Source organism: Macaca fascicularis, chromosome 6 (assembly GCF_037993035.2).
Source record: "Macaca fascicularis isolate 582-1 chromosome 6, T2T-MFA8v1.1".
NCBI classification, from domain to species: Eukaryota; Metazoa; Chordata; class Mammalia; order Primates; family Cercopithecidae; genus Macaca; species Macaca fascicularis.
The window spans coordinates 55,959,297-56,247,654 of NC_088380.1; the positions used below are offsets into that span (position 1 = coordinate 55,959,297).

Below are 288,358 nucleotides of genomic sequence, written 5' to 3' on the forward strand. Positions count from 1 at the left end.
TGGCCATCTCGATTCCTTCTCTTTAGAACATATGATGATTCCTATTGACTGGGAAACGTTGGGACAGGCTGTCCTTGATGGTTCGCAATGGCTTCAATTAAAAAGTTGGTGGTGGGAGGAAGCAAGAGTACAAGCTAGAAAAAATGCTACCCGAAATCCCCTAGGACCTACTGAAGAGCAGCTTATGGGTTCAGGACAATACGCCACTCTTAATGCTCAGGCAGGCCTAGATGATATTGCTCTCACTCAGATTAAAGCCTTGTTTATAAAAGCATGGACTAAGGTTGAAATAGTGGGTAAAACTTCTTTATCTTTTGTAAAGATCCTACAAGGAGCCACTGAGCCGTATCCAGATTTTGTAGCCCATCTCCAAGATGCTGTATTAAAGACTGTAGGTTCAGGTCCTGCTGCTAAAATTCTTTTGGATACTCTGGCTTTTGAGAGTGCTAATCCCAAATGCCAAAAATTGCTGTGTCCTCTAAAAGCTAGTGGAGCTGATTTAGCTGAATACGTTCAGGCTTGTGCAGGTGTTGGAGGAGCTATTTACAATGCTCAATTGTTTGCTGGGGCACTTTCTAAGGCTTTAAAAGGCAATTCTAAACAAGGTATATGCTATCAATGTGGGAAACCCGGTCATTTTAAAAAGGAATGCCAGAAAAAATTAGGCTCTTCTGCTCTAAAAGAAAAAAGGTTACCATCTGATATGTGTAAACGATGTGGCAAGGGTCGACATTGGACCAATGAATGCCGTTCAAAAACTGATAAAAGTGGGAATGTATTGTCACCCCTCTCAGGAAACGGGAGCCGGGGCCCGCAGGCTTGGGGCCCCAACAACTACAATGCAAGCCTACCCCAATACCCAGTGAGCAGTGGCTTACAACATCAAGGAATGACCTCGAGTCCTCCTTAAAGACATCTTACCCTACCCCAGTTTCTCAGCTTTATGCTACCACTAAGCAGAGTGCTGCTGCTGACCTAGCTATTGTCCAACCTTATACTTTATCTCCTAATGGAGGAATATATAAGTTGGCTACCAGAGTGTGTGGTCCTTTGCCAAAGGGACATGTAGGACTTTTACTAGGTCGAAGCAGCAGCACTATGCGGAGGTTAATGGTGGTCCCAGGAATTATTGATCCTAATTTTACTGATGAAATCCTTATTATGGTACAAGTCTCACACTTTATGCGCCTAGAGGCAGGGGAACGTATTGCACAATTGCTTTTATTGCCTTTTTTTTCCTTTCTTATCTAGAGATGTGTCTCGTCAAGGAGGTTTTGGTAGTACTGGGAAAACTGTTTTCTGGGAAACTTTAGTTTCTGATCAAAAACCTTTATGTTCATTGCAAACTAATGGGATACTTTTTGAGGGATTAGTCCACACAAGAGTGAATATATATAATAGTGTTTGGCTCAGTGGCCTGATCATTGGAAAAAGAAACAAGTATCAGTTACTCTATCTGGCCTAGGTACTGCTTCTATAGTCTACCAAAGTGTCGAGCCCCTGAGCTGTGTAGGACCTGAAAGACAACAAGGAAAAGTGTTCTTTTATATTGTTCCCATTAATATTAACCTTTGGGACCGTGATCTTTTACAATTTGGTGCCTTTTTAAGCATTCCTCATATTTCTTCAGCTGCCAAAAATATGATGTTCAAAATGGGCTACAATCCTTTAAACTCTTAGCCACTGTCCACAAGCCTCAAACTTTACAATTGAAGTGGAAAACTACAACTCCTGTTTGGGTGGAACAGTGGCCATTATCTAAAGAAAAACTTAAGGCTTTAAAGAATTTAGTTAAGGAACAATTGGCCGAGGGGCATATTGAACCAAGTACTTCTGCATGGAATTCCCCTGTGTTTGTCTTGTCAAAAAAAAAAAAAAAAAAAAGGAAAATGGCACTTATTAACTGATATTAGAGCTGTAAATACTGTATTCAACCTATGGGGACTTTATCCCCTGTAGCAAAAGAAGAATTGTCGTTTGTAGAAAATAGAATTAGTGAAGCTCACCTTGATTATATTGCACCCAATCTTCCACTTTCATTGTGTCTTTTTCATACTCCCCATTCGCCAACGGCTGTTTTACACCAAGATAATAATATTCTGGAGTGGCTGTTTTTGGCTAATAAAGCCATTAAGAAAATTCATCCATATATTGATAAGTTGGCTGAATTAATTATTAAAGGACTACATTGAGCTCGTCAGTTGCTTGGTGCTGACCCTATAAAAATTATTACCTGATTATCTAATCAATACATTGAATCTCTGTTAAAATTCATAAGGGTTGACAAGTGGCTTGCGCTGAGTATACTAGTTCTTTTTCTCAGCATTATCCTAGTAATAAATTTTCTGCTTTTCTGCAACAATATTCTTTTTTTTTTTTTATTTTTTTTTTTTATTTTTTGAGACGGAGTCTCGCTCTGTCGCCCAGGCTGGAGTGCAGTGGCCGGATCTCAGCTCACTACAAGCTCCGCCTCCTGGGTTCACGCCATTCTCCTGCCTCAGCCTCCTGAGTAGCTGGGACTATAGGCGCCCGCCACCTCGTCCGGCTACTTTTTTGTATTTTTTAGTAGAGACGGGGTTTCACCGTGTTAGCCAGGATGGTCTCGATCTCCTGACCTCATGATCCGCCCGTCTCAGCCTCCCAAAGTGCTGGGATTATAGGCTTGAGCCACCGCGCCCGGCCCTGCAACAATATTCTTTACTGCCATATAATCCTATCTCTTACACTCCAGTTAAAGGTCCCACCTTTTTTACTGATGCTTCAAGCAATGGAAAGGCTGCATACTGGACTTCAGACAATTCAAAAATTTCTCACTATCCATTTGAATCAGTACAACAAGGAGAACTTTTTGCCATTCTTATGGTTCTACAAGACTGGCCTCAAACCCCTTGTAATATAGTTAGTGATTCCCAATGTGCTGTATATGTAACTAAATATATTTCTCAGATTTCTGTACCATTATTTCCCCACACTCCTTTACAAAAATTAGTTTCTTTAGTATTTGTAACTCTTACTTCCCGCACTGCCCCCCTTTTTATCACTCATATTCGTTCTCATTCAGCTTTGCCAGGACCTTTATCTTTTGGCAATAGTCAGATCGCTTCTTTACTTATTGGCAGTGTCCAACAGGCTCAGGATGAGCACCAACTACATCATACTAATAGTTTAGGATTACAACGGTGATTTTCTATAACACGCCATCAAGCCCGAGCTATTGTCAGAGCCTGCCCATCTTGTGCTCCTATTATTGCACCTTTTTTAAGTCCAGGTATTAATCCTCGAGACACTCAACAAAATCACATTTGGCAAATGGATGTAACTATGTTCCTTCCTTTGGTCGTTTAAAATATGTTCATCATACTATTGATACGTGGTCACATTTCCAGTGGGCTATGCCATTACCCTCTGAAAAGGTTGACTCTGTTATTACTCATTTACTTACTTGCTTTGCAGTTATGGGAGTCCCTGCTGAATTAAAAACTGATAATGCCCCTGCTTATTGCTCTCACAAATTGGCTGCCTTCCTCTTGTTATACCATATTCATCATTCCACTGGTATTCCATTTAACAGTCAAGGTCAAGCAATTATTGAAAGAGCCAATGCTACCTTAAAATTACAACTTTTAAAACAAAAAGGGGGAGATGGGTGAGATTCCCCAAAACATCAAATTCTGAAAGCCCTTTTTACTTTAAATTTTCTCAACCATTGGCGCCAATTACAGCAGTCTGCAGCGGTGAAACATTTTCAACAGCCTTTAGAAAAGCCGCAAAACAGTAATCTGTGGGTGTATTATCCTTCATTACAAGGGAAATATTTAAAAGGAAAAGTTTTACAATGGGGCCGAGACTATGCTCTTGTCCGTACAGGTGCCTGAGACGAGTGGTTTCCATTTCGACGGTTGAAACAGTGCCATGGCGAAGAGTAGCCAATCCGTAGAGTTCCTGAAGGAATTCCAGGAGCTAACTCTGAGCGCTCAGAGAACATTCACCTTTGGAACTCGACGTGCGGAGCCCCCGACATGGGGACAACTGAAAAGGTTAAGAAGCTGAAGGGGTTGTTCAACAAGCTGGGCAGCCCAAAACCCCACTGACTTTATTCCTGGCTATGCTGGCCATAGTAAATTGTCAGGTAACAGCTGGAGAATTTACATACTGGGCTTATATTCCTTTTCAACCCTTATATCAAGGTGTGGCCTGGGGAGACAGAGAAGTCCCAATATTTACTAATGATACTGCTTGGATGCCATCGACTTTTTAAAACCAGGATCCTGAATTAAACACTGGCACAGTAAATAGTTCATATCAATTTGGGGTTGAAGGGTTACCTATATGTCTTGGGGGTAGTCCACATTGTCTGCATCTTTCTCATGAGGCTTGGGCTGTTCGCTATAACCATAGTCATATCTCTGCCTTTACTATGATTATTGTGGCTCAAAGTTTTAAGTATAATCATACTGCAGTACTTAATAAAACTCTGCCAAGTACATTATCTTTATGCTCTATCCCTGATGTGTCCGGAGGTGTTTCCCAACTAGAGTGGACTAGATGTAGAAGTAGTGGGCCATGATTGTTGTAAGAAGTAAAAGGGAAGAGTCATAAATACCTTGTTACAGATTGGAGTGTACATGGAGATTTTCAGACTAAATTCAGCCATGTCAACCTGGGTTGGCATAAAGGTAATCACAGCATTTCTGTAGATGACAATGAAACTATTATTTGGCCTGATGGTGGTCTATCACCTCCTATGCCACATTTGGCTGATACCTCACAAATACAAGGTCATATTTGGAAGTTGCTAGCTGCTGGTAAACCAATGTTCACTTTCACAGGAAACATGTCCTTAAATCTTACTAATATTGCTAACCCTTTCCATATATCTTTGCATTGAAATAGTTCTAGATATGTTATTGCATGTGTAAGAAAGCCTTACTTGTTGTTGACAGGAATTTTCAAATGGGATAATAATACAGGGGTAGTTAACTGTACAAACAATTGTACATTCTTAAGTTGTATAAATACTACTTGGTGGAATAATCATTGGAATGAGTCTCATTCCGATTTATATATACTAAGAGCCAGAAAAGAAACCTGGCTACCTGTAAACTTAACATGTACTTGGAGTGAATCTGCTGGGGTTACTCAAATTTACAAGGTTATGCAAGATCTTGTCCACCGCAGTTAGATGAAGGTTGGGATCGTCGAGACCGCGGTGATAGGACTTGCAGCAATTGCTTCCACCGCTGCTGTTGCTGGATTAGCTCTACACCAGAGTATACAAAATGCAGAATTTGTGCAACAATGGCATAAACAATCACATTTGTTGTGGCAGCAGCAACGAGACATAGATGCTCATTTGACTGAATGAGTGGATAATCTGGAGCAAGTGGTTTCTTGGTTGAGAGATCAGCTAACAGTGTTGAATACCCGAGCTTTGTTGAAATGTGATTGGAACACTACCCAATTTTGCATTACTCCTGTTCCTTTTAACAGCACTGTACATAACTGGACTGAGATAAAGAGACTTTTAATTGGTCATAATAATCTTTCCCTAGAAATACAAGAATTAACACAGAACATTTCTGAAACATTTCGCAATCAGTTACCGTTGCTGACTGGTGCAGATTTGATGACTGGTATTGCACAAAGTTTGACGTCTTTGAACCCTATGAGCCCTGTAAAAACTTTGCTGACCTCTGTTTCTAGTAATGTATTGATTGTTGTTCTTGCCTTTGTCATTTTCACAGTCTGCTGGAGACAGTGCCAAAGGGCAAACACCGAAACCCAGCGAGCCCAACATGTAATGATGGTTTTAAAAGAAATTCAAACTTGTAAATAAGGAAAGGGGAAATGTAGAGGACTACGTGCTTGCAAATGAGACATTCCTGATAAGTCCTGCTCTTGCAAACGAAGCAGGGCGTTGGGGACTTGTTTATGTGTAAACATGTTGAAAATCCAGAAAGTCCGGGAAAGGTCAGAAAAACAACTATGTGTCTTGTGACTTGGCAACATTCCACAAATGACTGTATAAAATAAAGCAGAGCATACCATTCAAGGCAGCCGCCAGGTTTGTCTTGTCTTGTGTGTTCATTCCTTTGTTTAGGAAACACGCAGACCCCAACAGAGAACAGTAGCACACAGGAGTGTGGATGGTTTGATCATTTAAGGCAGGGATGTGAGGCTTGATTAAATATGTTGATAACAAAGATTCTTTGCTTGGCCAACTTTAGTCAGGTTTCTAAATCTTCAGCTAGGCTAAACTGTGCACTTCCTCGCAAAATCCAGCTTGAGCAAAGAACACTGCCAAGTTTACCAAAGAACCCCTCATTCGCAATATCTGGTCAGGTTATTCATTCTTCACCATTCTGCAGGTGATGTCTGATCACCCTGGCCAGTCTTTAGCAAGAATTTCTTTTAGGTCAGTTTAGTCAGAATCTCCCTTACTCCTGATGTTTCCTCTTAGTGATTTTCCATTCACTGACCTCTGCATTGCTCCTGGGCTATAAATTCCTGCTTGCCTATGCTGTATTCAGAGTTAAGCCCATCTCTCTCCCCAGTTCCAAGACTGCGTTGCAGTGTTTCCTATATCTATGGTGATGGTCCTGAATAAAGTCTTCTTTACTGTGCTTTTAAAGTATCACTGAATAATTTTTTCTGTAACAATTATGGTGTTGAAACTCAAATAGGACCAGATTCATCACTGGATCCTGGGCCTCTCACTCAGGACCCTAAATGCATGCCTTTGAAGCCTGTGTTGTCATTTCTGACTGATTAGGGATTCACTGGTGAATCAGATTCCTGAGCCATTGCTCCAGACAAAAGCCTTTTGACAGCTAAGGACAGATTTTGAATCTTAAGGGATGAGTATTCTCTCTGAAGCTGGGTAGAGTCCCAGGCTTCTTTTGAAAGGAATTCTCTGGGCAGGAAGGTCTTCGTGTGGGCTTCTTGTTCTGAGTGGGCTACTCTCTGAGTCCCTGGGTTAGAAGTCTCTTCTTCTTGGCTCTCTTTTTCTGAGTAAGGAGTTATTCCCTGATTCCCTGGGCTGCAAATTGTTCTTCCCGGCTCTTTGTAAAACCTCTCTGCTCTTTCTCTTCTCTCTATTGGATCCTGCTTCTCCCATGGGAACTCTGTCACCTGAAACCCCTCTTCTCAAGTCTCTGCTGACTATTTCTCTGTCCACTCTTGCCGGACCCATTTCTTTTCTGCTGAACTTCAGGACCCCTATCCTACCCTCCTTTGCAGAGGCTCTCAAGGGACTCAGAGGACGCTCAAAAACAAGCACCTGGGGCTGAAAATAGGAGAAAAAAAGGAACTATTTGGAAACTGAGAAAGTAAAAAAAAAAAAAAATCTTAAAAGCCTCCTCCACAAATATTGGTCAAAAGCTTTAGCCTTTGTTATGTAGGTCAACTCAACTTACCTCTTTTTCATCAGAAACACAATTTGGATAACAATATAAAGTGGAGAGAAACCAGTGAGTTTGTGTATTTTTGTACTACTCTGTTTTACTGCCTCATAGTTAATAACCTTTTTTTTTTTTCTTTTTTTTTGAGACAGAGTCTCACTTCGTCGCCCAGGTTGGAGTGCAGCGTGGAAATCTCGGCTCACTGCAACCTCTGCCTCCTGGGTTCAAGTGTTTCTTGTGCCTCAGCTGGGTGCCACCATGCCCCATGTCCATCTAATTTTTGTACTTTTAGTAGAGACGTGGTTATGCCGTGTTGGCCAGGCTGGTCTCGAACTCCTGACCTCAGGTGATCCACCCACCTCAGCCTCCCAAAGTGCTGGGATTAGAGGTATGAGCCACCACACCTGGCCTGATTAAAATTTTTTAAATGAAAAGCCATAAGATCTGGTTACACCAGTCTGTATGTTTGTGTATGTTTACGTGTGTATCTATGCTATTATGTTATGTATATGTGATGTTTTTCTACCTCCAGTGTTATTACCAAACTAAAATACCCAAATTGGCTAGGTATAAATGAGCATGCAAACAAATAAGAATGTATAAAATTTTCAGAAAAGTAGAAACTGACCCAATTTTTTTTTAAGTTCACATAATCTGGGATAATCCTTAGTAAATAAAAGCTAGTTTAAAAAATATTGGTAAAATAAAAATAGAAACATTTTCAGAATTGTCAGCATACATTTATTTTACCTGGCTTTGCTGATTAGACAAGTTTGTGTTGTTACTGTTAGATGTTTAAGGCCATAAAACCATAAATTCAACCTAAGAATAGAATATATAGTAAAAGTAAATTGCTTAATTACCTGTGTATGTCTGTTGCAAAAGTAAATAAGAAAAGATGTCTAGAAGTATTGTGAAAATATCTTGTATGGTCTAAGCTGACTGAGATTGTATAGATTTATTTATAAGGTTTTATTAAAACAGTTTTAGTAATACATTGATTCAAAAGTAGCATTTGATCTTCTCCATTAAAATGGTAAAGTCTTCTTGGAATTTTGGTCTGAGAATGTAAAAAGTATTTTTTTCCTTTTAAGTAATTGGCCTCAGAAACATGGACTCTGTTTCATCAAGATAATTTCTTGAGTTTCATGTTGTTTAATTAGGTCTTTGGTTACTTAAGAAAAGTGAGTCTTCTCAATATTAAAGGAGCTAAGTTCTTATTCACAACTATGTAATTTGAATTTGCCTTTAAAATCTTTTAATGGCACTTTTATTAAATAGATAACTATGGTCATATTTAATTGTCTTAAACTTTTTGACATTTTTGACAATCTTCCCAAAATCACTTCTAAATTAAGTCTTTTTGACCTCAAATTAACTTAGGATTCTCCATATTGGACCCTCAGAAAGCCATAAAGAAAATATATATATATATATTTTTTTGTATGAAAGAGACATTAAACTAATTAGATTTATTTAATATGTTAAATTATATGGGTAGCATTCAAATAATAAGTGATGCTAAGCCATCTTTTAGTTATATTTATGGGTATATTATTGAGATAAGTGTACAAAAATTGTATGAGATTCCTAGAAATCTAGTATGTTGTCAGTCATAATTTTGGTTATTATGTTAAAATGCTGTATGTCATGCTAACCAAATTTTCTTATAAATTGCATCATTGTAATGAACTCTCATCAGATTTTTTAACCACGGACATTTTAAGTCCTTGTCATCTGTAGACAGTTATTGTTTTAATTGTTCTCTAAAAGCATTTGAAATTAGCTACAGTCCTACAGTCCAAAATGGCTTCTTCTTCAAGGAGATTTATAGAAAATGCTCTTATGAGTATTCTGGAATACAGGTTTCTGAACAACTTTAACATCATACCATTGGACTGGTAAGAATGTCTACAACTCTAATAAAACTGATGGGTTCATGTAACTACTAACCCAAGATCAAGCAAAACAGGATTTAATTACATGGTACTGAATGAAATGATGAGAATAATTTTTAAAATGACTTTTTGTTTGAAACATTGCTAGTTCTTTAAATGTTTTGTTTTCCAGATTGGAGAAAACTTTTTTTAAGCTATCTCTAGCTTACACGAATTCAGTAAAGAATACTTTTGTGCAAAATGGAAACATTTACTTTACTTTTTCTCCCTAACTTATCCCTCCAGAATTTGGAAACTATTTGTGAATATTCTTATTTTTATGGCAATGTATTTATTTGTACAAGTTTAATAAGAATCTGTTGTCTTTGTAACAGGACAAACAGGAAACACAGGTTATATCACCAAGGCTTTGACTGAAACATCATGTTTTCAGATATGACCAGAAGACTTTATTGGACTAAGGTTGACTTTATGGAACCAATAAAGTACCATCTTGGAAAAACTAGCTCTAGGGTTCCCAGACTTACAGGTAAGTAAGGAATGTCACTTCTTGGCAGGTGTGAAAACCTTGGGATATTTTAGGGACCTCAAGAAGAGAGAAATTTATCTAAATCTATAAAGGTTACAGGTGCAGACTAATGACAAGTTTTGGGCTTGCATCCCAGTCTCAAGTGGCTTTTAAAAGTTTAATCTGACTGATCACAGTGGCTCACGCCTGTAATCCCAGCACTTTGGGAGGCCAAGTCAGGTGGATCACGAGGTCAGGAGTTCAAGACCAGCCTGACCAATATGGTGAAAACCCCGTCTCTAGTAAAAATACAAAAAAAATGAGCCAGGCATAGTGGCACACGCCTGTAACCCCAGCTGCTTGGGAGGCTGAGTGGAAGAATCGCTTGAACCCAGGAGGTGGAGGTTGCAGTGAGCCAAGATAGCACCACTGCACTCCAGCCTGAGTGACAAAGGGAGACTCTGTCTAAAAAAACAAAAACAAAAAGTTTAATCTGAGATATCTTATCTGACAAAAGCAACCTTTAAAAGAGCCTAAATGGTCAATCGCTACTCTTACTGCACTTGTGTGCATAACCAGTACAAGTTTAATGAGATTAAATTTATTTAGCAAAGAAATCAATCTGACTTTGATTATCTTTGACAGAAATGAGAGTGACTATAGAGAGAAAAGCTATGCTTCGGGAGAAAACTGTAGTGCACCCAATATTAGATTCTAGCTCTGTTTTTTGTTTTTCTTTTTTCCTGAGATTTTATTATCTACCTGTAATCTGCAATAGATCCTGAAGTTTTTCTAGTTTACTACAATATTTAGCTACAACACTCCAAATTAATATTTCATTTTTTTCCTGCTATTCTGGCTTCGAATCACTAAAATTATAAACTTTTCTTTTCTTGAAGTCCTTCAAACTGAAACTGGATGACTTGACCTAAGCTTCAGAAAAATTACCACAACAGCTTGTGTGTGGCCAATCTTTATGGCATTCAAACTGCAAACTAATCCAATGCCTCTTCTCACTCCAGCTGAAGATACTACAAGCTCAGCATCTAGAAATCTTATTGATCAGCTGCCCTCTGGACTCAGAAACTGTCTTTATACTTCATTCCAACTATTAATCTTTTTTTAATTTTATTTTTATAGAAACTAATCTTCCCACATTAAAGGCCTGATAGCTCATACTATCCAGGAAATATCCTCTGCTACCAAGTCCCAACAGATGATTCAACTGGTCCTTAATAAATAAAAGGTGATCAAACAAGAAAAGAGACTTATATTGTTTGAAGGAAAGATGAATGTCTCTTCTTTCCTTAAACAAGAAGTAGTACTAACAAAGATTCCTTGCTTGGCCAAACTTTAGTCAGTTGCAAAATCCAACTTTAACCAAAAACCTTTCTGAGTCAGTTTAGCAAGAACCCCCCATCTCCAATACCTGATCATCCTCCATATCTGATCAGGCTTCTCATCCTTCATCATACCCCGGGTGATGTCTGATGACCCAGGCCTATCTTCAGCAAGAACCCTATTAGGTTAGTTTAGCCAGAATCTCCCTCTTGCTCCTGATTCTCTTGGTAATTTTCTACCCATTGACCCCTATACTGCTTCCTGATTATAAATTCCCACTTGCCCATGCTATATTTGGAGTTGAGCCCAATATCTCTCTTCAATGCAAGACGCCATTGTCATGGTCCCTATACCTATAGCAATGGTCCTGAATAAAGTTTTCCTTATTGTCTTAGTCTGTTATGTGTTGCTATAAAGAAATACATGATACTGAGTAACTTATAAATAAAAGAGGTTTATTTTGCTTACAGTTCTGCAGGCTGTACAGGAAGCATGGCCCAAGCATCTGCTTCTGGTGAAAGCCTCATGCGCTGCTTCACTCATGGTGGAAGGTGAAGGGGAGCTGGAGTGTGCAGAGATCACATGGTGAGAGAGGAAGCAAGAAAGAGAAAGAGGGGGAGGGACCAGCTTCCTTTTAACAACCTGCTATTGTGGGAACTAATAGAGTGAGAACTCACTCTCCATCTCCGTCCAGAGTACATCCACAGAGTACATTACTCTACTCATGAGGAATCCACTCCCATGACTCAAACATCTCTCATTGGGGCCCACCTCCAACATTAGGGATAAAATTTCAACATGAGGTTTGGAGGGGACAAACATCCAAACTACAGCACTTACCATGCTTTCTTTTTTTGAGTCTGGCTTTGTTGCCCAGACTGGAGTGGAGTGGCGTGATCTCGGTGGCTTACTGCAACCTCTGTCTCCTGGGTTCAAGAAATTCTCCTGCCTCAGCCTCCTGAGTAGCTGGGATTACAGGCATCCGCCACCACGCCCAGCCAATTTTTGCATTTTTAGTAGAGACAGGGTTTCACTACATTGGCCAAGCTGGTCTCAAACTGCTGACCTTAGGCGATCTGCCTGCCTCGGCCTCCCAAAGTGTTGGGATTACAGGTGAGAGCCACCATGCCCAGCCTGCACTTACCATGCTTTAAAAAGTATCATTTGATAATAGTTTCTTTAATATTGACTGCACATTCTCTAAAATAGTTAATACCAGTAGTCCCATAGTCTTTTCTAGCCAGGGAAACAGCAGGCTAGTGGATGGAAGGTTATCCTTTCTAGAAGAGGAAAGCTAAATATGGTCTTCTAAAAACTAGTACAGAAAAGTAATTTTGAGGGGATAATACGCCCATTAATTTATTAAACATATATCTCTGTTTACCTCTGTATATTGCTATTAATTTATTTTACTTTTTATTCTCTCTTTTTCTCATCCAATGCTTTCATGTACTTTCTAGACCACTCTGCTCATTGCCTCTGGAGAGGGGTGTCACAAGATAAAGCAGAGAAAAAATGTTTTCTGGCTGTAGTTTCTAAAGTTCTAAGTCCTGAGGAAATAAAGAGGATTCTAGACTTAAGGTATTTAGAAGCAGAGTAGACTGTCACCTCATCTTCTTCTTATAAAAAAAAAAAATTAACAAAACAAACCCAAATCCAAAATCCTCTGGGATCAAAATGAAGATGAGAGAGGGTAGATATTCAAAGTGGAAAGAAATTTAAGACCTAGAAAGAGTCACTCTGATAGGAAGGAGGAATGTTGCATCAAAGACCTGCAGCAAGAGAGGTATTGCTGGGGGCCCAAGAGAGCTGAGCCTGATCAGCACTCCTATTGTTTTTTTGCATAAGCAGAGTATGTTGCCTAATCCCAGGGATGGTGCTCACTAAAATTCCCCTCTGTGACCTGTGCAGATTTACCCTGTGCAGAACCACAGGCAGCATTGTGCCTGAGGACCACAAGTGATCCCTGTCTGTGTCTGTAGGGGTGGAAAATGACATCCCTCAAATGATACTGGATAAAAGGGTGTGTGTGTGGCGAGTGGGGAGTTGAGTGCAGGTTTATAAAGAAGACAAAATCCTGCCCTCAGACCCTGGTAAAACATACCCTATGATTTACAGACTTTTTCTCCAATGTCAGATAAATAATATCTAAATGTACCCCTCAAAATAGAATTTTACAGAAGTTTATTTTAAAATATATTTTTATTTTATTTTATTAAAAATAGAGTAAAAGTAGAATAAATACTGTGTTTCTTGAAGTATAATAATTTTTTTTTTTTAAACTAGGCTGGAGTGCAATGTTGCAATCTCGGCTCACTGCAACCTCTGCCTCCCGGGTTGAAGCAATTCTCCCACCTCAGCCTCCCAAGTAGCTCGGACTACAGGCATGCGCCACCACGCCTGGCTAATTTTTGTATTTTTAGTAGAGATGGGGTTCACCACATTGGCCAGACTGCTCTCGAACTCTTGACCTCAAGTGATCCACCCGTCTTGGCCTCCCAAAGTGCTGAGATTACAGTCATGAGCCACAGCACCCAGCCAAAGTATAACAATATTAACTCTCTCTTTCTTGGTCATTGCTGTGAGTTTTGAAATTCCCAGCATGGAAAAATAGGTGACAATTTTGAAATCTATAATTTGGAAATCAGGCTAAATTTGTTCCTTTTAAAATAAACTAAAATGTTAAAAATTATGCCAGTAATCTATGTTATTATTGAAATATTAGAAATAAGAAAAAAGGAAATAAAAATATTTCTAATACTATTATCCAGAGATAATCACTCTTAACATTTTGGTATAATTTCTAGACAAACTATGCATTCAGATTTCAAGAATTTGACTTTACAAAAGTTTGTTTGCAGACTCCACCTTCAGCTTACAAGGCACGAGCTGAGCATGACAAAAGGCACCACCATGAAAGCATGAAGGTATTTTCGCAGGCGTAAAGTTGGTGATTTTTGTACAAAGGTCTTCTTTCCCAGAAAAAAATTGTCTAATTATAGCAGCAAGTTTTCAGTGAACTCTTTGCATCATTTTTATTGATTTCTCTTGGTTAGCAATTACCACAATAATGCTGAGTAACAAATCTACTCCAAACTCAGTGACTTAAAATCAACAATCATTTCCTCTCATTCATGTGTCAGGGCCTGATCGAGGCTGGAATAAGATGGACTTGTCTCCAAGTTGCAAGTTGAATCCAGGTCTGCCCTGCATGTCTGTCATTTTTCTGGAAACAATCAGATTACCTAAATTATGGGGTTTTTTTTTCATAGCGATAGCAGAAATACAAGAAAGCAAGTCCAACCATATGAGCACATTTCAACCTTCTACTTGTTTTATACCTGCAAACAGCCTATTTATCAAAACAAGTCAAAGGTAAGGGGCAGCTCAAAGGTAAGGGGCAGCAATGCACACTCCACCTGGCACAAAGCCAAAGATGGTCTCACATCCAATAACAATAAGAAGTACACCTCTCCTATGCAGATTAGTGGAAAGAGGATTTTTGAAGAATAATATAATCTATTCTATGTCTATACAAACATTATCGTAAGTTTGTTTTGTAAATTCTTTTTTTTTTTTTTGAAACAGAGTTTCACTTTGTTGCTTAGGCTGGGGTGCAATGGTGAGATCTCGGCTGACTGCAACATCTGCCTCCCAGGTTCAAGCAATTCTCCCACCTCAGACTTCCAAGTAGCTGGGATTACATGCCACCATGCCCGGCTAATTTTTGTATTTTTGTAGAGATGAGGTTTCACCATGTTGGCCAGGCTGGTCTTGAATTTCTGACCTCATATGATCTGCCTGCCTCGGCCTCCCAAAGTGCTGGGATTACAGGTGTGAGCCACCGCACCCAGCCTGTTTTGTAAATTCTTGAAGTAATTGTATATTATTAATTTAATGTAACTACATTTTGATTTGCACAAATTTGCCCTAAGACAGTTTCTTTCATGGATCACTCACTTGCATAAGAAGGGGGAAGAAAAATACATTTTTAATGGGTTTAAATTCACCAGGTTTTCCTGCAAATGTTTTTCCATGGTAGTAACTAGCAATAGAAATGTTCATTCTAATTCCTGGTTCTATTACGTTTTTTTCTTAGTAATCTATAAGAAGTTTAAGCAGCTAGAGAAATAATTTTAAACACAGATTCCTTATGCGGGGCAGTCAAAAGGCCAAAGACCCCAAGAGAAGAGAGCTAGATTCAAGGCAACTGAGATTAGCAACTAGGGAAAGAAGGCACTTTAACTGCTGCAGTGTCAAGTAAGAAGTTTTCAAGAGCCTGTATATTGATAACACTTCAGGTTTCCATAAAAGCAAAACTCTAAATGGAAAACAACAAAGTGACTTTGAAAAGAGTGCTCCAATGCAGTTCCTCAATTCATCCAACTTGCATGTGCTGCTGTTCCTTTTACCATTTTAAGAGTTACCATCTCAACAATCCTGGGAAGAACACGTCTCCTTTTGCAAACAGGTGAAGCACATCCTGTTCAAAAGCATTATAACTTTCTTTCTTTCTTTCTTTCTCTTTCTTTCTTTCTTTCTTTCTTTCTTTCTTTCTTTCTTTCTTTCTTTCTCTCTTTCTTTCTCTCTCTCTCTCTCTTTCTTGGTCTTCTCTCTCTTTCTCCTTCCCTCCTTCCTTCTTCCCTCCCTCCCTGGACTGACTTTCTTTCTTTCCTTTCTTTCTTTCTTTCTTTCTTTCTTTCTTTCTTTCTTTCTTTCTTTCTTTCTTTCTTTCTTTCTTTCTTTCTTTCTTTCTTTCTTTCTCTTTTCTTTTATTTCCTCCTTCTTTCATTTTCTTTCTTTCTCTTTCTTTCCCTCCCTCCCTCCCTTCCTTCCTTTGTTCCTTCACTCCCTCCCTCCCTCCTTTCCTCCCTCCCTCTCTCTCCCTCCCTCCCTTATTTTCTCCTTCCTTCCTTCCTTCCTTCCTTCCTTCCTTCCTTCCTTCCTTCCTTCCTTCCTTCTCTCTTTCATGAATAAACTTTTCTCTGTATATATTCATAGATTCGGAAGCAATATGAAAACCTATTTAGTTCATGCCTCTGGTATTAAGTAGGTCCACACCTAAAATAACCTAGACAGAAAAGAAAAAAATATGGCTAGGGCTGCCAACCTTTTTGTTGGAAGCTTGCTAATGTCAACATTGTGGAGGCTGGTGTGCAAGGTGGTATGAGGAAACAGACTTGTACTATATAAAATATATGAGCTACTGGCACAGATTTAAAGTGGTGCTGCTGTTGTGGCCACACCTGGGCCTGATGGAATCAAGCTTAGATTGGGTCTAGCACAGTTCTAGGGTAAACTGTAGGATAAGATTGATTTGCTAGGACAGGTAATAACTTCCCTAGAACTGCAAGCATTTAATATAAAGTGACTATTTAGGCCACCTTCTGCCAAGTTTGCCATGCAAAACTATTGTTGAAGAATGCTAGCCAGCAGATACTGATCAAGTCATGTCATGCCTTCCCTTTCAAAATCTTTCAGTGGCTAAGAAATTCAGAGGACTGTGCTTAATTTCTTTTTTCTTTTGAGAAAGCTCTGTTGCTCAGGCTGGAGTGCAGAGGCACGATCTCAGCTCTCTGCAACCTCTGCCTCCTAAGTTCAAGTGATTCTCCTGCCTCAGCCTCCCGAGGAACTGGGACTACAGGCGCACCACCATGCCCAGCTAATTTTTGTATTTTAAGTAGAGACGGGTTTTCGCCATGTTAGCCAGGCTCATCTCGAACTCCTGATTTCAGGTGATCCACCCGCCTCGGTCTCCCAAAGTGCTAGGATTACAGGGGTGAGCCACTGCGCCCAGCCTGTGCTTAAAATTTAAGTTCCTCCACGACTTGATTTCCAGATACCTTTATAGCCTCATCTATAGCAACATTCCTGTGCCCTTTGTGCTTTTATATGGTGGCATGGCAAATATTTAATGGTCCGCTCTCTGGCAACAGAACAGAAGCAGTGCTTTGTGGTGGTTTCAATTTCTGTGGTGTAAATACTCCCACCACGGCTGACATCCACCTACCAATGTGAAATCCCTGAGTGTGAAGTTGAGAAGAGAAGTGCACAAGTGTTCTTGCATTTTTATGTGAGCCAGTTCCAGCGCACCGCTGTCTCTATGCCTCCCCACTACCTAGAATGTTCTTTACTTTCTCCACGCCTACTCTTCCTTCCACACTCAGCATCTCTGACACCCCCAAACCTCCATCTCCAATTCAATCTGAGTTCTACGCCTCTTGTCTGTGTTCTATTTTGCACCTTGGAAGGTTCTGATCTTTCTTTCTTTTAACAAGTACGTATTGGGTGCTCTCTGTGTTTCACACATTAGCTTACGTCTGGGAGAAACACTGTTGAAGAGAGCAAATTACTCAGGCTTCAAGCACATTTGCTTAGCCTCTTACAAAGGCAGACAAACAGTAAATGTGGTAAGTGCTATAACTGGCCTAAGAACAGAGGAGGGGCACCAACATGGAGCATAGCCTGCAACTATAATTATTGCACTGAGAGAGTAAAATTAGAAGAAATCCAAACTGTGAGGAACAAAATCATCCTTTTTTTAAAAAATATGATTCACCCTCAAAAAGATGAGTGATTATGCCAGATCCAGCCTAGGGAAATGCAGTGAACTGGTGTAGCAAAGGACTTTTGATCAGACTAGCAGTAGACCAGTGAGAGATATTGCCTTCACCTTTCCCACATGCTGCCCCTCAACACAGGAATAGGTACTTGACTTGGGCTCAGCAAATCTTACTATCTCATCCACTTGGCAACAGCGCTTGTCCCAAAGATGGGCCCTTGATCCAATGTGGGTAGCGAATGGTATCATTTTTATCCTGAGATTAATATTTAGAGTATGGAGAAAAAAAAGTTATCCTTCCCCCACTGAGTTTACTAAACTGGTATGTCATAGATCTGGGATTACCACAGGACAATTTTTCCTGTTACTTAAAAGAACCTGCCAACCAGGCAGGGTGGCTCACGCCTATAATCCCAGCACTTTGGGAGGTCGAGGAGGGTGGATCACAAGATCAAGAGATTGAGATCATCCTGGCCAACACGGTAAAACCCGATCTCTACTAACAATACAAAAATTAGCTGGGCATGGTGGCACGTGCCTGTACTCCCAGCTACTCGGGAGGCTGAGGCAGGAGAATCGCTTGAAGCCAGGAGGCAGAGGTTGCAATCAGCTAAGATTGTGCTACTGCACTCCAGCCTGGTGACAGAGCAAGGCTCCATCTCAAAAAACAAAACAAAACAAAAAACTGCCAAACAGAAATGGAAAAGAGAAAGTTCTGGTTGAGTTCCCTGTTCAATTCCGAGTCCCTGGGACCTCCAGCTCTTGCTTTGTCAGCTAGGTCATCTAAGCATGCTTTGCCGTTGTACCAGTCAATAAATTGCATCTTGTCTTTGCTGGTTTGAGTTACAGTTCTGTCATGCAACCAAATGTTTTCTGACAAATACAGTGACCCTGGATGAGGCCTCAAGAAGGCAAGACTGGATTGTGATTGCCAATAAGAAAATGTACCTCCCGGGAGGGACTTGTTCTACCATTCCTTCAAGCTTCTCTCTCTGCCTTAAATCTCTCTGCATTCCCAGATGACACCAAGCCCATGGGGTTTACAAATAGAAATAAGAGGAAGTCTCTATGCAGGGACTTACCATTTACTTGAAACAAATGAATCCAAAAAACGTGATAGAAAACTACCAGCTAAACTGGGGAAACAAAGGATGAATTAATCATTTGTATAGAAGGGTGAGGAGAGAGTAAAAGTGGCTCCTTAATAATAAATAATTCTTACTCAGCAACTTAGATTTTTTTTTTTTGCCTGTGTTTATCTCATTTTATTCTCTTCTACAACTATAAAGAGATAGAAACCTTTGTTCTCCTCATTCTTCAGATGAGAAAACTGAGATTTTATGTAGTAAGAAATTGTGTAGCTTGCCCAAGTTCACATATCTAGGAGCTGCAGTCCGTTTCACTCCAGTAAAAGTCAGAAGTTGAGTCTGTTTTACTCCAAATCCCAGTCACCACAAGCCTTTCTTGAGATGAGTGTTAAAATTGTTTGACAATTAATACCACAAACGAGAAAAATAATACAGACGTTTTTACCTGAATTTTAAAAACATATTTTTGAAATTACACGGAATCCTATTCCTAAGTAAGCACTGCAAAAATCAACCAACCAACCGAACAAACTCAAAAGTCAATTAAAACTTTGTGGGGCCAGGCACATGGCCACACCTGTAATCCCAGCCCTTTGGGAAGTAAAGGCAGGAGGATCACTTGAGCCCAGGAGTTTGAGAATAGCCTGGGCAACATAGTTGGACCCTGGCTCTACAATTTTTTTTTTTTAACTGGGCGTGATGGCTTGTGCCTATAGCTATTTGGGAGGCTGAGGTGGGAAGATGACTTGAACCCAGGAGGTAGAGGCTGCAGTGAGCCGTGATTGTGCCACTGCACTCCAGCCTGGGTGACAGTAGGAGACCCTGTCTCAAAAAACAAAAACAACATTTTGAGATGTCATAGTAGGCATATTACAGGCTTAAAATTATTAAGAGAAAAATTTATTTAACTTTATTTAATCTATTTTCCTCCAAACTTACTTGGACCTAGATCTGTTTTGGGAGAAAACCTCATTACATAATATGAAATTAATATCCTATAATTGGGGAAATGCTTCTCTTTTATAAAGAAAACATGAAACTTTGAAAGTGAGTGCAAAATAAAATCAATCAATCAATGCGTGTATATTGTGTGACTCCAACCTACTAAACGTTATTCTATGGGCTATTTAGGGGCAGTGAAAACAAAGAAGTAGCAGGCAGAATTCAAATCTCAAGGAATTTAGAAACTACAGCAATAAAAGACAATAACTAAGACCCCTCCTTGTGCATTACAAACACTCCTTAGCTTATGATAGGGTCATGTCCCAGTCAACTCATAAGTTGAAAATATCAAAAGGAGAAAATGCATTTAATATATAAACGTACTGAGCATCATTGTTTAGCCTAGCCTACCTTAAATGTGCTCAAAATACTTACCTTTGCCTATAGTTGGGCAAAATTATCTAACACAAAGCCTATTTTATAATTGAGTGTTGAATATATCATATAATTTTTGAATACTGTACTGAAAATGAAAAACAGAATGATTGTGTGGGCACTTGAAGTAAGGTTTCCACTGAATGTGTATTGCTTTCACACCACTGTAAAGTTATAAAATCTAAAGTCGAGCTATCATAAGTTGGGGACTATTAGTGTGTTAAGATAGTCTCTATGATAACCTCTTCCATGGTTACAAAGATCAGTAAAAACAGTTCCTGCATGCAAGGAACTTATAGTCTAGAAATGGGATGAGGGAAGATTAGCGAGTTGGAAAAATCAAGACAGATTTTTTTTTGAAGAAGGTAGCATTTGGTCTGGAGGTGGCTTAAATTTTTTTCTTTTTCTTTTTCTTTTTTTTTTTTTTTTTGAGACGGAGTCTCGTTCTGTCACCCAGGCTGGAGTGCAGTGGCGTGATCTCGGTTCACTGCAACCTCCATCTCCCAGATTCAAGTGATTCTCCTGCCTCAGCCTCCTGAGTAACTGGGGATTACAAGGGCATACCACCATGCCCAGCTAATTTTTGTATTTTTAGTAAAGACGGGGTTTTGTCATGTTGACCAGGCTGGTCTCAAACTCCTGAACTCAGGTGATTTGCCTGCCTCGGCCTCCCAAAGTGTATTTTTTATTTTCTAACAATAAAAATTTAAGGTTTTTGTGTAATTAAAGAGTATCTATTACAGAAAATGAATTGCTATCTAGAATATATAAAAACTTCTACAAATAAATAATACAAACAAAAAATTCAATTAAAAAATAGAGGAAATGACAGGCATTCATGCAGAGACTATACAAATTGAGTTGACAAAATGCTCAGTATTACTAATAATTAGGGAACTACAGATAAAAACAAGATGAATACTTTACACCTAGCTGGTTAGGAAAAAAAAAAAAAAATTAAAGACAAGTTCTATATACTGTTGGCGAATGTTGTAGGGAATTAGGTATTCTCAAAAACAATGGAGTTTAAAATGATAAAGTAATTTTGAGAGCAATTTGCTTGTATCTATCAAATTTTTAAATTGCCAGCTCCCTGTGATCCAGTCAATTCACTTCCCAAAGAAACTGCTGACACTGTGCATAAAGTTGTGCATTTGTTGTAAATTGTTTTAATCACAAAACATTTTGCAAAAGCCATCATGACTGCAGAAGTGTGGTTAACACTTATTATAGTGCATTCATTCAATATCATTCTCTGCAGTGGCTAAACAGAATGAGCTAGATCTCTTTCCATGACAAAGAAAGAAAGCTCTTCAAGACAAGTAGAAAAATTAAGTTGTGGCCAGGCGCAGTGGCTCATGCCTGTAAGCCCAGCACTTTGGGAGGTTGAGTGGGGTGGATCACAAGGTCAGGAGATGGAGACCATCCTGGCCAACATGGTGAAACCCCGTTTCTACTAAAATACAAAAAATTAGCTGGGTGTGGTGGTGCACGCCTGTAGTACCAGCTACTTGGGAGGCTGAGGCAAGGGAATTGCTTGAACCAGGGAGGTGGAGGTTGCAGTGAGCCAAGATCATGACACTGCACTCCAGCCTGGTGACACAACAAGACACCATCTCAAAAAAAAAAAAAAAAAAAATTCAAGTTGTAAAACAATATATATTATGTAGTGCCATTAAGTTATTATTATATTTTGAGACAGAGTCACTGTGTCACCCAGGCTGGAGTGCAATGGTGCCATCTTGGCTCACTGCAACCTCTGCCTCCTGGGTTCAAGCGATTCTTATGCCCCAGCCTCCTGAGTAGCTGGGACTACAGGTATATGCCACCACACCCGGCTAATTTTTGTACTTTTAGCAGAAATGAGGTTTTACCATGTTGCCCAGGACGGTCTCGCACTCCTGACCTCAAGCAATCCACCCACTTTGGCCTCCCAAAGTGCTGGGATTACAGGCATGAGCTACCATGCCCAGCCTAAATTAAAATTTATATGTATAAATCTGTCAACATATGTACATCTGTGTGAAGATATGAGAATGTGGTAATGCAAGACATTCCCACATAATTATTAATACTAGTTACTTCTGGGACGAAGAGTGGAGTTAGGGGTCAGGATAGGTAAGAATTTTCACATTTTACTTTATGTTCTAATATATGTCTTAAACCATTTGCACTGCGAATATATTCATATAGTATTTACGTACCAAGAAAAAGCAAAAGAGGTATTCAAAAGAAGGAATTAATATGAGTGAGTACAGGCTAAGAATGAGTTTGCTTGCATGGCACAGTGAGGCATCTCATCTAATTATGGTCTAGGATGCTTCTAGGTAGAAAGGGGAATTAAAATTTTATAGGAAAAATGGATCTAAATTAAAGTGAAATTTGGAACTAGAAAGAAGAGTTAAGGTTTCATGCTGTAGCTTTAGTATTACTTAGCTTAGTTAAGATGTTAGATGCCATAAAATCTCAGCATCACTGCTGTGCTGTCACATTTGACCTTAGTAACTTAACAGGGGTATGGTAAGAACCAAAGTGGGACAAATTCCACAATACATCACCTAAAATTCTCCTTCAGCTTGTCAAGTTTATTCAAAGTTGACTTTGTCTTTGGTTTCTCATAGTAGACCTATCAGATGAGGTCAGAAAAATAGGATTAGTTTCCAAAGGCAGTGTTTTTTTTTTTTTTTTAAGAAACAGGGTCTGGCTCTGTCACCTCAACTAGATGCAGTGGTCCAGCCTCAAATTCCAGTGCTCAAGGGATCCTCCCAAGTAGCTAGGACTACAAGTATTCATCCACACGACCAGCTAATTTTTTCTACATTTTATTTTTTGTAGAGACAGGGGTCTTCTAATGTTGCCAAGGCTGGTTTTGAACTCCTGACCTCAAGCAACCCTCCCACCTCAACCTCCCAAAGTGCTGGGATTACAGGCATGAGCTGCCATGCCAGTCTAGCGGCTTTATAAGGAAAGAATTGCAGAAGTCCCTCTACTTAGAAGGTAGCTGGGTCCTTAGCAGGCATTCTTTCTGTTACAGAACCACCATAAGGAGAAGCTATACCACACTAATAATCAGAAAGAACTTTTCAGATCATCTTCCTTCCAGTGGCTCTCCATTTTTCTCAGATGAAATCCCACTTCCTCACTCTTATTTAAAGGCTCTTTGTGGTGTCTTCTCACAGCAATGCCTCGGCCCTACTCTGTCCCTCCTTCACTGGTTCTGCCACAAAAGCAAACAGTCCCAGTGCTGTTTCCACAGCCCAGCAAGGATGGTAGGCACCCCCATGGGCATTTACCACTGATGACAGTATTATGCATTTGGCAAAGAAGGCTGTTCCCCTCGTTGCTAATCCTGCCTCCTATCCTCTTCTTAATAACCATGGAATGGCAGAAGTCAGGCTTTTACTTTTCTTAAGACTGTACTAATGGCTGGGTCATTTGGGAAAGGAAGTTGAATGCAAGAAAGGGAAATATAACTGCCACTAGCAGAGGCTATTTTTAGAGTCCATAGGCTTCAGCCCTCCTCAGAATCCATCATAGGGCTTCTTGGCTTCACTCCTGGCCTGCAGCCATTGGCGGGGCCGGTTTACTTCCTAGTGTGGCTTCTGTACCCATTTATTCCTTTAAGTTCAATTCAGTTGCTGAAAGATTTGGAGAGAGAAAAGAGTTTCTTGTAGTCCATGTTTCATCTTAGATGAATTAATCCCTTTGTGTCTGTTTCCTCTTTTGTAAAATGAGAAAAATAACAGCTAGTATATGCAGTTATTATGAATATTAAATGAGTTACTATATGTAAAGCTTTTAGAACAGTTTCTAGCAGTTCTGGATAAATGTTAATGAATTCTGGATAAGTTCTGCATACATGTTAATAATAAGTTCTGGATAAATGTTAGTTATTAATACCTATATCACATTATTGAACTTAGTGCCTCATGTCCATTACCTTACACTTCCACAGTTGGGTCTTTTGGCATAGGCAAAAAATTTCTGTTTTTTGCTAATAAATTCTATCTGTTGGCTTAGACTCATTATTCTAAACCGGTGGAATTTTTTTGGTAGTCTATCATCCAACATGTAGATTATTATCTTCAATTTAGTTTGGGATACCACCTGAGTTCTCCCTCACTGTGAATATTGATTTTATTTATTTAACAAATTGGTGAAGGGTTTCTTATGTGCCATGTTCCTGAATGCATGTGTATGTTGTATGCTCATGAGTGTTTAAGGAGGGACGGTTTCATCTCAAAGGTGCATATAGTTTTTGATAAGGGAAGTATGTTGACCACACGTAATATAAACACTTAAATATTCGGAGATGGGGCAAGGTAAAGAAAGGATCCTGGATATGGGCTGACTTACTTTGAGCAAATTATTCCATAAGGATCTAGCCTGGAAGATCCTTGGAAGGATTTAGGCTGGTACAGTTTTTATTAAAGAAATTTATCTTGCAGAAATACATACTAGATAGGTTAGTTTTTATTTTTTAATCTTACTCCTTTAAATTTAAAAATATTTATTAAATACATCACACCTTAAGGGCATGAACAGGATGAGGTTAGCTTTATTTAACCAAAACAGGGCAGCCCATGAAGCTTAAAAAAAAAATCAAATATCGGACAAGTCACAAGAAGGCCTATTTTAAGGAGTGAGTAGTAAACTAAGAGCTGATCCAGACAAAAAAAAATATTTGGTAGCTTTAAAACTATTTCACATTTATTTGTAGTAAGGGTTCTACTTGGAAGATGCAAACCTTGTGGCTAGATAACTATAAAATAAATTCTTGTGAGTTAATAGACTTTCAGACTTTTAGAGAAGTTAGAGCACATAATGGAAGAAGAAATACTCATGATTCTCAGTGGTGATGTGGAAGAGAAGGAAGCGTTTTTGGCAGCCAAAGGACCTACACAAAGCAACATATCCAGGAAGGACTAAGGGCTTGAATCTGTCCTACTCTAAACAGGAGGCATTTCAGGAGAGGACTGAGCAGGAGATACAGCCTGTTGTGACTGCGGCTTTACTACATCAAAGGCTGCAGTGGATCTCGATAATGCAGAAGAAGGTTTCCTTTTATAACTCACAGTGAATATGGCTGGATAACGAAACTATTTTGTAATTTCTTTCCTGAAAGATAAAGGAGTTAGAACATAGAATCTTTGATTATACAAAATCTTAAGACTCCTTCAGGGATGGCAGTCATTCCTACCGTGCTGAACAACGTGTTGTCACGGTTAGAATCAGAACTAAACTGATTAAGGGTCTGAAACAGTTTGGCAATTCTTGGGCCCTTATGCTGATAAGAAAGCTGATGAGACAGGGTAATGAAAAGAGGCTGCAAGAAATGACCATTCATGCATTCAGCCAACATTTAGGTCACCCTCCTGTATTCCAGGCGCTGTACATGGCACTGAGAATGCAAAGCTAAACGAGTTACGGTCTACTGGCGGGAGCCTTCTCAGTGGAGAAAAGATCAACAAGAGAATTGCCTGCTGGAGACCTCTCCTAGGGCATAAACCAATACAGAGGTGGGGCAGCTACGTCAGCCTGAGGTGTCCTTAGGCAGAACAGAAAGTGAGAATCAGATCTGTATCTCATTTCTGAGCATCTGGATTGTAGCTTTCCCTTCACTGACTGTCAAAGGAGGTGGTTTTTAAAATCAAGCCAAACAGGTTTCCATCTTTTAGGAAGACCCCGGAACGTGCCAGTTGATTCTGACAATTTCTCATGAACAGAAACACCTAGGAAGGGAGAACTGGTGAGTCTTTTCAAGAGGCGGAAGTCCCTCAAAAGGGGCTGTGTTTCGTAAACGGCGCCCCAAAGGGGCTGAACTACTTCCATCTGGAGGAAAAAGACTCAGGCACCGAGGGAAAGGGAGGGTGCACTTCTGGAGTAATTTCAAGGCTTTTTCCGTGTTATGTGATGTGGCAACAAGGAAAGATTTTTTCGTCTTACTATTTTTTTAATTTTTCAAGATTTTCTTTTCCCCCCTTTTCCCTTCCCAGCCACTCCGGTTTGGGTTTGCCACATGACTCGTAATTCCTTTAGAAAGTGGAGTCGAATTCATAAAAGTGATGGGGGGAGGGGCGCGGAGAGGGAAGGCTGGGAGCCCCAGGGAGTCTTCACTACCTACACTGCCGCTCAGCTCTCAGCGCGAGTGGAGGTCGGGGTGGGCAGACGCGGCTCCCGCCCGGGATGGCTGATATTCTGCTAGCCCCGGCGGCCCGCAGCCGGGCCGGGTGACTAGGCGGCGGGCGCGGAGGGTCTGCGGCGGGCGGGCGGCGCTGCAGCAGCCTGGGCACGGCCGCCGCCGCCCGCGGGCGCGAGTGTGCGCGGGTGTGGAAGGCCGGCGTGCGGGCCGTGAGGGGTGTGCGCGCGTGAGCCGGAGCGGGGCTCGCCCCTCGCCGGCGCCCGCCGCCCCGCCGGTGATCGCTCTCCGGCCGTCTCCTGCACCCTCGGCCCCCCACGGCCGTTGGTCCGGGCGGGGGAGGGAGAAAGTGAGACTCAGTGTCATCACCATCCATTGTCAGAAGGGGAGGAAATTGGAATCCAGCAGCGGCGAGCAGCAGCTGGGCGGTCACATCTGGGAATGCAAAGCCGACCTCCCCCTCCTCCTCCTCCTCCTCCACCTCCTCCTCTTCTCTCACCCAGGATCACTTCCGAAACCACTTCGCCTTCAGCCCCTGCCTCGGCCAGAGGTTTCATTTTTAACTGAATATTTACGAAAGCTGGAAGCGTGCGAGGGGGGTGGGGTGGGGTGGAAACAGCGGCTGCTTCTTTTCCAGGGATTTATTTAATGGGGATGTGTTCAAGGCAAGAGCGAATTCAGAAGGATATCGACGTCGTGATCCAGAAGTCCAGAGCTGAGAAGGACTGCCTGTTTGCAGGTGAGTTCTTGCTTTTCCAGAACCTTGGACCCAGCGCCCCCTTCCCAGTTTTCTGACCGCGACGTGTGTGGCTGGGGGTGGGGTGGAGGGTTGCACGTCCCCATTCTGGGGTTCATTTGGCAACAGCTGCTGCAACGACCGCGGGAGCTAAAAGGGGGAGGGGGCGCCAGCCTCTCCCCTTCCCCTCCCCCCACCCCCAAGTCTGGGGCAGCCACCAGCTTTGAGGGCAGAACCCGCGTGGCCCGAGCGGAGGTCTAGGCGAAAGGACAGTACGTGGTATTTCCACTCCCGCGTAGTGCCCGAAGCCTCCAAGCACGCCTCCTGGGTTCCAGCAGCAGCGGCAGAGCGGGGTTGGTTGGATCCACCGGGTTTGCGCAATGGGCTGAGCGGCGGCTGCCGGGAATGGAGCCCGCTGCGCTGCGCTGCGCTGCGCTGGTCAGCTGCGCCCGGCGCCGAGGACCCCCGGGGGCAGCGCTCGGCCGATCTTCGGCCCCTTCGGCGCCCTCTAGTCCCCTCCGACTGGCAAAGAGAAGGGATTCCTCGGATTCCCAAGGCACCCAGCGCCCCTTCCTGGGGGTCGCCTTTCGTCCATTTTGCTCGCCCGGGAGAGAGATCGGATTTTGCTTTCGCTGCCGCGAGCCCGGCGGGTGCTGCTTCCGGCCTCCCTGACCGCGAAATTCCCGCCGTTGCCATGGCACCCGGCACTTGTTGCGGGGGGCGGCCTCCAGCTGCACCCAGTCGGGGACCCGCCGCATCCCCTGGGACGCGGCGCAGAGCGGGTACCTCGCCACCCTCCAGCCCTCGCCTCCCGCCCGGCCAGGCCTCCTCTGACTCCACCAAATGGGGGGCCTAAGTCATGGTCGGGGTTAAAACAAATCCACTCCATGGGTAGCTTTTAACAGGACTTTCTGTTTCAGATTTCAGATACTCAGACTCCACCTTTACTTTTACCTACGTTGGCGGCTCCAGAAGGTATTTATGTGTATAGAGTTGCTTCATTTCCTGTTCACATGCTTGTGTTTCCTTTGTTCTTAGCGTGTTCCGTGTTCGGGTATTTTGGTTGCTTGTTTGTTTGATTATTGTGGCTTTTCTTTACCCACAACCGAAGCCTGACGTCCCTCGGTTTTAAATAGCGGGGGGAGGGGAATCAATGTTTGATTCAGCTGTTTGGAAGACCACGCCACAGGCAATGAGCGTTGAAACTGTTCTGCTACAGTACTAGATTACTCTTAGGCGATTTGGGGTTGATACAGGCAAGCCGGTGCAAAACTGGAATACTGGATATGAAGTGAAATGTATAAAAGACATAAAATGTCACAAAATAGTTTGATCACAAGTGTTGATTTTCCTGGTGAGTTGGGGCTGCGTGTTTCCATGTTTTCTGAAGGTTCACATAAACATGCAGCTTGCCAATTCTCTACACATTTTTTTTTTTTTTTTTCAATGAGTGGTATTTCGGTTTTCACGTTTAGTTGTAAGAAAGAAATTGGAGACTTATATGTAGCTGGAGTGGATGACTTCTTTCTTTTGGGGGAAGAATGAGAGATGCACATTTCGTTAGTAAATTGTGAACAACTTGAAACAAACCCAAATCCAATTTTGAATTTAGGAAGTAGAGTTAAAATGAAAGGTAGCCATTCAAATACTATGCCTTGCTGCCTTAACTTGTTAGGTTAGGATTTTCTTCCTTTTAGCCCTTTAGGGACACAGTAGTTTAAAAGAGCAGTAGCCACATATGAGAAGTATCAGATATAGCTTAGAAGGGAATTCCTGAGACCAGCCCTGCTGTTAAGACTTGACGTCAAATTCAATATTGTTTGATCACGTTCCAAAATATATCGTAGCTAATGGAAACATTGATAAACATATATATTGCAAAAGAAGCTTTCTTGTGCACATACATTTTTAAAAGCTTGAAATTGATGTGCACTTTTAAAAACACGTAGGATCTGTATTACATTCTACATCTTAAAACAAATTTAATTAAAATGAATATCATTCGAGTATATACAATATGCCTAAGCCCCAGAATTGGCACATTGATTTACTAGTTGAAAATATAACAGTGAATCACCAAACTTCAGTGTATACTCTTTGGGAGATAATGAAATTACAGTATTTCTTAATTTACTGTAATGTCATCTTTGTAATTATGAATTAATAATTCAATGAGAGGAGACCTGGTTGATTAAATTAACGCTGGTCCTACACATCATATCTAAAGGATCTTCGTATATGACTAATATCCTCTTCCATTATTTTAACAGTTAAAATACACAAAGTGGCCCATTAAAATCAGAGTTGACTTTTCACCATTGCTGTTTTTCTGGTGAGACATGTGGGCAGGAAGGACAGGTGGGCTTTTCAACTAACTAGCTTTCTGATTTTTAATAAGATACCTTAGTTCTTTTGGCCTCAGTTTACTTATCTGTGCAATCAAAGGGTAAGTCATATGCTTAATCACTAAGATCTGTTAGATACTGCAGTTAAGATTCTTTATCAGCAAATTACTGAACTCTAGTGTTAACATAGCTAGAGGTGGAAAAGGGAGCAAGGCCAGGTGTTGGGATGAATAATTAACTAATCAAGATAACATCAGTTTTCACCATAGGAACAAGTACCATGGTTGCTCTTAAAGTAAGAGATGTTTCCTATTTTATGTAATTTTATTAAGGGATAGTGTTTCCTTTTGTCACTGATTTAAATGTACCTGGATGTTTCTTAGCCATTTGGCTAAGATTGAGCGCAAGTATACCTGGGTCTTTTATATCTAATCTAATGTAGACCAGCCTGTTAAAAAAGAAAGACAATTGATTAAACTGCTGATGTGTTGCTTTGTCATCTCAAAAGCTTGTTCTATAATACAATATGTAAAAAGTTGTTACAGTGTAGTAACTGCAGATAATCCCTTTATAATTTGTATATAATGGGGAAGACCATTTATTTTCTGAAAATAACATATTTGTTTTCATTACCAACATTAGAAACCAATATTTATTAATCTATTTCTCATCCTGACATTTCAGTCAGACTCTTAAAATAATCTTGCTGTATTTTGATTTAATGTGCTTATCAACTTATAATATTGCATTAATAATGTCACTTTAGGTGAACTAGACTTCACTGAAGGAGTTGGGAGCCTTATGGAGAGAGAGTATATGATTATCTCTATTTGTATTTAATTACCGTTTCATCTAACCATTAAGAACATATTTCAAGGATATTTTTAAATTCAAGTTGTAGATTAAATGTACTGTACCATTTTCTTTTTGACACTTTCCGAGAACGAGTTACACGGTATTTTTAAAGACAAATATTGATCTTACATGTTACTATTCAAAAAAAAAAAAATACAATCATTTTGTTCTACATGTATACTTTTAATTTTTCTGTGGATAATAAGAAATGCCAAGAGGCGATTGTGTCCATACTGGCAAGTGGCCTAATAAATTGTCCTTTTATTTGGTGGTCATCAGAGTGGCAGTTAATATCTTGCTATTTTGCCTTGTGGACTTGAGGTAGAAAGGTTCATGGAATTGTATCCTAGCTTTTGGATGTGCAAACTGAAGCTCAGAGAGTTGAAGACCCATAGTCACTTCTGCCAATTAAATGAAGCTTCCATGTAAACCTGTTCTGTCACACTTCCAAGACCTCCTTCTTCTCCATTAATGTTCTCAAGTTTTTTGAGCATGCAGACACTTTACCATCAAAAAATTATGTAGAAGCATACTTGAGAGTTACAGTTTAAAGAAAAACAAGGTGCAATTATTTAGTTATTAGTAGCATTTACATATGCTTGAAAACTTGTGCTATATATATGGTAAGATTAATTTATTCTAACAGTGATCTTGATAATCCCCCTAATTCCCAGACTCCTTGGAATAGCTCCACAGCTATCAGTGGTTCTGCCACAGGTTCAGAGCCTTCCCAGTAGTGCCTTCTTATTTGAGAGGTGTGCTAAGAACTATAAAGCAGAGGCTTCAATTGTACACAATTTGGAAGTTTAGGCAAAAGTCATTTCTTCTCTATACTTTGTCATGCTTATCTCCTGTCTCTTTCTGTTTTACTGATTAGCAATAAACTCCTTAAAACCCAAAGGTTTGGGCTTCTGTTCCTTTCACTTGCAGTCAGACATGGAGTTAGTGGTAGAAGAAACAGAAGGGGTAACCTGCATGGTGATAGCTACTGAGGGATGGATAAGAAAGCAGGCTGAGTCCCTGGGGCCAGTGGTTACCAAAGCCAAGGAGAGAGCAAGGGGAGCCCAGTGGGCCTGGCCATGGACTACTCTGGCATTCCGAGTATGAACTTTCAGCCAGGAATGTATTGTGAAAATATTACTGTGAAGTTTTAAAAGTGCACAAATAAGAATTATTTTTTGGGGGGGAAAAAAGTTAGAAAAAACGATATGCCAAAAAGAAGAAAGTAAAAAATACATGACTTCTGTTAACATATTAAAATTTATTCTTTTGGATTTTTATAAATCTATATGCATATAAAATATGTATGCATCCCCAAATTGTATTATACTCTTTTGAGACCACTTTTTTTTTCACCCAACAATATAACATTAATTTCTTTCCTTTAGAAAATATGTGAGACTAAAGAATGTTTATTGAGAGTTTCCCAATCAAGGAGTATGACTCTCTATGATAGTAAGTCTAATGTTTTATTAGAAATTATAATGAAATTAGAAATTTAATATTAAATTTGGCAGGATGTTGTGAGTTGCCTGCATATGTACACACCCTTTATTATATGACTAGACACTCTTTTGTGTGGTCATGGATATATTGGCATCTTTTGAAGTGTATCCTTTTTGTTTCAGGAGCTTCTGTCTAGATAAATAGCAAGTGTGATACTGATAATAGTAATCGAATATTCCTCAAAGCACAGGCTCCTTCCTCTTTCTCATGGGCCTTTGCACATGCTGCCTGGAAAACTCACCCACAACCTACTTTCTATCCTCTCCTTTGGCCCATCCCTGCTCAGCTCCCTTTGTTGAGATAGTTGCTAAGCCAGATTCTCTGAGAAGCCTTTCCTGGCATCTTCGTCTGTATGATTCTGCTAGGTGTTTCGAAAACCATGTTGTTACAGTATATTGTAATTGCGTATTTATGTCTGTTTGACTGTGAGCCTCTTGATGATGGGAATTCTCTCCTATGCATTGCAGTTTCCCCAGCCCCTAGCATGCTGTCTAGTCCAGTATTCCTTCTCAGTAAGTAGGTGTTGAATGACTTACAAAATGAATGCTAATAGATCTGGCAGACAAGAAGGAATTTCCTAGCCTAAATGACCAGATGTGGATACTCAAACACTTCAGGGTCCCCAGTCTGGTGATGTGACTTGTGATGGAATTTCTTTTATTTTTTTTTTGAGACGGAGTCTTGCTCTGTCGCCCAGGCTGGAGTGCGGTGGCCGGATCTCAGCTCACTGCAAGTTCCGCCTCCCGGGTTTATGCCATTCTCCTGCCTCAGCCTCCCGAGTAGCTGGGACTACAGGCGCCCACCACCGCGCCCGGCTAATTTTTTGTATTTTTTAGTAGAGACGGGGGTTTCACCGTGTTAGCCAGGATGGTCTCGATCTCCTGACCTCGTGATCCGCCCGTCTCGGCCTCCCAAAGTGCTGAGATTACAGGCTTGAGCCACCGCGCCCTGCCTTTGTGATGGAATTTCATATGAATCCAGCGTGACAGAAGTTGCCTAGTCAAGTTATAAGTCCTCTTCTCTGGGTCACGTGTTCAAATACTTTTAGGGGACAGATAATGCAGTATTTCAGATACTAGGGAATGATGAGAACTGTGGCACACTGGAGAGTTTGGACTCCAAGAGTAATTAATTCAGTTGAAAAAATCGACACCACTCTGGTGATCAAGGAAACTTTCTAGGGGCCCTAATCCACGTGGCCCCCAGTGTGTAATTCCATAACTCATGGGATGCCATCAAGAGAGACAATCTACTTGATTGCTAAAGAGCCTTTGTTTTCTTTGGAGTTCCCCAGAAAGGAGAAGTGTATGTGTGTGCAGGGGTGAGGAGGGGGAGGATAAAGAAGCAATACTATCCCCTTAAAAAGGTTTGTCAATTTTCATTATGAAAGAAGATCAAACGTGCCCACTCCAGAAATCTTGGCATATACAGTTATGTTGAAGCCATTCCGTGTTCTTCAAGATGTCACAATGAAAAGAGTGATGATTTTTTTTTTTTAATTAACATGTTTCTCTTGGCAATGGGGACTTTCTCACCATACTTTTACATCACTTATTATATATTCAGAATATTGATTTTTTAAAAGTGTGTTTCTTGGCGCCCTAGGAACCTGCCTCAGGAACTGGGGTAGCTGTGGGGAAGGAGTGTGAAGCGAGCTGAATGAATGAGCGAGAATCTGGGTCTTCATATCTTTTTTAAAATTGCAGCTGCTTTTTTCTGTTACGTATAACAACTTTTTTTGAAAACAGTTTCATTGTTGAGTTTTAAAACCACTGACCGAAAATAACCACCAATTTCACATAAGTATACCTTTATTGAGTTTTTTTGTATTAAAAAATTTAAACTATTTTCTTCATGGATTAAGGTGATCCTACTAGTGATATTTATTAAGCATTGTCTCTGCTGTTTTCTTTGCTGGCCTTGCCTTATCCCGTGTTTCCAAAAAATACAAATAGGCATTTTGTCAGCTACTTCACATTTTATAGCAGGAAAAACAGAGGCTTGGGTGTTTAAGTAAGTCATAGTTAGTAAGAGTCATAGGATACATTTCAGTGTAAGTCAATGTTTATGTAAGGCTTAAGGGACATTGGTTGAATTGGCATGACTAGAATAGTTGGGAATGTTTGGGAATGGGGAGAGATTCCTAATGGGATGTCTGCCAGGGGCAATACTGAAAATCTACTGGTTGGCAAAGGTAGTGCCTAAGCCCAGTGCTAACCATAATAGTTGGAAAAGTATATACATTGGCTGTGGAATCCTTATGCAAATATTTGGCCAATCCATCTAAATTTCCCATAATTTCTCTCTGTAGCATTTTTAAGCAGACATATAGCTGAAATTTTATCAATCCTAAAAATATTTTGTAATTCTCTGCCCAGATTTGCATTTGGGTAGATTGTGCTGTAGAAGATATAGCTTGCTTTAAGATAGCTGCCACTGATTAGTTTATTTTAGTCTATTTTAATCAACTTATTGCCTTGTAATCTTTCCTTTTTCATTCTCTAAATTTCTGAAATTCCATCTTTCATGTTTCCCAGGAAAGACTAGTTAGGTGTGTTTTTATTAATAAGACTTATCCTCATTTCACCGTGACATAATTTGGGCTTTCTGTTCCAAGTTATCCTACTTGAATGCTGGACACTTCCACCTGAATATTTGTCATTTTCACCTCAACCCAGCACATCAAAACAATCCCTTATTATCTCTTTAAAAGAAGCTTCTCTCTCCAACCTTTTCCTAATCAGTATCACATCTTTTGAGCCAGGTATGGGGATTACAGTTTCAGATTTCAAGTCAAGTCTTCCTCTTCTCGTTCCTGAAGCTCCACCAACCTCTACTTTGAAATGCCTCTTCATCCCACCTCATGTCAACATTTAGCCAATGCCCTGTTGGCTTTGACTTAGATCAATCACCTTAACCCAGTGTCTTGAAATTCTTGATTTTGAGTTTCTTATCCATCCAGTTTATTTACATCTGAACTCTTTAAGCATGAAATTAATCATTCCTCTGTTCAGAAGCCTTCAAATATGACCACAGCTTTTTCCATATAGACCTAAAACTTACATTCTTGGCCTTTGAGGGCTGCCTTCCCTGTCCACTGATACATGTTTCTCATGCTTCCTAATACCTACATGCTTCTGTTTGCTTAGTGACCATCCACCGTCCACTCAACAGCAGTTTGTATTAATTTAGTATAAAGCTGTGTAGGCCGGGCGCGGTGGCTCAAGCCTGTAATCCCAGCACTTTGGGAGGCCGAAACGGGCGGATCACGAGGTCAGGAGATCGAGACTATCCTGGCTAACCCGGTGAAACCCCGTCTCTACTAAAATATACAAAAAAAAAAACTAGCCGGGCGCGGTGGCGGGCGCCTGTAGTCCCAACTACCTGGGAGGCTGAGGCAGGAGAATGGCGTGAACCCGGGAGGCGGAGCTTGCAGTGAGCTGAGATCCGGCCACTGCACTCCAGCCTGGGCGGCAGAGCAAGACTCCGTCTCAAAAAAAAAAAAAAAAAAAAAGCTGTGTAAATTTTATTGATTGATAACATCTGTGTCACATAATATGATTGGTTTGGATATCAAGATCATGGTTCTTATCACAAAGAGCAGTTCATTGTATTTTTTCCTTGCCTACGAATGGCATCTCTGTTGATTAGAATACATAACATTTCATGCATAGGAGGATAGAGTGACAATATGAGTAGAACAAAGTAAGAATGAGAGGAGAGGATAGTAAAATTTGAGGATAGGATGAGAATGTAAATAGATTTATGTCCATCCATTACAGATTAATAACCACAACGATAAAAGCCTTGAATGTTATTTATTTGCATATGAGTGATATTTCCGTTTGCGGCTGATACCCTCTTGATATTAAATGGAAGATGATAAATTATTCAATATTAATTTTAGAGGGAGACATCTATTGAAACCTTTGTGCAGTCAGGTCAAATTTCTGTGTACAAAAATTAGCAGAGAGGTTGCTGCTGGTTGACTTCCCCTAGGATGGTGTCTTTCTGAACATTTTGAAATATAGATTGAAAAGGTGGATTTGTCAACTAACTCTGAAGTGCTGTAGTTATTTGTGTTTTTATCATTGTTTTATTGTTTATTTTATTTTTGAGATGGAGTATTTGCTCTTGTTACCCAGGCTGGAGTGCAGTGGTGCGATCTTGGCTCACTGCAACCTCCGCCCCCCCCCGGGTTCAAGCGATTCTGACGTCTCAGCCTCTCCAGTAACTGGGATTACAGGCATGTACCACCACAGCTGGCTAATATTTTTGTATTTTTAGTAGAGGCGGGAATTCACCATATTGGCCAGGTTGGTCTTGAACTCAGGTGACCTCAGGTGATCTGCCCGCCTTGGCCTCCCAAAGTGTTGGGATTACAGGCATGAGCCAGCTATGGTGCCCAGCCTGTTTTATTGTTTAAAAAACAAGTACAAGTTGTTATTATTCAAGCATTGTTGATAGAATATATACTGTATTTGGAGTGTAGAACTGAGGCAGAGGCTGATTAATGTAACTAGTTTATATTTGTTAGCCTTTCACATCTGTGAAGGAATAAAATACAGACAAAAGTGGAAAACAAACCAGGAAAAAAAAATTGTTAAGCACAGAGCTGCTTAAAAGAGTGATGTCACATTAAAACAAAAAAGTCGCAGAAATAAGTCCATATTTTGTTTAGAGACTAGAACTCCAACTGCTAGCCAACTGCCTAGAATATAGTAAATATTTTCTAGTTTCTTAAATGACAGAGTAGTATTCCTACATTATGTGTTGGCATTTCCCAAACTGTTAAAGTAGATGTTAGATTTGTAGCCAAATATGTCTAGGAAATGCTTAAACAATATAAAACAGTTTTAATGATTGACTTTTTAGAACATTATGTGTTAGTGTTCTTTATGCATATCCAAGAGGTGAATGAAGTATTTTGGGTTTTTCAGACTTACTTGATTACAAATCTGAAATATCTCAAAACAGTTGTTTTGTGGAAAACACTTTGGGAAACTCTGAGTCTTATTCATTAAAAATAGTTTTTGGGTAAACAACAGTGTAATAGAAATGGAAATTACTGATTCATACTGAGCCATGAAGAATTTATTTTCAGCAATTTTTATAGAAGTTGCTTTATGACAAAGAAAGCTTTGGTTAACCGGCATTTGGCATTTGATGCCCCTAACTTTTCTACATGAGGATTTATTTCTGTGGTTCTCTCACTCTCTCACTCAGTTATACTGAATCCATTTATGATAAGGGCTCTCAACCTTTCTTATTCATCAAAGCCCTGAAGTTGGCAGAGCCTTCTCTGGTACCTGATTAGAAGTCCGACTTCCGTCTCATAGGGAAGTGTTAGAGATGGATAATGATTCTGTGTAGCAGAAGTAGTCATTATGTCCTCCTAAATTTGGTCACTGACTGCAGTAGAGCTTCTTAGTGAGCAGTCTATGATGGAATGTACTTTTGGAGAAGCTCATGGTGGAGAAAATCTGGAATTTATCTAAATATTTGATTTCTTTGATAAATTACATTAAAAAATCAATGAGAGTATCTATTTGGTGAAATCATTTTCCTCCATGTGACCAAATGAGAAGTTTAGTGAAAGATTTAAAATCGTTTCTCAGAATTTTTCTGATTAGTCGGGAAGAAAACCCCTTTTTTAAGGCAATGTCAATTGTTAAGCTTTAGGGAACCACATGCTACTTTGGGTAACGCATGATTGGAGAGATTGAAGAGTGAAGTCCCTGCTTTAAAGTGTACTCCTGTGGACACGGTAATACATATATTTAAAATGGTTCATGTTAAGAGTATGTGTATTTCTATCTAAATACTCTGTAGCTTTTGTGATTCAGGGAAATGAGTGAAGCCTCGCAAGTACAAGAATCTAGTAAATTCTAGGTTTCTCATGTGCAAAATCTTAACTGAGTGAAAATCTTAACTGAGTGAATTCTTGATTGTTGGCATCACATTTGTTAGTCTAATGTATCTGTGTCATTGATCTCCTTAAGAAGAGACTCATAGATGTTGACTGGGAGACCCAAGCTGAATGCTAAAATCTGCTCCATGGATATAAGGTGATGCAGTCATCATTTCTCATTAAAATGCACCACAGCTAGATATGCAGCACAAAAAAAAAAAAAAAAAAAAAAAAAAAGTTCCTCCAGGCTGAAAAGCAGTCATTACTTTATTATCATCACAGAATTTGAAATGATTTCTGTAGTTAACAGTCAGATTTAGGCCGGGCGCGGTGGCTCAAGCCTGTAATCCCAGCACTTTGGGAGTCCGAGACGGGCGGATCACGAGGTCAGGAGATCGAGACCATCCTGGCTAACACGGTGAAACCCCGTCTCTACTACAAAATACAAAAAAACTAGCCGGGCGAGGTGGCGGGCGCCTGTAGTCCCAGCTACTCGGGAGGCTGAGGCAGGAGAATGGCATAAACCTGGGAGACAGAGCTTGCAGTGAGCTGAGATCCGGCCACTGTACTCCAGCCTGGGTGACAGAGCGAGACTCCGTCTCAAAAAAAAAAAAAAAAATTAAAAAAAAAAAAAAAAAAAAAACAGTCAGATTTAATTTTAGTTAACTAAGACAAAGTTTTAATAATTCACTGTGAGCCAAATTCTTTCTTGATTCTCCTTTTTGGAGCAGTCCATCTTTACGGGAAAACCAGCCTAGAATGATAATTTCAGTTTCAGTTAGGTGATTTCAATGAGAATTGTATTTGGCTCAGAAATGATGAGACTGGGGCCAAGAAAAATTTTTAACTTTTTTGTAATCATATTACTGGTTTGATTTCATATGAACTTCCTTTGTTGACTTTCTGTGCCATTAATTTAAAATTTCCAGTATCCTCAATATTTGATGTCTTATATGTACAGAATCCTTTCCAGCTGTAAGTCGTCAGCAAGTAAAAAATTTAGTATGGCAATAGTTTTCATAAGAGGTTTTTTAAAACAGAAAAATGTTGACATTGCCAGCCTCAGGGTTGCATTTTGGGATATGCTGCATTTCAAAGGTACCTTTTAAATCTTAAGGGAAATACTTTTTCAACATCTGAAGATTCTGATTTACAGAAATTAAAAACAAAAAAACAAAAAAACCCCTGTGCATTACACAGGCATATAAATTTGAATCAGGAAAATATAAAATTAGCTAATTATTTTTATTCAGTAAAAGTGCCTTGGCACAGAACTAAAATTGATAACTTATGGTTTTAGCATGTAGATAAGTACATGAGAGTAAATCCCATTTTTATATGAATAGAAATATCAACTTTATTCATATATAGATTATAAAACTATACTAAACAAAAATTATTTACTATTACAAAAATTATTAAGAACCATTACAAAAATTCTCTGCCTACTAATTTTCAACCACCATAGAAATACAATATTTAATAATGCTGCTGCAATACTTACATAAAATGTATTAAGAATGGACGTTATGCACATGTACCCTACAACTTAAAGTATAATAATAATAAATAAATTAAAAAAAAAAAAAAAGAATGGATGTTATATTTCTGTGTTTGAATATTGAGCTTAAACATAAAACATGTTTGAAATGTGTTTGTGTGTGTCTCTCACACATACATATAACACACACGTACTGCAGCTGCAACACATCTTAAGCTTTTCCTTTTAAACATGCCAAGATAACATTCTAAAATGAAGAATAATATCCATGTCTCTCTTCATACTATCTCTCTGTGTATATACAATTGCTATAGACATATCTTCGTATTTGATATAGATAGGTATATAGATAGGGATAGATAAATATAGCTATACAGATATATGAGAGAGAAAGGGAGATTAGAGATCTATGTTTGCCATAAATCACATTTGTTAAGATAAACTATCTGATTAAACTGGTATTTTGTGGCTCAAGACCTCAAACATGCAAAACTACTCTTACCAGGTAGAATTTTCTAAGAGCTGAGAGCTCAATCTCCAGGAGCTGGCCAAGGACCAGTCCTAAAGGCAGACCTTTCTTGGGAATGTACAGAGTCTGAGCAAACAAGGCCTGCTGAGTTAACCCTTTCCTATACATATTCAGACAGTGTTCAGCACAGGGCCTGACAGAAGGCAGTGTTTGTTATTATTATTCATAGCATTAGCCCAATGCTTGTTGTGAGTAACATGAACAAGGAGACTAAGGGGGAAAAAAATGCCCTTTTGTTGGGTGACCACCCTAACTGATTTGAAAGTCTACAGTTTTTTCAGTTTAAAATAATATTTATTTGTAACATGTACTATTATTGAACAACAATTTCTAATTAAAAACTACACTAGTTTTCTGCCTATGGAGTAGCCACCTTTTTATTCCTTTACTTTCTAAATAAACTTGCTTTCACTTAAAAAAAATCTACCCTACATATACACTAAAGTTAAAAAGCAGCAGTATTGTACATTGATCAATATAAATGCACGCAGTTTTCTTTTCGTCAGTGTACAAAGTTTAAATCTAAACCTTTATAATTTTTAGAGTCCAGTGATTCTCCAGACTCCGTATTTTGGTTATTATCAGATGCCAGCATTAACTGCCTTTCCTTTCTCCTGTTCTGGGTTCCTGATCTTCACATGTTCTTTAAAACAGATTATTTTCTTTAGATTTGAAAGGTTGGGGTTTTGTCTTCATTTCTTATTTGCTTAGCCTTGTATTTCCCTTTCCTTAATTGAATTGTGTTATTGAAAATTAAATAATTTCTCTGTGAAGTCAAAAATCCTGTTTCAGGGTGGGCTCAAGTGCCTTTCTCTTGGCAGGTCTCTCTCACTTGGGCTACTCTCCCATATCCTTGGAAAGCCTGTGTGTATTCTGATACGTTTGGCAATTTCTACTGGCTTTTCTTGTATTGTCTGACCTCTTTTTATTTCAGTGGTGCATCCTGGTTTTACCCAACAGGCAAGTGGTGACTCCAGTGCAGGTGACGCAGAGGTGAGGTGACACTAGAATGAAGTGAAATATTCTGTTGAGGACTAAGTTCATGTTTTTGCTGACAGTGGCAGATAAATATCATGGCTTCTACATAGTGCTTAGGAAGTTTCTTCTGATAAATGTTTTAGAGAAAACATAAAACTTGTAATCAAGAAAATGCAATAATGGAAGAAATGCTTACTTGAGTAACTAATATGAGTTAGGCAAAGAAGATACAAATACTTCCCATTTCCTACTTCTAAGTTACGGTCAGATTGTCCCAAGCAAATCTCTCATTGTCTCTATGTAAAAGATATAGAGAAGCCATTAGAAAAAGGTGGCTGGAGCAACTTTATACATACTGACAGCCTGAATGAACTGCCTCACGATTTATATGTTTGAGGAAAGTGTCTGTTTGATAATTTCAATTAAGTTTAAACAGTGTCATAAAAGGAAAGCTGTTCACATTCTGTGAGAGAGGATATTGGGGTACCAGACACTCATTGCTTGGCTGGCCAGTCTGCCTCCTTCAGCACTCTGGATCCACTGGTGCCCTTTATTCGTTTTTTTTCACAGCTTCCTCCCCTTTACTCACATTCTTTAGAAGCTTCCAGGATTTTTTTAGTTTTCTTTTTTTTTTTTTTTCTCCCACAATGACTCTCATGGCTGTTGCTATAGTTGCTATAAAAGGCAAGGTGGGGAACAGACGGGTGAATGAGCACAAAGGTCATTTGTAAACTGTTTGTGGTTAGTGCTCCTCTGTTTACTGTCTGTCTCTCTCAGTGTCTCTGGGTGTGTGTCTATTTACAACATAAAATATAGGCACATAAATCTCCAATTTTTCTAGAGTAACTATTAACACAGTTCAAATCTGGAGGAAATCTATCTTTTAAAGGAAATACCAATTAGCAAATAAAAGAGTTGATTTCCCCCAACTCTCATTCCCCAAAGCTTGCTAAAGTGTATGGCTCACATACATTCCATAAATAAAAACATTACTGGCTCATAAGTATGCTTCACTTTCATAAGCCTTCCAAATGTTAGTAACTTAGCCTTCCCGTTTTTAAGGGTTAGTCTGTAAGTGATACTGGAAGTCATGTGGTAAGAAAGGGGACAGAAGTATAAAATCAGACTAAAGTAAGAAAGTAAAATCTGGCGTTTTTGGCATAGATCCATTCAGCTTTGTATAACTTTGTTAGGACCTGAGGGCATGCCTGATTTTCATAAAATTGATTCTCTGTTATTAAAACAAACAGGTGAAAATGATTTTTGTTACCCTACTTGACAAGGCATCTGAGTACCTTAAGTGTGTTAGAAATTTTGCAAGTGGTTAAAATTTTATTCAAAAGATAGACTTTAGTTATCTTAAAAACTAATTTATGTAGATATTTTCTCTAATAATAGAGCACAAGTGGGTTTTATTTCCAACTAAAAAGATTATTTATTACCATGGATATAACTAGAAGAATCATACAAATATGTGTAATTTCATTAGAAAATATTTGTCTTAAAATTTTAAATGACAAGAACTTAATGAATCTTAAATATCTCGTTTTATTTTGAAAAATTGTTTTCATGAGATACAATTGAGCAATTGAGATTTGTTCTCCCAGTATCTGAAGATTTTTTTGGTATTGTTTTGTTTTTTGGGTTTTTTTTGGCCTAAAATTAGGTGAATTCAGCTTTGGGTCTATTTCATCCATTCTCGAAGGTTCCTTGGGTCACTGATCTGAAGCATTCTTGATGTGGTTAGGACTTCTAAGCATTATTATTATTTTTAGATCCTGTTTATTTAAAATGAAAAGGATTAGCATGAGGGATGGTAACATTCCTTTTTTGTTATTATTATTCCATGTGGTTGTTGTCAACTGGTCAGGGACACTTCAAGCCCTAATCTCTACTTTGTTTTTCTGTCTCCCTACACCCCATTCTACTTTTTCAGCTTGTTGCTTGTAATATGTGAATGGAAATAAAATAATCAAGCTTGTTAGAATTGTGTTCATAATGACACAAATGACCTGAGGGAATGTAAGAACATATTGAACATCCAAAATAAGACATACTTTTGGATGATTTAAAACCTTTTTGTTTGTTTTGTTTTCTTCTGTGCTTAATGTATGGTTACTATTATTTCATATCCTTTGACTTACAGGTTTGGCTACAATGCAGTGTGAATATTGCACATGGGACCATTTGTCATATTGGCAGATGGCAATATATAGGTGGATAGAGTTTTGCTGTTTGATCAAAACTGTGCTGTTAGAAACTTGTTTTCCCAAATATGGGTACATTCTCCCCTTTTCCTGAGCGGAGAAACCTAGATCTGAGCAAAAAATGTAAATCACTACACCTTGGGAGGAAGGGTGTCAAATATTTGATGCCGTTTCCTTTGCTTGTAAATTGTTCACTTCATTTGAATATAATAAATCACTACATCTTGGGAGGAAGGGTGTCAAATATTTGATGCCATTTCCTTTGCTTGTAAGTTGTTCACTTCATTTGAATATAAATAAAAAGGACTTCTACCAAGAACGTGAAACTAACATTTTGGCAAGCTAAATTTTAATGAATTCATTTTGACTTTTTTATAATCACTGAAACATTTTCAGTTCATGTGCTAATATTAACCCTACTTCCTGGGGAGAAAGAAATGATCTTCAATATGATAACTACCTTTTTACTGCAGAAATGTAGAAGTTTGGCATTTTAAGTGTCAAATATTTTAAGTTAAAAAAAAAAATTACCAGTGTCCAATAGCATAGAAAGAGAATATATGCTTGCCTGTGTCCCTTTAATCTTTGCCTTGTAAAATTAAGCCTAGGGGCCTTACACTATTTTAAATTTTCAAAATTAGGTCATGTAAATGTTGTGTCAGATTTCCAATTCATAAGTAGTATCCTTATGAATACTGAATAGTGAAGATAGGGTACATTTATATCCTACGGATTGCTTAGCTGTGGGCCAGAGGTGAACAGAGAATGAATGGTATTTTCACAGGTTAGTAAATTGTTTTTCTATGATCTCTTATATACAAGTGTGATTAATGTTTTTTTTTCCCTTTCTGAGCTAATATAGGAACATATGGTCTAATAAGTGTGAGTACATTTGGGGAGGGCAGGACAGAATGCTTGAAATTAGGACTCACCCAAAAAATGCCTTGGTCTCCGTATTTGTGGATTAGGAGGAGGAAGGGCTGAAAAGGAACCTTAAAAGCATTGGAATGGTAGAGTACAGATTAGCAGCAACACTCAGGGCTCCATCATGAAGAGAGTGAGATGAGTTCCCATGGTTAATGCAGCAAGGGCTCTAATTGAAAGCCCTCTACCTAGGAAATGATTTAAATCCTTTTATCCTAGCTGGATTGTGAACATTTTATTTACTTTGAGGAAGTTGTTTAACCCTTTTTGTAGATTCCATCAATATTCAGAGCAATGTAAATATATTTTCCCTTTGGCTATTTTACAAGGACAGTGAGGATTAATTAAATTTCAAAGAAAGTAGTGCAATTAACTCCCAGGAGACAGAGGTAGATGTTTATCATTTTTCTCATCATTCATTCCTTATTCTTTCATTTTACAAATGTTTGTTGAATAGTAATTATAATGAAGACACTATACCAGCTTCCTGAATTGGGAATACAAAGATGAAGGATGAGAGTGACTTCTGCTCTCATTATGTTATGTGATCATATTTTCTTTTTAAAATCTCCATTATAATATGAGCAATTGTGCAGGGATTTAATATTGCCGGTCTCAGCAATAGTTGATCTTTGATTAACATCACTGACACATGTTTTCACTGTGTATATTCATTTTTCCTTTCTAAATTTAGAACTACTGTTTTTCTTCTACTGTAAGAGATATACAACATAATTTTGTTTTTTTTCATATTGTAATCAGTGCAGTTTTTAAAACTAAGAATAAACACAAATTCTAATAAACTCCCTACACATTACCTTCTCCATTAAAATGTTTTATGCCACATACAGAAGAATTTTAACATTATATGGTTATTTGTGAAAATATAACTACATAGAACTTTTGAGAAAGAAAGCCTCTAATATTCATATCTTAGTACTAAAGAAGCATATATTATTCTGGAGATTGAATTAAAATGTTAGTTACCAAGATATGAACTTAGACATTTTCAGTAAGCATTTATAGGCTATTCTAGTAGAAAACTGTACACAATTTCCCATGAGGCTGGTAGTGAAGGTTTATTAGCTTAAGTGACTTTTTAGCTGGTTCTTGGATTTTATTAAATAATATTTGAATGAATAGTTTTGACTACCAGCCTGAAAATATTAATCTTTCATCTCAATCTGAGCAAGCGAAAGTAGATACATTCATATTGTATGACTGATTCTCTTTGGGTTTGAAAAGAAATATAGACTCTACTCCTAAATTAGCATAGAAAAGAGGTGAATTTCTCTTGATTTATTTCTCAGTTTGGGTTTGTGCTTTTGGAAAAGGAAAATAATGGTCCTGAAATCAGTAGCCTTTGTCTTTGCCAAAAAATGTAGACATGTTGATCTTAGGGGGGCTGATTATATAAAACAATAGAAATGTAGTCTTAGATGAAAATCTGTAAAGATGTAAGAATGCTGAATTAACATGCAAATTAGGGGCTGAAAAAATGCTGGATTGAGAATAATGTGATAATGAAGGTTTTATATATATTCATATATATAAAGTATATTCATATGTTCTCTTCAACATACATAAAGTCATAAAAAGGATAAAATGCCTAAGTCTAGTCTTGACAGAGCACCAGCTTAAATCACATGAGCCTGTCATAGAACTTATGACAATATTTAGGGCTAAACTGATGTTACTGGTGAACCAGTATCTGGAATGATTTCCATAACTCACTTAACTGTGGATTTCAAAAAGTAATTATCAGGATGGCTACTGTGAAGCCAGGAGCTTAGGAAGTGTCACAAGATGCCTCTTGTCCCTTTCCCTGAAGTAGCGTGTGGGGTATGAGGGATTACAGTGTCTTTGTGGGCGGTGTGCTTGAAGGGCCATCAGGGGACTTCTGGTTCTGCTTCAGTTCTGTTTTCTGGAGACGGTCAAGTGATTTAAGGTCTCTTGCTTCAGCCTTCCCACTTAGAAAACAGTTGCTTGAGACTACTTCACTGTAATCTCCTTTTTTTTTTTTTTTTTAAGAAATGTAGATTTTATGATATTCCTAATCATTCTCTTTGCATTTAGTTTTAAAATGTTATTTGTAGTTGATTAGAGAGTGGTGATAAGTAAGCCAGGATTTCTGGAATACCAGGGCACTGTCCCCATGCATGGAAAACTGCACAAGAGCTTGTGTGTCTTGACATTTGCACATGTCAGGATGCCTTCATTTACTAATGACAGAATACCCAACTCAGCCTTTATTAAATAAAAGGGGATTTTCTTGCTTATTTAACTCTAGATTCAGTGGTAAATGGGTTTCTGGGTTGATTGTTTCGGGGTCTAACAATGTCTTCAAGAGCTTGGTTTCTTTTCAACAGTCAGCTTTTGACTTCCTGTGAGCTAGCATTGTTTCCCATGGGATTGCAAGGCAGCTGCATACAACTCCTGAGGTTCTTCCTTTTCCATTTCCAGAGAGGGGAGCTTTCAGAAGCTGATTATTTTAGGTGTAAATTCCATCTACCATCCCTAGAGTCAGGGATAAACTTAGCAATTCCCAAATTAACTCTCCTGAGGAAGATATGATATAGTATTGAATAGCAGGAACATTTTTTATTTTTATAGACACAGGGTCTCTCTCTGTAGTCCAAGCTGGAGTACTGTTTTCACGCTGCTGATAAAGACATATGTACGATTGGGAAATTTACAAAAGAAAGAGGTTTAATTGGACTTACAGTTCCATGTAGCTGGGGAAGCCTCACAATCATGGCAGAAGGCAAGGAGGAGAAAGTCACGTCTTACATGGATGGCAGCAAGCAAAGAGAGCTTGTGCAGGAAAACTCCCCTCTTGAGCCTTACTGTCACAAGAACAGCATGGGAAAAGACCTGCCCCATGATTCAATTACCTCCCACTGGATCCCTCCCACAACACATGGAAATTCAAGATGAGATTTGGTTAGGGACACAGCCAAATCATTCTGCCCTGGGCCCCTCTCAAATCTCATGTCTTCACATTTCAAAGCCAATCATGCCTTCCCAACAGTCCCCCAAAGTCTTAACTCATTTCAGCATTAACTCAAAAGTCCACAGTCCAAAGTCTCATCCAAGACATGGAAAGTCCCTTCCACCTGTGAGCCTGTAAAATCAAAAGCAAGTTAGTTACTTCCTAGATGCATTGCGGGTACAGGCATTGAATAAATACAGTCATTCCAAATGGGAGACATTGGCCAAAACAAAGGTGCTACAGGCCTCCTGCAAGCCCAAAATTCAGCAGGACAGTTAAATATTAAAGCTCCAAAATGATCTCCTTTGATTCCATGTCTCACTTCCAGGTTACACTAATGCAAGAGATGGGTTTCCATGGTCTTGGGCAGCTCCACCCCTGTGACTTTGCAAGGTATAGCCCCTCTCCTGGCTGCTTTCACAGGCTTGTGTTGAGTGTCTGCAGCTTTTCCAGATATATGGTGCAAGCTGTTACAGTTCCATGTAGCTGGGATGTATTATTCTGGGGTCTTGAGGACAGTGGCCCACTTCTCACAACTCCGCTAGGCGGTGCCCTAGTAAGGAGTCTGTGTGGGGGCTCTGACCCCACATTTCCCTTCCACAGTGCCCTAGCAGAGGTTCTCCATGAGGGCCCTGTCCCCTAAAGCATACTTTTGCCTGGGCATGCAGGCATTTCCATATATCCTCTAAAATCTAGGCAGAGGTTTCCAAACCTCAATTTTTGACTTCTATGCACCTGCAGGCTAAACACTAGATGGAAGCTGCCAAGACTTGGAGCTTCCACCCTCTGAAGCAACAGCCCGAGCTATACCTTGGGTCCTTTTAGTCAGATCTAGAGTGGCCGGGACGCAGGACATGGAGTCCCTAGGCTGCATACAGCATGGAGACCCTGGGCCTGGACCATGAAACCATTTTCTCCTAGGCCTCTGGGCCTGTGATGGGAGGGGCTGCTGTGAAGACCTTTGACATGCCCTGGAGACATTTTCCCCATTGTCTTGAGAATTAACATTCGGCTCCTAGTTACTTATGCAAATTTCTGTAGCCAGCTTGAATTTCTCCTCAGAAAATGGGTTTTTCTTTTCTATCACATTGTCAGGCAGCAAATTTTCTGAACTTTTATGCTTGGCTTCCCTTATAAAACGGAATGCCTTTAACAGTACCCAAGTCACATCTTGAATGCTTTGCTGCTTAGAAATTTCTTCCACTAGATATCCTAAATCATCTCTCTCAAGTTTAAAGTTCCACAGATCTTTAGGGCAGGGGCAAAATGCTACCAGTCTCTTTGCTGAACCATGACAAGAGTCACCTTCGCTCTAGTCCCCAACAAGTTTCTCATCTCCCTCTCAGACCACCTTAGCCTGGACTTCATTGTCCATAATTGCTATCAGGTTTTTGGTCAAAGCCATTCAACAAGTCTCTAGGAAGTTCCAAACTTTCCCACATTTTTCTGTCTTCTTCTGAACCCTTCAAACCGTTCCAGCCTCTGTCTGTTACCCAGTTCCAAAGTCGCTTCCACATTTTTGGGTATCTTTTCAGCAGCCCCTCACTCTACTGGTACCAATTTACTATATTAGTCTGTTTTCACACTGCTGATAAAGACTACCACAGACTGGGCAATTTGCAGAAGAAAGAGGTTTAATTGAATTTACAGTTTAACGTGGCTAGGAAAGCCTCACAATCATGGCGGAAGGCAAGGACGAGCAAGTCACATCTTACATAGATGGCAGCAGGCAAAGAGGCTTGTGCAGGAAAACTCTCCCTTATAATAACTATCAGATCTCTTGAGAGTTACTCACTGTCATGAGAGCAGCATGGGAAAGAACCGCCCCCATGATTCAATTACCTCGCACGGGGTCCCTCTCACAACACGTGGAAATTCAAGATGAGATTTGGTTAGGGACACAGCCAAACCATATCAAGTACAATCTTGCCTCATTGTAGCCTCCACCTCCTGGGCTCAAATGATCATCCTGCCTCAACCTCCCAAGTAGCTGGGACTACAGCCACCACACTGGCTGTGTTTTAATTTATGTAGAGATGATGTTTTGCTGTGTTGCCCAGGCTTGTCTGGAAGTCCTAGGCTCAAGGGATCCTCCTGCCTTGGCTTTCCAAAGCTCTGGATTACAGGTGTGAGCCACTGTACCTGGCTAGCAGGAAAATTTCTAAGAAATAGATATTGGTGCAGTAACCACAAAGCCGACCAGATAGAGTTTTTCCATTTCCATTTCATAACTCATTTTTTTTTCCTTGACCTTGGAAAACTAGTGAACAGTTGGACTTAAGTAAGTAAATGTACTTTACTGTGTAAGAATACTTCACTCTGACACACAGCATCTGCAACACACAAGTCTGCTCAGACTTCAGTAACTGCTATTAGTATTTCTATCATGAACCTCATAGATCCCTGGTGAACAGGCATTGCATAAGAAGAAACTTCACAAGAGATAGAGATTCACTGGGAAATATACCAGAATATGGCATAATGAATAACCTCCTTCCAGTGCTTATGGTGGGGATAATGATATGTAAATAATTTTTTGGACAATATTCTACAATTCATTTAGAACTTATGTGGTGTGATTGATGTAGGTTTCAAACCTACATATGTGGCTTAAAGTATATATTAATATGATGGAAATTCGACATCAGATAATTCTCATCTTTATATAGGAAGTAATTATCAAAGTTCTCAATTAACATTAATATAATACCTAGAAAGTAAGTCTAGCTTGAATCTTGAAGTATTAAAGTATTTAAATTCTTTACTGAGAGAAAACCAGCCACTTACCTATGATGAGCGGTTATATACATTTTGTACCTTTTATTATATAGCCTTGTCAGTTTAGAAAATTAAGAACATTATGATGTGTTATTGGTTGAGCGGTAGCCCAAGCTACTCAGTCAAGAAAATAGTGGTTTGAGTGCACTTGATCTTGGACAGATAGTATCACTGAGAACTGCTTCCTTGTTTGTGCCAGAAAATGGGCTGGCATTTGAGAAGATGTTTAAATATGAATGATTTTTTTTTTTTATAAGTTATTTAGGGCATGCTGCATTGTTCCTGGGGGCTCTTAAGCTGTTATTTTGACCTTCTGGCTTTCTGGGAAAGAGATCCTTAATCCACCTGTTATTCGAGGTGTGATTTTCTAGGAATGGGCCCTTTGAAACTGTAAGCTGTGTTCTCTGTCCTTTTTTCCACCCCATCCACTCTTGTTAGCTGTCACAGCTTTGATTTTCTTAGCCAACATGGAAGTTTTCTACATTTACTGACTGTAGCCTAGGCTATGCTGCAAAAAACAAATAGCTGTGAAATTAGAGCCACTTAATTCTACTGAGGTTTATTTCTTTTTCTTATTCTCTGTATCCATCTTCAGCTGGTTGAGGCCTCTGCTCTATTTAATCACTTGGGGAGTCAGATTGAAGAACCACCATCTTGTATGTACATTATCTGGAAACACTCCCTCTTAAATCTCCATTTCTGGGAAGGAGGGAAAATGGGGAATTCTATTTGGGTCTTTTACTACCTCAGCCCAAAAGTGACACACATCACTTCTTCTCACATTTCATGGACTCACATTAGTCATGTATACGTGACTGTAAGGGTTGCAGTGAAGAGGAGCGAAAGGAATATTTGGTGAGCATTATCACCCATGCTGTATTTTCCTATGACCTAGAAAATGTTGGTTTCTGAACACTTCATGAGGTTGATGGGGTCTAATTCATTTCCTTGTCTTCCTCCTCACTTGGTAGAAGGGTCTTTTGGAATCCACAGATCTAGGTAATTTCTAAATGAGGCATAGGTCCTACCATGCACCTGGATTGCAGATGTTTTCTATTGGAGAGCTCTTTTGGAAACACTATCATTCCAGCCCAAGGCTGCTGGGACTGGCATTTTTGGTAACATTCCACTGTACCTCACATCCATTCTTGGTTCCTACTCAATAGCTAAAGCTCTTTGATCATCCATCTATTTCTGTTCTCTCATTCCCTTGCTCTTCTAATTCTCTGTGAACCCAAGGGGACAAGGGAGACTTTTCTGTCCTCTGCAACATGGGAAACAAACCAGTAGACAAACTCCAGCTTTTTGCTTTGAGCCTTAGGTGAAGATTGGGCTGTGCCTGAGGCCATCCTTCTTCCTGTAGCTTCTTAGAAGGGCTCCACATAAGTTCATACCCCTTTTCCTTACAACTAGAAGCTAGGATCAGTGAATTATGTATGATAGTATGTTAAGGGATTCCTACTTGATGGCCTCCATTTCTTTTTGGAAGAAAGTAGAGGAATTAGAGAACTTAAGAAGAGTAGAAAAAATTGGAAAAGCCACTGTGAAGAGGTTTGGAGGAGGAAGAGATCCCTAGTGCTGCTTTATTTTTCATCCTGTGCAAAATTCTCTCTTTTAAAGCTCTATTTTGGCCAGCCTCTCTCTCTTCCCTCTTGCTGGTCTTTACCAAACTCCTGGTTATTCCCCCTCCTTTTTTGAGGACTTTGGTGCCCAGTTGAATTCGTCCAACTAACTCTATTAACTTCCTCTCAATCTTACCTTTTCCTTTTTTAGCTGTGTTCCATCATTTGGCAATGGCAGCTCAGCTTCTTTGTTTTTTTATTCTTTTATTGGACCCATCTAGCAAAACTATGTCCAAAGATCTATTCACCTAGTACAGTCCTATGCCCAGACTGATAGCATTTCTGGAGATAGAAACTCAACAGTGGCAACTGATATTCTTAAATGCATGATTTCCATCCCCAACCAAACCTTCACATATCAGACACTACATACATGGTATACATATGTTAAGTACTGGGAAACAAATACTCTGTTTCTTTGTTCATTTCTCTCCCCTGTTATCCATAGTAGTTCTGTATGCTGTTTCTACTTCCCTTCTCTACACTTCTCAAATTTCTTATTTCTCCACCTTCTTCAAAATGCGAAACTCATATAGAAGTCAATATCCAATAGGTAGCAGCTCTTTCTACTTCTTGCCAGATACCTACAACTCTAACATGTCCTCATCATCCTTTCTTCCTTTATTCAAATCTCACTGGAAAGGAGCCTCTGGCTAATGCCTGACACCACAAATCCATTGCATGACTTACCTTTCACTTAGCTTTTTCTCACTAGCTTCTTTCTGTCTTGAAAAACATATAAAATTCGGTAAACATACAAGTAAAACCTCTCTGGTTTCCCCATTCGCCCTTTGCTCCTTTTTTCCTCCCCTCCAAAGCCAGATTCTCAGACAGAAGTGTTTATATTCTTTTCTTTCCATCCTCAGGTTATCTCTTCAGCCTCACAGCCGTCTGCCAGTGCCTCCAGGACTCCATTGAAGCAGCTTTCATTTTACTTCACTGGTGGAATGTCTCCTTAGACGAGGTTAATCACGCCCTCCTTTTGGAAGTGCGCTCCTCTTTTGGCTGCTGCGATGAAATCCTGGTTTTTGCCTCACATCTGTCATTGCTAGGCCCCTTTTATAGAACTCCACTTTCTATTTCAGTATTTTAAATGACAGTGTAATTTAATGGCACCTTCTGTTTCCTCATCTTTATCCACTCCATACACTCGAAATCTCTATCAACTCCTTTGTGTTGGTTAGACCACATCCCAGAGATCCCCCAAATTCCTGAAGCCTTGTAACTCTGTTCTTATGTAATCTGTGTTTCAGCTTAGATCTATGTTCTGTGTATCAACTGCCTACTAGACACCACAAATTGGACAGTTTAAGAATCTTCAAACTCAGCATTTTAAAAATTAAACTCATCACCTACCCACCTTCCGAGTTTCTCATGCCAGTGCCTGACTCCACTAGTCACCCATATTACTCATGTCAAAAACCTGGTGGCACCTAAGGTGTCTTCATCTCCCACAGCCCCTACTTAAAATTAGTGACCACATTCTTAATGATTTTAATTATTTCTTATCGTATCAGTCAAATGGCTGATACTGAATGGTATCTACTTTCCATTCCAGCTTCCTCTATGTTAATTCCAACCACCACCACCATTTCTTACTTTGACTATTCAAAAGCCTTTTCCAGATTAGTCTTTCTTTATCCAGTTTTGCTTCATTCTATTCCATTCAACTCATAGCAAAATTATCTTTATTGAATATAGATCTGATGATATTACTTCCTCTGCTTAAAGCCCTTCCTTGTTATTCAGCTGACCGCAGAGTGAAATCTAAAATCTTTGTCATGTCATTCAAAAATGTCTGTGATCTGGCATCTCTTGACCTTTCCAGCCTTAATTCACAAATGTCTATCATATTATTTATAATTTTTAATATATTTTTATTTTGCATTGCCTATTCCTGTTTATTTCAGTGGAAGTCTTCCCTAAGACTCTCAAAATTAAACATCTCCTCTAGGAGCTATCATAGCCCCTAATACTTAAGTCATCTGGGGATAGTGATCATATGATTAAAGTTTCTATTTATGACTTTGTCTTTTTTATTCTTTAAAGGCAGAAAAAGATTTTTTTTCTTCTTTCTTTGCACAGTGTTTTTTTATTTTATTTTTTATTTCTTCTTTCTTAGTGCAGTGTCTGACTTAAAGAAGTACTCAGTCAAATCTTTTGAATGAAGGAATGAATGCTCTTGGGACCTCATTAGACAACCCTACCTTGAGAATTCTCTTTGTCTGCATGGTTTCTTTTTCTTACTTTCATAGGCTGGTAAAAAAATGGTACCTTTTTTCCCTCTAATCCATTGGACTAAATCTTACTCTCTTAAATTTCAGCTTAAGTAGTCCCACCCGGCTCTTCATTCCCCTGTCTTAGAGGCACTCTGTACCTCCTTGGCACCTTGTGTTATCTGTTACAACACTTAAAACAATTATGTATAATTATTGATTTTCCTGCCTGTATTCATTCATCTCTTCACTGAGAGAGACTTCAACAGAGAGTTCTTTGAAGCAGGACTTTATATATTTTTTTTAATCTGTGTTTCCAAATGATGAACTCAGGAAAAGAGCTCTTAAAAATTTTTATCATAAGGGTGTTGAGGACCTCCATTAGGAATTCTTCATATAAGTTAAGCATCAAAGTTCTTAAAATGATTACCAAACTAAAATGCCAAAGGAAGATTTTAAGCCAAGTTATCAGTTGATAACTGAAAGGGGAATTCTAAATGCTTTTTTTCTTGCCTTAATTATTTATACCAACTGGCCATAGATTCCCCTACCGATTTTTAAATGGCTTGTCTCAAGTAAAGTTTGAATTAGCATGAGAATTAGCTATTATGGCTCAGCCTTTTCTTACCCTTAGTATTGCAGGTCAGAGGATTCCCAGGCATAGAATGAATGACATTTGGCCAATGTTTTGAATCTAAGCCTTGTTCTGAAACCATTAGGAAATTAAACCTTTCCAGGTGTTGCTGGTTGTGTCCATTGTCTTAGGAGGTCAGACCCTATCTCAAGATAGAACATAACATTTATAGAATCATAAGTTCAATTCAGCTAGGGCAATATAGACTAATTCTAAGGTTTTTAAATTATATTCGTGTCTACATTGCCCATGATTTCAGAGTTATGCATACTTGTTATGACAATGCAGAGAATATAAAGAAAGTAAAACTGCCTATAATTTAAGCACTTAATTTATATAGTTTGCATTAATCTATTACATAAATTATATAATTAAATTACACAAATCAATCATGTAAATTAAGTTATATAAATTAACCATTTGATTGAACTATATAATGTAACCATATAATCACATTATATAAATATATAATTAAGCTATGTGGATTAATTATATGATTAAGTTATGTGGATTAATTGTATGATCAATTATATAATCAATTATTAATTTACATTAATTTATGTAACTATAAGCACCCAAAGGTAATGTGTTAACAATTTGATATATGTCCTTTCCCCTTTTTTCTGTACATACACACACTTATTTGCTTTCTCTCACTCTCACACTTTTATTTATTATGCATAAAGAAGGATTATCCTAAACCCCTAAATGGTGTCTTGCAAGTAGACTTTTTAACCGTAGCAGTAAATAATTGTCTATATCTTCTTTCTGTACCATTCTTTATGTTTGAAACACCTATTTGTGAACATTTTATGTTGCTTCCGGTATCCTGCAATGAACAGGGACCCTTGTACTTATACATTTTTGCACTTGTCTATTTACTCATACTATATGACTAGAAGTGAAAATTCTGAGTCTTATGACACATGTTGTGAAATTGCCCTTATGGAAGTGACATCAACTCCTGCCAGCACTCTCATGGCTTAGTGTGGGATATTAGAATTCTTTTTAATTCCTTGTCAGTTGAATTTCCTTATAGTTTTAATTTGCATGTATTTGATATTGATTTATTAATTTAATTTGCATTTATTTAATTTGTATTTATTTGATAATGAATTTGAAAATGTTTTTATGTTTACTTTATTCTCCTAGGTTTAATTAACATTTGCTAAAAGGGTCTTGTAACCACATTTCTTATGAAGGAGTTTCAGCCCTGCTTTTATAAATTTTGTGGCATTTCCTTAGGGTGACTTTAAGAACCTCAGTTTTAACTATGAGCCTGGCAGTGCAAATTGAGATATTTCCTTCTAGAAACTGGAACCACATGTACTTGGCTTTATTAGTCTGGGTTCTTTAGAAGGACGGAACTAATAGATTTATATATGAAGGGGAGTTTATTAAGGAGTATTGACTCACGCAGTCACAAGGTGAAATGCCACCATAGGTTGTCTGCAAGCTGAGGACCAAGGAAGCCAGTCTGAGTCTCAAAACCTGAAAAGTAAGGAAGTCAACAGTGCAGCCTTCAGTCTGTGCCTGAAAGCCTGAGAGCCCCTGACATATCACTGGTATAAGTCCAAGAGTCCAAAAGCTGAAGAACTCGGAGTCTAATGTTCTAGTCTGATGTTCAAGGGCAGGAAGCGTCCAGCACAGGAGAAAGATGAAGGCTGGAAGACTCAGCAAGTTGGCTTTGTTCTAGCCATGCTGGCAGTTGATTAGATGGTGCCCACCTGGATTGAGTCAGGTGGGTCTGCCTCTCCCAGTCCACTGACTCAAATGTTCATCTCCTTTGGCAACCACCTCACAGACACACCCAAGAACAACACTTTGCATCCTTCAATTCAATCAAGTTGACACTTAATATTAACCATCACACTGGCTATGTAGAATCTATGAAGTAATCAGCTCCCACGTATAGAAATGGAATGAGAATATTACGTTGTAGCAAGTGCCTTGATAATAATACTGAACTGTCAGTCATCATGTAGATCTGAACTATAGGTGTCACCATGACCTGATGTAGCACACCCAATGCTTAGAAAATTACTAAAGTAACAACTTCGTGCAGGTTCTTGCTTAGTCATTCAGGCCTCCTAAATTAATGAACTAGGTTGTAAATGATTGTTGAAGTCTGACCAGCTCAGCTAATTGAGTATTTATTAGACACACTTCATAAATGCCATAATTTGTACTAATGTGCACTAATTAATTAATGATTATTTCAACAAAAGGGCAAAATAGTTATATAAGGTAATCTTTTGTGGCTCTTTTAAAAAATAAATATGGTCATTTATATCCTGTGATTATTTTTCAATTTTATTCTAATATTTGCATCCTTGCTTCATTGTATAGTTCAGTAATGGACTATTTCTAAACTTTTTTTCTGATAATAAATTATTTTGATTTAAAAATAACTCATCAGATATGGAGTTACTATTCCTTGAAGCACTGCAATTTGATTTACATTTGGATATGCAAAATTCAAGCTTTAGTGTACCTGAACAATGTTTTTGTAATTTAGAGCTGCTATGGGAATTATAAATTTCAAAATTTTTCACTTAGATGAATTCAAAATCATTCTCCGCTATACATTATCTTGATATATTTGAGTTGAATTTACTGTTAACTTTTTAACAAAGACATGATTTTGAGATGAAAGAAATATATGCTCTTTATTGTTAGGAATTATGTAAATCTTAAAAGTTAAATCTGTACACCAGCACTGTGAGAACATAATTTAATGCTTATAAAGGAGAGAGTAAAGATTTTGCTTTTAATGAAGAAAAGAGAAACAGTTACATCTAATTAATCTTAGATCTATAATGTAGCCTAGGATTAAGGTGAGTCAAACTATACCATAGCTCTTTCTGTGGGTTAATCTATCTTTTATTAGTTTTTCATCACTTTTTAGACTGTTTGGGCTGTTTTAGAGAAATAGCAAAAAGAAAATACATTAAATCAGAATTTATTTAATCTTTACCTAGGTGAAAGCTAAAAGTTTTGTGCTAAAAATAGTGTAAACTTGGGTAACTGAAAAATTGTCCCAAGTTTTAAATTAAATTTGACCTCTCAAGGTACAACAGTTTAATCTGTGTGGAAGTATACATTAAATTTCTTGAATAATCCTCATTCAAGAAGCCCATAATCTTCCGTTTGGAAGGATAAAAATGATAAGGCAGCCATAATTATATTATCTAAATACAAAGTAGGATCCTGTTAACCACCAGTGACTTCTCTTGCTCCCTCTGCAACAGCGTTTCATGCTCTTCATTTTCCCTTTGCTGTGATATCTGTCCTTTGTCCTTACTACTCTGATTGGCCACCTTCTATTTTGCATCTTCATTTTGAAAAGTCTTTTTTTTCCTTTGACTTAACTGACATCACTTTCTCCTAGTTCTGTTTGTTTCCCCCCACCTCTAATCACTTCTCAGGTTTCTCCATTTCTCTATTTGTACTTTTTTATCTGCTTGCCCCCTAATCTGTTGCTTCTTTCTTAATTGATGGTAGCTTTTGGAATTTCTTCTTTTGCAAATTTAGCTGCTGCCAGCCCCTCAGGACTTAACCTTCTTACCTCTGTGCCCTTGGATTTAACTGTTCTTGCCTTGGGTGTTCTTACTCTCCTTTATGGTAATGAGACCCAACAACGGCTACCACTCAGCTAGAACATTAAGAAGAATTAGTTTGTGCCGCTCACAGTGGCTCACGCCTGTAATCCCAGCACTGTGGGAGGCCGAGGCGGGTGGATCACAAGGTCAGGAGATTGAGACCATCCTGGCCAACATAGTGAAACTTCGTCTCTACTAAAATACAGAAATTAGCTGGGCGTGCCTGTAATCCCAGCTACTCAGGAGGCGGAGGCAGGAGAATCGCTTTAACCGGGGAGTGGGAGGTTGCAGTGAGCCGAGATTGTGCCACAGCACTACAACCTGGCGACAGAGTGAGACTCCGTCTCAATTAAAAAAAAAAAAAAAAAGAATGAGTCTGAAAACAAGTTCATATCCTTCAGAATAAAAAAATTCTCAGGGGTTTGGAAAGTTATTGAATGAATAGAATGCCAGAATCTTATATGAAAATCCTATCTTATATTTCAAATCCTGTGCATTAGTATTTTAAAGAAGAAAATCGGTACTTAAATCAGTATGTTAATAAAAGGCTTATCAATTTCAGAAAAAATCCAAATTATATTTATCATTATCTTTTCTTTTTCGTAAATTATTTTTCAGACAAACTCTTGCTCTGTCATCCAGGCAGGAGTGCAGTGGTACGATCATGGCTCACTACAGCCTTGAACTCCTGGGCTTAAGCAATCCTCCTGCCTTAGCCTCCTGAGTAGCTGGGAGTGTAGGCACATGCCATCACGCCTGGCTCATTTTTATATGTTTTTTAGAGGCAGGGTCTCGCTTTGTTGTCCAGGCTGACCTTGAACTCATGACCTTAAGAAGTCCTCCTACCTCTACCTCCCAAAACGTTGATAGTAATAGACAGAGGATATTCAAAGCTATATCTTTTAAGTAAGTAATATTCTCATTTGTCTTTAATAATGTGTTTCAGCATATGGCATATATACTGTTGTTACTTCAGTCAACTTTACTAATAATGAAAATAACCACTGTGCTGGTCCCGCGGCACCACTTCCTTTTTCATCTCCTTTGTATTCTTCAGGTTACATCTTCAGTGTCAGGAAGGAAAGCCTTCTGTCTCTTTCTCTCTCCTTGTGATTACGTTAAATCTCCTTATTGGAGTTTTCTCATACCATTGCAACTGCACATTTAGATTTACACATTTAGTTTTACACATTTAGATATGACTATTGGATGAAAGTTTAATTTATTTCTTGGGCTGTGAACTTCGTGAGGACTTTTGGTGTCATGGAGGTAGATGGGTGCTCACGAAATATTTCTCAATCGAATGCATGAGTTAATAAATGAATGAATTTGAGCTTCACAATTAAATTGGAGGTTTAGATAAGAAAACCTCAGAGAACAAAACATGTAAAGTATTTCCTAATTGATTTATGTGTCTACCACTCTGGCAGATGGTGAATTCAACATGACCTTTGTACTTGAAGTGTTCATGTTAATCTAAAACATTCCTTATTGTTTTCAGGGCTACCTGAGAATCCTAGAACATTTATGAATATTATAATTGAAATACTTAGGAATGAATTTCTCTCCCAGCAGGTTCTTCATATCACCTTCTTATTCCTTAGCATCTTTTTACTTCTTATTACTGTGATAAAATGACCCTGTGCTTTATATAAAGCCAGAAATTATACCTGAGAGTTTTAAATGCAGCAGAATCTCAGTGGAAATAGGATGATACAATTTTTTTCCCCCAAAGCACAGTGGAGAGCAGGAAAAAAGCCAAGGACCGTTACCCAATGAAAGAATAATCAGTCTTTTATTCTGATGAGATAGTACCTTTATCCCTTCTCTTAATGGATTGAGAACCCACTGGAAAAATTAAAAGTGAACCAGAAACATCTCAAAAGGAAGCCATGGGACCAGGGGTTCCCTGAAAGTGTTCAGGGAAAGAAAAGGATTAGAAGAGTAGATGTTTAATAAACTATGCTAGCCAAAATGATCTTTAACTTTGAATTAGTTAGCTATAAATGTACCAAATAAATGTATTCAAGACCTATTTGCCTTCCCCCAGGGAAAAGTTAGAGCAGGATTTTACCTTGTTTTACAAAAAAGAAAAGTTTATTTTGAAAAAAATTCCAAACTTGCCTCCTCTGAACTATAGTGAAAAGATACTTTTCCACATTCCTTTGTTCAGGAAATAAGGACACAGTGGTGTCATTGGGTTTTGATTGTCCTTTTGGAAAAGGTTAAAACCTGTCCTACAGTCATGATGATTTCAGTTCCATTTAAGTGGGGTCCTGTCTCTCTCACTCTCCACCGACTGTACCTTTACTATAACATGGCGTTACACAGACAGTTTTGAGTAAAGTGTATGTTAAATGACTGCCTAAGTGAATGGAAAATTAAGAAGGGCCTCCAGCACTGGAGCATGGAAAGGAGCACTGGGTTCATTGATTCTTTGGATTTCTCCCTTGCTATGTTAAGTCCATTCTCTAAAGAACATGGATCTTGACAGTATTGGAATCTTTAGAAATAATCGCAATACCAGAAGTTATTTAAGATTTTAGCATTTTCAAAGTATTTGTACATAACACTTTCATATGTTTTTGTTTCCTAGCTACCTCAGTTTCCCTATTGCCTTGAGCAGATTAGTGTAGAGAGATGGTGAGATCAGGGGAAACAGGTTTACTTAGCCATCTTCATTACCATATTATCACTGGCTTGAGGCTCCTCCCACATGCATTCCTAAAGAGGCTATTGTGGGTCACCCAAATTATTTACAGCCATCTGTATTATCAGTATAATGAAAACACAGGTATGCTCTATGGAATAAATCTTAGGCTTGAATGTGATTACATGGGCATCTGTTGAAATACAGATTCAGATCTATTGAAAGATCTGAGATGGGCCAAGAAGGGATGGGCATATTTTTAATAAGCTACTAAAAGTGAGCTGATGCTGCTGGACTATGGACCATATTTTGAGTATCAATTAATATCAAGTTGCTAGGACATAAGAGGTCTCTGGGTGCAGCTGAGGCCCTTGGTTTCTACTCTGCCAGATATATTGTTGACAGGATAACATCATCACCCACTGGATGAGTAAAAGTTCCATTAACTTGAAAAAAGGATAGATAGCATGACTCATGGAACCTGTCTTCATTTAAAATTAGTGAAGTAAACTAGACTAAATATTCGTCCATTTTTAGAAGTCCAAATATTAGACATTCTGGTGAGAAACATTAGTCTTTGATGGTTCACTTGTTCAATAAAATAGTGGGATTTAAGTCTTCAATCATTTTTTGTCCTCTTTCCCGTATACCAAGGCCCAGAAGTGCCAGAATCAGCTTCTGGAAACAGTAATTGCACTGGTTTAGGGGTGAAAAGGTAGTATTTTTTATCTGTTGCCACTATGCTGAAAAGTGAACTTATCTTTAAATGGTTTTCCTCTTTAAAATTCTCTGAGAGGATAAAGCTTCTCTGTAGCGAAAACCAAGTTTCATCTAACTGTTGATTATTCTGTAGATAACTTCATTCACAGTTGGGAGACAAGATCATAAGTTTAAAGATAAAAACTTCTTTCCTTCAGTAGCCTATGGTTTCTAATCGTAACTTTTTGTTTGATGTTTCTGTAATGTAGTGAAATTGGAGACTTAATTTGATCAACTACAAGGAAATAAACAAACTGTGATCTAAATTTACTAAGCAATGTTTTAAGGCAGGTATTTAAATTAGTAAGAATTGGATTGGTTTTCTCTTATTTTAACTGTGTTTGCAGTCTCTTGACTATTACTTATATTTAATAACTGAATATTTGTGTTGGGGCATAATTACTCAAAATTATGTTTTTCTCCCTGCGAATACAATATTAATGTAGTAATGCTAACTCAGCTACTGCTTCATAAACTTCCATGTCTTATTTTAATCTAGCAAAAGCCTTCTCTCAGGATAATCATTATGCTCAGTAATCCTCACCGTCAAACTTGAAGTAGTTAAAAGATAATCCTCCAAGCAGCACTCCAGATCCATCTGAGTACCCATTAAAACACTTCTTGATGCTATTGGAGTTTTCTGAATTTATCTGTGAGACAATGGAAATTCCAGGAGAATTTCTTCTATTAGAATGTATATTCAAATCTTAGATTGTTTGAGTATCCTGTTCTAATTTTAAATGTGGTTTCCAGATGTGAATTGACTTTACAGATTTTTAATCTTAGAGTGCTTAATGAACACAGATTAAAGATTTGACAGTCTACGTTATTGACTCCCTCTCCACTCATTTTTTTTTTTCTTAAAAGAATGATAAAATGGAAAGGGTTTCGTATAGTTATTGTTAATAACAGAAGACTGTTCTGGTAATGGCTATAAGGATATGTATAAGTGGATGGATTGAAGAAACATTTACTGCGGAATTATCAGGAATTGGTGTTGATTGGATGTGTGGGATACGGATCATAGTACGTCAGTAAAACAAAACTCAAAGCATAGTGAATTTGGTTATCCGAGGATAAAGGTTTTAATTCTTCGAACAAAACGAATATGCTTTTTATCTGAATTCTCTTTATAAATATTTATTTGCTCCCCTTTGCGTAGTTTTCGTAAGTGGCATGCAATATATATGGATTTCTAATTATATAACTCCATTTATAGTTTGAATAATTATTTTAGAAGTGACTTTGGCTAATAAGATTGGCTCTTTTAAAATCTGGAAAATTCATGAGGTTGTTAAAGAGACAAAGTTAGTTTGGAAAGACCATTTAAAAAATGTGTTGATTAATAACTCCAAAATAAACTGTTTGCTTTTCTGCATAGATATAGCTACCTCCTACAAAAATCTTGCTTCACTCAAGGGGCTTCAGATAGAGTACCTGCTGAGTTTTTTTGTTGTTGGTCAATAACACGGTTATATACAAGCATTTAGAAATTCTTCCATTTCTTTTTTAGAACCTAAGATCCTTTTATATCATAATTTTGTTTTAAAAACTTCAAGAATTTGACCTTGTTCCTATAGTTCTCATGCACGAAAATAATTGGTGTAATTGGGGAGTTATGATCATTTTAGCTTGGAAACATAAACTGTTACATTTTTCTTGCTTTGACAACTGACCACCTTAATAAAATGACATGAAGTTTTCCTGTAGAATATATAATTTATTTATTTTTTATTTTTATTTATTTATTTTTTTTTTTTGAGAGGGAGTCTGGCTCTGTCGCCCAGGCTGGAGTGCAGTGGCCGGATCTCAGCTCACTGCAAGCTCCGCCTCCCGGGTTTACGCCATTCTCCTGCCTCAGCCTCCCGAGTAGCTGGGACTACAGGCGCCCGCCACCTCGCCCGGCTAGTTTTTTTTTTGTATTTTTTAGTAGAGATGGGGTTTCGCCGTGTTAGCCAGGATGGTCTGGATCTCCTGACCTCGTGATCCGCCCGTCTCGGCCTTCCAAAGTGCTGGGATTACAGGCTTGAGCCACCACGCCCGGCCAGAATATATAATTTAAAACCTGATGGAAATGTATTCCTATTTACTTGCACTATTTATGTAAGTGTTCTTGTTTTTTCTTTAGAAATAAAAGGAACATCTTCTCTTAACTTTTACAAAATTACATTTAACATCAATTAAATCTTTTTTAATTTCACTAAGAAAGGACAATAAATTAACTTTTTTTTTGAAAAAAGATAAGTATTACATCATAATTGATCACAGAATTGCAGTAATTTACTTATCATGTGACAATAAATAACTTGATCTGTGATCCCTGATAAAACATAACAGTAGAAAAATCCTTTGATGGGATAAATATGTTTCTGTTTTACAGGTGACCACTAGAAACTACCACCTTTAAACTCACACCTTCCTGGAGAATTGAAAGTAGTCTGAAATGACAATTTTCAGGGCTTCTCATTTTGTTATGTGATTTTCTAAGGCGTTTTTATTTTCTAAAAAGTATTTTAAATTCATTCTAAGGCGTTTTTATTTTCTAAAAAGTATTCTAAATTCATTCTAAGTCAAAATGCCCTGATTCACTCAAAACTTAGAACTTAGAAGATGAGGCTCTTGCATTTGACATCTTAGTCTTAGCACTACTAGAAAATGTATAAAATCTAAAATTCCATTGCTGCAACACTGCTCTTTCCCTCCACTTAGATTCAGTTTCTATTCACTTTAACAAACATAGTAGAATTGTGTCTTTAATTAGTGTAGTGTCAGCCTTCTTTAATTCTCCTATAGAGGTAATTGAGGTATCACATAGTACTTAGTGCAAAAACAACCATTAGGTGAACACGTCCATTACAAAGAAGAGGAAGTGGTGAGGAAATTATCTGTCTTTAATTCTCCTGTCATTCCTTAAGTGCTTCCTCTGTGCTAGGCACATGGCCATAGTAGTGACAGGGCTGCCTGGAACCCTGTCCTTGTGGAGCTTGGCATCTAAGTGGAATCAGCAGACAGATAGTTGTACAAACAAACCAGATAATTACAGAAGATAAAAAGTGTTATAGGCCGGGTGATGTGGCTCATGCCTGTTATCCCAGAACTTTGGGAGGCTGAGGCGGGAGCATCAGTTGAGCCCAAGAGCTCAAGACCAGCCTGGGCAACAGGGCGAAACCTAATCTCTACAGAAAACACAAACAATAGTGGGGTGTGGCAGCCTGCACCTTAAGTCCCAGCTTCTTGGGAGGCGGAGGTGGGGAGATTGCTTGAGCCCAGGAAATTGAGGCTAAATGAGCCGTGATCACACCACTGCACTGGGTGACAGAGTGAGACCGTGTCCCAAAAAAAAAAAAAAAAAAAAAAAAAAAGTCTTCTAAAGGCAGATTAACGTGGTGATATAATCACTGGGAAATGCTATTTCTGATTAAGAAATAATTTGTCTTCATCATTTATTATGTATGGATATGAGAGATGATATTTGAACTGTCCTGTTCAGTGAGATCATTTCTTGGAGGTCTCCTTGAGGGGATTTGATTTCTTCCTTGAAGGATTCGTGATTATTATCACTGCCACAGCTTATTCATCATTCCATACATATTTATTGAGGCCCTGATATATTTCAGCCTCTGTTCTCACTTGGGAGAACAAAGCTGTGAAATCTCCTGATCTCAATGAATTTGCCATGTGTTCTCCACTGTTTTAATAAAACCCCCTGGCGAACACGGTGAAACCCCGTCTGTACTAAAAAAATACAAAAAACTAGCCGGGCGAGGTGGCGGGCCGCCTGTAGTCCCAGCTACTCGGGAGGCTGAGGCAGGAGAATGGCGTGAACCCGGGAGGCGGAGCTTGCAGTGAGCTGAGATCCGGCCACTGCACTCCAGCCTGGGCAACAGAGGGAGACTCCGTCTCAAAAAAAAAAAAAATAAATAAAAATAAAACTCACTTTCCAGGCCCCTCAGTTGTATGATGGTCTAACTCTGTTCATTCGTTGTCCAACCTGGGCAACATAGGGAGACCCTATCACTACAAAAAATTTAAAAGTTAGCCAGGTGTGGTGTTGTGCACCTGTGGTCCCAGCTACTCTGTAGGCTGAGGTGGGAGGATTGTTTGAGCCCAGAAGGTTGAGGCTGCAGTAATCACTGCAGCCTGGGTGATAAAATGAGACCCTGTTTTTTTTTTTGTTTGTTTTAAATTTCATTCTTCCAACATGAATTTTCCATGTTTAAACATGATTTGTAGGAGAAAGTGCCTACCATATACAGCAAGATATAAGATTTAATTACTTATTATGATCTATTTTATTGTAGCTAATCTTTTGAAGTGTATTTAACATTTGTTTAACTTGTTTTCTTAATTCACATTCAATCTCTTTTTGCAGTGAGAAATTGTCCAGCTTGTGCACTAGCAGAGAGGTTGCCAAATCTGCCTTAAGCTGGAGAGTTTAGCCTCCTTTCCCCTTTGAAACTTGAGGCATATCTAAGTCCTGAGAGGTGTGATATTTATTGACTCTTGTGGCTAGCTCTTGTGTATAGATATCCTCACAATTTTCCTTGGTATATGTGGATCCTGGTCACCAATCTGACAGTCAGAAAGGTCACTTAACTATCTTCTGTCAGGACATAATCAGAAAATGTTGATTTTTCTGCCGTCTTTGAAAAACTACTCTGACCAAGATATAATTACCTAAGTGAGCACGTGCTCACTTCGTTTATTTGAATCTTCACTCCTTATGTGCTCACCTCTAAACACTTGCAGTGATAATTTTAACATTTTATTTCTGAAAGTTATTTCTTACTCTGCCCTCCCCCAAATGGTAGCCACTAGCCAAAAGTGGCATTTGAGCACTTAAAATGTGACTGGATTGAGATGTGCTGTAAGTGTTAAAAGTACACACTGGATTTGAAAGACTTAGTGTAATAAAAAGGATGTAACATATCTCATTAACATTGTCATGTTGATTGTATATTGGAATGATAGTGTTTTGGCTATATTGGACTAAATAAAGCATATTATTAAAACTGATTTCATCTACTCTTTACCTTTTTTAATGCAATGATTTAAAATTGCCAATGTAGCTTGCAATATATTTCTTTTGGACAGTACTGCTTTAAAATAGGAATGCATATGGAATGTTCAAAATGGTTTTAGAAGCCTGGATTCGTTGATCTATTTGAAGAGTTGCAAGATTACTCTAGAGCAGTGTAATGTGTAAATTTAGAACTATTTCATGATCAATAATTTACTTCCTTGTAAAGCAAGTGAAAGCTTTAATATTGCATGTGGGAGGAATATGACATTTACAAATGGGCAAATTTCAAACTGGACAAAGCAGTGTCTTCATTGCCATCCAGATTATCTGCTCAATATAGATTGAGACTAATGTAAACAATGGAATATGTTTTGGTGGAAATTTTAGTCTTAAACAGTTTTTAAACTATTACTTTAAAATTGCGATTATTAAACTGAATGTTACTGTATAGGGGTTTACTTTGGCTGTGTTATGCTTTGATGAGTTTCTGGACATCAAAGTAAATCAAGGGGTTTTCTACTTGCAAGTTTGCACTTGATTATAGGAGAGCAGCCACGGTAGCTAATTAGCTTGCTTCTTTTTTTAATTGCTGTTTCTTAATGTGTCACATGAGTGAGAAAAGAAAAATACTAACTTGATAAGGATGTCTGACTTATTCTTGTTTAACTGAGTTCATTAGTGTTTTTAAAAGCAGAAGCCTGCAATAAAGGATATAAAAGTCTTAAACCATTATATGAGAGAAATTAATTGAAAATGAAATTTTAAAAGTAAGTACTTTTATTACTTTCAAAAATAGTTTACTGTTTAAAACAGTTGCTCTGTCTCAGGCAGCATGGCTCAAGAGAATATGTGATTTTAGGAGTAAAAGATAAAAAGAACATGTTAATGCTTTTTGGTCAAACATCTAGAAACTATTTTCTGTAATATCTGACTCTGCTTTGAGGAGAAGAGGTGAGCCAGGTTGCTGACAAAAATTGGTTGACAAAGAAATGGGGATAGAAATATATTATTTCAAGTTGCCAAGTTGCAAAACAGTTGAAAGATTAAAAATAATAGTGTCTATATCATATATAAACAATGTGAAGGTGATAAAATAAGAACATATAAATGATATGGAGAAAACCAGAGAGGAACTAAAACTAAATAAATTTAAAAGGAATTGATGGGGCTGGTGCGGTGGCTCACACCTGTAGTCCCACTTTGGGAGGCCAAGGCCTGTGAATCACTTGAGGCCAGGGTTTCGAGACCAGCCTGGCCAATATAGTGAAACCCCATCTCTACTAAAAATACAAAAAATTAGCTGGACATGGTGGCGTGCGCCTGTAATCCCAGCTACTTGGGAGGCTGAGGCATGAGAGTCTCTTGAACTAGGAGGTGAAGGTTGCAGTGAGCCTGATCGAGCCACTGCACTCCAGCCTAGGTGACAGAACAAGACTGTGTTTCTAAAAAAAAAAAAGGAGTTGATGGGACTGGGCTGGGACTTGACTTTCATCATAAACTACTTATACTATTTGATCTGTTGCCATTTGCCTGCATTTCCTTGATATATTTTTAATTTGGTCTAGGGCAGTGTTTCTTAAAATCTGCTTCAGGATTAGGCTGCATTAGACTTATTGAAGTGCACACAAAAATGCAGATTTCTAAATCCCACTGCAGACAACTGAATCACATTTTCTGGGTGCAGTGCTTGGAAATCTGTGTTTTAACTTGCATCTCAGTGGAATCTTGAGAACTTTAAAGTGTGAGAACCTTTATAAGGTATGCCAGAATATATCTGGTTAAGTTTTTTTTTTTTGACATATGTGATTACATGTAAAGTATTTCAGCAACGAGTAAAATGAATGTGCAGTACAAGTTCATAGTGATTGGTATAATATACAACTGTAGCCAGCCATGCACGGCATAATATTGGTATTTACAAAGTACTTTTTTATTGCTGATTGGGACCAACTATTTCTGTGTCAGTAGGTAAGATGTTGGCAACGTACTTTCGAGTCTTTGGGCTTAAGCGAGACTTTTCTTCATATTTTGTAATTGCAACATTATATAAAGCACATAGGAATATTAACCCTAAATGAAATATGTCTTTTTTTTTTTTTTACAGTGGTGGTGGAGTATGCAGTGATCGTGTCAGGGATGGTATCTTTGTCAGCTTACCCTATGCTGCAAAATACACACTGTCTCTATTTTATTTATATATATATACACACGCACATACATACATATATATACACACATTTTTTTTTTTTTTGAGATGGAGTTTCGCTCTATAGCCCAGGCCGGAGTGCAGTGGTGCAATCCTGGCTCACCGCAACCTCCGCCTCCCAGGTTCAAGCAATTCTTCTGCCTCAGCCTCCTGAGTAGCTGGAACTACAGGCATGCACCACCATGCTCAGCTAACGTTTGTATTTCTTTTAGTAGAGATGGGGTTTCACCATGTTGGCCAGGCTGGTCTTGAACTCCTGACCTCAAGTGATCCACTTGCCTCGGCCTCCCAAAGTGCTGGGATTACAGGTGTGAGCCACTATGCCCGGCCTTTGCTTCTATGATATTTTGACAACAGATAACAGAAAACTTGGACTCAAACTGGCTTAAATATGAAGCACATTTATTATCTCAAATGACTAGAAGACAGCAGCAGTAAGCTGTAGTCAGGGCAAAAATCAGGGGATTAAGCGATGTCATCAGGAACCTGGCTATGCAGGCGTTGTCCTGAGGCTTACTTTGCTCCTGTTTTCAAGATGACTGCCATTCACAATAGACACTGTCTTTGCTTCCTTGTTCAGGTTCAACAGAAGGTATAAGAAGAAATATGTCACCCAAGCCAGGAATTCAGATCTTCACCTTTATTCTCACTGGACCAAGGAATGGGAACATATTACTTTAAGTCCTGAAAAAGAGAGAAGTGGATACCTTTAAAAAAAGAAAAAAATAGGATTTTGTTTTTTTCCAGAAAGGAAGAAGGCACATTTTTGGCAACAACATTGCCTACCATAAAAACGTTTTAATATATTTCACTGACAGGTAGTACTGCTAACTTTTAAAATAAGTAAGGCAAACTTCATGCATAGACAAAATAGAAATGTGATAATGACATGTAATACTTGATGAGTACTTACTATATGTTGGCATCATTTTGGATTGTTTTACATATAAAAACTATTAAATTATTTAGTACAGTATAAAAACTTTTAAAATTAGTACATTAGTTAACTAAATTAAGTACTCTTACTACCTCTATGGATTAGGAAACTGGCACATAGATTAAGTGACTTGTCTGAGGTAACACAGGTAGGAAGTGGCAGACAGGAATTTGAACTGTCAGGCCAGCTCCAGAGCCCATTCTCATAACTACTACCGTATGACTGACTCAGTAGATGCTCAGTGGGGTTGGTCACTGTGAGTGAGTGTGGCCTTTAAGAGGTGACTGTCATAGTGTTCATAATCAATATTATTGTTATAATCCTTTGCTTGCTGGTGGTTAGAACAGCTTTCATAGATACTATATTAAATTTACATCAGCTGGGTGTGGTTGGCTGATGCCTGTAATCCTAGTGTTTTGGGAAGCCAAGGCAGGAAGATTGTTCAGGCTAAGAGTTAGAGACCAGCCTGGGGAACATATTGAGACCCCCGTCTCTACAAAAAGTTAAAAAATTAGCCTGATGTGATGGCTCGTGCCTGTAGTCTTAGCTACTCAGGAAGCTGAGGCCAGAGGATCACTTGGGCCCAGTATACAGTGAACTGTGATCACACCACTGCACTCCAGCCTTTGTGACAGAGTGAGACCCTGTCCCTGAAAAGAAAAGAAAAAAAAAATGAGGAAACAGTGATTACTGGGCCATAGTACGGAGGTAATAATAGTAGTAGTAGTGGTGTACAGGCAATAATAATAATAATACCAACCTATATTCCTATTATAAACCTGTTTGGATGGACTTATATTTATGGTTTCAATAGTATTAAGGTGATTATTTTAAATTTCCTGAGCCCATGTATTCATACATAAAAGGATAAATAAAAACAGCATCTGTGCTTTTAATAATTTCATGGTATGGTTAAGGAAATCAAACATGTAAACACATAGCTGCAATAGAAAATAGTAAGTACTGAAAGAAGCTAGCCTCAAAAGAGGAGTTCTGCTGATTTTTGGAAGGAGAAAATTTTGGGAAAGTTTTCAAGAAGAAAGATTTTGAAAGATGAGTGGCTAGACCTGAGCAGGAGAATTAGATCCAACATTTCAGGAAAAGTGAACAACATAAGCAAATGCACTGAAAACTGAAGAGCTTGCGTTTTGTGGGTAATGTAAGTACTTTATTATGTCCTAATAAAAGGACCATGAAGAAGGTAGTAGGAGCTTAGGTTACACAAATACTTCTGGAATATTTAAATTATTAAGAGTTGCTGAATTTTAAATCTTTGAGATATATTTGTTTAGATTTGGCAGGAGAAGTATTTTTAACCTTCAACATCTTGATTTTTAGTTTAGATATAGGACTTGTATTAATTCAAGGCCCTGATACTCAGAAAAACAGATCAATTAGGAATCATTAGTTACATTGCAGTTTCTTCACTGCATATACATAAAGGAACTCTTCAGTAATACTAGGTGTGTTTCAAAGTACTGGAGTGTGTTATTTGAAGATAGTCATTAATGAATTGGTTTTATATTTAAAGTGATGACCCAATTTAAACATATATATTGAGTACAGCATACCAGAAACACAAATCTATTCCATAAACCATGATATGTATCTGCTCAAGCCATTGGATGACCTTATGTCAATTTCATTATAGCGAAATTGTCCACCTTCTATGGTTGTTTCAAGTTAGGATAGGCACTTACCTTACTGTTTTATAACTACACCTCTTTGAGATAGTTTCTTTTTATTTTGTTTTTTCTCGAAAAATTCAAGCATACAGAAAAACAGAAAAATAATGTATTGAAAATAATATCCTCACTTTTGAGATTAAGTAGGTTTTTTTCATATTTTAGATGTCTTTTTCTTTAAGAAATGTTACCGATATATTAAAACCCACCCTCTCATCACTTCAGCTTCCTTTCTCTCCAGAGGATATCACTGTCCTGAAGTTGTCAAACACTATTTCCAAGTACATATTATGCTTTGATTACACATGTATTCATAAACAACATGTAATATTGCCTTGAGTGTGCATTTTAATTTTTACATCAACCCTTTTGCACTGTATATTTTCTTGCAAACTGCATTTTTACTACTTTTTTGAGATTCGTCTCAGACTTTCATGTAGATCTAGTTTATTCAGTTTACTACTTTTATGTATCCATTCTCCATATGGAGGGTCAGTTAGAAGGTTTTCACTCATTTATCATGCACAGTCTTTCAGTGAGAATCTTTGTGTCTCCTTGTATACTTGTGCTAGACTCTCTTGAGGGTAGGTTTTAAAATGGATTAGTTGGATTAAGATATGCTCATGCTTAACAGTTGCTTCTAAATTGGTTCTATCAAATTATACTCAAGGAAGAAAGGTACTGTTTCCCCAGTTCTTGCTAATAACTCATGTTATATTTTGAAATTGGTATCAGTGTTATATGTTAAATCATATCCCATTGTTATTTTAATTTGTATCTACTGATTATTAGTGAGTTTGGGTTTTTTCAGTTTATTGAAAGTTTGGAATTTTATTTCTATGACGTTTCATATGCTTTTACATATATTTTATTGAGTTTTAAATGTTTTTTTCTGAGTAATTTTTAGGAAACCTTTATGTTTTTCAAACGGTTGGTTTTGGGGATATAAAAGTTTTCATGTCTAGTATCAATTTTTCTAGCCTGAAAAATTATTTAATTCTCTTCCTGTCCCATTTGACTATAGCTGGAGCCTTTTGATTGTAAACTTCTTAGGATTGTTAATGTCAGAAACAAGCGTACTTAACAGTAATTTTAGTGATTTAGATTTTAAGAGCTCAAAAGTTTGAATTTGAGTTCAAGATCTTCATCATTTTGGGTAGTTATTTTTTGTTTTTGCATTTAAGACTATTTTCTCAGCATATTATACCTCTAATTGAGCAGTTATTTAGTCTTTCCAATTTCTGAATAGGAATAACAATATGTTATAATACACATAAGCACACACTCACATGTACAAATACCACAGAGCTTGGGACAGTATCCCGCAATAATTTGAAGTAATAATAAGAAGAAAGAGAATAGCACCAAGTATGTTCATTTTTTAAAAACAGATACCTTTTACCAGAGTGCTTTTACTTAAGTGAAACTTGGTTAATTTGAGCATGACCTAATTCAGATTCTAATAGTGCATTATGATGCTAGCAGACAGTGGTTGATTTCTGTAATTTTCATATACTGGCATGCATGTATCTTGTGAAATCACTACTCAGGGGTTTCATAATTTATACAAAAATCTATATAGCTGCTTTTTTATTGGGTAGTCTTGTTTAAGTGTTAGATTTGCATATATTTATGTAGCTCACTAAATCAATATGTTCTTTGTAAACTGATATAAAACCTTTTTGTACACATTTATAAGAACATTTACTGATTTAATAAATCAGACGCTTGTCAGACATGCATCAGTGTAAATTGTTGTTTATATATAACGTAAACATAATTCTTTAGATGGAGTATATAATTCGTCATTCAATTAACATAAATATATAATCAGTCATTGGTCAGGGTTCAACTCCTGCAGGAAAGAATTTATATGTATCTCTTTGATACATATAAATTAAAATTATTGCTCATTTAATGATTTTCCTAAAGCGTTTTTGCATTCTGTAGAACTTTAAATTTAGATTTTAAATTTTTTATACTCATTTCACAGTAACAATTAAGTAGACTTGACAGCTAACTAGAATGCATAATCTTTTTCTCAAAAACAGTGGCAAATTGTGAAGGTATGATTAAAATTCTTAAGTCATTAAAGCTAACCTTTAAAATCTGAATGCAATTAATTGAATGATTTGAAGATTTACCCTTTGGAAGATATTCCAAAGAGATATGAGATAGAGAGATAGAGATAGATAGGGGAGAGAGAGAGAGAGAGAGACAGAGAGAGAGAGAGAGAGAGAGAGAGAGAGAGAGAGAGAGAGAATGCCAGTATTATCCTGCTTCTATTGTCTTACAGTTGCCTGATCTCTTGTTTTCTATGGGGAGTTAGGCAGAAATTTATGTATTTCTTCAAGTAAGCACATATTTGATTACAAAACCCAACAGTAGTAAGAGTCTTATATCAACCATATATTTAACATATTTTAAAACAATATGCTGAGTTGCACTTTACTGACATAAGTTTCAGACAGTTTCTATTGAATGCCTGTTATATTAGTGAGTATTTATCTTTCTTACATTTCCTTACCACACCATCTCTCACCATAGCCACTTCAGAATTTTTGGTTGCATCACTAATCAGCATATTACAATGACTGCACTGTTACACCATAAGTATATATATTTTTTTCCTTCTACTTTTTATTTTTCCTAGAGTTAAAAATTGCTTTTGATTTTTCCCATTAGTTTGTATTTTGCTGTGTATCCATTATTGTTTTTTCCCCAATAATTTAAGAACGTTAGTCATGGTTCTCAATAATTTTCCTAAATAGTCTAACACATCAAATCAATTATCAATAATGAATTAGTTTTGCCTTCTCCTCCACCCTAGAGACCTTCCCAGAACTCTCCTTTTTTCTTGAATCTGAACCATATTCTTTGAGAGTGTGATGCAAATCTGTGGTCGTGTGTCATATTCTCTTTTCTGGATGCCATATTCTTCTTGTTTTACTGAAACATAACACTCTTTGTAAAGAAAACTTTATTCTTTGTAAAGAAAAGTTGTATTGAAGGTCATTTTTTTTTTTTTTAATCTCTGCATGTCTAAAATACCTTTATTTTACCCTCATTTTAATTCATACATTGAGAGGGTATGGAATTCTGTGTTAGAACTCATTGTCCCTCATAATTTTGAAGATTGCTCAATATCCTACTACTGTGCAGTGTTGCTGGTTAATCTAGTACTTTTCTAATTTCTTTATTTGTAACTTGCCTTGGCATATCTTTGAAGTTTATCAAATCTCTTTTTCATCCCTGAAGTTCTGAAATTTCACATTGATATGACTTTATGTAAACTTATAAAAAATATCTATCAGGCTTGGTGTTTACTGCAAAACCCTTCACTGTGGAGGCCCTGTCTTAGGAAATTTTTTAAAAAATTATTGTTATTATTTTTTAGAGACAGTGTCTTACTCTGTCAGCCAGGCTGGAGTGCAGTGGCATAATTATAGCTCACTGCAGCTTCAAACCCCCGGGGTCAAGCAATTCTCCTGCTTCAGCCTCCCAAGTAGTTAGGACTACAGGCACTTGCCACCATGCCTGGCTGATTTTTTATTTATTATTTTGTAGAGTTGGGGTCTCAATATGTTGTCCAGGCTGGTCTTGAACTCCTGGCCTCAAGCAATCTTCCCACTTCAGCCTCCCAAAGTGCTAAGATTACCAGTATTAGTCACCATGCTGGGCCAGGACATTTTCTTGTATTATAGCTTTGATAATATTTTCTTGTCCCCTTCTACTCCTTTTTTGGGGTCTCCCATTGAAATTCCTGTAGTGATACTCAGTTTCTTATGTTTACTTTCATATTCTTCACCTCTTCATCTCTTTATTCTGCTTTTTCAAGATTTCTTCATTTTTATGTTCCAACCATTTTGTTGAATTTTTAAGTTTTGACATATTTTAAATTTCCAAAGGCTCTTTTAAAATTCTTTCATTTTTTTAAATTTTTCTTTTGAAAATGTTTTTTAGAGCATTTTGTTCTTGTTCCATGTGCCAAGTATATTCTGGTTATCTATATTTCTGTTAAGTAAATTTAAGTTTCTTCTGTTTCTTTCATTGCTTCTGTTTCCTCCAAGTGTCATTTTTAAATTTGTTCTTATCTTTCATATTCACGTTGTAGGCTTTTCTCAAATGTCTACTGATCTTTCACTGTCTATTCACATTTAAAAGTAAGGTAGTGGGAAACATATTTTAATAATAATGTAAGCATCATGGTGGGAGATAATCAGTAAAATTCTTGAGTGCAGTAGCCACAGGCTTACAGTGTCTTCATTCTGACTCATCCAGAGATGCAATTTACTCGTTCCACAAAAAAATGCCAGTGTTGTTAAGCCCTGGTACTGTTGCAAAAATATAAAAATGAGAAAAGAAAAAGACCAAGGAACCAAAAGAGAGATAAATAGACAAAGAGTCAGAGATGGATGGATGGACTGAGTGTGTGTACAAGTGTGTATATGTGTGTGTGTGTGTGTGTTGGGGTGTTGGGGGAGAGAGACTATAAGAATATGAGGTAGAAAGAGTATATATATATACACACACACACACACATATATATATATACACACATATATATATGTATGAGATATTTGTGAAATATGCTTCATGACCCTTTAATAAAGAGAAACTTTGTTTAGATTTTGAACAGAAAAAAATGACAGAGGGAAAATTCATATTAACAATTTTTTTCTGGGGCTAATTATTGTGCTTTCATTTTATTACATCATTGTGCTCCTCATGTATTAGTTACTTAAAGGTGATGAAACTAGCACCTTCCATTAGTTCATTACTTATATGCACATTTCTGCTGCTGTTATCATAGGGAGATCCATTTGCATGTCTGATTTAATCTGAAATATAAATTGATTTTTTTTTTGTACTTTCATGGATCTTTTCTTAGATTCTATCTCCCACTGACTTATTTCTATATTTTGAGGTAAGTTTTGAGGCAATGTTTGCTTTTGCCTTAATACTTTATCAGCAATAGTAATAGGGAAGTATTCACATGCTTCATGCTTCTTATTTATATCTTTTTTTATTTAGAAGGAAACCTTTTTTAAAAAAGGTGTTTTTTTTTAATCAAATAAACCTTTTTAAAAAAGTTTTTTTTTTTTAAATTAAATAAACCTTTTTTATTTACAAGAATCAGATATTAGAATGGGTTCAACACCTGATGGTATGATGGTACTTAGATCTTACTGGTTCCTGCTAATTCTCATTTCTGGTCTGGTCTGGTAGGAACCTTTTTAGAGAGAAATAAGGATCAGCTTGTTTTTGCATGGATACTCCTTTGTTGTGTGAATTTTCTTGGACTTCATTCCCCGTTTTCAAAGTATCGGTAGTTAAATATAACAGATTTAGCAGTGTAACTGTGGTGTAGACTTTTGAAAAAGAACACAATTTTTGTTTCTGTGTCTGCAACCTACATATATGATTGAAAATTTTTATATCAGGTTCTACTTTTATGACCTATTACCTAGCCACAGTGTATCTGTTTCTATCTGTAGCTTTATAACTATCTATCTGTCAATCATTTATCCATATCTGTGTCTCTATCTGTATATAAACACATATAAAAATGTGCCTGTGCATACAATCAAATATATATATTTGAATGCTTTCCTAGACTCAGCATATATTAGTGTGTTTAACTACCTTTTGGTGAATTGTTTGTTGCTACTGGTGGTCTGTAAAATGGCATCTTGATTCCTCCTCTGATAAACACAATTATGTTATTATGAAACTTTCCTCCCTCGTTTTACCTCCTCAGAGCTTGGGAATTAGGCCAGTTGTAGAGCTGAGTTTTCTGATAATCTTGCTGTTTTAAATATTGTTGTCTATCAGCCATTCATTACTACCTTTTTCCATGCAAAGGGAACACCGGTGTTGTTCAAGAAATCACACCTTAGTGAAAATGCATAGCCTTGTCTCCAGCTCAGGAATAAAAGCCCATTAGTTTAATTCAGTCATATGACTTGTCCCTGTGGCTTGCCTTCTCCCTTCTCCCCTAACTGATTGATTCAGGGCTGGCTAGGAACTTCTCTCTGGCCTGTGAAATGTGAGGAGTTTGCGCTGTGGCTTCTGGGGCTGACTTTCATTCTCATGTCTGGATGTGATGTTGGGACTGCAGCACCCGTCATGTGGGCCATACAGGAAGTTAGCCCCGAGGTAGTTTGAAACTGCTGCTATACTGTGAGAAACAGAAAGACAAAAAAATGGGCGGAACTTGAGTCTTTGAGTCCTTGGTTGAGCCGCTGAATTAATCATAGACCTCCTCCTCCCCCACCCCCCAGCCCTCCTGCCCATCATCCAACATACATTTCTGCATTTACATAACAAAATCAAGGTCCTTATTTTTAAAGTCAATTCAGTGTAGGTTTTTGACAGTTGCAGCCAAAAGCATTATTGCTGAGACATCACTGCTTTACCTTTTATTTCTGTTTTCCATAGTGATTATTAACATCTGTTAACCTTTCTTTTCTCTCTTTTAAGTGAGTAGAGTAAATCATAGGCCAGGCTATTTGTCTAGCATTACTGTAGTAATAATAAACCTTCTGAGAAACAAAAACCTAAATGATTTTTTGCAAAGTTGATTTATCTGCATCCTGAAGGACCTCATTACTTCTTCCATTTCTGACAGATATTTATAGTGCAATATAATTTTATTCTTTATAAATTTTAAGAGTAGTAAGTTTTATTAATCTTCACTTTATTCAAAGTGATTTGAAATAGATTACAAAGTGAAATGGCAGAAACTAAATTATGTTATGTCCAAAAAAATAAGAACAGCATATGCTGACCTTTGGCTGTTGGTTACCATTTTGTAGGCTTCTCCTAGGATTATATATTTAGAAATAGATATTTGGCATTTTATACTTTAAAAAACCCAACTTCTGGGAAATCTTCTGTTTCTCTACAATGAGTATGTACTGTTTTGTGGAGCACCTATAATACGACAAAATGAATTGTTCATGTTTTTCATGCTTCGATTATTGTACTGTTGATGGCAGAAACTAACAGGAGCTTTTTAGAATCTGTTCAACTTCATATGGATTTTATGTTAATATCAGACAACATTTTATTGTAAGAAATGTACAAAATAGTAAAAGTTGCAAAGATTATTGGCAAAACAAGTGACCAGATTTTTAAATTATTGTAGTTCATGATTTCTTCATTCACTCATTCAGTAAGCTCTGAGGACCAGACTCTGCAGGCCACCCTGAATATAGAAGAGTCCCTGTACTGAGGGGCATTCACAGAGCAGGGATGAGATAAAGCAGCAGACATTATAATATAATGTCATAAGTGACAAGATAAGTGCAGGGAGCCACGGGCGCATGCAGGATAAGAAACAAGTATGGATCTGGTGGGGAGAAGGAGAAGAAAGATATTTTTGTATAAGGACTGTTTAAAACAGGAAAGTAGGAGGAACAAAGTTTTTTTTTTTTTTTCTTTTAAGTTTTGTTGCTAATATTAGGCTTGATTTTATTGTGTTTGGTATATTTTCTTTTTTATTATTTATGTTAGTGGCATGAAGTAAGGTATTATGATAAACTTAATGCAGAGATGTAATAATAACAAGTAAAATTCATTCAGTGTTTCTGTGGCAGTTAAAAGAGTGAGTATAAGCGCCAGATGGCTTGACTTTTAAAACCATTCATGTCAGATATTTGCTCTTATTAGGTTTAGGTATATTAATTGTGCTTTATTTTCCCCATTTGTAAAATGGCTGTGAGAGCTGTCTATATGTCATAGATCTGTGATGATGTTTCAATAAGTTGATTATTCAAAGGACTTAGAAGAGTGCTTGCTCATATTGAGTGCTCAATAAACATTAGCTATTATTATTACTATTATTATTATTATTATTTTGAGACAGGGTCTCACTCTGTTGCCTAGGCTGGAGTGCAGTGGTGTGATCTTGGTTCACCACAACCTTGGCCTCCTGGGCTCAAGCAGTCCTCCCACCTCAGCCCTCCAAGTAATTAGGACTACAGGCATGTGCCACTATGCCTGGCTAATTTTGGTATTTTTTGTAGAGATGGGGTTTTGCCTTGTTGCCCAGGCTGACCTTGAATTCCTGGACTCATGTAATCTGCTCCCTGAGCCTCCCATAGTGCTGGGATTACAGGTGTGAACCATCACACCCAGCTATTATTATTATTTGGATAATCTCATTTAATGTTTTCATTAATCTGATAATACAATGTGGTAGACAGAATAATGGCCACCAAGATGTCCACATCCTAATCCTGGAACTTGTGAACATATTACCTTGCATGGCCAAAAGGAATTTGCCAATATGATTAAATTAAGATTTTGAGATGGGGGATTACCTTGATAATGATGTTGAGCCCAGTGTCATCACATGGATCCTTAGAAGAGGCAGGTGAGTCAGAGAAGGAGATGGGATGAAGGAAGCAGAGGGATAGAGTCAGAGATCTGAAGATGCTATGCTGTTGCCTAGCAAGATGGAAGGAACCTTGAGACAAGGAATGTGGGTAGATTCTAGAACCTGGAAATGAAAAGAAATAGATTTTCTCCTGGAGCTCCTGGCAGGAATGTGGCCCCCCTGACATCTTGATTCTGGTCTGGTTGAACCCATTTAATTTGAATTCTGACCTGTAGATCAGTAAGATTATACATTTGTGGCATTTTAAGCCACTGGTGATTTTTCTTTTCTTTCTTTCTTTTTCTTTCTTTTTTTTTTTAATCCCAGAATTCATCAAGCACAAAGTTTATTCTGAGGGTATCTGAGTCTGGTTTTCAGAACAGTGCCTAACCCATGTTGGAAAGAGCCCCACATTTTCTCCTCTGTCAAGACTTTTTGGAACTCAATACCTTACACACAACAGCTCACCAACACCAGTTGCTGCTTGGCTCACAACAAAGACAAATAAATTCAAGCTAGGAAGAAAGGATAGGAAATAAGACATTGAAATTCTATTACTATTTTTCCATAATCCTCTTAGAACAGAATTACAGTTTTTCTTTTCTATTTTTTTAACCATTTATTTATTTAATTTTCTGTTTTATTTTACTTTAAGTTCTGGGATGCATGTGCTGAATGTGCAGGTTTGTTACATAGGTATACATGTGCCATGGTGGTTTGCTGCGCCTATCAACCCTTCATCTAGGTTTTAAGCCCTGCATGCATTAGGTAGCCACTGGTGATTTTTCACAATATCAATAGAAAACAAGTGCAAATAAGCATTATTTCCATGTCACAAAAGAAGGAATGTTTTCTGGGGGATTAAGTTATTGCCAAGATTATTGGAAACTGTGGGGTGCACGCAGGGCTGTGGACTGATAGGCTTTATGATGGAAGCAGTCACCCAGAGAAGGAACCAGGACCTTACAACTCTATGTCCAGCCTTCTAAGCAGCCCCTGGTTTTAGCCTCCCTCCTGCAGCTGACTGTGTGTACAAGACTGGGGCTTTTCCAGGGTCTTTAAGGCAGCCACTGCTTCTGTTATCCTTAGCTGTCATTCCTGTAAGAAGCCCACCACTAGCTTTTCCATACTGTTAAATCACTTCACATTTTTCCAGCCCCTTGTCTTTTTCTAAAAGTGTTAGAAATCTGTCTTCCATGGATTCCTCTTTCATTCTTGCTGTCTTTGTGAATTTATGCTTTTTTTCCCCTTCATTTTCTGTAATTTTAGTAAGAGTTCATCAGGAAACAGTCATCAGTGGCCAGCTAACTATTCCCAACTCAAGCAGCATATCAATTTTTGACCCATGGCAGTGCCTCCTCTCACTTCAGCACTCTCAAAAGACTGCAAACAGTAACATTAAATTCACCCAACATGACCACAGTGCAAAAGCATCTCACATGGTCTTTATGAAAGCGCCCACAGTTACCACCCTTTAGTAACCTTTCCATACAGTAGAACAGTAGGCAGGAGGCAAAATGCTTCTACAAACTCTGTCAAAATATGTATAATGGATATGTTTCATATTTTGGATAAGTTCCTATGAATACACCTATATTTTTATAACTGTTCTAGGAATATATTTATACTTTTATGAGCTCCTTCCTCATATTTGAGGAGAGGAGAGAAATTGTAGTGCATACTTTTTGCGGGGGGTTGTGTGTATCAGAGTGTCATGGTATTCATGAGGATCTACTGTAAAAGCTTGTGATTACTGCAAATAAAAATGGCCAAATTGGTCACTTAATAAATAACATATAACATGATTAATCAAAATTTTAAAATTTGTGTTTTTAAACAACTATTTTTCAGACCTCTACACCACAGACAGTAGTAACAAGGGGAATAGGTAAATGTTGAGAGAATATAAAAAACTTCAGTGTTAAATTATAATACATAGTATGTTTACTTTTTAACTTATGTTAGCAAATTTCTATGCTTGTATGAAATTGGCAGTTGAAACTATTAGATTTTTTAGAAACAGTTATGTCCAGAGCTTCTGTCTCCTTCTTGTTCAGTCTCAAGAATAATATAACCTTTTTTATTCTTAAATACTACCTTCTTCGTACATAATGGACAAAGATAAACACTATTATTGGATCCTAATTTGAAGGGTTCAGTTCCCAGCTTTCTCATTGTAATTCCATTCCTCTTTAACTCCCAGTTGGACAAAGTACATATGAATGAATAAAATTGATGTTGTGGCAAGAATCCCAAATTTACTATGCTTTATCGAAATGAGTAATTCTTTCCAAAAACTTGCTTTGATTCAAATGATCATGTTATATCCCCATGTTTCCACATAGAGGCTGAGAATTGTTAACCTGGAGCCTTCTATGGAGAAGTAAGAGGCTGGTTATTCCTTACATTAGAATACAAAGGAAGTTAAATTACAAAGGAAGATGACTCTGATGTGGCATAGAGTTTTACAAGTGAGAGAATAATTATACGATATAGGGTAGTTCTGATTGTCAGAGAACAAAGTTCCAACAAATTGAGTTTAATGATCTAATTGGCTTTTATTAGTGATTCATGGATTGGGCAGCTTCTCAACTCTGTGAAAACAGGAAGGTGCTCTGCTGAGCTGAGCAGAGGGAGCTGGCTTTACAGGCAGAAAAGGGCTGAATTAAGAACAAAAAGCAGATTGATCGTTTCAAAGTTACTTTCCCTTCCCTACAGGGTAAAAACAGAGGGGATTTCTTTATCATGCTGGGTCAGGTAGACTAGGCCCTTTTCTGTTGGAATCTCCTATCTTCTTTTGAAAACTGGCCCATTTTAAAATTCAGCTTATGTGACACCTGGCATGAGTGACTCCATTCTAGTTTTGTCTGGTCTTTGGGCTTAGTGCAGGAGCTTAGTCCAAAACAGCGGTCTGTGGTAGGAAATTTCTTTAACGTGGTTTAATACCTTTGTCAATATAGTGAATATTATCTTTAATCTGCTCATCAAAGCATTTGATGATTAAATGAGCTAATGCCTACATAACATTAAGAGTCTCAGATTAAAAGAGTGGTAAAATATTTAGTTTCTTCCTACTAGTGAATGTAAGTTGTGTTTGAATAAACATACTATAAGTTTAGTATGCATTTTATATGTATTCCATCCATTAATTCATTTAACAAATACTGATTGCACACCGATTATGTATCGGCCACTGTTCAGTATGTTTACAATGCTGTGTTTACAGCAATGAACAAGGCAAGGTAGGCAGGGGAAAGAATCTGTAGAGCATATTAAATAATTTGGATTTTATTCTAACTATGAAGGAAGCCATTGGAAGATTTAATGTAGGAAACTTACATAATTTGTAAATATATACTGAATTATATAATTTGTAAATTTAGAAGACTCTGGATTTTCTGCATGCAGTGGATTATCTGGAGAAACAAAGGAATTTAACCATCTGGGGGGAGGCTATTAAAGGAGTCCAGGGGAAAGATGATGGTGGCTTGAGTTGGGGTTAAAAATGGGGAAATGCAAAGCTGCAGCCTCAGAAAGTAGTCCATGAGATTTATGATGGAATTGACAGATATGAGGGGTAAAGGAAAGAAATGAATCAATCATGAGAATAATGCTTTTGGCCTGAGCAAGCATGTAGATGCTAAAGATAGAGAAGCACGGGAAGAATAGATTTCAGGAGTGGGGAATCAGCAGGTCAAATCGGAAGTTAATTTCTAGTCTGGAGTTTAAGTGTGAGGTTAGTGTGTAGGGAAGGTATATTTGGGTTTCATTGCAATAGAGACGGCATTTAAAGCCCAAGAGTAGATGATACAATATCTGTGCAAGTAGAGAAAAAGGTCCCAGGACTGAACCCTGGAATATTCCCATAATTTAGAGGCTAAACAAGAAGATGAGTTCTGCAGTTGAAACTAAGGAAGGACCATAGGCATAGAAACTAAGAGAGATGATGGTGTCATAGAAGCCAACAAAAGTGTTTTGATAAAACAATGGATCTTTGCACATCAAATTTTGAAAGTAATGCAGGTAAGTTGACCTCATTACTTCTCTTCAAGAAGCAGTTTTGCATAATCATTAATTACTCAGTGCTACTGAGAGTAGGGAGAGAGAAGTGACTGATGGATTTAGGATCATGGAGGTTGTTGGTTATACTAACAAGCAGAAGCCCAGTTTGATTGGTTTAAAAGGAAAATGGAAACTGAAAAAATGGAAGTAGTGAGTATGGCGACTCTTTCAAGCATCATTCGTAGGAAGTAGAACAAAGAAATAGGATGGTAGCTTTGAAAAAGTATACTAGGTTATATCAGAAAATAGATTATACTGGAGTGCTGATTATACTAGAGTATGTTTGGAAGCTAATGGAAATGATCTCAGAAATAAGGGGAATTTTAAAAAATTTCACAAGTAAAGTTGAAGAGGTGAGAATATAATCATCAAGGAATTACACAGTTGTGACCAGTTGAAAATTCATATTCTGGGAATTTGACATTAGGTAAGAGCTTTGATAAAACAATTTTAGCATAAAATTGTTAAACAATACAGGTAAATTAACCTTATAACTTCTTTCTAAGAAGCAATCTTGCGTAATGACTTCTTGATAAAAATTGTAAATGTCTTATTGACTAAATAGAAACTGCTTTTAAAACCATGGAGAAAGCATATGTACACATATATGTGTGTATGTGTATGTATGTGTGTATACATGTGTATGTGTATGTGTATATATATATAATTATATATGTAATTTTTCCCCCTGAAGATGTGCCAACAGTAATTTGGTTCAGTTTTTTTTCAGCTCCCACATATGAGTGAGAACATGTAGTCTTTGTCTTTCTATGGCTGGCTTATTTTACTTAGCATAATGTCCTCCAGTTCCATCCATGTTATTGCAAATGACATGATTTCCTTCTGTTTTATGGCTGAATAGTTTCCCATTGTGTATCTGTACCACATTTTCTTTATGCATTTGTCTGCTGATGGACACTTAGGTTGCTTCCATATCTTGGCTTTTGCGAATAGTGCTGCAGTAAGCATGGGAGTGCAGATAACTTTTTGACATACTGATGTTCTTACCCAGCAGTGGAATTGCTGGATCATATGGTATTTGCATTTTTAGTTTTCTGAGGAACCTCTGTACTGTTTTCCATAGTGGCTGTACTAATTCCCACCAACAAGGTACAAGGGGTTCCCTTTCTCCGCATGCTCTCCAGCATTAATTATTGCCTGTCTTTTCAATAGAAGCCATTTTAAGTGGGGTGAGATGGTAACTCATTGTAGTTTTGGGTTGCATTTCTCTGATTATTAGGGATGTTGAGCATTTTTTAAAATACCTTTTGGCCATTTGTATGTCATCTTTTCAGAAATGTCTATTCAGACCTTTTACCCATTTTTAAATTGGATTATTTGACTTTCTTTATTGAGTTGTTTAAGCTCCTTATATATTCTGGATATTAATCCCTTGTCAGATGGGTAGTTTGCAAATATTTTCTTGCAAATATTTTCTCCCATTCTGTTGGTTGTCTCTTCACTTTGTTGATTGTTTGCTTTGTTGTACACTTTCTAGCTTGATATAATCCCATTTATTCATTTTTGTTTTGGTTACCTATGCTTTTGATGTCTTACTTAAGAAATCTTTGCCCAGTACAATGTCCTGGAGTGTTTCTCAGTGTTTCCTTCTAGTAATTTCATAATTTCAGGTCTTAGATTTAAGTCTTTAATTCATTTCAATTAGATTTTTTTGTATGGCAAGAGATAGGGGTCTAGTTTTATTTTTCTGCATATAGATACCCAGTTTTCTCAGCACCATTTATTGAAGAGACTGTCCTTTCCTCAATGTATGTTCTTGGCACTTTTGTCAAAAATAAGTTGACTGTTAACGCATGGATTTATTTCTGGGTTCCCTATTCCATCCAAATATTGGCGGTATTTTTGGCTCCTGTGTTGTAGGTTTTAAGAGGAATCCTATTAAAATATGTGGTTTCCTTTTTCTTTTAGAAGTTTGGTAGTTTAAAAGAATAAAGAGAGAAATTATAAAAAGAAGTATTTTCACAGCTTCTCCAGAGAAAGAATACCCCTTGGTAACAAAACATGCAGTACATCTTCAGAAATGATTTTCATTATGAAAAGTCAGAACCTATCCTAGATCAGCTTCATGCTGTTAATTGAACCTCTGAAAGACTTAACAGAATCTGTAGTGTCTTGTCAGCTATAATTGTTATAAAGCATAAAATCCTCAGGCAAAATTTTAAAAAAATCTGACATGCTTCTATCCTTGTTATGAGTCCCACCAACCACAATATACTAATTTTCATTGGTGGAGAACCTTTCGAAAGCAATATGTTTAGGAAATCTTCCTTTATTGCTTCTTATATAATCAAAACATCCTTATATTGTTGTTTGCATTGCTTACATGAAAAGAGACATTTGATTTATCACTGTCAAGATCTAACTCACGGCAGCAGTTTGCATTCAGTGGGGATTTGGGAAGTGGTATGTTTTGGGCCCCTCTTATCTCCTTTAGTGTGTTTTCAGTTCTTAAAGCTCCACATCACAGTTTGTTGGCAATAATTATAATAACAAAAAGCTGGTGATAACATCACCCTAAATAAGAAGTGTTTTCTTCTCCTTTAGGTCTTTCAGGCCTGGTCTGATCACTCTGTTCGGCGACCCTCAGCCCCCTTTTCAGCTCACCTCTTCCTTATGGTCCTGGGTGGTATCCCTGTTTCTGACAAAAGGGAATAATGCAAGAAGAAGGTGGCAGAGCCATCTGCCGGCTGCCTCTGAAAGGAAGATCCCAGAAGCTGTTGCAGAATACTTTTGTTTGTACCATACTGGCCAGAACTTAATTATATCATAATTCTTTAGAGCAGAGGAGCCTGGGATATATAGTCTTGATTCAGTGCACCGTATTCTAAGCTAAACATCAGGGTTCTATAGAAAAAGATGTAAATAAGTATTGGGCTCGAGTAGTATCTGCCATACCATCCAACTCTAGATGCCACAAAAGCCTGCATCTCCTTGGAATACATCATGCTCATGAGCTGACCTTTGCTCCTTCTCTTCCCCTCATGTCAAAGGTTCTTTGACATGGAATCTTTGAAAATGGGAAAATGGCATCTCTTCTTTCAGAACAACCTGTGCTAGGTTGCAAGTCTTACTGAGCAGAACACAACTTAGATAGCCACTTCTTGGGAAACCTTCAGCTTGGAGCCCTTGTGCATTGCACATTCTGCACAGCCATACATGACGGCCCTATTTCTTTGTTCTGATACATCTCCTGTGTCCTCTGCTGCATGTGGGGAGAAGAGTCATCTAATGATCTAATTAAAATAATTTTTTTTTAACCTGCCTTAGGGGGTGTATATGAAATACTTCTGAGATGGGATAAAGTATTTCCAGTCCTCTTATAGCCTTCAGTGTGAAACTTTCCAATGGCAGCATTCCTGATCTTAAGAAAAGTCTGTCTCATGTGGGTATAGCTTTCATTAGGAGGCTGCAGCTGTGAGTGCTTCCTCTGAGAAAACATGTCATTTAAACACCAATGGGTGCAGGAGGCTACAGTTTCATCCCCCATCACCCCAGGTAGAGTTAGCATTTGTAATGCTACCATATTTGAGATGATTTATTGGCATATAAAAATTGGCCAGCTATTTAAGAAGTATTAAGTTATTGTGCCTTCTGTTGTAGTCCATGTATTCTGTAATTTATCACAGAGTTCAGAACTGACAGAATTGAGAGAGAGAATATTCAATTCAGTGAATCTTTCCCTCCCATTTTTTTCTTAATTCTAAAAGTCAAGGACTGGTGACTTACTAAATAACCAATTGTATTTTTCTGTGCCTTCCATTTCTGTGGCTGATTAATTCAGGTGGGTGGAGTATAGCTGCAACAGCCTCCATTCTCAGAATGAGATTGATGATGTTCTGTGGCTGAACCTGTCTCCCTTTTGGTAACTCTTTATATTTTATTTTTAAACATAATAGTGTCTTATTTAGCTAGAAAAGGTGAGTGAATTAATAAAAGAGCTTTCTCATTAGTAGGAAAAAGTTCTTATTGGTTGATAAGAACTATGCCTTTGTATGCAAAATGTAATGATTAAAAAACTGCTAAAGCAATTCTGATTTTTTTTGGTCTTCTTTTTACAGGTAATTCTTGTAAGATACTCTGTTCTTTTTATATTTTATGTTCTCCTGTATCTATATCATGCCCTAAAAATGTTGTAGCTTTGTAATAATATTAAGAAACATGACTAAGTAGATGAATCAAAGTTTATTTTTTTGTGCCCAAGCTGTTCACTTTTTTTGTGTGTCCAATTAAAACATGTTACAGTTTTCTTAGTGAATGTTTTATTATAATATTTGAAGGATGAGGGACAGCTGGACTGAACAGTTGTTTTTGAGAAAGTTTTCAGGCTTATGGAGATCTGCTTTAAAATTATATGTAGTTGTTTTTCTTTGCCATTCATTTCTCATTTCTGTCACTGCCACTGAAAACCAAAGTTCAATAGTTAAGGAAAGAGTTTTCCAAGTAAATATTCATACATTTTATAACAAGCCAAATGTATGACTAAGGTATATACTTCTATGTGTTTACTAATCCCTCTCCCCTTGGGCACAGCTATGTTCCATTTCCCAGCTTCCCTAGTAGTTTGCAGAGGAGGATGAAGTCTTAGCTGATGGTGGGACACAACGGTCAGTCAGCCTGGGTCCCTCAGGGACTGTATGGAGCTGAGTCCCCCACTCTTCTTCATATGATATGATGTATACAAGAAATCAGCCTGTATTGTGTTAAGTTTCTGAAATCTAGATTTATTATAGTATTTACCTAATGTCATATAAGAATTGTTCCAAAAAACTATCTGCTTCTCACACCATTGGTCTCATGGAATCCAACTGTGTTCCCTGGAGGAAATAGAAATGGGATTTGGTGAAGATAGAGTGTTGTCTCTGACAGATATTTTTTTAAAATGTTCATGTGTGGATGTTATATGTGCTTAAAGATTCTATGCATCTGATATGCTCTCTCCTAACCCTGTAATGTGATATGAGTTTTGTACTCACTAGGAGTGTTTGGGACAATCCAGCATCAGGAAGATATATCAGTTCACTCTACATTATGAATACTTCTGCAGCAGATAATTAACTTGTCTAATTGTGTTGTGTTATAGCCTGCTTACTGGAATGATCTGTAATGCAGCTTGGCAGCAGTGAACAGTTATCAGATGCCATTTGAAATGATTTGCTGATTAAAGATAAGAGTTACTAAATCTTGCCCAGCCTTTTCATTTGATGAATGTTAAAATGTATTCTTGCCTCTTATATATGATAACTTTTCCTTTACATACAAATATTAGTAGTAAGCTAAACATTTCTTTCTCTTGAGAATCAACTTTTAGATAATTTGAATGATAAATTTTTGATAAATTTAAAAATATTTATAATTGGGTACATCAAAAGTCTCATGTTTTACAAAACTCACTCTAGAATTCCAGAGTGAAGTCCTGTCTTTCTTAGGAAGCAATGGAAAGGTATTAAATATCTCTCAAGTGTTTAATTCGTTGTATTCTCTACTAGGTATAGATTGTTGTCTTTCAGTTTCTAAATTAAACAGTTGCCTTCTCAAGACTTTGGTGATGATGATTATGATGATGGCAATTACAATATTAATATGATTGAGTGTTTGGATATCGAAGACGATAAGAGGCCTTTCTTTTCTAAAAGAAGTGATTTTTTTTTTGTGGTTGATTTGTATTTAATTTCATTTAGGTAGGTGTGGTTCTGGGTGAATATTAGATTTTTTTGCTAATTGTGTCACCTTGTTGTGTGACATTAGATAAACCTCTTAACCTCTTTTTACAATTAGAGGAAAAACTAAGTTCTTGAAGGTATGTAGAAAGAAAACCAAAAGACAAAACTAAGTGACAAAAAAGGAAACATAAGAAAAAACTATATATTAGTGAGGAATATTTTCAGATTTTGCCAAACAAGCTTTTTACTATTCTTTATTAGATTAAAAAAATAGTCTTTTAGGAGGAAGGTGAGAATTATTAAAAAAGTTTTCTACTTGGTCAAAGTTTTAAATTCGTGAGGCCTTGAAATTATTTTCTAAAATTTGTTGATGAGAAATTTAGTTTTCCTTTTAAATATTAAGTAGAGTATTTGAAATCCTCCAGGAGGAATTATTCTCTTTAGGCAAACTTTTGTTTTTAAATTTTTAAAAAGTAATTTTCACAAAGAGAGGATCTTGCTACATTCCCCAGGCTTGCCTTAAACTCCTGTGCTTAAGTGGTCCACCCTACTCGGCCTCCGGAGTAGTTGGGACTACAGACACCCCCTCCTTCAAACATCTAACTGTAAAATAACATGCCTATAAATATTCTTCAGGACCAGCTGTAGAAATTCTTGAAAATACGATTGTCTGTTTACATTATATGCCTTTCCTTTTTGCTTTTGGAATGAACAAATAAATATAGCTCAGTGAAATTATATTATATGTGTGAAAATTGATTCTTTACTTTTACCTACCTCATTAAGCAGGCAAATTGCTAAGTTTTCAGTAGATGCATTTAAAATAAATTATAGCTAATCAAATGTGTTGCTTTATTTCCTTTTAAATGACACAGTGTATGTGCCAGCACAGCAAAGGAAAAAAAAACATCAGTTTGGTTATTCTTTACTGAAAACAGAAGTTGATTGGTTCAGGGAAAAAACATTGCAGCTACATGATTTGATATGTAGATGAGTTTCCACAATTTGTCAGAAATGGCTGCTTATGATATATGGTGAAATGTAAGATAATTCTTTCGTCTTCTGCCATCTGTCTGCAATTTATTCTTTTATTAAGGAATGTATTATAATTTTGTTATTTGTTTTTTAATTTTTTGGTAAAAGCAATACATATTACAGTTTTGACTATATTATTATGCTCTCTTTTTATTGATTTTTGTTTCAGTAGCTTTGGGGGTACAAGTGGTTTTTTGTTGCACGGGTGAATTACACGGTGGTGAATTCTGAGATTTTAGTACACCTGTCACCTGAGTAGTGTGCATTGTACCTACTGTGTAGTTTTTTTTATCCCCAGACTCCCTTCCTCCCTCCCACTCTGAGTCTCAAAAATCCATTATATCACTCTGTTTGCTTCTGTGTACTCATAGCTTAGCTCCCACTTTTAAGTGAAAACATATGGTTTTTGGTTTTCCACTCCTGAGTTACTTCACTTAGAATATGGCCTCCAGTGCCATCTATGATGCTGTAGCACACATTATTTTTGTCCCTTTTTAGTGGCTGAGTGGTATTCAGCCACTAAACACATATGTGTGTGTATGTGGATATACATATATATAAGACATATTCTTTATCCACTCATTAGTCGATGGGCGCTTTGGTTGGTTGCACTATATATTATGATACTCTTTAATATATTTTATTTAACATGTGTATTGTATTACAGTACTTAAATGCCTTTTTAATTTTTGTCGATGTAATAGTTTAATACCAATAAAATACATTTCATTATTTTTCATGAACCGTCTTACATAATGTTTGTGTTGCATCAAATGATGGCTAATGTCTAAAGTAAGAAAAGGCAACTAGTGAATTATTCATCTGTTTGTACTTTTAGCAAGATACTTAGTTATACACAGGTTCACATAAAAATCTTATGTTTAAATCCTCACTTTTAATCTGGGAAAATATTGGCTAAATATTGCTCCCTAACATGAATGCATGTTCGGTCAGGGTATCTGTGAAATTCAGACATATTTCATGTGTTCACTGCTAATATGGCTGTTAAAGCAAAATTAGTGGGCTAGCTAACAGAAGTTAAAAGACATTTTTTAAATTTGCTGATTGTTTTTTCCATGGCAAACGGTTTCCATTGTTTACACAGTATACAACACTTGTGCTCAGGCAACTGTCTGTAGTTTAGTTAAATTGCAATAGAAGTAGATCTGCTGGATCTTAAGATAGTCTTTCTAAAATATAATCAGTATGTTCTTCTCTGTTGGTTTTTGTGTTTTGAAATGACACTGCTAATGTTGGCATTATCAACTTGTAAGCAATGCTACTTAGATAGTATACAAAGTTAGTTTTTCTGATTTTGTGCATATACACAAGATTTCCTTCAAATCATGACCAGAGACGCATCCTTTAGAGCCTGAGCTGTTTATGGTTATGCCACCTACTCTTATGGCATTGTGATGCCTCATTTTTGAAAGCTGACAACTTGATTGCTTGATATGTGGTTATTCCACAGCTTATGCCATGTTGTTAAAATTGTCCTCCTCGCTACTTATTTATTTTTATTTATTTTTATTTTTTAAGTTTAGCTGTGTGTCAGGCAGACCTGGGTTTGAAGCTTTACTTTAATTCCCTTAGTAGCCCAGTCACTTTGGGAGCATTTCTAAACTTGCGAATCCGTTTCCTCGACTGTACAATAACAGTGAATTTATGGTGTTTTATTTAATGACATCATTAAGTGCTTAGTACAAAAAAGGTGTTTAGTAAAAATCTATCCAATGGAGGACGTATGTGTAATCTAGTTTATTAGTTTCTTTTCAAGCTTTACTTTTTCCCCACATTTTACAAATATGTTTTATTGATAGGAGTACCTCAGATCTGATCACAAACTGTAAGAGGGGAAGCTGCTTTTTCTTGTTTAGCCACATGATTAGCATCACTAACCACTGTAAAGCATATTGTATATTGCCAATGATGTCTCAATTAAAAATCCACTGGGAACAAAGCCCCATTTAACAAAGTTGGCTTGAGCACAGCGATGATTGAGGAAATTCCTTTATTCCAGTGTGGGAAACCCCACAAGGGAGCTGTTTTGCACACTGGTCTCATGTAGACTTGCTGGCTCCTGAATATTCTCTGAGAAGGGCAAAACCACCGGGAATTGTGCGGGCTGGTCATATCCAAGTACAAAGGGGACTGCCTAGGGCCTGTCAACTGTGAATCTCTGTCCCCATGCTACAGGCCATTCTGCTTGCCTCTAAAGCAAGACTCCTTTATTTGGAAGGTTGAGTGGAAATACTGTAGAGGGAATTTGTGTTTTAGAATAACACATCTCTCTGTTTCCTATATTAATTCTTTTTGTGGAAATAATCCAAAGATTGTGTCATTAGAAACTACTCTCTCATTTGAGGACTATGCCCTCTCATGCTATCTGGTAAAGATGGCATTTATAGTCATAAATCAAAACCATCTGAGATTTCCCAGGGTCTTTTTGAAGGTTGTCAGAAAAACACAGGCAATTCATTTGTATTCGATACAGTAGTATTTTGTGAGGGACAGGGTGTAGCTCTGATAATAGTTTTTGGTAATCATTTTATCTTTAGTTTTCTACCTATCAGTGGGCTATAGTATTTTTATGACTTCCTTCACCCTTCTTTAGATGAACATTTGAGATACTTCCTTGTACTAAGAACTGCAGACACATTTAGACACGTTGTGAGTCAGACCTGGCTTTTGCGTGCCAACTACTCCCTTCTGTTGTTGGAGTGTACCCAGTCCCCGCTCCTGCTCCCACTTCCCACTCGAACTTGGTGTTCTTTTGAAAAGATGGACATGGATCCACTCAAACTTTGTCCCTGTTTTCATATTTTTGTTCTTTGTTTAGGTACTATGTCATCTGCTTTGATCCAGCTTTTGGCCAGAGTACATGTGGACTATGTTGTTCAAAAGTAAAATACTTCTGTTAATGTACATGGCTTGTAGGCTTGTTTTCAGTTAATTTTGACAGAATGTGTGAAGGTCAGTTATGGTCTATACCTTCCACTGTGCCAGGGTCTACCAGTACATAGAGAAATAAAATATAATAACTGCTAAAGGGAGGTTTGGATTCGACATTTAATTTGGAACTATAAGGCTGAAAAAGTGAAAAGTTTGAAGAATGAGGATGGTATATTCAAATTCCCCAATTATTTTCTTTTACTCATCCACATATTTTTGTCCTGTCATCACACCCTGAAGGAAACTTTCCTGGTACCCTTTGGCAAGTTATGGGCCCTTATGTGATGCCACAATACATGATGTAGTCCTCCTTTGGAGTTGAAAATTAACAACTATAATTTTCATTTATTTGGGTGATATTTTAATTGTGTTTTCCCTTGCTGGACTAGAAACTTCTGAATTCAAGGCCCCTGTCTATTTTTACTTTCCACCTGTGTTGGCACAGTGGGTCTTCAATAATCATTTACTCCATAATTGGTTGAATTAATGTGTGAGTTCCAACTACTAATGATTGGTAAGAGTTAAGTTTTGAATTCAGTTTCTTAATACTTCTTTTCACTCTGTGAATGTCATTTCTCTCAAGGACTTCCTATTTGTCAGATTTATAAAACCTCTCATGTGTGCTTTTAAAAGTTGTCTTTTGCAGTATTTTTAGTCATAATGGGACTGTCACTTTGAATGGCTTCCCTAGAGTCATGTTTGTGACTGCTGAAATGAGTTAGGATGGTGTATATTTGAGAAGGAAGGTCTTGGCACTGGCAAGACCTTGGGACTGCCAGCATTGATTACTTCTGTGTCATTTTTCTAGGTAGAAGTAAATGATGGCTTAAGTATTTCCTATTAGTTCTAATGAATATTTCTAAGACATTACCCTGTTCCCTTTATTAATTGACAACATCCAATGTAGAAGCTTCATTGATATTGTAATTTTAGAGTTGAGTATAAGTGATGAATTGATGCTATTGCATTTAGACTGACTTTAATTTATCTGTGAATTAGCTCATAAAAATGATTCTGTTGATCTTAACATTTTGAGTTTTGAGAAACTTTTAGTAGCATTTTGATTTATTTTTATACAGTCTTTTAAAACTGACATCATTTTCATTTTTTTTCTATGATATTCTGAGTACAACTTAATTTGCAGTTTATCTGTCAATCTATCTATTATTTTCATAGGAATCATACTTTTAAATTAACGTCTCGTAGTTTCCTCAGTTCCTAAAGAAATACACAGACTTTTTTTTTTTTTTTTTTTTTGGCACCCAAATAAGTCAATTACTGCTTTCCCAGAATTCGTTGTCTTTCCTTTTTTGAGACTACTTAATATTAGAAATACTTCCCAAAGAGAAAGCAAAGCTAATATTTTAATATTTAAAGTATTTTGATATCAAAGGATAAGTTAGCTGTTTTTGAGTTGATAGCTTCTCCGTCAAAGTTTAAAATATTGCATAATTGGTAAAGTATAATTTTGATCTCTTAAAATGAAATTGTATATTAAATATTTTAAACTAAGTTTTTCCATATTTTATATTAGAAATACACGTGTACCTGAAAAATACTTAAAAATATGATGACAGAAATCAAAGATGTTTGTTTATGTTGAAAAAGGCAACTTATTAGCTCATTTTTTATTGGAACTGACTGACAGTTAAACATTTTTTTTCTCGTAAATTTACTTAGATATGTGATAATTTTATGGTCCAGTCTTATGGAACACATTAATGTGCAGTTGTTCAAAATTGTTCCTCTTCTAAAGTGAAAATCTCATTCACCTAACAAAATAAAACTAGATAAATGTTTGCTCTCATACTGCTTTGGTAACTATGAACTAAGTAAAAATAGTTTTTAGCAGGGTCATCTCATTGTTATAGGAACTCTGGATAACTAATCAATTTGCAAAAGTAATGCCAAATGCAATTAGACATGCCTCCTTTCACAGAAGTTGCTTTGCTAAGGAAAGAGCATACAGGGGAAACAACTTTTTCTTCACGCTTGGCTGTTTAATACATTGCATAATTGTTTTAAATTGATTTCTGATGAGTTACTAAATATGCTGTACAAATTGAATTAGACAATTGTTGAAATAATAAAATGTAATGAAAGGTATTTGGACCAAAGGAGACCTAAGTTCTGAACCAAGTGGTGTGTAACTGGGACAAATTGATAGACCTCTCTGGGCCTTAATCTTCTTGCCTGTAAAATAGAAAGAACAGATAGATGGTCCATTTTGTAAGTCTAAGTCTGTGTTCTGGGAATAAATTTTGTTTTTCTTACCATTAGAAAGCTTACTCTTTCTGAGTAATTTCTTTTCAATTAGGTGTGAGTATCTCCTGCAGGTATCTTCCATCCATCTCTTCAAGATTAGCTGTCTCAAATGTTTTTCTTTTCTTCTTTACTGATAAATTTGGACTCCTTCTTGACAGTGATGACAGCTTCAGTATCATCAGTGTCTTGTCACCTTGCAGACTTTAAACATAAAAATACTCATTGGTTTTAAAAGGAAAAAAAGTACGCATTAGTACTATGAAGCTTGGCCTTGAATCATTGTCTATCTTTTATTAAATGTCGGTTAGCTGAACAGAATTCATTTTACAGTGCAGAATGAGAAAAGAAGGGAGCTATATGCATTTGAGAATGCAAGCATTGTGAAATAAACGTTTTAAATGCTTTCTTAAAGTGAGCACATACAGAAATACATTAAGATATTAGAAAGTGTTTTTGCTTGTGTACTACTAATTAGGAAGCACCTTGTATAGTTCCACTTCTAAAATTGAAGTAGATTTTAAAAATCCATGTAATTTAATTGAGCTTTCAATTCAGATTGTAGGAGAATTTTAACAGGACTTGGTTTTTTTCTAAATTTTATCAATTTTTTTTGTTAATCTGTATAATTTTATAAATGTCAAACTGTGTTAGTCTGTTTTCATGCTGCTATGAAGAAATACCCAAGACAGGGTAATTTATAAAGGAAAGAGGTTTAATTGACTCACAGTTCAACAGGCCTAGGAAAGCCTCAGGAAATTTACAATTATGGCAGAAGGGGAAGCAACCATGTCCTTCTTCACATGATAGCAGGAGAGAAAAGTGCAGAGCAAAAGGGGGAAAAGCCCTTTATAAAACCATCAGATCTCATGAGAACCCACTCGCTATTATGAGAACAGCAGGATCGGGTTGACCGCTTCCATGATTAAATTACCTCCCACCGGGTCCCTCCTATGACACGTGGGGATTATGGGAACTGCATTCAAGATGAGAGTTCCATGCGAACACAGCCCAACCATTTCACAAACCAATTCTTATTTCTTAAAAAGAGCTGATGTGACACAACTGAATGTATTATGTGCTAATATGAACCAGTACATTAGTTGATGGAATATTTATTGAAAACCATAGATTATTGAGATATTTTTGTTATATTTTAAGTGATTTCCTTTGAAAATAATTTTATACTTTTTGAATAAGAATAAGTTCTTTTGTTAATAATGATCAAAGGTGAGGGTTAATAGACGAAGAAATTACTGCATAAACTTAGGCATATTAATCAGAAGACAAGGAAGTAATGTGCAAGGGCAGATTACCCAGTGAAGTTTGGCTCACATGGGGCAGTAACTTTACACTGTTGACTGTAGGTTCAGGAATACTTTCAGCAAGAAAGATTAGATCTTGTCCAAAGTAATCAGAAGTTTCTTGCCATAAGCAAAACAGCTCAGTGCGAAAATCACAAGAGGCTGATGACTTAGAGGAAAATGTCAGAAAACCTGGCTCTGCTTCTGGTTCCACATGGAATTGAATGAGTCTCTTTAAATTTATGTTTGTTCGTCTGTAAAATAAGGGATGTGCAACTGGGTGACTTCTGACTTCTGTTCCAACCTAACACTCTGTGAAATCAAGATCACATGTACATTTTTTTTCCAAATTTCCAAAATTTTTATTCTTTGTCCTTTAAAGACTGAAATAAAAAATCTCTCAATTTTGAATTTCTTTTTTCAATTGAGTTCTCTTTTGCTCTTCTGTCCAAAAGAATGAGTGTGTTGGTCTGTTGGACTTGAGTCAAATGAAAATGTAAAATAGGAAATTCATAGCAGTGTGCATTTGCTTGTATAGGTCTGGCTCATTTACATCTGGGAAATATGGTAGAGTTTAAATTTATTTATATGCTAAAGAAGAAATATGTGCTTGTACCCTGAATAAAGGGTCACTAGACAGCTTTTTGTTATTTCCATTGTAAAGATATATTCATTCTGATCATAGTATGATGGGAAAAGTTAATTATCCCCTTCAGATATTTTTCATTTTTTTGGATGCAGTTGTTGGGAAAGCATAAGGTATAGGACTCAACACTTAGGTATATATTTATAGATTTCTTACTATACTCAGTTATGCATTTGCTTAATTACAGAACTTAGTCTCATGAGTAATCTTCTTAGGTATTAAAACTTGAAATATATAGGTTGGATACAGTTCCTTATCCAGAATTTCTGATTCTTAAAAGCTCTGAAAATTCAAACCAATTTATTTTGTAAATTTACTCCAAACACATTTAGCAGTAAACCTATTCAAACAGACATGAGATTATATATAGTTTGCCCTATCTATAAATATCCCATATGTTTGCCACATAGTGGGAGTGTTTGTGCATCTCCCTACAGATATATTATTGTTTTTAATGACACAGTTTCTCACTGAGGGTTTTGTGTAAAATACGCACTCAATTACTTTTCTAAAAGAAGGAAATTTCTGAAATTTGAAGCACATTAGGCCACCCGGGTTTCGTATCACAAACTGATGGTAATTAGATAAAAGATTCAGATAATGACGATCTTTATCATCATAAATTTTCCTGAAGAATTAGTATGTGAACATGAGAACATTGGTTTCTTACTCATTATCACTGGCAGTAGAAATACAATACAATAAATAGTAATTTAGTGAGTGGTTCTAAGAAGGGTTAGAATTAGAATCTGGAAAAATGAACTATATACAATATGGAAGGGAACCTTAACAAGCACAAAACATATGATAGTATTATCTGTAGAAATTACTGTATATTACTTGTAATTTTAAAAAACAGTTTTTTAAGTTGTAAATTCTAACAATATTTTGTAAAGATTAGCTAAAAATGGTTCAAAGAAATTCTGAATAGAAATAGTAGATATGCCGACTGATATTTGCATAAAAAACTAATTAAAGCACTTCTTTGGAAACATTCAGTATTTCGTTGACTAATTTAGCTTTGAGAACAAAGTAGTAAAAGTCGTTATTTTAATGATAAATGTAAAGGACATGCAATAGCTTTGACTCAGCAGATTGTATCTTTTTCCTTTTTTTTTTTTTTTTTTTTTTTTTTTTGAGACAGAGTCTCGCTCAGTCGCCCAGGCTGGAGTGCAGAGGCGCTATCTCCACTCACTGCAAGCTCCGCCTCCCGGGTTCACACCATTCTCCTGCCTCAGCCTCCCGAGTAGCTGGGACTACAGGCGCCCGTCACCACGCCCGGGTAATTTTTTGTATTTTTATTAGAGACGGGATTTCACCGTGTTGGCCAGGACGGTCTCGATCTCCTGACCTCGTGATCCGCCAGCCTTGGCCTCCCAAAGTGCTGGGATTACAGGTGTGAGCCACCGCGCCCGGCCGCATCTTTTTCTTTTAACTGTAGGAAATGAAACTGTGAGTAGTTTTCACATACTCACATAGTTTTCACATTTCTCATCTGTGGTCATAGATGACATTAAAAATAGGTGAAAGGCCAGGCGCGGTGGCTCACGCCGTAATAATCCCAGCACTTTGGGAGGCCAAGGCGGGTGGATTGCTTGAGGTCAGGAGTTTGAGACCAGTCTGGCCAACATGGTGAAACCCCGTCTTTACTAAAAATGCAACAAAATTAGCCGGACGTGGTGGTGTGCGCCTATAATCCCAGCTACTCGGCAGGGGAATTGCTTGAACCAGGGAGGTGGTAGTTGCAGTGAGCCGAGATCGCGCCATTGCACTCCAGCCTGGGTGACAGAGTGAGACTTCGTCTCAAAAACACAAACAAAACAAAACAAAAGTAAATGGGTGAAAAACTTGTTCCTGACCTAACAGATGGTGCCTATTGGAGTCTCTGATGGGCAGCTTGACTTTTAAAAACTGAAAATTCAAACTGTTAGTACCAATAGTTTTTAAAAAATAGTTTTTTTTCTCTTAAAAAATCTTTTTCACATTTTAGAATTCTTGATGAAGTAGTTTTTTAAAACCTCCTAAATGATTTCTTGATTTATTGACTTTAGCTAAATACTCTTAAATTATCAGTTTTTGAAAAACTACATGAAGCTACAGATAGCAGTATTTATGTTAACTAAACTATACTCAGGGACAGAAATTGTGGTTGAATAATTTAGAAAATAGTTTTTCAGTTGTTGACTCACAACCTCACAATTAGTTGTATTAAATTGTATAAAAGCAATTTTTCTATATCTATGGTAGAATCAAATGTTTTTACATCATATTCAAACTTTATTTTTTTAAATCATGTGAGGCTTTATTTTAGTATTTAATATGATTATTTCTTTCTTATCAAGCCAGATTCCCTACAGTTTCTTGTAGATCTGATTCCCTCACTTGCCCATCTTTTCCTTAAATCTGTAGTACTTACTTGTTTCTGGTATGTTCTCAAATACTTCACACTTCCCTCCAAAAGCATAACTTAAGTTGTCTTGTCTTATGTATAGCATTTCCTTATTTTCTTCATACCGTGAACAGTAACTGATAACTTTACTAATGAGGAAGATGAATTTAAGTGACATACTTTATTATGAAAAATACTTTTGGAAGCATTTAGAAAATTCTGTGATTTAATGTTGTTAAATATAAACATATAGAAAGAGTGATAAAAAGGCTTTTAACATTGAGCTCCATCTTCCTTTTTTATGGAGGTCTTATTTCTGATCCCATTTGGATGTTTATTTTGTCAGTTGTTATATGTGAAATCTATATTTTATTATGGATCTCTTTTTTGGGGGTAGGATGAGCGTTGGGAAATCTCATGAAGGAAATTTTACCTTTTCCTTCCCTTCATGATTCCCCAGCCCTTTTCAGAAAAAAAAAAAAGGGGGAAAAGGAGAAGGAAAGGTTTGTGTGATGGTGTCGGAGTGGCCAGTTCTTCATTTGCTTTGGGCTGTCTCTAGAGGACTAAAGTCATGAGAATTAAAGTCACAATAATCATATATTTAGTCCTTCATGATAACAAAGGGCAGTATGTAGGTGAATACTTTGCTGGAAATGACATAATCATTTCAAACAAATTAATTTGTCAGTAATATATTAATTGGTATGTAAAATTGAGTCTCTTTTCCTTTTTTATGTCTTTAGAGCTATATAATTCTCATCTAAATTGCAGATGTCTCCGGGATGACTAATATATATTTTCTATCTTAAATTGATTGATCAAATAAATATTTAGTGCTCTCTCTTGCTGTCTGCTTTTCCCTGAAGTCTGTAACTGGAGAAATTTCTTCATTGACTTATCTGGAGCTAGAGGTATGTTTATTTTTAGAGATAGAGAAGTGAATTTTTCATGAGTATTGGAGTTTTCTCATTTTCTTCAGTGAATTCATAATGCCGAAATCACGGAGGCCAAGGCGTGGATTTACTCTTTGACCTGCAGTGCCTAGAAAGGGAAGCTGAGACAGTGGGCTGTTTATGCCCATCCTAAAATTCAAATCATAATAATTAATATTAAAATATGCAGAATAATATATAGTTATCATATCTAGTAATAACATTACTATAATAGAAATTCATCATGGGCAATGTAGGATATATAGTGACTGGAAGAACATTTTTGTAAGATAGATTGATGCTTGCTTCTCTTGTATGTTAGTACTGTACTATAATAGGATTCTGGTGTACTTTTGTTTGGCTTCTGGGTAGCTCCCCAAACAGAATATATTTTAAACATATTTGCATGGCCTACAAATATTGACATTTCAAGACTTTGAAGTGCCCTTTGCTGCTTGTTCAGATTTTATAATCAATGTTGCAAATATCAAGTATAATATTTTCATGATTTGGGGCTTGTTGAATTATAGATAAATGCACTTGAATGCTCCGTACATAATGTATACATGGACAATGTGACTCCTTTGTTCTAATTTTACATTATATGGTATAATCAAATTCTATTACAATGATTTATTTCATGCAGACACATCATAGGCCAAATGATCACCTTTAAAATATTATATATGCAAAAAATCTGTTCTGTGAGGGAAAGACAAGTGTTATCCATCTATCCTAAAATCAGACTTATAAACAGACTTAAGTTAATTGTATTCAGGTTATCTTTGATAAGACATAAAATACTTTATATTCTGCCATTTTTAAGAATCATTCAATGTCCCTGGCAAGGGAGCTATACATACATTTTGAACATCTCTTAGGATGCAACCTGCATATATATTGAGCATCTGGGACACAACAGTGAATAAGATATACATAGAGAAATACGGTCTAGTGGGAGAAAGAAGCATTAATCTGATATTCATTCTAATTACAACTAAGAAAAGTTTTAGGTGGGGGTTGGTATAGAGCTCTATCTAGGTAAGGTAGGGCCATGGGGGTGGAAGCTGGGGGAGGGCTCAAGAAAGTAAAAATGTAAACTAATACCTGAAGAATGAGTAGGATCAAGGCAGGAGATCTAGGGGATTTTCCCCCATTTTATTAGTGAATGTATTCTCATTTGAAAGATGGAATTTATGTTTCGAATTAAATCTAGTGGTTCCCCCCTGTAATTATGTTTGATTACTATTAATAAAAGTGACTCCCAAAAAATTAGAAAGAAAAAGAAGGCAAACACCATCAGCAATAACAACAATCAGTGAATCAAGAAACCTCCCCCCACCCACCGAAAGCATACCCTGCAAAAAAAGTTAAAATTTTAAATCCATACAAAGAGTAATTTGTGACACATTGTTTTGTGTCCTTAGAGACACGTTTCTGTGCATCTGTATGCATTTGAGTATGCATTGTTCTTAACAGAGACGGGGTTATAGCCTCATTAAGCTAGTTTTATATCTCTTTTAGTGGCTACAGCATCTTTGTAATGGTGCAGCATCTTTGTAATGGATATGCTATTACTTAACCAATGCCTATCTGTGAACATTTTAGTTACTTCTAACTTTTCAAAATCCAGAAGTATTTTAAGCAAAGTCTACTGTGTTTACAAAGTTGACTTAATCAGTTCAGCACCTAAATTAATCCTAAATAAGGAGACATTTATTTATGGATTCCAAAGATTCTTTGCTTATGTTTGCATACTAAATAAAGATGGTTCAAATGAGAATTGGAGGTACAGGCATTTAACTTACTGAGATACATATTCTTTAGCAGAAAATTTATTTGTAATGCCGTGAACAAGAATCACTTGCATTACTACCAGTTTTCTATAACTTATGCCCATCATTCCAATGGAAAAACACCCAAGATCTTTTTTGCCCATTTTCAAGGTTTTTACAGTTTTTCCTTTAGAGTTTCTCCCCTGTGATCATAAATACTTTCCAAAGGTAATTCTTCATCCAAAAACAAAACAAACAAAAAAACCTGCAGTCAGAGTCTTCATTAACCATATAGGCTTCCTGGAGTTTGCAAATCTAGAACCATGGTGTGTTGAGCAGCTACTGATCAAGGTGATAAAATTAACTTTTCCTCTGAAATTTTCATAAGAAAGATGGCATTTGACTTTAAAAAGTGCTTTCTTGAGGCTAGAAAAACAAAATGAAGAAACTCTCTCCACCTGATTTTTATCTTCAGTACCTATCTATATAATTGGTGAATTTCTTTCTGGTTGAGGCTCCCAAAATTTACTATGATTCCCATCTTGCCAGAAAGTGACCTTCCTCACCATCTATAAGTCTGGGAACCTATCAGCTAGTTCTTAGGCCAGTTTTCTTGGGAGGGGTGTGTAGGCATTTATTCCACATATAAAGTCATTCCTTGTTCCTTAATAGTTGCTTGCTATTCCTGATTAAATGAAAATTATTTTAAATATGATACTCCAGGGATAGCCTTGGTTACCAAATAGAGTTATCCAATGACATTCTGGTAATAAAAGAAGAGATATTCTTATTGAACCTGTGAAAATAACTCTATTTGCCATGAGAATAAGGGCACTCATTAGGAGTTTCTGAATTCTGGAGTAATCAGTGAAAATCATATGCTGTTTTAAAATGTTTATTTTAGTTTAGAAAAGCAGCATCCACAAAATTCAGAATTAAATATAGCTTAGAAAGGACTTTTTCATATTTATGTTAGAAAATAGAATATTAAAACAGTATCAACAGTATCTAAACAAATAGCCACAATTGAATGTCCCTCACCAGTTATTTCAATCTTATGTAGTTCCTGTTTCATTGGATTTTGGGTCAACAGTCTGTCTTCTGCTTCCATATGAAAAATCTACATTTAGAGCTTAGTTTGAACATATATTCAAAATTGTCATTGTAATCCTAACTATCTTGTTAAACTGCCACCTTTCCTTTGGTAAAACCATACACACGGCTATCTTAGATTTTTGTAATTGAGGCTTTTAGTTACATATTCATTGGCCTAAGAATGAGTTGCATTTGCTAACTAAATACTTACTAATCAAAATATGTCGTCAAAATATGTCATATTTAAGCACAGTGCCCTTATAATTTAAATAATTATATTTTACACAATCTTGTGAGAACAAAACATTTTCTGAAAGCTTAATGAATAGTGAAAGGGTAATTGATTTTAGTAACCACTTAGAAATACCATTCTGGAGTCCATAAAAGTATTACTATTGCCCTCTTTAGTTGCTCTTCTCCCAAAAGGCTATATCCAAAAAGAAACAAACAAGAAAAGCAGTGGATAGGACTAGGACTTTCCAACTCCAGCTTTACTATAGTATTTAAACAAAGTAATGAATCAGTACCTATGAAGGCCTGAAATAGCATGTAACCACTAGGGGAAAAATTATTAAATCATAAAGAAAATGACTTTATCTTTGGCGAGCAGAAAAATATTAAAACCTGTGCGCTTGTAGTTTTTTCTTGTGTAATGTATAAATGTCTAATTTATTACAGTTGTTTTTAGGTCATGACCTAAAATTTATTCTATAAAATTTATGAATATTACTTGAAACTCTAAACAAATCACTAGTGTGTATTCACTGCATTAAAATAATCAGGTAAAAATCATAAAATTAAAGCTATATGTTTACATTCAGTTTTTAATGCAAATAGCTTATAGATGCTTACATTGAAACATCTCAAGCACTTTAATAGGTCTACCTAAAATTAGGATGATTTCAGTTGTAAGAAACAAAAATACTTTTTCTGGCTTAAACCAACGGTGTCCAATCTTTTGGCTTCCCTGAACCACAGTGGAAAAAGAAGAATTGTCTTTTGCCACATATAAAATACACTAATGCTAAAGATAGCTGATAAGCTAAAAAAAAAGTAGCAAAAAAACCTCATAATGTTTTAAGAAAGTTTACAAATTTGTGTTGAGTCGCACTCAAAGCCATCCTGGACTGCATATAGGTCACGGCTTGGATGAGCTTGGCTTAAACAGTAAAAAGGATAGTTATTTGTTCATGTAATAAAAAAAAATTATTGATAATGAGATTTAGGCTTAGTTTAAATCAGGGCTCTGTCTCTGTCTCTGACATTTTCTAAGCTCCACCTTTTTCTGTATCAAGCACATTCCTAGACCGGCTTGCTTGTGGGTGTGAGAAGGCTAAACAGCAGAGACCAGAGCTGTCTGCTTCCTCATTCACATCTAGGAGGAGCAAGAAACTTCCCACAGGTGTTGAATCGAAGTCCCAAGCTTTACTCTGAATGGAGCACCCTGAACCAACAACCACTGAGGCCAAAGTGTAGGACACAGGCTAGGTAACTCCTCTTTCCTTCCATTTGAGGGGGATCTGTTATCCTGATGGCTTATCCAGTCATTCAGTCTTCCTCTCCACCTGGGAGAAGGGATTCTCCTCATGAAAACCTTAGGACTTCCATATGAAGCGGGAGAGGAAGGAGCGGAATATTCAGGAGGCCTTTGGATGTCCATTACAGATTTATTCTGTTTTTACTCATTCCTTGATTTTTTTTTGCAGGGGGATGGGGTTGGGGAGGGAGTTGAGAAATCATTTTTATTGATCATCTCCTCTCACTACATAAGCTGCATTCTTCCATATATCATCTTCCTTGTAATCTCCTCTCAACACTAGGGGAGTAGATATTATCTCTCCAAATAAGCAGAAAGGGGTTAGCCAATTTAATTTTCTGAGGTTTACATTATAGTAAAGGCAAAATTTAATTCAAGCCTATCATATACTAAAGTCTGTGCTCTTTCTCCTGGTTGTAAAATAATTCTTATTTATACAATAATTTTGTAAGGAAGGTTATTCAGACTTGGAAGATCAATGGGGGTGTGTGTGTGTGTGTGTATATATATAGTGTGTGTATAGATATAGTGTGTGTGTATATATATATAGTGTGTGTGTATATGTGTGTGTGTGTGTGTGTGTGTGTGTGTATATAGTTTTTCTTTCTTCTTTTTTTTTTGAGACGGAATCTCGCTCTGTCGCCCAGGCTGGAGTGAGGTGACGTGATCTCGGATCTCGGCTCACTGCAACCTCCACCTCCCAGGTTCGAGCAATTCTCTGCCTTAGCCTCCCGAGTAGCTGGTATTACAGGCGCCTGCCACCACGCCTGGCTAATTTTTTTGTATTTTTAGTAGAGACAGGGTTTCACCATCTTGGCCAGACTGATCTTGAACTCCTGACCTCGTGATCCATCTGCTTTGGCCTCCCAAAGTGCTGGGATTACAGGCATGAGCTACTGCACCTGGCATGGGTTTATATATTTTTAATAAGCATTCATTCTACATATATTTATAGTGTTCCCACTATGTGCTAGGTAGATGGTAGGTGCTGGAAATACAACGGGAAGAAAACAGGTGCCTTCTACTCTATGGATTTAGCAGGGGAAGCAAATATTAGTAAGTCATGCAATTAGCCATATTTACAAACTGTGTAACTGCTCCTTAGTAAGAGCTGATCAAGTCTGGGAAAGGTCATCAGAAAATTTTTTCTTAGGAGGTGACATCTGAATTGAGAACTGAAGGATGAGACTGAGTTAACCAGGTCAAAAGGAGGAGGAGGAGGGGAGAGAGAATTCCAGGCAGAGGGAACACAACGTGCTCAAGAACTGAAAGGAGTCTTTTTTGTTGGAGCATAGAGAGAACACAGAACAGTGAGGCAAGATGAAGATGAGACGCGTAGATAGGCAAGGTCTTGCTGGGGCTTTAGATGTTATTAAAATTGTGTTTGAGCGTAGCATGGCAGCTCATGTCTGTAATCCCAGCATTTTAGGAGGTGCTTGAGACCAAGAGTTTGGGACCAGCCTGGGCAACATACTGAGACCTCATCTCTACACTAAATTTTTTTAAAACTTAGCCAGGCATGGTGACTTGGGTCTGTAGTACTAGCTACTCGGGAGGCTAAGGTGGGAGGATTACTTGTTCCCAGAAAGTCGAGGCTGCAGTAAGCTGTGATTGCGCCACTGCTCTCCAGCCTAGGGTGATAGAGTGAGACCTTTTCTCAAAAAAAAGTAAAAATAATAATTAAAAAAAGATTATATATTTGATATTCCACAAGAAATTAACTTGGAAATAACTTATTTTATTTGCCTTAAGTATTTAAGATGCTGAGGGTTGTATCATACTGTCGAAGTTCTCTGTAAATATTATAGTGTTTGTTCCCTTGACTGGACAAAGCCTTAATTCAGCTATAGAGTTATTCAGTCATATTCAGTTTTTCCATCTTGGTATGCTGGGCAGATCATTTATAGCCGCTTTAAACTTTTTATGACCACTTTAAACTTGAACTTAGATATAAAACAGTGAAGGTAAAAACATCTACGTGTTACTGAATATTTATCAAAAGAATACTGAGTTACTTATAGTTACAAAGTGTTCAGTAAAGAAAAGCTCAGATATTAAACTTTTGGGATGCAATATGGGAATGGTATTTATATAATTAATCAAGGTGTCAGCATTTGATGGCTTGACATGATCTATCTACTATTCATATTTTATTGGAATTGTATTTGTGTCCTTTTATTTGTAGTCATGAGTAAAGAAAAAGAAGCACAGCTTTATTTAAATATAATGTTGTCTTTTGCATGCAACTAAGGTAGTGTAAAAAACCCATTTTTCTCACTTGCTTTTTAAAATATCATTAACAAAGCATGCATCAATGTTACTAATCAATGTCAGACTTAGTTCTCTCAAGTTCCTCCCTGTTAAGAAAATAGTTTACTTAGAAGTCCAAACATTTAACTTACAGTGTAATATTTAAGCATGGAAGTTGCTGACTTGACCGCTTCCCTAAAAAACAAACAAACAGACAAACAAACAAAAGCATTACTTTTGATCTTGTTACTTCACTTGCTGAAAGTATAACTTAAAAAATTACCAAAATAAATTTTGAAAATAGGAAAACATATTATTGAGAAATAACTTAATGTTTGTTGGGCAATACTCTTCATCCTTTTACCTTAGTAAAGGGTAATACGTAATTTATTTCATAGGTGAGAAAGATGTGTTTTCTTTTTTTTTTTTTTTTTTTTTTTTTTTTTTTGAGGTGGAGTTTCGTTCTTGTTGCCCAGGCTGGAGTGCAATAGCATGATCTCGGCTCACTGCAACCTCTGCCTCCCGGGTACAAGTGATTCTCCTACCTCAGCCTTCAAGTAGCTGGCATTACAGGTGCACACAACCACTCCCAGCTAATTTTTTGTATTTTTAGTAGACATAGGGTTTTACCATATTGACCAGGCTGGTCTCGAACTCTTGAACTCAGGTGATCCATCCGCCTTGGCCTCCCAAAGTGCCGGGATTACAGACGTGAGCCACCACACTTGGCTGCATTTTATTTTCTAGAATGAGAACTTACTGTTCTTGTCTTCATGTTGAGTGGTTCCGAAGAAGGGTGGGAGCAGATACTGTGTGCAGTAGTTCATATAATTCTATTTTTGGCAGTTTGGCTTAAAAACAAACACATTTGTTCATTTTAAATAGTGCTACCATTAATATGTTTGTGGCTAGTTTTTTTTCCCACTCACATGGTTACATATGTTTGATAGATTTCGAATTGTGAAATTGTTAGATTAAATTAATAGAACAAAGTCCCAAATGGAATATGGGTTTATGAGTTCTGTGCAGCAAGTAGATGGATTAATCTTAGATTACAAGGACAGATATTTCCTTCTTCCTGAATACAAGGAGGGGGTATGAGCTTGTAGGTGGTTGGTGGAAGACAGAATAGAGGGAATGTCTTGAGGAAGTAACCATGTGATAATCTCTCTTAATGTGGAAAGAAAGCATTTTGATGAGAGTGAAAGAGTAGATTGTTACAGGGTGTTGGAAAGCTGTGAAAATTTGCAAAAATAACTGAGAAGAAAAAGTAAGGGGGTCTATGAAGAATGGGTTTCTCAGGTTACTGAGCAGAGTTGTTAGTAGATGATATTGAGAACCACATGTCTGTAGGGCACCAGGCCCCTTCGTTTCATTGTCCTTTCCAGCAGCATTCAGAGCCCAGGTCCAGGAGCTGAGCATGCCAAATATGACCTAATCTGCAGTTTGGAGCTGGTAGGATCAGGTAGTCTGCAGGGGCAGGGTAGGGGCTGCACATTGAAGGAGTTGAAGATGCTGTGGAGAGAGCAGTTAGATATCTAAAATCATGGGAAGATGAAAATGAAGCCCAGAGGGACTGGTAAAGACACAGAGAGTGAATGCATTGTTTAAGGATGTTAGAAGTAGGAGGAAAGGAGTGAGAGCTGGAAAATGATAAAATTGTGGTTAAAAAGTGGGGCATGGGAGTTTCAGATTTTAGAAGGAGAGCCATTCACTCCAAATCAAGCTTCAAGGTATAGCCATTTGGAGATTTGGTGAGCTAGAGGTAAGGGAAACGAGATCATGGAACTATGTACAGCTTAACGTTGTCCAAATGGATGTGAGTGATGTCAAGATTTTTGGTAAAGAGGAAAAGAAGGTCCTAGAACTCTCTAATCCTGGATAAATGACAAAAAGATTGTAGCTCATAATGGTGAAGAATGAGGATGCTGTAGCTGATTGACCTGCACAATTTGAATTTTTTTTTTTTTTTTAAGACGGAGTCTGGGTCAGTCGCCCAGGCTGGGGTGCAGTGGCTGGATCTCAGCTCACTGCAAGCTCCGCCTCCCGGGTTCACGCCGTTCTCCTGCCTCAGCCTCCCGTGTAGCTGGGACTACAGGCGCCCGCCACCGTGCCCAGCTAAGTTTTGTATTTTTAGTACAGACGGGGTTTCACCGTGTTAGTCAGGATGGTCTCGATCTCCTGACCCCTCGTGATCCGCCCATCTCGGCCTCCCAAAGTGCTGGGATTACAGGCGTGAGCCACCGCGCGGAAAATGTTTTTGGAAGATGAAATGATGATGAACATGAAAGTGAATGTTTTGGGAACTGAATGGCATTAAAGTAGCAAAGGTGAGCTTCTAGCATGCCCCAAATTACCTTCTAGCTTGAGACACTAGAGTTGGGTCTGGAGTTGGGTAGTGGGACAGAATCTCTTTCACTCTGCAGCACTTGAAGAGTAAGGAAGACAGAATTATAAGTGCTGGAGTGAATTTTCTTCTAGAAAGCTCCAGTGTGTCTGGGGATGAGATGTGGTCTCAGGTTTTAACTGCTGACTTGCAAGTGAACAAAGACTGAGACCTGACCAGACACGATGGCTCACATCTGTAATCCCAGAGCTTTGGGAGACTTGAGGCCATTGCATTCCAGCCTAGGTGACAAAGTGAAACCTTGTCTCCAAAACATAAATAAATAAATAAATAAGATTAAAAATAAATTGATTAAATAAAATTGAGATCTCTACTCATAAGCATCTTAGCTAGGGTAGAGAATTGTTTGTCATGTGCAAGTTTTTGTTTCTGCCTTTTGCTTTTTCTTATTTAAATTCTTAAAGTATGATCTAGCTGGGAAGGATAAAAGATATGAGGATGTAGTTTATTGGAGAAATTCTTTTAAATATTAGCTGGTAAGTAAAAAGGTAATGTGCAATAAAATACTGGTTTTTACTTGTTCTGTCAAAACCTCTGGGTGTTGTTGAAAAGGCATAAACTGAGGATCCAGGAGTTTTACGCTACAGATGGCAGTTATGGGCCCTGTTTATAAAATACAGATAATGAATTAGTGCATCGAAAAAGTCTTTTAAGTCTAAAATTCTTTCATGTTCAAGCCTAAGTTCCAATCTTTATTACATAAGAACTACCATCTTCCACTACTTTTGAAAGACTCTTCTTAGGTCCATGAACTTGGCAGTTCAGACCAAACTCTATCTATCTGTTCTTAGCTCATTGCAGACATTTCAGAAGGAAAAGGATGGTAATGGAGTGATTGGGAAGTGTAGATACAAGAATGACCTTATGAAATGGTTTCAATTATAGGACTAAACAAATATATGAACAAAATACAAGATTAGGTAGATATGGAACAACTGACGGCTGCTCTGGGAACTCCTTTGGTAGTTGTTGGCTATTGGGAGATGTCTTTTGTTGGGCCAGATGCTTTCAGAGGAAAAAGAGGTGAGAGTAACCATTTTGTTCAAAAATTATTGAGGTGCAATAAAATAATTTTTAGATTCTGGTTTCAAAGTTGTGACTTTAAGGATCATACATCACACTATTCATATAATATATACCAAACACATATTTGAGTGACCTGAGTTTCTCTGGCAAAGCACCTCAGTGTAATTAATTGTAAGTCAGCATATCACAAAATACTGAAGGATTTTTTTTTTTTTTTTTTCTCTGAATAGGAATTCAGAGCTTGCTCCAGGGATGTGAGGACAAAAGATGAGTATGACTTTTAAAAGGAATTCAGAGGTTGCTCCAGATTTTGCTTTCTTCTCACGTCCACATTCTTTCACTTTGACTTATGCTTCTTGACAATATTTTCTGCCTGCTATATGGTATTTATTATGTACAGCACATACTAACAGTACTCTGCAATCTACTTAAACTTTGCTCTTTCCACTTTTTTTTGGTACTACCCATTGGATCCTTGAGCCAATCATCAATGTCTGTTTATACTAGATTGTTTCCCTTAGAACTCTGTAAGCCACAAAGTGAAACTGATTAGGGTTTTACAGTCCTGGTGATTTTCCTTCTGGTATACCACTGAGAAAATGCTGTCGCACAAGGGGCTGATGAATCATTTTACAGGATTTTTGTTTGCTATTTTCTATCTGAAAAATTAGGTATGTTCACGAACATGGGAATGTCTCCCAATATCATGAGGACAATAAGACCATAAAATAAAATAATCAGTGTTGGTTTGGGTCTCTGATAAATGCAGTATATTGTACTTTTTAGCAAATTGAGTACCCGAGAGAACATTCATTCATGTAAATTTCACTTCTATAAATTTTAATTGCTTCTACTGGAAGCTGACTAAAATTATTCGGCACCTGCTGCTATGTGTCTGGCATTGTCCTGGGGTCCTTGCACCTGTTAAGCCATTAAATCATCACAGCAGGCTGTTAAGGTAGGTATGGATTCTTCCATTTTACTAAATAGAGATTGAGTCTGTGGGTGTTTAACTAACTTTTCTTATGCCTCCCAGCTAGTAAGCCTCAAAGCTGCATTGGACTCTTGTTTGTCTGTCTTGAACTACAACAGGCCCTCTAACTGGAGGTAGACGAAGGAATGAATTAAGGCCTCATTTTGGATTCAGACATTGATTTAGATGAAAAATGAAGCCCATTGCGGTTGGTTGAGATGGTAGGCTGTTGGGAATTAATTCAGCTTAGTACTGAATATAATCTCTGGCATGGCATTGCCAAGCTTCTGTCACATAACACCGCCAGATCAGAAGGTGCCTTGATCATCAGTTTTATTTCTACGTAGTACCATTCGACAGTATAAGGGAATCGATCATGGGAAAATGAATTCATATGGGGTCATAGTGTACATTTCCCCCAGCTTGTTTGCGGCACCGTTTTCATGGATATTTTATCTTCTAATGTTTGGCATGTTGATTCAGGACCATGATTTCCAAAGCTGCTCTATTGGCTGGGGTCCAACATCTGCCATTTGTTCCTGCATTCTTATTCCCAATACATACCTTTTCACTGATATTTGCTCATATTTTACTACTATGATAGCTTCTCAGTCTGATCTCTCTTTTCTTCAATCCATCCTAAATATTAGCTATCAGAGTACCTTGTTCAAAATACTAATTCTGCCTGGAAATACTATTATGCCTCATACTATCTGATTCCATTTGTGTATCATTCTTGAAATGATAAAACATTTAGAGCTAGGGAACTGGTTAGTGGCTGTTGGGCTTAAGGATGCTTAGGTGAAGGGAGATGGATATGTCTCTAAAAAAGGTGGCACAAGGGAAATTTTTATGTGATCAAATAGCTCTGTATTTTGTTTGCTGTAATGGGTATGTGATGCACATGTGATAAAATAACGTAGAACTATATACTCAAACTTTGCACTAATGTCAATTTCCAGGATTTGATATTTACTGTAGGTACATAACATGTAAGCAATGAAGGAAACTGGGTAATATACATGAGACCTTTGTACAGTCTTTTCAAATTTATGTGAGTCTATATTATATAAAAAGTAAAAAAAAAAAAAAAATACTACTGTGCTTTAAAATGTTCAAGTTCCTTTGTCTGTCATAGTTATTATGTATCATATTCTCTGGTTCCCTCTAAATTAATCATCCAAAGGTATTGCCTCTGATATATATATTTTTTTCTATTTAAATCTTATTTGGCATTAACACAATGTTTGGCTCATACCAGGTTACCATAAAGTGGTCCTTGAGTTAATACTGGGATTAATGGTTTTAATCCCGGTGCTTTGAAAGGCTGAGGCAGGAAGATCACTTGAGGCCAGGTGTTTGAGACCAGCCTGGGCAATACAGCGAGACCCCTGTCTCTACCAAAAATAAAATAAATTAACTGGATGCGGTGGTGCAAATCTGTAGTCCAATCTACCCAGGAGGCTTCAGGGGACAGTTGCTTGAGCCCAGGAGTTTGAGGTTACAGTGAGCTATGATCCAGCTTGGGCAACAGAGCAAGGCCTCGTCTCTAAAAAAAATTTTTTTTTAATTGAACAAATTTGCTTTATGAAAGAAAAATGTATCAAACTTGGTCTCATTACTAATCATACTTCTTTTCTACTCATCTACTTATTCAGTTGTTTTTTTTTTTTTTGTCTCTACCTAATCTCTTTCCAAGGACTGAGCAGCATGCCAGGGATTTGACTGGTGGAGTTGGGAACTCTATTCAAGGACTTAAGACTCAACTGTCATAAGGACAAGATGAGCCAGGGAACCCAGGGTATAAGCTGTGTTGACTCAACGTTCATCCATCCATTCAAATTTATTGAGATTTGTGTTATAGCTCAGTATATGGTCTATCTTGATATTCTGCAGTTATAGTGTTCTATGAAAATCAGTTTCACATATTCTGTGTCTTTAATTTTTTTTTCTTTTTGGTTTGGTTCTGTTAATTACTCAAATTATGATTGTTGAGTTGTTCATTTTTCCTGTATTTATGTCAGGTTTTGCCTCATATATTATGAAGTTTTGTTATTAGGTGCATACACATTTATGATTGGTATGCCTTCTTCCTAAAAAACTGACACTTTTATCATTATGAATGATCTCTATATCTTCAGTCCTCAGTCTTCTGATGCTTATTGTTTGTGTGGAGTATCTTTTCCATTCTTTGCTTTAAATCTGTATGTGTCTTTATATTTAATATGGATCTCTTAAAGATAGCATAGACCTTGCTTTTTTATCCATTCTGGTCATCTTTTCCTTTTATTCAGTGTGTCTTATTCCATTAACATTCAATGCAGTTATTGATATGATTAGATTCGGGCTGTATTTACTTTTTGTTTTCTATTTTGTGCCTTCTGTTTTTTGTTCCTCCTTTCCTGCTTTCTTTTGGATTAAATCTTCCAAAATGATTTTTAGAATTATTGTGTAATTTATCTATTAGCTTTTTAAGGAGTTTGTGTGTGTGTGTGTTCATGTGTACTTGCTATAGGGATATTTCCTTAACTTTTCTGATAGTTATTATTTAGGGGTAATATATCATTTTACATCGTATGTAAGGATTTTGCAACTTCATTTTACATAATATGCAAGGACCTTGCAACTGTTTAAGACCATCCTACCCATCCCTGTTACAATGCTATAATCATATGTATGTGAAGTGCTATAATTTTACTTTTTAACAAATATATTTTTAAAACATTAAAAAAATCGTGTTTTATATTTACAGTTTTCGGTGCTTTTGATTCTTTTGACTTTCCCGTCTGGTATTATTCATCCAGAAGAGCTTTGTTTAGGACTTCTTATACTGCAGGTCTGCTGGGGACCAATTTTCACAATTTTATTTTATCTGAAAGTTGCTTTATTTTGCCTTTATTTTTGGTGCATACGTATGTATAATGTGTGGACTGAATGGAGAATTCTGGCTGGATGGTTGTCTCCTCCCCTCCCCAAAAGTCAACTTTGGTTCTTATCACTGTTTCCTCGTGTGTAATGTGTCATTTTATTTTTCTCTGACTTCTTTCAGAATGTTTCCTTACATTTGGTTTTCAGCAGTTTGACTACTTGTACCTGGCTGTAATTTGCTTTGTGCTTTCCTATTTCAGATTTTCTGAGCTTCTTTATTCAACACATCTTTGTCTTTCACTCAAGTTGGAAAATTTTCAGATCTTCTTGATATTTTCTGCATTATTCTTTCTTTCTTCAGCCTTCTAAAACTCTAAGATACAAATGTTTGCTCTTTTGCTAGTGCTCCATAAGTCCCTAATAGTCTGTTTTTGTTTGTTTCTGTATTCTTCAGGTTGGTTTTTCCTTTACATCCTTAAGTATACTTATAATAACTGTTTTAACATTATGGTGGGCTAATCCCAACACTTGGACCTTCTTTTCTCTTGAAAATAGCTTACATTTTTCTGTTTGTACATATATTAAGTGATTTCTGATCATATTGGATTCACACTGTGAATGATGCTTTGAGTAGATTCTGTCTTCTGTATGTTCCTTTAAAGAGAATTAGTTTTTTGTGTGTGTTTTTTTTTTTTTTTTTTTTTGTCATAACAGGAAGATAATTTGGCTGAAAGCAAACTAAAATTTGACCTTTCTGTGGCAGGTGGCAGCTTCACTGATGCAGTCAGATAGCTAATGTTAAACATGTGCTGTGTGTCATGCACCAAAATAAATGATGACACTACAAATATAAATAGACGTAGATCTTAACCGCATGGGGCTTGCTATCTAGTTGACAGAGATAGAAAATGAACAGATAAATATGTTCAATTTTCATGTCATATGAGATAAGGACATAGAGGCAGAGGGTTACTGAGAAGGGAGTTGTGCAATTGTTAAAATATAATTTAAAAATTGTTTTGAAACAACTCAATCCTTATGAAAACAGAATAAAGTTTATATATGTGTGTGTGTGTGTGCATGATGAAAGATTGATAATATTACTTATACTTCCATTATATTTTGTTAATTCTTTTAGGAAAAAACCAAGATTATCCAAAGTACTTCATATTTTGGGGAAACAATATTAAAAATGTTTAAATTCTCAGGTGCTATACTAAATAAGAGAAATACTTTTTTGGTAAGAAAAGATGATTTGATGAAATCTGAGCAAAGAATATAAATGATCATATAATAGGAAAAATAGACCTTGCTGAAATAAAAGACCTATCTAAAGATAAAGGTAGGGAGAAAGATATTTCAAAACTGTTAGACTAAGATTCATTTAGACTAATGGAAAGCGTATTTTAAAAAACATGTAAGTTTCTTATGTTGGATGTAAAAGTGGTTTTATACTTATATCTGTATAACTGAATGGGTAATATCGGGTTGGTCTGTCTTTTATAAAAACCTGTTTACCTTAGCAGTAACTTGAACCTTTTTTTCTTGTTTTAACAGTGTATCCTACGCAGTACATGTATCTGAAGATTACCCAGGTATGGTTTTCTCGTTTTATTACAGATATTCATATCAGGGTTCCTTTGAATATTTTTTTCTTCTGGGTATGTAAAACACATATAAATATATCAAGGGGTGAAACATTGGTAGAGGAAGCCTTAAAGCTATAGAAGAATTCTGCCGACTGCCTGCGAAGTACATGTCTTACTCTGAGACACAGTGCAGAATCAAAATAATTTCCCAATGAAAACTTCTTTAAAGATTCCTATGATGGTTCCAGGCTGTACATTAACATCATTACAATTAAAATAAATATTCTCTCAATGGTCTAATTGTTAGTTTCAAACATCATTTGGCCTTTCAGAATGTAAAAATAATAGGTAACACTTATTTTTCAGTCAGTTTTCTAAGTGAGTGTGTGTGTGTATCTATTTTTTCTTTTTAGTATTAAAAAATAGTGATTAGTTCATAGTTTGGTATGGAGATAATGTAAAACTTACTTGTTTAGCATTTAAGTATTTTCTGCGGCAGTTTGCATTAAGCATTTAATCATTTTATAAGATTGTTACATTTGAAAATACTTTCTTAAATCACAAACTTCCTTGCAATTATTTTGCTATGCTCTCCAAATGTTTTAAGCATAGTATTCTATAAAACTGTTGTACAGTTATACAATGAGATTATTCATTAAGGCTATGCCTATTTTTAATAGCAATACAAAAAGTGTTCTAAAGAAATTTTACTGGAAGAACCAATACAAGAAGTATTTATAAGAAAAATGCTTTTTGTAGATGGTTAGGCAATCAGCCCTGTCTGATAGTATAGCATGTTTTTGATGATATGTTTGCCGAGTATGTTATGAAAATAGAGGCCCCACTATTTATTGTAAATATAAAAATTAATGTGCTTTTCATCTGAGGCAGATCATAGAGATGTCAGCCATGAGAGGTACAGTAGGACTTTAAGTCAAGGTAATAGAAATAATAGTGCAAATTAAAGCCCAAGTTGAAGACACTAAGTGAATTAATCTGTAGCACAGAATATGTATGGTAGAAGATGCCTTTAGTAAACCAAGTGGACCAAGTGTTTAGCTCCCTCTTGTGGTCAAGAGGTATTACTTGGGCTTTTTCTCACTTTAAGGGAGCCCCACCTGGAAATGCCAATATACAAACATTGAAATTCTAAAAAAAAGTATTGATTATCATTTGTGCTCTTTTTACTGAATTGTCCAATTGGAGCAAGTTTGCAATGAATTTTCAATATAACTTCATTTCCAAAAGGAAGGAGTGTAAGTATATATATTTAATCTGTTTGGTGAAAGTAGGTTGTTATGCTGCAATAAAATACAATTACAGAAGACGAAGATTAGTGCATTCTAGTTTAAATACTGGGGCAGAATTTTCAATTGGTTGACGTAACCAGTATATCAAAATACACTGTCCAGTGGACAGTATTCCAAGTATTTGCACATACATAATTTCATTTGATTCTCAATGCCAGTCTGTATGAAAGGCAAAACAGGGCAGTTTAAAATATAAATTCATACTTAGAGAAGTGTACTGAGAGATGGCAAGTATTAAATAATATTTTCCCAAAACATGTAGTTTGGAGATAAAAATCAAGTCTGTAATTACGTTCTGATTCCCGTTGCCTCTGGGGAAGTAGTGTTAGTATTTTTATGGAGCTTTCTTCACAGTGAACATTAATATGATAATGTTTTCCCCATTATTAAATTTTAATCTACATTTATTTGTACTAAGAGTTGTTGGTTAATATGCTTGACTTTTTAGGTAGACATCTTGTTTTATAACTTCTATGTTTGTTCTTCCTTTCCAACATTTATACCTGTTCTTGTTGGCACTGGAATAATTTTTAATAATAGATATGAAAGTTGGCAGCTTTGTATCTTTTCTCAAAATTAGTGAGCATGCTTCCAGTTGTTTTCAGAAAGGAAATTACTCTTTTTCTCATTTACCAAGGTTTTTTTTTTTTTTAAATGAATATTAAGTCTTTATCAAACTACTGTTTGGCATCTCTTGAGGTGGTATATCTACTTTTTCCTTTAAACAATAAAGTAACAAATTATATTAGCAAATAACTCAATGTTGATCTATGAGAATTATGTGTTTTGTCATATACTTTAACATTAAAGACCTTAAGTTGCTGAAGGAATTAAACAACTCTTTGAGCATTTGCCAGAACTTGCAGACAAATCTGTCTGAGCTTTTTAAGGATGGTTCTGGGGCAGTTGTCTTATTTTTCTGCCGTGATTATTATCTCTTCTGTTTTCCTATTTCTTAGTCATTTTAAAATAGGTCTTCTTCTTGAAAGTTTCTATGTTGGTGAAATGTCCAAATTTTTTAGCAAAAGTATAGTATTTGGTCTGTAATTGTAAAAATCTTCCATGGCTGGTTATTTCTCCTGGCCCATTTTTATTGTTTAAATTTGTTCTTGTTCTTCCCTCTGTTGGTTTGTCTTCCAAATAGTTTGTCCATTTAAAAGAATATTTCAAACAAATAGCTCTTTTTAATGTTGCATCCAATTTCTAAATGCAGTAATCTTGATACAACATTTATTAATTCCTTCTAATAATATAGCTTAGGCCGCCCCACCTTCTCCTGGATTATTTGGATCAGTAATTAACTAATCATCTAAGTTTGAACATAGGAAATTTTCTTTGCTCTATGAAAATGTATCAGTATTATCCTCCAAAGTCAAGATTACATCATTCTAGCTTATGTCCCTAAGAACAGATTTGTCCTTTTATGATTGTGATCTATTAATTAACTTGTGCCATCTATTGAAATTTATTTCATAGTTTTAGTGAAATGAAAATTTAGAGGGTCTTTATTGAGTCAGCATACATAATAGCATGTATATAAGTGAAATACTAAATGATATGTTGACTGTTCATAATTAAGTGAAGAAATAGAGCAGCCTTCTGATTTACTTGTACTTCTTTGTGTATTTTATACTGAAGACAGTTTTTATTTTTTAATGTAAGAGAATGGATTACACAATAGTTGTGTGTATTACAAGTCACAGGTTGGCTCTGCTATAATGGCAGAACTCTTTAATTTTCTCTTTCCACTTTTAATTAGGAAGGCTTACCTACTGTTGGGAGTGGACTCTCTTATCCCTAGTAGAGGAATGAAGGGGTACTTTCTGGATCCTCTACTACCTGTGAGTCCAAAGAGTCTTGACCTACATGATATACTTGAGCATTAGGTATAGCTTGTGAATAAACCTCTTCAGTGAGAATTAGAATCCTATACAGTCTATATCAAATTACAGCCCCAAAAATGTAATTGTTTTTATACCTAATAAGCATTTATATTTTATAAGATATTGCAACTTTTTAGTGACAATACTTTCCATATTTAGAAAAGCACATGGTATAGTGGCAAAACATCGATTTTTGGATTCAGGCAGATTCAAGTTTTACCACTTACTAGTGTATAGGTAATTAATAAGTAATTTGAGCAAAGTATTTAATTTTTCTGAGCCTTAGTTTCCTAGTATTTAAAATAGGGATAATAATTGACTGCAGTAGGGGATCAGGTGAAATTATAGAGAAAATTCAGCAAAAATATCGAGAATGTACATGAAATCAATATAATTATTTTTTAGAGTTATAATTATTTATCTTAAGTTATATAGCAGTGAGGGGTGGAATAACTTGACTTAGATGATGCTGTATTTGAAGCAGAATAAAAGCAACAGTTTAAGAAATACTAAATACTATACAACATACACATTAAAAATCTAACTGCCCCCAGAGGTTTTCAGAAAAAAAAAAAGGGGGGGGAGCTTAGAAGTCAAGATGGAGAATTCCAGTGAAGGAATTTGAGTTTAAAAACATTCTTATTCTGTCACTTACTCATTCTATTACTTTAAGTCCTTTCTTTAACACTTTTTACACTCCACTTTCTCCTGTAAACAAATATGTTGTTTTTACAAATGTCAAAATAATTTGAGGAAGATTTAGAAGGAATTAAGCAACAACAAAAAGCCAATAGAATGGATTCATACAGATGGGATGATCATCAAAGATCATGTGCAAACTTCTCATTGTATAGCTATAACTGTGGCTTAGGCTAAAGGAGATCAACAGCTAGTTGGCAGTAGTGTCTAGATTTTTCTAAATCTTAAAATATTTAATTGTCAAAGATTGAATATATTCAAGGTATACAATATGATGATTTGATGTATGTATACATATGTAGTGATTACCACAATCAAATTAATTAACATATCCATCACCACCCATGTTATACATTAGGTCCCAGAACTTGTTGATTTTATAGCTTTAACTGAAAGTTTGTACCCTTTAGCTAATATCTCCCTGTGTCCCCCAACCCCTGGCCACCATTGTTCTTACTCTCTGCTTATACTAGTTCAACTTTTTTAGATTCCACGTAGAAGTGAAATCATGCAGTATTTATCTTTCTGTGTCTGGCTTATTTCACTTGGCTTATGTAACGTCCTCTGTGTTCATCCATGTTGTTGCAGATGGCAGGATTTCATTCTTTTTTAGTTGCTGAGTGTAATATTCTGTTGTATATATGTACCACAGTTTCTTTATGCAACCATCCATTGATGAACACTTAAGTTGTTTCCACTTCTTAGCTATTGTGAATAATGCCACAGTGAACATAGTGGTGGAGATATCGCTTCAAGATACTGATTCCATTTCCTCTGGATCTTAAAAGGATTGCTAAACTGGGTAAAGTAGAAGAAATAGGTAAATTCCTAGAGACATGCAACCTATCAAGACTGAATCATAAAATAATAGCAGGCCAATGATCAGTAAAGAGATCAAATCAGTAATCAAAAATCTTCCAAAAAGGAAAAGCCAGGACTAGAGTGCTTTGAATTCAGAGCTAAGTGAATTCTTTCAAATAATTGAACCAGCTTCTAGATTTGATGTGCTTTCTTTCCTGTCCTACGTTTCTGATCATAAATTGGGTCTGTCTCTGTGATCTGATCTGGCCTATTATGTAATAATGGCAATTTAATAAATAATATCATGAAACCTGAAAACATTTTTATTTGGGGTAAATTAAGCCAAAATAAGAAATTACATGTCTTCTAATGCCTAAACACTAATCAAAATACAAACCATACAGAATCTCTTAGAAAATGATATGTTTGAAGGCATAATGCTGTCAAGCCTATGCAACATACAGTCACCAAATTATATTCTCTTGAATAAAATCTCACTGTCTTCCAGTGTTGACACTTTACGTAAAGCCATTTTGATAGAAAATCCTTTCTATTTAGTTATTCACTCCCCTGTTTTCTTAAACATAATGTCTTAATTAACTTGCCTTTTGGTGTTTTAGTAAAATCTTCGTCATTCCATGATACTGTGAAATTGCATGATGCTATCCACCTTACGGATTCTTCTGGATCTTCTAATTGGTGGCCAGCTTTTGTTTCTGTTGTTCTAATGCTCCCTTCTAATACTCTTTCTCTCCTAAATGTTAGCTCCAGGGAATCCATTGTGCACAGAGAAAACAGATAATTAGGTTTTATATTAAGTAGCAACCGACTTCAAATTAGTGAGACTCTTGAGTGAGGGTTTAAGACATAATAAAAAAATTTGACTCTAATAGGCATTTTTGATACTGAAAGTATGAGGTTCCCGACAGAAGCGACTCTAGATAAGTGATCAAAGTCTCAACTGAGATAATTAAGTTTATATTAAACCTGTTTCTTAATCTGTGGTCCCACTCAATAAGCATGAAAACCTCATATCCTCCATGAAAATATTGGAAAACTAAATAAAGCAAAATTTGTGATTGCACTAATCAAAATAATGAGGCAAACGTCTTTTGTCTCAAATCTAATTCACATCCACTCCTGCTTAGCTCCCTGACTGTTAAAGCCTTAGGTCTGTTGGCAATCTTTTGCAGCTAATCTGTACATACAGATCACTATCATTCACTCATTACTTGGGGTCTATGAATGCTACATGATGTTTCTTTGGAAATAATGACTCAGAGATGTATTAATTAAAAATTGTGTTCTCACTGTACTGACACAATATTATGAAAACTGGGCTCAAAAATATCTTTTAATGTGCATTCACTGTGTCATAAGAACAACTAATTTTTCCTAGCAGAAATTGATCCATGCTTCTATTATGTGTTTGTGCTACTTTATACTATTTCGTAGGTCATTGATGTGTGCATTATAGGACCATTATTAATGAATCGATAAAGTGTGTGTTAAAAAGCTCTTCTGAGAGATGCCTTGCAATCATCAATGAACAAAGAAAAATAAATACCTAGGAATTGTATTACCATACACTTGGAGACCTGTATTCATCAGAGAAAGAGTGCTAAACTCATAAAAATGTTATTTTTTTTAAGAGGAAACAAATAGTGAATAATAAATTTAAGGACTCCATGGACTGATTTAGTGTTCTGTGGACTCAACTTGTATAATACATGTAGATAATTTAATTCACGGAAGAATGATAATTGTGAGACTATCAATTTAAAAATATGTATTAGAGCAATATGGAAGGTATGATTTACAACAAAGTCTTCAGCTCAAATTTTTGAATGATTTGATAATGAATCTTTCTTTATTTTATTTTTTATTTTAGAGATGGGGAGTTTCACCATGTTGGCCAGGCTGGTCTCAAACTCCTGACCTCAAGTGACCCGCCCGCCTAGGCCTCCCAAAGAGCTGGAACTACAGGCGTGAGCCACTGTGTCCGGCCCACTAATGAATTTTTTTTTTTTAATTGCAGCAAGTGCTTTTCTTTAGTTTTCTCTCTCTACTCACTAACCCTGCTCCCTATAGTAGACGCTAATATTGGGAAGGACCCTGTCCAGTGAGTTAAGGTACCGAGTTGCATCCAAATGATTCATTGCTATAAGGGATATTAGAGATGCACCTGGATAGTCTCTATTCAAAATCTGTATTTCACCAGGAGATACAAACTTCTTTAAAGAGACTATTTACAATTACTTCACACATAAATCTGCAATTTACTTTATCATATTTTTTGAGTTTAATCAGAACAGTAGTGTGTGGTTTATGAGAGTTGGAACTAAAGTGATGTACATATAAATTAGCTATTATTTTTATAAAGGATGTATTTTTTAAACTTATGCCTTTAATTATCCTTTTTTTTTTTTTTTTTTGCAGATAATACATATGTGTCAAGTTCAGAGAATGATGAAGATGTGCTAGTTACTACAGAGCCAATACCAGTAATTTTTCATAGAATAGCAACAGGTAATAGTAATATTATTTTTTATTCTAGGTTAATTTTTTAAATTGCATTATCCTTTTTGTTTGTTTGTTTCATTTAGCCAGTAACAGATATTTATCTTCTGTATCTATAAATCCAGTCTCCATGAAAATTGTCTATCTAAAGTATATTTTTTAACAATTTTGTAAATGCATAAATTTAAAGTAGTTGTAAAAAAGTTCTGTTTAAACGTATATGCTGACATTGCTGTTGTAAAAATATTTTTTTACATAGTGACAGACTAAATATTTTAAAAGTACACTTACAGCAATGAAGATACCATGAATTATAGAGTGAGAGCTGAAAGAATTTGTAAAGCGGTTGTTTAGTTTAATCACATCTTTCTGCACAGTGAAAAATCAGAAAAGCTTGCATATTGTGTAACTCCTCAACATGACATGATTTCAAAATATCCCTTAATTCATTTTCGAAGGAGATGGAATCACCTAAAGGGTGGTTTTGTACTAAAACTCATGAATGCTTGGTGAATAGCATACTAAATACCATAATATGTTTTTTAATTATAACTTTCTTTCAGAATTAAGAAAAACAAAAGACATTAACTGTTGCTTATCCATAAAATCCAAATTACAAAAGGAAAATGGGGAGGTATGTAAATTATATTTTTTATTTTCTAGAAACAATATAGATACATTTAAAATTTACTGAGTATGTGTAGTTAATAGCATCATTAGTGAGACTAAAATGGTATATGGTGAATGAAACTCAAGCTAATGGCTCAGGGGCGTTTGGTATGGTAGGAAGTGGCCTAAAATTAACTTTGAGAAGAAAGTTCCCTTTAAAATCATAGAAAGAAATGTCTGGTTTAACTCTAAATAAAATGTATATAAAGCTTAACTTATTCTGTATTATTTCATCAAACAATGTAATTAACTGAGGAACACTTATGTAACTGATTTATAGGTACACATGGCTATATATGATTTTGATGGGATCCTTAAAATTTTAAAAGATGATTTCTTTAGCCAAAGTGACACTGAGGGTGTACATAGTCTTATTTTCTGTCAGTATTTAAAAACACAAGCTCATCTTTTCTTTCTGTTTCCAAAGACTTTACTTGAATCTATAAATAAATATCAGGATATTAAACAAACAAAATGAGTGCAATGGGACCAGCAATTCTTTGCTTTCAAAATTATGCATTTGATCCAACTCTCCTCTTCCTGTTAGTGTTGCACCATTCATTGTTCCCTTCTTTATCCACATTGAGAATTATTGGTTGAACAAAAGGATTGCTGAAACCAAAAATGGTTAGAATTTTATAAAACCCAAATTTCCTTTTGCACATTTTTTTGTTTGTTTGTTTTCCTTAAGAACTTGAAATTAAGTCTAGAAGTTTAGGGATGGTTACAAAGCACTGGATGAATGGATTCCTGTGTCCAAATACCTACATTTCTCGTGTGTTAATAGGGCCAGTGATAGGAATACCCCCATGAATTTTCATTGTTTGTACTTCAGACACATGGCAGATGTGGTTCAGTTAATTAGAAATTCAAACTTCAGGCCGGGCGCGGTGGCTCAAGCCTGTAATCCCAGCACTTTGGGAGGCCGAGACGGGTGGATCACGAGGTCAGGAGATCGAGACCATCCTGGCTTACACGGTGAAACCCCGTCTCCACTAAAAAATACAAAAAACTAGCCGGGCGAGGTGGCGGGCGCCTGTAGTCCCAGCTACTCGGGAGGCTGAGGCAGGAGAATGGCGTGAACCCGGAAGGCGGAGCTTGCAGTGAGCTGAGATTCGGCCACTGCACTCCAGCCTGGGTGACAGAGCAAGACTCCGTCTCAAAAAAAAAAAAAAAGAAATTCAAACTTCAAGTTGAAGTATATTAAATTAAATACCCTGTTGAAATCTGAATTCTGAAGCAAATAATTTCTGTATATCAAAAGTTCTCATAATATGTTTCATATTTATTTTCATAATTTGATTTTATATTATTGCATTTAAAGTTTCTTTTTTTTCATACCATTGTTTAGAGTTGGCAGAAGAAGTGAGAACAGCCTGGGACAAATAATGCTGAGGAGCTTTTTAATAAAATTGAATTAGTATAAGCTTGCAAGAGCTTTTTTTATCAGAGCAAAACTGAAGGTATAATTGATTATACATAAGTTTTTAATATACACCAAATATTGAATTGTGCATTTCCTATAAAATCAGTGAAAGAGAACTTTCAAAGCAGATATGCTGCTGAGTACACTCACAAAGCCATTTGTCTCCCACTACCTTTTGTTTTGGGGTTATACTGCACCAAGAATGTTTTATATATAAAATCCATAATATATGCTCAAGACCTGCCTATTATAGCCTCTTGCTATTTTAGAAAGATAAAATAATTTGACCATTAAATTGTTTTCTTACTTTATTATTTTAAGGAGTCAAGACAGAATAGTACAGTGGAGGAAGATTCTGAAGGTGACAATGATTCCGAAGAATTTTATTATGGAGGGCAGGTAAGGAAACGTGGTCTTACAAATACCTAATCTTAGAATTCTAATAGCCATGTTGTCCTAGTGATAATCTGTGCCTGAGAGTTAAGGTACCTGTGTGTTGTTCAGGGTTCTGTAACTAACTAGAAAATCTATATAATTTATATTTGCACATTTTCTACCTCTTTTTAGAAATTAAGGTTCCCTTGCAGTCCTTTTAATTGTAATCATTTATTTACATTGAAGTCATCTTAATTCATTACAGAGATTTTGCAGATAGCATTTTATTATGCTTTTGACTTGAATTTCTTAAGCATGTTGTGTTCAGTCACTATTTTGAGATAATGACACTTTTATTGTATATTGTTAGTTTTAAATAGAAGCTGCTTAACTTTTATTAAATTTGATGGGCCAAAATTACTGAGCATCTTCATCATTTGGCTTTTGTATTCATTGCCATTGAATTCTTGGTGTTGAAAAATTGTTATGAAGAATCATCATAATTTAAATATATGAGAATAGCCTAGCCACATATATAGAAGAACTCCTCAGAAGTTTACAGGATAATGCTAAACTTTAAAACTGAGCAATTGATTTTAGAGTGTGGCTATATAATATGTGGTTCTATTTCTATAAACTCCTTGAGCAAATGTGCTTTATAAGTCGGATAGTATAATGGGAGGGTAATATGTTAAAGAAGGACATTAAAGCCAAAATTATGTAAAAGAATGCAAGTAAATTTATTTATTCAGAATGAAAAATTAGTAATTTGTCAATCAAGCATGTGCAAGGCTACAGAGAGATGATATAATAAAATGGGCTTTCCTCTCTCCAGGAATGTCTTTCTAGCAATGAGATAGTTTTCCCAACGAAATGATTCATTTACCAATATAACATTTTAACATTATGCAAAATCATTCCTGTTTGATTTTTGTTTACTAATTCTTACAGAGGGGAAGTAAATGATTTTCTTCAGTCTTGATGTTCATTCTAGAAGTTTTTTAGATTATCTGCCAGACACTTCACTAGGTTTTTACATTTGCTTTTTCTTTGTATTAATATAAACTAACTTTAAGTTCCAACCATAATCAATTATTCTAGTCATATGTGAACTTAAGGATATTAGTGAATATATTACTTTAATGAAGCTAAAAATGCCCATGGTAAAACACACAGGGAGACCTATCTCAAAAGGTTGCTTAAGTTTTTGATTCCCTTCACATCTGAGACACTTTTAAATTATCCCTTTTCATCAGGTGAACTATGATGGGGAACTGCACAAGCACCCACAACTAGAATCTGATTTGTCAGCAGTGAGAGAGATATATGGGCCACATGCAGTTTCTCTCAGGTAAATACATATCACTGGTGAATAAAATTAAAATTTTATGGTGAGTCATTGAAATTTGCTTTTGGAGTAATTTAAATTAAAGGACAAATTTGGGGTTTTAATTACACTTTAAAGTGTTTTAGAGAGAGTCTACTGTTTCTCCTTATACAAAATGACATATTTATGGCTATGTTTTTGATACATGTTGTTTAAGAGTACATTGATTGCATTAAAAATTATTTTGGAGAGTTAGTTTGAAGATGTGTCAATCTTAAGTAGTGTCATAATTAATTCCTAGAATACATTTGGCCTGCTGGGCCCATGCTGTTATCGTAAATCATGGCCACATGCTTGTGAAGGATAAAAGTAAATGATGCCTACCTACTGGTATCCAAATTACATTGTCATCTGGTCCCTCAAAAAAAAAGTGTAACTTTGCACAGTATTTGTTTGAATGATAATGTATTTTATTCTGTAGTTACTTATTATTTGGTGATAAATTTACACATCATTTTTATTGCTTTTAATCATTCAGAAGACCCTACCATCCTTACTTTTCTTTTTTCTCTTTAATGTAAGAAAAAACCTTTTCTGCCACCATAATAGTTTCCAGGAATCAGCTCTGGTTATTTCAGATTTCCATTCTTTGCTTACAGTGTAGTCTCGAAGTCTCCATGGAATTCCAGACCTCTTTTGTAGCCTGACCTCAGACTGGCCCCTTTATGCACCCAGACTACCCAAATATGCCATATTTCCTCTTCACTTTGGGCATTTGCATAAGCAATTCTTTGATCAGGGAATGCGTCTCTTCAAATCCCACTGCTGTCTCTATTTAAGCCCCAGTCCATGGGTCAGCTTCTCTGTGAGCCTTTTTGGAATCTCCAATGCAGATAAGTTCCTCTGTTCTCTGGACTCCCATCACATTTGGCTCTTACCTTGTTTATTATTCATCTCATGTCTTTTAATTATTTGACTTACGTCTCCCCCTCTAGACTGAATTCTGTGAATGGTTGGGCAGTGCTTTTTCTTGTTCATTTTGTTTTGGTTTGGATTTTAATTCTTCATGTATTGTGGTACCTAGCATAACATGGGACATGCATGAAATATAGGCTGCTGGCATCCTGATTGTTTTCAGTGGCAACATCTGAAAAAAGACGTTCACATTATCTGGTTGTAACTTCTTCAATGGACATATACATATTTTGAGAGGGCAAACAAATAATTTTAATTGGAAAGTACAGCACAGCTGTAATTTATAATTGCCAAACATTTTATTTTAACTGCAGAAACAGAAACTCCCTACCATCTGCAGTCTAAGATAAACTGGGATTGTATACCCAGACTATCTCTATTCTACTCATGAAGGTATATTAGGCTACAACTGAATGAAAGTGTTGGGATTATATTTGGAAAAGCGAGTCTTTGCAAACTTCAAAGTTTTAGCAAATTAGCGTCAATAATTTCACATTGATCTCTATTATGGCTCCAGATTAGGTAATGTGCATATTTGTAAGTGTTATAGAATAAATATATGAAGAAGGCAATTGGGACTATCAATACATAGTCCAAAACAATGGCTGTTTTTTGTTTTGTTTTTTAGCAGTAATTGAACTTTGCTTGAAAGCCTACAACTTTAATTTTAAGCACAACAATCTCCGTCTCTATATACACCAAAATATGTCTATGGGATATAACTAACAATAATAATACAACATAGACTTCAACTTCCTTTTATTTGAAATATATAATTTGGTTGCTGGACGCGGTGGCTCACGCCTGTAATGCTAGCACTTTGGGAGGCCGAGGCAGGCAGACTCCCTGAAGTCAGAAGTTCGAGACCAGCCTGACCAACATGGAGAAACCCCATCTCTACTAACAATACAAAATTAGCCGGGCACGGTGGCAGGTGCTTGTAATCCCAGCTGCTCGGGAAGGCTGAGGCAGAAGAATCTCTTGAACTCAGAAGGCGGAGGTTGCAGTGAGCCAAGATCGTGCCATTTCACTCCAGCCTGGGCAACGAGAGTGAAACTCTGTCTCAAAAAAAAAAAAAAAAAAAAAGTATTTTTGTTTAGTGGACAACTTTAGCACATGTTGATTTCTTTTATAGTTTAATATTTTTCTAAAACATATTTCCATGCTGTCTAGGCCCCAGTCATATTGCCATGTATAAATGAAGGTCTTTTTTTGTTTCTTCACCAAGCATTTGTTAAGTACCTGTGATGATCTGCATTAGTATTTTCTATTCTATAAAGTTAGTGATAATTATTCACTGCTGAAATTAGATTAAAAAATGTTTGGAAATTCAGTCAAATGAAGTATCTAAAGTCATATCAGTGTTTTGAATTTTTTTCCCCTTACCCTTTTCACTTGTAATAGTTTTGGTCCAGTTTAAATCTTAATGAATGTAAGCCATGTTCCTGTCTGCTCTAGATTTTCTCTAGCTGTAGAGGATATTTCCAAAATAAATAACTTCCTAGAGGCTTCATGGAATAAAGGTGAATCACAACAGGACTAGTTTGATTTACTTAAATGAGAATGAATTTACTGTCTAGTCTCAAATACTTAGGCTTGGATTAAAGGGAAAAGAGGTGGGTAGTTAGGCAGAAGGTCTTGAAATCATCTTCCTTGCCAAGTTCTAAGTCTGTTGAAAACAGACTGTTCTAATTAGCTGTTCTTTTACCTAATTGGAGCTTACAAGAACTTAATGAAGTTTGAAGAGCAAAAGTACCTCAATATGCACAACAGGCTATTAGTAGTAATTTTTTTTTTTTTTTTTTTTAAAGCAACGTCTAATGAGAAAGGCAGCTAACCACATCTAAGTTCTATGTAAGAGATGGAAGTAACTGAGATTGCCTAGGCAAAATCCTGAGGTTATTGAGGCAAAATCCTCTTAAAGAAGGCAGAAAGAAGGTGTAGAAAAAGTGAGTGATGATACATTACTTAAGTAGGTAATGACAATTCTACCTCGCCATACTATCCAAAAGCCTACTACTGGCTGTTGAATCATACATGTAAACATTGATGATAATTCTGATTTATACTCTCTTGTATAGGAAGTGAGTTAGGTCTTGGGGCAACATGAACTTTTGTGATCAGTCTGAATAAGTGTCATCTTGAATCATTCAACAAAACGCATTTTGTATTTTTCATAAAATGTATCTCTCTATATATTTATGAAAATAAAATTGATCAGTGTCATTGGAAAATAAATTAAAATTACTATTTTTAGAAAGGGAATTACAGATCAGAAAATTCATATTTGTTTAGGAAAGAAATGATTCTGATAGTTTCTTTGTGAAATTTAAAACTTCCATTTAATATAAAATATTCTTTGCCTTATGATCATGCCATCTTTCATTTAGAAAATTTAAGTCATATGAGTAATAGTCTAACCTTTTTATTGTGACTAATGCTTAATGTAGGCTGGAAGCTTCTAAAATTGTGACTGTTCTATTGTGACTGTTCTATTGTGAACAGTCAACTGTTGTGACTATTTCAATCACTTTTTGTGCACAGACAATTGTAATCGGGCCTTTTGAGGGTAATGTTTGGGAAACGAGCATTCTGACGATTTGGGGTGGCTTGAGGAACCTATATCACGTTACTCATGCCTACCAAACATATATCTCCTTTAAAAAACAATAACAGTAAATGAAAGGAAAGAAAAAAGTGCATACCTCAGAATGCACTGCTTTAAATTCTCTAAATTTCTAAATTCTCATTTGTAGTGGCCAGTAGGACTGCTTACGTATCTTCTGGTTCTCCTGTTCTGGTCTTATGGTAAGATTGTATTTCCTTGTACTCTTTAATGTTAGGCATGGACATATCACTAATTTTGGCCAGTCATATGTGAGCCAAGTGCTAGTGTGTTAGTTCCCATGTCCCCTCAGTTCTGCTTCCTTGGGCCCCTTCGTGACAACAGTGAGCTGCCCCACCCTAACCCTCAATTCTATATTAACCATAAGGTAAGAGTGAGATACAAATCTTTTTTCATGTTGAGCCACTGAGATTTTGAAAATGCTTGTTACCACAACATACCTTAGCCTACATAGATGTATATCGTTCATCAAAAAAGATCTTGGATTGAATGTTTTGTAATCTCCTTTCTAGCATATTGAGTCTTCACCCTCTGCCTCCAAGAAAAAGAATAAAAACAGTCTGACTCTGAAAATCAGGGAAATGATGACAGGAGGCACAGAGGGGAAAGAAAGGAGAGAGCATTTTCCCAAAACAAGGGGACATAATCTAGATGTAAGCTTTAGGTGCTCAGATCCTAGACACTAACCACTACTCCCAACGCAAGGACTTTCTCCTAGCAAAACTGAGGATTGTTAAGCTGACTGCAGAGTTCTAGCAGTTGTTTATACTGTACCTCTTATGCACAATTTTACATGAGCTTCCTTTCTTATCTGGATCTAATTTTAAAATTTTTCTCAGCCCTGTTGTTCTTTAGAGAAATGTATAGCTACCTTGGATGCAGTCTTGCAAATTCTTTAATCTGCCAGAATTTCTTCCTGACTACTGAGTTTGCATATTTCTTGGCCCATTCACAAACATGTCTCCCACGCTGGGCAAAAACCACACATTGAGTAGGCATGCAGAGATAGACATGCAAGCTGTTGAGTTTCAGATGACACGGGAAGGTGTATGTATCTTCACAAAATATCTGTCTTCTCAAAATATAACCATCCAGTTTTTGAAAGAAGAAATAACCAAGTAGTAATAGAGGCTTACTTCCTAGGAACATGTGGTAGAGTTTCATGCATGCACGTGTGTGTGTGTGTGTGTGTGTGTGTGTGTGTGTGTGTGTGTGTTTCCATACAGTTAATAAAGGAAGGCTAGATATCTGAAATATATTTTCATAACCAACACAATGACTGCTGATTTTGATCAGGCTGCATTATAAAACATCATAACAGTGTAATGAATAAGCTGAAGCTTTATAGATAAAGGAGGACCAATATATTAAATGTTAATATATTGTAAGTGTGTATGTGAATGTCTCATGAGTGAGGATATTGTCTTGAGTAGTTCCATTAAAAATAGGAGAACAAATTGCTAAGAATTCTAACACAGTGGCTCAAAAGTCCACATTCATTGAAAAAAAAAACTTTATACATATATGCTTAAATGAGCTAAGTCACATTTAAATATCCAAAATCAAATTACCAGATTTCAAGAAATGTAGATTAAAAGAGTAGCTCACCCCAAATTTAATGTGTCACTACATGTCAGGAAAGAACATTTGTGGAGGCATTCTTTTCAGACCAGAATGAAACAATTTCATTAGATCATTTTTGTATTGTTTCCCTCATGTTAAAAAAAATTCAAATTCATCAATTTGATGTGATCTTTTCACAGTGAAGAAATATAGGCAGCACATGAAATTATTTTGAGTTATTATATATCGAATACTACATTCAGGACACAATCAGATATCTAGCTTCACAATTCAAGTTGTAGTCATATTTCAAGCATTCAACTTGATTCTGCATTTGCTATTCATGAGATCCTGGGCCGCTGAAAGTTACTCAGATATAGAAGCAATCCTGATGACTGGGTCGCTGCATCTGGACAAACTGTAATCACGCTTTGTAATCTCTGAGTGGGAAATTTGAAATTATTGGCATTATATAAAAAGGGCATCACAACGGAAATGGGCTTGCATATACATAGAGTCATTTGTAAATTCTTTGAAATCTGGCATACAAACAAATAAGGGTAACTATTTATAGATCTACACCTACAGAATCCAGTTAATTGCAAACCTTTAGGGCCTCTGCCTCCTTAAAATTCTTTATTCATGCTCTTCTATGGTGAAGAAGAGGAACACTTGCAACCCTTCATTTTCTTTTTTTGGAGCGTTAGAAATTGGGAAGATACTTTTAACCAAAACGTCATTTAAGAAATCATATACAAAATACTTACAAATTCACATGTAAGTGGTTTTAAAGGCATGTATGCACATTCTGATTATTCTTTTATGGTAAATTCTGTTGAAGTAATCTGAAAAACTATTTATGGAGAAAACAGTTGTGGATAAGGGTCATACTGATATATATATATATATTTTTATTATTATTATTATACTTTAAGTTCTAGGGTACATGAGCATAACGTGCAGGTTTGTTATATATGTACACTTGTGCCATGTTGGTGTGCTGCACCCATCAACTCGTCAGCACCCATCAACTCGTCATTTACATCAGGTATAACTCCCAATGCAATCCCTCCCCGCTCACCCCTCCCCCCTCCCCGTGATAGGCCCCAGTGTGTGATGTTCCCCTTCCCAAGTCCAAGTGATCTCATTGTTCAGTTCCCACCTATAAGTGAGAAGATGCGGTGTTTGGTTTTCTGTTCTTGTGATAGTTTGCTAAGAGTGATGGTTTCCAGCTGCATCCATGTCCCTACAAAGGACACAAACTCATCCTTTTTGATGGCTGCATAGTATTCCATGGTGTATATGTGAAGGGGTGGCCTGCCCCTCCACACCTGTGGGTGTTTCTCGTTAGGTGGAACGAGAGACTTGAGAAAAGAAATAAGACACAGAGACAAAGTATAGAGAAAGAAAAGCAGGGGCCCAGGGGACCGGCGCTCAGCTTACAGAGGACCCACGCCGGCACCAGCCTCTGAGTTCCCTTAGTATTTATAGATAATTATCTTTACCATCTTAAAGATAAGGGAGTGGCAGGACAATAGGATCGTTTTTAGGGAGGAAATTAGCAGTAAGACATAAGAACAAGGATCTCTGTGACAGGAATACATTTAAAGGAAAATCCTGTGCCTTGAGATAAACCTTTTAGCAACATTGTTTCATCCTATCACATGGGGATAAACCTTGGACAATACCTAGCTTTTCTAGGAACAAAGACACACCCTGCACGCCCAAAATCCATTAAACCTTGAGTTACCACAGCACATGTCTCTTGCAAGGACAAGGTTGGGGGTAGGGTCACAGATTAACAGCATCTCAAATACAGAACAAAATGGAGTCTCTTATGTCTACTTCTTTCTATATAGACACAGTAACAGGCTGATCTCTTTCTTTTCCCCACATATATGTGCCACATTTTCTTAATCCAGTCTGTCACTGATAGACATTTGGGTTGATTCCAAGTCTTTGCTATTGTGAATAGTGCCGCAATAAACATACGTGTGCATGTGTCTTTATAGCAGCATGATTTATAATCCTTTGGGTATATACCCAGTAATGGGATGGCTGGGTCATATGGTACATCTAGTTATAGATCCTTGAGGAATCGCCATACTGTTTTCCATAATGGTTGAACTAGTTTACAATCCCACCAACAGTGTAAAAGTGTTCCTAATTCTCCACATCCTCTCCAGCACCTGTTGTTTCCTGACTTTTTAATGATTGCCATTCTAACTGATGTGAGATGGTATCTCATTGTGGTTTTGATTTGCATTTCTCTGATGGCCAGCGATGATGAGCATTTTTTCATGTGTCTGTTGGCTGTATGAATGTCTTCTTTTGAGAAATGTCTGTTCTATCCTTTGCCCACTTTTTGATGGGGTTGTTTGTTTTTTTCTTGTAAATTTGTTTGAGTTCTTTGTAGGTTCTGGATATTAGCCCTTTGTCAGATGAGTAGATTGCAAAAATTTTCTCCCATTCTGTAGGTTGCCTGTTCACTCTGATGGTAGTTTCTCTTGCTGTGCAGAAGCTCTTTAGTTTAATGAGATCCCATTTGTCAATGTTGGCTTTTGCTGCCGTTGCTTTTGGTGTTTTAGATATGAAGTCTTTGCCCATGCCTATGTCCTGAATGGTACTACCTAGGTTTTCTTCTAGGGTTTTTATGGTATTAGGTCTAACATTTAAGTCTCTAATCCATCTTGAATTAATTTTCGTATAAGGAGTAAGGAAAGGATCCAGTTTCAGCTTTCTACTTATGGCTAGCCAATTTTCCCAGCACCATTTATTAAATAGGGAATCCTTTCCCCATTTCTTGTTTCTCTCAGGTTTGTCAAAGATGACATGGCTGTAGATGTGTGGTATTATTTCTGAGGACTCTGTTCGGTTCCATTGGTCTATATCTCTGTTTTGGTACCAGTACCATGCTGTTTGGGTTACTGTAGCCTTGTAGTATAGTTTGAAGTCAGGTAGCGTGATGCCTCCAGCTTTGTTCTTTTGACTTAGGATTGTCTTGGCAATGCGGGGTCTTTTTTGGTTCCTTACGAACTTTAAAGCAGTTTTTTCCAATTCTGTGAAGAAACTCATCGGTAGCTTGATGGGGATGGCATTGAATCTATAAAAAACCTTGGGCAGTATGGCCATTTTCACGATATTGATTCTTCCTATCCATGAGCATGGTATGTTCTTCCATTTGTTTGTGTCCTCTTTTATTTCACTGAGCAGTGGTTTGTAGTTCTCCTTGAAGAGGTCCTTTACATCCCTTGTCAGTTGGATTCCTAGGTATTTTATTCTCTTCGAAGCAATTGTGAATGGAAATTCATTCATGATTTGGCTCTCTATTTGTCTGTTACTGGTGTATAAGAATGCTTGTGATTTTTGCACATTGATTTTGTATCCTGAGAATTTGCTGAAGTTGCTTATCAGCTTAAGGAGATTTTGGGCTGAGACAATGGGGTTTTCTAAATATACAATCATGTCATCTGCAAACAGGGACAATTTGACTTCTTCTTTTCTTAACTGAGTACCCTTTATTTCTTTCTCTTGCCTGATTGCCCTAGCCAGAACTTCCAACTCTATGTTGAATAGGAGTGGTGAGAGGGGGCATCCCTGTCTTGTGCCAGTTTTCAAAGGGAATTTTTCCAGTTTTTGCCCATTCAGTATGATATTGGCTGTGGGTTTGTCATAAATAGCTCTTATTATTTTGAGGTACGTTCCATCAATACCGAATTTATTGAGCGTTTTTAGCATGAAGGGCTGTTGAATTTTGTCAAAAGCCTTTTCTGCATCTATTGAGATAATCATGTGGTTCTTGTCTTTGGTTCTGTTTATATGCTGGATTACGTTTATTGATTTGTGAATGTTGAACCAGCCTTGCATCCCGGGGATGAAGCCCACTTGATCATAGTGGATAAGCTTTTTGATATGCTGCTGAATCCGGTTAGCCAGTATTTTATTGAGGATTTTTGCATCGATGTTCATCAGGGATATTGGTCTAAAATTCTCTTTTTTTGTTGTGTCTCTGCCAGGCTTTGGTATCAGGATGATGTTGGCCTCATAAAATGAGTTAGGGAGGATTCCCTCTTTTTCTATTGATTGGAATAGTTTCAGAAGGAATGGTACCAGCTCCTCCTTGTACCTGTGGTAGAATTCAGCTGTGAATCCATCTGGTCATGGAATTTTTTTGGTTGGTAGGCTCTTAATTATTGCCTCAATTTCAGAGCCTGCTATTGGTCTATTCAGGGAATCAACTTCTTCCTGGTTTAGTCTTGGAAGAGTGTAAGTGTCCAGGAAATTATCCATTTCTTCTAGATTTTCTAGTTTATTTGCGTAGAGGTGTTTACAGTGTTCTCTGATGGTAGTTTGTATTTCTGTGGGGTTGGTGGTGATATCCCCTTTATCATTTTTTTATTACATCTATTTGATTCTTCTCTCTTTTCTTCTTTATTAGTCTTGCTAGCGGTCTGTCAATTTTGTTGATCTTTTCAAAAAACCAACTCCTGGATTCATTGATTTTTTGGAGGGTTTTTTGTGTCTCTATCTCCTTCAGTTCTGCTCTGATCTTAGTTATTTCTTGCCTTCTGCTAGCTTTTGAATGTGTTTCCTCTTGCTTCTCTAGTTCTTTTAATTGTGATGTTAGAGTGTCAATTTTAGATCTTTCCAGCTTTCTCTTGTGGGCATTTAGTGCTATAAATTTCCCTCTACACACTGCTTTCAATGTGTCCCAGAGATTCTGGTATGTTGTACCTTTGTTCTCATTGGTTTCAAAGAACATCTTTATTTCTGCCTTCATTTCGTTATGTACCCGGTAGTCATTCAGGAGCAGGTTGTTCAGTTTCCATGTAGTTGAGCGGTTTTGATTGAGTCTCTTAGTCCTGAGTTCTAGTTTGATTGCACTGTGGTCTGAGAGACAGTTTGTTATAATTTCTGTTCTTGTACATTTGCTGAGGAGTGCTTTACTTCCAATTATGTGGTCAATTTTGGAATAAGTGTGATGTGGTGCTGAGAAGAATGTATATTCTGTTGATTTGCAGTAGAGAGTTCTATAGATGTCTATTAGTTCTGCTTGCTGCAGAGAAGAGTTCAATTCCTGGATATCCTTGTTAACTTTCTGTCTCATTGATCTGTCTAATGTTGACAGTGGAGTGTTGAAGTCTCCCATTATTATTGTATGGGAGTCTAAGTCTCTTTGTAAGTCTCTAAGGACTTGCTTGATGAATCTGGGTGCTCCTGTATTGGGTGCATATATATTTAGGATAGTTAGCTCTTCCTGTTGAATTGATCCCTTTACCATTATGTAATGGCCTTCTTTGTCTCTTTTGATCTTTGATGGTTTAAAGTCTGTTTTATCAGAGACTAGTATTGCAACCCCTGCTTTTTTTTGTTCTCCATTTGCTTGGTAGATCTTCCTCCATCCCTTTATTTTGAGCCTATGTATGTCTCTGCATGTGAGATGGGTTTCCTGAATACAGCAGACTGATGGGTCTTGACTCTTTATCCAGTTTGCCAGTCTGTGTCTTTTAATTGGAGCATTTAGTCCATTTACATTTAAGGTTAAGATTGTTAGGTGTGAACTTGATCCTGCCATTATGATATTAACTGGTTATTTTGCTCGTTAGTTGATGCAGTTTCTTCCTAGCCTCGATGGTCTTTACATTTTGGCTTTTTTTGCAATGGCTGGTACTGGTTGTTCCTTTCTATGTTTAGTGCTTCCTTCAGGGTCTCTTGTAAGGCAGGCCTGGTGGTGACAAAATCTCTAAGCATTTGCTTATCTGTAAAGGATTTTATTTCTCCTTCACTTATGAAACTTAGTTTGGCTGGATATGAAATTCTGGGTTGAAAATTCTTTTCTTTAAGAATGTTGAATATTGGCCCCCACTCTCTTTGGCTTGTAGAGTTTCTGCCGAGAGATCTGCTGTTAGTCTGATGGGCTTCCCTTTGTGGGTAACCCGACCTTTCTCTCTGGCTGCCCTTAAGATTTTTTCCTTCATTTCAACTTTGGTGAATCTGGCAATTACGTGTCTTGGAGTTGCTCTTCTCGAGGAGTATCTTTGTGGCGTTTTCTGTATTTCCTGGATTTGAATGTTGGCCTGCCCTACTAGGTTGGGGAAGTTCTCCTGGATGATATCCTGAAGAGTGTTTTCCAACTTGGTTCCATTTTCCCCCTCACTTTCAGGCACCCCAATCAGATTTGGTCTTTTTACATAATCCCATATTTCTTGCAGGCTTTGTTAATTTCTTTTTCTTCTTTTTTCTTTAGGTTTCTCTTCTGGCTTCATTTCATTCATTTGATCCTCAATCGCTGATACTCTTTCTTCCAGTTGATCGAGTCGGTTACTGAAGCTTGTGCATTTGTCACGTATTTCTCGTGTCATGGTTTTCATCTCTGTCATTTCGTTTATGACCTTCTCTGCATTAATTACTCTAGCTATCAATTCTTCCACTCTCTTTTCAAGATTTTTAGTTTCTTTGCACTGGGTATGTAATTCCTCCTTTAGCTCTGAGAAATTTGATGGACTGAAGCCTTCTTCTCTCATCTCGTCAAAGTCATTCTCCGTCCAGCTTTGATCCATTGCTGTCGATGAGCTGCGCTCCTTTGCAGGGGGAGATGCACTCTTATTTTTTGAATTTCCATCTTTTCTGCCCTGCTTTTTCCCCATCTTTGTGGTTTTATCTGCCTCTGGTCTTTGATGATGGTGACGTACTAATGGGGTTTTGGTGTAGGTGTCCTTCCTGTTTGATAGTTTTCCTTCTAACAGTCAGGACCCTCAGCTGTAGGTCTGTTGGAGATTGCTTGAGGTCCACTCCAGACCCTGTTTGCCTGGGTATCAGCAGCAGAGGCTGCAGAAGATAGAATATTTCTGAACAGCGAGTGTCCCTGTCTGATTCTTACTTTGGAAGCTTCCTCTCAGGGGTGTACTCCACCCTGTGAGTTGTGGGGTGTCAGACTGCCCCTTGTGGGGGATGTCTCCCAGTTAGGCTACTCAGGGGTCAGGGACCCACTTGAGCAGGGAGTCTGTCCCTTCTCCGATCTCAACCTCCGTGTTGGGAGATCCACTGCTCTCTTCAAAGCTGTCAGACAGAGTCGTTTGTGTCTGCAGAGGTTTCTGCTGCGTTGTTGTTGTTGTTGTTGTTGTTGTTTAGCTGTGCCCTGTCCCCAGAGGTGGAGTCTATGGAGACAGGCAGGTTTCCTTGAGCTGCTGTGAGCTCCACCAGTTCGAGCTTCCCAGAGGCTTTGTTTACCTACTTAAGCCTCAGCAATGGCGGGCGCCCCTCCCCCAGCCTCGATGCTGCCTTGTGGTTGGATTGCAGACTGCTGCGCTAGCAGTGAAGAAGGCTCCGTGGGCGTGGGACCCTCCCGGCCAGGTGTGGGATATAATCTCCTGGTGTGCCCGTTTGCTTAAAGCACAGTATTGGGGTGGGAGTTACCCGATTTTCCAGGTGTTCTGTGTCTCAGTTCCCCTGGCTAGGAAAAGGGATTCCCTTCCCCCTTGCGCTTCCCAGGTGAGGTGATGCCTTGCCCTGCTTCAGCTCTCGCTGGTCGGGCTGCAGCAGTTGACCAGCACCGATTGTCCGGCACTCCCTAGTGAGATGAACCCAGTACCTCAGTTGAAAATGCAGAAATCACCTGTCTTCTGTGTCATTCGGGCTGGGAGTTGGAGACTGGAGCTGTTCCTATTCGGCTATCTTGCTACGACCCCCCACTGATATATATTTTTTAATCTTCCTGCCTGTAAACATACCAGCGTTTTGCCAATGTAAATAAGTTCAAAAAAAAATGTTTTATGTGTTCCTCCCATAAAATTGGCAAAGACGGGAGAAAAAAAAATGTGTGGTGATGATGAGAATGTAGAAAAGGTCATGGTGATAAACTGGCTGGTGTAATTATAAGTTGTTGTAGCCATTTAAGACAGTAATTAAACAATATACATCAAGAATCCCAAATATGGTTATAATGTTTATTTAAGCCAGTGATTCAAGAAGTGATTCTACCAGAAGACTGATATACATAGATTTTTTTATCCAGTTACTGTTTACCAGTATTTATACTGTAAAAAAATAAAAAGGAACCAAATATTTTATTATACAATTATGTATAAAATTATAAAATTTTACATTATAAAATTTTATATTATATAAAATCCAATTTTATAATATAATTTTTGTATATATTTTTTATATATTGTTATTTTTTTAATAATATAATATATTTTATATTATAAAATTATGTATTGTATTATATAAGATATAATGCAATATGGGAAAAACAGCTGATCATAGAAGAAGTGAAAGAACAGAATCGAAATCTTTATATATTACACTGTATAATTCTTGTATACATGGAAGAGACTGGAATGAGATATAAGCAAAAAGAATTATGTCCATATGGTGATAAGACAGATTATTTTTGTGCATTTAAAAATTTCTCACATTTTATATAATGAGCCTTTATTACCTTTTTTACCAGAAAAAGTAGGCATATGTTTTTAGAAAATCATAACATTTTTCATAAAATAAGTTTTACACACATTTTAGAGTTGATATATAAGTGCTGTTTTTACTCTTGATTTTCCTATTTCTATTTTCTTAAAAATATCATTTTAGCTTCCATGCTTTTTTGGTAATCTGCTTGTCAGTATATTTGCAACATTTCCCCCAGGATATGAATATTTTTGTATTGACTCCTTCACTAATTTTTTCTCCTAACAACATGCTATAGTTTACTTAACTGTTTCCTTATTATTCTATATTTATTTTCTCAATTTCTGCTCTTACACACATGGCTGTAGGTAAGACTTTGAATATATTTGTTACCATTTTCTTAGGATTAACTTATGTTAGTGAAGTGTGGTTGTAGACAGGGCCTCTTCACACACCGAAACTTTTCTTAAACATCATTCATCATCCTTCCTCATTGTTCAGTTTAGTGGCTCTTTCTTTTTACATGCCTCACAATGGATATCGGATCTATTTTATTTATTAAATATTTGCCAGTGTTCAGGGTCATTCAAATTACAACAATTGGGCTGTGAGGTTTGTTTCGAAGAGTCCTGTGAACTATAAATGGTTTTGCTTTTTAAAAGGGTTGGAGAAAGAAAGAAAGAATGAAAAAGAAAGAGGGAGGGAGGGAGGAAGGAAGGAAGGAAGGAAGGAAGGAAGGAAGGAAGGAAGGAAGGAAGGAAGGAAGGAAGGAAGGAGGGAGGGAGGGAGGGAGGAAGAGAGAGGAAAGAAAGAAAGGAAGGAAGGAAAAAAAGAAGGGAAGGAGGGAAGGAAGGAAAGTAGGAGAGAGGGAGGAAGAGAGGAACGAAAGAAAAGAAAGAAAGGAAGGAAAGGGAGGAAGAGAGAGGAAGGAAAGGGAGGAAGAGAGAGGAAGGAAAGAAAAAGAAAGAAATAAAGAAAGAGAGGAAGGAAGGAGGGAGGGAGGGAAAGAAGGAAGGAAGGAAGGAGAAAGATAAAGCGAAAGGAAAGAAGGAAGGAAAAGAAAGAAAGAGAAAGAAAGAAGGAAGGAAGGAAAGAAAGAGAAAGAAAGAAGAAAGAAGAAAGAAAGAAAGGGAAGGAAGGAAGGAAGGAAGGAAGGAAGGAAGGAAGGAAGGAAGGAAGGAAGGAAGGAAGGAAGATGGATGCAACAGAGGCTGTATGTGGCCTGAAAATCCTAAAATATTTACTGTCTTCATCTTCACAGAAAATGTTTGCTGTACCCTGAACTAAAGGCAGAGATGAAAGTGTTCATTTGCTTGGCTCTTATTCTTGTCGTACTTTCTGTATACTTTCATATTGAAATTTGCACATAATCTTATCCTTTAAGATTAATGTTTATCATGTAGTACAGACATTATTGATGCTTTGCCGGTTTTAAAAAATTAATTCCTATGTAAATATTTATTCATTTATTTATGTAACCTATAAAAATATTACCATGAATAAAAAGTGCAATTTCCTTAAACATGGAAATGTGCCCTCTCTCTCTGTCTCTCTCTCTATATATATATATATACACACACACACACGCACATAGATATATATGCATTTATTTAGTTTTTGAGATGGAGTTTTGCTCTTGTTGCCCAGGCTGGAGTGCAATGGCACGATCTTGGTTCACTGCAACCTCCACCTCCTGGGCTCAAGCAATTCTCCTTCTTCAGTCTCCCAAGTAGCTGGGACTACAGGCATTTGCCACCACACCCAGCTAATTTTGTGTTTTTAGTGGAGATAGGGTTTCACCATGTTGGTCAGGCTGGTCTCAAACTCCTGACCTCAAGTGATCCACCCACCTCAGCCTCCCAAAGTGCATGAGCCACTGCGCCCGACCAATGTTGTAATATATTTTTAAGGAGAGGACAGAGAAAGCACACAGACTACCTTATATTTGGATATGCTGACATTATTTTGATCATAGATATCAAAAAGCAAACAAATCTCCCACTTTCCCTTTCTCATTAAATTACATAAAACCATTTAATCAGTACAAATTTCTTCTCTGAACCCTACAAAAGGGATATTTTATTACCTGAATAGTCGATAGAAACTTTTATTTAGTGCCATATACTGTGCTTTACACAATTTTTAAAATTTTATTTTTAATTGACACACAATAATTGTACAGATTTGTGGTTTACAATGTGATGTTTCAATACATATATACATTATGTAATGGTTAAATGATCCATTTAACCATGGATATCCATCACCACAAACACTGATCTTTTTTTGTGGTGAGAACATCAAGAATCCTTTCTTCTGGTTAATTTGAAATATATATTATACTAGTGTTTGCCATAGTCACTCTACTATGCTATAACTTATTTCTCCTATTGAACTGTGATACTGTACTCATTGACCAATTTCTCCTCTTCATCATCTTTCCCTTTATGCTTCCCAACCTCTGGTAGTCTACTCTGTACTACTATGAGATCAGCTTTTTTTTAGATTCTGCAAATGACTTAGATCATGCAGTGTTTGTCTTTCTTTTCCTGGCTTACTTTACTTAACACAGTGTCCCCCAGGTTCATCCATGTTGCTGCAAATGACAGGATTTCCTTAATTTTTATGGCTGAGCAGTATTTTATTGTGTGTATGTACCACATTTCATTATCCATTCATCTAATAATGGACACTTAGGTTAATTCTGCATCTTGGCTGTTGTGAATAGTGCTGCAGTATACATGGGGGCACAGATGTCTCTTGGACAGACTGATTTCATTTCCTTTGGTTAATTGCCCAATAGTGGAACTGCTGGGTCACGTGGTAGTTCTATTTTTAATGTTTTGAGGAACCTTCATACTGTTTTCCATAATGGCTATACCAATTTACATTTCCACCAGCAATGCAAAAGGATTCTCTTTTCTCCACATCCACATCAGCATTTGTTATACGTTTTATCTTTTTGCTAACAGCCATTCTAATTGGAGCGAAGTGATATCTCACTGTGGTTTTGATTTGCATTGCCCTGATGATCAGTGATGTTGCACATTTTTTCATGTACCCGTTGGCCATTTGTATGTCTATTGAGAAATGCGCAGTCAGGTCTTTTGCCTTTTATTTTTATTTTTGAGACAGAGTCTCACTCTGTCACCCAGGCTGGAGTGCAGTAGTGCGATCTTGGCTCACTGCAACCTCTGCCTACTGGGTTCAAGCGATTCTCATGCTTTAGCCTCCTGAGTAGCTGGGACTACAGGTGCGTGCCACCACACCTGGCTAATTTTTTTGAATTTTTATTAGAGATGGGGTTTCGCCATGTTGGCTGGGCTGGTCTCGAACTCCTGACCTCAGTAGACCTGCCCCACCTGGCCTCCCAAAATGCTGGGATTACAGGCATGAGCCACCACACCTGGCCTTTGCCCCTTTTAAGATCAGATTATTAGTTTGTTTGTCTTTGTTCTTGAACTGTTTGAGTTCCTTATATATTATTGATATAAACCCCTCATGAGATGCATAGCTTGCAGATATATTTCGCCCATTCTGTAGGTTGTCTCTTCACTGTGTTGTTTCCTTTTTAGTTTGATGTAATCCCATTTGTCCATTTTTGCTTTTGTTATTAGTGCTTTTGAATTCTTATTCAAGAAATCCATGGCCAGACAAATGCCATGAAGCATTTTCCCTGTGTTTTCTTCCAGTAATTTTATATTTTTGGGTCTTACATTTAAATCTTTAATCCACTTTAAGTTGATTTTTATATATGAAGATAGGGGTCTAGTTTCATTGTTTTGCTTGTGCATGGACAGTTTTCCCAGCACCATTTATTGAAGATACTGCCCTTTCCTCAAGGTGTGTTCTTGGAGCCTTTGTTGAAAATCAGTTGGTTTTAAGTGTATGGATGTATTTCTGTGTTCTCTATTCTGTTTCATTGATCTACATGTCTATTTTTACACTGGTCCCATGCTGTTTTGGTTACTATAGCTTTGTAAGGTATTGTGATGTCTCCAGCTTTGTTCTTTTTGCTCAGTGCCTTGGCTATTTGGGGTCTTTTGTGCTTTCATGTGAATTTTAGGATTTTTTTTCTATTCCTGTAAAGGATGTCATTGATATTTTGACAGGGATTGCATTGAATCTGTAGGTTGCTTTGGCTAGAGTATGGATGTTTTAATAATATTCTTCTATCCATAAACAAGCAATTATCTTTGCATTTTTTGTGTCCTGTTGAATTTATTTCATTAATGTTTTATATTTTTTATTGTAGAAATCTTTCACCTCCTTGGTTTAATTTATTCCTATATATTTTATTTTTCATAGCTGTTGTAAATAAGATTTGTTTTTTCATTTATTTTTCAGATAGTTCATTTGTGGTCTACAGAAACACTACTGATTTTTTTGTGTGTTGATTTTGTATCCTGCAATTTTACTAGATTTGTTTATTAGTTTTACAGTTTTTTTGGTGGAGTCTTTAGAGTTTTATATATGTATGATCATGTCATCCACAAACAGGAACAATTTGGTGTCCTCTTTTTTAATTGGATATCCTTTATTTCTTTCTCTTGCCGGATTGGTCTGGCTAGGACATCCAGTACTGGGTTGAATAAGATTGGTGAAGATGGGCATCCTTGTCTTGGTCCATATTTTAGAGGAAAAGCATTGAGTTTTTCCTTATTCAATGTGATGTCAGCTGTAGGTTTGTAAATTTGGCCTCTATTGTGTTATATTCCTTCTATAGCTAATTTGTTGAGAGTTTTCATCATGAAGTGATGTTGAATTTTATCAAATGCCTTTTGTCTGTTGAAATGATCGTAATATTTTCTTCATGATTCCGTTAATGTGATGTATCATGTTTATTGATTTGCGTATGTTGAATCATCTTGCACTCTCTAGGATGAATCCTACTTGCTCATGGCGTATGGTTTTTTTAATGTGCTATTGAATTCAGTTTGCTAGGATTTTGTTGAGGATTTTTGCATCTGTATTCTTCAGGAATATTGGCTTGTAGTTTTCTTTTGTTGTTGTTTCCTTGTATGGTTTTGGTATCAGGGTAGTGCTGGCCTCATAAAACAAGTTTGGAAGAATTCCTTCCTCTTCAAATTTTTAGAATAGTTTGAAAATAGTTTGCAAAGCACAGATGTTATGATGCTTTGATGGTTTTTAAAAAGGGATACCTATGCAAATCATTTTTATCCCTTTCTTTATGTAACATTTAAATATATTAACCATGAAAGAATAAGAGTATAATTTCATAAAAGTTGAAAATGTGCTCAATGTTTTAATGTATTTTTAAAGGAGAGAATGGAGAAAGCACAGAGGCTACTTTATATTCTAATATGCTTTGGTTTTTGGTCATTTATATTAGAAAGCAAAAAGATCCCCTAGATTCCTTTTTTCATTAAATCACATAAAATTATTCAGTCATTAAAAGTTTCTTCTCTGAACTCTATAAAGTGCCACAATTATGTGTTATAATTCTATTACTTGAATACATAATAGACATAAATTTTTAGTGAGTACTTAACTATATGCCAGATACCATACTTTATACAGTTTTAGAGTTGGACATATATTCAAATCCTGACTTCCCCACTAACTTATTTTTCATTTGGCAACTTTTTTCACATCTTTAAATCTTAATTTTCTCATCGGCAAAATGAATGTCATAATATTATCCACCTCACAAGGCTGTGATGAAGACCTAATGAGATCATCCATTAGTGCTTGACCTGGTTTTGAACACAAAGTACTAGTTTCTTGAATAGTAACTAAAATACATGTATTCAAGTCTCAGCTCTGCTATAGAGTGATGATGGATAAGTTACTTTAGTACTCTGGGCCTCAATTTATGCATCTATAAAGTGGAGATGGCAGTAGTGCCTTAGGTGTTTTGTGAGTACTGTATTAAATTATCACATGTATGTAAGATCTTTAGAACAATTTCTGGCACATCAGTGCTGAGTAAATATTGGTCATTAACTTTTATCATTTAGGTTATTTCTGTGGTTTTTATCTCTCACTATGTATAGCATTTGTAACTTCAAAGTTTTATAAGAATATAAAAAATACAGACATGTATATATGGAGAATATTAAAACTTGTTTTTATATTCTTTCATTTGCTTAAGAAGTATGCTGGTTCATGGCAGTACCTGCACTGTAAAAAAGTTGGTCTTCATAATTCCTTCCTGTAGAATACACTACAGTTACTTTTTTAAAAAAAAAAAAATCAGACTCTTAGAGCTGCCCATCAAAACACTGACATTTAAGTGGCAGAACACTTAGATTGGCTTCTGAACCACTGATGCCTAACTAGAAGGAAAAATTATGGGCGCATTATTGTGTGTCTTCCCCACACTCCTTCCTCATGTCATAAACTCCTTTCTTGTCTTCAGAAGCAGCTCCTTATCCTCAGAGAGTGTAGTGAAAACAAAGCAGTCATATGGGAAGATTGACTAATTTGCCACAGAAAACGGAATATTTAAAACTATGAACCAAGCAACTCTTGATTTTATGTATGCATGTGCATGTACAAGACAATAGAAAGATAGCTATGTGGTATAAACAGAAAAATGACAGTCCAACTAGATTATTAGTTATTTCATATCTACAGTTAGATGTGAGCTATTTGTCAAAATCAAGGATGAGAATTAGTGATTTAAAATTTTAAATAAAATAACCTAACACACACCATCTTTTAAGCATCATTAAAATGAAAAAAATAATGTTAATTTTTGCTTTCAGGGAATATGGAGCCATTGATGATGTAGATATTGATCTGCATATCGATGTTAGCTTTCTTGATGTAAGTATCAATTTTATGTAATATGAATGGTGCATTTAAAATACATTTATTTTATTTTGGGGGAAATTTAATTTTTAGTTGTCTTATAATACTATTAGTTACATATTGACTGTTACGGTGCTTTGTGAAGAATTGATGTGATTGTCAAAGAAGCAGAGATTTTATAAACATATATATTTGCATTGTTTTTTCTAATGTTATCTGAAATTTATGGGCTTTTATAATACTTTGTTATATTTTAAGTGTTCATTTTTAGTTCTCACACATAGAAGGCCAATATTTTCACGCAACAGTGGGTTTTGAGATAACTTATAGGCCTTCATGTTATATGCATTTTGCGAACACAAATTTTAAAAGTTTGTGTGTGTTTTTTTTTTCATTTTGAACTCTAAAAAATGATTAATTCATCTTTTAAATATATTTGTGCAGGAGGAGATTGCTGTGGCTTGGGAAGTAATTCGAACAGAACCTATAATTGTTCGACTACACTGTTCACTTACGCAGTATTTAAATGGCCCAGGTTAGTTTTATTTCTTTCTTTATTATTTTTAATATTAATTAGCTGTGCACTATGCCTTAAGCAAAATGCGTGTTCATTTGTCAGTTCTGAGCAAAAGTGCTAAATATCTTGATAATGGTATTTAAAGAAGCTTGCATTCTAAGAAAGATGGTTTATTGCCAATATAACTTATGGAAACAGAAACATGACATTTCTTTTTATAGATTTTATTTCTTTATTTCTTTTTATAGATTTTCAGAAACTGACAAGTTTCTGAGACACAAACATTTAAAAAACGCAAAGGAGTACTTTGCATGTAGTAGAAACTCAGTAAATATATATATTTTGGGTTTTCCTTAGATACAATTATTTCTCTCTCTGATTCTGAGATTTAATTTTAATGCAATATATTTCTGTCTTTGAAAATGGAGATTATAATAGTGTATTTGTTTGCTGAATCTTTGAGGGACAATGTTGCTATTATATTTCACCTCATAGCTGTTTACAACAAAGGACCCTATCATAAGTCTTGCCAAAATTTACTTGGTAAAATGTTTTTTCCTACCTTCTACCACACATACACACACACACACACACACACACACACACACACGCATACATGCACACACACAGAATTGTATCTACTTATATTGTTCCAGTTATCTACTGCTACATTAAAAAAGAAATCCCAAAACTTAGTGGCTTAAAAAAACTTACCTCTCACTATTCTTTGGGCACTTCTTGCTTGCAGTCTCCCATGATTTGCAGTCATATGTGGGTGGGGCTGGGGCCAAATCAAGGCCTCACTGAGTTGGATACACACGATGTTGGACGTCCAAATGGCTAGCAGTTGATGCAGGTGTCATCTCAGGACTCAATTGAGGCTTTTGGCTAGAGTACCTGTCTGACACATAGCTTCTTCATGTGGTTTGGGTTTCTTGTACCATGGGGACTGGGATGCATATGCAAGTGTTGCAAGAGACAGGATGTAGAAGCAACCAGGAAAAGACATAGTGAGTCTTTGATTGTATTCTGTTGATCACAGCGGTTGAAGAGCCCACCCAGAATCAAGGGACAGGAACATAGACAGCACCTTGTGAAATCATGGGCATCTTTAATCTGCCACACAAGTTACTATGATGTCTGCATGTTTTTCCTTTAGGCATATCAGGGAATATACATCTACTGTTTGTTGTCACATAGGAAACATACTTGTTCTTTCAGATTTATAAAATACAGGAAAAATCTTTCATTTTTAAAGTTAGTCACTTGTTTTCTGTCTTTGCATAATACATTCTATTCAAATTAATCAATGCATAATATAAATTACATATTCTAACTGATTTAATGCTGGACAAGAAAAAATAAGTGTTTAAAATATTTTTATTCTGATAATTTCAGATATATAAATATGTAAAGAAAAGTATTTCTCATAATTCTTGTAATAAGAAAGCTAAATGGCTTGGTGTTGTTTCTGTTTTCTATGTGTATATGATTTATTTTTATAAAGTTGACAAAGAATTTTATAAATAGCTGTGCACCTTGATGTTAAGTCATGAGACTGTCCTCAAGTCATTAAATCCGCCATAAGGGAATGATTTGTAATATATGAAGAATATTTCAGCCCATAGTTGTATGTGTTCTTGTTCCTTCCCCACATATTCTGCCATATGGCTAACTTTTTTCTTATTTTAGTGATTTGAAATGTCATTTGATTTTATTTTAATGGTGGTTAAAAGAAAAGGAAATCCTTATGTCTGAACTTTATTTAGGGTTAGGAATGAAATTGGGCTGGTTAATCTCTACTCACCCAAACCCCATCTGTGTGAGATGATACTGAAGCATGCTTTTATGTAATCTTACCTCTGATACTTATTTTTTGATATAATCTTGAATGTAAGGGAGATATTTTCCTTCACAATATCTCTTTAAAGATTTTTTACATTTGCATGGTTTTGTAAATATTTTAACACTCATTTTAACTCATGGTTAGATTATTTTAATGTTCAGTACAATTCCTTTAGTGTCACAACTCATCTGCTCTTTCTTTCATCTATATTGGTTGATTTATATATTTAACAATTTGGAAACCAAGGAAACCTGAGGATTATGTTTTCTTTTTTCATACCTGAGAATGACTTTCTGTTTTGTGAATGAGACAAACTTGTCCAAGTAAAATTAGCGAGGTCATGATAGTTCTCCTCCTACAAAAAGCAAAAATGCTTTAGAAACTTCTCATTTTGTGCCTGAAGTATTTTAACTCTTTTTATTTGCAAGAAGTCCGTTTTGATTTGTTTGTGTTTTGTTGTGTACTTTTTGGACTGCTTTTCTTCTTCTCCTTGATGCTAGTTTTTCTGTATTTATTTTTGCATGGTGTACCTGACTGAGTCTTAATTCACCTCAAGTGCATTTTATGTAATTATTTATTATTCCTTCTTTACCTGCTAATCCCAATATCCTGATTGGATCTAACTCTTTTGTCCTCCATGTTTTTCATTTCTCTAATTCTTTCATCCTTCATATCTGAAAACTTTATATGTTCTTTCCAATCTGTCTTCTGCTCCACTGAGTGAATTGTTTTCGTGATTTCATCTTAAATTTAATGTTCCCATTGTATTTTTAATTTGGCCATATTCTTTACTGATTCCATATTATTCCTCCTTTATCACCAGTCGCTTTCATTTTATTTGTTTAGTGTCATTTTGAGTTTTGTTGTGAATATCAATCAGTAATTGTCAAAGGTTTATCATTTTATTCCTATAGATGGAGTTTTGTTTTCCTCAATATTATATACAAGCAAGAGTTGAAATGTTCTTCTTTTGGAAATTAGTGTGATGTGTGAACAATTTCTTCCATTAATAAGAGGAAAGAAAGAGAATTCCATACTGACCCTACTTTGGAGTTGGCAGCTCTGAGATCTGCCCGCTGGAGGGGAGGGCTGTGAGCTCTGCTAGTACCCCCACCCTGTTCCCCTGGGTCCCCTTTCCCAGCTCTTGCTCCCATCCCCATTTCTGCACCCTTGGCTGCTAACAACTCCACTTGAGACCCTCAGTAGCTTGTCCTTGGACATATAAGCTTTCTCTTTCCTGGGGAGTGCAGGTAAGTACTTGGCAGTTTTTTTATCTTCCCTTCACTCTTGTGAGGTGTCACTAGTGTGAGGGTACAGTGGCCTAGCTACTCTGTTTCAAGTCTGTACAAAGATGGGGTGGAAACTAGAACTTTCCCTGGATTTGTACCCTTGCTTGGCTTTTTCTTTTCCTATCTAGCCCCTTCTCGCTTGTTCTTATTGTTTCCTCCTGAGAACAATTCCGAGTACATTATTTGTCCCTTGTCTGCACTCAAGGTCTGCTTCTGAGAGAACTAAGGATGATGGGTCCAGGGTCACAAAAAAGGTAGCATCTGCAGAGGGAGGAAGCCCTGCTAGACCAATCTAGAGTGTCTTCTCTGCCTTAGGGTTCATTTGCTCCCTGTTCTGAGAGGTGTCAGCGGTGGTTGACTTTTTTTATAGCATCTGTCTCTTTCATAGAATGGAGAGTTTCGCATCCATCCTGTAGGGCCCCTTAGGATTGGTTCCATCTGCTCTGTGCAAAATTTGCTGGGCATTTCTCACATGGGGATGGCATTACTCCAAGTTTCTGGTCTTTTTTACTGGTTTTCTCCTATTTCTATTAGGCACTGGTTATGACTGTGTTTGTGCAAAAGTATTCACTCACATTACCATCTTACTAGTAAACTCCCCAAGATAGTTTTTTCTTATTGAAAATTTGAGGAAAATATGATTGAAACTGTGCAGTAATATATAATATATGGATAGAACTGGAGACAGTGTTACTAAAAAGGAACTTTTAACTTATTATTCCAGGAGAATAATTAGGTTTTATCCTAATTTATGATTAGGATTATTGCTAGGAAATAAAAAAGTGAGAAAATATTTATGAAGAGTGTTTGTGCTATGCCCATAATGCCTCTGCCTGTCACAGAATACCATTATTTCAGTTTCCATCTGTAAATAAGTTATCACCTTATTAAGGTTAAGCAGATGAACTTTCCAATTTCAGTATCCCATTTTATGGTGTGTTGCCTGAGACCACTCCCAATATCTGATACTACATCTGTTAGAATCCAATCAGAAAACAAACCACTCTAGTATCTCAGGTAAAAAAATTAAACCTAAAGAGTTAGTTAAACCAGTGGCTAAAAAGTTGGGAAGAAAAGCAGGATGGTGAAGCCCATCAGAGAGTGGTAGGAGGAGACCACTAAGGAAGATGACAGCAAGAGATCACTACAGTCCCTTGGGGCTGGGGTGACACTGGAAAAGGGATGGTATGCAACAGAATCCAAATATCAGGGAAATCTTACAGGTTCTAGAACCATGTCAGGAGTTGCTCTGTAGGAGTTACGGCCACAGAAATAGGACATGTCTGGTAAAGAGCTGCAACCATGGAGAAGATATGACAACTGCTAAAAAATGCCCACACAAGACAGGAGAGGAGAAGGAAAGAGAGATGAGGGAATAGGAGGGAAAAGAGAGAAGAGAGAAGGGGAGAGGGAAAAGGGAGATGGGGTAGAAGGGAGGAGAGAAAAAGAAAGGAAATAGTACCTTGATTCTCTTTCTCTGTCTCTTCCTCAAGTCCAAACAGAGCTTCCATTAGTCAAACCTAACCAGAAGGTAGTTGGCAAGGGACCATGGAAATGCAGCCTAAAGGTGGAAGAATGAGGAATGGACTTGAGAGCAAACAAAACACAATGGCCTATATGTATATCCTTGTCAAATGCATAATGCTGTTAGACATTTTTAAATTTACATAAATGCTATTGTGCTATAGATTTTATTCTCTTAACCACTTAGCAACAGAATTCCTGGCCCTGTTGCTCTGTGTACACTAATATATACTATAGTATAGATCCACTACAATTTACATATTTACTTTGTTAGTGATGGCCACCTACATTATGGTCAGATCCCTGATGCCATAATCAGTGCTGCAAAGAGTGTCCTTAAATAACTTATTTTATGGACTTTATGACAGTTAACTTATGAACAGTGGAATTTTTATGGGTTGGTCTAATCTGAGCTGAGAGCACATACTCATTATCATTTCAATTGCGTGGCTCTACTTACTCATCAGAATTTCTCCAAATATCTGTTAACCATATAGAATTTTCCTTCTCTATGTTGCTTTGTCAAACCTTTATTTTTCTAATGTGTTTCCTGTCTTTGAATTTTATTATTGTTTATCTTACAAATCCCTTTAGTATGTTAACTGTTGATAACTAGTGGCTTCAATTCATGCAAAAGTCTTTTACAGTGATATTTATGAAAAGTTGGTATTTGATATTTTTTATGAAAACTTTTTGAAATAACAAAATTCAGCGATTTAAAAATTCAGTGATTTAAAAAGAGTGTTTCCAATGTGTCTTTGGAAGGTATCAGCATTTATAGTAAAATGGACTTACAAGAAATGTATGGCTAATTCAAGATCTAGACTGACCTACTTAACAGTTCTTTTTGAAAAGGATTTATTCCTACATTTTGGAAATGTATAAATAACAGTTATTTAAACATCAAGATTTGGCTACAGCTAATCTGACAATATATCTGTGAGAGAACGGGAATGATATGAATTGAAGACATCTACCTCCTTATCCACTTTGAAACTAAAGATAAGGATTATTTGTATTATATATGGGGAAATATACTTTAAATAAAGATATGATATAATTTATCACTCTTATGATAATGTATATTTTCTGGAATTGCTGATATAGAGATGCAGTTTTTCATCACAAGGACAAAGCTGTTTTTAGTTGAAAATGATAAACAACTAACAATACTTTAAAATGATTTCTGTGCATATCATCTCATTATTGGTACCTCTGTTCTTGCATGATCAGTGCATTAGAATAATTTCCACATATCTTGGGCAGCCCTCACTTCCCAACTGCAGTTATATGAGAGATAAGAAAACATTGAATAACTTTGACCTTTTTTAAAAACATGAAAATATGTCACTAGTACTTTCTGTCAAGTTCTTTTCTTATAAAAGAACATTTATTTGTAGTTTCTAGTTTTATGTATCGGTACAGTTCTGGGGATTTTTGTTGTTGTTGTTTGTTTGTTTGCTTGTTTTGCTTAGATCACTAATTTTAGCTATGTTTATTCCTGAGTACTTATTTGGATAATTAGACTTTTATAGTTCATTTTATTTTCTAACTTATTATTGATTATCAAGAAAGTATTAATTTTTTTAAATGTTGTTAAAAATGAACTTAAAATGTTTTTAAATTTACAGAAAAATTGCAGCTAGTACAGAGGTCCTATACACTCCAACCTCTGTTTCTCTGTTTATTAACATATTTCATTAATATGCTGAATATAATTAATTACATTTATTTTATTAGTAATATGTGTTTTAGAACTTGAATTTTGGAATATTTTATGAATTCCAAATTATGAATTTTGGAAATTTTAGAATTTTATGAACTCTTTTAGTATATTCCAAAATTATAGTTCATTTAGATTTTATGCTATTAATTGAGTCAATATTTGAAATTTATATTTTTCTAGAAAAATTATTTTGATAAATGTTAACACTTGTTTTCTAGTCATGCATAGTATGATTAAGTTTTGGTCTTTGTATTATCAATTTATAAGAATAATTTGTATGTTCTGGATAAACATTTATATCTAGTATTATATAACCCTTCTTTCTTTCTACGTATATATCATACCCAGTTTTCTTCAGTAAAGGCATTAGTTCTAGTGCATTTTGGATTTTTCTACATTTTTGTAGGTAGATGTCTTTTGTTTCTCTGCCCTCATCTTCCCACTTTTTCTGTCTGCCTCTGAAGAGATTGTAGCTTCTTCAGTCTTCTTAGAGAAAATACAGTGCTTTCTCATTTAATTCCACTGAGGTTTTCAAGATGTTAGAATGTTTTTATGCACTTTTGAATTTTGAAAGCCTTGGGTTTGGGTTAAGTGGGATTGGAGTGATGTTTACTCTATACCTTACTCTCTGTACAAAGATTAAGGAGTTCTCAGGAAACGAACTAATTTTTTGGTGGTACAAACACCCAATTTCCTTGATTGATGGAGCATTTGTGTCCCAAAGTAGTGGCCAACAGGGGATACCATTTGGCTTACAATACAGAGCATGTGTGATCTGAGAAGGTCCTATGAGCAACACAGTCTTTGCTCTAATTATCTGCTGCCCCAACTGTTGCTATGAATGGCACTATCTAAGCTCCCATATGTCATCTTTTCATCTGCACACTAGTTTCTGTTCCCTTTCACCTAATTGGGACACCATCCCAGCAATTCAGTTCTCCTCCTCCTTCCTGTACTATTTATTTCTCTTTTTCTCCTAGAAGACTCACATCAGCATATATTTCTCTTGTCTTGAAACAAAAACAACAACAACCTCTTGATCTCAAATGCCTCTTCAGTTGGGACCCTAATACTCTGCTTCTTTTGACTGTTAATTTCCTTGATTACAGTTGTCTCTATTAGCTTACTTCATTTTCCTTTTTCTTTTCTCTCTTTGAATCCACTCAAGTCAGATTTTAGTCCCATCATTTCTCAAACACTGCTTTTGTCAATTTCATCAGTAACTTCATTCTTGCCAAATGACTCATAACCTATTTTGAGTTATCATCTTAATTGATTTAGCAGTATTTCATAACAGTTGTTTACCTCCTCTTTGAAAATCTTTTTTTTTTTCTTTTTTTTTTTTTTCCGGATAGAGTCTTGCTCTGTTACCCAGGCTGTAGTACAGTGGCATTATCACAGCTACTGCAGCCTCAACCTCCCAGGCTCAGGTGATCCTCCCACCTCAGCCTCCTAAGTAGCTGGGACTACAGGCATATGCCACCATGCCTATTTTTTTTTTTTTTTTTAAATAGAGATGGAGTCTCCCTAGGTTTCCAAGACTGGTCTTGAACTCCTAGGCTCAAACAATCCACCTGCCCGAGCCTCCCAAAGTATTGGGGTTACAGGCATGAGCCACCGTGCCTGGCCTGAAAAACTTATTTGAATTTGTGTCCAGGTAGCAGCACTCTGGAATCTTCCATCCTCTTGGCCATTCCTCCCCAGCCTTCTTTGCTGAACTGGGCTCGGGGCCTAATCCTCAGACTTTCTCTTTCCTCTACCTACACTCACTGAGTGGTTTCTCATCCAGCCTCATGCCTTTAAATAAATATATATACACACACACACATACACACACACACACACACACACACACACACACACTCTGACTGTTCCAAATTTATATCTTTAGTACATGCCTCTCACCTTAATGCCTAAATGTTGGGCTTCTCCAATTGCCTTAACATTTCCATTTTAGTATCAAATAAGCATCTCAAATTTAAAGTATTTGGTCAAATAACTAGTCTTATCTGCCTTTCCAAACCTGTTTCTCCTACAGTCTTTCACATTGTAGGAATTGGTAAATTTCATCCCTCTGGTTGCTCAGGCCATAATCTTTGGATTCATCCTTAACTCCTCTTCTTTTTTTCACACCTCAAATCCAGTCCACCAGCAAAATCTGTCCACTCTCCTAGAAGTATGAATCCGAAATGTTCATCACCTCCACAGACCCAAGTTCTATATATCTTGCCTCACTTGTTGCAATAAGTTCCTGACTGATTTTCCTATTTTTCCCTTTGCTCTTTGACCAATTGATCCTGCACAGCTCCACCATGCTCCTTCCCTGCTCTCATCTCCTGACATGAGACCTTGTGCAGTTCTCTCGCCACATTGTTCTCCAGCTGTTCCTGGAATATTTCAGCATATTTTCTCTTCAGGGTCTTTGCCCTTGTTCTTGGGTCTGGCTGGGACATTTTCTTCCTGCTTGTTCTTATCTAACATTTAAACCTGAGCCCACATAGCCTGCAGCCCATATGTTTTTCCCCATCTTTATTTTCTCCAGAGCCTTTATTGCCATCTAGCATTGTATCTTTTTTTCTGTTTTTCATCTTCCTCCTCCCAGTGGATTTCCGACTTCATGGACGCGGGGATATTCGTGTGTGTTTTTACTCTTTCATCTGAAATGACTGATGAGTGCAAGAAATACTCTTTAAACCAGTGAATAATGAAAAATAAGTGACTTTTTTGAGAGAAGTTATTAATTAACATAGTTACTGATTTAAAGAAATATATGTATATATGTATTTTTATATATTTAGTTACCGATTAAAAAATATATATATTTAAACATATATAAACATATATTTTAACATATTTAAACATATATTATTAAACATATGTAAATATATATATTTTAATGAATTTAAATATATATATACACCTGGTAAAAGTATGAATTACGTGAAAAGGAAATCTCCTGTGCCTTCTTGTCTCCCATTGTTTTATTCTAAAAATGATGTGTGTAGATGCAAACATGTTGTCTTTCTTCCACTTAAAAAGTAATGCACTAACTGTCCTACATGTGGCCAGTTCAGCTGTTGCTTACTTTGGAGATCATTCTTTCTTACATTTACATATATTATACATTAATATATAATGACCATTAATGATCTCCTGTGTGGATATAGCATAAATAGCATTGTTTAGGACTGTATGTGCACTGCTTTTAAGTGTGTCTATGTATATGCACATATATAATGCAGTTTCAGCCTTTTCCTGGCTGATGGTTGAGTTTCAGTTTCAAGTCAATACGTGACTGTGATCCTTTTTCCTTTCTAGTGCCCACTGTTGATGTCTTTCAGATTTCCACAAAAGAGCGATTTGGATTGGGACATCAGCTGAAAAAGTAAGTTTGCTAAAGTGCAAAAAAATAAATTTCTGCTAAAGAGAACCGAGTTCTCATTTTGTTCATGAAAACAAACAAATAAACAAACAAAAACCTTCTATTCAGTAAGAACTTTTTGAAGCAAGTCCCTCAAGAGAGGAAATCATCCTGATGCTAAAAGCTGCATTGATAATTTATTAGCAGGCCTCACTTTTCACCTGGGCCAGGGTCCTTCTATTGCCATCCCAGATCCACTCTCTTTCCTCCGGCACCCTGCACTCTACCTGGGGAGGCTGACCTGTGTAGACATAGGCTCTGAGTCCCTAACATGACCAGTGGAGGGAGGAAGGAGAGTAAGATGGAAGTACTTACTGCCCTGGTTTCCTCCCTAGGAGGTCATCCTGAGCTGACCAGTCCTTCCACTGAAGCCTGCTGCTCTGCTCCAGGCTGCAGCGTGTACATGACTTTCTTTCTTACTGGGCTCTATTGAGGGCTCTCACTGCTCATTCCTTGGGGCCCAGAGGTGGGCAGCCACTGGCCCTGGACTCCTGCACTATGCCTACTTCCCATTCCTACCGCTTTGAAACGTTCGTTTTTTAAATAAATACTTTATTTCCTGTTTGGATCTTGATTTTGTTTTCTGATCTTTAAGTCTATTTTATATAAAAATGTATTTTTAAAAAACAGAAAAAGAAAACGCTGATAGAGCCAGGATACAATGGCACCAGAAAAAAAAAAAAAAAAAGAAAATTGCATCTTAGAAGTAAATAGAGAACACTGATAAATTACAGACGCAAGAATTGACTCTCAAATTTTTCTAAAATCAGATGATCACTGATGTGATCTGAGACACAGACCTTTGGGACCCATTGGCCTGTGTTTTGGTATGCATCCAGAGGGCTTGTTGTGGTTTTCCCTGAAGAAAATAATGATGCCATCCACATGGTCTCCTTCGCCAACCTTCCACACAGAGGGAATACAGCTTTCTCTTTAGACATAGTGTCTAGGTGGGCCTTGATTTCATAAGAAGACATAAAGCCACCCAATTTGAACTGAATTTTAAAATTTAGGCACGTACCTCAGTTTGCCATGGTCAGAATATAAACAATAAATTCTCTACTTAATATCAGCTTTAAGAATTTGTGTTTATGGAGAATTCCTAGAGGATTATTTATTCTTCCAAATCTGCAAATTTAGCTTAAATGTAAATTTGTCAAGAAAGACCATTAGATAACTGTATACTTAAAGCCTGGTTTAGGCCTTTCATAGTGATGCAGTCTATATGATCACTTTTATTTTAATGGATTTAAATTTGAAATCATATGTGGGCTTGTACTGAGCAATATTCTAAGAAAAATCTATTGAAACTATATTTGATATATGAAATAGGGGACTTACTGAGATCATTTTGCCTGATGTAGGAGGCCACATATATGATATCTAGGATTTTGTATGTATTACAGAGCTCTAGAATTTTCTGAAATTTTTATGACTTAAATTGAGGCAGCGCTACTCAAATGTGAGTTGTGTGCCTACCACATTTGAAAGGAAAAAACATTCTTACAAATTCCCAATGTTGAGTTCAAAGATATACAAATAGAAAATTAGATAATAAACCCTTAATGTTTAGAATTCTGCATCTTTAAAATTAAATTCAATTTACAATATGTGTTCAGCATATTATGTAACGTAGTGTTCTCTTATAAGGACTCACAGGATAAATTTTCTCAGTTTTCCATTCTAGGATTAGGTATGCTTTCCCAGAGCACTTGGTTGTGTTTTTTTGATTGGATTTTGTTTCCTGCATTGTGCCCATATCCTGCATGTCTTGGAGATGAGCATGGAGCCTGCCTCCATGATGAGCATGGATGGCGTTATCCAAGTTGAGCACCATTTCACCTTGACACATTTTTTTATTCTATTATTTTTTTCCTCACTCAATTTGCTCCCTTGTTTTTATACTCTTCTACTTTGTGTACTTTTATAAGCCACTTACAAACTTTTTTTTTTTAAGTAGCATGGAGCTGATCAAAGTAAGATAAGAATTACAAAAGCACACAAGTCTAGGAATAAATAGCCTTCTACCCTTAATGGCTTCTGGGTACATTATATAGGCTCAGCAAAAAAAATTGTATATATAATCCCAACTCTGAGAAATTAAAGAAAGCTATGTGCCTTTTTCACTGTTTAAGTACCTAGTAACATATATAACCTATTTAATTAATATCCCTATCCAAGTGATTAATGTTTTTAAAGAGTTACTTGCTTTTAGGGATAAATATTAGCTATGTGGAAAGTTTGTTAATATAGATTAGATTTTTTTTTTTATGATCCTTGAGAAATTTTGGTCTGATATGTTTGTTTCCCTAATTATAAATAATTAGATTTGGCTATGATCCTTAAGGTCACTGCCAGCCTAAAATCCCATAATTTTAACAATCTAATTTCATCCTCACAATACTTTATAAAAAGAAACTCAATATAAAGAGATTATTTTCTTAGAAACATCAGCAAGTTAGGAAGGCAGATTTAGAATCTAGGCTCCTTGTTATCAGTTGGTTTTCAGTAAATAAAAGACACTCTTATTTACTGAATAACTTTTTCACAGGAAAATTTTTTTCTAGTGGCTTCAGACAGCAGAATAATCTTATCAACAATAGCAACAGCAAATGCTCATGCAGTACTTATTATGTGTCATGCACTATTCTAAGTGTTTAACATATAATAAGACATTTAATCTTTACAACAACTCTATGAAATAGGTCTTGTTACTCTCATATTTCCTAGATAATGAAACTGAAGCCCAGAGAGGTTGAGCAGCTTGTTCATGGTCACACAGCAAGAAAGTGATAGAGCCAGAATTTGACTCTAAACCAGTACTTATGACCCGTAAACGAATCTGCTTCTCATATAATCCTGGATATTCCTTTGCTTGAGATAAGATGTGGAATTTATGTTTGGCATTGAATGAATATTGAGAGAATGTGAAGTCAAAATAGCCTAAAAGAAAAAATATTCATGTATTTTCTCATGGCTGACCTGACACAGATATCACAGATATAGTGATTGGTCTTATATAGGGTATCCTATCATTCAAAGGCTCAGCATATCACAGACAATGGAAATAATCTTCGATTTTTGTATGACTTTATGTTGAGTCTGCACTGATCAAACCTTAGTTGTGTTTAAGGGGGGAAAATATTACAGATCTTCAGTTTTCCCTTAAATATATTTGCAACGTAAAATTAGGTATAAATTTTTCATATGTAGAGTTCCCTACATTTGTAAAACGAAATTCAATTTACAACTTAAGTGCAAATCAAAATAAAATACTTGAAATTCAAAGTAATACTATTAATTTGGTTTATGATATTATTTTGCTAAAGCTATTTCACCATCACAATTCGAATATAATACTGGCTGCTCTAGTGCATAGTTTTTTTTTAAATTAACATGTAAAACAGTATGATGTCATCCCTATGTACGTGCTTTTTCCACTGCCCTGGAACCTTTTTTCACATAGTTGGCCATGACATCATCTGCTCTTGACTTGATGCAAATGTATACTTTACTTTGAAAATTTTCACTTTTTTCCCCTACAATCAGCCAATCACTGGCAATGGTAGTAGTTCCTTTTGGTGCTGCCAGCACAATAGTAAACACAAACTCAAATGTAAATACTGAAGTCCCTTCATGGTTCTCTATTATAAGGAGGTGGTTGTTATACCAAATGTGCTCATATGTATACTCCAGATTACCCCTGAAATTAAACACAACATTGAACGTCTTTTAGAAAACACTTAATTTCTTTTGCATCCAAGAACAACTAGGTACCTGGGTATTCAAGTTTAAGAATTATTGATTTTAGATGTTGAATCACACTTTGAATCCTAATGTAATATAAAAGTGGGAAACTTTTTAGCCATTTTGACCTGTTTGGTTTTTTGTTCCACTTAGCTTATCAAGATTAGGCAAGCACTTGCCATCTTTCTTAGAGAATGGTGCATAGGAGTAACAATTTTCTATGGGAAGAAAATCTAACTCTGCTTAATACAAAGGGTTGTGTCAGTGGAAATTTCAAATTAGGCACAGGGAGAAATGATGATCTTATTATTACATTTAAATCCTGCTGAAATTTTGGGTAAAAAAAAATCAAACATGAATAAAATGTTTCTTGTGCTGACTGAGCGAATTTACTGTGAATTTGGAATCATGGCATCACTTATTGCAGTGTTATTCCCTTTTTCTCACCACTTCCACTGCTAAAAGGACCCCAAAATAATTCAATATGTAACTGTTTATTCTTCTGAACTTACCAAAACTAGCAGAAAAAAACCTAACTGATATACTTTCTGGCCATCTGAGTTAGTTTGTTAAGACCTGAAGGATCCTGAGAACTTAGTAACTGGCGTTGTGCTAAGAGTCACGTCTGTCCCATTTGAATAACACGTGTTATACGTATCAAAACCCATTTGATAATATACGTACTACTGCTCTGTCACTTGCATCTGTGCTAACTTGGGCAGATTTCATTCTCTTATTTGTGAAATGTGTGGAATAACAGCTACTTGCTGGAGGTACTGTGAAAATTAGAGGGAAAAATGTGCCTGTAACATTTCTGTTTTACTCCGTGACATATTGTAAGTCGTAAACAAATATTGGGATCATTTTCCTGATCCCAAAGCAATGTGTTAGAAATAACTGAAAAGAGCATAAAAAACAGGCAATCCTGAAGTTATTTTTGAAGAAAAAAAGTTTAATTTATTGCATGCTTGATGTTTAATTGTAAAATTTCATGTCTACTTAAGTATTAGTGTTGAGGGCCACTGCCGTGTGGAAAATGGAGATATACAGAAGCCATCCAAGCCTGGGACCTTTCCCAGATAAGAACAGTGTGTCCAAGTCCACAGTTGACGTTCTGGAATTCTTTACTATAAAGCACTGATGGAGTGATTTTGACATAGAAAATATCGAGATTAGGAGTTACCAACATCTTGCCTTCTGATATTAACTAAACAAATTTAAGGATACCCAGTTTTGAAAATTTAGTATAGTATATTCAAAGGTAAATGGGCTGTGTTGAAGATATAATTTGCTGACCACATATTTCTACATAGAGCAAGTTCTGCATGTTTTCTTTTTATGTATAACTTTATAGCTTTACTTTCCTTTTCATGAAGAAGATATTGAAGCAAGTCAAGTAAAAAGAAAATGGCTTTACTTCTATCTTAATACATAGCATTATAATTAGTAACAAATATTTTCTTAAAAATTGAATTTCTAGCACCAAAAATTTAGATTTTTTTGCCACTTCAGCTCAAGTTGTTGATCCTGAAGGCCATCTTTATAATTCTCTTTATATCTTTATTGTTCTGTCGTTTGAATTATATCCTAGCAATATTATAATTTAATTATTTAAATAAATAGCGATCATTATCATTTACTGTGATATAACTAGTCACAGTTAAGTTCTGGGAATTTGTTATATGATGCTTTCCTATGGATGAAAAATCTTGTATGATTCTAAATTAGTATCTCACTGATTTCCGTGTGCTTGCTTTTATTTGATAAATGCATTTTCTACATAATAAATACAGTAACATTAATTGAAATTGCCCTGGAGTGGTGATAACAGAATTACCTTTGGATTGACAGAATCATGCAGACATTTGTTACACAGCAGTGGAAACAGAGCAAAGAAAAATCCAATTGCCTGCACAATAAAAAGTTGTCAGAGAAGAAAGTGAAGTCTCCCCTGCATTTATTTTCTACTTTGCGCAGGTTGGTAACAGGCAACTTCGTCATTGTCTTACTAAATGCTGTGTGTGTGATGCAGTTCATACTTACAGCATTCTTTCTATAGTATTGGCATCTGTTTATTTTCTTTATAACCTCTAAGAAAAGACTGAGTTAGATGCATTCCATCAAAAACATATTCATTTCTCTGTTTAGAGTTTTTATTAATATTTATTTAACATTGGTTACGTTTGCTAAAATTACATTCTTTGCTTTTTAATCACCTAGAGTTTTTCCTACCAAAATTAGTTTCATTATAGGGCTTTGGGATAGATAGGAGGGAAACAAAATCTTAGAACCTTTTTTTTTGCTTTTCAGAAAAAATGGGATTCAAGTCCTGTGATCATTCTGCACATACCTTTGATTTCAGTTTTGACTGGGTAGGCTATATTAAAATGAGGTGGTAGAATATTTGTAGCACAGTCGAGTTTGAGAATGACAAGCTTTCTTCATGGTCTGCCATACCTGTGATTTGCCCTGTATTAATTGTTGTTCAATTTTGAAGGTCGCCAAGTTATCCTCCGCCTGGTTGTGGTAAAAGCAAATCAAAACTGAAATCTGAGCAGGACGGAATCTCTAAAACGCATAAGCTGCTGCGGAGGACTTGTTCCAGCACAGTCAAGACTGATGATGTGTGCTCCACAAAGTCACACAGGACCTTTGGCCGCTCCCTGTCCAGCGATCCCAGGGCTGAGCAGGCTATGACAACAATTAAATCGCACAAACTTTTGAACCGTCCCTGCCCTGCAGCTGTTAAGTCAGAGGAATGCCTCACTCTAAAGTCGCATAAACTATTGACTCGATCTTGTTCTGGAGATCCGCGATGTGAGCACAACACAAACTTGAAGCCCCACAAACTGTTAAGCAGGTCTTACTCTAGTAATCTCAGAATGGAAGAATTGTATGGACTGAAAAATCACAAGTTGCTCAGCAAGTCCTACTCCAGTGCCCCCAAGTCATCTAAAACTGAGCTTTTCAAGGAACCCAACGCAGAGGGCAGGAGGCTCTCTCTTACCTCAGGGCTTATTGGTATCCTAACACCGTCTTCATCTTCATCTTCTCAGCCTGCTGTGCGTAAATATTTTCATCTTGAGTTCTTAAATGTTAGCTAAGGTGCAGTCGAATTTTTTTTTTTTTCTTATAAGATCTGGTGGAAAAAGAAGCAAAACTTTGTTTTAATTTACCATTTTTAAATATCTTTTTGGATATTGTTTTGCATACCATACATTTGCAACTGGCACTGAAATGTCACCTTTCGTTCTGAAAAAAAATAAATGTAGCTACCCATTTGAAGTCCAGTTCAAATTCTTGTCATAGTAACAAATGCTACTGAAAACAGAAGGAAATGCATTGGATTCACAAAGCCCTTACTTATTAAACAAGCATATAATTTTAATGTTTCATTAAGTATGTGTATCTAATCTCTGGTCTTCTCACATGAGTGGTGGAGGACCACATTTTTCTTGTGGTTAAATTAAGAGTAATTCCCTTTCAATTACATATAAGAGAACTTTGCCCATGCATGTTGTTACCTGTGGAGAGGGGCAGCATTTATCGCTTTATCCCAGAGCTTCACTTAAAGTTGTTTTTAGTGTCCCTTTTATACTGAAGTCACTTTATGCTGGAGCTGTTTTGGGGGGACATGGGACCAGGAGATTACTTTAATAATTTAAGTCCTTTTGATGGTATTTATCAAGAATAACGCTTACACAAAATTTATCACTAGCATAATTGGCATGATAGCCAATTTCATGCTAATGATAAATTCATAGACCTGTCTTATGTATATTATTAACATATTCAAAACAGTTGATGAAAAATTTTGTTTCCTTTTGCTAAATATATATGTGTGTGTATGTTGGGGGTGTGTGTTTAACTCTAACCATTAATGTGTATACACACTCAGCAAGAGATGAAATTGAAAAAAATAAAGGCTTTTAGGAAAGTAAGGTTATTCTTATATAGGTTTATTTCCAAAATTAAATTGTAAACTATACTGTATATTTATTTTATGAAAAGTTGAATATGTTGTCAGTTTCACATGAGCATCCTAGAAGCCCATTCCTACTCAAAGATAAGTTTTAAGGACATAGAGCAAATAATGTAGAACAGTTACACAGTGGAATGTTTCCCAAGTCAGCTTCATCCAAGAAAGATCATTTCAGACATTCTGTAAAAGAAAATGCCTTAATGACTTCCAATATGGCTAAGCATAATACATAGTTTTCTGTTTTGACACTTTCAGTAGCTGTCTAATATTTCTTTGGAGGAATAATTGTATCTAATTGTAAAATAAGACTGATGTTCCCTAATGAAGAGTATGAGCATTTGCTGATTAGTAACAGAAGAAATGAGTTTTTGTGATCATATAAAGATGCCAGTCATTTTTGCTAGAAGATCAGCAACTAAGAATGCTATTCATTTACTGTAGGCAAAAATTGCATTAGTAATGGTAGAAAAGGGTATTTATTATAGAGTGAACAAAAAGGTTTTTAATTTTGATGTCATCATCAGTGACTCAATTCATTTTTCATGTGCTCTTAGATCACTTTTGTATTCACTATTGCAAAGAGTAAAAGACTGTAATTTATACATTTTTAAATTAAAGAAATTATTATTGTTTTCTTACTTTGCTTTTTATAGCCAAATGGTGCAAAATGCATTCCAGTACGAGACCGCGGCTTCCTCGTGCAGGTATGAGCCAAAACTCTATCCACTGTAGAAATATTTTAATTCCTACTGGGTTTTAAAATCATTTATGAACTTGTCTTAATTATTTTTCCTTACTGTTTTATTCAGACAATTGAGTTTGCTGAACAGCGGATCCCTGTATTAAATGAATACTGTGTGGTATGTGATGAGCCACATGTGTTTCAAAATGGCCCTATGCTTAGGGTAAGTTCTTGCTGATAGAATGTTAGTGTTGGTTTAGAATACAGAAATACAGAAAAGGTTCGAAATATAAAAATAAGTAAATAAATGCAATTTAAAGCAAATACTCTTTATTGAGCAAATTATTTACATATAATTTTGACAAAATGAATTAGTATTACTTCTAAAGTAGCCTGTGAAAGAGCAGTTAGTTTGATATTAGGAAAATGTTTCTTACTATATTTTTTACATATGTTTATCTAACAGCTATTTATCCATCTATACCTATATCAGCATTAAGCATCATAAATTGTGGAATTTTGAAGAACCAGTGTTTACAAGGTTATATGACAAGGATGCTTAGGCAGTGTCCCTTCAAAACTCCACAATTTAAGATGCTGAATATAAGAGAGGAGAGTCTTGGTCCTATACATGTTAAAAGAGGTACACAGTAGTAGAGAGAGGATCAGAATAAAGATTTCCAAAAATGCTAACATCCTGACACATTTGGGACATTATCATGGGAGTATGAAAATAAGAATCGGTGTATACATGCATTTTGGGGAAAACTATTCAATTTTAAAATGATTTTTTTTGCAATTTTTATTGCAAAAATTTAACACATAAATCACTACTTAAAGTACACAATTCAGTGTTTTTTCATATATTCACAATATTATATAACCATTACCACTATTTAATTCCAGAAAATGGAATTTCCATTACCCCCAAAAGAAATATCCTGTTAGCAGTCACTCCCAATTTCCGCCTCCTATCATCCCCTGGCAATTATGAACCTGTTTTCTGTTTCTATGGATTTGGCCATTCTGGATATTTGATATGAATGGAATTGTATAATATGTGGCCTTTTGTTTCTGACTTCTTTCACTTATAATGTTTTCACGGCTCATCTATATAGCATGTGTCAGTACTTTTATTTCTTTTTATGGCAGAATAATATACATTTTATGGATATACCACATTTGTTTATCCATTCATCAGTTGATGGAACTGCTAGAACATATGTTAACTCTGTTTAACTTTCTGAGGAACCACCAAACCTGTTTTAACAGTTGCTGCATAATTTTACATTTCCATTGGCAATGTATGATAGTTACAGTCTCTATATATCTTCCCCATGTATTATTCTCTATTTATTATTATTTTTTAAATTACAGCCATGCTAGTATGTGTGAAGTGGTTTCTTATTGTGGTTTTCTTATGCACTTCCCTAATGACAAACTAAAAGATGCTAAAATATTTTGATTTTCTGCTAAAAAGATTTTGAGCCTCTTTTCATGTGCTTATTGGCCATTTGTGTATCTTTTGAGAAATGCCTATTTAAACCCTTTACATATTTTTAAATTGGATTATTTGTATTCTTATGAGTTGTTAGAGTTCTTTATGTATTCTGAATATTTTATCCTTACCACATATATGATTTGCAATTATTTTCTCCTATTTTGTGGTTTGTCATTTCATTTTTTAATAGTAATCTTTGACACACACAAGTTTTTAATTTTTATGAAGTCTTGTTTATCAATTTTTTCTTTTGTTACTTGTGTTTTTGATGTTGCATCTAAAAATGAATTGCTTAATTCAAAATCACACAGTGCACTTATGTTTCCCTCTAAGAATTTCATGATTTATGTCTTATATTTAAGTCACAATACTTTTTGAGTTAATTTTTGTATATGGTGTTAAGTTGGGGTCCAAAGTCATTCTTTTGCATGTAGATACCCAGTTGTCTCAGGACCGTTCTTTGAAAAGACTATTTTTTCTCTACTGAATGATCTTGGCACCCTTGTTGAAAATTATTTGACTATAGATGTTTTGGTTTATTTCTGGACCCTCAAGTCTTTTTCCACTGATCTGTATGTCTGTCCTTAGCCCAGTACCACATTGTCTTGATTAATGTTGCTTTATAGTAAGTTTGAAGTCAAGAGGCACAAATCCTCTTTGTTTTTGTTTTATAAGATTACGTTGACTGTTTGGGGTCTCTTGCATTTCTCTGTCTATGGTTCATTTATCCATTTCTGCAAAAAGGCAGTTGGAATTTTGATAGGGTTGCACTGGAATTGTAAATCAGTTTGAAGACTATTGCCATTGGCTGTAGACTGAATGTGTTCCCCTCAAAATTCATATATTGAAATCCTAACTCCCATGTGATGGTGTTAGGAGATGGGTTGTTTGGAAGGCGATTAGGTCATGAGGGTGGTGCCCTCATGAACAGGAATAATGCCTTTATAATAGAGCACAGAGAGCTCTCTCACTCCTCTACCATGAAAGGACACAGCAAGAAGATTAATTTGTGGCCTTACTGTCACTCTGGTCTATGAATCAGCAGATGGGCCCTCATCAGGCACTGAATCTCCTGACATCTTTATCTTCCCAGCCTTCAAAACTATGAGTAATAAATATTTGTTGTTATAAGCCACTCAGCCTATGGTATTCAATTACAGCAGCCGGAATAGACCAAGACATCATCTTAACAATATTAACCTTTCCAATTTGTGTTCACCAGATTGTTTTATTTATTTAGGCTTTTAAAATTTTATTTCAATGCTATTTTGTAGTTTTCAGTATTCAAGTCTTACATTATCTTGGATAAGTATATTTTTAAGCATTTTACTATTTTTGAAGTTACTGTAAATTAAGTTGTTTTATTCCATTTTCAGAACGTTATTTGCTATTATATAGAAATAGAAGTTATTTTTGCATGTTAATCTTTTCTCCTGCAACATTGCTGAACTTATTTATTAGTTCTATTAAGTTATTTTTGGATTCTTTGTTTCTCTATATAAAATTATGTCTCTTGCAAATAGAGTTTCACTTTTTCCTTTTTAATCAGGATGCCTTTTATTACTTTTCCTTACCTAATGTGCTTGACTAGAACCTTCAATACAAGACTGATTAGAAGTGGCAAGAAAAGAAATTTTTATCTTGTGATTTAGGGGGAAAATGTTCAGCCTTTCACTGTTAGTTGGGGATTTTTCATAGATACCACTTACCAGGTTGAGAAAAATCCCCTTCTAGTCCTAGTTGTTAGGTGGTTTTATAATAATGAAAGCATTTTTGTCTGTTTTTGTTTTCCTGTGTCTCTTGATATTACTATGTTTTTCTTTTATTTTATTAATATGATGTATTACACTGATTTTTTAATATGCGATAACAACTATCTGGGCCTGGAGATTGCTGTTTTAGATTTTTTTTTTTTTTTTTTTGAGACGGGGTCTTACTTTGTCACTCACGTTGAAGTGCAGTGGTGCAAACATGGCTCACTGCAACCTCAACCTTCTGGGCTTCAGTGATGCTCCCACCTCAGCCTCCTGAGTAGCTGGGACTACAGGTACATGCCACCATGCCCAGCTAATTTTTAAAATGTTTTGTAGAGATGGGGTCTCACCATGTTGCCCAGGCTGGTCTTGAACTCTTGGGCTCAAGGAATCCTCCTGCCTTACCCTCTCAAAGTGTTAGGATTACAGGTGTGAGCCATCAAACCTGGTGAAAAATTTTTAATTTATGAATTCAATTTCTTTATTAGTTATAGGGCTATTCAAATTATCTTTTTTTTTTGAGACGGAGTTTTGCCTTTGTTGCCCTGGTGTGATCTCGGCTCACCACAGCCTCTGCCTCCCGGGTTCAAGCGATTCTCCTGCCTCAACCTCCGAGTAGCTGGAATTACAGGCAGGCACCACCACGCCCAGCTAATTTTGTATTTTTATTAGAGACGGGGTTTCTCCATGTTGGTCAGTCTGGTCTCAAACTCCTGACCTCAGGTGATCTGCCCATGTCAGCCTCCCAAAATGATGGGATTGCAGGTGTCAGCCACTGTGCCCAGCCTCAAATTATCTATTTTATTTTGGGTGAAATGTGATATTTTTTGCTTTTAGAGGAATTGGTCCATTTTGTCTCAGATGTCAAATGTATGTGAGTAATTTATTAGTATTCTCTTGTTGTTCTTTTGATGTCTGCAGAGTTTTAGTGATACTCTTTGTTTCATTCCTAATGTTGAACATTTGTATCATATCTCTGTTGGTCCTGCTACAGGCTTGTGGATTTTAGTTAACATTTCAAAGAACAGATTCTTCGTTTCATTGAGTTTCTCTATTTTCTCTTTCAAATTCATTTATTCTTTATTACCATTATGAAAGTGGGGATATTGAAGGCTCTGACTATTATTGTTGAATTGTTTTTACCTTCAGTTCTTTCAATATTTGATTCATGTGTTTTGGGAAATCTATTGCTAGATGCATATATGTTTGTAAGTGTTTTATCTTCTTGATGTTTTGACTCTTTTTTCATGTCCTTCTTTGTCTCTATTAGCAATTTTTGTCTTCAAGTCTATTTTGTCTGATTAGTGTAACCACTGCAACTCTCTATTGGTTATTATATGCATGGAATACCTCTTTTCATGCTTATGTTTTTATCCTATTAATGTGTTTAAAACTAACGTGAATCTCTTGTTGATAGCAAATTGTTGATCTTGTTTTTAAATCCTTGCTAAACTTTTTACTTAAACATAATTACTAATAAGGAAAGACTTCTACTATTTTGCTATTCATTTTGTATTTGTATTATATCATTTTATTGCTCTGTTTCTCCCTTATTGCCTTCTTTTGTGTGTTTAATAAGTATTTTCTAGTGTACCATTTTAATCCCATGTTGTAGCTTTTCAGTTTTTCTTAGTGATTGCTCTAGGGATTACAGTTAACATCCTAATTTCTAAAAATCTAGTTTGGATTAATACCAACTTGATTTTTTTTTTAGTAAGAGACAGATCTTGCTCTGTCCTCTAGATCAGAGTGCAGTAGTGCTGATCATAGCTCACTGAAGCCTCCAACTTCTGGGCTTAAGTGATCTTCCTGCTTGCCTCATCCTCACAAGTAACCAGGACTGGAGGCACAAGCCACTATGCCTGGCTAATCTTTATAAAGTTTTTTGTAGAGATGGGGTTTCGCTATGTTGAGCAGGCTAGTCTGGAAGTCCTGGCCCAAAGTACTGAGATTATAGGCATGAGCCTCTGTAACCAGCCTTAATAATACATAAAAACTTTGCTCCTACAAAGTTTCAACTCCACTCCCAGAGTGGAAGTACATATAAATGCTGTTATATATAAATATGTAAGTTATATCTTTATATTATGTGCTCATCAACATAAATTTATGATTATTGCTTTATGCAGTTGTTTCCCAAACCAGAAAAAATCAGGAAAAAAAAATCAAAGTCAAATTTATCAATGTGCTATTGTATTATGTATTATATCTATGTTTGTATTATATCTATGTTTAAATTTTAAAAAATATATCTATGTTTAAAATTAAAATATATATATATATATTTGTGTGCAGTCCTTTGTATTTACCTGTATATATGGTTACTTTTCATTTTAATCTGAAGTGTCCTTATCATTTTAATCTGAAGAACTCCCTTCATTATTTCCTGTGGGAAATCTCTGCAAATGATGAACTCTGTTGGTTTTTACCTGGGAGTGTTTTACCTTCTCCTTTGCTGTTTGATGGATAGTTATGCTGGATATAGAATTTGTGGTTGAAAATTTTTGTGGAGGAGGATTTGTGCTGTTTTCAGCATTTTGAGTATGTCGTCCTGCTGCCTTTGGGTATTTGTGGTTTCCCAGGAAAAATGACCTGTTTTCTTATTGAGGATTCCTTATTATGTGATGGATTGCTTCTCTCGCTGATTTTGAGATTTCTTCTTTGTCTTTGGTTTTTGGCATCTGGATTTTGATGTGTCTAAGTGCCTCTTTAAATTTATCCTATTTGGAGTTAATTGGATTTCTTGGAAGTGTAGATTAATTTTTTCCAATGAATTTGAGATGTTTTAAGCCATATTTATTCAAATATTCCTCTTGTAATTTTTCTTTCCTCTTTCCTTCTGGAATTTCCATTATCTATATGTTTGTATGCTTGATGGTGCCCCATATATGTCTTACACTTGATTTTTTTTTATATTATTATTATTGCTTTTCCTTAGACTAGTTAATCTCAATGGACCTATCTTCAAGTTCACTGATTCTTTTTTCTGCCTGCTCAAATATGATTTTTTTATTTCAGTAATTGTATTTTTCAACTCCAGAGTTTGTTTTATTTTTATAAATTCTATATATTGATACTCTCTGTTGACATTGTCTTTTCTTCATTTATTTTGATATGGTATTCTTTAGCTCTTGAATGTTTTAAGTATAGCCAATTTAAAGTTTTTGTCTAGTAAATTTAACATCTATGCTTTCCTTGGGATCCTTCCTATTGGTTTCTTTTTACCGTGTAAATAGGTCTTACTTTCTTATTTCCTTACATGCCTCTTTTTTTTTTAATTGAAAACTGGACATTTGAAGTATAATAATGCTGGAACTCTGGGATTTAGATCAGCCAAACTGTTTTGGCAGGCCTTAGCCTTCATTCCTGCTTGTCCAGAGTGTTAAGATCAGCCAGAGGTGAGATTTAAGGCCTTCTAAAGTCTTTCTTGAGCATGCACACAGACATGGGCAAGCATATGGTCTTCTGGATTTCCAGGAATATGTGTGAGTTTTTCATAGTCCTTATGGACATCTCTTTTCCCAATCCTTTCTTCTAAGCTTTTTGGTTATTCTGTTGTTTGCCTCAGTTATTATCTGTTGCCTCACACAACTAAAACACTTACTGGAAATGTTTTTAATCCCCACTCCAGGTAGTGTTTTAGTACTGGTTGAGTTCCAAGTCAGGCAGAAATAAAGACAAGTATTTTCAGCGTGTCTTCCAGAGAACTATCAGATATCTCTTTGTGAATCAGTTCCATTCTGCTCCCTCTATTATTGGAAATACAGGCTATTGTTTTTAAGGCTACCACTGAGCTCGCGAATGGAAGCTTGGATTAGGGTAAATTTAACCCTTTTCCCATTTGCCCCAACAATACTTGCCAGCAGCACTTGTGGCAATAGTGTTTATCCGGAGATAACTTTGCCATGAAATCTGTCACTTTTATTATTATTTCTGCATGGCTCTAGTATATCTACTTTGGAAACAAAATACATCATTCTACTTACAGCATTTTGGTTTTAGTAGTGGTATTTCCATTTACAAAATATAGTAGTAATTCTTGATCACTGAAAATGTCAAATCCTAGAAAACATAGCATTTGTATGTGTAATGTTAACATTGTTCTGGAATAGTGTTGGCTGAAGATTCATTTGATGAATCTGATTTTTCAGAAATAGACGATTCTAATGGTTCAGACTATTCTGATGTTAGTTCTGTTTAGAAATAGCTCTGAGAACAGTTTTTATATTTTGTTTTCACATTGATTGAAACTCAGATTTGCTTCAGCCTCAAAGAGTCTGTTTATGTAGAATTAAATAAGCGCTGGCAACGAGCTGCACTTTTTGTTTTCCCCAAAACAGAAAAAAAAAGATTAAATGTCACAAGTTTTGTGGTTCTTACCAAGATTCAGCTGTTGATCCTTGGGTTGCTGCAAGTTTTTAAATTAATTTCCAGAATATCATAAGAGATGACTCAGGCCATTTTTGCCAGTTTCTTTTAAAGATTTTATAGAGAGGTGCAAGTTTGGGTTCCTCACTCAGCCTTTTTTGCTGATATCATTCCTTATTTCAAAGCTTTTAACAAGCAAGTACATTGTACCATATCTGCATAGTATTCAAGGTCCAGCTTTTGAGTTAAGAAATAATGAAATGTAGATAAATATGAAAATAATGATTGAGCTAATAGCTATCATAGTTAACAGAGAAAAGGAGGTTATTGAGGGTTGTGTGCCAGGCACTGTGGGTAGATATTTGGCTTTTTTTTTTTTTAATTTGATCATCACACACCTCTTGTGGTTTAGGTACTTTTGCTTTCATGCTGCAAATAGGGAGACTAAGATTTATAGAGGTTAAGCAGTTTGTTCAACACCACCCAGAAAATATAGGTAGAAACTTGGCTTTGAACCTAATTCTATCTGACTTTAAAACTGCATCACAAACATTTAACTTAATATTTGATAAGTAGAAGGCACCATGCTAGATTCTGTTACACTTTTTAAAAGAAACCTGTCTTGCTGTTTAGAATATGTGTTTGAAAAGATAAAACACAAAACTTGGAAAGCAATAATTCTATTAGAACTTTTTTTGTATTTCAAGATTTATACTTTTAAAAAAACATCTCTTGTAGCCATTTAATAACACAATCATCTGTCAGATATTTTATTTTTTTGCTTAAGGGAAACAATCCATGTGCTATTTTTTTGCCAGTCAACTTTACTCTCAGAGATATAATGTTATTCTGAAACCAAAATCAACGAAATCATCATTTAATTATTAAATAACTGCAATTTTGCCATTTCCATTTGACACAGGGAAATGTGTCCTTTTGATGAGAATAGGGAGAATTCTCTGGTCATCTCAACCTGCCCCACTTAGATGGCTATGTTTTCACGTTGTCAGTGCTCACCTGTTGATATTGATCTATTGCTTGCTCTATAGCATTGCCATTTCTACCACAAAAGGTAATAGTAATGTTATCAAAAGTAAATGCTTTTTGCATGTTTTTTATGTAATCCGAATGTTTAAAGTTATTTATGTGGATTTTCAAGTGTAATCCTCTTAATAACTCTCTGGGTATATATTATTACTATCCCCACTTTATGGTGAGGAAAATAGTAATTTATTCAGTGTTAGTGTGCTAGTAAGTAATAGAAATAGGATTCTAATACTGATAGAATGGCACCAGGCAGGGGTTCTTACTCTTGACTTATGGACTTGAATTGACCACATTTATGTTCTGGAAATGTACCACACACGTTGTTGGGAGTTCACTGTTTGTGGTTTAATTGTGGGCAATTCATTTCTATAGTAAGTAGTGGAAATATTATAGTTACTATTAGTATTCTTGGTGTCTCCTCGAAATTTTGACTTTATATCTGCAACAATGAATATTGCTGTATTTTTCTACAAATGGCCATGCTTTTATATAAGCAAGAGAGAAAACATTTTCTAAATAAATATGGATGATTATCAGATGGTTTATTGTTGCTGTGATGCAGACTGATACCTAAGAATATCAGAAAACTTTCTTAAATAGTAAGATAAGTGACATAGGAAATCAGATCAGGAAATGAAAATTAAAGAAACTTTTCACGTTGAAAGGAAGAGAGGTAGACACAGGAAGAACTACCTCTTGATTCTGTGAAACAGATATTTTACCTAAGTTGGTCCCACTCATTTTTTTCTATATCTTACTTGTATTTACATTGCAATGTTTTGCTGTAAATTCAAGAGTAATATATAAGAAGTAATATATAATTTCTTATGAGATATTAACCAATTAACTGAATCACTGATCATTATTGAGCCCATCTGACATATTACAGTCTGTAGTAAGTCTCAGAGACATAAAGAGTGTAAGTTATAACCCATTGGTGATTAAACAGGTTAGATAAAACTCAGGTTTCTATAGAATTCTATGCCCATTCTATTTTATTACATTTACATTTGTTAGATCTTGCTTTCCAAACTTAGACTCTCCCATGTTTTTTTTTTTTTTTTTTTCGTTTCTTTAGGCCTGATTGTTTTTTAGATGACATAAATCCTCTTTAACCTTTATTCTCCAAAAGTCCTAAAATTTTAGTCACTGCTTTTGCACTATCTGTCACTCCACTCAGAGGTCTAGGTTAGCATGTCACACTCTCTGCAATACAGGGAACTAAACTACATACTTAGAAACTCCCTGCTGCTCCTTCTTCACTTTTGTTTACAAAAATTATAAATGTCACTCCCAGATTTGAGTCCTGACACATAACATTTTGCATCTGCATAACGCTTACATTAACATCACAAGAATTGTTCAGGAAGTCCTCGATTTTCAATTTAAAAGTGTCATTTATACTGTCATCACAAAACCAAACCAAAACCAAATGCATGGTTCTCTCCATTGTGGAATCAACTAGAGTGTTAATGCAGCAAATTGTTTTAGAGATGCTTTTTAAATGTAGTTTGTGTCTTCAGTTGTTTTTGAAAAACAATAAAACAAGGACTTATTCTCAGAAATGCCAGTTTTATCAGCCTCTAAATTCCTAATGCCCTTTTCTATTATACTTACGTTAATCACCTCAATCGTGGATTGGTACAATGGTGTACTCTGCTGAACTGCTGAACTCTGCTGGAGAAAACCGTGTGGCTGTGTGAATAACAGTTCTTGCAAAGCTGGGCTTCTGTCTTTGATACTTGGCAATCATTCTGTGTGTCCTTGGTTAATAGACTTTCTCATTTCCCACATCAACATGTGATATGAGAGTTATGATCTCATTCTCTTCTCCTATCATGTGAAATGCCCTGGATTACTTGCTCTGAGTGGTTTGATGAGGCATGAGATTCTAGTCTGCTGATTCCCAAATATGTTTGCATATGTCTGTCACCCACTTAGAGTAATGCCCATTCTTACTGAAGCAAAGCCAACTGAGAAACCTGAGAATCTATATTTTCTGTGTATCCAACATTAGACAGATGTTTGTAACTAAGGTTCTTATTTTGCAAGTGAAATTAACAACACCCAGTTATAATTTGGTCCGGTTTTAGGTGTTAACCAAAAAATGACTGAGGCGGGAGGAAGAGGACGGGTAGGTAATGAGGCAAATGGTTACATTCTTAGGAGGCTCTGATTAGCCTCAGTAAATCTACATTTTACATGTGCAAAGAGGGAGTAGAGGAAAAAGTTATGTATTAATCACAGGGTAGGCACAAGGATGTCTCTGTTCTTGGTCATTGTTCTCGCCCTGTGAAGATAAGCTAATAATTGACATTGTCAGGATGAGATTCAGCAGAACTTGGTTTTAGGGCTAGTTTATAGTGGGTATGTCTCCTGAAAGATTTGGGGGCTTCAAGGAATTTCCTTGTGAGGGAGGCCATCTGGGGAGATGTGTGACCTTGTATTGTCGTGGAAACCTGTCTCATGGGTGAGGCTATGACACGGAGCTGTGAAATAACAGCTATCAGTTTGGGAACAAAAGGAAAGCAGTATGGCCTGACTCAGTTCCCAAGCTTAACTTTCCCTTTGGCATAGTGAGTTTGGGGGTCTCAAGATTTGATTCAATTTTCTTTCACAAAGACATTCCCATGAAAATTCATGAGAAACTGAGCATGAGGGTAGACCTAGGTATATCCCATTTTACCTTCTAAGAGTAAAACAGATAGGTCTGCTTGTATTTAGACCTGATTTTAATATTTGAAGAATGGATGAAAAAGCATAACCTATTAAAACCCTCCCCAAACCTTCAACATGGAAGTTCAGATATCAACTTCTGAAATACTAACTAAAATAATAATTATGCCAAAAAACCTTTCGTTCAAAAACATTGTTTAAAAAAATCCAAACTAAATAGAAATTAGTTTTAATACTCAAACAACATCTTTAGTTGTATGAGACAAATAGAGACTACTGCATGTTTAGGCCTAATTAGACCTGATGCTGTCTTACTGTGGTTCTGCCTTAATTGCTGTGGGATTCTCTCTCTCTTCATGGACCGCACACCTTCCCTCACCCTGAATGTGTGTCTTGACCACAAACAGAACCCAAAGCATTGACTATAAAACTGTAAATACAGAGAGTTAAAGGCTTCTAAGTTTGTAATTCTAGAAGATATTCATATAATTATTCTTGCATTTTTCAATACCAGTTTTTAAATAGGAATTTATATTTACTCTGCTTATTTCATTTTTAGTAAGAAAAATTGCAGCAATAGTTTTAAACTGTGGGTATACAAATAAAAATGCTACTTCATAATATGCTTCAAAGAAAACTATTTTTTATTAAATACTTATCTTTGTATACACATTGAGTTAAGGAAGTAGAGCTAGCTTCTCCAGGTTCCCTTATATTGTTAATATTTAAACAGCTTTCCATACCTCAAGGATATTTTTTAAACCTTATCTCACTTAGTATTTTTATCAATTTGAGAGCTGGATACTATTTTTACTCCCATTTTATAGATAGGAAAACTGAACTGTGCACATGTGCTCCAACAGGAACAAGCTCCACTTTTAGCTGTTTTGTATACTGGACTTATGTGAAATATTTTGTTTAAACAAAAAGACCATGGCAAAAATATTTGAAAACCTACACCATGCTTTTCTCTACATAAATACATAGCTAGATTCTTTAGAGTTGTATTATTTCTATTACCAGTAGAGGGTAATTTAAATTCATGGAAAACATAAATTTCTTAAAATACAATTAGGTTCTAAAATATTCTTCCGAGCTTAAAACATTTTTTGAAACATGTTTTTATTGCTCACATTTAAATTGCTTTGATTCAAATAAAGTTAAAAATGTATTCATTTTAGTTGAAAACTTCTAAAATATGTCTTATTTCAGGGACATATATAAATACGTTCCTCATGCTTTTAAATAGTGCCTAATGAATATTCTATAGCAAATATGTATGTGTTGATAATAGAGGGACTTGCTATGGTTTTGCAGTCTAAATTAGAGCGGTTAATTGCTTCCAGGCAATATAATATAATATTGAGAATAGGTAGTATTTTACAAATTGGAACTAATAGTTTTTTTGTAAACTCAGAATGAATTAATAAGTAATGTAACACCTGGTTTTATTTAGGCATACATACTTTGTATTAAATTATGTACAATAAAACATGGCAATACACTTAACTGGTAATAGTTCTAATGACTATGTGCTGTTTTGAATTGATGCTAACATTTTCCGTGTAAATAACATAGTCATAGTAGAATTTGTCAGGGTGGAGGATTGGGTGGGAATAGGATAAGGCTAGCCCACAATATAACTACTTGTGTGTCTTTAAGGGAGTAATTCAGTTTCTCTTCCTTGAATAAGATGTTCCTTCTGTGAGCAAAAGAGACATCTAGTCACTTAATATAATTTGATAACTTTCTTTTAGTGCAGCAGCTGGTGTTAACACTTTGAACTTTTCAGAAATAAAGTGTGGATAAACAAGGAAAAGGGAGGATTACTACTCTACAAAAATAAATATACAAACACCTCAAAATAAAGTCATTTGCATCTTACATCTTAAATACTACTTGAACCTTCTAGTAAAAATGAGCAAGAGATACAGAATTGTTATTTTAAAAATTTACTAGCATTTACTTAGTATGGTGTATGGTATACAAATTAATGACATCATGACCTTTGTAGTTGCTGTGTTAAAAAGGAAAGATAAAATTATTTTTATAAGAACATAGTCCTTCCTTTTACTTCTCATTTTTTTAGTATGATGGCAAAGTGTTTTGGTTTTTGTTTCCAAAAAGCAGATTTTCTAGGGTGCCTGATTTCTGTCTGATTTCCTTCTTCAAACTATTGGAGTAGCAGAATATGCCTAGAAATCTGCCTTACTCACTTGAGTATGGGAAGAGGGTTATTTTTAAACCAAGAACATGCAGGAAGGAAAAGTGTTTCCACAAATTAATCAAATCATAGCTTCATCCTGAGGAGTGCAGGCGTATTATTTAAAATAATGAGTCAGTTGACAAGTCAATAAAGGTGATTTAGAACTTTCTTTTTTTATCTTTTTTTTTTCTTTTTTTTTTTTATTATACTTTAAGTTCTAGTGTACATGTGCACAACGTGCAGGTTTGTTGCATATGTATACATGTGCCAGGTTGGTGTGCTGCACCCAACAACTAGTCAGCACCCATCAACATGTCATTTATATCAGTTATAACTCCCAATGCCATCCCTCCCCCCTCCCCATAATAGGCCCCGGTGTGTGGTGTTGCCCTTCCCATGTCCAAGTGATCTCATTGTTCAATTCCTACCTAAGAGTGAGAACATGCGGTGTTTGGTTTTCTGTTCTTGCGAGAGTTTGCTGAGAATGATGGTTTCCAGCTGCACCCATGTCTCTACAAAGGACAAGAACTCATCCTTTTTAAGGCTGCATAGTATTCCATGGTGTATATGTGCCACACTTTCTTAATCCAGTCTGTAACTGATGGACATTTGGGTTGATTCCAAGTCTTTGCTATTGTGAATAGTGCTGCAATAAACATACGTGTGCATATGTCTTTATAGCAGCATGATTTATAATCCTTTGGGTATATACCCAGTAATGCGATGGCTGGGACATATGGTATTTCTAGTTCTAGATCCTTGAGGAATCACCATACTGTTTTCCACAATGGTTGAACTAATTTACAATCCCACCAACAGTGTAAAAGTGTTCCTATTTCTCCACATCCTCTCCAGCACCTGTTGTTTCCTGACTATTTAATGATTGCCATTCTAACTGGTGTGAGATGGTATCTCATTGTGGTTTTGATTTGCATTTCTCTGATGGCCAGTGATGACAAGCATTTTTTCATGTGTCTGTTGGCTGTATGAATGTCTTCTTTTGAGAAATGTCTGTTCTATCCTTTGCCCACTTTTTGATGGGGTTGTTTGTTTTTTTCTTGTAAATGTGTTTGAGTTCTTTGTAGGTTCTGGATATTAGCCCTTTGTCAGATGAGTAGATTGCAGAAATTTCCTCCCATTCTGTAGGTTGCCTGGTCACTCTGATGGTAGTTTCTTTTGCTATGCAGAAGCTCTTTAATTTAATTAGATCCCATTTGTCAATTTTGGCTTTTGTTGCCATTGCTTTTGGTGTTTTAGACATGAAGTCCTTACCCATGCCTATGTTCTGAATGGTATTACCTAGGTTTTCTTCTAGGGTTTTTATGGTATTAAGTCTAATATTTAAGTCTCTAATCTGACTTGAATTAATTTTCGCACAAGGAGTAAGAAAAGGATCCAGTTTCAGCTTACTGCTTATAGCTAGCCAGTTTTCCCAGCACCATTTATTAAATAGGGAATCTTTCCCCATTTCTTGTTTTTGTCAGGTTTGTCAAAGATCAGATGGCTGTAGATGTGTGGTATTATTTCTGAGGACTCTGTTCTGTTCCATTGGTCTATATCTCTGTTTTGGTACCAGTACCATGCTGTTTTGGTTACTGTAGCCTTGTAGTATAGTTTGAAGTCAGGTAGCATGATGCCTCCAGCTTTGTTCTTTTGACTTAGGATTGACTTGGCAATGTGGGCTCTTTTTTGGTTCCACATGAACTTTAAAACAGTTTTTGTCCAATTCTGTGAAGAAAGTCATTGGTAGCTTGATGGGGATGGCATTGAATCTATAAATTACCTTGGTCAATATGGTCATTTTCATGATATTGATTCTTCCTATCCATGAGCATGGTATGTTCTCCCATTTGTTTGTGTCCTCTTTTAGTTCACTGAGCAGTGATTTGTAGTTCTCCTTGAAGAGGTCCTTTACATCCCTTGTAAGTTGGATTCCTAGGTATTTTATTCTCTTTGAAGCAATTGTGAATGGAAGTTCATTCATGATTTGGCTCTCTGTCTGTTACTGGTGTATAAGAATGCTTGTGATTTTTGCACATTGATTTTGTATCCTGAGACTTTGCTGAAGTTGCTTATCAGCTTAAGGAGATTTTGGGCTGAGATGATGGGGTTTTCTAAATATACAATCACGTCATCTGCAAACAGGGACAATTTAAGTTCCCCCTTTCCTAATTGAATACCCTTTATTTCTTTCTCTTGCCTGATTGCCCTGTCCAGAACTTCCAACACTATGTTGAATAGGAGTGGTGAGAGAGGGCATCCCTGTCTTGTACCAGTTTTCAAAGGAAATGCTTCCAGTTTTTGCCCATTCAGTGTGATACGTGCTGTGGGTTTGTCATAAATAGCTCTTATTATTTTGAGATATGCAATTTGGCACTGAAAAAGTAATATCTATTGTTATATTACCTGGAATGTGTATATATATGTACATGCACACACGTGCACACACACACAAATATACATATTTAGATCACAAAGTAAGCCTAGTTCAAGGTTCAGATAAAAACTAGTCATAACTCATGTCAGTAAATAAGCCTTTGGGATTGATGGATTTTAATCATATAAAAGTGATGGTTATTCTACGAGAGTGTTACTAAAAACAAAGTGCCCTTTTGTGTCACTGTTTACTTCCTCAGTAGCTGATATAAAAATAAATTCCCAGGGCCTTTTATGATATCTAAGGTTTATCTTCTCCTTGGATTCTTGTTTGTGTACTGTTTCATTGTATTCAAGCACCAGAATAGCGTTTGACACTATCGTAAATATGCAGTAAGTGGTTGCCTTATTTCAGGTCATACCATGCTCTAAGCCCCAGAAAATGAACAAAAGAAGCAATATAATATCCATGGGGAAATTGAGGGTAAAGCATATACACATATAGATACACAAAAAAATTGGAGAAGGTTAAAAATAAACACTCAAAGGAAAAGTTGTTGAAATTGAACATTTTGCTCTATGTATATCTAAAGATATATTGCAGAGTGTATAGCTTGAGTCTGGATGAAGAACTTTCTCTACTTCCTCTCATGGTTCTGAAGTTTCTGAAAATGGAATCAAATGCACTTTTAAGTCTGACAAAGGAAATATATAGATTCATTTTTTTTCCCTAAAATCCTTTTTGGAGCAAAGTCAACCAGAAAGCTTTGTAATTGGTCAAGCTTTCTATCTATAAAGCCACGCATATGGGCCCATTCTGAACATAAAGGATGTTCAGAATGGGGCCATATGTCCCCACTGGTTAAGCAAGAGACCAAGTTGGCCTCTGAAAGAAGTGAGCGTAGGAGCAGTGGCACTAACAAATGCCTTTTGTCTGCTATGCAGAGGCACCGTGGATTGCATCGTGTTAGGCTTCATCAGCTACCTAATGCAATGTAACTTGGGAGATAAGATAAATCAGAGGATGACACTATATTAGATTTGAAAGATGAGAGCTCTTCCAAAGTAATTGCAGAGTGTATATTTCAGTGCTGTTGACTTCACGAGGTTACTGAAGTCAAAAGTGTTTGCAACAAAACGAGTCTTTCAAGAGCTGGGTAGCAAGTAAACAGAATCATGCTTTTGTTTTGTTTTGTTTTTTACAAACAAAATTTCATAGGACAAAGTGGAATTCTCTTTCATATGTTTGTTTTATATAGCTTTCATATTTAAACTCATTTATTGTTATATCACCAGCGTAGGTATTTACATTTTATGCATCTCATGTGCAAATGTATATGAAAGCACAAGAGATAAATTTTCCTATTTAAGGAATTTTTTACTGCTAAATTGTTCTGAGTGTGTCTAAAACTAACTGAAAAGGATCTTTTTAATAATATTTTTGACTCTATATTAGTAAGTGATTCTGCTAATTGTTACCTAAATGTAAGAATTTATTTCTTGTTAAAGTGGTATGATTTCCTTTTTAAAAAACACTAAAACTGCATTTTCTATTTATTATGTGAAATGTCACGAATTTAATTTTGAAATTGAGAGTTGGGAAAAAGTTCTGTGATTAATATTGATTCCCTTTTCTTTTGTAGCCTACTGTGTGTGAACGGGAGCTATGTGTGTTTGCTTTTCAAACCCTGGGAGTAATGAATGAAGCTGCTGATGAAATAGCAACTGGAGCTCAGGTAGCAACACAGGATACTAATTATTTCTTATTTTGCTTTGAAAAATGTGTTCCAGTCCACTAGTTATCTTCATTCAGCTATTCTTTGGGGAAAATATTTGATAACTTCTTGTTAAGTGGCAAATTGGCATTTGATATTTTTTATATGTAAACTAAATGTTCTCTCTTCATCTAATGTGTGTTTTGTCATTTCACGATTGCCAAGGAGAGAAATTAAATCAACTTTCTATTGTATGAAAAATAATTGTAATTTCTTCTTACGCGGTGAAGTGGAAATATTGAAACCCTCGTGCATGCTTTATGTAAAATTTATTTGTAAAGATATACTGCCATAAAATGGAAGCCAATTTATTTTTAAACCTTAGGTGAAAAGATAATAGGCAGAATATGTAATAAAAAGAGAACATTCAGTTTTACATTAGCAGTGTTTAGGAGACAGGAAGAAAAGCAATTCCATCAAAATTTCAAGTTTTTTTTTCCCCCACTTAAAGAACCTGATTAAACTACTAATTCATCTATAAGAAAAAAAATCAAAGAAAACTCTAAAAAATGAATGAGCATTAATTAAGAGAGGCTAGACCAACCACATACAGAGACATATGCAGTGCTATAACATTTTAACAAAATATAGTATTGGCAAAGAATAGTGTGACACATCAATGGCAGATTATCCCCCAAATGGATCAAATTATGAATAAATTTAATGTAAAAGTAGGTTTCACCTCCTCACTTACTAAAGAGTTATTTAGTAAGTGACAAATGGCCTGTACCAGGGGAAGATTGGTTTAGCGCTTTACCTTACACTGTGTGCAAAAACAAATTCCAGATAGCTTAACAAATACCTAGTTTTAAAAAATTGTTTACTAATACAAACTATAGGACAGTAAAATTGAACATGCACAGCCTGAGGCAGTGTATCAGGCTTATGAAGGCACAGCAGTTAAATAATACAGATGGTAGCCTAGAGCGTAGGAATGTAAGCACCCCTTAGCCTAGTCATTTTACTGATTAACTAAAACTATGGTGCATCCACCTGATGAAATATTTAGGGCAGTATTTTTCATATAATTGAATTATAAATTAAACAAATAATATAAACAGTAGAATATTAGTCTTATATGATATGAAAAAAATGATTCCATGATTAAAATAAATTTCTGAACTATAGCTTTGTATTTCTCCCACACCCAACATGCACACATTTGCATATTAAAGGTTCTGAGCATCCCTAAAACTAAGAAAATAGCTAGCCTATACTTAGAGGGTTACTAAATTATATCTGACTATGGAGAGCCTTTTTCTTTTCCATCCTTCTTTTTTAAATGTGAAAGTTTTTCTTGTCCCTTGGAAATAATATTGCTAAAAGGAAGAAAAAAGGCACTTTATTAAATATGGTATTTATAGCTATGTAAAAATAATTTAAACCTTACAAGGGGTATGTTGTATGAATATGCTCACACGTATATTTATATAGATTTATGTATGTGCATATATGTTAAAAATTCTTCAACAGTATACTTAAAATTTACACATTTTACTATATGCAAGTTTCCCTTTAAAAAAGAAACTAAAGGCTAGAAATAGTAAGTTATAAATTAGAAGGAAAAGTAACATGCTAACTGTATGGTATGCTGATAGAATAATAGTTGACATTTTAAAATCATTGTTGCATCTTAAAATTAATGGTTTTGAATAGAAATGAATTTCAAATTATATAATGATTGATATAAAGCACAAGTATTTGATCAGCTCAATTTAGTGATGTAATTCTAAAAATCAATATCCAAAGATCAGAAAATTTAGTAATTCTACTTCAAAGACAGCATTTTTTTCATACTTTATTTCCTAAAACGGGTGCCCCAGTATTCTGGTCTTAATCCTTAGGATTACAGGGAAATCACTTCTTTTTCTAAACAAAAAGAAACCACCTCAGAGTCTCATTGCCTCAGTTTACCCCTGCATTTTAAGTGGTGCTCTGGAGGCTGCAAAGACATTCCTCGGGATCACTGCAGGGGACTCACCTGGAACAACAGTGTCCTGCGGTCCAAGCAGCTACCATTCCAGCACCCCAAATACTACTTCAACAGAATAGTTCCATTTTATTTGTTTAGATATTGGACTCTCATCTAAGAGAGTTTTTTTTTTTTAATTACTATTGCAATATTGGACAATGATTGGTTTATAATTCTGAATCTGCTTCCTTTTTTTAGACTACATTGTATACCCGTAGGCTATTCCTGTAGGTGCCTTTCTTAGTCACATGGACTTCTAGTTAGTGAAAGACTAATGGCTAAAGACTAATGACTGAATTTTTCTCATTTGCAAGAGCTTGGAGGCCTTTCTTTTATGCCTGAAAGGGGTGTGGGGAGGGTTGCTCTGCCAGTTGAATTGTAGGTAATGTAATGTCCTTTGGAGGCACCTGATTCTGTAAATTCACAGACCTTTTTATCCTCACTTACCAAATGTCCTAATTTTTCTTGCCGAAACTTAATATTTCTTTGCATTTCCATCCCAAGTATCTAAGTCAGCCTCCAAATTGATTCTTCAGTTATATTATTCAGTCAAAGAAGGCAAATAGATGTGTGTAACTTGTTGCCTATGGCATGCATCATATATACTAAGATACTATTTAGAATCTTTAATTTTAAATGTTGGGAATGGGAAAACATATCATTTAGGCCAAAATTAAAAAAAAAAAAAAAAAAAAAAGCGAAGTCATAGTTGTGTGCTCACTTTTATTTTTTATTTTATTTTGTTTGTTTTCTTTGTTTGTTTGTTTGTTTCTTTTTTTCCTGAGAGTGCCTCTTTCTGTCACCCAGGCCGGACTGCATTGGCACAATCTTGGCTCATTGTAACCTCTGCCTCCTGGGTTCAAGCGATTCTCCTGCCTCAGCCCCTCTAGTATCTGGGGTAACAGGTGCACACCACTGCACCCAGCAAATTTTTGTATTTTTTTATGGAGACATTATTTGGCCATCTTGGCCATGCTGGTCTCGAACTCCTAACCTCAATGAATCCTCCCACCTCAGCCCCCTGAAGTGCTTGGATTACAGGCATGAGCCACCATGCCCAGCCTCTCTTACATTTTTATTTATTTATTTATTTTGATACAATGTCTCACTGTGTTGTCCAGGCTGGTCTTGAACTCCTAGGCTCAAGTGATCCTCCCACCTCCACCTCACAAATTACTGGGATTACAGGCGTGAGCCACCACGCCCAGCCTTTTATTTTTTAAAGTGGTTGTTTTAGTCCATGAGATATTTAGAAAAATTAAGATATGCAAAGGAATATAAGTCCAAATTGTATTATAAATGCTTTTCTTCTTAAAAAGTCTAATGCTAGTTTCTGTAACAGATAAACTAAAATCACAGCAGCTTAACATGGTAGCATTTTGTCATTCGCATACTCCAATTAGAATGTTTGATGGACCACTTTCTGTGTAGTGACTGGGCGAACTGGACCCCTTCCATCATGTAGTTTTTACTCTATGCCATATAGTAGAGAAAGTGAGGAAGGCATACCTTTCTTTGCATCAGGTCAGCCCTTTTCCACTGATGATCTGGTGAAAGCCAGTCATAAAACCTTATTCAGACGAAAAGGTGGAAATATCTCTTGCTGAGAAGCTGCTTCCAGGCATTAGCGCTGTGTCCTGGAAGTAAGCATGGAGTTGGCAACTTTGGTGCATCCCATGTAATTGAGTCACAGTAGTTACACTCTTTTTTTGAAATTAGATTAGGACATATATTAACAGAAATATTCTACCAATTAAATTTACTACCCATTATTACATTATAATTTACTTAAATATACTAGTAAAAATATTGGTCAAAAATGCATGGACTTTTATAAAGCTTCAATTGCTTTATTAGCAGGACATAATTTTTAAAGGGTTTTAGTGAGAGCGTATCCATCTGTGTCATTCCCCTCCTCCCTATAGGGTGTCAGAAAAGGCTATTTTATCTTTTGTTTGTTTGTTTGTTTTGTTTTGTTTTGTTTCCTGAGATAGAGTTTTGCTCTTGTCACCCAGGCTGAAGTGCAGTGGTGTGATCTTGGCTCACTGCAACCTCCACCTCCCGGGTTCAAGCAGTTCTCCTGCCTCAGCTTCTTGAGTAGCTGGCACTACCGGCACCTGCCACCATGCCCAGCTAATTTTTGTATTTTTAGTAGAGATGGGGTTTCACCACTTTGGCCAGGTTGGTTTCAAACTCCTGACCTCAGGTGATCCTCCTGCCTTGGCCTTCCAAAGTGCTGGGATTACAGGTGTGAGCCACGGCGCCCACAAGGCTATTTTATCTTACCGATTCTTCTTTGTCAGGAGTTCCTGTTTGGGTTTTCATTAGAGATCAGATAATGCTGAAAACAATCTGTATCAGGGTTAATGTGCATCTCTAGGGTAGGAGGAATGTGAGGTTGAGAGTGGAAGACAAAAAGGAGGGTTTTATTATGTCCTTATTATGTTTATTGCTTGGAATATAACTTCTTGCATATATCTATCTATACGTATGCATGTATTTACATACACACACATAAATGAAATAGTGTGTCAGGAATATTAACCTTTTCCATTCTAATGTTTTCTGAGTGTGTCTTGTGGATTTGCATGTCTGTGTACTCGGGACATGTTATGAGCGTTGCTAATTATTTTAGGTCACTGGAAATTCTGAATGCTATGATTGGGTGGGTGTGTTTTGTTAGTACCCACACAACATAGTGAGCCCTACTGTCATTAGGTCACAACGCTCCTCTCTTAAAAGCAGGAGAATCAAAAATTGGCCCCCTCTTACTGTGCATTTTTTAAATGCCTGTCTAAAGATTTTCTAGAAATAGCTGTCCCTATATATGTATTTAAAACCTGTTGCTTCCTTATTAAGTCACTTGTGTTCACGTTGTAGATATGTCTGTTAAGATGAACTGTGACCATTTAGACAGTATCAGTTTTCTATACTATCTAAATTCAGTGGCCAGAATATATTGTTTTGGGGACTGGAAAGGAGAGCCATGCTATCAAACTCCTATATAATACTGCCTCTTAGTAGAGTGTGCAGAAGAATCATAGGATAACATAGGAATAAAGCTATTGTCTTTAGCCAATCAAAGATCATTAGTGGGCTTTGATAGAGAATAGGAAGAGGCAAGATGTTGTCAAGCAATTAGCTATTCCTGGATCATGCCAAAGTCTTTTCCTGCACATGGGGCTTCCTTCACCTGGAACATCTACCCAGATGGTCGCATGTCTCCTTCCTGGACCCCATACAGGTCTGTTGAGATTCACCACCTTTCCTAGCCACTCTAAAACAGTGTCCCTTTATGCATTATTCTCTGTTGCCTACTTTTTTTAATATAACATGTAACAGTATCAGAAATTCTACCGAAGCATCTACTTGTTTAACTAATATTTTATTGTGTATCTTCTCCCTTAGACTGTCAACTGCACCACAGCAGGGACTTGTCTGTCTTGTGCCTTGTCTTACCATAGGGCGTAGAACAATGCTAGCATATAATGTGTGCCCTTGAAAAAGAGATATTAAGTTGTGAGTAATGAGAGGCAGCACACGTTTGTTATTTTGAATTGATGGTCAAGTTTGGTCAAATATGGTCTCAAGTCTTGAATTACCCATTTGAAAGATTGGTAGCAGTCCTGGATCTTCCGCATTAACTTATGCTACCTTGAGAGGGAGAAACAATGGCAAAGCACTGGATAAAACCTGAAGGGTAGTAACTATCTTATGTGTATATTTCAAGGTGGTAGATCTACTAGTATCCATGTGTAGGTCTGCGTTGGAATCTCCTAGAAAAGTTGTGATTTTCGAGCCATATCCTTCTGTGGTAGATCCTAATGATCCTCAGATGTTGGCCTTCAATCCCAGGGTAAGTTGTTATCCTAGCACACCAATCACAAAGTTTTCTTTAACAATAACAACAACATTGAGATTGTAGTCTCATTAGGTTTCCTCTTTCTATCTAAGTCTCTATCTCATCAAGCATATCCATGAGTATTTTAATTTCATCATATATTTTTGGGGATTCTGACTTATATAACCTCATTTTGATTTTAAAGATCATGGGTAAAGGGACAAGTTTTCATTTCTTTTCTGCATTTTCACTTCAACCCTCCTTTCCCCTTTCCCTTCTTCCTCTCCAGCTGTCTGAAGGTTAGTGAAAGTTTAGTTCATATTGTTAATGGACCTGCCTTTCTTAAGGAAGCAATTTTATAAATGTTCCTAAAGATAAGGCAGAATCCTTTTGAAATTACAAAACTTTCAAATTGCATAAGAGCTAAAATTGCCTCAGTTTCTATTACTACTCAGCTTGAAATAATTTTATAGAAACAACTGTATACAATTTTCTTGGAAGAACTTTATTTCTTCATAAATGGCAACAGCACATATACTTAGATCTTGCTTGAAAATGAATTGTCAGCTACGTGACAGTATGCTATCATTTGCATACTCTCAGCCATACTCTTTTGTTAACAATATTCAAATCAAAATAAAATAAAAGCAATTGTGAGATTTGAAGTGGGTTTTTATATTTTAGAAGGATTCTATGTTGACTTTATTCATTATGGCTTAGTGTTTTAGTGGTGAAAGCCTGAATCAGGAGCCCCATAACTTTTTTGTGTTTCTAGATTTTTCTCCCATGACTTATAGAAGGATTGGCATTGTTTTCTTTGTTCCTTTTCTCTGACTGAAGTCCTGGAACCATCTTATAATAGTCTTCCCTTTTATGTACACAAAACAGTCATTACCTTCAAATTGACCCTAAGGGAAAATTCACATATGGAAATAATATATTTCTCTAGTGAAAAATAGACTTGCAACAGCTTATAAGCAAATGCTGTTTTTTAACATTACTTTTTCATTAAACAGAAAAAGAACTATGATCGAGTAATGAAAGCACTGGATAGCATAACTTCTATCAGAGAAATGACACAAGTAAGTATGTCATCTGGTCTTGTACAGTATATTTTTAAAATGTTTGAGAGTTCTAGCTGTGTAGTGAAATATAGACTTTTCTATTATACAGGGTATAACTAAAATCATTTAAAAATTTGTGTGGTATTAAGATGTTTTAATTAAATCACATCAGTGTTCTAGCATGTAACACTGTGACTTCAGGAAAGTAAACGGATAATTATAAGATAATTGTACTCCTAATACCCTGCCCTCAAACTTGAGCAAGAGCTTGGGTACATGTAGGTATGTTGGGATATTTTAAGGCAAAGGTTAAATCTGGTACCATCTTCCTGACTGTCAATTTTAATTGATGGTAGCAATTTCAAAACATCATTTGAGTATTAAAATAAAAACAGAAATGTTCTTTAAAATGGAAAATTTCCATAAATACTTTATATAATGCAAAATCCCAAAACCACTTTGGAAGATACCAGGCTCCCTGAGAGTATGTGTTTATGTTTTTGGTCATTAAGGGAGGCTTTGGTGGAAATAGTTTGATGAGCAAGGATCAGAGTTTGTTAGGAAAATCTAACACATCCCTGGGCTATAGTCTAGCACTTGGAAAAGCACACACTGTTGAATTATTGAGACCTTTCCACTGTCAAAGACTTGGAGAGAGGTTTAAAACTCATCATTGCAAGTAGAAATTAATAATCCGAGATTGAGAACACACATTATGTGTGCAGCTTGCATGTAGTGGTTTCAAGGATTTCACTGCCCTTGAGAATCTTGCAGGCCTATAATGAGTATTACCCCGGGTCCTTTATTTTCTCTGGGGAGGGAATAGGGGAATCCTCCTGTCCCAGGGCCCACTAAGCTGCTATGCTGCTTTCTCCCCACCCCCCACCAACCCCCAGAGTTATCTCTATTCCTCTGTAGGAAGAGAGTACTCAAAAAGTACATTTTTCCATTTCCATTTTGTTTCTTGATTCTTTTGATCATCATTTATTCATGTAGTCAAATGTTCATTCATTCACTCAGTAAATAGTGTGTGTCTGGCAAGTAGTAAACAAGAGATCCTTTAATTCACAAATGCTATTATTTGCTTAAAAAATCACCATCCTTTCGGGTTGTTTTTCTATGCCAGTACCTTTCTGTATTATCTGAATTCTTTCTCAGACAAACACTCCTTATCTGTGTAGGTAAAAAAATAAAATAAAATGTATTTCCACCTAGGAGAAAAAAAGAACATATTGGAATATCTTACACTAAGTCATATAAACATTTTTAGTCATGAAAAAGACTTTGGTATAAGGTATTTATACTATACCCTAGACCTTGATTATTCTTGGATTTAAAAATAGCTACAAACTCTGACTCTGGAATCAGCTCTCTGCCAAAAATTGCTTTCTTCATTCTGGGTCACGCGTAAGCTATTTTAATAGGAGCAACGTAGACAACTGAGCATCAGCCTAGGAAGTTAGAGGCCAAAATTGTGTAACTGACTTGTCAATGAATGTGGCCTGTGACCTTGGGCAAGTTGCTTAATTGCTTGGTGCTTTGCTGTCAAGGTGGAATTAGTAATTCCGCGCCCTCTTCCAATGTGTACTTCATAGGGAAGCTGTCAGGCTTCATTGTGTCAAATTCTTTAAACCTTTGTGAATAAATACAACATTATACTGCGCTGTTTTCTAGAATGTACTGATCTGTACATAGCCCTAAATTGTCACAGAGAGATTGCTCTTTGTTCTGTGAAATGGTTGTCTGGGTAAATCCCATTAAATACTTTTGAGGGAAGGGTTCGTCTTAGGTAAATTGTGTCCAATTTTTAATGTAAAGATCTACACCTAAGTCCGGACTGTCAGAGATGAGCATGAGTGGTAGCTCTCACAAGCTTTGCTTCATACTAGTTATCAGTTAAAAATGATCATTGTGAAAGAGAAACTTTACAGGACACTTGTAAAGGTGGCAAGAAAGATTTATTCAGAGCACTTCAGTGGGGGAGAGAGACTGCAGCATAAACTGAGCTCAACTTCAACTAAGACAAAGGTGATCCAGGTTTTTAAAGGCAGAGGAGAGGAAGCAAAAGGCACTACAAGTAAGTGAAAAGGCAAGGAAAAGAACATGGGACTAGGGGAGTTATGTAAAAATGGAAAGTTACAGAATGGGATAAGTGGAGAATTACCAAAAACGGTTTGCCAAAGTGGGCTGGTACAGTACACATTTTGTGGTTTGGCAGCCTCACGTTTTCTTGAGCAGACACTCAACAGGGGGCCGGAGAGTGGCCATCTTTAGGGACATAGCCTAGTGTAAATGGAAGCCAGGCTAAAATCTGGACAAGTCTTTTAACACAGTGTTGGGACAAGTCATTTTGGTGGCTTGTAAGTTCATGCTTCCCATCATCTTGGGAGAAAAGACTAGGATAGTTGTTGTTGTTCCCATGTTAAGTTCATAAAATTTTAAGTCTTACTAGATTAGGCATATTGTTTGGTCTGATTTTCCTTTTGTAAAAAGGGAAAAACAAATTTTTATGAAAAATCAAGAAGTATTATGACTTTTTTTCAGGCACCATATCTGGAAATCAAGAAGCAGATGGATAAACAGGACCCCCTTGCTCATCCCTTACTGCAATGGTATAAAATTTTAGTTTTCCTCGTAATGAAAACAGCATCCCTTTCTACTGCTTGCTTTAAGGAAAAAAAAAAAAAAATGCCTGCTTTACAAGCCCTGCAATGCTAGAGTTCTACAAGCTTATGAGACCTGGTGATTTTACAACCTAAGGGTCCATAATGACTCTCACTTTAATTAAAACTTATACATCACAAGGGGAAGAGAATGCTGTCACACACACTACCAGGGATAAATAGTGCATTTGACAGCAGTTTGCCTATAGTTTTCAAGATGTGATTAACTAGATTATCTGGCAAAAGCATTTTGGTTCATTTAATTTTCTAGTTCAGTGAGGACTAAGTGATCAAACTCAGTGTTTCAACCTTTATTATTGAAATCTTTCTAATCCAAAATAATTGTTTTATATTTTGCCCCCTTAACAAGGGCAGTATAAATATGATTAACTCTTCGCTTGCTCACTGCAGAAGATGCACAGTTTCAGAGTGAGCCTGGTGAGGGATACAGTGTTATCCCAGCATGAATTTTAGAAGGAGGGCTAGACTATGAAGAGGAGAGGTGGTTTGAAAAGTCACCTTGCTGTGATGCCCATTTCAAATAATTTGCCCTCTTCTACTTCAAATAATTTCCTCTCTTGTTTCTCATTTGCAAAATGAAGACACTAGTTTCTACTCAGCATCCCTTAGAAGGGTTTTATATACATGTCTCTTTGAATTAACTTTGAAAACTCCAACTCCATGAGATTTACCATACAGTAATAAAAACGTAAGGCTTATAAGAGATTGATATGAATAAGCACTTATACCAGGCTGCGACCAGGAAGTTTTAAAAAATATGTAAAGGTGGGCAGATGCAAAATAATCTGGCTTCTTCAAGATTCTGATTACTTAACTTTCACTTCATTAAAATTGTGTAATACACATTTAATTTAGTCTAACAAGATTATAACAAAAATTAGGTATAGAAGCCTTCCTTCTTTGTATCTTTTATGATCTGTTACTAAATTCTGACAGATTTAAGTAAAATAACACTAAATTTCCACTGTAACCTTAAAATTTTTCTCATTATTATATTCAGATTGAAGGTAAAAATTGCAGATATCTGGTTGCTTTCTTTTTTTCCTTGCAGTCAGATGGTTAACTTCTAATTCTTGTGATCATTTCCTTCAGCTTGTTAGTCATTCTTCTTTCAATATGAAGAGAGTCTACCAAAACTTTGTGTACTTTTCCCTGCTTATTTTGTGTGCTGAAAGTATGGAGCAATTCCTTTCAGACACTTGAATTTAATTTTCTTCAACTGCAGTGTCTACGTTTGTTGGATTTTTGTATATAAAAAGGTTGTATATATCAGCTCAAAGAGATCCTCAAATGTTTAAAGAAAAAAAATCTTCATAAGAATGTATCCTTAATTTAAGTAATTTAAGAGAGGAATAAAAGAAGCAGATCCATGACTCACTGCTCATATTTGTATTTGGACTATCATTATTTGAAAGTACATTCAGAAATGTTCAAAAGTTCATTTTGCTGATATTTGAGGTTATGCTTATTAAAAACTATGTCTTAAGTTTTAGAGAACGACTTTCTAGTGTGTTTTCTCCAATTAAAATGTTATCTTTTTTGTTACATAAGCTCTTTAAATTGTTTCAGGAAGCAAACCTAAATTATGCAACTAAATGAAATTATTTCCAAGTTTAGTTTATGGCACAGCAAAAATAAGTTTCAATCACTTGCCAATTAAGAAAAAGAACTTTCAATATATTTGTCATATATTTGTGACTAATGGATCATTTTAATTTCAGGGTTATATCAAGTAATAGATCACATATTGTGAAACTGCCAGTTAACAGGGTAAGTTGTTTTGTTTTTTTACATATACGTACAGAAATGGGAGGAGTACTTGCCAGTTGGGAGAACCTACCTTGTGATTTTTAGCCAGCCTCTCCAGGAATTGAAGTAAACCCAGGTTAAATCTCATTCTTTAGTTTGAAATAGCCATTTGTTCACTAGCTCCAAATTTTCCAGATAACAAATTCAAATTGAGGCTGTTGTTCTGACCTTTTAAGTAAATAAAAACATCAATATGAAATCATTTAGTCATTCCACAAGCAATTGAAAAAATATTATATGGAGATTGACCAGAAGGAAGTTAATGTGCTTTGTAATCATTGTCAGTTTCATGTTGGCACATTTCCACTTTTCTATAACTGAGAAGCTGTTGACCTCAGACAGCTTATTTATCAGCCTAGTAAACTTAAAAAATAATAATTTGTAAAAAGCTAATAGACTGTGGATTTCAGTTCTGATCATCACCTAGGAGCTGTACCTAAAAAAATCTCATTTTTGCCACCTATGAATCTCTAAATGTGAGATTCCTGTGCCTTATATTCCTGTGTAACTATATTCCTAAGAGAAAGGGAAACACTTAGAAGATGTTATCAAGCTATGAATCCAAAAGATTCTGCTTTCATTTATTTTCATGACCAAGCAGGAGACTATATTTGAATCTAGGCAAAAGTTCTCAATTTTATAAATATATGCAAATAAAGCATAATAATAATTTTTGCAGTTTTATAAACTTTTCTGCTTAGCAAACTCCAGAATATTTCCCCAGTTGAATAGCTAGTATATACTTAGGGACTCAATAATAAAAGTGTGAAAAGAAATGTAATTAAGAAGGCAGATCTGCTTAAACATGAATGCGTACTGTATTCCAAAGCTAAATACAAATGACTTTGGATTGTCTGTTTCCTACTCCTTTCCCGTTTGCCCAAAGAATTGTTCTTCATATTTGCAATTCCATGTGACTTACCACTTAAGTAGAGTTTTTAAAACATTATACAATTTAGCTTGCTAATGTGGTTAGTGTAAAATTGCTATAGTTTGAGAGTGGATAATTCTTAAGCCAATAAAATTTGAAATTGTCATCAGCCTGAATATATGTTAAGTTTTACATGTTTTTGTTTTTCTTTATTTTCAATGGCAGCAATTGAAGTTTATGCATACTCCACATCAGTTCCTCCTTCTCAGCAGTCCACCAGCCAAAGAATCCAATTTTAGAGCTGCTAAAAAACTCTTTGGAAGCACCTTTGCATTTCAGTGAGTAAGGGTTAATGTTATGGGGGTGTGCTCCATCCAGTTTTCCAGAAATGTATGGGGAAGATATCACTGTCTTTCAGTAAATGGTCATTCAGCAGATGGTCATTCAATAGATGGTCATTCAGTATCTGGTTATGAAGTCAACTACATAATACTTGATTTGGCAATCCAGAACCTTCAGAAGGCATCATGACTTGTTATATTGTGACCACTTTGACGATAATTAATTTTCTGATTTTGCTTTTTCCCTTCGTCTGTTTTTTTAGTGGCTCACACATTGAAAACTGGCACTCCATCCTGAGGAATGGTCTGGTTGTTGCTTCTAATACACGACTGCAGGTAAATTTCCTGAATGCTTTAACAAGACCTCATTCTTCTTCAGAATTGAGAGTCAGTAAGCAACCCTGTTGTTAGGCTTTTACTTGCAAAAGAGGAAGCATGTGAGTAAAACATTATATGGAATTCGTAGTAGGCATACTAGAACTGAAGCAGAACACAATGTTCTAAACACAAAATGGATAATACGATGAAAAGGGAAAGGATGGGCACAGTGGCTCACAGCTGTAATCCCAGCACTTTGGGAGGCTTAGGTGGGCAGATCACTTGAGGCCAGGCGTTTGAGACCAGTCTGGCTAACATGGCAAAACCCTGTCTCTATTAAAAATACAAAAAAACACAAAAATTATCTAGGCTTGGTAGCACATGCCTACAATCGAAGCTAATTGGGAGGCTGAGGCAAGAGAATAATTTGAATCCAGGAGGTGAAAGTGAAGGTGGCAGTGATCTGAGATCGCACCACTGTACCTCAGCCTGGGTGACACAGCGAGACTGTCTCAACAAAAAAAAAAAAAAAAAAAAAGAAAAGAAAAGAAAAGAGAGTTGGCCGGGCGCGGTGGCTCAAGCCTGTAATCCCAGCACTTTGGGAGGCCGAGACGGGCGGATCACGAGGTCAGGAGATCGAGACCATCCTGGCTAACACGGTGAAACCCCGTCTCTATTAAGAAATACAAAAAACTAGCCGGGCGAGGTGGCGGGCGCCTGTAGTCCCAGCTACTCGGGAGGCTGAGGCAGGAGAATGGCGTAAACCCGGGAGGCGGAGCTTGCAGTGAGCTGAGATCCGGCCACTGCACTCCAGCCTGGGTGACAGAGCGAGACTCCGTCTCAAAAAAAAAAAAAAAAAAGAAAAGAGAGTTTAATTCCCTATGAGAAAACAATAAAACAAATCACACTTTTAACTTAGGTAGAAAAACATTATGCACAAAGTAAAATCATAGAGGCGTTCTGTTAATTCAGTGTACATTTCTTGAGTACTGGGCCTCAATATGAATGCTTTTAGAGAATAAAATGTAGAAATAAGTGGACTGGATGTTAGAGAGCCATCTAATACCTGCTTTTCCGCCTCTAGGACAGTACTTGGTGTTAGCAGAATATTGTGGCTGTCATCTTCATCTTTATTTATGCTTTTCATCCTGCACATTTCACTTCACTCTCATGCAGCTGAATTTTTTTTCATCTGACAGCATAAGGACTTAAGAAAATATGAGATGCTTAAGACTTAATAATATGAGATACTTAACCCAGCCACTTGAGCTAGATCTCATATTACAATGACATTTTAGATGATTCAATTAAATGTTAAATGTTAAATGCGTTTAGTATTCAATAGTTCATACTAATAGCGTGTGAGGGCCCAGAACACAGAAAATGAGAAAGAAGTTTAGTTGATCTGAGTATAGTTTCTTAGACCAGTTGAAGGGTTTCGGTTAATGAAACTTATGTAACTTCAAAAATGTAACAAAGGATAAGAGCAGGATGACAGATAGTGTTATTTAATGAAAATCTGAGCAGGACGCTTTGTTTATACACTAATACATAAATCCTAATCAGAATGTGTTACTGTGTCTTTCAGACCAAGTTTAATTTCTAAAATTTTAGATCCATTAAAATAAAGGCCTGCTAGTGTACTTTGTAATAAGTGATTGTTTTTATTACTGGTAGAATGGAAAACATTTATCAAGAATCTCTTTTTCCTCTAGATATCGTTTTTTCATATATAAACTCTGAGTTTTAAGCACAAGGCTGTTAGTACTGTTTTCAAATTAGACCTTGGAATAGAAGCTCTGTCATTTTTTTCTAAGACTGAATGTTCTGACATGAAACTGATTGCTTTGTCAAATATTAACATTTAAACCATGAACAGACCTCTCTCTCTCTCTCTTTCTCTCCTACTCTTCCCATCTTAGCTCCATGGTGCAATGTACGGAAGTGGAATCTATCTTAGTCCAATGTCCAGCATATCATTTGGTTACTCAGGTAATCCTAAAGTCAAATTTATTAGCTTTTAATTTTCTTATTGTTTATACTCTATGCACAGCTTTCTATTGTGCCTTATTATATATATTTTTATTAAATTTACAATGTCAAGATGAATTTATAATACTCTCCCTAGGGTACAAGATGGAATATGTGTTTTATCAATTTAAACAAATATTTAATATTTCTTACATTTATTCCTTCCATAAATGAATATTGAGACTGTAGTATATGCAAAGCACTATGTAGGGCCCTGAAAAGTACACATACATAATATCTTTAAGTGTAATTCTATATCATGCTAATTTCTTATCTTTGGATTATTATCCATAAAGAAGCTTTGAACATTATGGAAACATTAGAAGTAGAAAAACACCCTCAAAATCATCTCTCTTGTTAACAACTTTTTGTAAATTTGGTGAGATTGTGGGAAAGAATACTTTGGAATAAATTGAAAGCTTGTGCTGTGCAGGAGCCTGATGAGTTAAAAATGTAGAAAGAATGATCACCAAATTATTAGCATTAGTTATCCTTGGTGAAATTGGTGATGTTTTCTTCTTTGCACTTTAAAGATTTTTGGAATATTTTACAATGATCAGTATGATTTATGTAACAACTAACCTATTCTGTTTTAAACATAAAATAATTATGCTCATTGTATAAATTCAAGCTACATAGAATTTTTGAAGTAGCAGATGAAAATTTTCTCTCCTTTACTACAGCTTCATTGTTCTGCGTATGTTCCTTCACACTTTTAAGTGGTTTTATATACATATAACTGCATATGTAATTAGTTTTGCTTGTGTGCTTCTGTGTGTGTGTGTGTGTGTGTGTGTGTGTGTGTGTGTGTGTGTGTGTGTGTAATTATGCGATCACATTACACGTTTTAGGAGATGTCATTCACATGGTGCCTGAATGGTAAGTCTTAATATCCTCATGTTATAGGAAAGTATAGTAAGAAAGGTCTGATAACTAGGTGAACATTAAAAAGAACTTCCTAATTTATTTACCAAAGTTCATGTTCTTCTAACCATAACAAGTTGTTTCTCAGTGATAGGAAACTTGGAATGCTTAAAACCAGATTTATAATTAGAACTACTAAAAGAAAACAGCAACATTGATAAATGGTAAAATGCTGATGAAAAGAAAACTTTAAAAAATTAGAAGGTTGCATGTAAATAAAAAAAGAAAAATTAGAAATATATGAAAAATTAAAACATAATTATTCAAGTAACTATTGCTGTTCAACAAAGCACCCTAACCTTAGGGCAAAATAACAGCTTCATTATGCTCATAGATTCTTTGGGTCAGCAATCTGGGATGGGACCTGGCTAAGTGATTCTTTAGCCCCTTGAAGTATCCACTGAATGGCACTCAGTTGATGGATGGGCTGCACTGGCAGGTCTGGGACAGCCTGACTCATATTCAAGAGTTGGGGAATTAGACTCCTTCTCTTGTTAGCAAAGAAATACTCTTGCAGTGATCTCTGAAAATACATATGCCAAAATAACACAAGAAAATAAATATCAGGAAGTGTAAGATACTGTAGAGATAGGAAATGGAGTAACAAAGAAGAAATCGGTTAAAATCAGACTCTAAATCTTGCTAAAACAGTACAAAATAAAAAGCTAAGAAACCAGCTGAAATAAATAAGTACATTCTCAGCATAGATAAAGAAAAAACACAGCAAATCATCAAGTACTGTGATTTTCTGTTTTTTATATTGGTATATAGACTCCTTCGATGGGTTCATGGAAAGAATTGAGGAAAGGTACAAACCGTGTGAATGGATGTAAAAATTTGTCTGTGTATATGTGCATTTGTCTGGAGAGGGAGTACATACCTTTCTCAAATTCCTGAAGGGCTTTTGATCTGAGACAAATGTAAGAATCACTACGGTAAGATGACGTAGCATCTGTAGTTGATTTTAAGGGCTGAAAGGGTAGGGGTAAGAGAACAGGACAGATTCTCTGCATATATACCCTTTGCTTTTTGGTTAGAAATGCGTTTGAAATCCTAAGGCCTTCTCCTCAACCTGTCCCCATCCACCCCAGCACCTTTTTGGAAGACCTGAAAAAGTTGGATAAATGTACTTCACATATTTGTAAACAGGCTTTTCCCCATCTCATTAGGCCATTTGCTGAAACAACTACAAAAATCAACACCTATCTCAACTTCTGATGTAACAGTAGATGAACACTTTCTAGTAAAGTATAGATACAAATCTACATATTCAAAAACATGTGTATTTTAGTTCTGCTTTTCTAAAATATTCACAGTAAGAAATTATGGCATTTACAGAGTAAGCTAAAATTTCTGAATATTGCAGAAAAAAGAACATAAAATTTGTCTTAATTAGAAGAAATGTTAGATTCTACATAGAATTTAACAACAAATAACAACAGAAAAGTTAAGTTGTAATGTAAATATATTTTTCTGACATTGTTCATATTTCCCACCCTTTATTTTCTCCTTCTCCTAGCCAGATAGTAGGAATGACAGTTAGGTTCTAAAAGCCTTTTAAAATCAAGTTTTAATAATTTTTAAACTATATTAATTTTATGCAGAAGAATTTTCGATCCTTGCTTTCAATGCAAAATAATAATAATAATAATAACTTTCCCAGGACTCCAAAACCCACTGATCTTCCACCTCAGGTGCTAAGGGCACAGCCCTTTGTTACTGTCTCTAGCCTGATGTGATCAAACCTTTACCTAGAATGGAACTTTGCATAGTAGGTGGATTGTACTTTGAGCTGCATCAGACAGCTTTGTCCCTAAATTATTATTTTGCTGATGTTTTCAGGGATGAACAAGAAACAGAAGGTGTCAGCCAAGGACGAGCCAGCTTCAAGCAGTAAAAGCAGCAATGCATCACAGGTGTTGTAGTGACTTTAGTGACTGCTTATGATTAGTGAACTGTGGCCTCATTAGCCAGCAGAGCTTGGAAAAATAGGCTTTTTAAGTCTGCAAAATTATTTAATGTTGTCATTACTTATAAAGGAATAAAACTCACTCTGAAATGCAATAACTGAATTGCCTCTATACAATAGTTATTCAACAAATATGTATTTATCTCCCACTGTAGTACCAGAGATACTCCTAGGCAGTATAGTGATGGCCAAAAGTAGACACATATTCCAGTTCTCTTGGAGCCTACGTTCTACTGTGGGGTATAAATAAATTAACTACATATTTAGATAGATAGAATGCTAGATACTATGAAGAAAAATAAACCAGGGAAATAAGACATTTAATGCTGTCGGGTGGAAGAGGGACCTGGGATGAATGTTAAAAAGGATGGTCAGGAAAGGATACTCTGAGAAGGTGACATTTGAGTCAAGACCTACAGATGATGAGTACCTGTGCCATGTGCCTCTCTAGGAGAAAGAACATTCTGGGCAGAGAGTAGAATGACCATCAATCTCACGTTGTTTCAGAGAAAACAAGTATATTCTGGGAAAATTAAAAATTCATCTGATAAATAATGTGACTTTAAATTTTTAAAAAAGAGTATAGCTAATCTAATATCTGAAAACGAAAACATCCCAGATTTTCTACATGTGATGTTTCTGAAACCTCTGTGACCTAGTAAGTGATGCTATTAAAAAATGGGTTGGTTTTGGAGTAGATGATCTGAAATAATTGATTTTGATGTTGGAAAAGATCATGCAAATTTAATTTTGTTTACCTTGAAATAGAGGCCAAGCTTTTAGTAAAAATAAATTTGAGTTCTAATTCCATGTTGTGAGATCATTGAACCCTAATTTAGCATTTTTAAGTTCACTCATCTCAAGAATAATTTAGTAATGATTATGTACAGAAATTAAATAAAAATAGCTTGATATTATATTAAGAGAGTGCAAGGAAATTGATGCTAGTCTAGATAGGCTTTTTTTTTTTTTTTTCCTGGAGCCACCTCAGTGACTTTTTGATGATGAACAGTTTTTTTCACTAAGTGTTTCATTCTGACTCTAAGTGTTAATTGTTTTTGGAATTTAGTCACAGAAAAAAGGACAGCAATCCCAATTCCTGCAAAGCCGTAACTTAAAATGCATAGCCTTATGTGAAGGTAAGTTGAAAGTTTTACAAACCTCGTAGTGTTAGTTCTTAGCTCATCTATAATTAAGAATATTAGTATAGTTATAGAGTGCTTACAGTGGAATAGGAAAAGCATTATTCCTTGTGATCATCTCAAAGGGCACAAATGCAAAAACGGGTACAGTAGAGATCATAAAGTTTCAAACCAAATTGCAGAATTGGCAAGAATTCAGACAGTGATATATTTTATTTCAGGCAGATATTTCCAGAATGGTAATTACATATTTCTGATCAAGTAATGCTTATCTCTTTAGTTAATGTGCTATCTTCCTCTTAAAGTTGGTATTTGAATATGTGACACGATGAAAAATGTGAAAGATGAACCAAGCACTGAGAAGATAACCTATTAGGTCTTTCTGTTCCTACACTGAAATTATTATATTATTTTGTACTTATGACAGAAAAATTGATGGGTGATTTGCAAGATCATATACTTTTCTTTTTTCTTACTTTAAAATATGACTTTGGCTAAAAATTCATTTTTTTTCTTCTTGTGTTAGGAGTTTTAGTAGCTACTGTCAACTGTCTTTTAAGTTTTCAACACACAGTAGTTATATAGTACATGAACATGGTGTCTAAATAGTTCTTAAGTCAGGACCTGTCAGCTTTCGATAATACTTAAATGAGTTCCTTTTTGTTGTTATACCAGTTGTTATTCAAATTATAAAATTGTTACATGGCCTTTCACTGTTTTTGTCTATATTTCTTCATAGACAGTAAGTTTAAACAATTTTTGTGTGTTCATTAGTGCTTATATTTTTGCTTTAGATTTCAAAGAGAAGGGATATATTAAGCCGGAATGGACTAGGATTTCTTTAGAATAAAGTGGTTCTTTAATTTTATCTTCTACTTGCAGTGATCACCTCACCCGACCTGCACAAACATGGAGAGATATGGGTTGTCCCCAATACTGACCATGTCTGCACACGATTCTTTTTCGTGTAAGTGGATGCTCAAATTTGTATATTACTGTCTTTGCCACAAATGAGCTAGTGGTGACTGAATTATTGTTTGGTCTCTTTAGCTGCCAAAATATAACAGGTAATTGAGTTTAACATCAACTAGTGTTTTTGTTTTATTTTCAGTAAGCCATTAAAAAAATCTAAATAATTTTTAAATGCTGTTAACTTAGAAGAGCTGATGAAAAACAACTGTTAACTTACAACTAAAAAAACATCTTGGCTGGGCGCAGTGGCCCACTCCTGTAATTCCAGCACTTTGGGAAGCTGAGGGAGGTGGATCACCTAAGGTCAGGAGTTTGAGACCAGCCTGGCTAATATGGTGAAACCCTATCTCTACTAAAAATACAAAAATTAGCTGGGTGTGGTGGTGCATGCCTGTAATCCTAGCTACTGAGGCTGAGGCAGGAGAATCGCTTGAACCTGAGAGATGGAGGTTGCAGTGAGCCAAGATAGTACCACTGCACTCCAGCCTGGGTGACAGAGGGAGAATCTGTCTCAAAAAAAAAAAAGAAAACCATCATCTCTGTCTCTCTAGCCATCTCTCTGTATGTATATATGTATACATGTGTTTATACACATGTATACATACATATACTTTTGTTAATTTTAAAAATTTAGAACTGGGATGAAGAATACAAATAATGGAAAGGTCTGTCCTATAAAAGATTGATCTACATTGCATATAACACGAGCTGGCAATGCAGTACATGTCGATGTGGGGTTTTTTTTTTGGCATGGCTTTATCATAAGAGTTGCATTAAAATATAAAAGCATTATTTTTCACTCCTAAATAATGGGTGCAATAGACCAGTCTAATTTTCACGCTACCCTTGGCTTCCAACCCTTTTCCCATGCTGTTCCCACCTTATCCATGATCTTGTCACAGAAAGTATTTCAGGGAAGAGTTGAGCATATCTGTTTTGTACTTCATGTAGTCTTAAAAGAAGCTGAAAATTTGAACTGTTAAGATTGCTTCAGTATGCTGTATATCCCTAGTACCCTGTGCATTCAGCATTGGATCTGTTGCCTTGTTGACAGACTATTCACAGTGAAACTTAGGAGCTGCCTGGTTTTCTTTTGGATGATTTGAAAACTGTGATGGTTCTTACGATAGCTATTTACTGGCTATAGATTTCTTTCTTAACAGTCAGGCAGCAGTGAGTATAGTAGAAAGAGCCGGCTTTTGATCAGATAGTTTGAATCCTGGCTGAATAGTAATTAGTAAGGCGATATTGACTAGTTGTATAACCCATCTAGGCTTCATCAGTAAAATGATAATAGTATACCTGTATCAGTCACAATCCAAACAGGAAACAAATGACCCGTGAAAAATATTTTTGGGACATCCCCAGTTAGATTATTTACAAGGATATGGTTATAAGGAAACCGCAGTTCCAGTGTAGTAACCTGGATCTGTTAGCACGTTATACATTCCCCGGTACAAAAAGACACAAGCAGGAAGCAGTCCTGTTGGGAAGCCCCATTGTCCAAACCCTGCCAGAAGCTAGAGAACAATGGAGTTTATTGAGAAAGTCCTTACAGGTCAGGCTCCTGGGGCAGAATGCAGGCAGAGAAGGACTCCAAGAGGATCCTGGGGGCTCCTAGAGAAGCTATCTGCACACAGTGCCTTTAAAGTTTATTATGAGGATTAATTTAGCACAGTGCAGGTCTTGGCCACTGAAAGGCTTATAAAATATATATATATATTTTTTGTCTCTTCTTTCTTAACTGTCTTGATTGTTATCCACTGTTAGATGGTTGGCCTTCCAAAAAGAAACCTTCAGTCACCAAGTTATTTCATTGAGAAATCTTGAGATTTTGGCAGAAAAGTAACTCTAGAGTCCTTTCCTTAGCCTGTCATCTAATCAGTTCATTTACTCCTTCTGTGTCTTGCTAACATTCAAATTAACTAAGCTAAATAAACAACCTTAGATATTTTAATAGGCAGTACCATTTTAAGTATTATTTCTTTTGAACTTTTAGATAAATTATACATAAAGCCTATCTGTAGGGATATACATGTTGCGGGGGGGTGTTTACTGGAGAAAATAATTTCTGTATTTCATAGGCAAGCATTGAGGATAAATCATATGAAGAAAAGAGAAGTACACTCGGATACTTCCTAAATAATCCAAGGAAAAATTTCATATTATCATATTAAGATCATTTTCATTGCTTTATGAACACAAATTAGATTTCATCCTTTCTGTACCCTCAGGAGACTCATTAAGGAAAATTGATAAATTCAAAACACATCAAAAGGAGAACTTGTTTCATTAATGTACATTCTAATTGCAACCATCAGTTTCTTTCTCTATAAAAGATATGATCACAGAGTTCTACTAGTGGTGAGCCTCCCTAATGCGTGGTAACACCTAGAAGAAGAATAAATAGATGAGAATGAAGATAAGACAAAAACTCAATTTCTGTTCTTTTTAATTTTTGTGATACATTATGTGATCCTGGATGTTAGAAACTTTGCCTAATGCCTAGGATATGAGTTAACATGGCTACCTTTTTAAAAAATCTATTATCAAGTAACAATATTGAAAATTAAAATAACTCCCATGCTAATCTGATTCCCACAGTTGAGCTGATAAAACAGTCACATAGTATGCTACATGTTTTCCAGCAAGTAAGCAGCACAAAATGAGAGAAGAATTGGAGGGAAATTTTAGGGAACAGGCTGGTGTATCAGAAAAAAATGAAAGTAAAATTTGAAGGAAAATATCGATTTAAAAAAAAAAGAGAATTAGAAGTTCAAAAAATTTTTGTTAGAGAATTCCAAAATGAAGAAACTTAATTAAATGTAAATGCTTCAGGCAAAATGTAATAGTTCAGATGTTATGAACAGATCCAAGCCAATTTCTAGTTTCTAGAAACTGTGAGTAAAACTTGATTACATGACTAACCTTGAAACGCATGTGTACTAGGACATTAAGACCTACTATGTAGAAATTAGGTAGCCATTTTCAAAAGGGCTGGAGATGTGAATGTAGGAATGAATAAGTGAGGAATGAATGTAGGAATGAAAAAAGTCAAATATTATAACTGATGAGTATTTGCCCTTGAAAAGCCTGCTAATACCTTAAAATCAATATGCAAATAAGAACACATTATTTAAATTCCCTTGCCAACATCTCACCTTCTCCAATCTGTGCAGTAACTTTATACATCAAAGAGACTCGAAACCTGAGCTGTAGTTTTCCATTTCTTTTTCATTGCTCACCATAGTCATCAATTCCCAAGTTTATCTTTTCACAATTTTGTCCCAATGCCTTTACTCCCATGGATATATTATTCTGTCCCCCCAGAGTATATCAAAGGGTTATTAGTTCTCCCTGCTTCTAATTTCTTCATCACTCTTAGCCTCCTTTGTGCAATGCAAGATTTATTAAACATTACCATTATTACACTAGTGATATACCTCTTTAGTATTCAGAAATTGAAGATAAGCAAAAAAGAAAAAAAAAGAACATTTTCCATATTATCCCCATTTAGAGTTAACTAGGATTAATCTTTTGGTGTACAACCTACATTCCTATGCGTATAAAATTCTAAGATCATACCATTTGTACCATATTCGTCTCCCTAAAGCAGTGTTTTGATTATTCATTGCCCAGACAGGCTGATAGTTAAATAGAAACATGGCATTCTCCAACATATAGAGTCCCTTCTACCTTACTTCAGTTACATGCACAAACCACTGATTAAGTGAAATTGTCCAAGCTGTTTCTTAAAAACAACTTGGAGTTGTATTTCCCACTATTGTGCCTTTGCTCAGTCAATCCAAATGATTTGGCCTTCTTACCAGCTAGACCATTAGCCTATTTTTCAAGGCTCATTCAAACAGTCTATTCCTTGGCACCTCCCCTGACCTCCCAGTCTGAAATGATTCTGTCTTTTCTCTGAATTCTGCTCACCCTATGTTTGGACAGCTCAGGCTGCCTTGTCCTTTTTTTTAATTTGTAGAGATGAGGTCTTGGCTGTATTACTCAGGTGGGTCTCAAACTCCTTGACTCAAGTGATCTTCCCATCAAGTTGTCAATAATTTCAAAAGTTTTTATTTATGAAATGTCCTGACATACCTAAGAAATTTCTGGGCAGCTAAATTTCATCTAATATCCTAGTTTCTATTATTTTTAAAGCAAATTGGTTAATTTTTCATTAAAATTTTAGTAATCCTTTTACACTCCTGGGAATATGAGTAATTCTTGTCTCCTTTTAGACGTTTTCACTTTTCATTCTACCAAAACCCAGTCAAATGTATCATCTCCCTAGTGGTATCATTCATATGCTATTTCTTTTAAATTATATTGTTTTCCAGACATAAAAGAACTTTACTCTTAAATCATAAATAGCTGTGACATGTTCTGTATACTCTATTGTAAGAAATGCCCTAATGCCACTATCAACTTATGTATCTAAGCCTTGCCAGTTGCCCAAATTAAATGGATGTTTGATTTTTCTTGGTTATTATATATGCAACAAATTTAAAACACCTGAATGCCTTTGGTCAATTTTGTCATTCAACCCACAACTGTTGTGATTCCTTGTGGGTTTCCTAGACAGTAGAAAAATATGCATTTTATTTAATACTTTTAAGCATGCTTTCTTTCTCTTTCTCTCTCTGTCTCTCTCTCTAGTTCTCACTCTTATCTTCACTCCCACTTTTGCTCTCTTCTCTCTCTTCCTCTGTGCTCTTTCAGTCTTAAATTATTATCCTTTATTCAAATAATTTGAGTCTCATGTCTTCTCCACTAACTTCTAATGCTTTTTAAATGTCAGTGTACGTATAATATTTGGGTAGACAAACCCTTCCATCTGACTGAAAAGAGTGATGGGGCATGACTGGAGAGGAAGTCTGTATTTGAATGATGAAGGAACTCATATTGCCAATAACTTGGATTTTGTTCTGTAAGTGAGATAGTGGTCATTTTCCTATCACTTTTGCAGGGTGGAGAATAGATCTTGTAGGAGAGATGATGGGGATAAGTGTAGAGACAGAGAGATCAGTTATAATGTTGTAACAACTCTCTAGGTCAGTTTGTCTCACCACAAAAAGAAATGTGTTTGACATTGTGACTTAGAAAAAAATAATTCTTTCTACCTGTATTGAAGTCAGTGTTCGCTATTCTATTCTATTCTATTCTATTCTATTCTATTCTATTCTATTCTATTCTATTAGTCATTTAACATGCTGGTCTGGACAACCTAAATTAATTTTGAAACCCACTAGTTACACACAACTTGAAAACCAGTCATTTAGACAAATGACAATGGAGGCCTAAACAAAGGTAATGGCCTCAGGTAGAGAGAAAGTTTACGAAACTGGAAGCAAGATAGCTTGATAATTAATTGGGTTTAGGCACAAAGAAAGCCAAGAATGACTAAAGGTTTTGTGTTCCTGGATGCTGGTACATCAAATTGAGATATGGATAGAATAAAAAGTAGCAGTCCCAGGGTCAAAAAATAAGGACTTTGAATATACTGAATTTGTGTTATCTGTAGGAAAGTTATATAGAGAGAAAAATTTAAGGATCGAAGGTAGAGTTTTAGGAATTAGCATGCGTGTGATAGTTAAAACTTGGAAGGGGCTGAAATAATTGATTTTGCATGTCATGAGAAGAGAGAAAACTGAGGTGTGATTCATGTATAAAACCATCATTGAAATGAGAGGCCAAGGAAAAGGATGCAATAAAAGTGATTGAGAATTAATCTTAGTAACAGAGCACTTACTGTCCTGAGAAAATACTTGTAATTGGGCTGTGTACCACATATCCCATTCTTTTTCTTAGGGTAATGTTTCACCATGAGGTGTCATTTCCATGTATATGTAAGTTGAAACTTGCTGAGTATATCTAAAACAGCAATAAGAATTAGCCAAATAGACAACCTTGGGTCATTTAGTTAAGAATTTAGACTTGGTAGATCACGAGGTCAGGAGATCGAGACCATCCTGGATAACACGGTGAAACCCCGTCTCTACTAAGAAATACAAAAAACTAGCCGGGCGAGGTGGCGGGCGCCTGTAGTCCCAGCTACTCGGGAGGCTGAGGCCGGAGAATGGCGTGAACCCGGGAGGCGGAGCTTGCAGTGAGCTGAGATCCGGCCACTGCACTCCAGCCTGGGCTACAGAGCGAGACTCCGTCTCAAAAAAAAAAAAAAAAAAGAGAATTTAGACTTGGTACAAATGCAGTTATCACTTGATGGTTAAGCAGTGGATTACATAAGGAGCCAAGTTCTCTTTGCTGTATGTCATCTTTTCATTTTCCTATAATGTGCTATTTCAGGAAAAGATAGTGGCTAGTATTAGTCTTTGAGATGCTGTGCTTATATCCCTGGTTATCTATTTTCAAGTAATTACCACTTTTCTAAAGCTTCTGTCTTGAAGCCATTTTTATGAAGTAAAAATAATTTGTCACTTGTTCGCCTCTGAATATGATCATGAAAGCTTGAAAATTCATTCTTAGGAAATTCTTATTGCTCAAGTAAGTTTATTTGAGAAAAATGAATTACCATCTAAAATGTAATTATTTATTTTTAAAGAACTTAGTAATTGCTGTTCTTTAATATTATATTTTCCCTTCTACTGCTAAAGTAAACTTAGCAGGCTTGCATTCTTCTGTGAAGTGCCAGCATAAATAAGAATATGTTAAAGTCAGACTAAATAGTACAACCAGTGATAAGAAAAAAGGTCAGCACTGATTGTGGCTGAATAATTATTAGAAGGCAGGCATGGCAAAGAAGCAGTGGTAGAAAGTGAAGTGTCGTCAGTCAGAAAATAAAGACGTGATTGAAGTAGGAGTAGAGTTAAGAAGTCCAGAATCTTAGCAACATAAAGTTGAAGCTGTTATTTTTTTTTATAGTAGACTTCATAGCAGCTGCTGTGGGAAATGCCTGCAATGCCAAAGACACTGAGAAACTTCTTGCAACTCAGACAGTGCTTTATGAGAGGATAAAAAAAAAAAAAATGCAAGAAGGGAAAATTTAGGCATGACGTAGAATGGGCTGTTCTGTGTTTCACAATGAGGACACATTGTTAAACGCACCTGAAAAACAACCGTATAATTTGCTTTTTATTTTCTTGGGCTATATTTTAGGTATCAAATAGCATTTCTAAGCTGTTTTAAATGCTGCCGTCTTTTAAAATGTTTTTATATTTTTATGTTTTGTATTTCAGCTATGAAGACGGCCAAGTGGGAGATGCAAATATTAATACACAAGAAGGAGGCATTCACAAAGAGATCCTCCGAGTAATTGGTAATCAAACTGCTACTGGTTAAAGGACCACCATTTAATTAACATGATTTGAAAGCCTTCCTCGGGTTCAAAGCTGGATTTTGAACTGAAGAAGATGATAAAATAATTTATTATTATTATAAACAAAATTAACCCTTTGAATACTGGTTGTTTTTCTTAGTATTTCTAAGTATCTCATTAAATACCTAAAATGGTATAAGATTTATCAATTGTAGGGTTATGGAATCTAGTAATAAAATTTCAACAGCACTTAAACTAAAGTTTGGGTTGCTCACACAATAAACAGATTGAAAAAACTGTTTTGTGCTGATATTTTTATATTAAACTCTTTAACTGGATATTTGGTATTATATACCGACATTTTAGGTTACCAAAATAGAATTGAGAACATTTGATAATGGCATCTAAATCAATCAGATACTCTGAAATAAGTATACTGTTTGCACATTCTGATGTGCTATATCATTAGTAGTATGGGCATTCTAATGTTTTGGAAGGGATGTTCCCTATTCTTCTATTTTTCTTCATACAAAAACAATTAGGTCTTAGAAGTAGTGCTTTGCGAAAAAGTATGTAATATACACATCTATAGATTCATGCATCAAAATGTGTGGTTGTGAATATATTTGTGTATATTCACACGTATGTTTTGACAAGAAAGATGGCTTAGCTTCACAATTCTATCCTCATTTAATGGAAAGAAGATAATATTTAGTAAGCAATAAATTTGAACATAAACCAAGATATGAGCCAAATTTACCACCATTCATTCACTGAAAATATTTTCAGACAATTTTTCAGTTTGTCTGAAGAAATTCAACTCTTTTAAAATGTTATCTAAAAGTCATAATTTGGGGAACATACATGGCCTGGTAGACTGAATCTATATTCAAATGATTATGTATTTGAAAGAAAGACCTCAGAATTTAAAGAAACCATATATATTTTTTATTTACTACAAGAAAACATTTTACCATTTTATTTATGCCACACCAGCATTTTTGTATTTGTTCATCTAATACCTCTGCTTATTTTTTTTCATATTGAGAAAGAACACAAACTTTGATGCTTCTTTTATATTAAAAGACAACAAATAAGTTTATAGAGAACAGTAACACCAGCTCTCAGCATTTCCTTTTCAAGACTCATAATTTCATCAAAATCATTTCTTATTCTTTGAGTCCTAGAGTTCTTATTCATCAAGTTTTAATTGACAGTGTTTATTTTCCCACATGTTGTCTTTGGAATAAGGCCATTCATGAAAGCAGTTTAATTAGTGAGTCTGCCACTCTATTCAAACCCTGAATCAAGGCTCTATCTGATTTTAATTTATATAGAAAAAAAATAAAAATGTGTAGTCATTTGCAAGTATAATGTGATAACTGCTGTGTTTATTTCCTTTGTCTGGCATAAAAGGTGAGAAAAAGGTCATACATGTTGTTAAGGGTTGCAGTTTAGGAAGTATTTTCTAATCATTTGTTTTGTTATATTGCAAATAATTGATATGCCACTTATTTCTGCAAGAAAAAGTAGGCTTGAAGTGGCTGGGATATTAATCATTTTGATAGTATCTACTTAAAACATTGATCTGTTTTGACTTGTGGCTCTGAACTCTGGGCTAGGCTGAGGGATAATAGTAGTGGGGTAGGGCAAAGATACAATATCATATCCAGTGTTTTGTGACCACTTATTTGAAGACTAGTGTGGGACATGAGGACCTTGCTTTTTTTTTTTTTTTTTTTTTTTTTTTTTTTTTTTTTTTTTGTCAACATGCTGCAAGTCTCCCAAATCACTTTAACTGTGTTTTTAAGACATTTTTAAGCAACAGAATTATTTTTTTGAAATTAGTCTATACATTAGACCATCTATACATGACAAACATGATACCACGATTTGGGAGACGGAATCTTGGAACTCCACCTGTTTGGCCACTAGGACCACTGAGGCACCTCCAATAAGCTCTGTAGAGTGCCTCCAGCATAATTTAAAAGCCACTGACCTAATCCATTATGGTTTTACTTAACATTTGAGTGATCTGTAAAGAATATAGTATTGGAGTCTGAACTGGAAGGATAACTTGTAGGACTCAAGAAAGACTGTTTAAGGAAAATTGGCATAATAAAAACTGTTCCTGTTGACTTAAGAATAAGAGTAGGTTCACCTATCTGAGAAAGTAGTTGATAGTTTAATGCTAGGCATCTTTTATGATAATAAAGTAAGATATCTTGTTATGACAGTTAATTGAGTTGTATCATGATGCAGAATGACAGATTTTGTTTCAAACAATTGTCTCAGAACTTTGTAAGCAAATATTCTAAGGAGAATCAATCTTATTTTTTAATTGAACTTTTTGAAATTGGGGATACTATAATAACTGATAGAGATGATTTTCTGTATTTCTAAAGAATCTAATTTCAATTACTACTACTAACATATAAATGTGCTTCCAAAATCCAAACAGGTCCATACAATTTGGAGATTTGAACACTGTTATCATGCTTTGATTCAGTCATTCATTAAAATATTATCTATTCACTTATTTGATGATTCCAAACATTTGATATTGTATTGTGTTTTTATAATTATTTGAAATCTGTTCACCGATGCTTTGTAATGGTTTTATTAATTGTGTAGCTGTTGCTACTTAGATAGTAACCCACTAAGCAAAGGCAGTCATTTATTTTCATCCTTGAAGTAGGGAAAGAAAATTATTAATTTATTAGTTCTACTTTTTCCTACATTGCTGATTTTGTAAACATTTTACTATGAATAATATGTTCTCTTTCACTGTATTAAAATGAGAAGAAAATGAACATTTGACAATGGAAAAAAGTAATAATATACAAATAATCTAGTGCTATAAAATGCATTATTTGGTGTCTTCGAATAATGCACTTTTGGTGTCTTCGAATGCACTATGTTGGAATAAATTTTATACTTGTTGCTCAGCAAATCTCAGTCATATGTTGGGTTTGAAACTGTTTTTTTTTTAATTTAAAGTTCAATTTTAAAAGTGCCACATTTTAAAAGTTACTGTTAAATACGGTGTAGTATAAAAAACCAACCCAAGCTATTGTTAATGCTCTGAATATTTTTCTTTGACAATTTAAGTTTGGAGAAGAAATTCCTTCATTTTTCTCCCCTTTGCTAAAAGAAAGAAAATCTATAATATGTAAGTCTATGAATCTTTAACTGAAAGAATTTTAGCAGTACTTTGTATAATAAAAATATTTTTAAAACTATAACTTGCCTTAGAGCATGGGGTTTGAGAAAGTTTTAATGAAAAATTCATCATCCTCATTAAAGAGTCTGGATAACTTCATCAGATAGTAATTTAATATGTCACGAAGGGGCCACTCAACATTGGGTCATCTACCATCTAAATAAATATGGATTTCATGGTGGCATTTGAAGCACATTTTACAGACATTATGATGTTCTATTGTCTTGCTGAATTCTTTATTATAACACTACCTCAAGACAAATGATAGACTGTTGGTAAGGTAAATTGGGTTTTCAATGTCAGGAACAAATAAAATTTTGCAAATAGAAGTCATCAAATAATTCAACAGTAAGACCATACTGGACACAGATGTTGTCAGTTACTTCTGGACAATGTGGTAACATGGATCTTTCAGTCACTGGTAACAATGTCAGGGTTAACACCCAGTGAGTTACCTGAAAGAATTTGGGTTGCAAAATTTGAAATTAATTAGTTTATTTTGAGATTGATTTTCTACATGGGCCAATTTTATGTCCATTACCTAAAGCCACTATCTCCCACTCTAAAGAGTTAAAGGATGAAAACACCCAACGACTACACTGGAATGGCAGACTGAATATTCAAGCATTTTGGCATTTAATGCCACTAAATTTTTGTCTGATTATATATAGATTTGATGTATATTATTACCCAGTAAATTCTTCTTGGGAATTTTGTATACATTATGAAATATTAGGATAAGTTTTTGTAGGTCAGAAGAATTTCAAGTAGTTTTTAGACAAAACATATCCATGAGTGTGAAAAAAGCTGTGTTGACGAATAGATTACATTACACATTTACCAGGAGGTCAGTAAAAAATAGTGCTTATTTACATAGTCAATATAATTTAATGTTCTAAAAATAATATCTTTGATCTGCCCAATATTTAATGTATCATTTGAGATTTTTTTAAATGCAGCCACTCCTTTATGTAAACATTAAGATATGCCTATGTTTCTTTAACTATACAGCCTCTTTACAATAAATTTCTTGATTTTTGTGCACAGAATAGTATTGCAAACTGCTATTTAACCTTTGGTGCCTTAAAATTATTACAAATATTTAACAATATGTACATAATGTAAATACTGCCAAGAGATCAGTAAGGCCAAATATTTTCTCTATTCACTTTTTATTGCTCTTGCTTTCTATTGGTACTAAAGCCTCTTTTATCCAGCTTTGTAATAGTTCCAACATTGTAGCCAATGTAAATGTTTGCTTTCAATAAATCTGAATTTGTTCAACAAGTACGGTATATGTGGGCAGTATTTTGAAAGCTCAGTTAGGCTTTAGATTCTCCTCTTGATGAATCTTGCTTCTAGGGACTATGTATTTGAAGGTCTCAAGAAACTCTAAAATTGATGTTGCCCTTTTTGTTTTTAAAATGAGGGAAAAAAAGAAAGTCTTTTCAGTATTCCCCATGTACTTTCAATGACTTAAATTGATTGTATGAGTGCCGTTTTAATTTTAAATTCTGTCAAGAAGTATAACATTGAAACAAAAGATTCTTGTATATTTGTACATGTGTCAGTTTGTAACATCTGGCCATAATATCTAAAGGAGCATTTCAAATGAACTGTCCTGAATTTTCTAAGCATTTTTGACCTAAGTAATCAGAAAATGGTTTTTAAAGCACCACTTTTTATAAAATACATCTTATTAACTGAATAGGATCTTAGTCCATAAATAAATATGGTCCTGTAAACCCATTAATAGTAAAAATTTATGAAGAGCTTACTGTATATTCTTACAATAAGTAAAATAATTTTTAACTCATGATGTATTCATAATTGAGAAGCTTTCGATAGCAAACTTCTTTTGTTAGACTTGATTTCAGTTACTCTAGAAATACTTGTTGGGAATCTAGTATGCATTTTTGACAGTAAATATAAGGACTAGAGAGTATTAGATTTTGTCTTGCCCTTAAGGAACCTTCCATTTTTTTGTGAAAAGAAAGCAGACACATTTGGAAATAATTCTAGAATAGTACAAGATGAACAATGCGGAATGGAAAAGACAAATGCAAGCAAAACTTGGGGAAAAGAACAAACCATTGCATTCACTGAAACAAAAACTGCACCCTTAATATCTTGAATCCTTAAATTAGTACTAGTGAGTAATGTTAATATTATTAATTTCCATTTAATCACCAGACACTTCAGAACTCTAAAACAAAATCTAATAATCTCTTGGCCCTTATACTGACTGTCAAGATTCATCCTAGGCTCTTAACAAGTATTTCTAGAGTGATTGGAATCAAGACACATACTTTGTTGTTGATCATACATATATTAGAAAGCACTTAATTTTTTGCTGATTTTTAAAAATTTTTAATGATGTTTGTTACTCCTGTGACACTTACCTGTCTTCCTCACGGAAGCTGCTCGGAGCATAGTTCTAACTCTTCAGTTAACTTAATTTACCTTTCCCGGTCCCCCCACTTTGAATGACCCCTGGCTAGCCAGATAAAATCACCAGTGCTTTAAAAAACTATACAGGCTGCTTTATTGGAAGGCCAATGTTAAAAGTTACTTAAAGTGTCTGAATTTATTTGGCCTCTATTTCTGTTCCCAACTTCTGGGTCCCTGTTTTTAATTATTTCAAATAACAATGACTTGTAACGTGGATCTAAGAAGACATCTTTTCAAAGATAACCAACATGAATATAGTTTAAAAAATCATGTATTCTTCACTTTCAGACAGATAAAAGTTTTGATTAAACAGTTTTTACTTTATATAGCACTTTATAATTTAGAAAGCACTTTTACATAGATTGTCTTATTTTCTCTTCAAAAATAAGACAATGTGGAATGTACTTAGTAGGTATCGTGGTATCATGGATGAGAAGCTAATCACTTTCCAAAGAGGGCACTATGCTCCGAAGCTAGCATCAGGGATTCTCAGTCTCATCTCTGAGCTTTCTAATAAACCAGGTGTATTACTGCTGAGATCCCAGCTTGGCAAAACTCACAGCAAAGGTAAGAATTATAGGAGACTAGTGAGAAGAGTCAATGAAGAGGGAGTGCTGACTGCCTTGAAGAACTGTGTCAGGGAAACCTGAAATACCATTGTATAGGCTGGATGTGATTTTATTCTAGAGAGCTTGGAAGGAAAGAAGTCTGCACTTGATGTAATTGGCAATGGAAAAATCATTGTCGGCCCTTGGGTGAGTGACATGAAAGTGAGATTTTAGAAGCATGTTGGCAGCTGTATGCAGAAAGAATTTCTGAGAGGGAGGCAGAAAGCAAGAAGAGATATTCTATATCTATTGTAGTAATTCTGACAGGAATTAGAGAAGAAGAACTGAGAAAAAGAATGGATATAAGAAACAGAATATTTAGGAAGAAGCAGTAGGAAATGAAATCCAATTTATAGTAATATAAATTGAGAATAATTTCCCCCTTGATTTTTTAATGGAGATCGATTAAGATTCTCTCATAGCATTTAGTATTCCGAGAAGGACTGACTGAATACAAATGACTTGGCTATGCTGGCTGTACACTAAGAAGTCTGAGCACATATTCAGCCATGTGAAGGGAAAGAAGAGAGAAGGAGTATTCTGAATCACATGGAGACATGTTTGAGAACAAATCCCCCCTACACCTGTAAAACCAGGCTTACTAAATACTGAGATCTGTAAGAGAATGGTTGCAGTAGTGCAGTAAATCTCATGTCTGTTTTAATGTGATTTATTTCGAAGATCTATCGTGTGTGTGTGTGTGATGCATTTTAGCCTGGGTAACACGACTCACCACCAAGGATGATCGCATTGTACTCTTTACACTCCACTTGAAAGACACAACCCACTGTGAATGGCTCCAACTCTGACCCGTAGTCTGAGGACTCTTAAATCTGTAGCTCTTACTTGTATCTTTCCCTTTAGCTTCAAAATTACGTGATCAAATACCTCCAAACAAACATCTCTTCCTGAATGCTCCAAGGACACCTCAAACTCTAACCAATGTCCCCAACCCCCACCATTCTACTCTTCTTGCACTATTATCATTGAACCAATGAATGGCCACACCTTCCACCCTTTTGCCCAAGTGAGAAGATAAATTATCCCCTATCCCCTTCCCTTTCACCCAGTCCCATCCCCCAATCAATAGCTAAGCCTTGTTAATTTTTCTTGTTGAGTGTCTTGATGTGTTCGACAGTCTTGTTCTCTCCTGTGACTTCCTTTGCTAACATTCATGTAGGTTATAGCAATATCCTTCAGGCGACTTTCCTTGACTGAATCCAGTACCCTTTGCCAAGAACAAATTCAGCTAGCACATAGTACACTTATGATTGGTAAAATACTGACACTACATCCAGTCCCAAATTGCTCAGATGCAGCAACAAAAATGTTAGCTTAACAGACAGAGGAACTTCCTCCTGTACTTTGGCCCCGGCTAAATAGGCTATGACTGGCTCTACCTCCTTCCTGACCCTTTGCCCTCTCTTAATGCTGGAGCTAAAGTGATCTTACTGAAATGAAAATCCACTTTTGTAATTTCTTTGCTTAAAATCCCTTCAGTATCTCCCAGTTTCTCACGCAGTAAAAATTTCTCACCAAACCTTTCACACATGACCCTTCATGGTCAAGCCCCTGCTTCCCTCTCATCCCTTTGCAGCCTCATTTTCCACCACCCCCTAACACTCAGCATTACAACTTCACTGAATTCTTGGTAGTTCCAAGAACAGCCCATTGCTTCCCACCTCTCACTTGCTTTTTCTTTCTGCCCCGGTCACCATTTCCAATTTATACTTCTTTTGACTCTCAACTTATTCCCAGTCTAGACCAAATGGTCCTTCTAGATCTTTTCCAAGTATCTGGCCATAGTTCATCTATTTCACTTAGCACATAGTGTTGAAAATGTTTATTGATTTGCCTGTTTTTCCCCCCCTGGCTACCCTTCCTCCATGCCACCATGCATAGATTATTTTCAGTACTGACTAAATGTTTGGGACTTAAGTGGGTGTACACATACACAATATTACAAATGTTTATCTGAGAAAAACAGTCTTCGAAAAAAGTGGCATTAAAGCTGAAAATCTTTAGATATGTCTTCTATTGTTACATACTAGATTCATAAATCTAAATAAATACCCATGGTGGGGACATGTTAAGCCAAGGCTATCACTGTTCTGGTCACCATCATCACTATCATCCTGGGCATCATTTCCAGCTCTATCACCTGCAGGAAAATGTAGGAATCTCATAATGTTGGCAACATCTACACTCTCTCTCACTCTTGAAGTATATATTTTCATTTTAACTTTAGATCAAGCAATACCTGGATTGGAAGGTCGCTTTGAGGGCCCAGAATGAAACATAAAACTAGATACTTGCAAATTTATAATTTAATGTCAGTAATTTGCATAACCCAAGGATCATTGCTCTGCTAAATAATTACCTTAAATAATGAGCTTCCCTAACATACTTGAGTTCATTTACAGGTCATTAACTACATGACATACAAGACAAGAAAAAGAGCTACTTTAAGCTATAGTACAATAATATTCATTACCAATAAAAGTAAATCAGTGATGGAATTAAGCACATCTATAACTATAAGTCAATGGGAAAATAAAGTTTCTTCCAAAGGAATTGAATTCTTCTAACATAGTATAAATTGTAACTAACCAGAATTTTATTACACATTTTTCTCTGTCGACATCTAACTTAATTTTTGCAGCCCTGTAATTGGGAGCATTTCTATTCTTAGTGTGTTTCCTGGTTAACTTCTGGGATACATATTTCTTAATAGTTGTAGGCTTACAGCACAGTCAATTTTCTAGTTCTAATAACAGCAGCTCAGGAGTGGAATATCTTTCCATAGTGTATTATTTGGATTCTTTTTCTTTGAGTTGCTGCCTGTTGCAAATCTACCCATAATTCAAGGTCAAGTTCATGTACTCCTGAGTACATGAATACTTGTACTTTTCTTCTAGCCATAAAAGATCTCTCTCTGCTCCAAATACCTGAAACATTTTGTAGTTTTCCTGGAACACTGATTTATAGCTATCACTATTTCTAGGGCTCTTTTCATAAAAAATTGCGTTCCTGAACATAACATTCTACCACCACTAACAATTTCTCTCTGTTAATGTTATGCTTAATTCTGTAAGTTTAACCTGTTAAATATTCAGCGTTTAACTTTTTAAAACTTTATAATTAAATAGCATTTGACATTTCAGTTAGTAGTATTGAAGGAAGTGACAGAGTGAGTCCAGACACTGAACTGAAGCCAACCACTGTCTCTTCACTTCTTTGATAATATCTCCGTTTCTACGCCACCAGGATGATTTGTAGGGAGTAACAGGGCAGAGTTACCATTGAGCCCCATACTATAACAATTTAATGAATAACAGATCCACCACTTTTGTTTCATTCTTTCTATGGGAGTTTTCTTAAAATTTTTAGGGTAAAATAGTTTGGTTGTTCATTGGACTTCAGGCAAGATATTAAGTTGCATATTGACACTCAGAAAACATCTGACAAGTGCACAGGTTACCTTTTAATATATGGAAGTTTAAAAAATATATGTGTAAACAAACATTAAATTTCATAAGCATATTGATTTTGTTTTATAATTGTCTGATGTCATCCATTTATAGAGATCAGGCATGCTATTTTAGCTTGCATTTTGTGATTTTGGAAGAGTGTGCTAGCACATTTTCCCATCAAAATAGCAGTGACAATTTCTTACTGTCTTATTTCTGTCCAAGGCACTACCATCCAAAGTCACCAGGTTGAAAACCACTTCCTTGCCTTCCCCATCCACTCAGCCCCCAGGAAGTGTCAAGTATCTATCCAAGATACCCCTGATTTCCCTGGACTGGTACAATATTTGTCAGCTGTGATATTTTCAGTTATTTATTCAAAAGACTTTTTTAGTCCATGATATGTACCAAGTTCTAACTAGTGTTCTCTAGAAGTTCATCTTTCAATAAGTAGTTCTTTACTTAAAAAGAATCTTCAGTCTATAAAAAAGTATATATGAGAAGCAGTTACAATCCAGTATGATGCATGATATTGTAGGATAGGTACATGGAAGGAAACCTCTCACTGAGCTTTAAAGACCTGGTCAAGGTACTCTCCTGTGCAATAAATCCTGCGGCTGTCATTGCTATATAGACTACACATCCTTGTATGTAAGCCCTCTATGAAGAAACAAAACTGTTCTCCATCTTTTTTTTAAATGTGTGACAAAATCACTTCATATACCTTTTATTTTCAGTCAAGCCAGGGTTCCCACTAATTGCAAATCTACAAACTACAGACTCTGTTAATTCTATGCCTTTCCTCACTGTTTCCCTTTGAATCATTCTATCTATTCTCACTGTCAGAAGAGTATATTTTAGTTCTCCTTCCTTAAAATCTCAAAGGAAATCCAACTTCCTGTCTGAAGCCCCTCACCAGGCATAATCTTTCTTCCTTGCAATCTCATAGCTATTAAGGCAAATGTATTTTGGGTATGGGGGACATCTGCTGTGAATAACAGCACCAGCATTTCTTCCACAAGCCTGAAAGCTCCTATGGGTAAGAAACTGTATATTTTTATTTCCTGGTGTCCTCCACCACCCCAAGTAAGTAGTATGTTATCAGCAAGTATGTTGGAGTGAATAAACTTTTAAAATGTAATTTGAAAACTCTGTAGGCAAAGCAGTATTGCTGTATCCCATCATCACATTCTTACGTGATTTCTGCCCTTGCACACCAATGGTACCAAACTAATCTGAGGACAGATAATGTATCTAAACTCTGTTTTACAAATTGAGTACAGCAAAATGGCTGCCTTTTGTGCAGGTAACAACTGGAAATCCCCTCTCAGAAAAAAAGAAAAATGTCAAACCTCAGCCCGTGATCCTGATTGTTACTCATGTTTCCTATTTTGCCTTGGAAATACAGCTATCTGATGCCTTCCTCACAGCAAAGCCTGGCCTGGCCTGGTTGAGATTAACATGTTTGTTGGCTACAGAAGTGAGAGTCAAAAGGAGAAGCTAAACGCTGAGACTCCTTTCCTGGAGAGCTGTACGGCCTCTAGTCTCCACTGACTCCTGCCCTCATCTGCACTGGCTCAAACTTCCTGTTTTAGCTTCCACAGAAAGTCTCAAGAGACTAACTAAAATGGATATTTCGGTCTCCGTGTGGCTACTTTTTCTTCTGCAGGTGAGAAAAGAGTCTTGCGAAGGGGTCCCCAACCCAAGAGGCTGAAGTTTTCTTGGAGAAGAAAACTTTTGGAGTTTTCTGAGGGCATGATTGGAGAAGCCCTCTGAAAACCCTAGAAGAGCCGCCATGTATTTCCCTTTGTTGATATGAGGTGAGAAGCTGGGCACCAGGAAAGAGGGTAGAAGCCTGAATTTTATTACTCACACAGGCAACAGAGGAGGGAAGCCCAGGTCAAAAACAGCAGTGAGAGGGAGAGAGACGGAGCTACATGGAGGCCTCTGGGATAATCTCGGTGCCCTCTGAAACCAAGAAGAGTATCAAGAGAAATTCATTTCTCAGCCCTCTACTTAGAAGCCCCATGTGAACCCTGACTCTATTCCATGCTTATTTTTCATGCTACTTTGTATAAATACTCAATTTTTGTTTAAATGCTTAGTAACTTGCTTGGTTGTCTTCATAGCTCTGCTGCTTTTATTCCTTTGAAATTGTCTAGCTATTCAAGTCAAAAAAATTACATATTTATTTTTCTGTGATGTTTCATTTATCTGTATAAATAAGCTTTTTCCTCAGCATGACTATAACCACAGTTCTACCCACAAACTCACCTCCACAACTGCCCTGCAAGCATCTGTGTTGTTGACATATTTTCAAAAACAGTCTGGAAGGTGACAAGGTTAAAAAGTTGGCCCATATTGAGTTGTGACACTGTTGACAAGGTGTCACCATCTTAGGAGATGCAGACAAAAGGCAAGCAATGTGAGCAAAGCTTAGGAATCCAGCAACCAGCACGATTTTCTACGTGACCACCAATAGATCCCACAACAACCGAGAGATCAAAGTGAAAAGGTTTAAAGGCAGTGACAGCGGCTGACATTTAATAAAGGTGGCAAAGACAAGAAGTTAAACATCATGTTCAGGCTACAAGATAGCAACTTCTCTTTGCAATGGAACTATCTAGTGTATTCAGTTTGTCAAAGAAAACCTGTAATTCACTTATTTGCCTTCTGTTTTCCTGGAAGGTGTAGAATGGGGTGTTGGGCACTGAGTATGCATGAGATACTCTAATTAATTATACAGTTTTTTTCTGAGATTTTTTTAACCCTACATCATTTGATCCCTCCCATCAGTCTAACCTCATCTCCTATCACCTGTCCCTCTCAACTCCCTGAATTGAATGATTTTCTTTTTTCTGTATGTCCTCTCAACACCACATGAACCTATTCAGTCTCAGGAGGACCCTGAGTAATCTTCCTTGCTTAGAAGGTCCTCTTCCTCTGTCCTCTAGGTACCAGGCTCCTGTAAATACCTGCAGGCCCAAGCTAAGGTCCGCCCCCTCCATGAACTCTTTTTAAACTATAACCTCTATTGTTTAGAGGGGCTTTGTGAGTTTTTATTTTCTCTCCCTAATATTTTATAAAGTCCTACATGGAAAGAAACATCATTTATACTTTAGATTTCTGCACAGGTCAGCATACAGCAAGAACTCAATAAACAATTATTGAATGAGCAAACTGAATTGACCAGTTAATTGAATGTTAAGAGAATGAGAAAGCTAGGATTTGAGGAAGACTGGATATGTAGCCAAAAAATGTCTATATTAAAAATATTTAGGTATTCCTACTTCTCTGCCCACACAGCACTCATATATACTCCTGCTTAAAGTTTTCTCACAAATGTAACTGTTTATACAATAATGTCTCTCTGTGTTTTGTGAGATTAAAGTGCTGGAGTTATTCACCTGTGTCTTGTGCTTTAGCCCAGGGCCTGATACAGACAAGGCACTCAATATACCTTGATAAATGAACTAGTTACCCAGTGAAAAAATGAATTAAGTGAAAACAAGATCAAATTTGGAGGCCTCTAAGCAATACCTACTCACGTCTATAAGGGGATTATGTCCTGTATTGAAAATACTCCTGTGGGCCCCAGGAGAAATACATCCTTGGACTAAAAAGGATAGTTAGGATGTAGATGCTTGGAGGAAAGAGGGGGCAGGCATTCTAAGTAATGAGACCTACCTGAAAGCCTTTGTGAGAGTGGAAACCCTTAAAGCGTGCAAGCTTTTGGAAAGGGTATAGTTTCCATTCATTCTATTCCTTTTTGGTGCCAGGATTTGTGTCATCCTACTCTGGCGCACTATGTTTACTTTGAATTTGCCTTTCTCATCACTGGTGGCTTCCCTTGTTGTCTCCACTCTCCTCTTGAACTCCAATTATTCCGAAATGCAAACTGAAGGTGGACAGAGAATGAGAGATCCAGGAGTCAGCCTAAAGGCCAGGATGCTGGGTGAAGGGCTTATTTCTCCTGATTGAATGAATCAGGGATGAAAATTAGGGCATGTTCTAATAGGATATAGTAAGCAATTTGAAGCATTTCACTACATATGAATACTTTTTAAAAATAGGAATAGCTACTGTGGCCCAGGTACTCTGCTAGGCACTGGGGAGATGCCAAGGTAAAGGCACCTCAATCCTTGCCCTTCAGCAGTATGCAGACTCTGCAGTGCTTTTAAGTAAGGATGATGATGATGATGATGACCAACACTATGCACAAAGTATTGTTCTTATCATTCCACATGGCTAAGTTCATTTAATACTTAAAATAATCTTTTAGGTCGATACCATTATTATCTCCTTTTTATGTGTTAGAAGACCAATGCAAAAAGACATAGCAATTTGCCCTAGGTTACATATTCAGTGAACAGTGGAATCAAAGCCATCCAACTCAAGCTCACATTTTTAACTGCTCTGTGATTTTTGTCTCCCTCACCCTCTGCTCAGCACAGTTCCAAGCACAGAATCCACATGCCAAAATGTTTACTGAACTGAATCACTTTGTAAGGAGGGTTCATACAATCTCTCCATCCACGTTTTTTGAACTAATTTTGGCATTTAGAATGGCTCAGAAAAAGACATTGGCCAGGGAGAAAATCCTTATAGGAATAAGAGGAACAGCTGCTAATCTAAATGCTACTCATAACACTGAGAGAGTTTGCCAACAAGTTCAGCAGAATCTTGGAAATGTCTGCTCCAGAAAAGCTTGCGATCGATTCCAATGCCCATCTTATGCCCAGATTGCACAAGGTGAATCCAATGATCTTCTCACAGAACATTGAGTGCAACATCTGCAAGAAGGGCTGTTGGGACAGGCTCTGTCCTACAAAATACAACAGAATGAAACCTGGAAATTGTCACAACAATTTACATCACCTGGAATACAGTGACACTGATAATCCTCCGGACTATGAAGCCTTGGAAGGATATCAGATTTATGAGGCCTAAAGCAAAACACCAGAGAAAATTCAATATGTATAGAGAACTAAAATGCCCACGAGGGAAGTGAAAGCTATGTCCTGCTTTTTCGATATCATGTGATGAAACTGCCATTCAAACTGTCTTCCTGTGAAGCAGTTTGTCAGAGTTGTGGAGGGAACCGTGAGATCAAAATGATTATTTATTTCGTACCTGTTTCATTTACCTATTAAGGTAATCAAGATGTATATTTGCCACTTATAATGTGCAATTGCCACAAAAGGAGTTAGGGAAACAGATGAAATAGAATGAAATGCTCAGACTGTTTGTGAAGGCTGAGAAAATGTTTCTGATTTTTCACCAAGCTTCCAATCCTGGGCATTTTTGCCTTAGAATCCATTCTGCACTCTTCCTCTGCTGTGCTCTGTACCACGGTGGGAGACAAACTTACAGATGACACTTCTCAGGCTCTTTTAATCGAGGGCTTCCAAATGAACCAATAACAATGGAAAGGACTAATAGATTGAAGAACAGGAGAAAGGAGCATCCAGGCTATTTCTCCCTCAGTTTGTTCCGTGATGGCCTCTCCAATAGAGGCTGTTTCTCCTGCATGGTTTCAGGTAGCTTTCATAGGCAAGTAGCTTTCTTAGGCAGGTAGTCATGGTCCCAGTTTATGAAGGGTGACCCCAGCTCCTGGGCTCTTGCATCATCTCCTCTTTCAGCTTCACCAGTGTTGGGGTGCTGGTGGTTTCCTATTATTAACTTCTGGCTGCTTCCATGGGCCCTGTTTGGATTCTAGTCTCCTCCATCACCTAAACTACCACTACTCCATTTAAACCCCCTCTGTTGTAAATATTCAAAATACTTTCTATTTTAGACCCTGATTAAGATAACTGCTTATTTCCTGTGCCTAGAACAGAGTCTACCACATGCTTATTTGTGAGTCTACCACACACACACATATATATAATATTTTTTTTCTCTTTGAGACAGTCTCACTCTGTCACCCAGGCTGGAGTGCAGGGATGCAATCTCGGCTCACTGCAACTTCTGCCTCCCAGGTTCAAGCAAGTCTCCTGCCTCAGTCTCTCGAGTAGCTGGGAGACTAGGTGCAGCCACCATGCACCTAGGTGCTCAGTCTCTCGAGTAGCTGGGAGACAGGTGCAGCCACCATGCCCGGCTAATTTTTGTATTTTTATTAGAGACAGAGTTTCGCCATGTTGGCCAGGCTGGTCTCAAACTCCTGACCTCAAGTGATCCACCTGCCTCTGCCTCTCAGAGTGCTAGAATTACAGGTGTGAGCCACCCCTTCCACATATTTAAATGAACAAATAGATAAATGGGGTGCAATAGTTGTACAGATTACTATAATATATATACATTATACATCATTAAACGGATATGCACTACAGGAACATAGAAGAAAAAATTCTTGGTGTGTTTGAAAACATAGGAAAATCTGAATTTTGAAGAAGAAATTTTCAGGTCAACAACAAGCAACAACAATTCATGTATCAGAAAACATGAATCGAGGCAAAAAGACAAAAAAGAGAAAGGTATAAGAGCTCAGGACCCTACTTAGTATTTCCTCACAAGTAGGATATAAAATTACTGTCTGAGTATTGTGGGAATTAAATTAAAAGATGGTCAGGTTTAGACTACAAAAGAATTCATGTCCAACCTAAGGAGTTGAGACACATTGTGCAGAATTATTGAAAAATTACTAGCAAGGAAATTACATAAGCACACACAAAAAAACCTGATATTCATGATATGCCCATTCTAAAAGCAAAATAAGCATTTTATAATCATTGAATGTCTACTTTTTTTGTTTATTTTGTGTCACAAAAAAACAACTTGGGGAAATATTTTATCTAATTAAAATGATTTTCAATGGTAATGGATGTTTCAGTTTGAAGATGCTTTTATGAATACTAATTAGTTAATACTCTCAGATTTTATGAGGTTCTATTACAGTAAACATCAACCACTTTTTGTTTTGTTTTTAACCACTGATGCATCATCTTATAATGTCAAAGTTGTGCTTCTTAAACAGGCTGCCAGATGGCTGCAATATGACAGTCACCTAAAACTCCACAAGAATGTCATCTACAGACTAAAATTATAGAGAAATTCGGAAAGAAGATGACAGGTTATTAGGAAGCCTTGTTTTTACAACTGTGTTATTCTGGAAGCTTTGCTAAGTTTACATTATAGCCCCAATTGCTGGAAGGAATACCTGACTTATTGCCTGTGGCTATGGAGGAGTGGTAGCCAACAATGATGACCTGGATTTGTGAAGCACAGAGATTGTGGCACCACCTGCTTTGAAAGATTTAAAAAAATATTTTGTTGCCTCCTTACCATTTGAACTTTAGATACAATTGACTTAAATGCCTAGGTCAATGCATTGTGGAAATACAAAGCCTTACTCAAGATTCCTATAGACTGTTCACGTAAAGAGGTCTGCTTCACCTCCTGGACTCTGATGTATACAATTTCTGTGCTGTTAAATCCTTTCAGTCACCTGTCCCTGGGGTTTCCTCACTGGCTCTTCATCAACTATCCATGCCACTATATTTCAGCTATAATACTTAGTAAGGAATTTAAATGATACAATTTCCAGCTTCTTAAATGAATGTAGCTTTATTCTAGCTTATCTACCATGTCCCATCTTAATTCAAATGAGGACAAAACTTCTCAAAGCAGTTAATTCAGCATATGGCATCAATGTAAGTCATTGTATCATTGGGGATATTATCATGGTTTAAATATCTTTAGGTCCTGGATCCCTCGAGAATCTAATGAAAGCATATGACTATCACCTCAAAGAAATCCACATGGGGAACAAATTGTGCATACAATATTGGGATGTTATGGACCTTTCTAAAGTCCAACCATAAGCCAACTTTGTAAGGTTCATGGACCCATGTTGTACAGGAAACTTGCGCTGCTACTCCAGAGGGAGTGTCCACCATCACCCTAACCCCACTTTGTTGCTATGCTATCTGGAAATGCTTGCGCAAAAGCATTGATACAAAATGAAGGATACGTTTGCTGGTGACAAACTGTTAGTTTTCCTTTATCTGAGAATGTCCTGCATTCCTGAATTGTTTCCAGTGGATATCCAAGGATTCTGGGTTAAGAGTTCCCTTTTTTCAGCACTTGAAAATGTTTTCTACTTCCATGTGGCTTCATGACTCCTGATAAGAAGTCCATTGTCGTTCAAATTGCTTTTTCCCTATAGATCAGGTGTCATTTCTCTTGAGCTACTTTAAGACTTTTTGCCTTTGCTTTTAGGAAGTTCAATTGTGATGTATCTTGGTATGGATTTCTTTGGGTTTACTTCACTTCTGGTGTCTGTAGGTTTATGTCATTTGCCAAATTTGAGAGATTTTCAGCCATTATTTCTTTGAGTACTTTTTCAACCCTGCCATCTTCTTTCTCTCTTCAGAGACCCACAATGATATGAATGTGACATCTTTTTTTATAGTCTCTTAGGTCCCTGAGGCACTGTTCATTTTCCTATGTTATTTTCTCTGTTATTCAGATTGGATCTTTCCTACTGTTCTATCTTTCAGTTCACTGATCCTTTCCTCTGTGCCCTCCATTCTGCTGTTAAAATTTTTACTTCAGTTTTGTATTTCAGGTCTAAAATTTCCTTTTGGTTCTTTTTTAAATATCTTCTATTTCTCTGTTAAGACTTTCTATTTCTCTGTGACAGTTTCTATTTCTTCATTTGTTTCAAACGTGTTCATAAGTACTCAGTGAAACATTTTTATAATTGCTTGTTTAAAATTCTACTCTCTCTACCATCTAGATGTGGACATCTGTCTTTTTTCATTCAGTTTGAGATATTCCTGGTTCTTGTGTGAGAAATGATTTTTAATTGAAACATAGACATTTTGGGTGTTAAGTTTTAAGGTTCTGGATTTAGCTAAAGCTCCTATTTTACTTTTAGCTGTCCCCCCACCCCACCCCACCATCTCTTTGGCTGGGGAATGAGGGGTGCTACCTATTTAGTGCCAAGTCAGGTAGAAATTCAGGTTGCCCACTCAGTCTCCATAGAGACTTGAGCAGGTGGACTTCTAGCTACTGTTGGATGAGCGGTGAGTTCTGGCTCACTCTAGGCCTCGACGGATGCCTCCTTGGCTGAGAGGGGCTACAGTGCCTTGTTACTGCTTTCCATATAACCTTCACTGAAACCATGGAGCGGTGTTGTCCTCACCATTCCTGGGTCATAATGGAAGTCCTGACTCTACTAGGTATCCTTGGATGCCTAGTAGAAAGGAATTAGAAAGAGTATTTCATGTCTGCCAGTTGAGAATGAAGTACAGGCTCCCAACAAGGTCTGTGGCATGTGCTTGTCAAGGATAGAGTGATTATTATCTAAAACTTCTCTTTCATGCGAAGCTGCCTCTTTCTTGGTCCTTTGACTACAGAGAACAGGCTCTTGTTTGGGTTTCATTTGTCTGTATCTGTTGATGTTTCCAGGTTACTAGCTTTTTCAGCTCCCAAGTCAGAATATACAAGAAAAAAAAAAAATAAATCCTAGAGAACTCACCATTGTTTTGTCACTTGAGTTCCCAGGTCACTAGCCAGTCTGCCATATTTTGTCCACCTTTCATAGACTTCTTATGTTTGTTTTATGGATAATGGTTTTTAGCTGTACTTAACAGAGAAATAGGGAAAATAGGTCTACTTCATCTTCCTAGAAGTGGAAGTTCACTGATTTCTCATTTTTGTGAATTTTTGTTTTTATTATTTCACGAATGTTCTGCTTAAGATCGTTATGTTTCTAACTATTGAATTATCATTGCTATTTTTTATTTCATTACCTATTTATTGTTTAAGACTATTAACAATGCCATATTGGTGCAAATATTTTACCAGCTTTTTGATGGACCTAAATTTCAATTATAATGTTGATATATAAACATTTTAATATTTATGTAGTCAAATCCTTTGTGATTTTTCCCTTATATAAAGCTTCAAAAGTCTCTCCTTCTCCAAATATCAGATAAACATTTGTCCATATTTTCTTTTAGATTTTAAAAATGATTTTATCATTTTCTTTCACTTTTTACCCTTTTATCTATCTAAAATTAATATTGGCATATTGTCTCAGGAGTGAAAGTTTGTTGACTATGATTTTAGGAGAGGAACTCCTGACTGTGTTAAAGACTTGACAATGTTTCCAAATATCCTAAATCCAGTACAAGATCTTGATGCAATAACAAGAGACTGTGACATTTACTTCCCACGTGGATTAACATCAGTACTTCCTAAACATGCATCTGCATTCACCTCAGTTCATGATGGGGATGACAGGGAAATAGATTTGCCTGAGCTTTCAACAATGTGCTTTAGCACCATAGGGAAATGGCCAAGCTGACAAGCCTTCGTGAATGATAAATGATGAGTGATGCTGTGATCTGGACTATTTGAGGATATTGGTTGAAGCATCATGTTATTTGACATACCATTCCAAGCTCAGCAACAGAAGGTAGCTCTGCTGAAATATTAATGAAGTGGTTTGTTTCAAGCACCTTGATTCAATTTCAAGCAAGATTTCGAAGACAGGTGCATGTTATGGCTCCTTTGGTTTCTCTGACAAGTGTTAGTCTGTATTAAGAACGGTGGTCTGTATTAGTCTGTATTAGACCTGAACCTCGGTCATGGCCACTTATTTGGAAGCCAGGGGACTCTATGAACATTTCCCAGATGCCAATGGACTAGTGTGGTGCTGCCATCTTGAGACACCAGGAAGAGATTCCTAGTAGCAGGCATAGCACTGAAATAAACCTTTTAGAGCTCCTTGCCATGACTTGTTCTCTGGCCCCTCTCCCCACGTTTTTTTTTTTTTTTTTTTTTTTTTTTTGAGATGGAGTCTTGCACTGTTGCCCAGGCTGGAGTGCAGTGGCATGATCTCAGCTCACTGCAAGCTCCGCCTCTTGGGTTCACGCCATTCTTCTGCCTCAGCTTCCCGAGGAGCTGGGACTACAGTCACCCACCACCACGCCCGGCTAATTTTTTGTACTTTTAGTAAAGACAGGGTTTCACTGTGTTAGCCAGGATGGTCTCAATTTCCTGACCTCGTGATCAGCCTGCTTCGGTCTCCCAAAGTGCTGGGATTACAGGCCTCGCCCCACCTTTTGTGCTTCTAAGCCTTAAATTCTTCTGTGCTTAATGCATCAAGTAAAGAAGAGACAATTCGTAACTCTTTATCAATTAGAGTAACTCAGAAATGGAATCACAAAAGGAAATCTCATTGCTGAAGTAAGATAAAAAGCTACATTAATAGTAATTATGACAGATATAAAGACTTCATAGAAATACGGAAGAGATTTCTGGAATACACTACGTAAAAAAATCAAGGTGCAAAATAATGTGCTCACCATATTAGGAAATAAACTCAAAGTATGGTAGTAGTAACTTGCAAGTGAATTTTTTTTCTAAACCTTATGTAATATTGAGTATTTAGAAGATATTCTAAAATTGCATTTTTACAGTTTTGATTAATTAAGGAAGGGGAATTATACAAAAGAGGGAGTTACCTTGTTGTCTGTTCTTTGTTGTTGCTCCCTGGAGTTACAGATCAAGTGATTTTAGAGTAGGGCTTACATGAACTAGTTCTCTGGCCATAAAATATTTTTTTATTGAAGGTTGCCTTATCATTGCCTGAATTTTTATCACTACACAACCCAAGAGTGGATTAAAAATACATCAAACGTTATAGGGCTTTATAAATTTCAGTGTTGTTTTATAAGCTATGCCCAGATTGAGGAGACTACAAGATAAAAGAGCTTCGGCTACTTCCCAAAGCAGCCCCTCTGCTGCTGTCTCTGAGCTGTGTGAAAGATGTTTAAAACCAATGAAACAAGAAAGTACCAGCAGAGGAGATTTGTTTCCTTGGGGTGTGCTTTTCACAGAGGCACTTGCCGGGAAACTCAGTAGACAGAATTTCTTTGGGGCCAATTTCTTGGCCTTCAATCATACCAAGAATTAGTGGGGAAGAAAACCCCAGAAGCATTCTATTCTCTAGAAGGCAAATTTTGGTGCAGACCAAACGCAAATCTATGGCCACGGTGTATCTCCAGGGCAAGTGAGTTTCATGCTTTACAGTAGAAACAGCAAAGCACAAGTATTGTTTGCAAGTTGGGAACAGAAACTATATAAATAGTTGCAAAAGAAAAAGAGAAACTTCATAAGTAGTACATGAAGTACAGGTGCTGCTCCAACACACACACACACAACACAACACACACACACACACACGCACACCCTCAAGGCAGCGGTGGGTGGGGGTTATAAACATATTTGGCAAACAGAAGGGAAAAGCCTCCTGGAACCAAAGGAAGGTTAAACAATGTATAAAAAAAGAACCGAAGCTGAATGAGTGGGAGTGAAGGAATGGGAGAAAAAATGTTTGACACGAAGTCCCAGTCATGTCCACAGGTCTCTGGATAGACACTGATCCACTCTCTCTGAAAATCAACTAATGCAGACTTTTCTATACCTCTTGAAGAGTCTGTATGTATATGTGGACAGAATCTTAAATATGTAGGCTATATGTTTATTTTGTATTTATCGAGCAAATACCCTATTTGTTACAAGTCTTTGTTAGGCAAAAGTCTTGAAGTTCTTTTAAAAAACTTGTGAATATTGGTGTGCAAACTATGATGGCACTAAACTGATGCCTACAGAACACCTGACCCTTGTAGAAGAAAGAGAAGACAGAAGATTGGCAGCAACTCAAAAAGAAAGACTTCACATCCCTATGTCTTACTTGGTGCTCCTGAGTGCATTATTATTGTCATCATATGTCACTAAGATAAGGAGGCTCATAGACTTGCCCAAGGCCACAGGCTAAAACAACTGAGCTAGGCATTAGAACACAAGTTCTCTGCTTCCTTAATCTCAAGTCAGGTTTAATGTATTTATACTTAGTTGCATAAATACCATACAGAAAAACCACTCTGGTTTCATTGCTCCAGTCTCTACCCCAAAGGGGGACAGTCCTCTGGTACTGATCATTGGACACCAATGACAGAGCACAACAAATTCTCACCTCTGTGTTGTGTCAGCTTCCACTGAGGTCATTTTAATTCTATAGCCAGTCCTTTCTTCTTATGTTCCCTGATGGGTAATTTACATGGCAAACCAGAGCCTCCTATTAAAAATATGCACACAATTTTTTTTCCAGTAAGACTACACTATGTATTTTTAGTTTAGAAAAATGAAAAGGCTAATGTAAATTTTCCAGACCAGTATTTCTCTAGGAAACATTCACCTACGTGTTTTTTTCTGCTTGCCTCATTATTTTTCCATATTAAAGTAATCCCTAAATGCCAGCAGGATTCTGATATGTGTCATTATTCACCTGACACTTTCTTATTGTTGGGGTATTCTATTTGCATGCAATTGCATTATTCCACTGTTGATGTCTCTATCAGATTCTGCAAGTGTTAGTGTTGTATCTGCCACAATAACTTTCAAATAATAAAAATAAATAGTGGAGGCTTGAAGCTTCAAAAGTAATCAAAGAGATACTTCTATTATAATCTGTTTTCACCTTCGAATGCATTCATATTTCTTTTGGCCTGAAGTGAGTTTCATAGAGTGGATAGAAGCAAAAGAAATAAATGCATTTAAGGAAATTTTTGTCTATGCAGTTTCTCCAATTTCTACTCTTATATCGTTCTTCTTTCCTTTTTATTTCTTTTTATCAATTTTCCCTCAACAAGGTATTATTTATAATACTTTGAATGTATCATTTGCAGTATATTGAAAAGGCAAAATTGACAAATATGTTTGCTTTAGTAAGATTGATTGTCTTTCTTACATAGGGTTCCATGAGTTGAATTTCTAATGCAGCATCATTCCTCTTATCATTCTCTTGGCCATTCACTCAGAGAAAAAGAGAAATAAAGGCTACATTTTCACATTTAAAAATGCATCATGGTTGTTCTCCTGAATCAAGAGCCTGAGGCCAAGCCTGGAGGGGCTTAAGGATGGAGCCAGCATTCTCAGGTTGAGTCATTCACAACATGTGCCCCTGTGGGGACCTCCTCAAATTGTCCTGTGGGCACATGGCTTTGTACACTTTTGAGAATCTGGATGTGGGGAGCATACAAAAGAAACTTGAGATAATGGTGACAAGTGGATTGGCTCAGCATGCAGCAAATTTTTGAAAGGAAAGGAAACAGTGGTAGAAGGTTTAACATTCAGTTCAGAGTGTCCCTGTAGAAACACTTACAAGTCACTCTAAAGATGATCTTAAACTCTACAAGCCTGGCATGGAGTACATAAAAATGACCACATGTTATAACAAATTACAAAGGTTCTGAAAGAGTTTAGTTTCTCTCTAAGTAAAATAGATTTCTTACAATATTGTACTCAGAAACTCCATGTTGAAATTCCAGAAATTTTGCCTGTCCTAGAACTGCGGCTTCTTTCTACATGTGTTGTAGAGTGGTGGCAGTAAACTCTGCCTTTTGTTTAGTTTTTGTTTATTTAATTGAAAAGAAGTTGATATTTACTCTTCACTCGCCTTACACAGTCTAAAAGTAAATGGCCAATTTATATATTTTTAGTTCCAAGAGCAAATTGATTGGGCTGCCTTGGGTTTCGAATACCACTTTAGAGTTTGTTGTTGTTGGCTTTGATTCATACTTCTTATCAGTTTCCAAGTAGAGACATCACTGCTGAAAGATCGACTGAAAAGTGCTATCTTTGTCTTATTTCTTATCTAATTTGTTATCCCCATGGTATATCTGGTCTGTCTAAACCAATAGTTCTCAAAGTGTGATCCAAGCCCCTGTCTGGGTCCCTGAACACCTATCAGGAGTCTGTAGGGTCAAAGTTATTTGCATAATACTACTATGATACCATTTGCCTTTTGTACTCGGATTCTCTTTTGAACCTACTGTGGCATTTTCCAGAGGCTGCAAGGTGTGTGATAACTCAAATCAACTGATTTCATTCATATCATCTCAAATGCAGAGCAGATATGAAAATCCAGCTGTGTTCTTCTCAGTCAGGCATTAAAGAAATTTGCAAATAGATAAAACAATGCCACTCTTCTCACTCTCTTTTATTTGGAAAATAATTATTTTTCTTTAAAATACCTTATTTATGTTAATATATAACAGTTTATTGACATGATTTTTAAATGAATAAATTAACAAATACATTATAATTTTTCAGTCATGTTCTTCTTAGGTAAACATAAAAAAATAAAACCCACAAGAGTCAAGGCTTTTTTGAATCCTCAATAATTTAGAACATGTTAAAGTGCAACCAAAAGTTGGTGAACTGCTGCTGTTTCCTCTACCCTCATTTAATTCCTTATTTCTCTATTTTGCCTTTGAATGACTGAATCTTATTTATGAGGCACACATTACATCTTTTTCTTTTATTTTGTTCACAGACCCAGAGTCTTCTCCTTCCCACAGGATCCCTCATGGAGCACACTCACAGGGGTTTAACCAACTCTTTTATGCTCAGCAGAATATGACACTGGAAGAAAATGAAGGAAAAGGGCTAGTGTAATAGAAAGAACACTAGATGTAGTTAGCTTGCGTGGGCTCTGGTCCCTCCACCAGGGACACAAATTAATATCCCTTGTCTGTAAAATAAGAGAAAAGATGAGTTATTTTAAAACTGCATACCGCAGAGCTTTAGGACTCTGAAAATGTGACAGTTCCAGTGGGTAGGTGAAGTGACTGAACGGATAACTTCATCCTCCCCTGATTCAACTAAGCAGAGCCACTTCTATGCCATCTTATGTATCCATGTTCAGAGTAAGACCTCATTTGATGAAAGAAAGTTTGCATTAAAAAAAGTTTGGGGCCGGGCGCGGTGGCTCAAGCCTGTAATCCCAGCACTTTGGGAGGCCGAGGCGGGCGGATCACAAGGTCAGGAGATCGAGACCACAGTGAAACCCCGTCTCTACTAAAAATACAAAAAATTAGCCGGGCGCGGTGGCGGGCGCCTGTAGTCCTAGCTACTCAGGAGGCTGAGGCAGGAGAATGGCGTGAACCCAGGAGGCGGAGCTTGGAGTGAGCCGAGATCGCGCCACTGCACTCCAGCCTGGGCAACAGCGTGAGACTTCGTCTCAAAAAAAAAAAAAAAAAAAAAAAGTTTGGAAACCACCTGTTTAGGTGATTCCTGACAGCCCTTTCAGCCATAACTTGACAGAAGAGCATCGGCTCCTCATAAGAAAATGTGTTATTCTTACTAAGACAATGTGATTTTGTTGTTGTTGTTCTGTACTTTGTGAGTTAAGGAAGGACCTCTAATGAATTCGAGATGGAAGCTATACACAGATCTTATGTGAAAAGGACTTGGAGAGAATTTTCCTGTGCTCTATTTGTGTTCAGTGTTTCTTCAACGTTTGAACACAGCCCTCTGACCTGAATCTCACTCCAATACTTGGCTGTACTCTCTTTAATGGGGCCACTAACTTCCAAAAGCAATTTTACTTTGATGTGGTAGAATATGATTGAGTAGCAAATTAAGGAGCTTGTCAGAGGAGGTTTCTTTTCTCCACTGGAGTTTATGAAACGTTTGCTTTGCTGTTGAGATGGAGAACGAAAAAAAAAAAAAACTGCAAGATCTAAAAAAAAACTATTGAAGTAGAGGAATCAAAGCAATAAAATATTGCAATCAAGCAGTTTTGGTTTTGTTTTTTGTTTTGTTTGTTTGTTTGTTTTTACTTTAAGAAGTCTTCCATGTATAGCATCTCAGTTTTCTTTTCCTCGACTCAATAAAATATTTAGACAAGATGTTCTCTCCATTTGACAACTTAAAAAACTGAGGCATAGAGAGGTGGAACAACCCGTGTGGATTCACTAGCGATAAAGAGACGACCATAATGCAAGGATTTGTGACTCATCACCTGGGTTCCTTGCTTTACATTCAGGAGAGTGGGTTTCTTTCCAGTTCTAGGAAGTGGTCTAGGAATATCTTTTTACAAGAGGAAGTATTTCCTGGAGAAAAAATTCTCTTAGGTAGAACATGTATGTTTTCATCTCTAGACCACTTTTCATCTTCTACTCCAAGAATCTAGCTCCCTCCTCCCTCTCTTTTCTTATCATAAGCATCTTACGTATTCCATGTGAAATAAGTTTCAAGTAAGCTATAATTACCATTTTCATGACAGAAAGGCTACCCATTTTCACTTCCATTTTATAGTTTTGGTTATACTTTGAAAAGCACTAGCATTTTCAAATATTTATAATTTTAAAATATAAAGAAAAATGCATGGTTCTACTGACATAGGTTTATCATGGAAGGAGGCAAAACAGGGACATTCTATGCTGACTTAAATTCCCGGTAAATTATTGTTTAAATTCAATTTCTCTAGAATTAGAAAAGCTACCATTTAAACGCCTAGCTTTTGAGACAATTTTAAAACCAGTAACAATTTTGTTAAAAAAATTAGAAGGTTTAAAAATCTTCAATGAAAAATGATTTACAAAGATTTTAAGAGATTTTTCTCATCAGTCACAGTGATGCCTCTTTCAAGGATGTGCTTTCTAATCCAGTTCTGTCCACATTTATGACCTACTCTATAGTTTGATTTTCCTCTCATATAATGAGTGCTCAGTGTTTTCACTTGGATCATGAAAATAAGAAAACATGAAAGATAAAAAGCACTATGGAATTCAGAATCCACTTGATGCAATCACTTGATGCAAGTCATGCTATCACAGTCAGTTATTTTGAGGGGTATTTGGGGAGTTTTTTGTTTGTTTCTTTGGACCAGTTCTATAGTGAACTAAATTAGTTAATTAACGTCAACTCTTTCAGCTCTAAGCTACATATAACCCATTTTTGTATGCTTCTCTGGGAACAATTCATTATTGACTTAGCTTGGAATAGATATAATATACTCATCTTAGTCATCAGAAATATGCCCTACTTGGAGAAATTTTCCATTTACTTTATTTCTCAAATCCACAGACCACTTTGAAAAGTCCTTATCTACAAACAACAGTGGGGAGCAGTTTTACACTCTAGGAATTCATCACAAGCCCCTGGAGAATTTAATATATCGTTACGCATCTAACTTCTCTGCCTGAAGTAAATTTCAGCATAAATCCTTACTTGGTGAAATGAAATTCATCCAACCATTTATTTGCATAGTTTGAAGATTATAACAACACTGATGGTTCTATTTTGAAAGGAAAAAATATAGCCTCAATTGCTGATCGGACACAAAACAAAACAAAACTACTGCAAGTTTTGCAAATTCTTAGAAATGTCTAGATTTGGAATGGAAATGAATTACTGCTTCCCTTTTACAGTTTTATTTTGATTTCCCAGTTTTATTTTCTCTTTTCACTCCTCCTCTCTTTCACAGAATCCCCACCTTCCTTTGGCCAATCTGCTGCTATATGTCAGGAATCACCCTTTCTTTCCACATTGCTCCTCTTCGTCACTGTTCTAAGCAAATACAATCTAGAGAATGAAAAGATGAGGTGTATCCAACCGAATATTCCATCAATTGCAAAGGTCACAAGAAAAATATTTCTTGCTTTGGAGAAGTAGAATTTCAAATAAGACTTTTGCTTTCCTGTGTTTTTGGTGAAATCCTCATTAGGTAGCAACAATGGATGTTGTCTAGTGGGGTCTCATTTGTCTCTCCATATAAACACTGGAATGTTAAATCTGGGATGTTGCAGGAGTGATGTTATCACAGGAACCTGGAAGAGCTTTTCCCTTTGTCCTAGTATGAAGTAACACTCTTCGGCATCCTGGAGGGCACCGTGCATTCAGTGCTACTCTTCTGATTTGTTTTGATTTATGTAATAACAATAATATTTTGGAATGCAGTAACCCAAGTGGAAGCCATTTACAACGTATCAGTTTATTGGCTTCTATATTTGGAAAGAAACATTTCCTCTTAATCAGAGGAAGAAGCTAGATTAAAAGTAGCTGTCAGCTAGGTTTGCTGTTATATAAGTCAGGGCTTTAGAGAGAAACAGAATCAATAAGGGGGGTGTGTGTGTGCGTGCTTGTATGCGTGTGTGTCTGTGTGTGCGTGTGTGTGTGTAGAGAGAGAGAGAGAGAGACATTGATTTCTTTTAAGAAATTGGCTCACATGAATGTGAGGGCTGGCAAGTCCAAAACGTACAAGGCAGGCTGGCAGGCTGGCAGGCTGGAGACCTCAAGAAGAACTGATACTGTAGTCCTGAGTCCGAAGACAGACTGAGGCAGAAATCCTCTTGTCAAAGGACCTTTTAAGGCCTTCAGTTGATTGGAGGGCAATCTGCTTTACTCAAAGTCTAATGATGTATATTCTAATCACATCTAAAATATACCTTCACAGCAACATCTAGACTGGCATTTGACCAATTAACTGGGCATCATAGCCTAGCCAAGTTGACATACATATAAAATTAGCCATCAAAAGTGGATTTTACAATAAAGTGGTGGCAACCCATTGTGACACTATGTCCAAGGGCACCGCTCATGTTCTTGCTGTTAGTTAACCACTGCTAAGCATCTAATAAAGGTAGTGATGTCAGCCAATCTGTTGTACAGCCATGTTAATGTGGAAATAATCGGTACCATAATGATCTCTTCTACATGCACTAGCTACATAATGCATCCAGGAAGGATACACAAAGAACGGATATGCATACTAAATGCTCACTTTCTGCAGGCACAAAACCACACAACACAGCCTCCTGCATTAGTCTGGCTTTTTGAATCCATTATGTGTCACTGAAGATGTGATTTCTGTCTCATCATCATTTTAATGTAGTGGATTCACATTTTGAAAATAGGGGGCTTCTGAACCCTTCCTTCAAACGAAATGTTTGGAAGTATAGCAATGAAATGGAGCACCAACCATGCCCTGGTGCAAGTGGATTCTTCACAACTGGGCCTCACCCCATCCCTACCATTTTAAAACACCATACTATAAAAATAGGGAAAGACCTTGTTTTTCTGTATTTCATATACTGGCAATATCAAATCTTCAGAACCAAACCACACACACAAAAGCAAACTTTTCTCTGATAATTTGAAACCGTTATTGTAAAACTTCTGCTTTATAAACCCAGATGTCATTGTTTTAGCCATCATGTGTGGCCTCGTTGGTCCCAATTTATTCTTCTCTCCTTCACCAAGCCCAATTAGGTGCCTTCTCAGGCCACCACATGTTGTGGTGGTAAACAAACTGCTTACTTGGAAAGTAAGGATACAAATGAAATAGCCTCTTGGGTCTTCCTCTCTCTGACTAAAAGAAAGTGATAGTTTCAGGCAAACAAGATGAGAAGAGAAATGGCAGAGGAGACACAGGTGGGAAGGCCACTAGACAGAGTCACTGAGTGGTGATGGATGTTTGTGTTGAAAATAATGAGTCAAAACTAATTTAACTTATAGTCAGTAGCCTCTCTTTAAGAGAGCAAATGAGTATATTAGAAAGCTTCCAAGTAGATAAGTTAACATTTTTTTTAAAGTTTTTAGTGTACAATATGGGTAAAAGTCAGTTTGAGGAAACTTCATTTACATAAAACTCAGATTGCTAATTAAATAATGCACTTATTTATATGCTCATTTTACAATCATCTCAAAAAATGATTTATTTTTCTAGTTCGAGCTCAATTTCAGAACTTGAAATGCTGTGATGTTGATTTTTGAGGGGATCTTTTACTGTAGTTATGGAAAAATGAGTACACATAAATAATGCACTTATTTACATGATCATTTTATAATTATCTAGAAAAATGATTTATTGTTCCAGTCAAGCTCAATTTCAGAACTTGAAACACTGTGCTGTTCATCTTTGAGGAGGACCTTTTACTCTAGTTACAGAAAAACAAGCACATTTAATTTGTAATTAAAATAAAGGAGACAGCAACTGTAATAGTCATTATTTAGCAGTTACCAAGTGCTTCCTCTGGGTCAAGCACTGATCTAAGTATTTCACAGTAAGGAATTATTTAACCCTCCCACAACCCTCTGATGTATATAATATTCTTCCCTGTTTTGCAGCTCAGGAAACAGAAGCATATGAAGTTTGGTAATTTAAGACTGTATTGCTGATACATGGAGAGACAGGATGAACATGCAGCCAGTCTGGCAATAAACTCCGTGCTCAGGCACTTAATGGCATGCAGTACGCTGCACGCAGAGTTTTCTCAGAGAAGCCTGTGGATGAAATGGTTCTTAGTCACTGAAGGAGCATGGACAGGTAGTAGAAAGGTAAGAAGGATTACACAATGAGAAATAGCAAAAGCTCTCGAGGAGAAAGGTGCAAAAAAGAGTGGAGAAAAGACTTCCTGGGCTGAAGTGAGGTGTTCATGGGGCGTTACAGCGGGGAACTGGGAGAACGGTGATAGAGACGGTCAGTTGATGCAGGATCTCCTGTCAAGAGTCCAAATTTGGCACTGAAATCCAAAAGGACGAATGGAATCCACTGGAGGCTCATGAGTATGGAAAGTTTATAATGGAAATGACTTGGGAGAAATAAATAATCTTGGGAAGTTGGTACCATAGAGTGAGGAGAAGTTGATTTGAGGAAAGATCTGGACTATGCTAATGTTGTCCCTGAATGCTGTTTGCCGAAGAACATAGGTTAAGTTTTACATGCTTTCCTAGCAGCTCACTGAGGTGCATTTCCCACACTATCACCAAGGGGTCCCAGGGCATCTCAGGAAACTCGTAGGGGAACAGCAAATATTTTAAATTTTCAAAGGAAGCAAGACCATATCTGTCAGACATAAGCAAATTATTAGCTTAAATACATTCCCAGTTGCATCACTGAGTTGTACTACATTCCTCTTAATAATGTCATAACTTTGAAAAGTTGAGTTTTCTTAAGGACGCTGTGATAAAAAGCAAGTAGCCTGCAGAATTCAATGTAAAAGAGGAAATAAGGGTGGCAGTGTGCAATCTGCTTACAGGTTTGAGAAGCTGTGCAGTGCCCAAGAGGTGCTCACATGCAACCCATTAGTCATGGTATTGGTTAAGGATGAAATAAAATAAAATTGTTTCCAGTATATGTGTGTATGTACACTCACGAAAATATTTTTTGAGACACCAAGGGTACCATCTTAGTCTGCTTGGGCTGCTATAACAAAATACCATAGACTGGGTGGTTTATAAACAACAGAATTTTATTTCTCACAGTTCTGAAAACTGAGAAGTCCAAGATCAAGGCACCAGCAGATCAAGGGTCTGGTAAGGGTCTGCTTTCTAGTTCATAGATGGCACCTTCTTTCTGTGTGCTCACATGATAGAAGGGGAACAAACTCTCCAGGGCTTGCTTTGTCAGGGCACTAATCCCATTCATGACAGCTCTTCCCTCACAACATAATCACCTACCTCCCGTGTCACCACTTTTACGATAAGGGTTTCAATATATACATTTTGGGGAGACTCAAACATTCAGAACACAGCAGGAACCATGTACTGAGAAAGTGGGTAAACTTCTATCCAAGAGATTGTGACTGTGTTTACTACCTGCTACCAGTTGAAGATTGAGTTTCAAAATGTGCTAAATCTGTCGTTTTTTCAAGTGTCTGCGTATGAAAGACAGAAAATGCATGCATGAAGGAGAGAGAAATAGAAGTTTTGCATGCATTTTGACTGTATAACACTCCTATTTTTAAAAAAGAACATTTAAGTTTTAAAAGCATAGTGACATTTAATCTCATTTCAAAATATCCTTCTCTTTCCTTATCTAGTTTGCCCCACCTTGGTAAAAATGATATTACTATAAAATCCAAAACCTAAGCATAATCCTTTATTCTTATCTCTTTGTTACCCTTCACAGTGAACCTATCACTGCGTCTTGTTGCTTCTGCCTTCAACATATATCTGAAGTCCATCCATTCAACATATATCTGAAGTCCATCCATTTCTCTCTGGCCCCATGGCTGTCTCTTTGCCCAAACCACCCTCCTTCCTCCCCTAGACCTTGACAACCGCAACAGCCTCCCACATGTCTTTCTGCATCCTTCCTTCCCCTCTTTCTGTTCTCAGCAAAACAGCATCAATAATCTTTTGAAAACATAAACAGAATCAGGTTATTCTATTACTTGAAATCTTTGATAACTTCTCATTTCATCTTAAGCTTAAAAAAAGAAAATCTATACTACTTACTATGGCTTAGACAAATCCTACATAATTTCTTCTCTGTCTCTGTGACCTCACCTAGATCTGCATCACATCCTCAGACTCCATGCATCAGCTCTCTATCTCTTTCAGTTTCCCAAAGACACTGAGCTCGTCTCTAAGTTTTTACACCACTTCCTGGAACACATCCAACCATCATTACTGATGTGTCTGACTCCTTTAATTCTTCAGGCAACAACTTAACTGTGCCTTCCTCAACAAAACTTGCTGTGACCACAATGCCTTACATAGAACCCCTCCATACATTCTTAAGCAGAAATACTCTCATGGCCTGAACTAGTCACAGTTTTTATTTATAGTTGTCCATTTGCTTCTTTATTGCTTGTCTGGCTCCACTAAAACTGGAATGTTGTACTAGGGTAGGTGGTGGGTCTTTGCATTCACATTCAGCAGTGTATACCCAATATCTAGCAGTGTCTCTGGCATTATAATCATGGTGTAAATGAATAAACAGGTGAGGAAATGGGAGACGCACTGCCTCTATCAGATGCGTGGGTTGGGGTGTAGGAGTTGTCAGTTGATCTATACTTCTCTGCTGGCTATTTTATCTAGCCTGGGTTCCTGGTCTTTGCCCCCAGTATCACCTGCAGAATGGAATTTTAAAGTAACCCAATAAGGCTGTAAGATTAAGTTGAATTTAAGGACACAGATAAGGAAGCACAGCACTTTTTCTCCCCCTCTGAATAATTCTCCGAATCCCCTAACTTTTTGAGTACATAATACATTAAGGTTTCAGATTGTTTTCCTTGGGTTACTCTTCCTTTTTCCTGTCCTAAGAACATGGCTATTTTAATACTTCCTAGATGATTTGAATATTGACCACTTACACAAGATTTCCTGAGCAACTATTTTTCCTATGTTAAACATTCTGTTGTGGTTTTTCTATTTATAGAAGTTGCGGCAATAATGTTCATATGAATGAAATAGGAGCAAAATTTCTCCCGCTATCTGCTACATACAGCACAGAAGATGTTGCAAAGCAATATTTCAGTTTTCTGAAAATAAATCTTATCTCCAACCATCTACTCTATTAAAAATGTTATTATGGTTCAAAATCCAGGGGAAAGAACTTTATTTGGTTCCTGAAAATAAGAAATTTGTGCATAAATGCATTATAATAGTCAGAAAGGGATTTTGAAAGAACACTAATTTGCCCTGCATGTTTTTTGTTCATTTTAATTCTTAAAAACCTTAGTGAAATTTGTGTATGTTACATCAGTTTAACATTTTGCAAGTATGAAATATTTATTTCTTAAATACAAGGGGATCAGACTGTATAGTAAACACCAAAGAGAAAACAAAACCACCTAAGACCTGGTTCCCACCTGCTGAGAGTTTACATTCTAACTGGGAACATTAGACATGTGTACACACAGCTATACTGTGATGTCCTTTGGAATATAATTTATTCTCACAGAACACATAATAAGCAATGCTGAGATAGGAGGGGTTTCCTTTAATTCTTTTAATTAATGAAAATGCTATGTAAAATATGGGATGTTTACTGGTCCTTGAAGAGTAGATTTCTTTATACGTAGAATTTCAAAAAAATTATTCTATAGAGAAGGAATGTGCCAAGAGTCAGAGCTATCCTTGGAAAATATGACAAATGGATGAAGACAAGAAGCAAATTTTAGAGGTCTCTATTAGTGGCCTAAGATGGAGGATGGTCCAAATAATGACCCTTTATCTGCAACTGACATCCACCTCAAACATCAGGGATACATTTGGTTTAATGATGTCCTGGTGGTTATGGCCCCCTCATTTTTCCCACTCCTGATCAGCAGAACAACACTGGGCCCTTATCTGACACTCTTCCACTCAGAAAAAAATGAGCAAATGGATGCATCTTAATAACTTCTTCAACATAAAAGATTCAATAGAGAAGACATTGGCTTTTCCCTCTGACTCTTGCTGATAGACTATTGGCTGGTCCAGGTTGCTCTGTGATGAGTAAAGTCCCAAGAAGGGAATGTCCGTCAGCACATAAACAGAGTTTGAGTGACACAGTATCTTCCAAGTCTTTACCTTAATAGCTTTACCCAGAAGAATCTTGGATCAGCATCTCTCAGTGGGTGCTTCCACTTACCCTTTGAGAAGATTGTTCCAATTAGGAAAAACTGTTTCAGAGGAAGGGATAAATTCAAGTGAAGCTGGCAACAAAATCTAGGACTGCTGATTGCAACTTTTACTTTAGGTCTGATATACTTTTGTCTTTTATTTTACTTAAAATACTTTGGATTCAGTAGAAAGCTGAAGGTTTAATATTTTATAAAGTATATATCAAAATATACTCTCCACAAAATAAAGAATGGTAAATAGCATTGTGTTTATGCCCTTCAGTATTCAGTTGGAGGATTCAATTTATTCTAAAAAATGCAATTAAAATGTAAGTGCTTTATGCCCAGTTTAAGTCAATAGGCAATTGATGTTACTATGCAGAAGGTAACATAAAAATAGCTGTGGAGGATGTAAAGAGTTTAATGCATGCTCTCTGCCATCAATTGGAAAAGGACATATAATATCAGGAAATACAAAATATATAAGGCAATATGTAAGCACCAAGTTAAGAGATTCAGCAATTTAAATTTAAAGATTGAAAGCCTCATTTTCATTGCAAATTACATAATTGCATTTTCATGTTTTACAACAAATGAGTTGAATTTCTCTCCAAATTGTTCTTCTCTTGGAGAAACTACTTGGCTTGAGAAAGCCTATCCCAAAAGCCAGAGCCAAGCACCTTAGATGAGAGCTTTGCCGTTCTGGAACAGCACAGCCCTGCATGTGTCTTCTGGGCTGGGGGGACTGAAAAGGTCTGATTCAATTAAAAAATGGAATATGCCATTTATATGGATGACTAATTTGGAGATCAAGGGAAGATTTTCTCTTTTCTAGAACTATGAAAATGAGTTACTATGTTTTGTCAGTAAATAAATGAGAGACTTAATTTATAGGAGATTACACATTGGTGTTTAAAATTACACTTGGATATTTGAAGTATTTGGACAGGAAGAAGAGCTATGGCTCAAATGTGTGGTTCAAAGACAAGAATTCTAAGGTAGGTTTTGCAGAGTGGAGAAGTTGTGGCAGAAGGCTACCTTTTATTACCTAACATTCAGTCAGTATGGGCTTGGAGTGTTTTCTCCAATATTCAAGAGATCTAAACCATGCAAACTATTCTATTGTTATAAATTCAAATGATTAAATGGATGAGATTTTCTGAGTGAACTGTACAATTATTATTTTAAATATTGAGAGACTAATTTATGCAGTAAGGTGTGAGCTTGAACCCATGTTCAGCTCACTGGTGGATGTTCAGGATTATCTGACAGGTTGAAAAAAATAGGTGGCATCTGTTCATTTATATTTGTTGATTATCATAGGGGCAAGTTTTTGTGCAGCAAAAAAGAGAGGGAGGGAATTGGGATGGGCATCAAAATATGTGACCCAGATATGTGTCTCACAATGAGTCTATTACTGTAAGTAGCAGATCAGACACGAGCAGGGCAGGAGAGAGCTGCCCCCGCCCCACACGCACACATTAGGAATGTCGGGCGACTATCAGGTGATGGTCAGGCTGTTGTTAACTGTCTCTCTAAAATAATAATTGGTCACAGCTGGTTCTAGGGAAAGGCGGGCTCCTAACAGATGAAACACCTGAAACCGGTGATCAGCAGCTTCCTGATAAGATCTCAGGAGCTGGGAAAGTGGGCTCAAGTATGTGCATGCAGACAGCCCACCCCAAAGGAAAAATCAGGGTAGAAGTAAAGCAAGACCCCGGAAGTATGCCGAGGTGTAAAACCGCAAGTTAAAAGGTCCAACTGCACACCGTCTTTCAAGTTGCCCACTTGGCCCTCTCCAAGTGTACTTTCTTTCCTTCCTGCCCTAAAGTTTTTTTTAATAAACTTTCATTCCTGCTCTAAAACTTGCTTTGGTCGCTCCTTCGGCCTTATGCCTTTCAGTCAAATTCTTTCTTCTGAGGAGGCAAGAATTGAGGTTGCCGCAGAACTGAGGTTGCCGCAGATAACAAGTCCATCTGATAGCTGCTTGGCCTACTGGCCGTTTCCCCTTCTTTGAAATGTACTCTCTTTCCCTGGAGGTAGGTGTCCTATAGATATTTTGTATGATAGAATCCCTTTGTATCTGGAGTAGACATCCTACTTAAGATGGATCACTTTGATTTTCTTTCCTGTTAATCTGGAATTGAAGAAATTCCAGAACACTCAGGAAGTCTCTCCATGGAACTCAATCCTATAAACAGTTACATTGTAGTCACAGCAATAGAGTTTGCCAAGTAAAAAGAAAGCAGGAAAAGCTGGGTCAGGAGAGGGATAAAGAAGTGTGATATTGATACACTAGAAACCTGAGGTCCCAGAGGTACACCTATGACCTAGAGAGGAGGAAGGTAGTTTTGTATTTAATGAGGAACCACCAGTACTGTAACGGAGGGCACGGTGAGTGGTGGCAGTGTTCAAGGACACCTGGAAGTGACCTTGAAGATCAGGTCAGTAGGTAACAAAAGGAAAATGGTGCTGACAGACTGACGGATGAGTATTACCTAGAGACCTCAAGATACACCTGGGTAAGATTTGGATCTGGCTGGGCACAGTGGCTCACGCCTTTAATCACAGCACTTTGGGAGGCCAAGGCAGGCAGATCACGAGGTCAGGAGTTTGAGACCATCCTGGCCAACATGTTGCAAGCCCGTCTCTTCTAAAAATACAAAAATTAGTCAGGCGTGGTGGCAGGCGCCTGTAGTCCCAGCTACTAGGGAGGCTGAGGCAGGAGAATCACTTGAAACCAGAAGGTGGAGGTTGCAGTGAGCCAAAATTGCACTACTGCACTCCAGCCTGGGCAATAAGAATGAAACTCTGTCTCAAAAAAAAAAAAAAAAAAAAAAAAAAAGATTTGCATCCATGAGATGAGGATGGTAGTGAGCCCCTGAACATTAGCTAACTCTAATAGTATTATAGTGATCCCTTTAGTACTAATAATCAGTTAGGCTTAAGGAACCTTGCAATCGTGTAAGAGCAAGGGATTGTATTTCCAGGGCAATTGCTTTCAAATGGTAACCAAAGAATACAGCACAGTGGTAGTTTTGCATTCAGATGCACTATTCTGAAATAAGTGTCACTAAGTGGCCAGGTGGCCTTGGCTAAATCAGTCACCTTCTCAGGACCTCATTTGCTCATTTATAAAATGAAGCATCTGAGCAAGATGATTCATGTGATTTTTTTCTTGGTCTGAAATCAGTATTTTTGTGAAGCTATGATTATCTTACATTTGTTCTCTTCCTCCTTCAAAAACATTCACAAATAGTATTTTGGGGTAGATAATTCATTACGTTTTTCCCTATGCTTAGAGTTTTTGTCTATATGTATTTTATTATAAATCAACATTTGTTTCAATCTTTCTTATAAGCTGAAGTACAAATGAGCAACTTTCTTCAGGCAAAATTCCAAAAGAGCAGGGTTTATTTATTTATTTATTTATTTATTTATTTATTTATTTATTTTAAACTATGAATTTGAAAAGAAGTGTGTGAAATGAATCTTTCCCCTATGAAGTATGGGACCCAAAAGCCATGATAAACGTGCCTCTGGTACCATGTCAGTGGCTCAGCATTGGAAAGAAGCAATTTGGCTGTTGTCAAAAATCTGATTGGTGTTTGTTGAAGTATTCCAGGCGCCCCATGTGTGGAAACCTTCCTGAAGCTCTGACCAGCAGCAGCAGTGCACCAATAGAGGCCTGGAAAGTGAAAAGTTGGTGAGAGCAGTGGAAGAAGGAGGATAATTAATGCACCTAAATCTTTGACAGGTAGTGGAACATTATGCTCTTCATAAATCTGAGTTTGGCAGAGGAGTCAAAAGAAAAAAAAAATGGAGGCACAAAATTACAGACACAAGATTTCTACTGGAGGCACAAAATTCCTTATAGGCTATCCTATATCCCATTCTGAAGGCATGAATGAGGCTTGAAAATGAACTGCGAAATTACAACCTCTACTATAGAATCAGAGTTGTTCAATATTTTTGAATTACTCTTTTGCTGGCACCACAATGTCTATACATTCTGTAGGAATATGGAGATATAATGATAGTTTAAGCACTAAGTGTACTAGGTTAGTAGGTGATGGAAGACAGGTAGACAGAGAAAGGAAAGAGAAGTAGAAAGAAGGAAATTTTTAGAATACGAAAATGGTATCAGGAATGCTTCTGGAAACATTTATAAATGTGACTTAATTTTTTTCCCCTTAAAAAAGGACTACATTGAATGCTGAGAATAAAATGCAGTAAATGTTATTCCTTTGGGAGAAGAGTGGAGGTTTTTAAACAAAGTTATTGAATGTCAGGGGAGGCAATATAGGGTATCAGTGAAGGCTATGGATGTAGGAGTCTGGGAGGTGTGGGTTTGAATTCAAGATGCTGCACTTGCTAGTTGCTCAAAGCATCAGTTTCCTTGTCATCAAAGTGACCCTAGTGACATCTAGTTTTCATAGACTGCTGGTCCCAGAGTAAGCATTCTTTACCCATTATCTCATTAAATCTTTACAATTGATATCTGAGGTAGATATTGTTATGCCCATTTTGCAGAAGGAGCACCTCTTGCTAAAAGTAACAGCTGGCCAGTGGCAGGAAACCCAGGTTTTATGACTCCAAGTCTAGAGCACTTTGACTTACCTGGGATTTTGACCAGAGAAGTCAGAACAAAAACAAGCAGAATGAAAATGGCGTGCCACTGCCATTTTCTTCAGGGCCCAGGTGTCCTCTTGGAGCTGGTAGTACTATGTCAGGAAATAGAGGCCCTTGAGTGAGGCCTTCCCCTTCTTGTCACTCCTGTGAGTGACAAGACCTGTGAGCTAGTGCCTGACCACATGCTGTCTATTGTGGCAAACTGGAGGTGGGACTTCATGTCAGGACACTATCCTATAATAATAGCCTAATCTCAGGCCATGACAATGACTCAAAATAAATTCAGAAGTTCTTGAAACATCCCAAGCTTTGTTCCTTATTCTCCACACACAAGGTAATTCTTCAACCCACACAAGAGGGATGGTTAACTGACCGCATATTTGCTGCTGCTATTGTCTGCTTGAGGTACATGGCCCTGGGCAGCAGGCCTTTGGACCAGGCCGGACTCCTATTTAGAACTGTTTTCCAGCACTGGGTTTTCAGAGTGGTTTTCTCCTCCTCAGTCAATTAGTATTTATTATCCCCTATAAACTCATCATTCAGGTAACAGAGAAACATTAAGAAGTCATTATCTTGATATAAAGGACTTTATAGAGTTCCCAAATAAAGGTTGGGGTGGAGGGTAGGGGGTGAGTTGATTATTTCCAACCATGATGACTGCTTGTCGCTCTCTTTCAACTGGTTCTTAACCTATAGAACTGATTCAAGCAAATCATAGATATTGCAGCAACATAGAATGCTATTAAACAGGGGAAAATATAAGGCATCAATAACGAATGATTTTGAATTCACTTTCTAGCCTTCCAAACCTGCTAGCACACAGAATAAGCAGAATTTTAAAAGACTCATCATTGAAACCATGACTTAAAACATTACACGTGTATTGTAGTTTTTGATCCACTCATAAGTAGTTGTACAGTCTTAGATGAATCACTTGACCTCTCCGGATTCTAGTATTCTTTTCTCTAAAATAAATGAAGCATAATGTGTGAGAAATTACATACCTATATTTCTTTCAGCTAGAGCCCTGAGCTTTTGGGCCCCCTCTCCTAGAAACATATTAATTTTAATTATTATGGCAGGTGGGTAGACTAGACTGTTGTTGCAGTCTTTGGTTTTTACTGAAGTTTCAGGTCTCTGCAAATGGAGGGGGCAACTTTGGGCTACAGAGCAGGGAAGGACCAAGGGCCAAAGGCCCCACCAGTGGCCTGTGAAATATCCCCTAACCTGATGGGCATCACACTATATAAGGGTTTAGACACATCTAACAATAATTACAGGTTAATAAAAATGGATTCAGAACTAGAGAGCTTTACTCCCTGTTCTGACACTAATTTGACTTATTACTTTAGGCAAGCTACTTACACTGCCAATTTTACATTTCCCTCTTGGCCAAAAGGGAAAAATCATATTGATTCTAATTATTTTATCAGACTCTTGTGAGGATCACCCTCACCCCCACCGTGCATTCTACCCAGATATAAAAGTACCTTCAATATTTGTGGGGTTTGTGGTGGCAGATCTCATTTGTCCAGAATAGATATGTCACTCACTAGCCTTTCTGCATGATTATTCTTAAAGAATAACTCTTAGCTTGCCACTTCCCTATTCTAAAACCTTCTATGGCTCCCATTCTTGAGGAAGGTAATCTGAAAAACCCAAAGCATCACAAGCCTGGTGATATGGTTTGGCTATGTCCCCACCCATATCTTGAATTGTAGCTCCCATAATTACCAGGTGTTATGGGAGGGACCCAGTGGGAGACAATTGAATAATGTGGGTGGTTTCCCCCATACCATTCTCATGGTAGTGAATAAGTCTCACGAGATCTGATGGTTTTATACGGGGAAACCCCTTCCACTTGGCTTTCATTCTGTCTCTTGCCTGCCATCACGTAAGACGTGCCTTTCGCCTTCCGCCATAATTGGAGGCCTCCCTAGCCACATGGAACTGTCAGTCCATTAAACCTCTTTTTCTTTATAAATTACCCAGTCTCAGGTATGTCTTTATCAGCAGTGTAAAAATGGACTAACACATCTGGTTACTGACAAGGTCATAGAGACCAGTTAGACTCAACATTTGCCAGCTCAGTCATCCTCAGCTGTGGACAAACAAGTCCTCCGTACTCCCTTTTCTGCACTCCTGTTTCTTCAGACACTTCCACGAGAGGCTGCCAATGATCTATCAGATCAGCTTGGGCTTCTAATCCCCTCCCATTTTCTTCCCACATCTGTTCTCCAATGAAGAGTTGCCCACCTGATCTGGTGAGCCTCTGCCTCCAACTGTCAATCAATCCCTTCTTGAGTATCCATTTCCATTGCATCAATTCTGCTGCTCAGCCCATATGACCACCGGCACCTGATTCTTCTTCCTGTGGTGGCTGCAGTCACAATGCTGAAGTCCTGGGATGCTATCAAAAGTCCTCAGCAGTCTCATCCCAAACTGCTCCAGTTGTTTGCCTAGTTCTCTCCATGGGAACTTTGTGTTCAGGGCAAAATTTCTTTCTTAACTTCAGATATCCTTCCTGCTTAGAGTAACCTCTACTCTATCATCCCTTTTATACCTTTTTAAGCTTTGTCATCTTTCAAGCTTTAATCAAAACTTCACCTGCTCCACGAAACCTTTCCTGACCCCCTCACTGAAACTCAGTAGCCTTTACTCTCAACAGCAGTAATTTTATTCCTTGCATTCTATGCATAACACTGAAATGCTGTCAGAACTGTTTGTTTGTTTGTTTTTTTCTTTTTTGAGACAGTGTCTTACCCTGTCACCTAGGCTGAGCTGCAGTGGTGTGATCATAGCTCACTGTAGCTTCAAACTCCTGGGCTAAAGCAATCCTCCTGCCTCAACCTGCTGAGTAGCTGGGACTACAGACACATGTCACTGTGCCTGGATAATATTTTTAAAAAACTGTTGGTAGAGACAGAGTCTCACTACATAGCCCAGGATGGTCTTGAACTCCTGGCCTTAAGGGATCCTCCCTCCTTGGCCTATCGAATTGTTGGGATTATAGGCATGAGCATGCTGCAACTGACCAGAGCTGACTTTTGAAGTCAGGACTCAGTCCTAGTACAGTCTTTGCAAATCTTACTGTTTAGATGATGTTTTAAACTCATTTTTCTAGAAGTCCTACTAAGATACATACTACTTGTGGCAAAATGTTGGATACTAACAATATTACTACTCTTTCAGGTCCTGGTGGGGGATAAAAGCATTTGGTGAAGTCCTGCATTCACCAAATACCTAGTGAGCATTAATTATGTATCAGCACCATGCTGAGATTTGGTGGTAACAGAGAAGATGCTGTTCCTGTCCCATGGATCTTACATCTGTGTAGGAGAGAGGGATATTAAAAACAAACAAAAAACCTCACCTACCAAATAAGTATTATGTCACAACAATTTTGCTAAGTGTCATGGAGGAAAACTACAGTGTATCAGAGGGTACATTAAGTAGAATCTAATCTGAATTTGGCAGTAAAATGTGTCCTCTGTGGGAAGTGGCATGACCTCAGATTGAAAAGGTGAGGAAGAATTAGCCAGGTAGAAATGAGAGGAGGCCATTATCCAGTGAGAAAACAGCCCCTGTAGGGTATTGGGGTGGGAAGGAGCATGGGGACTGGGGTAACAGAAAGAAGCTATCTGCACAGAACAGGGTGATCTACAAAGGGAGTGATGGGGATGAGGCTGCACAGAGTATCAGCCAGTGGCTGGATCATAGAGGTCTTTTAGGCCATGACAATAATTTTGATTTTAATCCTAAAAGTGAGGTGACACACATGCCTAATTTTAAGGAATGCTATGATCATGTTGAGGTTTTTTTTAATGAAAAGATAAATCCCAAGAAGAAAGGTTTTGGGGTGATGTAAAAAGTGAACTAGATGCATTCTTTAACAACAGAGGGTTTCATAGGAGAGAAAGTTGGGGCAATATGAATATCTAACTTCCCCTGTTAAACATGTCTACCAGAACTGGCCTTCACAGTGGCCCACTCTCAGGTTCATTCTTGCTGTAAAGTTCCCAAGTAAATTCCTGCTCTAAAGTTCCAAGTTCCTGCTGTAAACTTCCTGTTGTAAACTCCCAGGGTAAGGAAGACTCCTGAGGCAGCAGACTGCTTCGGTTTACCCAGCCAGACTCTCTCTGGTTCTCATGGAGAGAGGAGTGTGATAAAGGGCAGGTAGAAAGAATGATTGTGAGTTGGTCCTCTCTCCTTCATGAAGCTGGACAAGTAGCACAAGTAGCAGTTACCCTCTTGCCCACCAGTAAAGAAATAGAACTGATTATTCTGTAGGTGTTATCTTTTTTTTTTTTTTTTTCCTCAATATCACACTAATCAACTCCCTGCGGCTGTGATGACGAGAGATGCTAAATTGCTGAAACGGCAGACTCTCAGAGGAGATGAAACTGAGCACCTGCTCTTAGGTCCATAAATAACTGAGGGTTATTTTCCTTGGGGACTCACATGCTGGTCCTAACATTCCCACCAAATGTTAATGTAGTCATTACACTGTGTCTGATTGAATTACCATTGTAACTTCAGGAGAAAAGCTTTGGCTTGGCCAGAGCAAAAAATGTATTTTAAGACGCACTAGTTTATACCTTAATTAGGTTTTTTGGCTGAACATCTATGAATGTACAAAATCAAGAAAAAAATACCTTACTTTAGTTGTTCACCTTTTTTTGTACTCGAGTATGCCTAACCTCAAATCTGGTTGTTGTTGTCAAACCCAACATGGGTCCATAATTATTATCAATTTTGTCTTATCTGTCATAAAATAAGCATTATTGAAAAATAACCATGTCTAAAACTATACTGGCAATCAATTTTCTTCCACCTGGTAGCTTTTTAAGAAATGATCTTGCCCATCTACTTTTCTAGTGAAATAATTGCAGCATCACTTCTTTGCTAGGTAACATAGGACATATTTGGGGATTCTGTCTGCGTGTGGAAGGATTTTCTCTTCTGTAGCTATGAAGTATTCTCTCTTCTGGTGGCCTTTGACATAAGTATTATAAATCTACCAGTTATCAGAAGTGTGTAATGTTGCCCATCTCCCAAATCTTCCTTAAATGCTTGTCCACAGAAATATTGGAACAATTGAATAACACTCTACTTTTCATACAGACATTCCAGAATCATAAAGACAAGCCCTAGGCTCTTTCATGTTATTTTTTACTTGAAAGCGACCTTCCTATAATAGGCTGATTCTTAGCACCTAGCAGTTATCATCTAGAGTTCCTAAGAGCTTTTCCCAATATCTTTCTTTCATCCTTCATTTCTAGTTTGTTTGAGATTTCCCAGCCTCACTATCACTCTCACCACCTCTCATCTGCCATGTGGAAAAGATACTTCACTGGCGTTCCTACTTCCCTGCTCAATCACATGCAAGGTTCACCATGAGTCATAGTTGTTAATGGCTCCCCCCTGCCTTTTGTACTTGTTTCAAATTCTGCAACTCAGCCTTCAAGGCCCCCCAATTAACTGGCTCCCATTGAACCATCTTCCACAGTGCCTCAAAGGAACTCTTATTCTTTCATCAGCCTGGTTTTCCCATTGCATCTGCCCCTCACACTCCCAACACATACGTATAACTCATATTCATTTCAGCTGCATGAATTTATGAATAATTTGTCCCTCCATGCAATGCTCTATTTCCCTTCATTTCACTGCTTCAAATAAAAACCCATTGCACATATTTAATGTGTATTTGGACATATGTATACACCTGGATACCATCACCACAATTAAGGCAATAAGCACATCGATCACTTTCAAAGTTTCCTTGTGTCCCTTTGCTTTTTAACTTAATTTTATTTATTTTGTGGTAAGAGCACTTAACATGAGGTCTGCTCTCTTAACAACTTTTAAGTGCATACCACTGTATTGTTAACTATAGACACTACAGCAGATATCTCAAAGTTATTTATCTGGTAAGACCATTAATATCTTAAATTTTATTTCTTTAACTTTATACCCAGCTGATAACTCAGTTACTTACAGATTTACAAGTTTGATTCACTTTCTTTCAAAAATTTGAAGGCTTTACACTACTATGTTCTAGCTTCTAGTGTTACTTCTGGGAATTCTAATGTCATTTTGATTCTCGATTATTTATACAGGACATACATTTATTCTCTTTGGAAGCTTTAAGGTCTTTTTTCCCATTAACTGAAATGTCATCATATCATGACTTGGTATGAGTCATTTCTCACTTATGATGCTAGGCTCTCAGAGAACTCACTCAAGATGGAAACTTGTGCCTTTTACTTCAGATATATTTATTATTTTTGTCATTATTTTTATAATCATTACTAAATTTTCTATGTTCTCTTTTTATTCTGAAAGTCCTGTTATTTGGGTGCTGGACATCTGACCATGATCCTCTAATATCATGTATTTGTACTCTTCTATTTTCAACCTAGCTGTTTTTGGTTTTACTTTTTGAAATATATCTTCAGTATTGTCTTCAAAAATTATATACAATTTTTTTAATGGGTATCACATTTTTTGTTTTTCAAGAGTCATTTTATCTTGTGATTTGCTTGTTTCTTTTATATAGATTTATGTTATTCAATAGATGTAATACTTTATATGTGCAGTGGGTTTTTTTGTATATCAGTTATACCTCAATAAAGTTTTAAAAAAAGAAACTAGAAAAAATACAGTTGACCCTTGAACAACGTAGGGGATTGGGAAACTGACCCCCTGTGCAGTTGAAAATCCACATATAACTTTGTACTACTCCAAAACTTAACTACTAGTAGCCTACTGTTGACTGGAAGGCTTACCCGTAACATAAACAGTCTATTAGCACATTTTGTATGTTATACGTATCATATACTGTATTCTTAAAATAGTCTAGAAAAAAAAAGTGTTATTAAGAAAATCATAAGGAAGAGAAAACACATTTTTACATTACTGTACTGTATTTATCCATACTGTAAGTTTGTGTTGCCTGTTTACAAGATAAATTGTCTATTTGCAATGGCAGGCAACCACAGCTGCAAATCTTATCTATGGTACATATCAAGCAATCCAACTTTTCCTGGTAACATCATGACTTTTCTCTGCTTCTTGGGAGCACTTCTGGCATCACTAGAGGTACTTCGTATGGGTCCTATGGTGTTATTCAATGTTTATGGTATTGCACTATACATGAAAAATACACCAGAACCACAAGAGATCACTTTTTACTGTGATTTGCATTTTACTGGGGAGATGAACTGCTCACAGGGAGATGATGAGCATAACATGGCATTTTAAGAGGATACTTGGCAACACTTGAGCTCAAGGCAAAAGCAACAGGAGGTGGCCACAAAATTATTACAGTAGTACAGTATGTACTACAGTTAATTTTATACAGTTACAATTTAATAATACTCCATCTTTACATTTCTTTACATTTCTCTTGACTTTGAATGGCATCATGTACAGTCTGTGTGCATAAGTTTTAGTAAATTTTAACTTCTTGTAATGGATCTGTGCATATTTTATGGTAGTAAATGATAAAATAGACTAATAGCTATGTATAATTTACATGTTGATGTCATACATAACGTTTTCTCATTTTACTTTTCTGTATTTCTAGGCAATGCAGTTTGCAAGTTTTTTCGAATTGACACAAATCTCCAAAAAATTTCCAACATATTTATGTAAAAAAATGTTTATAAGGGGACTCATGCCATTCAAACTTGTGGTGTTCAAGAATTAACTGTAGAGACCATAATGGTCTAAAAAACACCTAACTTTCCACGTACTGTTTCTCATGAGTATCTATTTGAAGATTTGCTCCTTTTGAAAATTGAATTATTGATTTTTTAAGTAATTCAGTTGTAGGAGTTTCTTATTTATTTTGAAAACTAACTCCGTGTCATATATATGGTTTGCAAATGTTTTCCCCCATTTCATATGTCAATTGGTTCCTTTGCTGTGCAGAATCTTATTAGTTTTGTATCATCCCACTTAGTTATTTTTGTTTTTGTCTTGTATGCTTTCAGTGTCCTATCTATGAAATCATTGCCAAAACCCGTGTTGTGAAGATTTTAAGTTTTATGTTTAAGTCTTTCATCCATTTTGAGTTGATTTTTGTATAAGGGTTCAATTTTATTCTTTTGCCTGTGCATTATTTTATATGTATATTCTTTTGCAGTTTCCTCAGCACCATTTGTTGATGAGACTATGCTTTCCTCACTGCATATTCTTGGTACCCTTGTCAAAGACCAGTTGACCATATATGCAACCGTTTATGCCAGTACCATACTATATTGATTACTGTAGCCTTGTAATATATTTTGAAATCATTATGTGTGATGCCTCTAATGAGCTAAGGTAATGAATAGACATGTCCAAAGAAAATGCATTAGTCTGTTTTCACACTGATATAAAGAACTTACTGATGCTGGGTAATTTATAAAGGAAAGAGGTTTAATTGACTCACATTTCTGCATGGCTAGGGAGGCCTGAGGACACTTACAATTATGGTAGAAAGGAAAGCAGGCACGTCCTACATGGTGGCAGTTGAGAGACAGCATATGAAGGAAGAACTGTTGAATGCTTATAAAACTATCAGATCCATGAGAGCCCACTCACTATCACAAGAACAGCATGGGAGAAACTGCTCCTATGATTCAGTCACCTCCCACTATGTCCCTCCCTTGAAACATGGGGATTGTGGGGATTACAATTCGAGATGAGATTTGGGTGGGAACACAGAGCCAAACCATATCAGAAGATGTACAAATAGCCAAGAGGTATGTAAAAAGTCATTAACATTACTAATCATCAGGGAAAGGCAAATTAAAACCATGATGAGGTATCTCCTAACCCCTGTCAGTATGGCTATTATCAAAAAACTAAAAGAAAACAAGTGGGTGATGATGTGAAGAAATTTGAACTTTTGCATATTGTTGGTGGGAATGTAAAATGGTGCAGCACCTGTGGAAAACAGTATGAGGTTTCTCAAAAAGTTAAAAATAGAACTACCATATGATCCAGCAATCCTGCTCCTGTGCATTTACCCAGAAGAATAGAAATAATGATCTCAAAGAATATTAACACTCCTTTGTTCATTGCCTTACACAATAGTCAAGATGTGAAAACAATCTGAATGTCTATTGACAGATGACTGGATAAAGAAAATGTAGCATATACATAGAATGGAATACTATTCAGCCTCAAAAAACAAGAAAGTTTTGTTATATTCAATAAATCTTCTCTTCTTCCTCCTCATCTCCTTCTTCTTCCTCCTCTCTTCCTCCCCTCTCTCCTCCTCCTCCTCCTTCTTCTTCTCCATCTTCTTCTCCTTCTTCTTCTTCTGACAGAATCTCACTCTGTTGCCCAGGCTGGAGTGCAGTGGTACAATCACAGCTCACAGCAGCCCCTACCTCCTGGATTCAAGCAGTCCTCCCACTGTAGACTCCCAACTAGCTGGGACCACAGACATGTGCTACCATGTTCAACTAATTTTTAAAATTTTTGTAGAGACAAAGTTTCACTATGTTGCCCAGACTGGTCTCAGTCTCCTGGGCTCAAGCAATCCTCCTGCCCTAGACTCCTAAACTGTTGAGATTTCTGGCATTGAGCCACTGCGCCTGGCAAGTATATGGATAAATCTTGAGAACATTGTGCTAAGTGAAATAAGCCAGTCTCAGAGAAACAAATACTGTGCTGTTTTATTCTACGTATATGTGATACCTAAAATAGTCAGATTCATTCAAGTGGTTGCCAAGGGCTAGGGAGGGGAGAAATGGGAAGTTACTAATCAGTGGGCACAAAGTTTCAGTCAAGCAAGATGAGTCAGTTCTAGAGATGTGCTGCATGACATGGTATCTATAGTCAACAGTAATGTATAGTTCATGTAAAAATTTGTTAAGAAGGTAAATCTAATGTTAAATGTCCACAATAAAATAAAATTAAAGAAAGTTTACTCCCACAAAATAAGGAAATAAGCCAAAATGAGAAAAAATCAGATACGAGACATGGAATAGTGTCACAAAACAATAGCTCCAGCGGCCTGCGGTATGATCAGACCGAATTAATAAGGAAATTATCTAAAAACGTCTTCAGTTCAAAGACCAATATGCATTTGGCTTCGTTTTTTAAAGCTAAAATACACACAACTAGAATCAGCTTATTATTGTTGTTCTGTAAACTAGCATGGGACTACGCATTTCCTGTGAATTTATCTATAGATAAAATGTGACAAATGGCAAACTCTAAACATAAAAGCAAACAAGCATTGGTAAAGCTAAATGCCATTTCAACCTTATGTTTTACAAATGCAAGTTATTTCCCTCAATTCGACACAGAGTTTTTGTTTGTTTGTTTTCCCCAACAGGTTTGTCTGTGTAAGCTCATTCCACACTGTAGGGCCACAGTTAATGCTATGACAAAGGCCAACTGAGCCTTTGTCACTTGCTTGCTCACTCTGTCCCTCTACTATGGTCCTGCCTCTGACCCTCTTCCTCCTATTAGTGTCTACAGATTTCTCCCTCTGCTAATACCTGCCCTCTGCAATTCCTCTAACACCAGGAAAAGTGTTTGGAATGTCAACAATTTACCCATCCTAGGAGCACATCTTTGACAAGAACCAGACTATTCCCTCCTACCCTCTTCTTCCTCCAAGAGAAGACAGATCCTTCCCAAAATTGGTGCTACTACTTAAATTTCATCATTTCAAGAGTTCCTCTGGCTGTTATTCTCAAAACTCTTGGGAAAGTAGAGTTGTAAGGATGATTAGAAACCTTGTCAATAGAAATTACATCAGTTTCTTTTTAATCTCTTGATCAGTGAAAAAACAAACAAATAATGCAAGGCATTGTGGGTTTGGCTGTCTTCAAGAGAACTTAATGTAGACAGATCTGACTACCTTAAAAATGATCCTGTCTCTTACTTTATCTTTTAGTGAGTTTGTCATGTTAATCAGTTACATGAATTTAGCCAAGGGCTGCAGCATTAACTTAATTTCATTTTGTTATACCATCAGTTTAGGGGTGTCTTTACTTTTTAAATAAATATAGTATGGTTTAGTTTTAAATTTCAATTTGGGATAATTTATACCTGTTTAGGATAATTTATACTTGTTTATGTGCCAATGAGGTAGGTACTTTTTAGCTCTTGCTCGATGGGGAGATTTTAAAGGATATCAGGTGTTGGTGCTGCAATTAATTTTCTATTAGTGAATCCAATGGAATCTTCTTACTTGGCAGAAAATTAAGTTAAAAAACAGTTGGAAGTTCAATACTGTGTGACTCAATATAATATATGTTAGTATTATTTTGAAGAGTTACCACCCTTCAGTAACTGTTGAACTCAGAGTCAAAGTCTTCTTTGGTTAGAAACTCAATGTGTAACATTAAGAAAATCACTTAACTTTTCTAGATAGCAATTTCTTAGCAGTAAAATGAAAGGGTTGGACAAAATTATCTCTAAGACCAATTTCTAGAAATACCTGATTTTACACTTTCTATGCTTATGATTGGAAAAAAGTGATAAAAATAAGAAAGTTAAAAAGTCTTACTTGAAAAGTGAATACAAGTGACTGGCCTCAAATTCATTGTCAAGGTAAAAATGATTTATGTTTTGCCTGAGGAAATTATTATGATTAAGAAAAAAAAGTGGCTAGCCAGGTGGTTCATGCCTGTAATCCCAGCACTTTGGGAGGCTGAGGAGGGTGGATCATGAGGTCAAGAGATCAAGACCATCCTGACCAACATGGTGAAACCCCTTCTATACTAAAAATATAAAAATTAGCTGGGCGTGGTGGCACACACTTGTAGTCCCAGCTACTCGGGAGGCTGAGGCAGGAGAATCACTTAAACCCAGGAGCAGAGGTTGCAGTGAGCCAAGATCGCGCCACCGCACTCCAGCCTGGTGACAGAGCTAGACTGTCTCAAAAAAAAAAAAAAAAAAAAAAAGAAAAAAATGTGAAATGAAAGGGATCTACTTCCAAATTATTTTCCTTTTGGGTATCATTACAAGTTTTGAACCTTATAGTTCTTATTAATATAATATTGGGCTCATACTTATGTAGTAATTTAGTTTCCTAACCCTCTCATCTATTGTTTATTAATAAGAGCAATTACATACGGAGGCTTATTATGAGCTTTTAGGAATATTTTCCAATTTAATTCTCATATCTATATGAATATAGTATTATCACCAATATATTGAGGAGTAAAATGAGGCAAAGTGAGTTTGGATAATTATTCAAGATCATAAAATTAGCTAATGACAGATTTTTTAACCTGGAACCATCAGACTTCACAGCCATCCTGTTAACCATGGTATTACCCTGCTTTTATTTCTCCATAAATGTTCTAGTAAATGTGCTACAACTTTCTCCTTTTTCTAGTCACTGTGTTATGACTGAAAGTTCACAATCTCCCCAAATGTACATGTTGAAACTCCTCCCATTGTGATAGTTTTAGGAGGTAGGGCCTTTGGGAGGTGATTAGACTTAGATGAGGTCATGAGGGAAGATATGTCATGAATGGGTTTAGTATCCTTATAACAGTCCCTAGAGTGTTTGCTTCTCTCTGCTCTCCATCACATGAGGACACAACAAGTCCATAGTCTGCAGCCAGTAACAGAGCCCTCACCAGAACCTGACCATGCTGGCACCCTGTTCTCAGACTTTCAGCCTCCAGAACTGTAAAAAATTAAATTTCTGCCATTTATAAGCCACCCAGTCTATGGTAATTTGTTATAGTAGCCTGACCTGAATAGGAAATTCTGTAAAACATTGGCAAACTCTTTTTTCTTCTGAGCAACATTCTCACTGTTACAAATAATAATAATAATGTCCTGCCATTTAAACACAGATGAAAATGTTAACCATAGAATAAAGATGTTTCTTTGCCATTTATATGAGTCCAAGATCTTGTGAAACAAGCAGAAAATTAAATCAAAAGACTTTCTTGACGTTGTGTATTTAAATGTTTTTTTGGTTTTTTTTTCATGAACAACATGGAGCTACTTTATTAGGTACAGAATCAATGGTGAGTTAGAGATTAGTAAGTCTGCAGGAGGCACAGGTTACTTTCCACTCAAACCATTAAAACAATGCAGTATCTAGTTCCAAAAGAAAAGATGTTATCATCTCATGGCCAGTTGACAAATTTTACTGGTACCATTCAAGTGAAAAAACAACAACTAAATCTTAGTTTTTATGTAATCTATGTGTTATGGGTGAAATCATGTCCCTCCAAAATGATAGGGTAGAGTCCTAACTCGCAGTACCTCAAATGTGACTTTATTTGGAGATGTAGTCTTTGCAGTACAATCAATTTAAACGTTTTCTAGGTCATGGACTAAATTTGGAAAATGACAAGATTTTAAGTAGCTACTGCTTTAAGATTTAGTACCATACTTTCTATTATCCCAAAATAGTTTCTTCTTAACCTTTACCTTCTACCTCTGAATATGCTATAAACAGTCCACTTACATTTTCAAAATTAACAGTTATCATGAGTACATTAAAAGGGCACCATTGTGAAGTTTGTTTCATGTTTCTTTCCATTAAAATGCATTATTTTCAACATCTTGCTGTTTTACTTCTTTTCCCTGGTGTGGAACACAATTACCACCATATTCTTAGCACTGCTTTAAAGCCCTCTTTCCAGCTGAAAGCCACACTATATTGTTAACTCCACAAGATCCAATAACATTTTCCCAAACATGTTGTGACTGTCACCACTGGAGAGCAAGGCTTTTAGGGAAAAATGTGATGTGGAGTTGTTATGCAGCACATTCCTTTCTTTCTTTTATGCTTTCCTAATTTCAGGTAATTATTGAGTTGAAGTTTATTAGCTAATTGTATGCATGCTGTGGTATTCAAGCACTTTCATTTATGTGGTTGACAGTGACTAGAGTTTTCTTTCATATAGGTATTTTCTTCAGATTTGGGAGGTGAAACTTACTCTAATTGTGGTACTTGGAAGCCTAGTGTGACTCTAACTAGAATTTAATCAGTTGCATTTATTAGAGAATTATTCCATGTAAGTTGGGAATTGTAATAATTTTTCTATACTAGGATATTATCCAGTGAGAGCTACACTGAGATGCCTACAAACCATGGACATTGTTTTGCCTGTAACACTGGGGACAAAGTCAGGAACAAAAACTTGAACCACCTGAATCAAATAAATGGATTCTGGTTCAGTATTATGGTGACATTTGAACATTTCTAGTTCTGTTCCTCTCAATCATTTCAGAAAACATATAACTGATTTCAGTTAAAATTTATTTCTTGGGCACATACTTGAAAAACCCTTAGCTTAGTTTGAATTGACTTATTGGTCACTAAAAAAGATATTTTACAAATTGAATTTAATTTCCCTGGTACCTTCAGCAAAGCTTTGTGGCATTCCTTATTTTTAGTTCAAGGTGCCATTTGGTGTAAAGCCCTGTATGAATAGATCTCTTTGGTAGGGATGAAAGTTTACCATACAAGATTAAAACTTGTTCATCAATTCTCAAAATTGTCCTTGGACTAAATAATTGCCAGTGCTTTTCCTAGGATTTCAATTAAAGGTTGGTCATCTGACAAAGTGTACTTCCAAGACCATGTCCTGGGAACTGAGAGAAACCACTCAAAAGGAGCCCAGGGGTTCTGACCAAGGGAGGTGAGAGAACACAATGATTTCAGACACATGAGACAACCTATGGTGTTTCTTCTTCTCCTTCTTCTTCTTCTTCTTCTTCTTCTTCTTCTTCTTCTTCTTCTTCTTCTTCTTCTTCTTCTTCTTCTTCTTCTTCATAGCTTTATACTGGATGTATAACAAATTGCATGAAATGATTTATTTATTTTCAATTACAACTTTTTTTTTGAGTTTAGGTCTTGCTCTGTTGCCCAGGCTGGAGTTCAGTGGTATGATCATCACTCACTGCAGCCTTGAACTCAAATGATCCTCCCACCTTAGCCTCCTGAGGAGCTGGGATTACAGGTGCATGCCACTGAACCTGGCTAATTTTGTATATTTTTTGTAGAGATGGGGGTCTCACTATGTTGCCCAGGCTGGTCTTGAACTCCTGGCCTCAAGCAACTCCTTGGCTTCTAGAAGCACTGATATTACAGGCAGGAGCCATGGCACATGCCTGCATATATTTAAAACTTACAATTTGATCAGAAGCCCACCCGTTATTCCCAAAAGATTCCTCATGCCTGTCTGTCATTCTCCCTCCCAATTCTCTACCTGCCCCATTCCTGGGAAACGAGCAATTTGCTTTTTGCCATGATAGATCAAATTTTCTCGAAGTTTATATTGATGGGGCTCAGGACATGCCACCCCCAAATATGGCATGTTGGCATTTGAAAAAACAACAAAAGCAAGGAAGTCACTCTCAACTTCTGCTCGCCCTTCCTCCCCTGAAGTAGGCCATAAAACCCAGATGATCTTTTCCTAAAGTAGGTCATGAAACTGTCATTCTAGAGATGCCATTCCTATATTTCATATCCAGAGCAAAGAGACATCCTTATCCTTGAAAACACAGAGATACCAAGAAGAATCTGAACAAACAGGCCCAAGATCCCCCTAGTTGATCACCATTAGGTCATACCCCTTTGCCCAATCATACTTTTGCACAATTGTCCACTGTTCATCAAACCTAAGCCTAAAAAATACACACATTTCCCTATTTCTTTGAGTCTTCATTTCTCAAGGCTCCCATGCCACATACCATTTATATTAAATAAATTCGTATGATTTTTCTCTTGCTAACCTGCATTTTTGCTATAGGAGCCTCAGCCATGAACTTTGAGATGCGTGAGGAAAAGATGTTACCTTTTCTCCCTGACAATAAAAATAGAATCATACAGTATATATTCCTTTTTGTTTGGCTTTTGTCACTCAGAATAATTAGCTTGAATTTCACTCGCGTTATTGAGTGCATTAAGAGTGCACTGCTTTTATTGCTGAATCATATTCAACTCTATGGATATATCGTGATTTGTTTATTCATTTACCTATTGATGGAAACCAGAAAGAAAATGAGCACCTCAACCCTACAACCACAAGGAAATAAATTCCACTAACAACCTGAATGAGCTTGAAATAGAATCTTGAGCCTTAGATAAGTTGGCATGTATCAACAATTTTTTTTTAAGTCTGGTGAGACTCTGAGCAGAGGACTCAGTTAACCTCAGTTAACCAGAGTCACAACTCAAGGGAACTGTGAGGTAATAAATTTGTCTTGTTGTAATGCTCTATGTCTTTTGTGATTTGTTATGCAGCAGAAGTCAAGAAATGCTGCCATGAGGAAGGAACACATGAAGGAGTAGACTTCTCCAAGATGATACTAGGACAGAGACAATAGCCTGCTTAGACGCCCAGTGGTAGAAGGGAACACAGAGCATTCAAGGGAACCGAAAGAAAGGTCTGGCTGGATTGCAGCTACTCAAACGGAGAATGAACTGGGAAGAGGCTGGAGATGTAGTCAGACCCTATAATTTTTTTTTTTTTTTTTTTTTGAGCATTGAGACCTCAGGAAGGGTTTTTGATAGGTGTGGAGGAGAGGGTGGAGTGACTTAACATGATAAGCCTTACTGTGTTGGAAAGATTATTCTCACTGCAATTTGGAGGATGGGCTTGGAGAGGGCAACAGTGTATGTGGAAACCAGTAAGAAATGCAGTGTTGTAGTCCCAGAGAAAGAAGTAGGCAGTATGAATTTGGGCAGTAACAGTGGAAGCTAGAAGTGAACAAATTTGAGAAATATTTAGGAAGAACTTTGGAGACAACCAGTCACATGGAGGTATTGGGTAGAGAGTTGCATGTACTGATTCAAAGCTAAAAAGTTAAGTCCATACTGGAGAAAGACTCATTGGCCTGCAGAGGATAACCAAAGCTGTGAGTGTGTATGAAATAATCTAAGGTACTGAATGTTTCAACACTTAGTTCCTGCAAAATAATCTTGCAAAGGAGACTTTCAGTAACCAAAGATATACAAGGGAAGAAAGTGTTAAGGAAGCCCAAAGGAGAGTATTTTGAAAAGAGAGGAAATAATTTTGAAAATGAGGAAATAATCTACAGTAAAAATAAATGCTGAAAAGTCAAATAATATGAGATTTGAAGATGCCAGTTGTATTCTGAAGCTCTTAGAAAGAACTACTTTGGTGTGATAATGAGGGTGATGAGAAAAACGGGAACATTGTAATTTGGCCAGCATTTGGGAAAGTTTGTGGACAAGAGGATGGAGAGACTCTAGCTTAAAGAGAAAAGAAGTCAATGAACCTTTTTGTTTTTTGCTTGTTTGTTTAAAAATAGAAAATATTTAAATAAAGAGATTCGGTTAAAGGGTGAACCATTAAGTAACTCATTATTGCTGTGTTTTTATTGCTTAGTGTGACTATCTCATGGAAAATGAAAAAGTTTTTATTTAACAGCATAGTCTTCAAAGGCATTTGAGCTATTCTTCTTTTACCTTATTTTTTAATACCCTGTCTTAAACTTGAATCACAAATAACTCTGAAGAAGGTTTTTTTGCAATAAATAAGCAAATACAGAAACTCATTTGGAGCTCACAGTATTTGTTTTTATAGGTGTTCCATGGCATGAGTTAATCAGTTAACAAGGCAGTAACCTTTAATAGCAGCCCCTTTCTTCTGAATACTGTCTAAGCATTTGTGATAATTGTTCAAGCTCTAAAAGACAGGATCACTGCTCCCCAGGAGTTCAAAATTGAATGGATGAAGTGATGAATAAAAGCACTGGAAGGTTTATGGAATACTAATGGGAAGAAAAACTGAAGGAGAATTTATCTTTCCTGTAGTATCATTAAATCTCACTTTAAAAACTAAATCCTTGTCCTAAGAAGTTTATACAATTTTTTTCATGACATATATGAAAACTAAAGCCAAGAAATTCTATTATTACCACCCTTAAAATTGGGCTGTATCCATGCCACACACACAAAAAATTTTTTAAGAAAGCATGATAGTCATTTGTTCATTGATTAGTAAACTTTATGTATGAAGTCAGTGTAGCACACAAACTTTTTTTTCCAATAGGATAACTGCAATTTTCACCCTCCTAGTTTCTATTTTTCCTCCTGAAATTCCTATTATCATTCAGGCAGCAGCCAGGACTTTTCTGTATGTCCTACCCTCAGGGTGTGCTTGATATTGTAAAACCGCTGAGTCATTGCTTACTTTGTGTTTCAAAATAAACTTGACAAGTACAGCAGAATAAAATACAGCTTTGAAATAAATAAACCTGGATATTTTGAGTACCAAGTCCACAGTTTACATCATAGGAGAATAATAATAAATGAAGAGAACTGAAGTTCCCCAGTCAGCTCTGTTAGACTGCCTAACTGATACCATATCAAGAACCATCTTTGCCGATTCTAGAAGCCAAGTGAGAGTCAAATTGGCTTCTAAGGTCACTCAGTGACTATTCATGAATGTGTTTTCTGAGCACTGGCTGTGCTACGCAAACCTTCCTGTAGGTACCCTGAAAAGTTGTTTCACGGTTAGCATCTAGCACACAGTCTATTGATCGTCTAGTGGGGTGACCGGCAAGTATACAGCTCAGTCATTTTTAGTGTATTTGCAGAGTTGTGCCACCATCCCCATAATCTAATTTTAGAATATTTTCATCACCCCAAAAGAAACCTTGTGCCCATTAGTAGTCACTCCCCTTAGCCCTTGGCAACCACCAATCTATTTTCTGTCTCTAGATTTTTCTTTTCTGGACCTTTCATGTAAACAGTATCATAGAATAATGGTGATATGGTTTGGCTGTGTCCCACCCAAATCTCATCTTGAATCTGTTGTGGAAGGGAGGTAACTGAATCATGGGGGGAGGTCTTTCCCATGCTGTTCTTGTGATAATGAGTAAGTCTCATGAAATCTGATGGTTATTATAAGGGGGAATTTTCCTGCACAAGCTCTCTTTTCTTGTCTGCCACCATGTGAGACGTGGCTTTTGCCTTCTGCTGTGATTGTGAGGCCTCCCCAGCCAGGTGGAACTGTAAGTCCTATAAATCCATTTCTATTGTAAATTGCTCAGTCTCGAGTATGGGTATGTCTTTATCAGCAGCGTGAAAATGGACTAATACATATGGTCATTTGTTACTGGCTTTTTTCACACAGTTTATCCATGCTTTAGCATTTATCAGTGCTTCATTTCTTTTATTATGTTTCATGTACGACATAATATTCCATTGTACACATAACCACTGCATCAGTTGTTGCACATTTGGGTTGTTTCTACTTTTTGGGTCTTATAACTATTGCTGCTATGAACACTTTTGTACATGTTTTTGTGTAAACATATGTTTTTTCTTTTGGCTAGATTGCTATATAACACATGACAATTTTTAGCAACTACCCCTGAAAGGTTTAGACCTCTATAGACCTGGTGTTTTGGAAAGGTCTCATTCTCCCAACCCTTGCCCTCATGTATAATCAATGCTTGGTATATCAGTTAGGGTTCTCCAGAGAAACAGAACTAAAAGGATATATGTACAGGAAGAGATTTATTAGAGGAATTGTCTTATGTGATTATGTGAGAAGCACCATGATCTGCTGTCTACAAGCTGGTGACCCAAGAAAGTTGGCAGTGTAATTCCAGTTCAAGTCCAAAAGCCTTGATAAAATAAAGGAGTCAAGGGTGTAAATTTTAATCCAAAGACAAGAAAAGACCAATGTTCCAGCTCAAGTAGGTAGGCAGGAAGTACAAAAGGGCAAATTCCTCTTTCCTCCACCTTTTTGTTCTATTCAGGTCCTCAATGTGCACCCACATTGGGGAGGGCAATCTGCTGAGTCCGCTGACTCAAATGTGAATGTCATCTGAAAACACACACATAGATATACCCAGAAATGATGTTTAATCTGGGCACTCTATAGCATAGTCAAGTTGACACAAAAAACTAACCATTATACTTTGCTGCTCTATGCCAAGAACACAGTGTGGTGAACGTTTTTCCTGTTTTTGCACAGGTCATTTGTATATATTTTACCTGGTTCTACATGGGTTTATGTAGTCAGTACACAGGAAGCTACAACAAGCTAATTGGAATTAATAAAATTCTTAGAATATGTTGAGGAAACTCGGTGTTAATGAATCATTTCATTCAAAATAAATGAGTCATCTAAAAATAATTTAATTGAAATAAATATCTATAATTAATTGAGAAGTTTTGGGAGCAGTATATGATAGTCAAGTACCAAAAAAAAATCCTAGTAAAATAATAGACTCTAAAAATAGAAAGACCTACTTTTGAGTTTCAACTTTTTCACTTGTTATTTTGCTTTAAGCAAGTTGTTTAACCTCTGTAAGCCTATCTAATAATTTCTAAAGCAGGATTAATAACAGTACTTATTTTTTAGGATTGTTGTTAAAATTAAATAAGATAATGTTTGTAAAGATTGAGTGTAGAGCCTGGTTTATAACAAGAGCTCAAGAAATAGGCTTTTCTCAGCTGCCACCAAGGTGCTCTGTCCTTCTGAGGATGCTAAGGCTGCCTTGGAGTGACACCTTCACTTACCTTCACTTCAGTAGATAACTAACACCTCACTCACCTGGCAGCACCAACTGCGGACTTGCCTGCACCATGGCCTCCATCTCTGAGCTTACTTGCATCTACTAAGCCCTCATTCTGCACAGTGACGAGGTGACCATCACAGAGGATAAGATAAATGCCATCTTTTAAGCAGCTGTATAAATGTGGAGCCTCCTGGCCTTCTGTGGTTGTTGAAGTAATGACTCTTTTACAGGGATTCTCATGGATTGCTCAATGCAGTTCTTCAGCATGAATATTACTGTTTATGTCAAAAAAGTCATCTTTGACAATTTGATGCTATCAGGTAAAATTGCCCTATGTCACTGCTGCCTTCTTCTGAAAAGTGATGTTTATGACATGGAAGTTGCTTAATTATATGGTTGACTTGGTTTCTTGAAGTCTATTGAATACTTTCTTTTTTTGACTTAGGAATTGTTTGAGAATACCTTTCATGTGAAATAGTGTAAAATCATTGACTAAGAAATATGTAAAATATCTACATAGAAAAAGTTCTAGAAAGGTATAGAATAAAATGTTTACATTAGCTTTGTAGGAGAAAGTTGAATAGCAGAGATGGAAATGGTGGCAAAGGCTGAGAAGACAGAATTTTAATTGTTACTGTATATATTTCTACACTGCTCTTTTTGGTTGTTAAACAATGATCTGCTATTAGCTTTGCAACTGAAAACGTGTGTGCCTTGAGAAACTCATGTGACATTTTTTGAACATGCATTTTCTCCTTTTTCTAGGTATCACTGTTCCCATTTTACATATAAAATACACCAAAAGAGATGCCTCCCTGACTAGAGAATGCTTTTATTATTTTCCTCTTTTTCCTACTAAAAAGATTTGTAAAATGAGAACACTAGAACATTCGGATTAAATAAATATCAATAATGGCACTAAAGTCTCAAGATAGAAATTCAGTAACATCCATTAATCACAGAGTATGTGTATCTTGTTTATAAATCATCTCCAAATAAACTTACTTTGGTATAGTAAGTGGATTTTGGTTTAGTGAACATTTAGAGTGATATGTTTCCAGAATAAGAATTTCAGCAATGGACTATTTTGTGCATTCATGTTACGTATAGGGAGTAACAAATCCTATCAATGCTTATTGTACTTTTTATTATTCCCATAATAAGAAATACAGTAAAGTAGAATATAAATGTCCTGAGACACTCACTGTTTTATTTAAATAAGATTTTTAATTCAGGAAGAAAAGACATAATTACTTATTTTAATTTAGTCATAGTTTTTTGTCATTTTATACCTTTACATCAGCTGCTATAATCATGCCTAAAATGCCATTGCACCAAATGAAAGGCTGGAAATGGTAAAGTGAATATTGCTGAAGAAATTGAGATGTTATTTCAGGTACATTCTTCAGGAGGAAATCTCCTTTACCTTGTTTTAGATGATGGTCTTGAAACATCTCATTTTTTTTAGTTACAATTATGTGACTTTTTATTCTTTTAATGTCGTAATATTGCAATCTCCAAGTGACTTTGAATATGGCAATTTTAGCTTTTATAGTAATTTTCTTGATAGTTGAATTTTAAATGTATCAATTAATTAGAAAAAAAGTCATCCTAGTTTTGGAGACAAATCAAAATAATAGGAAGGAAACCTTAAAATCATTTTTAAAGATATTCAGATAACTTTTAAGGATATTATTATTATTTAAAAACAATTGAAAATTATTTTTAAAGACCTTAAAACTATTTTTTCATAATCTAATGAATATTTATCAAGTGATTTCAAGAATGAGACAATGATACAGGTATTTTAGGACATTCATTCATTCATTCATTCAAAAATATTTACTAGACATCTACTATGTATCAAGTTCTATTCTAAATTCTGGTAACACAGTGGCAAATAAAGGATCAAAAGAAATGTTTGACCACCATTATATTCCAGACACTATGCTTGGTACTGGGATATAGTAATAAATTAAAAAGAAAAAATTCTCTCTTGTCATGGAACTTATCTTCTAACTCATACATTCAAAAATATGAAAGATAAATGAGTAAAACAGATAGTATGTTTGACAGTGATAAGTACTCAGAGGTAACATAATTGAGTGTGTGTATGTGTGTGTGTGTATGTGTGCATGAAATTTTAAATAGGGTGCCAGGATAAAACTAATTGAGAGCATGATTTCTTGAATAAGCACTTGAAAGAAGCAGGCAGAGCTCTACCTGAGAGATTATCTGGTATCTAGGTGAAGAGAGTCCTAGGCAAAGGCAATAGAGGTGGTAAAAGCCCTGAGGAAAGATTGTGACAGAAATATTCCAGGAAGAGCCAGGAGGTAACATGGCCACTGTGAAGAGAACAAGATGGAGTGGACAGGAGATTAGGTTAGAGGTGCAATGCAAATCGGTTTCCTTTGTAACAGATTGTATATGATCTTGTAAGGATTTGAGCTTTTACACTAAGATAAATGAGTCGTTGGAATTTTTTTTAAGCAAGGAGATGACACCACTTATGTTTCAACAGGATCATTTTGACTTCTGTTTCAACAGTATCAATTTTTTCTGTTGCCTTCAAAATATATGGCAATGTGGCAAGGAAAAAGCAAGAAGACTAGTTGGGAGGCCACCTTAATTACTGATTTTGGAGGTGATGTTGGCCTTGATTGTGGTGATTAAGTTGGTAGACACCTAGAAATATTTTGAAAGTAGATCCAACTTCAGCATTTATATGGAGACAACTCTATATTAATATTGTGACAATCGTTATACAGAGGATGACAGAAGGGAAAAAAATGACTCTAAGATGTTGGGCTGATTGTATTCCAGTAAGTGTCCGTTATTTAACTGAAATGGGAAAAAATTATAGCAAATGGAAGATTCCCCTCTGTAGCCCCACCCCCAAGAATGGTGTTTAGTAATTCAGTTTTGCATGTGTCAAATTTGGATGCCTTTGGACATTCAAGTGGAGATATCAGGATATATGGTGAAAGATCCAGGCTGGTAAAATCATTGAACATCATTTCCATGTGCATAATAATTAATGCCATAAAATGAACTAACTTCATTTAAGGAGTTAGTATAGATGGAAAAGAGAAGACTTCCAATGACTAAACCTTGGGTACTCCAATATTTAGAGTTTGGGGAAATAAGGAATCCCAGCAAACGAGACAGAGAAGGAGTCACCAGAAGTGTAGGAGGTAATCAAGGTACATGTTGTGCCTTGGAAGCCAAGAGAAAACGTACTTCAAGGAAGCAAGAGTAGTCAATCATGCCAAATAACACTAGATAAAGTACTATGAGGACTAAGACATAAACATTAGATTTAGCAAAATGCAGAGTTTTTTTTCAAATGATCTTGATGAGAACAGTTTTACTGGACTGATGGGGATAAAACTTTGAGTGTATTCAGGAGAATGGGGTGGAGGGGAAGAGAAAGTGCGAGAAACTGCAGGTGTTGGGTACAGCATGGACAACTCTGCCAAGGAGTTATATTTTAAATAAAAGAAAAGAAGGAATAGTAGCTGGAGGTGGAAATGAAGTCAAGATATAAAATATATGACTATACATAATGTTTATGGTTTTGAATCTTGAATTACTGCATTTTGATTATAGCATCTCATACAAGTCACATTATAATCGATAATTAAGAAAAAAAATAAGAGATTATAGTCTGATTCAAATTTAGAAAATGGGCAAGCAATGACTGAAGAGACTTTATGCCTAAGAGGCTCACCTGCCAATGAACATGATTTTTACAGTTGTATTATGATTATGATGAACTGATAGGTCTCAGAAATGTCAAGTGATTTGCTATACAGTTTATAAGAAAATCAACTAGCAAGAAGTCATTGTATTAGAAAGAGCCTTGAGCTTGCTGAAGCAGCAACAGATTGCAAAGTCACAATGTCATTTTCATTTAAATTGGAATTAAGACTTTAGGGAAAATGCCCCTATGGGAGGAAAGATTTTCCAGAAGGAATTACAAAAAGCCAGATGCATGTTATGAATCTTTAGTCTTTGCAAAGAAGTGTTCTTGAAATAAGAGATGGGAATCATAAGACTTAAATATTTTATATGCTGGGTTTATTATTATGTATTATGAGTCAAATTGTGTGTCCCTAAAAGACATGTTGGACTCCTAACCTTCAGTACCTCAGGACGTGGCCTTATTTGGAAAGGTGACTGCAGATGTAATGAGTTAAAATGAGGTCACACTGGAGTAGGATGAGCCCTTAACCCAGTATGATTGGTGTCCCGAGAAGAGGAAAAGAGACCCAGAGACACAGACATATAAGGGGAGAACACTGTGTGATGACAGAGGCAGAGATTACAGCACTGCAGCCGTCAGCCACGGAACACCAAGGAGTGCCAGCAACCACCAAGGCTAAGGAGAGGCAAGGAAGCTCTCTCGCCTCCAGGTTTCAAAGGAAGCATGGCCCTGCTGATAGTTTGATTTTGGACTTCTACAGAACTGTGAGATAATAATTTTCTTCTTCTTTATTTCCAGATTTTCTACTTAATAAGGTTATTAAAATCATGTTTGTAAAACTCACCCAGTTTATAAAAGCCACCCAGTTTGTGGTACTTTGTTACAGCAGCCCTATGAAACACATACACTATCTATAGCCAAATGTAGGAAAATATAGTGAAAAAAACCTTGTGTAGAGTTTGAGTTCGAGTCTGAAAAACAAAAACAATGTAGCAATGGGGCAGCGGTGGATGAATAACAATATAAACCGAAGAATCCAACAGTATTATTATATTATTAAATACAATTATTAAGAACAGACTATGTGATACTTTCCCTGCATTATCCCAAATCTCCAGAATAGCCTATCTGCAGTGTATGTATTATAGCTCCTATTTCACAGATAAGGAAACCAAAGCCTAAGGGAGTAAAAATATGAGGGAGACAGAATTCTGGCAGATCCGAACAATTTCTATGAAACGCCTCCCTTCCATTAAAGTGTAGAAGAAAATAGCACATAAGAAAGTTATCAAAGTTATATATCAATGTGTGTGAAGATATGTTCCTAAAACTCATTTAATAATTTTTTTCTTATTAACAAAAGGCATGTATATGATTTTCTCACACTTCATTTTTTAAAATATAAGAACTTTGCTTCATGTTTTATATGAGGGTAAAGAGATTTAATCTGTAGAGCCATTAAACAAGTATTGAATTGGTGCATGACCTGTATGAAATCATAATGTGGCTCTAAAAATAAGACTTTTTAAAAACAGATACCATAATTTCTAGAACGATTGCTCAAAGAAATGAATGGTCCTAAACCCCAAACAACCAAAGAAAACAGAAAAGCCTGGTAGAGATCTTTATTAAAATGTATGACCTCAGGGAAGAAAATATAAAATGTGACAAAATCAGAATAAATCAACATGAACAAAAACTTAGTAAGACAAACATGATTTTAATAGCTTTATTAAGCAGAAAATCTGGAAATAATTGAGCCCTGAAACTTAAAAGAGAGATAAAATGTATTGTGATTTTTGGTTACTTAGTCGATGTTTGTGTTTTGAAGAAAATGATAAAAATATATATTTATAAGGGAAAATATTCTGCTTAAAAAAATTAGTGGAAAAGTCAGAGTATTTTTGGCTATATACCAGTCCTATATAGCAGGGGTCCCCAACCCCGGGGCAGTGGCCTGCTAGAAATCGGGCCACACAGCAAGAGGTGAATGATGGGCCAGTGAGCTAGTGATATGGTTGGGCCGTGTCCGCACCCAAATCTTACCTTAAATTGTAATAATCCCCTCTTGCCAATGGCGGGGCCAGGTTCAGGTAATTGAATCATGGGGGTGGTTTCCTCCATGCCATTCTTGTGGTAGTGACTAAGTCTCACGAGATCTGATGGTTTTATAAATGGGAATTCCCCTGCACACACTCCTTCTTGCCTATTGCCATGGAAGACAAGATGGGCCTTTGCTTCTCCTTTGCCTTGTGCCATGATTGTGAGACCTCCCTGGCCACGTAGAAATGTGAGTCCATTAAACCTCTTTCCTTTATAAATTACCCAATCTCAGGTATATCTTCATTAGCAGCGTGAGAACAGACTAATACAGCTAGCATTCCTGCTTGAACTCCACCTCCTGTCAAATCAGCTGTGGCATTAGATTCTCACAGGAGCGCGAACCCTCCTGTGAAGTGCGCATGCAAAGGACCTAGACTGTGCGCCCCTTATGAGAATCTAATGCCTGATTATGCCTGAGGTGGAACAGTTTCATCCGGAAACCACCCCTCGACCCCGATCTGTGGAAAAATTGTCTTCCATAAAACCTGTCCCTGGTGCCAAAAAGGTTGGGGACTGCTGATACACAGTATCTGCATATGTGTTTTAATGCTTAGGTTATTGATCTTTTGCATTATCTTATGAATCTCCCCCATATCAATGTTTAGTAAAGAAAAAGTTTTTTTTCACTACATTTTTCTTCAGATAACAGGCTTCAGCCTTGATGGAAAAATTTCCTTATGTTCAATTCTTCAAAATGATCTATTTACACGAGTGTCATATGGCTAAGTTCCTGGCCCTAATCTCAGCTAAATTTCGTTCTTTCTTGTCCTAGGAGGGCAAACATCTTTATCTTCTTGTCAGTTGGGAGAAAGATAAAAGATGAAGCAGCTCCAGAGAACCGTGGCTGTGGAGGAGTGGTTACTATTCTTTGACTCCAGTCCTCTTCATTTGTAGCCACTTCCTCTCTTGTACCTCTGCTGTCTTATCCCAAAGAAAACTGCTCACTGAGGCAAGTGGCATTTTCAAGAAGATATTGCAACGGCATCCACAAAGCCTATTCATGTTGAGAAATGAGGGAGAATGTGCTTCATAGAGTGGTCCTGTCATATAGTCTTTTAGGAGCCAAGATAAAACTGTCATTTCCTCTTCTTTAATAGCAAAAATTATGTGTAATAATTTCATGCATTATTGTGAAACAAACAACACAGTAATTAAGAGAATAAACTTAGGTACTAGACAGAACTGGTTTCTAGTTTCAGTTTTTTCAACTTTCTAAAGTGATGCATGGCAAATGATTAAATGTCTCTAAGCCCAAATTTCCTCTGGTGATAGGGTTTATGAGAGCAAAGGAGATCATACTTGGAAAGCACCAATTTCAGTGCCTGTAGAAAGTACATGATAACAGTAAAGTATTGTTATTGTTTATCTTTTTTTTTTTTTTTTTTTTTTTGAGACAGGATCTCACTCTGTCAGCCGGGCTGGAGTGCAGTGGCCTGATCTCGGCACACTGCAACCTCCGCCCTCAAGTTCAAGCAATCCTCCTGCCTCAGCCTCTCTAGTAGCTGGGATTACAGGCATGTACCACCACAACCAGCTAATTTTTTGTATTTGTAGTAGAGACGGGGTTTCGCCATGTTGCCAGGCTGGTCTCGCACTCCTAACCTCAGGTGACCCGCCTGCTTCGGCCTCCCAAAGTGCTGGGATTAGAGACATGAGCCGCTGTGCCCAGCCTGTTATTGTTTATCTATGTGACCTTAGATAAGTTACTCAATCACTCTGTGCCTCAGTTTTCTTATCTGTAAAATGGGATAATTATATTCCTGCTCCATAGAGCTACTGTGATGAAAAAATAGACTATATCTAAAGCACTCAGAGTAGCGTTTGACATGTCCTGTGTTCAGTAAATGAAAGTCACCATTATTATTGTTATTACCATTATTGTCAGCAGTGTCATTTATTAATGTAATAATAATAAAATTAGATTCTAATTGTGTTCATTTATAGTTGATATACATTAAGGGTGGCCAGCCAGCATTATATAGGTATGATTTGGAGGTTGCTAGAAAAAATCTCCCTCCCACTCCACCTCAATTTACACGAGTCTTGCTTAGAGAACTCCCAACAACTAAAAAAGCTCATCATAAGACTCTGAATGTAGAAGTCTCTTCGCCAAAGGATCTCCCTTAAAATGAGAGTTTACAAAATGTAAACATTCCAGTTTCCGAAATAATAATACCCAAATTAAATTATAGTATGGATCAATGTATCAGGTCAATTTCCTTCTTGGTAGCAAGAACATAGTAAAATTCAAGAGCAATGAGATTCTCAGAGTGTTCAATCAGGTTCTGTAGCCAGAATAAAATCAGAGCAAGAGGCAAAGAAAGAACGTGTGGAAACTGACAAAGATAAGCACTGTCACTTTAAAATTTGAGTGGATTTTATTCAAATGACTGGAAATACTGAAAGTGCCATTCTTGTTCTTCCCTTGATGCAAAGGTAACTCCAAAAAGGTTTGCGTAGGGAATCAGTGGCAAAACATGATTTATGAAAAATTTCCTTAGAACGCTGCAGGAGGCAAGCCCAAAGTAGAATGTCTTTCCTCAGAAACAGTGAAACAAATGGATGCATTCATTCGAATCTTCCATAATGGGGAAAAGAGGCTGGTGATAAGAAATGGCTGCCTGATTATTCTTTTGAAGAATAAGATGTAATAGAAAATGTGCATAAACAGAAGAATTGGAAAAGTTTTGGCTTATGAAGAGGAAAATGTTCTCAGCAAAAAGTCACTAAGTTATAAAATCATTTGCTAACTAAAAAATGAAAGATGGAATTGGAAATTCAGTAAGGTTATATAGTTTGGATGTTTGTCCCCTCCAGATTTCATGTTGAAATGTCACCTCTAATGTTGGAGATGGGTCTAGTGGGAGATGTTTGGGTCATGGGGTGGATCCTTCATGAGTGGGTTGGTGCCATCCTTGTGGTTATAAGTGAGTGCTCACTCTATGAGTTCATAAGAAAGCTGGTTGTTTAAAAGAGCCTGGCACCTCATCCCCTCTCTCTTGCTCCCTCTCTTGTTATGTGATGTGCCCAGTCTTCCTTTGCCTTCTGCCATGAGTAAAAGCGTCCTGAGGCCTCACCAGAAGTTGAGCAGATGCTGGTACCATGTTTGTACACCCTGCAGACTTGTGAACCAAATAAACTTTTTTTATTTATAAATTTCCCCATCTCAAGTAGTTTTTTATAGCAATGCAGAATGGATTAACACATCAGGAATATATTAAGTACTAATATTTGCATGACATTGTTGGTTTTAGTGACTTTTACCCAGTAGCAAATTTATGTAGTGTTATAAGCAATGTAGTGAATCTACATTACACAGACAATATGAGCATTTTAAAGAAAATGGTCCCATCACACAGAATTTTTGAAGTTGACTAACCTTGGAAATTCCTTTTCTGGCACAGGTACAAAATTATCCAGATTGACTTTCCATGTGTTCACATTAACCACGTAATAGTCAATCAGGAGATAACAGTTTTTGAATTCAGTTTAACTTTATAGGCTTAGCCACTGTAACAGGACCTTTATTTTGCAGGATTGTAGCCTATAGAAAAGTGACTATAAGGTGATGAAATATGTAATCAATACATATTGATTACATAGAATAAGGACCTGCCAATGGAAAACTGATTTAGATTATCATACAGGACAAGGGTGCCCAGTGCTTGTTTGAGACTTTGGGGTGGGTGAAGGTTGGGATGGCTGTGGCAATTTCTTAAAATAAAACAGCAGTGAAGTTTGCCACATTGATTGACTCTTCCTATCACAAAAGATTTCTCTGTAGCGTGTGATGATGTTTGGTCACATTTTATCCACAGTAGAATTTCTTTCAAAATTGAAGTCAGCCTTCTCTAATGGTTGTGGATGGAAAACCAATCGGGGATTGGGTGGGGGAGTAAATGCAAGTTCCATGGAAATTGTCACTGACTTAAAAATTTTACTTAAACATTTACTGTTACAACATTTTCAATAAAGGATTTTACTGAAACACAAAAGTTAAAGCCAAACTTGTAAGTAAAGTTAGATCATCATCATCCTTATCTCTATGAAAAAAAAAAATTGATTTCTATCTCACTCCATACCCCAAAGTTTTGTTTTGTTTTGTTTTGTTTTGTTGAGATGGGGTCTTGCTCTGTTGCCTAGACTGGAGGGCAGTGGTGTGATCTCGACCTACTGCAACTTCTGCTTTCTGGGCTCAGGTGATCCTCCCGCCTCACCTCCCATAAGCTCATGACCATAAGCTCATGCCACCATGCCTGGCTAATATTTTGTATTTTTGGTAGAGACCGGGTTTCACCATGTTGCCCAGGCTGGTCTAGAACTGCTGAGGTCAAGCCATCTGCCTGCCTCAGTCTCCCAAAGTGCTGGACTTATAGTTGTGAGCCACCAAACCTGGACCTACACCCCAAAGTTAATTCATGATGGATCATGGACCTTAATATAAAACAGTACTGTAATGCGGCTGGGCATGGTGGCTCACGCCTGTAATCCCAGCACTTTGGGAGGCCAAGGCAGGCGGATCACGAGGTCAGGAGTTTGAACCAGCCTGGCCAACATGGTGAAACCTCACCTCCACTAAAAATACAAAGATTAGCTGGGCATGGTGGTGGGGACCTATGATCCCAGCTACTTGGGAGGCTGAGGCAGGAGAATCCTTTGAACCTGGGAGGTGGAGGTTGCAGTGAGCTGAGATGGCACCATTGCACTCCAACCTAGGTGACAGGGTGAGACTATGTCTCAGAAAAAACAAACAAACAACAACAACAAAAAAGAAAAACAAAACAAAAACAGTACTATAATGCATTTAGAAGAAACTTTTGGTAGGTGGAAATTTCTTGGAGAGAACACTAAGAGCAGTACTATAAAAGCAAAAAAAAAAAAAAAAAAAAAAGATTGGATTTCATCAAAACTGAATAGATTTATCAAAAGTCACCACAAAGAAAATAGACAAGCCATACATTGGGAAAATTATTTGTAGCGTATATATGGCAGAAGACTTGTGTCTAAAACACAAAAAACCAACCTATAAGTCAACAATAAAAATACAAACAATTCAATAAAAGAATGGAAATAGAGATACTTCACAAAGAACATATACAAAATACCAATAAGCATATGAGAAGGTGCTTAACACTATTAGTTGCCAAGAAAATTCAAAATAAAATGACAATTAGATACCATTTCACACTCACTAGAATGACTAAATTAAAAAAAAATCATCCTTAATACAGGCATAACTCAGAGATATTGCAAGCTCAGTTCCAAGTCACTTGCAAATATCCCAATGAAGCAAGTCACACAATTTTTTTGGTTTCCTAGTATATATAAAAGCTATGCTTACACTTTACTATAGTCTATTAAGTGTGCAATAGAATTATGCCTAAAAATGTATGTACCTTAACTAAAAATACTTTATTGTTAAAAATTGCTAACATTCATCTCAGCCTTCAAAGGGTTGTAATCTTTTTGCTGGTGGAAGGTCTTGCTGGATGTTTACGGATGCTGATTGATCAGTGGTGATTGCTGAAGGTTGGGGCAATTTCTTAAAATAAGACAGTAATGAAGTTTTCCCACATTGATTAACTCTTTCTTCCACAAAAATTTCCCTGTAGCATGTGATGCTGTTTTTTTGGTTGCATTTTACCCACAGTAGAATTTCTTTCAGAATTAAAGTCAATCATCTTAAACCCTGCCACTGCTTTATCAACTAAGTTTATGCAATATTCTCAACCTCCTCTTTTTGTTTATCATTTCAACAATATTCACAGCATCTTCACCAGGAATAGATTCCAACTCAATAAACCACTTTCTTTGCTTTTCTGTAAGAAGCAACTCCTCATCCATTCAAGTTTTCCTGTGAGTTTGCAGCTATTCAGTAACATCTTCAGGATCCACTTCTAATTCTGGTTCTCTTGCTATTTCTACCACATCTGCACTTACTTCCCCCACTGAAGTCTTGAAACACTCAAAGTCATCCAGGAGGGTTGAAATCAACCCAAACTGCTGTTAATGTTGATATTTTGACCTTCTCCCATAAGTCACAAATGCTCTTAATGGCATTAGAATGGTGAATCTTTTCCAGACAGTTTTCAATTTACTTTTCTTAAATTCATCAGCAGAATCACAATCTCTGGCAGCTATCACCTTACAAAACGTATCTCTTAAATAATAAGACTTCAAGGTAAAAATTATTCATTGCTCCATGAACTGCAGAATAAATGTTGTGTTAGCAGGCATAAAACCAACATTAATCTCCTTGTACATCTCTATCAGAGCTGTTGGGTGACCAGGAGAATCGTCAATGGGCAGTAACATTTTGAAAGAATTTTTTGTTTTTTCTGAGCAACAAGTCTCAACATCGGGCTTAACATACTCAGTAAACTGTGCTGTAAACAGATGTGTTGGAATTAGATTTTGTATTTCATTAGTAGAGCTGAGTAGATTTAAAATAACTCTTAAAGGTCCTTGGATTTTCAAAATCCTAAATGAGCGTTGGCTTATTAGTGACTTAAGTCGCCAGCTGCGTTAGCCCCTAACAAGAGATTCAGCATGTCTTTATAGCTTTGGAGCCAGACATTGACTTCTCTTCTCCAGCTATGAAAGCCCTAGATGACATCTTCTTCAGTGATAAGCCTGTTTTATCTAAATTGAAAAGTTGTTGTTCTATATAGCCACTTTCATCAATTATCTTATCTAAATCTTCTGGATAATTTGCTGTGAGTTGTACATTAACACTTGCTGCTTCATCTTGCACTTTTATGTTATGAAGATGGCTTCTTTTCTTAAATCTCATGAACCCACTTCAACTAGCTTCAAAATTGTCTTCTGCAACTTCTGTCTCTCAGCCTTCATAGAATTGAAGAGAGTTAGGGCCTTGCTCTGGATTAAGCTTTGGCTCAAGGGAATGTTGTAGCTTGTTTGATCTTTTATGCAGACCACTCAAACTTTCTCCATATCAGCAGTAAGGTTCTTTTGTTTTCTCATCATTTGTGTGTTCACTGGAGTGGCACTTTTAATTTCTTTCAAGAGCTTTTTCTTTGCTTTCACAACTTGACTCTTTCGTGCAAGAAGTGCAAGAAGACTACCTTTCAGCCTATCTTGGCTTTTGACATGCCTTCCTTGCTAAGCTTAATTATTTCTATCTTTTGATTTAAAGTAAGAGACATGTGGCTGTTGCTTTCACTTGAAAACTTAGGGGTCTTTGTAGCATTGCTAAATGGCTTCATTTCAGTATTACTGTGTCTCAGGGAATAGGGAAGCCCAAGAAGAGGAAAAAGAAATGGGAAAATGGCTGATAAGTGGAGCAGTCAGAAAATATAACATTTATCAATTAAGTTCACCATCTTATATGGGTGCTATTTGTGGCACCCCAAAGTAATTTCAATAGTAACAATAAAGAACATTGATCACAGACAACCATAGCTGATATAATAATAATGAAAAATTTGAAATATTACAAGAAGTCTTAAAATGCAACACAGATACATGAAGTGAGCACATGCTATTGGAACAATGACACCAATAGACTTGCTCAGCACAGCGTTACCACAAATCTTCAATCTGTAAAAAAACACACTATCTGCAAAGTGCAAGAAAATGACGTGTAATAAAATGAGGAATGCCTATATAGGCTAGGCTATAGGGCAACTGAAATTCTTATACATTGCTTGTAGGAGTTTAAAACGGTCCAGTCATGGCTGTGCACAGTGGCTCATGCCTATCATACCAGCACTTTGGGAGGCTGAAGTGGGTGGATCACAAGGTCGGGAAATAGAGACCATCCTGGCCAACATGGTGAAACCCCATCTCTACTAAAAATATAAAAATTAGCTGGGTGTGGTGGTGCATGACTGTAATCCCTGCGACTCGGGAGGCTGAAGCAGGAGAATTGCTTGAACCCGGGAGGCAGAGGTTGCAGTGAGCTGGGATCACGCCATTGCACTCCAGCCTGGCAATGGAGCGAGACTCCGTCTCACAAACAAAACAAAACAAAAAAACAACAACAACAAAAAACACAAAAGCAAAAAACAATAAAAATAAAAATAATTTAAAAAAATAAAATGGTCCAGTTGTTGTAGAGAACAGTTAGGTAGTTTATTATAAAGTTAAATATACATCTACTCTATGATCCAGTAATTCTACTTCTAAGTATTTATTAAAGAGAAATGAAAACATAAAATCACAAAAAACTTGTACAAGAATATTGATTGCAGTTTTATTCATAAGAGCTAAAAATGGATCACTCAAATGTTCATTAAAATATTAAAGGATAAAAAATTATAGTGTATATATATATTGTAGTATATATAGTATATAATATATATGACAATATATTCAGCAATAAAAAAGCACTACCTACTACATGCAACATCGTAAATTAAATCTCAGAAACAAACATGTTCAGCAAAGAATGCCAGGCACAGAAAAGTGCATACTCTCTGACTCAGTTTGCTAAAGTCAGGCAAGTTTATAATAATACAAATTTAAAAGTGTTTGCCTAAGTGGTGGAAAGGTGGTGTAGGGGAAGAGGGATGGTAAAATGGACTGGAAGGGAGTTTGAAGGAACTTCCTGGAGCTATGGAAATGTTCTACATCTTGTTTTAGGTGGTGCTTTCATGGATTGATAGAATAACCAAAATCTTAAAATCTGTGCATTTTTTTACATGTTAATTATATATCGATATAAAATGATTCTCAAATGGACTCTCATATGTTGGATTCCTATTGCATACCAGGCATTCTGCTTGTGCCTTTAAACCTATCAGTTCTTTATGGGAATTTGTATATAAATTTTTCTTATTTTAACATAGGAGGAAATTGGAACTCTTTAGATCAACTCCATGAAACTTATATGGCTAGTAAATATCAGAAATGTTATTTAAATCAAGGTCTAATGTTGAAACCTTTACTCTTCCTAAAATGTCACACTTGCATAGTCAGTGACACTTATAGTCTCTAACGACAAAATAAAAGGACTTGGAAATTTGTGGGTGCAGTTGAAATAGATGGAGATACGGAGAATGAAATTCAAAGACTGTGACTTGATGTCAGAAAATTTGTTTGTAAGAACCCATGTGTCACAGAGAGAAGCACAAAAGGATTCTTAAGCATAATGCCAAACTTACAATGCTCATTATCTAAATAATTAGAATGTGAACTATTTTAAGAAACTGAGTTATTTGGTGCACGTGCCTGTTAGAATAAATCACCTTATAATTTTTTCATTTGATAGAATTACAACTGTCAAAAAGATTCAGACCATAAAAAAAGGTATTTTTTTCTCCTTTAATTGTTCCCTGCTAAAATAGCATTTTACTAAGAGAAAGCAACAATGGAAACATGGAGAACAAATCTGACTTTTAAAAGCACAGCCTAAATACTACTGAAGTAAATGATATAGCTAGAGAGGCTCTCAGAAAGTATCTCTCTATACATGAGTTTCCCTTGCTCTTTATCACAGTATTCGATTTTTTTTCTGTATCAGAGATCCATTTCTTTTGGGGTTTGATGATATTTTGCTCCTCACGAATACCTTACTGAAATGCCAATACCTCTTAAAAGAAGTGAACCATTATATCAATAAAAACATGAGATTCTGGATAAGGAAGTAGAAAACAGAAAGCAATTATGTCAGTCAGGATAGGATAAGCTATGCTGTGGTAATAAATAAATCCTGAAATCCCTGCTGGGTACGGTGGCTCACACCTGTAATTCCAGCACTTTGGGAGGCCAAGGTGGGTAGATCATCTGAGGTCAGGAGCTCAAGACTAGCCTGGTCAACATGGTGAAACCCCATCTCTGCTAAAAATACAAAAATTAGCCAGGCATGGTGGTGGGCACCTGTAATCCCACCTACTGGGGAGGCTGAGGCAGGAAATCGCTAAAACCTCAGAGGCAGAGGTTGCAGTGAGCCGAGATTGCACCATTGCACTCCAACCTGGGCAACAAGAGTGAAACTCTGTCTCAGAAAAAAAAGAAAAAGAAAAGAGGTGACATTCACAGCCTCTGGCAAAGAATGGTGAGCATCACCTCTACTCACATCCTGTTGATCAGGACTCAGTCTCCCTGTCCATTTTATGGAAAATGAGGGAATATTTTCCTACATGTGTAGGCATAGGAAATGATGTCATAAATACACACACCCTTCCACAGCAGAGTTATAGTGATGAGAAAAACACAGAAAAAGAAGCTTGCAATTTCAAATGTGAATTTAATCAATTTCAAGGACCATCTAGGTTTGTTAATCTTGCATAAAAATGTAAACTTTAGAAACCACAGCTACCTCATTCCATATCTATATGTTCTCTTAGTGTGTTCCTTAGACCTACAAGTGTCTACTGCCCTTTTGATTGTGCCATCTTGTTAACTCTCAAACCTTATCCTTACGAGAGATCTGATGTGCTCTTTTCTACTAAGGCATAGGAAAGTCACCATCAGAACTCTGACCAAACATTCTCACTATTTTTTCACATTCCTAAGCACTTTGGGAGGCCGAGACGGGCAGATCACGAGGTCAGGAGATCGAGACCATCATGGCGAACACGGTGAAACCCCGTCTCTACCAAAAAATACAAAAAAAAAAAAAAAAAAAAAAAAACTAGCCAGGCGAGGTGGCGGGCGCCTGTAGTCCCAGCTACTCGGGAGGCTGAGGCAGGAGAATGGCGTAAACCCAGGAGGCGGAGCTTGCAGTGAGCCGAGATCCGGCCACTGCACTCCAGCCTGGGCAACACAGCGAGACTCCATCTCAAAAAAAAAAAAAAAGAAGTAAATAGCTAGAATTATGTGGCATTCCTTCAGGTAACATGAACTTAAGAGAATGCTACTTATTTTAAATCTGTAAAACAAAACCAAACAAAAACTTATTTTATTTGTAGATTCCATATGCTTTAAAAATCTCGTATTTTACAAACTCCTTTGGATCATGAAACATAACTTCCTAAAGAAAGAGACATAAAGGGAAGACAAAGCAGACTGACTATGAATAAATCACAATCTTAATTAATATTTGTTTTCTTTAAGTATTCTTTACAGGAAAGTTATTTTCCAAGTTTTCTCGTCAGAATTTGCAATTATGATGAAATGCATCACTGAGAAATCAAGAGATGGAGAATAAAATTTTGCTTTTTGTTTTAAAATTATCTTTATGAAAATTAAATTACACACTCTTTAATATGCAGTAGATTAAAAAAGAAACAAAAAATGAAACAAAAATTTTTTGAGCCAAATGAAAATGGAAACACAGCATATCAAAACTCAAGTGGTGCAGCAAAAGCAGATCTAAGAAGGAAGTCTATAGCAATAAATGACCACATTAACAGAAAAAAAAAAATCTTAAATAAACAACTTACCTTTACACCTTAAAGAACTAGAAAAGAAAACTAAGCTCAAATTCACCAGAAAGAAAAAATAATCATAAATATCAGAGCAGAAGTAAATTAAATGGAGATTAGAAA

At 36.5% G+C, this 288,358-nt stretch overlaps 2 protein-coding genes across 10 annotated transcripts; one reads left to right on the forward strand and one right to left on the reverse strand.

The window, feature by feature from the left end:
* Nucleotides 1-24,629: 24,629 nt before the first annotated feature.
* On the reverse strand, nt 24,630-27,710 carry LOC141406992 (uncharacterized). Its single transcript, XM_073993432.1, has one exon. It carries the CDS (start codon nt 26,687-26,689, stop codon nt 26,291-26,293), a length of 399 nt encoding a protein of 132 aa, XP_073849533.1. The 5' UTR covers nt 26,690-27,710; the 3' UTR covers nt 24,630-26,290.
* Nucleotides 25,749-215,599, forward strand: PARP8 (poly(ADP-ribose) polymerase family member 8). Of its 9 annotated transcripts, none has more exons than XM_073993427.1 (28): nt 26,494-26,863; nt 26,951-27,052; nt 27,970-28,024; nt 116,044-116,081; nt 119,145-119,226; nt 123,208-123,297; nt 123,852-123,922; nt 125,705-125,782; nt 127,015-127,109; nt 147,390-147,450; nt 147,880-147,970; nt 157,656-157,722; nt 163,357-163,482; nt 164,003-164,567; nt 166,141-166,191; nt 166,297-166,392; nt 183,741-183,833; nt 189,575-189,700; nt 190,702-190,767; nt 193,294-193,361; nt 195,155-195,203; nt 196,339-196,451; nt 196,718-196,790; nt 198,695-198,764; nt 201,570-201,643; nt 202,766-202,835; nt 203,721-203,805; nt 211,010-214,042. In XM_073993427.1, the coding sequence occupies exons 13-28, from the start codon at nt 163,361-163,363 to the stop codon at nt 211,110-211,112; spliced, it is 1,824 nt and encodes a 607-aa protein (XP_073849528.1). In that variant the 5' UTR covers nt 26,494-26,863; nt 26,951-27,052; nt 27,970-28,024; nt 116,044-116,081; nt 119,145-119,226; nt 123,208-123,297; nt 123,852-123,922; nt 125,705-125,782; nt 127,015-127,109; nt 147,390-147,450; nt 147,880-147,970; nt 157,656-157,722; nt 163,357-163,360; the 3' UTR covers nt 211,113-214,042. The 9 variants fall into 9 exon arrangements, with proteins under 9 accessions (XP_005556927.2, XP_005556926.2, XP_073849528.1 ...); XM_073993431.1 differs by lacking the exons at nt 26,494-26,863; nt 26,951-27,052 and adding exons at nt 27,257-27,321; nt 68,868-69,105; XM_005556870.4 differs by lacking the exons at nt 26,494-26,863; nt 119,145-119,226 and adding an exon at nt 25,749-25,923 and having other exon boundaries at nt 211,010-215,599.
* Nucleotides 215,600-288,358: the final 72,759 nt, after the last annotated feature.

Coding starts and splice junctions, on each gene's coding strand:
- PARP8 (XM_005556869.4), top strand. CDS start 26,755: ATGCAAAGCCGACCTCCCCCTCCTCCTCCTCCTCCTCCACCTCCTCCT. Junction 147,451..147,879: donor TCGATGTTAGCTTTCTTGAT/GTAAGTATCAAT, acceptor ATATTTGTGCAG/GAGGAGATTGCTGTGGCTTG. Junction 190,768..193,293: donor CTATCAGAGAAATGACACAA/GTAAGTATGTCA, acceptor ACTTTTTTTCAG/GCACCATATCTGGAAATCAA.
- LOC141406992 (XM_073993432.1), bottom strand. CDS start 26,689: ATGGATGGTGATGACACTGAGTCTCACTTTCTCCCTCCCCCGCCCGGA.